The sequence below is a fragment of the Ambystoma mexicanum genome, chromosome 8 (genome assembly GCF_040938575.1).
Source record: "Ambystoma mexicanum isolate Mex_15411 chromosome 8, UKY_AmexF1_1, whole genome shotgun sequence".
NCBI classification, from domain to species: domain Eukaryota; kingdom Metazoa; phylum Chordata; class Amphibia; order Caudata; family Ambystomatidae; genus Ambystoma; species Ambystoma mexicanum.
The window spans coordinates 578,198,760-578,487,117 of NC_090929.1; positions in this window are offsets into that span (position 1 = coordinate 578,198,760).

A 288,358-nucleotide genomic window follows, 5' to 3' on the forward strand; every position below is an offset into this window, starting at 1 on the left:
CCTGCATGCACAGGTGTTCCTGCGCACTGCGCATATTCATGGAATTGTTTGTGCAAAGTAACCGTATACACAAGTCCCGGCTGGAATGCCCCCGACACACCCACACGCAAAGCAGAAACGGCTACCTTTGCGTGCTCTCCCAAGCGCAAATACATGCAACCTTTAAACAGTGCATGGAGTCCCCTGCAAGCATGCCTGCATCTCAGGGAGCCGGCACTGGGTCCCCGTAACTGTTTTCAGCACAGCAACAACATGCGTATGATTTTACGTAACTAGGGTAAAACTATGAAAATCTGTGTGCAAACCACTGTAAACCGTTCCTGCACCCTGCTGCACTGCGTGCGCGCACCCCTAAGTTAGATCGTAATACTGGCCGCGTACACACACCCCTAAATCTAACACCCAATCTTATCTCTGTGCAGTGAATCCTGTGCGCAAGTCTGTACGCCTGCGTTCGGGTGGCGGATAGAATGAGGGCTTTGCGGGGGCCATTTCCCCACGGAGAGGTTGTGCAGTCGGATCCATGAATGCATATCATTACTGCGCAATAGTGGGTCGTGCGATGGACTGCTTGCGGGCCGTCCGTCGTAACACCCACATTTTCCCTTGTTCTTCCTCATTTTCCCCCATCATATCCTCTGCGCAAGCCACGCCCACACTCGGCGTGGTGTCTTGCGCAAGGCACTCGGGCTCTCGCAGTGACATGCCGAAGTCCCTGCAAAGTACGAAAAAATACTGCACAGTCGATTTCATGAATCGACAAATGTGATTTTGCACGCGGTTTGGCGTGCAAAGTCCCTATTTTATTTTATTTTCCGTGCAGATAATTCCATGAATTTTGCCTAAATGTTAATTCTTGTTCCATTACGCCAATGTAATCCTATAGTGGCTTGTTTAAATAACTGGATCCCAATCAGGAGTTTTGTACCATGTCATGTGACTGTGTCACTTACAAAGCTGGGATGACGAAGTATTCTTACTTTTCGCAGCTAGATGGAATTGAGCTATATTTGGGCTACTTTGTTGGTCTCATTAGGCTACATTTAGGGGTCCCTTTCTGGGAGTGGAGCAAGTGGCCATCTGCTGCTTCCTATTAACAGATAACAAGAGGCCTACAAGTATTGTGTCTTTATCTGCTTTCCTTCATCAGCATCAGCGCCAAGAAGAGGGCGGAATCAACACCAGAGCCAGCGCATTGTTCTCACACTGCACTGAATCCTGTGCACTGAATCAACATTTCACATTTCTGAAGTAGTACTGTCAGCTTCAAATACAGGTTGCTGATTTCATCCTGCCTACAAAATGCTTTCTTGAGGGACGTCATTTCACCAAAATGCCAGGGGTAGTGGATGTGACATCAGATTAGCCTTTACCTCTGATGACATCACAGGAAGTGGTGTCACTTGACTCCACCCCGAAGTGACATCACAGGAAGCGATGGAACACAACCTTTCACTCCTTGACAAAACAGAAAGTGCCAGTACATAACATTGTTCCTAAGTACACTACGAAAAATATGGTTACAATATCACTGTAATGTGATATACATTTCAAACAAGAATGTATCGTTGATATCAGTGCGCATAGGCCCATGTTACCAAATTACTGTAAATTCAAGCAGACGTCCAAGGCCAAATGATAATGATGTGTTATTATATAGCACTTGCACTTAAGAGCTTTAAATAGAACAAATATACATACAATATCCCCCAGCCTGTGTTGGTATTCATTTTCGACCTTTAGTAGTGTAATGAGTAAAGTACTTCATTGAAACAAATATTTTCGACATATCTATATTTTCTCATTAGCTTGAAGGAAAGAGCTCAGCTTTTTAAAAACAGTTTAAGCATACATTATATATGTATGTGTCCGAATTATTACAGCAACATCTCCTATGTAAGTGCTTTATATTTTAGAGATTTGACTTCATTTGCACTTCTGGTGAATGGGGCATGTTAGAATTTCTCCTTGACTAATCAGCAAACCTCATTGTGCAATTAAGCTTTGATGCTCAATCTATCTTTCTGTCTTAGGTATGCTAACACTTGTATTTTAACATGTCTTCCATGCTTTCTGGGACCTTTTCTTTTCTTTCCTATGTACAACTAATGACCTTTGTTGACCATAACACAATACTTTCATTTCATACAGCAGGACATTTAAAAATTGTAAAAGGAGACCACCAGGGGGCTCGGAGCATGCCAGACGTGTAAGGCTTGCGCTCCTCCTGGCCCACAGGGCCTAGCATGCTATTTCAATCCCCGGCTGGGATTATCTGGTGAAGCCTGAGAAGACCTGCGCCCTGGGCGGTTAGTCCCTCTGAGGCCGTGGACTAGGGACCAAACCCCACACAGCCCCGCACCTGGACGTCGGGGAGGGGCCCTCGGAGGATGCCAACGGCTGCCACCCGCACCTGGGACCCCAGGCGCAGTACATGTGGCTGAGCCATCGACCCCCCCGGCGACCATGGTGGGGACCGAAGTCTTGGGGACCCCCCCACACCTACAAAACACGCCGGGAGATCCAGCGCGGGCGGCGTCTCTCCCGTGTCTACAGCCCCGGAGGCGCGGCGTGGTGTCCCGGGCCCTGCCGAGACAAAGACCTGCAGGAGCCCGGCTGCGAAGATACGCACAACCCGATCCCCAGACTCATAGGCAGCTCACTGGAGTAGGCGGGTGGAGGCCAAGACAACCGAAGACCACAAGAGCGGCCCATCGGAGTGTACTGGGAGCCCCCCAACTCGTGCTTCAAGCTGTGAGGCCCGAGCGGAGATCTACGGGGACGCCGGCATCGTGGACCGTTCCGCGCTGGGGACCCCTGGGGTGTCCTGCACTGCTGCACCATCGCCCCCCCGGAGGACGCGATGGGACCGGGGGTCTGGGGTTCCACCCCCACGCCCTTGCAGTGCATCCGGGGTCAAGTGCTGGGCCACCTCTCCGGCGCACAGGTTGCAGCCCAGACCCATCACCCGTAACCCACAAGCGGGGGCCTAAGAGCTCAGGAGGGCACCCAGAAGGACCCGAAAAGCCTCCCACCTAAGCAGTTGGGGTGCCCCCTGGCCTGCCCTGACTGAGGAGGCCCGCATCCTTCAGGAAATCAAAGCGATTCGCACCGACATACAGGCCTCTATAGTGGGCCTCAGAGGAAGAGTGGACACCTTGGAGGAAAAAATGGAAGGAATGGAAAATAACCACCTCCAGACAGACCTGCTTGACATGAAATACGAGGCGAGGCTAACAGACCTTGAAATGAGAGAGGAGGACATCATTTTGAAGATCGATGACTTGGAAAACAGGGAACGCCAAATTAATCTACACATAATGGGTGTGACCCAGCAAAGAGAGGAGACGGCGGCCGATGTGGGGAGGAAAATCCAAGGGCTGATCAACCAACTCTTCACATTAGAAGGGGGCAAGGAAGTCCAGCTGGAGAGAGCACATCGAGGTGGAGGGAGCGGAGAAGGGGGCCCAAGGTCCATTGTGGTGCGTTTTCCCCAGAACAGGGAGAAAATGGAGGTCCTGGAAAAGGCAAAACGGCTTGAGAGCTTAATCTCTGAAGATGACACAATTAGGATCTACCAAGACCTGTCCACCCTCACCCGCACAAGAGAGTGTCGCCCTCTCACCCAATGGCTCACCAGCCAGTACATAAGATACAGATGGTCGTTCTCATTTTCCCTTTCCTTTGAACAAACAGGCGTAGATTATAGGGTGACTAGCGGCAAGAAATCTACGCAGGTTCTCCAAGTGCTCAAGGGCGACACCACGGAGGAGGGAAATGAAGAAGGTACACAGCCGTGGCCCGAACCCAGGAGACCACTGGAGGGCCCCTAGTCTACTAAGAAGAAGACTAAGGGCAGAAGAAAATTCAAGAAACCAAACACCCCCACGTTGGGTAGGAATAGGTGCATAAAGGTGCATAAAGACTTACCACCAGGGAATGCAAGAACACTTATTTGACAATCCCGGCCGGGGACACAGAGTCCACTGAGAGACCTGCGGTGTATGGATACACACTCATCCTGGTGGCTTGCCCGTTGGCAGGCATCCTGGACGGGGAAGGGAGGGGGCGGGGGAGGGGAAAGAGGTTGGGATAGAGGTCCTCGGGGCCAGACCCAATCCAGCGGCAAAAGGGAACAGGCCAACTTTCACAGGACTGGGAAAAATAGGAATACAAGGCAAAGTACCAATGACAGACAATGAGAGGAAGGGCCGGGCCGAGACCCTCAGAACAGGCTGCCTCAACGTTAAGGGGCTTAACTCCCCAACAAAGCACTCTCTTTTGGGGAGGGAAATGAAAAACGCGAGCGTTGACATCCTCTTCGTACAAGAAACCAGAACAGTCATGGGGGAAGAGAGGGCTATCCCGGGATCCCATGTGGGTCAGACTTTCTGGGCATCCGGACAGACCAAGATACGGGGTGTCGGAATCATACTGCACAGGAATCATAAACTGACCGAGGTAACCCGATGGGGGAGGGAGGACGGGAGAGCCATGGTGGTATCAGGCAATTTATATAACTCCAGAATCACCTTAGCTGCCATATATTGCCCTAATGTGGGACAGATGGGATTCATCCAAGAAGCTCTTGGGGAGGTGTTGGCCAGAGTGAAAGGACTCCTCCTCCTGGGAGGGGATTTCAATATGTGGGCGGATCAGGAGTTGGACCATAGTGGTAAGGCCATCCCACCAGGCAGTAGAGGGGGACGACCATGTAGAGGGTTTCGGCACCTAATGTGGGAACAGGGTCTGGTGGACATATGGAGGGAGCTCCATCAAATGGGGAGGGGATACACCTTCTACTCTGCAGTCCACGGAACGAGGACTAGAATAGACTATCTATTCACGGGGCACCAGCACATGAGCAGAATAGAGGCCTCTGAGATCCGCCCAGTCAGCTGGTCGGACCACGACTTGGTCTGGTCAGACATTAGCTTATCGAGCCTAAAACCCAGAGAATCCCTATGGAGATGTAACAACTTTCTCCTTAGGGACGCAGTCTTTAAAGTGATGATAACGACGATCAGAGAATACTTCGAGCTAAATGATACCAGAGAAGTCGACTGGGAGATAGTATGGGAGGCGGTGAAGGCAACCTGGAGGGGTAGGCTGATTAGCAAAGGGGATTCAGAAAAGAGGGAGAGGACTCTCCTGGTTCATAGGCTGCGGACTGAGATCCTCACACTGGAGAGGACGGAAGGGAAGGGGGAGGCGGGGAGGGAGAGGGATCTGGGCATTGCAAGAGGGAAGCAGCAAGAATTGAGGGATCTAGAGATGGGTAAAATCGTAGCTGGACTTCAACACCTACGCCAAAGATATTATGAAAAAGGCGATAAGGCCGACGCCATGTTGGCAGCTAAACTCCGAGGTCAACGGGCTGAGAGATGGGTGACAAGAATTGCAAGCGAGATGAGGGGGAAAGATCAGATCCCGAAGGCATAGCTGGGAAGTTCGCTGGCTTCTATAAAACCCTATATGGGAGGGAGGGGGGGCCGAGAAGGAAACACTTGAGGCATACCTCAGTCGGGTCACCCTCCCCACCCTTCGAACCCTAGAAGCAGCCGCCCTGGATGCCCCGATAACAGAGGAGGAGGTACTCAAGGCAATATCTGGCCTGAAGCTGGGAAGGGCCCTGGGAGAAGATGGGTACACTGCAGGCTTTTACAGGGCCTTCTCGGGCCACCTAGCGGGATTCCTGGCAAGCCAATTCTCTAACCTCATGTCCACAGGGAGGGTACCCCCATCATTTGGTAAAGCATTAATCACTGTGATTCCTAAGGAGGGGAAGGACCTGGCAGTCTGTCATTCCTATAGACCAATCTCTCTCCTGAATGTGGATGCAAAACTATTTACCAGGATTATTGCCACGAGGATCGATGGCCATATGCCGGGGTTAATCCACTCTGACCAGGTGGGCTTTATACAGGGAAGGCAGGGGCGGACACTCTCCGTAAGACCCTGCACGTCATGAGGGAGGCGGCAACGAAGGGGGATAACCTGGTGATGGTGTCCAACGATGCTGAAAAGGCATTTGACCGGGTGGACTGGGGGTTCTTGCATGGGGTACTCGAGAAGTTGGGTTTTGGGGTGGGGATCAGACAAGCCATCAAGGCCCTGTACGCAGCCCCATCGGCTAGAGTCACGGTCAACGGTCACCTGTCACGCATCTTTGTCCTCCAAAGAGGGACGAGCCAGGGCTGTCCCCTCTCCCCGCTCCTGTTCGCCATGACCATGGAGATCCTGGCAGAATACCTCAGAGGTTCCCAGATGGTACGGGGTATTGATATAGGCGACCGCACCTTCACACTAGGCCTCTATGCAGACGATATTCTGCTACACCTGAGGGAGCCCTCTAGATCGGTCCCTGCCGCCCTGCAGGTCATCAAACCGTTTGGTCTCTTTTCAGGCTTCAGGGTAAACATAGGGAAGTCTATGATCTTTCCTTTCGCTCCAGATATGGAAAGGAACCTGGCCGAATGTATCCTCCTGGGTCTCCAGATCTGTACTGAGGGTATAAAATACTTGAGGATTAATATTGTACGACCCAACGAGAACTTGAGCCAGGCAAACTACCCCCCACTGTTTGATAAACTCTTCAGGGACATGGAGGGTTGGGCTAAGGGACAGATATCATGGATGGGAAGAATAAATGCCATAAAGATGAACCTCCACCCCAGGGTCTTATACGTTTTCCAGATGTTTCCGTTGGAGGCCCCGGAATCCTACCTCAATGAAGCTAAAAAACAAATAACCAAATTCATATGGCAGGGCCAGAGACCCAGAATAGGATACGAGACCCTCACCCTCCCCAAGGAAAGAGGAGGAGTAGCCCTCCCAGACCTGCAAACATACCATAGAGCGGCCCAGCTGAGAGCGTTGGCCCCACATCTCAGGGAGGACCCTAACAAACAATGGGTCTATGTCGAAAACGTATACCTACATCCGGTCACTGTAGGTGAATGGTTATGGGTCCCATTGAAGAAACTACCAAAAAGAATCAGGGACCACCCCATACTCGGTACAATGTAGAAAGCATTGGCAGGGGAGGGAACTAGAGAGAAGGTGACAACTTGGCCCTCGCCACTGAGCCACATTTGGTCCACGCCAGTCCTAGAAGAAATCCCAGGCCATGAACACTACCAGTCCTAGTTCAACGCTGGATTAGCCAGAGTTGGTCAGTTGGTGAGGGAGGACACCTTCATAACCATCCAGGAGCTTGAGGAGGCATTGGGAATTGGCAGCCTCTCCCTGCTCCTATACTTATGACTCAAAGGCGTCCTAATGAAACCTAAACTAAAGCCATGTATACAAAGAAAGCTTACCCCGGTCGAAAAAATCCTAGACTCCCATGTACAAATGAAAGGACTCATCTCCCTCCTTTACAGAGCCCTTATGATCCCCCGCGAGGGGACAACCAAAAGTCTTAGAGGGAAATGGGAGAGGGACCTGGGCTGTGAAATGGGGGATGGTCTCTGGGGCCGTATCTGTAGCAGGGCATTCAAGACATCTATCTCCGGCCAATATAAGACACACGCCATCAAACTTCTTCACAGGTGGCAGTACGATCCGACCACCCTCTCTAAGATGTTCCCAGATGTAGACCCGGCGTGTTGGTACAGATGTGGGGAAAAAGCCAACTATTGGCATATGTGGTGGTCTTGTAGGAAGGTCCAAGCTTATTGGTTAGAAGTCCTAAACTGGGTTTATCCACAAGACCCTATCCTGTTGATGTTTGGCCTGCAGCTAAGGGATGATCTCTGGGAAAAACTTCCGGACTTGACACACTCGTTACTCCTAACAGCTCGAGCGGCTCGGGCTAGAACATGGAAGAGGGCCGCCCTCCCCACAAGAAGAGAGTGGGTAGCTGTGGCTAAGGACATTTATTTCATGGAAAGACTCACAGCGGTGATACAGGGCTCCAGCGCCCAGATAGAGATGGATTGGCTACAATTCATGGATGTGTTTGGCCATGCGGAGGAAACGCCCGGTGAATCCCAGAGGCCCACGACCCGGCCCGAAACCATCCTTAGCATTTAACACTTTGCTCTAACCTCAGGGGAGTCAGTCAACCACCGATGGCCGTTAGCCCGGTCGAAGTTGCCCTAGGAGACGTATTAGGGACAAGCTGTTTTTTGGTCCAGAGACATGGGTTTGGGGGGGAGGGGAAGGGTGGGTGAAAACATCAGGGAATCATGGTTTGTTTGTGGTGTTCTGCTGGGCACTTGCCCAAAAAGTTTAAATGCTGTAAAATTCTCTGTTGCCTTTAAATATCAATAAAAATTGATTTTAAAAAAAAAATTGTAAAAGAGATCTTTTGAAAAAAAAACAATTATTTTACAATGTGGCAAGCACCAGTCATCAACAGGTAAGCAAATATGGATCTTTCCAGTTCACAGTAACACCCTAGTAGCAATGGAACAGGACAATATGTCTTTGCTCATTACATGATTGCCAAGCATTAGTTCAGGTGCATATGTAGTGACAGTGTTAATTCTGTCACTATTTCTTATTTGATATCAGTATCTTGTCTTCATGTACAAGTGATACTTTATGTCAGGATGATTCAGCAAAAGTTTTGAGATGCAAACGTATTTTCAGAAGCTGAGACTGGTCAAAGTTGTGCATAGTTTTTGCAGATATAGTATACTAGAGCCGTTTTCCAAAAACATTATGGGGAGGCCCACTGAAGTGGCAAGCCCAGTGACTATTCATCTAATTTGTGAAAGATGGCGTTACCCAAGCACCCAAGTGCTACAGATGCTGCAGCACCAATGCTCCAAATGCTGATGTTTCAGCCACGTGGCTGCAGCCTGCACTTGGCGGGAAAAAAACGGTCACCCGTGTCGACAGCGACAGGGAGTCGAGTGACGACGGCGACCAGCATGACAAGCCCATGGTGATCATGGTCAATTCACCCCGAGCAAGGAGGGAAAAGCTCCACTGCATCGTGAGAGTAGATGGCATGGAGACGCGGGTCATGGCCGACTCAGGATCAATCCTCTCCATCCAAACGTACAAAGAAATGATGGGACACGACCAGGTTGAAATCAGGAGCACCAGACAGAAGCCAACAGTTTTCGGAGGGTCCACCGTGGACTTACTGGGCTACAACAAGGCCAAAATTGAATTCAAAGACAGGTCCACCACCACGAAAGTGTACTTCTCGTTTCAAGGCCCGGGCCGTGTTGGGATGGGACGATCAACACAAGCTGAGCATAAGGCTAGACCCCAGTACCCCTGATCAGGTACTACTGGTCTCTTCAGGAGGAGCGCCGAACCTAAAGAAAGCCTTTGCCAGCCTATTCTCTGAAACGGCAGGTAAAATCGAAAACTACGTACACAAATTCCACCTCAAGCCCAATGCAGTTCCAGTAAAGCACAAAGTCAGACCGGTACCAGTGACAGCGAGGCCAGCACTCAAAGCTCAGCTCCGGAAGATGGTTAAAGAAGGCAGCATCGAAACAGTGGAGTCCTCTGAATGGCTGAGCCCAGTGGTACTCATCAAAAATAAATCTTCGAACAAACTAAGAGTCTGCATAGACCTACGAAGCTTGAACCTAGAAGTGGTCATGGACAGTTTTCCGCTTCCCAGCATAAACGAGATGTTGCTCATGATGAAGGAAGCAACCATATTCTCCAGGCTTGACATAGATGTTGTTCGGCCTGTCCTCAGTGGCCTCGGCCTTCCAGAGGATGATGAGCTCCTTGTTAAACTTCATAGAGAATGTCTCGTACTTCCAGGACGACATCCTGGTGTTCATTAAGGACACAGATACCCACGACAGAGCACTAAACGCAGTACTGAGCAAGCTCCAGGAAGCTGGTGTCCACCTGCGCCATGAAAAATGCATATTCGGCATGTGGGAGAGGTTGAGTACCTGGGCTATCGCATCTCAAAGGACGGGGTGAGCCCCAAGAAAAACCTACTCAAGGCAATAACCGATGCCCCAGTGCCGATGTCCAAGGATGAACTCCAGTCCTTCTTGGGCCTCGCAGAATACTATGTGAAGTTTGTCCCCAGATTCTCAGAAACCACATCCCCCTGAGGGAGCTCCTAAAGAAGTGTGCGGCTTACTCATGGGGACCTCAGCAAGATGAAGCTTTCCCCAAGGTCAAAAAGAGGATCCTGCATGCACCCTGTCTCAAACCTTTCATTCCCGAATGGGAAACAAGCATCACAACGGACATCAGCGCATATGGGCTAGGCGCCACCGTCACCCAGATCATAGGTGTGGGGTACCAAGTTTAATTTGGTCACTGACCACAAACCCCTGATAAACATGCTAAGCCCTGGCGGCACCAAAACTGCGACTCCAAGACTAGCCAGAATTGCTGCAAAACTTCAGGAGTATACCTATGAAATCACCCACATTTCCGGCTGGAAGAGTGCCCAGGCAAACTGCATGTCCAGGCTACTCGACCAGAATGCCCCAGAGGCCACGTTCCTCAAAGACGAATGCGTGGTGGCATCCATAAGTGATATGAGGAACAGCAAATTCATGGAGCTAAGCGAGCGACATTGGCAAGAAGAATACAAACAAGATGATGCCCTACGATGCGTGCAGAGTGGGTCTGCGAGGTATGGCCGAATGAGAGAGCAGTTCCTGAAGGCCTGTGTCCGTACTGGAAAGTGGGCGATGAGATCACTGTGATGAAGGGCCTCATACTGAAAGGCGACCGGGTAGTTCCCCCGAGAGGCATCCGCAAGGTAATCCTTTGCAGAGCACAATCAGGCCACTTAGGGAGAAACATGACAAGGCGCAGAGTGCATGATGCCAATTGGTGGCCAGGCATGGACCAAGACATACGGGCAATGATTGAAAGGTGCCACGAGTGCATTAACAGTGTTAAACACCTGTCAGTGAGGCAAGCACCCATGATTCCCACCGAAATCCCACTAGGAGTATGGCACAAAATAGGCCTGGACTTCATCCGCCCACTAGATGGCAAGTCCACGGGTCACAAATACAGAATAGTCATGGTGGACTACTTTTCCAAGTGGGTAGAGATCGAATTTGTGGCAGACATCACCACAAGCACAGTTATAGAGGTACCTCAACGAGAAGGTCTCCCCGAAGAAATCGTGACCGACAACGGAGTGCTGTTGGTGTCCACAGAAATGGAAAGGTTCCTGAGAAAACACAATGTCCGCCAGCTGAGGGTGAGCTTGTACCACCCACAAGCCAATGGGCTAGTGGAAAGGGTGAACTGCTTCATCAAGGGCGCTTTGCAACTGCGGTGTGTAAGCGGATTAGACCCCATCAAAACAGTGAAAGAGGCCGTAGCAGCCTACTGCATCACGCCCAATGCCATCACTGAAGTTTCCCCGTTTCAACTGTTGAGAGGGAGAAGGGCGGCGTCCAAGTTAGTACCGCCATGGCTACATCAAATCAGAGTAGATGATGACGTAGATATGAGAGACATCGACTTCCGCATGCAGAAGAACAAGGAGGCCATGAAATCCCAAGACGATCAATGCAGAGCGGCTCATCTATTTATTTATTTAGGTATCACAGCGTAGTTACAGACAGTGGGCAAGTACATCTTTATAATACATCTTATAACAAAACATAGGAATACAAAAACAATGGTATATTTACTTACAGTTTATATACAGATAGAAGGAGGTGGTCTATTCGATAAAAAAGAGGGGAATCTTGGCTAAGGTTTAGTATTGGTTGAATAGTCACATTTTCAGTGATTTTTTGAATAGTGGGAAGGATGTTTCAATCTTGATACTGGTGGGTAGTGAGTTCCAGTGTCTTGGCGCAAGTACTTTGCAACCGCTGCCCCCCGCTTTCTCTCTTTTACATCGTGGGATTTCGAGGTGAAAGTTGTTGTTAGATCTAAGGAGTCTTGTCTGGGATTTCTTTGTGACTGTGTTGATAATGTATTTGGGCACTTTATTGGCAATACATTTATGCGTGATACTTAGGGTTTTGAAAAGTATCCTGGCTTGGATGGGGAGCCAATGATTGTCTCTCCTGATGCTAGAGATGTGTTCAGATTTTTTTATGCCTAGGGCAGCTCAGAGGGCTTTGTTCTGCATGAGCTGGAGTTTGGTTATGTTGGTTTTGGAGGTGCCAAGGAAGAGGATGTTAGAATAGTCTAGCTTGGAGAGTATAAGTGCTCTTGCTAATGTAACGCAGTTGTTGGGTGAGAGGTATTTGCGGCTTAGGAAGATGAGTTTTGATTTATAAGCAGTGGAGGAGGCTAGTGTATTTACCTGATTTGACATGGTTAAGGTAGCGTCTAGATAGACACCTAGAGTCTTGACTTGTTTAAGTACTGGGATGGAAGTGCCATTGATGATAAATGATTCATAAGTAGGCTAAAGTGATTCCATTTTGGAGGGTGAGCCTACTATGAGTAACTCTGTTTTGTCATCATTAAGCCAAAGGCTATTGTTTGCCATCCAATTTTGAATAAGTGAGTATATTTGGTTGATGAGCAGTGAGTCTTGCTCGTGGTTGTCTGTTAGTGGGATAAGGATCTAGGTGTCATCAGCAAAGTTGGTATAGATGACACCCATGGAATCCAGAGCTGCAAAGAGCAACTTAGTATAGGCATTGTACAATGTGGAGGATAGGCATGATCCTTGTGGGATGCCTACGGGAACTGGTATAGGGCCGGCTGATTCTTTGCCGATGGATACTCTTGATATTCTGTCTGCTAAAAAGGATTTGATCCAGTTAGTAGCGTCCTTAGACAGATTGAAGTTGTTAGCCAATGTGTTACAGAGTTTTTCATGGTTGACCAAATCGAAAGCCGCGAGGAGGTCCAGTAGCATTAGTAGGCAGAGTTTACCTGCTTCTCTGGTGGCATCCATTTGGATTTTTAGATTGAGTAGGGCTGTCTCGGTACTGTGATTAGGGCGGAATCCTGACTGTCGGTCCCCTAGTAGTTGATGCTGTTCTAGGTGGTTTTGGATCTGGGAGTACGCTATTTTGTCTATTATTTTCAGGAGGAACTGTACCGTTGTGATTAGTTGATAATTAGTGGGGATAGATGGATCTAGGGTTGTTTTGTTAAGATGGGGTTACCCATGCTTTTTTAATGCTGGTTGGGACTGTATTGGTGAGAAAGGAAGCATTGACAAATTCAGTGATGATGGGTGTAAGGGTGGGAGCACAGAGTTTGGCTAGGTGGGAGGGGAATTGATCTTCTTTACAGTTCGATGCTTTGAGTTTTGCTATGGTATCTAGCACTTCTTTGTCTGAGACTGGCGTGAAGTGGAATGTAGTGCCATGGGTGGGGTTAGATTGGTTCACAATAATGGTGGGTAGTGTTTTTTCCACCAGGAGTGTCTTTTTACTATCAATTCTCTTTTGTAATAGTAGGATTTTGGAAGCTAACGCATCTTGTATAGTGGTGCACCAAGCTTTACTGCCATTGGTGGGTGCACTAACTTTACATGGATTTTCCAGCCCTCTAAGGATTGACAACAATTCTTTGCTATCTGAAGAGGCGTTGGTGATGCGAAGGTTAAAGGCATTAGCCTTTTGCGTGTTTATAGCTGATTTGTATTTTTTGGTGGCTATATCAAAGTTTTGAGCTAATTCTGGTGTGTTAGTTTTCCTGTGGAGGTGCTCAAGTGATCTTTTTATGCGTCTTAGGGAGACTAATTCTTCGTTGAACCAGAAACAAGATCGTTTATCTGGCATTCGAGTTTTGTTAATGCTTGGAGCAAGTAGGTCGTTGGTATGGGTGAGGCTTTGCTGGTAGCGCTCTGCAAGGTAGGTGGGTTTGTGCGTATCCAAGGTCAAGTTGGCTAAGGATTTGATCAGGGCAGGGGAAAGGTTTGTCGCTGTGAGCTTTTTTATGTTTCTAGTTTCAAAGGTGTCAGATTTATTGGAGATCGTGTGGGCTGTGATATTATTGTTCAGTGTAAAGTTGATGATGAAATGGTCTGACCACTTTACGGGGCAGATGGAATCGATGGTGACTTTAGAGTTAAGAGTGAGGAGCCAATCCAGAGTTCTTCATTTGGAATGGGTGGGTTCATTAATCAGCTGTACGAAGTTCATCTCTGACATAGCTGTGTGGAAGGCTGAGGCTTCAAGATCCAGGGGGTCACTAAAGCCTAAGTTCATATCACTGAGGATGATACATTTATGATGGGAGTTAATAGTAGTGAGATGTCCAGGTTAGGGTTTGTGTTTTTGTTTGGTGACCTATACATTACTAGGAAGCTGGTAGTGGTTTTAGGGTCAGATGTGAATTTTACTAGCAGTAGTTCGTAGCCTTGTATTTGTTCCATTGGGGAAGCTCTGATTTGCAAGGATGTTCTGGCTATAACTGGGTATTGGTCCGATCCGTTCTGAGGATGCTGAATTCTGGGGGGATAGTGATAGCTAGGAGGTGGCCTGCAGCGGGGTGTAGCCACTTTTCGGTGACTACCAAGATGTCAAGTTGTTTGTCAACAATGAGGTCGTGGATTTCTATAGCATGAGCTCAGAGGGAGCGCGGGTTGATGAGAGCACCTTTGAGAGTGGTTGTGGGGGTGGTGAGTGCCAGTGTTTTACTTGGTAAGGTAACTAGGTTAGGGGTATGGATATTAGTGTTGGATCATGGCACCAATGTCAGCGAAGGCGACTTGGTGAAAATACGCCTACCTCACAAAGATACCACAACTGGCTCCAAATACAGTAGCGCCATGGAGGTCACCGACAAGGGAACCAATCACGTCTGCACCAGCGATGGCAAGTGATGGAACCTAGAAAGGGGGGCAGTGTATCGCAGAAGAGCGTCCAACAACCACCCGTCTTTGGAAGCAGGGGATATCAATGAGCAGTGAGGTGCACCCAGCAACTCCCAACGTGCAGCGACTAACGCTTCAGGAGAAAGGGAGCAGGGGGAACAGACATACACAAGCCCCTCACCCCAGTCCAAAGAACCACAAAGGGAGGCAACACAAGGAGACTTGGCCTCACCCGAAACTCCCCGCTTCACTGTTCAAGCCCCAGGTCTTGTCTTCAACCAAGGCAAACCCCAGCACGAGAGAAGGAAGTCCACCAAGTTCACAGACTTCGTCATGGACTAGCTACCATCTTTTCCCACCAAAGGAGGTATGTGGGGACGCTGTCTCGTGAGATCATGAGGACGCGATCTCGCTAGACTTCGGAGCATGAAGCGCGCAGCACCATGGAGGGCGCGCGGAACTCGGTGGAGCCTGCAGTTTGAGACACACAGCCCCGGCGGTCCTCCTGCCATGGGAGCCTGAACCTCCACGAGGCCCCAACACAGTGGGGACCTGGCAGCCACGGCATAATACCACGGCTGGGCTCAGCCTCCTGGGCGCTCTGGTTGCACTAGTGTGCAATCCTGTCACACTGCAGCATACAGTGAAGAAGCTGTATGAAGTCGGACTCTCACTCTGTGAGTACTGTTGTTGCCCCATTCCCTGGACAGTTAAACATCTCCCGTTGTGCATTCAAATTCAGGTGTGCCAATAAACACCCTGCCAAGCCTCCATATGGTCCTGTCATTATTCAAGGCCACTACAACGTGCTTTTACTATTGCTGCTTCTATTCTTTGGAACACTCTTCCTTTCTCTATTCGCTCTATCGAAGATCACCTCATGTTCCGGTGTCAACTGAAAACATTTCTCTTTTAGATTTCCTGTATGAGTTACACTCGCTCTTCCTGTGTTTCCTTCCTTTGCTAGTGCCATGATGCCTTCGGGCGACCTAGGCGCTTTACAAAAGCAAATAAAACAACATGTCTGTCATACCTTGTGAGACATCTCATGAGGTTCATGCAGTTGTTTACAACCACAATCCCGAGCCAGGTGCTCCTCTCTGATCATTGCATAGACACTTCAGGGTGTATACATTTGAAAGACCTGATGAACAAGGGCTAAAGGCAGCTACATGGTATCAGGCATCGCCTAGTAGGCCGGTGCTGCATGTGGGGAAGCAGGGGCGACTCCATAATGTGTCATGAATCTAACTTCCACAAGACATTCAAGCTATACATTTCTGGCCCTTAAACATGAATCCTTATGCTCCAGATATCTTGTAGATGTGTTCTCATACACATTCCCAAACACACAGAATGAATGTCTCATATGTATATTTGCATTTCAGCAGTTGGCCGGGGAGCCAAACGTAGCTCCTGGTAGCAGTTGGTGTCAAACTAACCAAGCTCTTCTAGGCTACATAAAGGAGCTAAAAAGTTCTCATCAATTTCAACCCATGCTCGGATGAAATTGTAAACTCCGAAGTGATGCTCCTTTCACTGGTACAAATATAGTCTCTCCAAAGAGGTGCTTCTCACTTATGATAGAAATGTGGTCATTGGTACTAGTCATTGGTCATATAAACCTGCACACTCTGATAAGAGGACCTGATTATTTTTATGAGGAATGTATACGTTGTGGCGGCAGGGGCTTCTCACTGATGTAGGAATGGTATGGGGCAGGACCGCATTGTGGCACACTTCTTGAGGTTGCAGGGAGAAAGGGGACATGTTTAGAAACACCTGTAATCCCCATTTTTTATGTTTGGAGAGTAAGCTCGGGGTGGCAGGGAGCTGAGGTGGGGCAGTGGACTGTTGTAGGGTGATTTGCTGTTGGGATGGGGAGACCCTGTTGTAAACTGGCAAGCTGCTGCAGCTGTTGTGAGTTGGGAGGTAGAGGCAGTCCCTGGATTTTACTAAAGAAAGCAATAAAGCACTCGCTGTCCTCCTTTTTGGTTTTGGCGCATATGGTGGGTCTAAGCCACCAGTGTGGCAAAGCATTGCTAACACAAGAAAGAAGAATGGGTGTTCAGTAGCAGGATATCTGGTTGACATGGCAACTGGATATGCCCAGGAATTAATTTGCTGCATCAGAAAATGCTACTTTTTGTGTCCGTGGCCATGTAAACCAATGCCTGGGCGTTTTACTATGATTCTCACAATCAGGCGGCTTGCTGGAAAGCACGTGCTTTCATCTTGTGCTGGTGTAGTGGTCCTTCCTTTGCCTGCTCCCCCCTTGTCTGTTCACTCCGTTCCTTGAGCGCGAGTGAACTGAAGCTGGACCACTGCTCTCACTTGTGTGGTAAAGGACTCCATTTGTCTCTCTGAACTTTTGCAATCTCCCCTTTTTCGCACACACAGCTGCCGAAAGCATAACTGACAAGCGATTATGCTCGCTGGGTTTAGATAAGGTCAAATCGAAGTATGTCGCCAATGCTTTCACGGCGACATTTTCTTTTAAGCGCCCGGTTTAGCATTCTCCATTGGCAGAATTCGTTACAATTGTGAGTCATATAATGTGTGTTGCCCATGCTATTTATTTGCATTTATCATTTGTTTCGTCAGCTGTTAGGTTGTTACAAATGCTCACGTCTCGTTTATAAACTCAGTGCTTGTCTGGAGTGTATGCAAGCATTGTGCTGATTTCTTTTTCATGATTATACTATGAAGACCTTCACCCCCTTCTGCCTTGTTTTGCATCCTGGTGAACTGTGTGTTTTGGAACAGGAAAAGAAGATTCAAACTAGGAATCCTCCCGACCCCTGCACACGTTCAGGTGTTGGCATCTAGCCAAATGCTCTATATATAACACTAATGTTCAAATAGTATTTTGTAAGTACAAAAAAAAAGAATTCCATTACACAGAAAAGATTTATGGTTAGAAAAATATATATAATTGGTACATCAAAATCTATATACAAGATATCGCAAGGACAAAGGTCATTGTACAGAGAAGCAAACACAAATTAGTCCGTTATTTTAGGGCAACGCGTTTCGAGGAAATGTTCCCCTTCGAAAATAGGCCAAATATGGACTGTTAAAGAAAACAAAATTCCATTAATTAAATCAAAATGTTTAACAGTTCACAAATACTGTTTTTTGACAAGCCTATATATGGTCTCGGACGGAGTCAGGGCCTTTCAACTTTTTCAGTTGAAAGGGGCCTTGATCCTCAGGGGGCCCCACAAACTGTCCTCATGTTGCCAGTGAGCAGTATTATAATAGAGCAATATATTCTTTTCGACTATGTCTTTAAATGTGTGCTTTACAGCACTCGCCTTACAAGCTGCATTTTCTAAAGCCTTCTAGCTGTCACTTCCTTTGGGGTATAGAGAAGTATTATCACCTCGTTGACTTTTACACCAGTTCCTCCACATCAACCACTTGCACAAAAAAATTATGTATTTATTTCTATTCAGTGGGTATTTAGTGTTTCTGCTCCTTGCTAGCTGACTATCTTGTGATAATAGACGGCTATTAAAACCCACTGTATTTCTTTGTCTCCATTGCAATATATTAACCCCATGGCCTCAGACTGTATTACAATCTAAGGAAGGGGGTGCCCCAATCATCATGTTGAAATGGCCCCACCACATAACTTCATCAGTGCTTTTGTGATATTTATAAAGCTCAGTTCAAGCTGGAAATTAATGGAACACTGTACAGTGGACGAATCCTACGGGATGGTGTGCAGCGTCAGCAGAGGGACTGGAGTAGTGTATGAACATTTCAGAAAAGTAGTTGTTGAACACTTGAAGTAAATATTCATTTTTTTTGCATATAAATTGAAACAATTTTTTTAGCAAAAAGAAAAACTAAAAAAACAAAAAACACATAAAACAAACATACAACAATTAAAATTCACATTCCACACGCGCGGCTAACTTGTGATCAAACTAAAATGTCCATTGTTCGCTGTTTCATACAAGTTCAGGACATTTTCAAGACCAAGGATACATATGGATAGTTTGTGGAACTTTATGAGTCAAACAGGGGCTCTAAAAATGTTGTCATTGCAATCACGTTGCTTGTTTTATTCCCTGCAATCAGCGTTGACCAACACGTATACATGTCCTGTTTTTGAAAATCTGAAAATAGATGGTTGAAGAATGTGGTGCACCGCTCTTTGCGGGCTGAACAGGAAGTGACCCAATGCTTCAGGGTTTCTTTCTCGGTTGCATTCTTGCAAAAACGACAGGTGCCACTTGCACAGAGTCCTCGAGTAACTCTTACTTCATTCGTCGGCTGGAGATTAAGTCGAATGCGGAGGAATTGTTGTCTTACTTTTTTATCTGGACGTTGTTTCAGATATTCACAAGTGGTGTCCAAATTGCATCACTGCCCGGAGATATGTGCAACTGATTGATATCTTTCCGCAGACTCCACAGTGTTGATCCAATCAAGTTCTCTTAGTTTGATCTTACTCCTCTTGGGGTTGGTGATTAGTGCCTTAAGTGAGCTCCCAGATTCTTTCAATGTAGAACACATTTTCTCTCGCCAATTCTGTAACATTGTGATCTGGGATGCCATGATTTCTTTGCGCAGCATCTTCAGAATCTCTGGTCGAGTTGAAACAAAGCATTTTTTGAAAAGAGAGAGACTCTTCCAAAGAACGATTGATTTTAATGATGACAGACCCAACTCTCATTGTATAATTTGAATTGGGACAGACTGTGGGAGGTCAAGAACTTTCTTCCAGAAAAGACCTTCTAGCTGGGATCACGTCTGTTCTGGGATGTTTGGCATTGCCTCTGACCCAGGTTAATGTAGGTATGACTTTTGACCGGTAGAAAGTGAGACCTGGTAAGATTGAAAACTGCTCATAGATCTGATTCAAGGCACAAGCCTGACTAGAGAAGGTCTTAGCAGTAGCTTTCAGGCGACATACCATGGGCGCCTCCGACAAAGTGTTACTTAGCCAAACCACAAGGTACTTGGATAAGGTGACTTGCTCAATGTGTTCGCCATTGAGCATCCAGGAGTGGGCATTTTTGCCTTTATTTGAATTCCCGAACGTCAGGATTTTGGTCTTTGATTTGTTAATTTCTAACTTGTTGGAGGTAATGAAGGTTTGGAGAGTGTTGAGTTGCCAGCGTTTGATCTACTAAAACAATGCCATCAGCGTAGAGAAGAAGAGGTAGGGGAACTCCACCCATCACTGGCGGGAAAGATCTTATTTTGGGGTCCGTGTGCTGCATGTCTTCTATGAAAAAGGTGAATGGGGTTGAAGCCGTTGGGCAACCCTGCTTGACTCCTCTGGCTGTAGAAATCTCTTCAGACAATAAGCCGGATTTGTCCAGTCAAACATGTAGCCAGGTGGATTTATGCATCGCTCTTATTGGTTCGAGAATGGGCCCTGGACATTTCTCCATATCCAATTTGATCCCAAAAGCTTGAACCAAATCGATAAAAGCCATGTAAATTTTGACTTTCTTACTTTGAGCACTTCCCTTTAATATGTTGATGCTGAAGATGTTGGCTGTGGTAGCAACACCTCTTACAAATCCCGTTTGGAGTGGGTCATTGACCCCAATTTCTGCACACCAGGTGCGAAAGTGATTCAAGATGATTGCACCATATATTTTACCAATGACATCTAAGAGTGCGATGGGAGGATAGTTTTTCAGATTGTCCCTGTCACCTTTTTTAAAAATGAGGACTATGATCACTCTGTTCCAAGAGAATGGCATTTTATGCGTGATGGAAATCCGCATTAAGAGGGTGTGTATAAATGAAGCCCACTCTGCCGGATGTCCTATTAGCATGAGATTTGTGAGTCCGTCTGGTCCCGGTGCCAGGGAATTGTTTAACTGAATGATTTGCTGTGTTATGTCATCAAGGCTTGACAGAAAAAAAACACGGCTCTGCTCCATCCACCCAATGGTCTTTCATAGTGGTGGATTGAGGTGCCATGTATAACTTTTCAAAGTGCTGCATCCAGATAGATTCGCAGATTGGATTTGATTTTTCATCCATTGGATGGACTCTAACTGACTTTGTTAGTGTCCACTATTCCTTAGTTTTTTTGCTTACCAGGGCCTTGAGCATAGCTTCTGAGTCAGATTGATATAGCGAGGATCCTATAGAAGACAGCCACTTCTTGAAGTTTCTCTTCTCCAGTTGGAAACTTTCATAGTCGGTTGTGAGTCTCGATTTCTTGGCCGCTCTTTCTAGCCTTCTTACCAACTTTCTCCGATTTCCCAGCTCCTAATTTTAAATGTGAAGATGGTTTCTCGGCGATCGTCATCTATTAGAAACATTGAAATGACGTGGTTCTAAGAGTGGAATGTAGTTCACCATTTTTTTATTTAAATTTATTTTGCATTTTTAAAGCGCTCACACAGCCCGGGTGCATCGAGGCGCTGTTACAGGAATATGTCTTAATTGCGTATTTATAACGCGCTTAATACCCAGAGGTTTCTAAGCGAACTTGTGTTGCTTCGTGTCATCTTGTTTCCAAGGCGAGCACGTTGCCACTGAGCTATGCTCCTGGGACAAACCATAGATCCATAGATCTCTTCATTCCGAAATCACTGGCCTGTTTTGTGATGTTTTTGTTCTTCAACTTCAGTCTGAGACTGTCATTGCTCACAGTTGTATCAGCCAACATTCTTTTTCGAGAGTTAGTCATTGTTCCCAACCACTCCATGCATAACACATGATGGTCACTTTCTTTTGTTTTGACTACCTTGAAAGTTGTCACAAGCGGTAGAAAGAGTCCTGAAACAAAAACATAGTCTATGATGGAAGAAGAACCTATGCCTTCCCATGTCATCTGAGGTGGCATGTCTTGTTTTAGATTCCCATTTAATATATGCATGTCTTTGATGGCCATCAAGTTATTCCACATAGTGGCTATCAACTGTCTGGAGAGATTGTGGACTGTACTTTGGGAGTCTGCAGTGTTGGAAATGCATGAGGTGTTTAGATTTCCACAGACAATCACATATCCTGTTTTCTGGTTTATGTATGCATCGTCAATCGTTTGATGTCAATACTGGATTCCAGTATGCATTGACCACTAAGACTTTCGCTGATGCCTCTGAATCTGGGCTGTTCTTGTTCAGCTCCCAATTGCTAAAAATTTCCGGAGATAAGGCACAGCCCGATATATGTTTCGTTAATGTTAACAGGCGTCCAGATTTAATTGCCGTCAACGGGCCTGAGGAAGGTCGCCCTTTTTTTCCTGTGCTCAATGAGGTGTCAAAACCATCCAAAACTGGCTTCGTGCATAGCCATGTCTCTTATAGACAAAGGGCATCAATAAGGCCTAAGTTGACATCACGATCTTTGGTGAGATGAATATGGCCACGAGTGTTCCATGAGGCCAATTTTAGTCGATGGAATTTCACATTTATTTTGGATGGCAGTCGGATTTCAGTGACTAATGGGTTATTGGATTGCTAAAGAGCATTCTGAAGTGTTAATGTTCTTGATAACCAGGACCAGTTTTGCTGTTTTGCAATCATTGATCTAGCAGATGGATGATGGTTGGTAATGTTGATGTCATGTGTTGACAAATTAGTTTGAAACGTGACATTAGTTTCTGTCTCTGGCCAGTTGGAACTCTCCCTATGTGAAGTGGATCCAAAAACATGGCCCTTTTGTTGATGTCCTGTTCCACTCTGGTGGAAGCTTCTGTCGTGGGATCCTTGTGGCCAGGGTCAGTTCAGACTGGTCCTTGGTGAGACGTTAACTTATCCCTCTTGATTGTAGTTAGATCAAAGCATAACATTAGAAGCTTTCGGTCGCATCAATTAGCATGTTCTTGATCACTGGGAAAGTAAGATGTAAGTATATTTGGTCTGTTCCCTGGTCATCCATGAACTCTATGATTTTAAGGTCACTTGAAGTTAATGGACGTAGATTAGAAATATGCTGATAGAGTTCCAATGATTAGAAATATGCTGATAGAGTTCCAATATAAATGATAGATGGTCAAGCTTTTGATGCAGAGATCTTTGATCCTTGGTTGTCTGACTCGCCACAGGCTTGGCTTTACTCTCTTTGCAATCTCTTCATAATTGCACTAAAAAATAAGTGAATGTTTTGCAAATGTCAGAAATGTGTGGTGTGATTGAAATACATTTGTAATCGAGACTCACTAAATACAAATTGTCTACAGTGGTAAGCATAATTGTCCAACATTTAGGGACATTATTCTCTTAGACGAAGAAGCTTTTTTCCCAGCAAGTTAACGCATTAGAGTCTACCACAAAAACAGATTGCTAAATTTGGTTACTTATGACAAGGCCTCATATCACACATTTAGCCGTTGGAACCAGTGAAGGAACGGTTATCACAGATAAAATACTTTATAAGACACTGTCAGATGATCCTGCTTATAGCCGTTTTGCAATCGTAACTTCAACACTGAATGTAAATTGTATTTTATTACAATCATAGGGTATCAGGTAATAATATCGCCACATATATAGTCGCCGTAAATAATATCGCCGGGAAAATGTTGTGGCGATATTATTTGGGTGACCATATATATGGCGACAGGGACAAAAAAAATAAATAATTGAGGGTTGCGGGGGTGTCCCCCGCATGTTCCATGCAATAATGTCGCCACAAAAAAACAACAATTTCTCGGCGATATTTTTGCATGGCGATATTTTTGTGGCGACATTATTACATGGAACCAATTATAGTGTGTTGAAGTTAAACAATATCCCAAAAAACATAGGTGGGATCCCCTACTTCCCTGGCACTCAGGGGTAGGACAATTATGTATTAAAAAGCAATTGTGCCCAGTGGAACATAAAGGAAAAACTAGGGAAAGCGACAGAAAGCTGACTAATCAACCATTATTTTATTTTATTTGCATTCTTATTTAGTATACAAAAAAGTGATTCAAAACTGATTCACTAAAACATTATTAGTTTCTCAGTCATTCATTCATATTCCATACATACCATTCATTTCCAGCATTCTAAAACAATTCATCTATACCAACTAAATTTTTGCACATAAACTTTCTGTTCCAATTTACTTAAATTCAAATTTTCTTGCTAATGGTAATATATCCACTAATGTTAATCGTCCACATTGTAAACTTTCTGTCTCTTTCCCTAGTTTTTCCTTTATGTTCCACTGGGCACAATTGCTGTTTAATACGAAGTTAATCAGTATACCTTAATAACGGTGGCTATTTTCAAATTCCCCCTTGCGCTATTCCTCCTCCCCCTTTTGCTTTCTGTCTCTCCTTGCTCTGTCCATCCTCCCTCCTTGTGCTTTCCCTCCTCTCCCTTATGCTGTCCCTTCTCCCCCTTGCCCTGTCCCTCCTCCCCATTGTCCTGTCCTTCTTCCTCTTGCAATTTGAACGATTGTGTATTTATTATGCACTTATGCACAAGTGTTTCAAAGTGCAACCCTGCATGGGAGGGGAAGACATAGGGAAGACAAGACAAACTATCTTAATAGGCATGGTACATTCAAATTAGACAGGTGAACACAAAGGAAGTGCATGGGGGGAATAGGGACAAGTGGGCCAAGTCCTGTCAGAACATGGGTTAAGTGCAGAGAGATACCACTCTCATGGGTCGTAACGAAAGTGCAATAGTGCAGCAGCAAGTGCAAGGTCTGGGGGCGAGTGCCAGAGACTGGCGTGGAAGGCTTGGGGCTTGTGAGGCTCTAAAGGTACACCAGGCAGCCAGTCAGTGAAACTGAACAGAAGTAGAGGAGAGAGAGCAAGCAAGCAGAAAGAGGTGATTAGCAAGGGAAAGAGAGCGAGAAGGAGGAGGAGGCAAAGAGGAAAGTCTTGAGGAGTTTCCAGAATTTAAGGAGATCCAGCTCAAGATAGAGGGAGGCAGGCAGGCTGTTCCAGACGGAGGCACCTGCAGAGGATAAAGATCTCCCAAAGTCTCTTCTTGGAGAAGTGGCTCACCCGCAGAGAGTTGGAAGAAGATGAGAGGAGGGCTTGGGAAGGCAGTATTTAGGAAGAGAGCGTTGCAGATAGAGTTGGCCCAGGCCCCAGAAAGCCTTGTGGACAATGCAAAGGGTCTTGAACTTAATCTTTGCAACCACTGGGAGTAAGTGAAGGGATTTCAGTGATGGAGAGATGCAGTCCCTGGGCTTGAGGTCAAGGATAAGTCTTACGGTTCTGTTCTGGATGAATTGAAGAGGACAGAGGGTAGAAGAGGGCAGGTTGAGAAAGAGGCTGTTACAGTAGTCCAGCCTAGAGAGCACCAGGGCTATGGAGATGGTGAGTCTCTGGGGGAAGGTGAAAAAAGGTAGAATACCTCTGAGAAGGTGCAGTTGGTAGTGGGACTTTTTAGAGATGTTCGTGATGTGAGACGAGAAGGAGAGAGTAGAGTCGAAGATGACCCCCAGGTTTTTTGGCTCTTTGTTAGGAGGAGGCGCAGGGCCGAGGGAGGCCAGACAGAGAGAAAGAGGGAAGGCGGGAGCAAGGTTCCCGATGAGGATAATCTCTGTCTTGCTGGCATTGAGGCAGAGGGCGTTTGCAGCACACCACGACTGAATTGCGGACAGACAGTCAGGTATGAGTGAGGAAGAGGAAGAGGCCTGAAGGAGAGCTGTGTGTCATCTGCATAACACTGAAAGTTGGAGGTGGAAGTGGCTATCATACTGGCCAGGGCAGCAATTTTGGAGCTGTACCAAGAGTTGCACTTTTTGGTAGGCTTAAGTCGTACCCTCATGACAGGGGCAAGAATATTAAGAGTGTTGGAAACATAGAGGTTAAAGTTAGAGACGGCTTTGTCAGGGTGGGAGTCAGCCACAGGAGTTGAAGGGGAAGAGTAGGTGGAGGCAAAGGCAGCTACTGAGACTATTTTCATGGGCCTTGTAGACAGGAGGCAGTTTCGGACTTACCGATGCAAGAGTAGAGAGAGGACTAGGTAAAGGAATTTCAGTTGAGATTAGCACATCCAAGGTTTGGCCAGCACTTTGCGTTGGGCCATAGGGTAAGATGGAAAGAGAGAGAGGGTCATAAAGGTTGCGGGAAGGTGAGTCGAGGTGGATGTTGAGATCCCTCAATAGGAGAAGTTGAGAAGAGGAGGAAAGGAGAGAGGAGGCCAGGACAGCCATTCCGAAAGGAAGAGGGATGGCTGACCAGGTGGCCGATAGAAGGTGACCAGCAGGAGTGAGGAGCTAGAAGAGAGGGAGAGCCTGCAGACCAGGCACTCAAAGGATGAGTAGGCCTTAGTGGAAATGACAGACAAAGGGATCCACTCAGGGAAGATCAAAGCTACTCACCCACCTGGTCTGTTTGGTCTAGGCAGAGATAATGTCTTGTAGCCTTCTGGGAGAAGTGTGTCAAAACTCGTGACAGTGCTATTGTTGAACCAGGTTTCAGTGAGGGCAAAAACATCACGATCTAAGTGTTCAAGGATGTTGGAAATATCTGCCAGGATTGTTTGACAGCAGCGCCAGTGTTAAGCGTGGCAATGTGGAGCATATTGCCATCAGTGAGAGACTTACGGTGGGGGGAGCAGGGTGCCTGAGGGACAGAGGTAGAAGGGGTAGAAGACCCAAGGCCGGCAAGGAAGCAGGACCGTTGTGGTTGAGGTGGGAGCCAGTGCAAGAGGGGCCGCAGGGGGCAAGGGAGCCCCAGATACAGTGTTGGTGGGTGGCAGATTCACCATAGAGGAGGAGGCTGACGGGGTTGTCAATACGCTGGGTGGCGGCAAGGTGGCCGTGGCTGGGGTAGAAGGGTTGTTAGAAGGTGGCAAGGGAGCCAAGGTGGCCACAGATGGCAAGGGAGCCAGGGATGCCGAGGGAGCTGGTGAAGAGGGAGGAGGGAGGTTGATAAGGCGGGGGAGGATCCCACCAAAGAGTCAAAGGTTGGGTTGAGGAATCTGTACCATGATGGACCATTGCAATAGACATTGATGATGACCGCGGAGGGGGAGTGGGCAAGAAGGACCCCCCAACGGGTGCCACCATTGATGGGTGAGGAAGAGAAAGACGAGAGAAGAGCGATTATATGGAGAGTCCATAGGTCGGGTGAGGGAACGACAAAGAGGATGTCGGTGAGAGTCTCTCTGGCAGAGGCAGTGATGTAGGTGTCTGCAATTGTACGGCCTGGGTTAGAGCCCAGTATGTCCTGCTTGAGTTTATTCCTGTCAGACTTAGTAAGGGGTGAAGGATAGGAGATAGAGATTCAGCTGGAGAAGATAGGAGAGATAGAGAGTGCCATAGCAAACTGCAGGGAGTGAGGTACACTTAACCAGGCAGAGGCAACAGAGGCGCGGGGGGAGCAGTAGGTGGGGGGGAGAAAGGACACAAGACCGGGAGAAGAAATACTGGTAAATGGGGGGAGTTAATATGCACCAAGAAATAGTTAACATGCAGAGGCAAAGGGGGTAGCTGGTGTAGGGCTGAGGGGAATATCGTACAGAGAGACAATGAGAACTGGGGAAGGGGGAGGAAACAGTAGCAGACTAGACAGAGCAAAGAGGGGGTGGACTTGTCAAAACATTCTCATGAAAAGCAGGTTGTGCAGAACGCTAAACACGGATTGAAAACAGCAGCAAGACAATCAAGATGTGCACACAGCTAAAAATTAATTTAAGCAGCAGCGAGACAATCAGGATTTGCAATCAGCTCAAAATGAAATTAGGCAGCAGCAAGACAATCAAGATGTGCACACAGCTAAATGTGACTTTAGGCAGCAGCAATGCAATCAAAATGTGCACACAGCTAAAAAAACGAATTTCTTTCTTAGGTCAACAGAAATTTAAGCATGCTAGTACAGGGGTGTAGCAGTGGAGGTAAACATCCAGGAAGATGTTGGTGTTGGGGTCTGTTTTTTGTGAAGCATAAGTGAGAAGAAAAGTGTCAATAGGGGACAGTTAATAGAGAATGTCAGGAGAGACTCCAGGTCTAGAGGAAGATGCAGGCAACTCACTTCCCTCTGGCGCTGCACTCCTTTCCCCCATGCACTGTCACTCCTACCCCTCATATGCTGTCTTCCTCCCTCCCTTGAGCTATATTTCATCCGGCCTTTGCACTGTCACTCCTTACCCCCTTGCACTGGCACTCCTACCCTTTGCACTGACCTTCCTCCCTCTTGCGCTGTCCCTCCTCCCCTCTTGCATTGTCCCTCTTCCCCCTTGTGCTGTCCATCCTCCCCCTCGCACTGTCCCTCCTCCCCCTTGTGCTTTTGCTCCTTTCACCTTGCACTGTTTCTCCTTCCCCTTGTGCTATCACTCCCTCCCCTTGTACTATCATTCCTCCTCCTTGTGCAGATGCTCCTCCCCCCTTGTGCTGGTGCTCCTCCACCCTTGTGTTTTTGTTCCTCCCCTTGTGCTGGCACTCCAACCACCTTTGTTCTGTTGATCAGCCCCCCTGTACCGTTGCTCCGGCTCACTTCCCCCTGGCGCTGCACTCCTTTCCCCCTTGCACTATCACTCCTACCCCTCTTATGCTGTCTTCCTCCCTCCCTTCAGCTGTATTTCATCTGTCCCTTGCACTGTCACTCCTTACCCCCTTGCACTGGCCCTCTTACCCCTTGTGCAGTCCCACCTTGCACTTCCCTCCTCCCCCTTGCACTGTCCCTCCTCCCCCTTGGTGCTGCGCCATTCCCACTGGTGCTGTCCATCCTCCCCTTGCACTGTCCTTCCTTCCCCCTTGTACTACCACTCCTTTCCCCTTGCACTGACCTTCCTCCCCCTTGTGCTGTCCCTCCTCCCCCTTGGGCTGTCTCTCTTCCCCTCTTGTGGTGTTCCTCTTCCCCTTTGTAAGCTCCCTCCTTCCCCTTGCACTGTCACCCCTTCCACTTTGCGCTGTCGCTCCTTCCCCCTGCATTGTCGCTCCTTTCCCCTTGCACTATCACTCCTCCCACTTGCTCTGCTGCTCCTCCCCCCTTGTGCTGGTGCTTATCCACCCTTGTGTTTTTGCTCCACCCCCTGTGTTGTCACTCCTTCCCCTTCTGGAACTGTCACTTCAACCACATTTGCTCTGTCGATCAGCTACCCCCTTGTACTTTTGGTCCGGCCTGCTTTGCCCTGTCACTCCTTCCTTCAAATGTTGCACAATGCTCCTGTGTACTGTTGCTGATCTACCTTTCATCTATTGAATTGTTTAATGTTTCCTTGTGTTGCTTTTTATTTCTTATTCCTCCCCACATTGCTTCTCTCACACCCCAGTGTTCCCCTTCATTCTCTCCCACACTATAATTTCTTCCTCTCTGTGCAGTCCTTCCTCTTTCCCCATCCATGCTAACTATAAAATGCATTAAATAACTACAAATCCCAAAACTATTGCCTTTGCTAATGCTTGTTTACTCTTTGCTCATGCGGAATTTGAAGGGAAGCATTTAATTTACATTACTTCTTCACAAGGTATGATGCACTCCACACAAGTAACCTACTACCTAACGCGATGGGGGTACCTCCCTGTCCTTTTTACCAAACACTTTGCTGCAATGCTGCACATTCACTATGCTAACTTCCACCTTGGCCCAGCCAGACCCCTGGCCCGCTAACCCATGTGCCACCCTATGCAGGAACATGCACCTGACATCGCGCACAACCCAGAAACACTTTACTGCCAACCCCAAACCTGATCGCTGCAGACCCGGTACAGCAGCAGCACATGTGTGACAAGCTGTGTCTAAAACCTGCCCCTCAGAGCGCTGTAGTTGGGCATACCCGCTCCCACACAAACTCCTTCTACGCATCCCCCGTAAGCGTAAGTCACGCACCTATCGCCAGGGATCTACCCACCAGGCGCCGGCAACACAATGCGGTCAGCCATTACTCAATCCGCTGAACCTTGCAGCCACTCAGCCTTTACGTGATCCTGGCTTCAACGACAGCTTATCCTACCATCCCCACATTCAACATAGCCACGAGCAACCCAGAGCCAAGACAATCTACTAAAACAAAGGAACACATTACCCCCATTGTATTTGAGGCCACTGTACCTGATGACACTTGCACCCTGGAGCCTAGTGCCAGCACTGTATTTAATGCCACATGTACTGCTGCACCCAGTTCCCCCACGACACTTGATGCCACATGTATGGCCGCACCCATTGCCCCCACTGTATTTGATGCCACAGGTACTGTCGCACCCAGTGCCCCCACTGTATTTGATGCCATAAGTACTGCAACACCCTGTGCCCCCACTGTATTTAATGCCACATGTATTGCCGCACCCAGTTCCCCCACTGTATTTGATGCCACAGCTCTCCCTGAACACAGTGCCCCCACTGCGATTTGATGCCACATGCACTCTGGAGCTGAGTGCCCCCACTGTAACTGAGGCCACATGCATTTCTGAACCCAGCACCCCCACTGCAATTGCTTCCACTTGCACCCGGGAGCCTAGTGCCCCCTCTGTACTTGATGCCACAAGTATTAACGAACCCAGAACCACCACTGTACCTGATGCCCCATGCATTGTTGAGCCTAGGGCCTCCTGAATTGTTGCCACATCATATAAAGTAGCAACCTTCATTGCCCCCATCAGCAACTCTCCTGCATTGGGTAAGCCGACTTGTGTCAACTTTAAAACAAACTCAGACATTCCAAGCACACACCTCATTGGAGCCCTTATCAATACTAGATCCCACCTGGCCCACGCCCTCCATATATCCGATCTTATCATGGCTAGACCTTTTAGCCGTCACGGAAACCTGAATGCACGCAGCTGCAGGACCATCCCTCTTAATTGCCATCCCTGATAACTACACTATTTTCCGCATGGACAGACTGCTCATTAAAGGAGGAGGTGTAGCCATCATAGCTAAGAACCACCTGGCTATTAGAGAAGTGCCTAAACAAGTATTCCACTTTGGAGATTTGCTCTCTATAAAATGATCCCTATCCACTACTGCTACACTAACCATCCATACCATCTACAGACCACCCGGTGCCCCGTTATTCTTTGACAAAGATATTGCATCTATGCTCTAAAATTACACTAAACCATCATCCAGAATCATCCTCATGGGAGACCTAAACCTATGCTTAAACAACCTGACTGATGATAACGCGATGACCCTAGCCAACTCCATAGAAGCACTGGGGTTCACCCACTGCATTACAGGCCCCACACACAATAAAGGCTGCACGCTAGACTGGCTGGCTGACTTGAACTGCAACACTCTAATCACATCCAATTCCCCATGCCCGTGGTCTGACCATAACATCATCCTGTTCACTGTCCCCAAAAATATCCAAATTTGCACCGTGCCGCAAACTGCACTAGCCTCACCCTCCACAAACGCTTGCAAATTCACCCCTGCAGACATACTCCTACTGCTGCAACCCATACTAAACTGCCAACACTCAGTCAGTGACCCTATGTGCATGGTAGAACTATACAGACTCTCCACCTAGCAATCAATAAGATAGCTTTGCTGAAGACACACAAACCCAGACAGCTAGCCCACCTAAACTCTTGGTTCACCCCTAATATCAAAGCCTTCCACACCACTAAGCGAGCCGCTGAGACCCTGTTGAAAAAGTCCCTGACAGTGGCCAACAAAGAATGCTTCCTCTCAATATCCAAGTCAAACAAACAGGCCATCCCCATAGTCAAAAGTTCAACTTATAATGAGCGAATACAAAATGTGAATTCTGGCCCAAGAGAACTCTTCTCCATCCTGCGAGAACTGGAATCACCCATCACTCCCCCAGATAACAGCCTTAAAGACGCCACCTGGTGCTCCAATATTCAAAAGGCACTACTGGATAAAATTGCCTGCCTCCATACCAAAATTGTGAACACAAGAAATAAACTATCACAAACAGAAATACTGTCCCCACTTTGTCCTCCACCTCCACTCTCCCTCGTTCCCTTCGACTTCTACCCAGTCTCTATGCCAGAAGTCACTAAAATCACCATAAGGCTGAAGCCATCCATATGCCAAGGCGATATTTGCCCAGCCTCAGTCATTAAGGACTGTGCGGTGGAGCTTGCCCCCTTCATCGCATCACTCATTAACAACTCCTTCTCTGCAGGCTACATCCCTACCAACCTCAAAGATGCTTGGGTCCTCCAACTCCTGAAGAAGCCCACATTAGACCCTAATATTCCCACAAACTACTGCCCCATTATGACAGTGCCCTTCCTACTCAAAATATTAGACAGAGCCGTTTATCTGCAAATTCAAAAATACCTTGACTCCAACAACCTTAAAATCTAATTGGATGAAATTATAGACAAGGGGAATCCCGCCAACCTCCTCTTACTCGACCTCCCTGCATCTTTCAAAATAGAGGACCATACAATGCTATACCAACATCTCGCCGCAGCAGCCTAGTTTTCCTCCAAAGCCACAACCTGGACAGAATCCTTCCTGCCCAACCAAATAATGAGGGTCTTCCCCTAGACCGCTGCGGTCCCACCAGCACTTGTCACCTGACACCCAAATACTCCTACCCATCTCAGGCAACTACAATGCTGGCACCAATGCTCTGAGTAAAATAGACCAAATCATCCAAGCCTGAATTGCCCAACACAGACTATGCTTAAATGATGAAATGATGAGAAAACAGAGCTACTCCTTGTTGGAACTCAAACACGACTAAATAAATGACATAATTAATACAAATCCTTCATCGTAGATGCCAACCATATACCAGTCTCCAAAGAAGTAAAAACTTTGGGGTCAACCTGGACTCCTCGTTCTCTCTCTAACAAGACACATGAACGCAATTGCTTCTGTGGCAGCATACACGACAAAACGTATCAATGCTGGCAGGCCCTTCTTCACCTCGGAGAGCTGCATCACGATAGCCAGAACATTGATTCTTTCTAAAATGAACTATTGTAATGCCCTCTTTGCAGGCGCAACCACCGCAATATAAAAAAACTCCAAGTAATACAGAACAATGCCCTAAGAGCAGCCTTGAACATACCTAAAAAGGAACACATCTCCTCTGTCAGACAAACGGCCCATTGGCTGCTGGTTCGTGATCATTTTGTGTTTAAAACCCTTTCACTAACACATAAATGCCTGGACAAAATAGCCTTTCCATACTTTTCCAACAAATTCTCAAAATTGTAAATCCATTCGACCCACCAGGGCGGCCCACCTCCTCTCCGTCTGCAGATTCAAACAAAAAAAGTCTGGTGTCGCAGCTTCCCAATGATAGTAGCTAAACACTGGAACGCACTCCGCTAATCTTCAGATCAGAGCCAATCCCTCCGGTCTTTCCGAAAAAAAAACCTCAAGACATGGCTATTCACACAAGACAAATACATTCCTGGGATATCACCTTGATTTTACACCAATGTTCATCTTCTTCTATGTATGTGCTATGTCTGGGCACGCTCCCCATATAACCGGCCACCAGACCAATGTTGAATGTTGAAATTACCTGCTGTAATATTATGTCCTTGATGTATCTAGGCACAGATGCCACCCCACCAGCTTCTTAGCACTCTACAAATGCTAAATAAATAAATTACTTTGGGTAGAAGCTTTGATTCAGGTGCAAAGTTTATATTTCACACCGAGCACTAGTTATCGGGATCCAGCATCTCAGAGAGTGTGCTTGAAAATCAAGGGTTAATTAATGGTAGTAATTCAACCAACCCGAATGCACTGTCATGGCGAGTGTAAGGAGGCTAATTAAATATATTGATTTGCCTTACAACAGCACCTTTCTCAGCCTATCTTGCCATCCGCTCTCCCACCAATCCCTGCTCTCCAGTCTACTATCACTCCTGGTTTCCCAAAGGTGCCAGGGGTCTCCATTAGCCTTTTCCGCAGTAACCGCCTAGGGTCCCTCATCAAAAGGCTCTCATCCTCTTTTCTGGCTCGTGTTTTCTATGTGGACCAAGAGATCTCTGGACAACGTTCCCTTTGTGGACTCACCGTTTCCGGATGACCAGTTTTCCCTCTTCTTTGGTACTGCATTCTCAAAGCTCTGCGCACATTCTGGAATTCCTAGGCAGTTCTTCCCCTCCCCATGCCGCATTATGGCTCTAGTCAAGGGTATTGCTTCCCACCACCTTTTCTCCAACTCCCTCCTTTCTTTATCAAAAACCACATCTCGCTCCGCTGGCCAGAGTTCGATTCCAGCCTAGAGCGCCTAGCTCCAGTGTCTCCATCAACTGGTTTCCATTGTGGTCTCTTTCCCTGACACATAACACATAGTTCCTCTCAACTAGTGAGAATCCCATCTCATTGTCTGTGTTGACTGACCTACCACAGAGCATGATTAGAGATGCTGGCCCATCTTTGTACAGACTCCAATCTAGTGGTGCCACCCGCCGTATACCCCACCTGATGAACCCTTATCCAAACCTATACTACATGCCTCCTCAGGGAAGGGAACAGGAGAGGATAAATACCAGAACAGAGCGGGTTCTAAGTCAAACCTTAAAACTCTCCTTTCTTTCTCTGCAGTTTCACTAACCTACCCAAAGTATCAGCACCCACACATCATTCCTAAAAGGTAGTCACCATTCTGCGGTTTGGGCCCACCTGTGCTCTCCACATTCTGTCCCTTGGTGGAGGCGGTGTTGGCAGCAGAAGGGCTGTGTCGTCCTCACATCTTGAGCAAAGCCTGGTGATTCAGATCCTAACAACTATCTCAAGTCTACAGCTGAGCTTCGAGTTGCGCTACAAACCTAATGTTTTCATCTGGAGACTTGTTTTATGGCAAGCAAACATTGTTGGTTTTATTTCCAGTGCAAGTTGCTCTGGATAAGACTGATCAGTTTTGGTGTAGTTGAAGATTTTGTTCCAGTGGAAATGCAGTAATTTCACCAGACTATCCACATAGCCATAGCATTGTCAGGGGGCTACAACTACCAACACAGGTTCAATGGCCGTGGCTTAAGCATGGTTGGAGTGGTCACATTTGTGCTAGTTAGGGCCAGCTTGTTGACCACATTTGTGATGTTGTTAGCATTAGTGTGAACACTAATGCATTTCTGGTTAGTATGCAATTATAACATTGTAAGTTATGATCTTGGTCCAGTACCAAGACCAGTCATCATTGGTCATTGCACTGATGCTATGACTGGTCCAGATCTGTTGATTGTTCTTCCGTTAAGACCAACTTTATTGGGTCCTTGCACTATCACCACAATCAAAAAAGCAGTAGCCAGAGGAGAGTGCTGTTAATGACCAGGTGCACGCCTGCCCACTATCGGCCTCAGCCAGTCTGCTGGCCAATATCAGGCCCTTCATGGCAGAAGGAATATTTCAACCCAAGGCTGCACCCTTACTGCCCATCCAGGCAATAGGCAGGCATACACACAATAAGGCTAATTTCTTTCTGGCATTAGCAGCAGACATTAATGGCATCTTGGGTGGCATGTAAGGGCAGGTGTTGATGTGTTAATTGAACATTATGGAAATAGGTTTAATGTGATAAGAGGGCATAAGAGAAACTGACATGCATCGTTATACAGGAATACTTGGACACAGTCTTTGTGTGTCATATGTGCATAATCAAAACTGTCAATGGCACCCTAAGTGGGTATAGGGATGATACAAACTATCAATGCACGAAGTGTGTATACTAAAAACTGTTGACTATGTCCTGAGAAGGCATAATGTAAACTGTCAAATGATGTGGTAGCCATTTTCAAATATACAGACGTGAAAAGAAACGGTTTATAGTAAAAATCTCGAAAATTAAAATCTCGGAAAAAAAAGCACGAATTAAAAATCTCGAAAAAAAAAATATCGAATTTTTTTTTCAATGCGTTTTTTTTCAAAATGGGGGGTTCACCCCCAACCCCCCTTTTTTCATTTTTTTTATTTTACCCCTTTTTTTTACTTACCTGACCCCAAAAACACATATAAATAAATAAATAAAAAATTCGATATTTTTTTTTTCGAGATTTTTAATTCGTGCTTTTTGTAATTTGAGATTTTATTTCCGGTATTTTGACCGACCACCAAAAGAAACTGTAACGAATTCTAAATACTCAACAAAACCAGTGGTATAGCTGGGGGCAGCAGGGATGCATCCGGCCTACCACCTGCTGGCCAGGTCATGTTGGTCCTCATTATTTTTGTAAAAGAAATGTGCCCAGGTGTAATATGTTGCGTTGTGCCTGGTTCCTTTCCGCTAGCTGCAGGGAACAGGTTGCATTGGGTGGGTAGGCAAACATGCCAAGATTTCGACCCATGCTCTTTGTTCTGCTCCACCACAGTGGAGGTGAATCCTGCTGCCCCGCTCCGGGACATGAAAAGAAGACTGACGCAGCAGAAAAGTAAGTTTAAAAGTCCATTCATGTGTGTTTTGAGTGTTATGTAGTTTGTGGGCATGTGCAAGACTTTGAATGCGTGGGTGTGTTTATGTAGGTGCATGCATCTGTGGTTTTCCAGGTGTGTATGTGCTCAACGAGTGCATGTGTTTGATTGGGCAGTGGAATGGAAAAGAGTCTGCACTGGCTTGATGTTCAGTGACAATCTGGCATGTATTTTGGGAACTTCAACATGAAAGTTATTTAAATTATGTTTGCTGTCATACATTTAGGGAGAAGGTTCTTAAAAGCGATTTCCATTTGATGGAGCTTAGTGTACTATTCCTTTTGAAAACCAATACAAAGATGATTAAAATAAAATATTTTCCCAGGTAATTGTGGATTATCTGCAACTAGCGGCAAGGAACCAGGCACTACGGAACAGATTACACATGGGCACATTTCTTTTAGAAAAATAATGAGGACCAATATGCCCTGCCCAGCAGGTGGTAGGATGGATGCACCCCTGATGCCCCCGGCTATACCATTGGTTTTGTTGAGTAATTAGAATACATTCACAGTTTTTTTTCAGGTCTGTATATTTGAACCTGGGTATATTTTGGGTGCAGCATCAGGAAGGAGAAGTCTAGAGAGAATGCTGGCATTTATTGTGGATGCAGCTTCATGAAAGTGATTTACAAGGGGAAGGCAAACATCCTCTCCAAATTGGACTACTGCAATGCCCTTTACCTAGGCACCAGTAAACCCAATACCAATAAACTCCAAACTCTGCAAAACAATGACTTAAGATCTGCCCTAGACATCCCCAGAACTCAGCATATCTCCCAGGCAAGAGGCTCCACCAACAGGCTATCCATAAACGACAGAATCAAGCTCAAATCACTCAACCTTATTCAGAAATGTATCTCCAACAAAGCTCCACTATATCTCTTGGATAGATTCACCAAATACACCTCAGAACGACCTATCAGAAAGGCGCAATCTAATAGCCTAAGAATACCCAAATTCAAACTAAAAAAAACAGGAGGCTCTAGCTTCCCAGTCTTGGCGGCGCAATTATGGAATTCCATCTCTGATTCCCTAAGAGCCACTTCTCCCTTCCACTCCTTCAAAATGTATGCTAAGAAGTGGCTGCACTCTCGTGACCTGTGATCTCATGTTCATGTATCCATGCACCATATCCTGTATATCATATCTAAGCAAGAATCTGTATTTAATGTATCTAATTAATGCATCTATCTGGAAATATGCACATCTGTAAATATGTACATCTTTACCACCAAAATGTATTATCATGTATACATATTTTTATGTCCATGTCATCTGTAACTAAGTATCTTGTAATGCGCCCAGTTGCCCTTGGGCTCGGTGCACTATATAAATGAATAAACAATGCAATACAACAATGTATTGTGGAAGTATCATCATGAAAGTGATTTACAGATTAAGTGATGGAATATATTGTCAGCACAGCATCATGAATGTGATTTGCAAGTGAAATGCAGATGTATATCTTCAGTGCAGCTTCATAAAAACGATTTTCAAAGACCATGTTGGCAAATATTGTGTGACAACATCAAGAAAAGTGATTTGCACAGACTATGGTGATTTACTAGGACAATGCAGGCATATATTGGGGACACATCATCATGACAATAATTTAGAAGGGCAATGTAGACAAATATTGTGGACACACTTCATGAAAGTGACAGTGCCAATTCAGTCATATATTGTGGGCAAGCTTCATTAAAATGATTTACACTGATACTGCTGGCATATATTTTGGACACAGCATCATGTAAATATTGTAAGATGCTCCTGTATACTGGTTGTGATCTGGCGTCAGTTGGGTTTGCTCATATGTAACCATAGAGAACGGATTGTTATTAGTATGGCTTTGTACCCTATTTTTTCTCAAAAGGTGTGCTGACATTATTTTAAAAATATTTCCAGGGTAGAACCCCTCAGTGCCCCTTCATTATTTTGAGCTCTCTCATCAGCTCAGCTGCTGCTCTGAAAATGTTCACCCCGCCACCCATTGACCTAGATTTAAATATAATGATTGTGCTCTCTTAGGACCTGCCCTATCTGACACCAAAAGCTGCCACTGAGCAAAATATTGGGTTCTTATTACGCCATTGCCACTTTGAGACGCATGTTTTAAGACGGATAATTATTCCTCCTGGAAAAGCACTGCTATAGCTCCTCGCAGAACCTGTTTAATCATGTGGATTCATTTTGAGTTGTCTTGGATTTTTAACAAAAATCTAGCTGTATGATGGGACTTGAAGGGCTATAATTTTAATGCAATAAAGTGATCAATAAATGCTATCTTTTATATCACCTGCGAAATGTATCTAGTACCTAGACATGTGAGATATCTTGCATAAAACACAACATAAAAAGCGGATGCTATTGCTATTACCAGCATACGTATAATGATTATTACTATTATTGATTATCTATAATAATAATAATAATCCCAGGAAGCAAAGTGGTACTGGCTATTCAGTAAGGAAAGAAGGTGGCCCTTGTGACAGTTGTCAGCTCTGCACGCTAAACGTGTGATGTACCGTATGCTGCTGCTAGGGCTAGAAATGAGTAAACTCAACTGCGCCTGCTTTCACTTTGCACGAGTGCACCAAAACACCGAGTGCTAGAGACATCTGCAGAAAGAGCCGGTAAGGTGTGTTACGTGTTTAAATGTCCGAATGACTTACATCTCTGATAGAAATGAGTAACTGTTAAATTTAAAAAAAGCTGTCAAAGTAGGTGTGCTATATCGCTCCCTTGGCAATAACCCTTCATGCATGACTGATGACACCGTTATAACTCTCGCTGGAGAAATATTAGAGTGAAATCTTTCAAAATACAATTTATTTTTTAGGTTGAAATGATAAGCCTGAACCATGACATATCACCAGCAAATCACTCCCTAGAATCACAATAAAGTCTGCTTAGCTGTCACAATATTCCAGAACTGTGAATTATGGTTCACTTTATGAGCTATTAGTTGCCCCACCATCTTAGATTTATTTAATAGTTTCAAGCACGTTTCAATAAAATATAATGTATTCCATGTGCTTGTCTTATATTTGCATTTTTCGTACAATTCGGATATATTTTAAATGCAATGAAAGAAAACATATCCGTGTCAATTTGACGAATAGTGCAACATTTTGGTTTTATGTCACACCATGTAGTTTTCCTAATGAACTCTTTACCAAGCCTAGGCAGTAATCATTTTTAACGTTCCAGAGAACAGGAATATGTGATGGAAAGTCATGTCATTGTACTCGTGCTTCAGTTAATGAATCAACATAACGCTTACCTGGTATGCAAAGTGATGCCTTTATTGATCAGCTGAGATGAGACCAAGTAGTCAAACACATCAATAATAATTCAGTGGCGAGGATATGTGAAGAAAACAGTAAAGCAAAGGGACTGATTGAAGTGAACTTGAGGGTGGGTTGGATTTCCAAGTGTTTAGGATCTCTATGATATGATATGATAGTTTATTTATATAGCGCCTATACACAATGTGTTTCAAAGCGCTTCAAGGCAAGGAAGGGAACAAGGGAAAATACAACAACATACTTACAGGCCATGAACAGTAAGGATGTGAAATTAACTATCGTACTCGGCCTGACGACATTTCAGATAGTGCAAGAGCTAAGACATAGATAGGGAAGGGAGGGGGAGAGTGGGAAGGAAATGGAAACAGACATGCGACTACCGTACTAGGCCTGACGACATTTCTGGTAGAGCTGGAGGAAAACAAAAGGTGAGGGAGAGGGGTGCAGAAAGGGAGGGGAGGAACAAAACAAGTGACAAGGCCTGACAACGTTTCAGATAGTGCTGGAGGGAGCGGGGGCTGCTATTGGTAGTACTCTGAACAACATGCTACAAGTACATAGGCATGCCACTCTCACACACCCAGGCACCTTTGGCCCTCTATTTCTGATTCAAAGTGATATGATATGAACCCCTCAGGAAAGTCATTGGGGGTCATTACAAGTTTGCCGTTCGGGGAACTAGGGTACCGGTAAACTTGCCGGTTCCGTAGTTCCCAGACCAGCCAACTACGAGTTATGCTTGCGGGTGCAATTACGGCCAGGCACCCACGAGCAGAACTTGATGGTAGTGCCAGCACCGTTATTAACGATGCCGGCGCTACCGTGCTCCCCATTCCAATTGAGCCCTATGTAATTACCGGCATGGCTACTGCCATAGTGGTAATGAGGCCCAGTGCCTCAGTGAGCCCAAAAGCTTAATTTTTCTGTTCTAATAAGTCTTCTTGCTCAAATCACAACTACCCTATAGATCCTACAGCAAACATAACTCTAGTGCTATGATACCGCTAAAAATCCTTACATTTCTAACTTCATAATTCTCATTCATCTCAGCAATAATACCATTAATCCTCCAACTCAAATCAGGACGCATGCAGCTGCTGGTCGATTAGACTTTTGTCACTCTGCTAAATGTTTCGCTGTTCGTAAGGCCTCGTGTGCATCCCTTCCTTGCCTCTGAAGTGCAACATTGCACATAGTGGAGTGCTCAAAACTATACCTGATAACCTCTATGTTAAGTGTTTTAAAGTTACAAGAGCACAGCTTGTATCCAGCATGCATCACTTTGCTAATGACACACAGCTCAATTCGAAAGTGTCTTTAGTGCAAGCCTTTCTCTGTTCAGATTCTTCTTTTAGCATGGGTCGAAAATAGATGTCACTCTAGTCCTTGAAAGTCATTCCCTTAAACACCATCCATAGAGAAATTATCCACAGTCAGATCTGAGCTCAACCAAGGGTTGGCAACCTGTGAAGTCAGTGGTAGAAGTGTACGGCAAAAAGTAGCACAGCTGTGGTTTTGGCAGCGAAAAAAGGGTAGGCGGAAGCATAGTGCAACATGTGACAAGGTGCTGCAGCTGGGGCATTGCAATAGTCTAAGTGACTAGTAACTAAGGCTCCTATTACAAATTTGCACTTGCACAGGGACCTGAATGGACAAATCCTCTATATAGAATGGTGAATATGGTCGTAAAAAGGAGAGGAATGGTAAACAGAAATAAATAAAAGTAGTGGAACACCGCTCCCGACCGTTCCCGCTCACTTCGATTACTGTGTGAAGTGGATACTTTGTAAGAGGGAAGATCATCCCCACTTGATGACGCCAATCCTTTGATTTTATGGTAGACCTGTTCCTTCAACCGCAATTGGCAGGTCAATGCCCACACATCTAGAGATGGGAAAGTATGCTCCCCAAAGTACCTCAGAAGTAGATGCTGGTGGGTTGGGTCTGAGATCTGCCATCCACGTCTTCTGTACGGCCTTTCAGGGGGAGATCCTTGCCAGTTCTTTAATTGGTGGAATCCTGGAAATCCATCCAATCAGACCTACTAGAACGTTCTGACTTTCTGATTCGTCAAAGTATGTGCATGTTGCTAAAGGAGGATTTGGGGGGCAGATGGCTCGGATAACCACTAAGCTGAATAGACAAAATCTGTCTATTCCACCACGGAAATTTCAGCCATGTCTATTCACAATGTCATCTCCTATCAGTTATTGTTGATTCCATGGAGTTACACCTTTCATCCTGAGCAATATGTTTTACCTCTGTGGTTCATGATTGTGTGTGGTAATAGAGTGCCCTGTCAGTTTCTTAAGTGCCCCCTAGTTTCCTGCAGAGCTGTCCTTTGTGCTGCAAAGTGGCCTGTTACCTCTATGACCATTAACTTTTTTGGGTCTGTCAACATGTCTTACTAGACAAAATGTCACCCCTTCATCAGCCTCATCACGAGTTTGGCGGTAACCCTTAAATGCAGCGGTAACGCTATTACTACCGCATTTAAGGGGCCGACAAATCACGGGGTGTGGCTGCATTTACCCCCAGCTCTGAATATGTAAATTGTAGAAAAACGGAGACTAATCGCTATAGGGGATGGCATGAAATACATTGGTTAGAGAGGGTTAATCTACAATGGCAGACCCTGATAGGGGTTGTTTCAAAAGGGCGAAAGTAGATCTGTCTGGAAAGTTCTGAATAAAGTACAAGGTCATTCTACCCCTCAACCTAATCAAGCTTCATCCGAATAATACTGGCCGCATTCGTTTGGATATTAAGGGACAGTTGTCCTGTCCAATCCAAATTAACAAGGGCATCAAACAAGGATGCCTTCTGGCAGCCCTCTTATTTAATCTGTATACAGCTGAGCTCATATGAAGATTAGAAAAATCAGTGCATAGTCCTTCTAGATTCGCAACCACAAGGCCTTACTATATGCCGATGACCTTCTGATTGTCAATCACACAATATACGGAATGAAAGCTATATTAAAGGAATTGGGGTGTTTTCGGTTGAATATGGAATGACTGTTAACCTCAAAAAAACAAAAGTAATGCTTGTTTCTTCTCAAAAGATCAATAGGCAGTCATGAGCATTAGTTGGGGAACTATTGAATATACCGACACATATAAATATCTGGGAGTTGAAATGGACTGCAAAATGGGATATGTTCCCTTAATAGATAGTAGGACTATGCGCACCAGAAAAATGACCATGCTTGTGAAAAATGTGTCTTACAATACGCTGGCTATACGCTGAGTGGAATTATGCTCTTATATACACAACGGTTCAAACTGGTCATAACCTATGACCTTGAAGCTGTCACTATGGAAAATCACAACTGGCTCGATAAGGTCAAGGGCTATTTTTGGCGGACTGTACTGAACCTCCCGCCATCGTGTCCAATTCATTATATAAGAGAAGAATTCGGTTTGATGTCCCTTAGGGCCTTGATACAGTATCGAAGAGCCCTTCTTCCATTGAAAGCTCTCAGTCATCCCACTAGTGAAATGCTGCAGATAATAGGAAAAGATGTAGTTATATTAGAAACCAGTAAAAAAGCAGCAACAACTTACACTGCTCTTTGTTTGGCCTATTATGAAGAGCTGCATTGGTAATTCAAACGTTCCTCTTGTGTTAAATATGAGATTATAAAAAAGGTATTTAAAAACAAAGCCAAGAGGATGAACTGGGAAGAAAATTTTATCCATCTGAGCCTATTACATAACTGTCAATATCTGGAAGGCATTGTCCATAAGTATTTCTATCCACAATCGTATCTAATTAGGTGTCCGTGTCCTAAGTTGCGCAGGTTTCGATTAATGATGCGACTTAATCAACTGCCAGTTAGAGCCACCCATGGCACAAGGTGGAAACTAGCCTCCGATCAACGTATGTGTTGGATCTGTGATATAGGAACCAATTTGGAAACAGTAAGACACATATTAACTGAGTGCCCGAAATTGGAAGCTGCATATCGTTGCATGTACAGTCAATAATATCAACAGTTTGATTTTGTCGCCACTGTGCATTTCTGGAATTACTGTTTAAATACTTCCTCACAAGCTATGGTCATTGCACTTTATAATGTGTGGCAGGTAGCGATGTCCATGTTTAAACCTAGCAGTTGTGTCCAGTAACAATGAGTAAGCTAGTAAGGAGTGTCAGATATGTTTCTATAACATATGCATGATAGTACTGATACTTAGAATTATATATGAATGCTTGAAGAAGTATGAGCAGTTATCAGGTTCTATGATGAATTTAGTCTGATCTGCTGATCATGATATTAACGTGCCGATTCATGGAACAAACGTGCGCTGAAAATCCCAGCGCAAGAAGGCGCAAGGTGGCGCAAGCGTGAGAAAGCAAGCGCACACGCACGCGTGCGATTCAAGGAAGGCGCTGCGTGTGTTTCCCACTGGTTGTGCGCCAAATCCGTGCGTGGCTCACGCGGGCGGTCACGTCATCAAACGGCATGCACTACGCGCACAGCGAAAGCACACATAGGGCGGCACACACAACAAAAGTGGGCGGAACAGTGGGTGTAACACGCGGAATGGGGAACAACGCGTGAAAAAGAAGGCATAACTGGGGAAGTACTGCAGGAAACTACACAGAACGCCCACACGCATGCGAACAACCCCTATTCATGGATTCGAATACGGGAAACCCACGCACGGCAAAAGACGTGCATAGGCGTCAACACGTCCGCCACACGAAGGCAGGTGGAAGCGTCCCCGCCCACAGTATAAAAGTGTGCACAAACAACAAACACGTATATACAGCTACGATGAATGCCCCATTTGTCGCAGCACTGATCGTGGGACACCACAGGAGGAGGAGAATAGCCAGGGCCCTCCTTTTTTCACCCCCGGACAAGCCTTTTTGGGATGCCTGACGACCAGGTCTATGGCAGGTATAGGTTTCCACCTCGTATCATCCTAGACCTGGTCAGGGAGTGGGAAGATGACCTTACATAACCCATCCTCTGCTCCCAAGCATTGAGCCCCTTGGAGAAGGTGCTCAATTTCATGCATTTTTTGGCCACTGGGTCATTTCAGCGGACTACTGTCATAGTGGGGGGGGTCTCACAGGCCACGCAGTCATGCTGCCTACACCAGGTCTTGGCAATCATGACAGCACGCCCCTCAGTCCGCAGGCACATATACATGCCCAGAACACACGCAGAAAGGTAGGCCGTTGTCCAGGACCTTTACAGGGTGGCACACTTCCCCAAAGTGCTCGGTGCCATAGATTGCACCCATGTGGTCCTACGTCCACCTAGGGCCACTGAGCACATCTACCAAAACAGCAAGCACTGGCATTCCATCAACGTGCAGGTGGTATGCGATGCAAAGGGAATCATCACATCTGTCTATGCAAACTACCCTGGCTCCACCCATGACAGTTTCATATACAGAATGTCCGCCCTGAGCCGGGCCCTGGAAGCTGGGCAGCATGGTGATACATGGCTCCTAGGTGAGTACAAATGCCTGTGCACATGCATGCATGTCACATACACACACAAATACACAAACCCCAATAATCACAACCATCATCACTTCTCCAGGTGACAGTGCCTACCCTCTGAGCAACCACATGATGACGCCGATCCGGAACCCCACCACACCACCCCAGGTAAGATACAACGTGGCCCATATGTGCAACCAGGGCATTAGTGGAGCGTACATTCAGAGTGCTCAAGTCACGCTTCCGCTTCCTTGACCGCTCTGGTGGGCAGCTACACTATGCACCCCCAGTAGTGTGCAGGATCATTGTGGCAGCATGTGTCCTGCACAATGTTGCAACACGGCAGGGCGTACCGGTGGACATGGTGGTGCCCCCACATCCCCAACCACAGGCACAGGTGCTGCCATGGGAGGGGACAGGGCACGTGGCGAGGAAGCCCGGACCCAGATTCTGGCCACATTTTTCACCTAAACTCCCACCCCTGCGGAGTGCACACAGGCCTGGCACATATCAGGTGACATCGATGATGACAAAGAGACAGTCAACTGTCACAACCTTACCACCCTGAGAATGTTGCCATGGAAGTGCCACATTGTGTGCATCCCTAGCTACTTAAACATAAGCAATCCTGTGTGACCAAAAGGCACACATGCAAGGTGTGAATCACACAGACCTGCAAAACAGGCCATGACTATCACTGGTATGTCACCCAAACCCTCCCAAACCACAACATGACATGGCAAGCAATAGCTATACACCAACACAGTACCAATAAGGTACACATTGACATGTGGAAAATGTAAAGTGGCATCAGACATTGATGCCTGATATGGAATCAGAAGAAAAGACTGACCAACAACCTCCCACCCAAAAGAAGTCATACCCAAATGCATTCCAACAGTTGTAGTAACAATGAATGCCTGTCTACAGGCACATTGTGCATTGAAAAATCAACACTGCAGCTTCTGTGTGCCGTGTCCACCTCCTGCAACACACTGCTCACCGCACAGCATAGTGAACAGCCATTGTGTGTGACGTACACCCTGAGCATCACATCTAAGCGACAAACTACATCAAAAAGCAAATTACGCATGTGCAGGATCCACAATTGGTCATAGATCATGTGCTGCAGGGACACAGTGGGCACCAGAAGGCAAACAGTGGACATGGAAGGGTGGTTGTACATGTAGTGGTTCATAGTACGAGTGTGTGGGTCAGTAGGGACATGCACTCAATATATGCATGTGCAATCGAGTGACCATCAGTTTCCTCTACACATCACATGTGAACATTCTCCATGTGTACACCCCAGCATGTCAAGCCACAACTATTCCCTCACACCTGAAAGGTAAACACAACACATGAACAGGCATTGACCAGCAGAATACATCATGTACATAGGATACCGCAATTACAATGTCAGGGTGCGCATCACACTGTAGGGCAAGGCAACTGTCAACAACAAAACACCCCCCCTCCCTCACAAATCACCATGACCCACTGAACAACTGCACCTGGATTATGTAGCCTTCATCTTTGAATTTCACCTGGCCACAGGATCACCCTTTCCCTTTGTCACCATCTCCCACCTTGTGTGCAAAAAGTGTCCAGCACCCTCAGAGGCCACCTTGACTAGCAAAAACACCACATCAAAGAGAACTCAAAGCAGGCCAACACAGAAGCCAAGCAAAAAGCCTGCAGGCAGCACAACAAACCAGAAGAGCCTCCAGTAGATGACTTGAAGTAGCAGTACATCACAAAGCCCAAGTACTACCACAATGACGTAACAACCAAGGTAGCACAGTAAAACAATGTCACAACAGGATGTGTACCATGTGTGGTACATAACACAGAATGATGCACCACAAACTGATGTGTACTGTCACAGCTCCCATGTACAGGCTCAGGAGTGGCACAAACCAACCACCCCCACCGTGGTCTGGGTGCCTGCAAGGTCAAACTCACACAGGCCTCTGAGACCCTGGTGGGGAAGGAGGGTCAGGGATATGCAGTCGGGACAGGCATTGGTATACTGGATAACCGGAATGAGGGGCAGGAGAGGGGGGTAGGATTGACACAGTAAAGTAGGAAATGCACAAAACTGTACTACTCACATTAACACATACGCAAGTACACCAAACTTGATCATCATGCACATAGTAACAAATTACTCAAATGGAAGACAAAGAGAAACTTATCTCTGGGGTGAGTGCTGGCCTCCTGCCTGAACACTCTCAGGTCCGGTAACAGGAGCAGTTCAATGCTGCAAAGAGAGCCACAGTTACTAATCTGTGTGTGCCCATAACACACAAACACACCACCATATATGCCCCAAACTAACCAACTACTCTACAAGCAAACAATCTGGTGTGGATGCTTCGTACCCATACGTAACATTACCCCTGTGATGGTTCATACACAGTCAATGCAGTAAGTCAGGCGCCGGTGTGTGCGTGGCAAATGGAAGACCAATGTGTCATGATTCACACAACATGCAATGTTCCCTGGGTAAGCAGCCAGACGCATATAGCAAGGTATGACTTCAGAACAAGTTGTGTTCCACCATGACCGAAATAAAGTAGGTAGTGCATGTGTAAAATTCTACATGGAAATGAAATGCACTGCACACAAGTCTGTCCCTTGCTGTCTGTCACTGTGAGCTGCTTCTTTCTATGTCTCGGAATGCTACATGGCTAATACAAGTGTCTCAATGGACCATGGTGGACCGGAGGGTATGTGCCACTGCCCCTGCAGGTGCCCCAGACAACTTTCCCATCAACTAGCCATTAGTCCACCAACGCATCACAGCTGTATTGTGAGCTTCAACACCAATATTTGTCCAAGCTCACTGTCAGTGCTGCTACTAAGCATGCATGTGCAACTGGCCTGGTGGAAGGTTTGCTGCGTTGTGGCCCCCCTGTGCTGCTCACCTTGCCTGGAGTCCCTTGAAACACATCAGCTGTTTTCGGATGTATGAGCGCAATCCCTGTGCCTCTGCTTGCGCACACATGCGCTTGTCGGCACCACCAAACGTGTCCAGCTTCCAAACGTCCAATGGCCCATGTCTGCTAGCAAAGGTGGTCTGGAGGCTCATCCCCCTGCAGAAAGGGCATGAAACACATGATTAATGCTTTAAATTCATCTGTGTGTGTCTCTTCAGGCATTTCATGACTGGACCATGTCAGAGATGTACATCAGAAATCACACCATCAGTCCATCTTTCACAGGCAAAGTGTGGAACACACTATCTACAGCATGAATTGCAACAAGCACATGTACAGTAAACATAAGAAACATACTACACAATGCATAGCAATGAATGTACACATGAATCATGAAACCCCCCATCTAGCGAAAGAAGAACAGTGGTCAATAACACCCCTATCATCCCCACTAAGGTGTTAACACAAGTTGGACAGCAGCAGACATGCCACAGATATGACAGTCCAAAGCCATTGTGTAATAGGCTGTTACACCAAACCATCCTTGCGAGCCCATGGATAAGGGAAGCAGGAGTGGCATATGTGAGTCAAGGACCCCAAGCTGCAAACACATACACAAGACAAGCTTGAAGGGCCCAGCTGGAACAGACAGTGGAGGCTTTCAAAAGCCACAAAGCACCACACCGTCACATGAAAGCACAATAGACAAGCAATTTTAAACTATATTAACTAATTACACTAACTATGAAAAACCTACATTACCTAATTAAACTAACTATGAAAAAGAAACTTAACTAACTAAACTAAAAGAAAAATCAAAAATGGCCACATACGACCCGGGGGGAGGCACCCAGGAGGGGGGAGGTACAGGGTGCTGCTCAACACCCACATGCGATGATGTTGAGGGAAAAAAAACCTCCATGGGCTCAACGCCTGCACAGCCCTACCTATGTGGGAGATAGATTGTCGTCCGCGTCTGGCTCTTCCTGGAAAGGAGGACGTGGCACAGGAGCCTGACCACGCCTAGCCGCAGCTTTCCCCTTGTCGGCAGCAAGTCTGCCGGATGGGTGAGCCTGGTTCTGTGTGGCGATCACACGTAGGTCTGCATGTAGGACCTCACGTGATATGCGTGCTTCCTCTTGCAAGTTAACACGTGTATCACGGAGTTCCTCCTGCAAGGCCTGGCTGGACAACTGTTGCACCTCCCGGCAAGCATGTAGCTCAGCCGAGATGGTACGCTCAAGCTGCGCAAACCTCTCCTCTGCCCGCTCCCTCTGAGACATCATAAGGACACCCAGAGTGGATCTGAGGGAAGCATACTCCTCCCTCAGGGCCTCCATGTGTGCCTCTGCGTGAGCAGCAATTGCTTGACGCAAAGACACCATCTCAGCCTGGCGTGCCCTGTCTGAGGCCGCCATGCCCAGCCTGAGCGAGTGGGCCGTGGACCGTACCGGCTGCTGCTGGAGAAGCACCTGCCTAGCAGGGGGGAGCACAGATTGGGCCACACGCTCCATGCTCACAGCGATGTTCTCCATTGCTGCCCCCTGGCGTTCAGAATTGGCAGTCATGTCTTGCTCCCACTCAGTATACAGCGGTTGCGTGCGGCGACCGCATTGCTGGGCTTGACCCCTGCGGGACCCAAGGACTGGGTGTCCTCGTTGTGTTGGCACCGCCCATGGCTGCACGACTACATGCCCCCGTCGACGTGATGGCCCAGGCACATCAGTGACTGGTGTGGAGGGTGACCCTGCGTCCCGATCCACCACAGGCGGAGGTTCCAAGACTGTCTGACCGCTCAGTGCAGGTTTCATGGATAGAGGAGTGCCCACATCAGAATCACTCACCCCTGACATATGGACCTGATGCTCATCCAACTCGACATGGACGTCAGAGTGGTCATCAGGGCTGGACTCATTGCCAGCCAGAGACAAGATGGACTGTAGCACATGTGGGTTTTCATGGCCTACCACCCCACGACCCCCACTTGTGCCGGGTTGCTGTAGTGATAAAAACCCTGTGCCTGGCATGACAACACCATCCTCTAGCTCCATTGCGTCATCATCTGAAAAGTAGAGAGAAAAAAGGTCACTACACATGTTAGAAGCACACAACACACACACACACACACACAGACATCACACAGACACCAAACACATCAAGCAGACATGTCACACACAAAAGAGAACCTGCCATGCATGATAGGTCAACTTCACACTGCTTCTATGATTAGGCATGTAGAATGGTGTCATTTTGCACAGAAGTGGGTCGATGCAGTGCAGCAAATTTGTACGTTACTCACTGTCTACATGTACAAGTACTTCATGATGTGTATCAGAAAATGTGAAGGCAGTGCAAGGTGAACTTCAGCCATCGCGTGCAATGTGCATTCAATGGCTTGCATGGCTACAAGCAAACCACCCCTCCCCCCAAGTGCAAATGCAGGGATGCCTAGCATGGTATCAAAAGGCTGACCATAGACCTGTGTATTGACAGACAGTGTAGACTATCATCAACTGCATCATGTGAGTCAAGTGACAGCACAGCAAATGATGATGGGACAGTAAGCAGGACACATGATGAAACCTCCGGAGTACACCCACGTGTGAAGAAGACACTACACCAGTTGGACAGAGTCATTGGCCATTAAACAGGCTGAGGCCTGTGACCCACACAGACTGTCATACCCTAAACATGTGTGCGACGCAGGACTGAGCCACAGTGGACATGGGAAGGCTGATGAAATGCCATGCAATGTAGGTCCCCCTGGACTCGTACTACAATGATCATCCAGTCATCATGGACACATAGGGGCATGAGTGGAATACAAATGGAGCATGAATGGGCACTCATGTTCCTGCGGGGCATCTGACCTCTGCACAGTCCAAGTGAGACACCCTGCATCAAGTACAAAGGATGTACCACACAGCATATGTCTGGCAGATTGGCTGCTGGAAGTTAGCATGTACACAGGACGCATGAACAGGGAAGTACTCAAGGGCAAAATTGAAGTATACCAGAGCTATGGTGGAATTGGGGTGCAGAGGGGGGTGTGGAGGGCCAAGGGAGCATGCCTACATGGAGTACCCACATGCTGGCAGAGGACACATGCACGTCATTCATGCTATGACATAGTCCCTGGGCTGAGAGGAAGGTCACCCCACGCTACATGCAGAAGGGCCAGTGAGCTGGAACATGGACTGGAGGGGCATCCTGGTGACCAGCATGTGAGTAGGGTGCAATAGTGGTGATGCAGACAGTCCCCGTCCGCTTCACATGTCCACCATCCAGCAGAGCAGACATGCATCAGGGAAGCATTGCATTACTTGCACATCAGAACCATGTACATCTGACATGTAGTGGCAGTCATGCACAACACATCACACAAGTAAAACACACATGTCCTCAACAAACACGCAGAAACACTCACTGGACTGGGCACCAAAGTCTGGCATCTCTCCCACTCCTTCCACCGATTCAGATGGTATGAACTCCGCAACGAGTGACTCATGCGGAGTGAGGTCTTCCTCCTCAGGTGCAGACCCACTGCCAGTCACCAGAGTCAAGTTCTAATTTGAGACACGCTTAGCCTTAGCGCTGCGTTTGAGGTCATTCCAATGCTTTTTGCACTCTTGCGCCATGCGCACCTCATGGCCGAATGTACTCACATGTTCCGCAACTTGCTTCCAGTGGGTATCAAGGTGGGTAGCCGTAGTCCGAGAATTAGGACCCACTAGCATGTCACGGCTGTGGTCCCGCACGTAGTCCATGTGGAAGTCCAGTTCCTGGTTGCAGAAAGGCTTCTTTCTCGACATGCAAGAGGTCGTGGCTGTGTGTGGGGTCCCAGCCTGTGCTGCAGGTGCAACCTTCCTCCTCTCGGATTGTGGCGCAGACCCTGGCTGGCAAATGCCGCCCTGATCACTATGGCCAGTAGCACCGGTGGATTGAGCCAAGGGAGTGGCAGGTGGAGGGACGACCAAAGGCCTGACTTGTGTCAGTGGCAGCTGGGTGCCCTCTAATGGACCCTGCTCAGCAACATCCGCTGTGGCAGGGTCATTGAACGCGACTGTCCTGGTTGGCAGACTCACAACCGGGGGGTTGTTGGCTGCATCTGTCCCTGCACTTGCTAACACCCAGCTGTTCGGGGCAGCAGATGACATTACTGCCCCAGGGACACATGTCTTGGTCAGGGCAGCCCTGCGTGCACCTACGGTTTCCCTCCTGGCCTATTGGAAATCTTCCAAGGGCTCTTCAAGTGCCAACGCAGCCTGCGCTGGCAGACCCTGAGCCTGGGTGGTGGTGTCCACAGCTGCACCTGCAGCTACCACTACCCTTGGGCCCGTGGCAGTCGATGAAACAGGCTGCCGGGTCACATGGGCACCAGTGCCAGATGCAGAAGCTGCATCTCCTGGAACCACATGACTGCACTGACACATGGCGCAACATCGTGCTCAAGTGGCGCACCCCTGCCTCTTCCCCCTCTGCGGCCACCCTGGACACCCTGGAGTCCCCCTAATCCCTGGTCACTCCAGCCACGTCCCTGACCACGCCCGCCACGAGGAGGAGGCCTAGCTGAGGCACCTCTCACCTTTGGTGGCCTCCCAACCATGGCACAGATGGAGTAGCGCCGGCACAGATGGAGGAGTGCCAATGGGAGGTGTACACCACAATTGTCCTGGGCAATTGGGGCAAAGGGGTGGGATGCAAGATGTTAACAGCCCCCCTGCACCTGCAAGGCTGCATGTGACCCCAGTGATGTATTGACGGTCCCACGACGGCATGGGCTCAGTCCTGGTTGGTGTCACGTTGCGCACACGTGACATTCATGATGACGTGCGTGCTTCCTGGGTGGAGCACGCATGCCATCACGAACAGCAGCGTTGTGACGTGGCACTGTTGGGAGGGGCCCTGGTTTGTGGGTTCCTACATGTGTCGCGCACTCTGGCGGACCTCTCCTCCTCTGTGGAGACTATGCGCCAGTCGTTCTCCCTGCCGTCTTCCGGCCCAGATTCCACCAGGACCCCCTGTGGACCTGGCCTGACCAACACAGCCAGCTTGGTGGAGATCCCATCCCTGCCACAGTCGGGAGTCGGCGGTCCAGCAGGGGTGGACACCCCAACAACTGGAGACCAGCAGATGGAGGATGTGCAGGCATCGGACAGGGCACATGGACAGCAGCAACAGCAGCAGGCTCTAGGTGGGAGCAATGATGGCTCTGGGCCATCGACATCAGAGGGGCAGGCATCGGCCAGAGGGCAGGAGGACTATGGAATGGGTGTGTCTTCCGTGTGGCTGCGGTTGGGCCAGCGTACAGATGCGGAGCGGCGGAGCGGCGGAGCGGCGGCGGGTGGAAGAGGTGTGGCTCACCATGGTCAGGGCGGAGTTCTCCATGCGTCGGGCGTTGAGGCGGGCAGAGTGCCTCGAGGCAACTCACAGGGAGTTGGAACCGGCCATGAGTGCATCAATGCGAGACCTCAGGGCCAGGGCAGAGTACCGCCTCCAGGACATCGACATGGAGTTCGATGATGCCCTGGCCCGGGACATCACAGAGTGAGCCGCAGGACTTGCCCGCCGCCATTGTATATAGTTAGATAGTGTTAGGTTTCCTTTGTTTTTCTTTTAACTTGGAGGTAATGGACATTGCTCCACTTCGTGTGTATATAGTTTTTTCTTCATAGGACTTTTTTGTAGGTTTCCTTTTGTTTGTGGATCATGGACCATTTGGACTTACATTGTATATAGTTGCAGACTTGTACATACTTTCTTTATCTATATTTCCATGGATCAATGGTTATTTTTTATTTGGATTATGTTTTTATTATGGACATTGGCAATGGACCACTTTTTTATTGTACATGATTTTTCTTTTTTTTTACTTCATTGGATTTACAATATTTTTTTTCTAAATCGGTCATTGTACATTGATTTTCATTTTGCTATTCCTCAAAGTCAGTTCATTATGTTTTTAATACATTTTTTATAACTTCTGAATTGGTGTTGTGTTCTGTCATTGGTTTTGTGCATGTCTCATTGAACATTTCCTCAGTCACGTGTTGCCACTGTGTGGCTACGTTGTGCATTCCTGCATGAGCATGGTGGTTCATTTAGACTATCACGGCAAGGGTAATTTGGGAGTGGGTTCTGTGGATGGTTGCATGCTTGGATTGGGGGCAAGGGGGATTAGGCTTGGCTTTAAGGACATGGGTCTGTTTTGTTAGGACATGTTGTTTGTTGGGACATGAGTCAGGGCCTGCTGGCAGGTGCCCCTCACTGCTGGGGGGTGAGGGTGCTCGGGGACATGAGTCAGGGCCTGCTGGCAGGTGCCCCTCACTGCTGGGGGGTGGGGGTGCTGGGGGACATGAGTCGGGGCCTGCTGGCAGGTGCCCCTCACTGCTGGGTGGGTGTTGGGGGTGGTGGGGGACCTGAGTCAGGGCCTGCTGGCAGGTGCCCCTCACTGCTGGGGGGTGGGGGTTCTGGGGGACATGAGTCGGGGCCTGCTGGCAGGTGCCCCTCACTGCTGGGGGGTGGGGGTGCTGGGGAACATGAGTCGGGGCCTGCTGGCAGGTAACCCTCACTGCTGGGGGGTGGGGGTGCTGGGGGACATGGGTCCGGGCCTGCTGGTAGGTGCCCCTCACTGCTGGGGGGTGGGGGTGCTGGGGGACATGAGGAGGGGCCTGCTGGCAGGTGCCCCTCACCGCTGGGTGGGTGGGGGTGCTGGGGGACATGAGTCGGGGCCTGCTGGCAGGTGCCCCTCACTGCTGGGGGCTGGGGGACATGAGCCTCGGCCTGCTGGCAGTTGCCCCTCTCTGCTGGGGGGTGGGGGGCTGGGGACATGAGTCGGGGCCTGCTGGCAGGTGTCCCTCAGTGCTGGGGGGTGGGGGTGCTGGGGGACATGAGTCGGGGCCTGCTGGCAGGTGCCCGTCAATGCTGGGTGGGTGGGGGTACAGGGGGACATGAGTTGGTGATCACTAGTGGAAGGTGACATGTGGGCTGGCTGGGGGGCATGCCCATGGTGGATGGGCTGCCTGCGGGACATGACCAGGGGCGCAGGGTAGTCCCCTGTGGTGTGGGTTGCCTGCAAGGGCCATGGAGGGGGTAGAGGGCACACCTGGGAGGACCCACACTGCCAATTCATGTGTGGGACTCCCTGCGCACCCCACTGGATACACGTACCCCGCTCTGACAGCAAAATTGCGTGTGAAACTTCCCGTGCACCCCAGTAATACACGTACCCCGCTCGCACAGGCCCAATCGCGTGTGAATCTTCCTGAGCACCCCAGTAATACATGTACCCCCCTCGCACAGGGATAATCGCATGTCAAACTTCCCACGCACCCCAGTAATACACGTACCCTGCTTGCACAGGGCCAATCGCGTGTGAATCTTCCCGCGCACCCCCGAAATACACGTACCCCGCTCGCACAGGGACAATCGCGTGTGAAACTTCCCGCGCACCCCAGTAATACACATACCCCGCTCACACAGGGCCAATCACGTGTGAAACTGCCCGCGCACCCCCGAAATACATGTACCCCACTCGCAGAGGGCCAATCACGTGTGAAACTTCCCGTGTACCCCAGTAATACACGTACCCCGCTCGCACAGGGCCAATCGCGTGTGAAAGTTCCCGCGTACCCCCGAAATACACGTACCCTGCTCGCACAGGGCCAATCGCGTGTGAAAGTTCCCGTGCACCCCAGTAATACATGTACCCCCCTCGCACAGGGCCAATCACGTGTGAAACTTCCCATGTACCCCAGTAATACACGTACCCCGCTCGCACAGGGCCAATCGCGTGTGAAACTTCCAGCGTACCCCAAAATTCACGTACCCCGCTCGCACAGGGCCAATCGTGTGTGAATCTTCCTGAGCACCCCAGTAATACATGTACCCCCCTCGCACAGGGACAATCGCATGTCAAACTTCCCAGGCACCCCAGTAATACACGTACCCTGCTTGCACAGGGCCAATCGCGTGTGAATCTTCCTACGCACCCCCGAAATACACGTACCCCGCTCGCACAGGGACAATCGCGTGTGAAACTTCCCGCGCACCTCAGTAATACACGTACCCCGCTCGCACAGGGCCAATCGCGTGTGAAACTGCCCGCGCACCCCCGAAATACACGTACCCCGCTCGCAGAGGGCCAATCATGTGTGAAACTGCCCGTGTACCCCAGTAATACACGTACCCCGCTCGCACAGGGCCAATCGCGTGTGAAAGTTCCCGCGTACCCCCGAAATACACGTACTCTGCTCGCACAGGGCCAATCGCGTGTGAAAGTTCCCGTGCACCCCCGAAATACAGGTACCCCGCTTGCACAGGGCCAATCACGTGTGAAACTTCCAGCGTACCCCCAAAATTCACGTACCCCACTCGTACAGGGCCAATCGCCTGTGAATCTTCCCGCGTACCCCCGAAATACACGTACCCCACTCGCACAGGGCCAATCGCGTGTGAAACTTCCCACGCACCCCAGTAATACATGTACCCCACTCGCACACGGCCAATCACGTGTGAAACTCCCTGCGCAGCGGGGTACATGTATTCGGAGGGGTGCGCGGGGAGTTTTACAGGCATTTTCGTGGTTGGGGGCCTGTGCACCATGTACGGGATTTGTGTGCTGTACATGGCGCACGGGGAGGGGTTGGGGGCGTAACTGGCGCTGCTGCAGGGTCGCTGCGCCACGGCTGGTAATGGATGTTAAAATCCATGAATACGCTGTCCGCGGAAATGGATTTTGCCGCACGCAGCTGGCACAGACTGTCGCACGCGCACACTGTGCGCCAGCCGCGTGCGCCACTTGTGCGCTGAATTCTATGAATTACCCCTTAATGTATAGGTATTTGAAGATTTTATTTATTCGGATTTTAAGAATGTATAGGTTGAACTTATATGGATAATACGAAAGAAAGTAGATGATATTTTATGTAAATATTTTGTTCTAAAAGTTTTATAAACTAAAAACCACAATAAAATAAGTAAAGACTGGAGGGTGGTTATCTGTACTCCTGTCCTCTATGTGGTAGAGTAGAAGCACAGAGCACCCCAGTCAAGATTCTCTATTTGGTAAACGTGGACGAGCAATCAACGCATAAGCTCGCAGGAGGTGATACAGGCTGGTTCTTAAGTACAGTGTAGTCCCCAAGCACCCACTAAGGAATGTCTGCACGCTATGTTGGTGATAAAACAGTTATTTATATAAATAAGGCTTTGATTATGTACCCATACAATAACACTCTTTGTGCTCAGGCAATTCTAAAATGATAAATATATACAGTCTCTATGTGGTACCAAAATTACTCCTTTGATTCCATTAAACTGCATCAACTGCAGGCAGTTTCAAATGGCATACACATCAATAGCAACAGGTATCAACCATAGACTTCAGAAGGAAAACAAAGGGTTAACCAATTGGCAGAATACTGGGCCCCTACCACTAGGCACAGGTCTGTGTGAGGAGCCCCCCACCTGGACAACATATAAATGATGCAATTTAACAAGCCCAGCCCATATATTGATCAATATAGTCTGGGTTCCCTCTAAAAATGGTTATACTACCCCAATGTACCTGATTTAGCAGAGTTCGACGTTGGGTCGTCGACAGATCCTTTTTGAGTGAACTTCCTTTAAGGCAGGAGCCACGGATTGTTGAGATCCCTCATAGGAAAGGTGGACAAAGGCGGTGAGGCAGTACTTTTGGTCCCGGCGGTGCTCGTTGAGGATCGGTCATGGATGTCCTGCGAAGATGAGGCATGCGGTGCCCCTTGACAATGATAGTTATTTACCGCAAAGAGTAACTGAAGAACTTTGGCCCAGCAAGAGCGTCCGGGGTTGTCGGCGTCTTTGTGGTCTTCGGGTGGTGGGAAACCCACAAGCGGATTCTCATCGGTTCGTCAGCTACCTTGACTTTCTCCGGCGGGACAAAGCAATCGACAGTGATGAGCAAGGGAGTCCTTTATTCAAAGTGTGTCCTAGGCAATGGAGCGTTGCGGCTCTGGACATTGGTAGCAATATGGCAAACTGTCCCCGCTTCTGGGCAACACAGCTTCGACTGGCCTCTGAACCCTGGGCGACGCCAGTGGATGGAATGTACGTGTGCTTCTCTTCGGTTTCCTCGGCAGCCCCCGTATCCAGTCGACAGTCTTTCGAAGGATTACTTCCAGGGCGCTTCAGCGAAGGTTAGCTGGTGCACAATGGTCCCTCATAGCTCGGGAAGAGGTCTCCTAGCCAGGTCCTCTCTTGGATCAGTTTCTTGAAGGCACAACAGCTTTCAGATTGTGTAGAAGGGAAACAGCAGTTAACCTTCTTCTTCCGGCTCGCCTTTGAGAGTAAGCATCAAGTTTTGACTTCAGCTTCTGAACAATTTCCATCAGTGAGAGGCCCCCAGATATACTGTTTGGTCTCTCATTCACTCTGATGGGTCACACTCTGGCAACCAATCATTCAGAACAGAAAGGCATTCATGCAGGCAGGGAGCCAATCAGGCTCACATTGCATTCAGGCCATTCTTCTCCCTCAGGACACTCACAACAAGGAATGTGTATTGGGACAAGCACTCTGCCATTGTTATGCTCACCTGACTCCCACGGAGGCGCAGGCCTGGTTTGGAGTGCTGTTGCCTCTTCTATGGTGAAGCGCAGGACTCGGAAAATGGACAGGAGCGGACCCTCAAATCTGGCTTGTCTGACTCACAGAAATATCCTTCTGTGTGTGAAAAGGGAGTATTAACAATCTGCGGGATAATGTGTAAGCCTCCCACTCCCTTCTCACCCTCCACGAAACCCTTCTGCGATTCCCCGTGAAGTCTCACCTTAGGGTTTGAAAGGACGAGCTCTCCATCCTGCTTCTGATGCAGGGGCGCGTTGTAATCCAGTTACTTCACTGGATCATGGATTGTAGAGAGTTCAAGTTTGCTTGACCTTCCCGGTAAAGTACTGTGAGAATTCTGTTTATAAGTATGAGCCCGAAATAATAATTGTCCGTTGTCTCTATTTCAGGTGCAGAACAAAGATTCCGAGATGAGCAATGGAACCGACGAAGGAAACTCAGGTGAGTTGTTTGATGAGAGGTTCCTTTAGTGTCCTTGCATTAATGCTTGTGTCTTTTTTCCCCATAGTGGCCGGGGTTCGGAAATGCCAGAGATATGGCACCGACCTGAAGTGAGAGGTGCAGTTCCAGTAGATATCAGGTAAGTCTTTAATGAGCGTTCAGGTAATGTCTTAGCATTCGCTCACTAACGCTGATGTCTCTTTTTTCCCCTTAGGGGCCGGGGTCCGGAAATGCCAGGATGCGGCACCGACCCGAAATGAAGTGGGAATGACCCAACAGGTAAGTCTTATAATGGCAAATTAAGGTTTTCTTATTCTCTTCCCTAGCTCACCTTTGTTCTTGTCTTTTTCTCCCTTGGCGCTGAAATGTGGCTGCGGATCCAGATGGTCGCTGATGAACATGGAGGTGCCTAGTAAAGGTGAGTGGAATGCGGCGCTGCAGCGATCGATGCGATGTGCTTTTAAAACTAATGTCTTCCTTTTCAGGATCGTCGGCGAAATGTCTCCGGAATGCGGATTTAGCAGGTAAGGACTCTTCTTTCCCCTATTCTCTTCTCTTCTCCCTTTGCAGGTGTTCCAGGATGCTGGCGGGCGTGGCAGAAGTCAGGATGCAGGAGCAGACACGGTGAGCGTCCAGCTGCTAGATGCAGAACAACGCGAAGCGTGAGTTGCTGCTTGGGCGTGGCTTAAATAGCCTTCAAAGTAGTTCCAGGTATGTATCCTTCCTCTCAGGTATGTATTCTTCCTCCGGCCACACCCGTGTGGTTAAGTAGTCCCCAAAGATAAAGTAGTCCCATTCAGGCCTCTAGATGGCCCGGATGTTGCAGCATGGTCTGCATCAGGTAAGTTTACACCAAGCACCTTTAAACACAAAGTCATCTTTTATGAGCCTGGCGCCTATGGCGCCAGGACTGTTGTCCAATATGAGCCTGGCGCCAAAGGCGCCAGGACTGAGTCCAAAGGGCCCCTACTTGGGGCTGCTGAGACTTCCCTCGGGGACATGATGTCTGCCTCTGGGGTAGCTGGGCCTGGTCTGGCTCCTTGGAGGTAGGCATCATGACAGCCATTCAGCACTCCACACTGCATTCATACCAGTTTCGGGCAGGGCTGCCTCATTCATTGTGTTACATACCAGAAACCAAACACCCACAACATGAAGTGCATGTTGGTCACACACTCCATTCACGCAGGTCCCACCCCAAGGGTGTACCCACAACATACAGTTACTGGGAAGGCTCCAGCCAGTCTGGCCTGGACTTCCCCAGAATACCATATATGGAATTTCCACCAACAGCTAGTCAGGGGGAAGGGACAGAGTCAGGGCTTCCCAGGACTTTGGGAAAACAAGGTAAACAGGCCAACAAGGTAACAAGGCAACCGGCAATAGAAAACAGGAGGCCACAGGGGCCATCGTTTCTCCTATCAGGGATCAACTGATTCCAATGGCAGGGCCTGGGTATCCCAAAATAGAGAATACTCAGAGCACCTGTAAAATGCAGGATAGAGCTGCCACCAGCCCATACCCTGTTCTGTGGGCCACACACAGGAGACCAAAAACATACACTGGGGGGTACAGGGTTGTACCCCCACCCACAGGTGCCATGAGGGTATCCCAAGGGTCTGTTCACCAAACCAAAAAAGGAAGAGCTGCACTGCCAGGAGTCCCACATGGACTCTTGTGCAGAAAATAACACAGGACACATATGATAAAAGGACTGCAGAACAAGGACATGGAGGCCCTGACCCTCCAATGCATTTCCAGCATCACAGTAACCTAAATGTAACACTTATGCCATTTACCATAAATATTGCAATATTTGTAGCAATTTGCAAAAGTAACAGAAATGACGATGATGACGTGTCCACCCCCCAGTCAGTGGTATGGCACGCGAAGTTCGAACTTTTACAATTTCTCAACATTCCCCCCTTTAGTTAATCCATTAACTAACAAACCAATTTCCAAATCATCAATCTCACTATTTTCATGGAACAAATCTTCACAACTGTTTTTCCCATACTCCTCCGCTTAACAACCCCAATTTGTCTCATCATTAGTTCTGCAATCTACCCATTGTTCTGCACATTCACTCCAACCTGGAGAAGGGCGGATCCCACAGCCCCTTTCAATCAGTCTGAGTGCCCATGTGAAGAGAATTGGTCCTATGCCTAGCCTTAGACGGGGTTACAAGAAACATGGCAGTATTCCTAGGCATTTAAGTCGAGCAGCATTGAAGACATAACTGACAAGAACAAAAAAGTACTAGAGAAAAAATCAAAACAGGTGAAAGTACTTTTAAGATTATGTTCATCCACAATGGCATCCAAGAGAAAAGAGAGTCCAAAAAAGTATTGTCAGTAACTCACGCCTCCCTCTCCATGGCCCCTTCAGATTTTATAGTTCAGTAATTGTTTGAGCCAAAGTTCCGTTATCTGAGTCATTAGGAGGCAAATATGCGCAGCAGGATTTGCCCAAATTATGGCATACCCCAGCCTCCATAGCTGTTCAGAGGTCCAAGATGTAGCAATTTTGCAGGGCTACAAGACACAAAACCCTAATACAAGGTTACCACACCCATATATTCAATGAATCATTGAGCTGATGCCACTCTTATAACGTTTAGCAAATTAATTTTAGTTTTCAGAAAGAGGTGATTTGATACAGAGAATCAAACAAATCAATGTTCAACAGGACAAAAAGTGTAGCAACTATACAAGTAGTTGATAAACTAAACGGACATTGTAGTCAAAAACATTTAGTGTAAGACAGACATAAAACAAAGCAGTCCCATGCAGTCTTATGGGATTGTACAATCTGATTCAAAAAAACAAGTTGTTTTAAACAAATGAAGATAGCAGCAGTGTTGGCATTAAACAATGGGGGAAGAGATGTTGACACGGATGTGTTTTGGCCATTAAAAGGTGGTCTAGTGTGCTTGAAGTTGGATGGCCTTCATCAGGACAAACAAAAGAGTATAGTGGTGGAACAATGAATGTATGGTCCTGTCTTGCTTTGCCTAGAAAAAAAACGGAGAAGAATGTGGAAGGGTATGTGTGGTCATTTTCTGTGATTAAGAATTTGCAAAAAGCCCTTCATGCTACTTATTTTAAATGAGGAACCCCTCCCCAAAACAAAGGGGTTGGTATTCTTACCGTGTTCAAATTGTTCAACACAGTATGGTAGGAATCCACTTCAAACTTAATGGTGGGTTCTGATCAAGCTGCACCGATGAAACTTCGAAGCATGATCTTGTCAATAAAGGTATTGATGAAAGATAACAATAGTGTCCATGGTTTTGGGTAGTGTATCCAAAGTACATATGTTGCCCCCCATTTGTATTCGATCTATACCCGGGTGGTTCATGCGTGATGAGACCGTCCAAAAATGATAGAATAATAAAAAATCGATAGGTGCAAGGCCCATGGAGTATGGAGGGTCTGAGCATGCACTATGGTGGGATGGGTGTGCTGATTGTGTGCCTGGATCAGAAAAAACGCACCACCCGAGAGTGAAGAATCACAGTGTGTCCTGACAACGGTAGTTATTTTTAGTTATTTGTCATGTCTGGTATACATTTTAGTGCTATCCGTTGGTATCTCGTGCTTGTAAAAACTGCTTGGTTGTTAATTGTTAATGGCCTTAATCCTGAGCGTGTGGGTTTCCGTGACACTAATGTGGTAGTGACCTGTTGCTCAATGAAAGAGAACCCAATGCAAATATACCTTAATGAGGCTAAGAGGATGGGTGATGCACCTACGCGATGCTCCCGTTATCGGCTGATGACAGCCGTGGAGCTGAGGCAAATTATTGTGAACAGCGTGCGGTCGGCATTCATAGTGCATGTCTTGTAAGGCCTTGGCCCACATCTATGTTACGATCGAAATATGTAAAAGTTGGTCTAGTGTGCTTGAAGTTGCATGGCCTTCATCAGGACAAATAAAAGAGTATGGTGATGGAACAATGAATGTATGGTCCTGTCTTGCTCTGCCTAAAGAAAGAACAGAGAAGAGTGTGTAAGGGTATGCATGGTCATTTGGGTCAGTGATTAAGACTTTTAAAAAAGCACTTCATGCTATTTATTTTAAATGAGTAAACCCTCCCCAAAACATTCTTACCGTGTTCAATTTGTTCTACACGGTCTGGTAGGAATCCATTTCACTCTTAATGGTGGGTTCTGGTCAAGCTGCACCGATGAAACTTCAAAGCCTTATCTTGTCAATAAAGGTATTGGAGGAAAGATAACAATAGTGTCCACGATTTTGGGTAGTGTATCCAATGTACATACGTTGACCCCCGTTTGTATTCAATCTACAAAGGGGTGGTTCATGCATGATGAGAACGTCCAAAAATAAAAGAATAATTAATAATCGATAGGTGAAAGGTCCCTGGAGTATGGAGGGTCTGAGCATGCACTATGGTGGGATGGGTGTGCTGACCATGTGTCTGGATCAGAAATAACCCACCACCAGAGAGTAAAGAATCACTGAGTGCCCAGACAACGGTAGTTGTTTTTAGTTATTTGTCATGTCTGGTATACATTTTAGTGCTATACGTTGGTGTCTTGTGCTTGTAAAACGGCTTGGATGTTACTTGTTAATGTCCTGAGTACTGAGCACGGGGGTTCCGTGGCAATAATGCGTTAGCGACCTGTTGCTCACTGAAAGAGAACCCAATGCAGATATGCCCTAACGAGGCTAAGACTTTAAGGCAGCTTCCCTTATCTTTAAATGTGTTAATGGTTTCGTCACTCAATATTTGAGGGACTTGATCCATCCATATCAGCATGTAAGATCGCAGCGTTCTAGCGATCTTCATCTCCTCTCTATCCCGCCCTCAGCGTATACGTCTCGGGGAGACAGAAGGTTTTCGGTGTTTGGTCCCAAGCTGTGGAACTCCCTACCACTTGAATTGAGGACCCTTAACTCACTCAACCAATTTCATAGAGCACTAAAAACCTTTCTCTTCAAATAAGATTTTATCAGATCTGTGGCTGTCCAGTGGTCCGGTGTAGCTATGTTCTACCCGAATCATGTTCTTGTCATCTGCGCCATTATACGGTTTGGTCCATTCTGTGCGCATTATAAATTCACAAATACAAATACAAAATACAGGGTGATTGATGCACCTACACGATGCTCCCGATATCGGCTGATGACATCCGTGCAGTTGAGCCAAATTATTGTGAACCACGTGCAGTCAGCGTCTGCATTCATAGTGCATGTCTCGTGAGGCTTTGGCCCACGTCTATGTCACGACCGAAATACCATCTTTTAATGGCTGAAACACATCCATGTCGACATCTCCCCCCCCCCTTGTTTAATGCCAACACTGCCACTATCTTCAGTTGTTTAAATCAACTTGTTTTTTTCCAATCAGATTGTATGATCCGATAAGACTGTATGGGACTGCTTGGTTTTATGTCTGTCTTACACTTACAGGGTAATTCATAGAAATTCGCACAAAAGTGGCGCACGCGACTGGCACACAGCGTGCCCGTGCGAATGTCTGCGCCAGCCGTGTGCGCTAAAATCGATTTCCGCGCACAGCGTATTCATGGATTGTCGCATCCAAAACCAGCCATGGCGCAGCGTGGCGCAGCGACCCTGCAGCAGCGCCAGTTACGCCCCCAAGAACGCCCTCGCGCAAGGAAAAGCCTTCAAAATCCCCAAATAATCGCAAAGGGCTGCGCTAACCCTGGACCAGTTCACAGGGCTGGCAAACAGCAAACGCCAAGCGGGGAACGTGTATTTCAGAGGTTCGCAGGAAGTTCCACACGCGATTGTCCTGTGTACGTGTGCATCAGGGGTGCGCGGGAAGTATCACACGCAAAATCAGCAGGGTACGTGTATTTCAGGGGTGCGCGGGAAGTATCACACGCAAAAGCAGCAGGGTACGTGTATTTCAGGGGTGCGCGGGAAGTATCACACGCGATTCCATCAGGGTACGTGTATTACAGGGATGCGCGGGAAGTATCACACGCAAAAGCAGCAGGGTATGTGTATTTCAGGGGTGCGCGGGAAGTATCACACGCAATTCCATCAGGGTACGTGTATTACAGGGGTGCGTGGGAAGTATCACACGCAAAATCAGCAGGGTACATGTATTTCAGGGGTGCGCGGGAAGTATCACACGCAAAATCAGCAGGGTATGTGTATTTCAGGGGTGCGCGGGAAGCATCACACGCGATTCCAGCAGGGTACGTGTATTACAGGGGTGCGCGTGGAGCACCACACGTGAATTGCATGTGTGGGTCCTCCCAGGTGTTCCCTCTACACCCTCCACGGCCCCTGCAGGTGGCCCACACCACAGGGGCCTACCCTGCACATGTCCTGCAGGCACCCCATCCACCATGGCCATGCCCCCCAGCCAACCCACATGTCACCTTGCACTACCGCCCACCAACGCATGTCCCCCTGCACCCCTAGCCACCAGGGGCAGCCTCCACCAGGCCCCTACCCATGTCTACCACCACCCCCGCCCCCCAGCAGTGCAGGGGCAGCCTCCACCAGGCCCCCACCCATGTCTACCACCACCCCCGCCCCCCAGCAGTGCAGGGGCAGCCTCCACCAGGCCCCCACTCATGTCCCCTATTACCCCCACCCCCAGCAGTGCAGGGGCAGCCCCCACCAGGCCCCCACTCATGTCCCCTATCACCCCCACCCCCCAGCCACCAGGGGCAGCCTCCACCAGGTCCCCACTCATGTCTCCCACCACCCCCACCCCCCAGCCACCAGGGGCAGCCTCCACCAGGCCCCCACTCATGTCCCCTATTACCCCCACCCCCCAGCAGTGCAGGGGCAGCCTCCACCAGGCCCCCACTCATGTCCCCTATTACCCGCACCCCCAGCAGTGCAGGGGCAGCCCCCACCAGGCCTCCACTCATGTCTCCCACCACCCCCACCCCCAGCAGTGCAGGGGCAGCCTCCACCAGGCCCCAACTCATGTCCCCTATCACCCCCACCCCCCAGCCACCAGGGGCAGCCTCCACCAGGCCCCCACTCATGTCCCCTATTACCCCCACCCCCCAGCAGTGCAGGGGCAGCCTCCACCAGGCCCCCACTCATGTCCCCTATCACCCCCACCCCCCAGCCACCAGGGGCAGCCTCCACCAGGCCCCCACCCATGTCTCCCACCACCCCCACCCCCCAGCCACAAGGGGCAGCCTCCACCAGGCCCCCACCCATGTCTCCCACCCCCCCCACCCCCCAGCCACCAGGGGCAGCCTCCACCAGGCCCCCATTCATGTCTCCCTGCACCCCCACCCCCCAGCAGTGCAGGGGCAGCCTCCACCAGGCCACCACTCATGTCCCCTATCACCCCCACCCCCCAGCCACCAGGGGCAGCCTCCGCCAGGCCCCCACCCAGGTCTACCACCACCCCCACCCCCCAGCAGTGCAGGGACAGCCTCCACCAGGCCCCCACTCATGTCTACCACCACCCCCACCCCCCAGCAGTGCAGGGGCAGCCTCCACCAGGCCCCCACCCATGTTTCCTAGCCAACATGTCACCACAATGTAGATCCCTGGCCCTTATGGTCAGCCTCCAAATGGCAAACACCCACCCGAGTATTGCATCCACCCACTTAGAAATGGCAAAAACATGATAGAAGCCCAATTGCAAGTTTGGAAATGAACACATGTCCCTCACATACACCCAATGGGTGTCAGTGAATGTCAAAACCCATATCATGATATGCATGAAACCAATGAGATGATACTACACATTGAACTTTGAAGAAAAAATATGTATTAAAAACAACTTAAATTGAATCAAAAATAAACAAACAATAATAGAAATTAAAAAAAAAAAACAGCAGGTCCGTGAAATAATGCTAAACCACAAATCATAATGCAAAGGAAAGGTGTCCAAAGTCACAGTCCACAAAAGTAAATCCAATGGAAAATTAAAATCGAAAACCATTGCTCCATGGCGAAATCATAATAAAAATTGAAAAACCAAAAGTCAACTATGTACAGATAAACAATCCAGGGTCCATGATCCCAACCGAATAAATGAAACCTATCTAATAACACTACCTAAAAAAATAACTATATACAAAAATGTGGCCCATTGTCCAAAAGGTCCAAAAAAAATGCTAAACCAAAGGAAACCTAACACTAACTATATAACTATTTACAAGGGCAGCGGGCTAGTCCGACGGCTTACTTCGGGATGTTCCGGGCCAGGGCATCATCGAACTCCTGCTCAATGTCCCGGAGGCGCTCCTCCTCCAATGCCCCGAGGGTCCGCAGGGCTATCCACATGTTCCCCCCAAACTCCCTGCGGATTGCCTCGAGGCACTCGGCATGCCTCAGGGCCCTCTGCATGGAGTTCTCCGCCCTGACCATCGTGAGCCGTGCCTCTTCCGCCCGCTGCCGCTCCGCATCTATGGCGTGGCCCAACCGCTGCCACACAGAAGACACTTCCCGTCCTGGGTCCTCCTGCCCTCCGGCCAATGCCAGCCCCTCCAATGTGGAAGGCCCCGAGCCATCATGGCTCCCACCACGTTGCTGCTGCTGCGCCTCTGCCCGAGCAATGCCTCCTGCTGCCTGCACATCCTCCGCTGGCTGGGGTGCAGTTGTTGATGTGGCCACCCCTGCTGGACGTCCGACTCCCGACTGTGGCAGGGATGCCTCCTCGACCAGCCTGGCCGCACCGTCAGAGGCAGCTCCACAGGGCACCCAGGTGACTGATGGGTGGGAAGATGGCACGGAGGACGACTGGCGCATAGGGGGTTCAGTTGAGGAGGGGGTCGTAGCAAGCCCCATCAAACAGAGGAATCAGGCCTGGGTGACCTGTCCCAGTAGGCCGACGCGGTCAACGAGCCATTCGAGATGACGTGCAGTCTCCTCATGAAAAGACTGCAGGTCACCTCGCATGGCCCGTTGACGCAACGCCACACCAGTCAGGACAGGCTCAACCCGGACCCGGATAGCCCGGATTTCCCTCATTACACGTGATGACAGAGCACACGTGGATTTCCACCAATCGCGTGTGGAACTTCCTGCGCACCCCAGAAATACATGTACCCAGGCCAATCGCGTGTACGCTCACTTCCCTCCGATTACACGCGATGACACTCGGACGTGCAGTTTTACCACGTGTGCTCGCATATGCGATTTCATTGGCCCAAAGGCCACCATGCGCAGCTGTGACGTCACGCGCATGGCCGTAGAAAATGGTGCGTGTAAAAATGAAGCGATACACGTCCGAGTGTCAAAGCGCGTAACTGGTGGAAATGGCCTCATCGCGTATGCGCGTCTGTGACGTGTGTATAAAAGGTACGTGAAGAACGCCATTTCCTTGTATGTGCTTTTCATGGAGAGCGAGTGGGTGAAATCTGTACTTCTTGTCGGTTCACACGCGATTTACTTCACGTCGTTTCCAGTTCGTACTCCCTGTTACCTCTGACAGCTTTTTCTCTTTTCCTCTTTTTCCTGGGCCTGTTTCCTCAAACAGCGTTCCCTTCTACTGTTGTCCTGTCTTCTCAGACAGCGTACAATTCTTCTTTTGGCGGGGGTGTTGCCAACGCGCACACGCGCATATTTTTCACGCTTTTGTTCCTGGCAGACGGTGAGTCGCGCACGTATTTAACATCTGTGCTTGCCCTGTGCGTCGCGTACCCCTTCAGAGGTCATTCTAGGCTGCGTGTGACACGCATACATTCATTCTTGTGTTCCTGGGTGCCACAGCGTAGTGCAGGTTTATTTTTCCACGCACGTGGTCTAGGAGGGGTTGCGTGCACCTTACTTCGCTTTTTTGGGGTGCCTGTGCGTTGCGTGACCCGTCATCTTTCCCCAGGGGTGACATACAGCCTAGCTAGAGCACTAGGGTACGATTACCATCTGGTACCCAACCCCTTTGACCCCCAATTGCCCAGGACAATAGTTCACATCGACTCCCATACGCACAATAACATCAGTTTAATGGCTGGGAGGCGACCAAGCCGTAAGGGTGGCAAAGGTGGCCGAGCCCCAAGTGGTGGCCGTGGTGGATCCAGTAGGGGACGTGGCCGTGACTTGCAGGGTGCCCCTAGCCCTCCATGTGTGGAGGAGCAGTCAGGGACACCCATGCCCCCCCCCCTGGTTGAGGTTACCGTGGCTGACACCATCCATGCTCAGCCCTTGTTGGACCAGCCCACTGTGGAACCAGACCTGGCACAGGGTGACTCCATGGCTGACTTCCAGGTCAGCAGGTCTATGCCACGTGCGCCGGTGAACGTTGGTGTCATCAGGCCATGTGGATCAGGGGCAGCTAGGTCATCTGCTGCCCCGCGTAGGCTGCAGGGGCAGCTGTGGCTCCATCCACCCCACCTCTCACACACCCATCCAGGACAGTGTCGGTCCAAGTCCATCATGCTGACATTCCCCCTGACACCATCACACTTGAGCTAATGCCTGCACCAACTCCCATGCTGAGTGTGCAATCCCACGCTCCTGCCCCTAGTGTCCAGAGCGGCGTAGGACACTCAGGATCCCCACCACCTTCCAAGCGGAAGAGGAAGAGTGCTCGTCCAGTAGAGGCTGATGCCCCAGACATGGCTACACAGTCCGGCCCGTCAAGGAAGCCCAGCTTCAATGAGGCCGAACTGAATGCACTTGTAGAGTATGTGTCCGCACATGACCGCGAAATGGTGATTGTTGCAGGATCCAAGACCACACCTGCACAACGTCAGGCACACTGGCAGACCATTGCGGACATCATAAGTGCCCTTGGAATCGTGAGGCGCACAGCTAATGAATGCTACAAGTGCTGGAATGACCTGAAGCGCAGGGCAAAGAATAAGCTGGCCTCAAGTCATGCCGCAACTCTAGTGACTGGAGGTGGGTCTCCAGCAGACGACATAGAACTCACTCCACATGAGCAGGTTGCTGGGACCTACGTCACGGAGGAACAGATCCAAGGCGTGGGAGAACTGGCAGATTACGAGGCATTGTCCGGTGAGTGCACATGCATGTGTTTGTCATCCATGTGCATGGTGTGTGTGGGAGGGCTTCTGTTTGGGTGCCAGGGGAGGGTGTGTGTGCCTGAGTGGTTCGGCTCACCCATGTGCCTCTTCCTATACATTCTTGGCACCAGCATTTGGGTATAGCAGCATCCCTTCGGCCAACATTAGACATCCAGCCCAACACCACGCCAGTTGCCCTTGGAGTGTCATCTTGCCACAACACTGTTGCTTATTTACCTCTGTTTATTCAGGCAGATTGTTTGCATACCACCACTTTTACTCGGGATTTCTCAGTCCTATTGTCACATGTCTGACATGGCTATGGTACAGTGGACTGGCTCAGTTTCCTGGACATGATTAGTTTAGACATGTCCCTGTGCTATAGGACCATTTATGACTGGCAGCTGCAGGTTAAACATTTGAACCATTACAATGAAAATAATCAATTATATGAGCAAACTGGACTGAATGAACAATTGGTGACCTCCTCTCCCTCTTCACTTCATGGCTAGGGTACATGCCATCTGTGTGATAGCATGTGTATTTGACCTGCCAATCACTGGCCAATGTGTGATGCCACTGCTAGGCAGCATGCAGCAAATGTGTTCATCTTCCATCTTGGTGTCATCAATGTGTGCCATCTGCCTCCCCATCACACGCAGTGACGGTGCATGCATGGGAGTGTTTTAGTCATGTGGGACATGTGTCAATCAAGTACTGTTTCTGTAGCCTCTCAGCCCTAATTGTGTGCCATAGTGCTAATGCCTGTTTCCATTTGTTTTCTTTTATGTCTTTGCAGGGGAAGACGCACTTGATACTGCTGGGGTTGTGGTGATGATGCAGACCCAGGAGAGGTCTGAGGGCCGACTGACCACCAGTGAGGGACGTGGTGTGGTGGTGGGTGAGAACCCACAACTGCTGCAGGTCGTGCTCTCAAGGGGTGTCTCTGGCTGCACCTCCCCCGGGCTGTATTCAGGTGTCGATTCGGATGATGAGACCTACGTGCCATCGCAGGTGAGTGTTCCTGGGAGGGATTCTGTTCTGTCCGACCCACCTGCACCAGGGTTAGAAGCCTCAACGGGGATGTCAGTGTTGGCAGGTACGCCTTTGGTGGTTACGGATGCAGGGTCACACTCCGCGACATCTGATCCTGTTCCTGGGCCAGCAGATCAGAGGTGGAATGCAGTCCTGCAGCCTCAGGCAGTGCCGGCACAGCAGGCGCAGTTCGCCTTGCCCCAGTCAGGTGTGGTGCCCGCCGACGTGGTGGCCATACGCCACCTGGCAATACCGCATGGGAGCAATCCATTTACGGTATGGCAACCCAACAGGCAGCATCATCAGAGATGATGGCTCAGGCCATGGATAGGGTGGCCACTTCCATTGTCCCCCCCGAAAGGCTGATGGAGCGACTATAGCAGGCAACCGACTCCATCTGCCAGTCACACAGGGAGGACATGTTGGCATCCGACAGGGACAGGCGGGCGGCACTGGCGACTCTGCAGGAAGCCATCTCCATAGAGTCCCAGGGCCACAGGGAATCCCTGAGGCTGGAACTCCTTCACCTCAGGACGACTCTTGTTGAGCTTGAGGCTTCAACAAACAGAAGGACAGAACAGCAGCTGGAGCGTCTCACCCGTACGCTCTCAGCTGAGATGCAGGCAACTAGGGCGGAGGTCCGGGCATCCCGTGAGTTGTTGCATGAAGACCTCCGCACACTTATCCTCCAGAACGAGACCTACCACACCCGCATGCTTGCAGCCATGGAGGAACAGACTAGGGCTTTGCGTGGGCTGCCTCCCATAGTGCCACCACCTCCTAATGCAGCTGCAGAGGGTGAGGATAGCGACAGCAGTGATACTCCCACAATAGGGTAGCCGTGTAGGCCATGAGCCCATGAGCCCATGGAGGTGTTTTTTTTTCCGCAAGATCCACACAGGTGGGTTTTGGTGTGCACCCTGTCCTCGGACCTCCTGGGTGGCCTCCCCCACCCCCCTGGGCCCATTAATGGCCATTTTTGATTTCTTTTTTATTTATTTTTTTTATTTTTTTATTTTGGGACATTGTGTTGCCTTGTGTGGCTCCCGTGGGCATACGCTGCATTGTGGCTGGGCACATGCAGGCTTGTCATGGATTTGGTTCAGATGCTTGGGTTTTTGTCACACACACCCCTCCTGCTTCCCGTTTCCATGGGCTTGCAAAGGGTGTGCCCAAGTGACATTGACGTACATGGTGACATTGGACTCGCATGAGCTGTGTGGGCAGTCTGTAGTCAATACTGTGAATACATTCATAGTGCATATTGTTGTTGTATTGTACATTGCGTGGTGTATTGATATGTGCCTCTGCATCCATCTCATCCTCCATATTTGCAGGTCCATTCCTCATGTCTTCACAATGCGGTCCACCTTGGAACTGGAGTCCATGTTGTAAGCAGTGCACCTACACTCTTGCGTGGCGCTAACACTGTATACTTGGAAGTGTTCGGAGGGCTGTCATCATCAGGTCTTGAGGCTAGCTAATTTTTAAGTCTGTAATGTCATGTTTAAGGTAGGTTGGAGGTTGTGTAGGTGATTGGTATTCTTGGTAAGTATTTGGTAATGTGGGTTGTAGGTCCTGCATTACTGTGAGCATTTCATGTGTGGACATGTTTCCATTAGGGACACTGTAGCTGCTGACACTTGGGGCATGTTGTGGGGATGTTGTGGGGATTAATTTCTTTCCTCTCACATTGCATTACATGCCATGGTGTGTTGTGTGGCCGTGCCGGGGAGGGGGTGGGTGACATGGCACTGTTTTCATGTAGTATTTTGCAAGTGGATATTCATTTCTGCAGCAAGGAACCATGACACTGCATTGGTGGTGTTTGTGTAGGTAGGGATGCACACATTGTGACACTTCCACATGAACAATCTCAGGCTGCTATGGTTCTGACAGTTGACAGTCCCTTTGTTCGTCTTAATTGTCAGATCGAGTCATCATTGCTTATCAGATGGTATGTGCCAGGCCTGTGTGCACTCCACTGGGGTGTGATTTCTATGTGAAGTAATTAGCCACCAGCTGCGTATGGGCTGCCTCACCCCGTGCCCTCTCCCCTCCCATGCGCAGCGGCCGTGCATGTGGTTGGGGATGTGGGGGCACCACCATGTCCACAGCCAGGCCCTGGCGTGTTGCAACATTGTGCAGGACACATGCTGCCACTATGATCCTGCACACTACTGGGGGCGCATGTGACAGCTGCCCGCCAGAACGGTCAAGGGAGCGAAAGCGTGACTTGAGCACTCCGAATGTGCGCTCCACTATGCCCCGGGTTGCAATATGGGCTGTGTTGTATCTTACCTCTGCAGGCATGATGGGGTTCCGAATTGGCGTCATCATGTGGGTGCTCAGAGGGCACTGTCCCCTGGTGAGGAGGTGATGGGTATCATTAGTGGGGTAGTGACATAACTCTGCATCTCACATGCATGCATGTGCAGTGGCATTCATACTCACCAAGCAGCCATGTATCGCCATGCCGCCCAGCTTCTAGGTCCCGGCTTAGGGTAGATATTCGGTAAATTAAGGTGTCATGGGTTGACCCTGGATAGTTGGCATATACTGAGGTGTTGATTCCCTTAGCATTACATACTACCTGCACGTTGATGGAATGCCAGTGCTTGCGGTTCCTATAGATGTGCTCAGATGCCCTGGTGGGACGTAGTGCCACATGGGTGCAGTCAATGGCACCTAGCACTTTTGGGAATTGTGCCACACCGTAGAAATCGAGGGTGGCAGCCTGCCTTTCTGCAGGTGTCCTGGGCAGGTATATGTGCCTACGGACTGATGGGCGTGCAGTGATGATGTTCAAGACCTGGTGTAGGCAGCGTGACTGCGTGGCCTGTGACACCCCACCCACTATGGCACTTGTCCGCTGAAATGATCCTGTGGCCAAGAAGTGCAGTACATTGAGGACCTTCTCCAGGGAGCTGAGTGCTTGGGAGCACAGGGTGGGTGATGTGAGGTCATCCTCCCACTTACTGACCAGGTCCAGTATTATGTGTGGGGGAAACCGGTTCTGGAAACACATTCTTGAAGTGTCGGCACAGCCTTTTTGCCCGCAGAAATCAGGGAGAGCATTAGTAACAGTGGTGTTTGAAATATATAAATACTCCATATTTAGGCATAGACAAGGTTTTTGAAGTGTCAGCTTCTATGCCAATAGTGGAAAATGTATGTACAGCTATATGTGGATCACAATGAGTTTGGACCACAATGACGTTTTTTTAAAATTTATTGTGAATGTGATGTGTTTTTTGATAAACATTAAAATATGAGTATATTTTTGATAAGTACATGGTTTTTTGCCCCTTTTGTTTGGTTAAGAGGCGAGCATGAGCAAGTGTATATGCATCTAGGGTGACTCACTCTGAGCAGCAAGGGAAGGAAGCTGTATTGTGGGATCCTTTTGAATTTGTACTTTATTGTCCTCACCCACACAGCCCCTAAAAAGAGGACATTCGTAGCTCATCAGAATTGATGACCTTCCATACACCTGGTCATCAGGCATCCCAAAAAGGCTGGTTCTGGGAGTGAAAATTCAGGCCCTCACTATCCTCCTCCTTTGGTAACCCACAGCCACTGCTGCTAGGAATGGTATATTCATCCTGGCTATGAGCTTGTTTGTTGTTTGCGCGCACTTTTATGCTGCGCGGGTCGACGTACGCCTGCTTTATGCTGGCGTACGTGTCTCAGGATTGGAACATTTATTTTTCGGCACGTCATAGGCGAACGTGTGAATCTTCCTGCCCACCCCAGGAATACACGAAGCACGCTCTCCCAGGCCCAGTCGCGGGTAAATATTCCCGCCCACCCCTGGAATACATGTACCCCACTCTCACAGGCCCAGTCACGTGTGGAAGTTCACGCGCACCCCGTAGTACACGTACCCAGGCCAATTGCGTGTGGAAGTTCACGTGCACCCCGAAGTACACGTACCCAGGCCAATCGCGTGTGGGACTTCCCGCGCACCCCGAAGTACACGTACCCAGGCTAATCGCGTGTGGAAGTTCACGCGCACCCTGAAGTACACGTACCCAGGCCAATCGCGTGTGGAACTTCCCACGCACCCCGTAGTACACGTACTAAGGCTAATCGCGTGTGGAACTTCCCGCGCACCCCGAAGTACACGTACCCAGGCTAATCGCGTGTGGAACTTCCCGCGCACCCAGGAACACGCGCACACGCTATTTTTCACACAGCGGGTGTCCGTGTTTGTCGGTGCCCCTTTGCACCTCATTTGTCCTAGAGGGCCACTGTATGGCCCATTCATCATGGCTGTATATGGGTGCTTTTTGTTAGCGCACATTTTGGCGCACATTTTTTTCAGTCGCAGGGGCGCTACCGCCTGCTTTCTTGTGGCGTACTTGTTTGGCCCTGTGCGCGTCTTTCACCGTGCGCTGGTTTGCCCTATTCGATTCCATGAATACGGGTTGTAGGCAAGCGTGTGGGCGTTCCGCGCACTTGCCTCCTGTACTTCCCCCGTGACGCCCATATTTTCACACGTTGTTCCCCATTCCGAGTGTTACGCCCCGTGTTCCGCCTACTTTTGTGATGTGCGCCGCGCTATGTGTGATTTCGCAGTGGCCCTGGCGCACGCTGTTGGATGACCTGTGCGCCGGCGTGCGCGGCGCACATTTTTAGCGCACATCCAATGTTTTTCTCGCGCACGGACTTCCATGAATCGCTGTGCGCTGGTTTTCCTGCGATTTTCGCACTTGCACTGCGATTTTCGCACTTGCACTGCGATTCGCACGTTTTGGCACCTCTGCGTGGGAATTTTCGGCGCACATTAATTCCATGAATCGACCCCTTAATGTTTTCAACTACAATGTCTGTTTAGTTTATCAACTACTTGGATAGTAGCTACACTTGTTGTCCTGTTGAACATTGATTTGTTTGATTCTCTGTATCAAATCACCTGTTTTTGAAAACTAAAATTATTTTGCTAAACTTTATAAGAGTGGCATCAGCTCAATGATTCATTGTTTATATGGGTGTGGTAACTTCGTTTGGCCGCCCTGATCAAGTGTGCTTATACTTGACTTACCTGAATAGATCTGTGTATTGCCAGGAGCCCTATTGTTTACACTGCACCATTGTCCAACACCACCATGGATTCTATAACAGCAAGGCTTTGATTGGCACTGCAATTGTGTCAGCATTGATACATAGTCACATGAGGGGCAGGAAGATTGATTCAACCCAAAAGAATGCGGTCTTCACATGCTATTCCAGGGTGATAAATTGATTGGGCCAGACTTACACAGTATGTTCAAGAAATCCATTAAGTATCAAAGTGTTCTTACCTCCTGCAGGGCAAGACTACATCCAAGCATACTGCTGTCAACCCAATGAGGTTTAGAAATACATGAAAACCAATCGATGGCAGGCAACAGCAAGAGCAAGTCAGGGGGAGGGGGTTGCTTCAAGTGTTCTCCAGACCTCAGTCCCTTCTACCAACCTTGAAAGCAGCCTCATTCCCGTCTATCAGTCATGGATGCAGGTCTGGGAGAGACTGCAGTTCTTTCTACAAAACCGAACATCTTTATCTTGTAATGTCTGTGCATGCAGAATTGCGGAGGAAGGCTACATACTACTGTTGCAAAATCTGGGAATTTAAAACTGGAAGTGTACTGGATATACCAATATGGGAGTATACTGGGATTATACAGACATGGCATATTCTGAAGTTCTGCAAAATGATAGTATTCTGGCCCTCATTACGACCCTGGCGGAAAGGGGTTTACGCCGGCGTAAAGCATGGCGTACCTTTCCGCCTGACTACGAGTTCCCGTAGCGCCATGGTGATTTTTACGCCTGCTTTTTGCAGGCGGAAAAATCCATGGCGCTACGGGACTTGTTGTTAATTACGCCACCGTAATTTACGGTGGCGTAATTAACGCCTTCCCCACTCCCATTATACCCTATGGGGCAAAAATGGGAATGGGGAAGGGTAAATGGGGATTGGGGACTTACCGCCCCGCCAAGGTCGGAATGGGGCGGTAAGTCCGCCAACCCCCATGGCGGAGTTGGCAGCTTTGCGCCATGGACCATGGTGCAAATTGCACCATGGTCCTCCGCCAGGGCCGTAATGAGGGCCACTGTCTTGTCAAACTTGGAGGTGACTGGGGTAGCCAATCTCTGAATATACTGCACTATCAAACTCAATTTACTGTGTTTGAGTAAATAGGCAACATATTGCCTCTGTGCAAACTGAGAAAATACTTGATATTGGCCCTCATTACGACCCTGGCGGAAAGCGAAAAACGATGGCGGAAATGCAATACCGCCATCGAATAGCGCTCGGTGCGACTATGACCCGTCACCGTAAAGTACGATGCCATTAGCGACACCGTAGTGAACGCCAACGCTAACTGCACCAAGTACACGCGCGCGCCATGCCAAACCGTAATTAGCACCATGGCGCAAGGGTACGCGAATTCCGACCCTAGCGGACATGTACCTAACGCCATCAAGCACGGCGGAAAGTTCCATTCCGCCATGGTGAGAAGTACGGCATCGCGAATCAACCGTAAACGGCCCCACTGAGTGCCTGTACACCGCTCCCTGGCCACATAGTACAACTCCCCGTAGGTGCAACGAAGTCACAATGCAACCAGTGAAATGTACAAGTCACCCATGCATGCCAACGAACAAAAGAATCACAAGAGGGGCCAATGGGAGCTGCAGGGCACAGATGGCACGAATACAGAAGCTATACCAATGGACATGACCTCAGTCTCCCACCAAGAAACGCACGCAAACACAGACAGCATAATTCCGATAATCACATCATTCCACCAATCCACCTGGCTGACCGGCATCTGTTACACAAAACCTACCCCCCGCCCCTGAGCATGACATCATCCAAACAGTCATATTGGCAGCCCTCACCCCTGACCTCACTGGGCTTCGTAGGCAAACGCGCCCAGCACAGTACCACGCAACTATACTCCGAAGCTGGAACCCAATGCAGATCTCCTCACAATACATCGCTCCCCAAATAGGAATATGCCACATCACTTGCAAAGAAGAACGCTACACGGCCCATATCAGAATAGAAATTTAATGCACAACAGATTCACCAAGCCCATACAGCCATTAGGCCATGAACTCCAAAACACATTTCACCATTGTGGGCTGCATCCGCAAGAAATGACCAGCTACTTCCTGTGTGACGCCCTGTTCCCTCATGGTACACAGGGGCTACATTCCGTACGAAAAGGCAACATGGAAGCGCCTAGAACCGCAGGGCCGTCCCAATAGGGAGGCACTAGTCCAGCTGAAAGGCCGAAATGTTGCTCCGAGCCACTAGTACTGCGTAAGGGCATGTGGCCCATTGGCGATCGTCCCATAAGATCGTAATGCTGCTCCACTGATTAACACGAAGCAGCAGGTGTCGGGAGTAAAACCCATCTGCAGGAGTGGCATACAGATGGCAGTGGCAAAAGGGGAGGAGATACCTGTCAACCAAAAGAAAAGAAAAAGAAAAGAATGGCCATCAGAACTACATTCGAACAACTCACTTCAATGATCACACTAGATCCACAGCCATATGCATGCTAGCCCACTCCAAAGGATCATCACCACCCCAAAACCACTTGCGACTCATAACTATCCATATCGAGGTGAAAACACCATCACAAACGAGTGTACCTGTGCATGCGTCTGTGAAAACAGAATCCATCAGATGGGATTGGTAACGTGCATGGACACAAGTGTCTGAAGGCGCGTCGAGACAGGGAGGGCTCAACAAGGCCAGATAGACGATGGTCCCACTATGGCAGCCCTGCATCACATAGCGCAGGGGAGGCAGACAGATTCCAAGAAGCCCTGTACATGGCAAACACCGTATCAAATCATCTGCCCATGCATCCATTCATCATTCCCTCATCCCGTAATGACAACGCCTGTTTCCATACTCACATAACATGTGAGAATTCCATTGAGTCTGTGCGTTATGCAGCCTGCAAAATCCACTGTGCCCCAGCCCGTAATTCCAGTGTTGTGAAGTAACATGTATTTGGGAACGTCCGGCCTCATCATCCACTTCGCTATTGCGCATCCCAAACTATTCATATCAATCATTGCATCCTCGCCATGGCCCCTGTCCCAAGGACACTGAACAATAGAACGTTATATTTGCAGTCAGACCTGTGGGCATCTCCTCGCCGCTAGCTGAAGACCGAAAGCGCGGCCCTTCGAATTCCTCATTTGCAACATCACGTCGAAAAGGCATCTGTGGCTGCTTGAAATCACAAATTAATCCATCTAGTGCGGCTGTGTGTGAAAATGGCAACTGCCTTCACCCACAAATGGGACGCCCCGCCCGTCGGTGCAACTCGGTACAGTGATGCATGAGGGCCCACCGTTACTCGAGTACTACGTTCCACTGACCCTTCACAAGTCTGTTCGCGACTGCAAAGAATGCATGTGAAACAATGGGACCATAGCCGAATGAACATATCAACCAATGTTACACGGCCATCGGGTACTAATACATGATTGTAATAGCAAGATGCCATTCCTCGAATTGCAGCGTTGTGTGCGGGACGTGCTCGCCCAAAGGGGAGAGCAGCTTGCACAGGTGGAATGAATCACCACAGGTGGAGGCCATACAGCCTGAAAACACATAAATTGCACGCCCAGTCTCCTCCCACAACCACTCCGAAATGCTACCGGCCGGACTCGCGATGTTGGCCCTGGGGGACCTGATAGCACTGCAAGTACTCCAACTCCAAGAAGAAGACGAACACCAACTACAACCGGCCGCACGGAGGAGACGCAGGAGGAGGAGGAGGGCAAGGCATGGCCAGCAAGGGCCGCCAGCACAGCCACTACCACCACGCAGGCAGCCCGCAATCCCACGCCTCCGAGCACATCCGTTCAACCTCACTGATGAGCAGATCCACACCCTCTACCGTTTGGACCGGGACACCATAGCCGCCATTGTGGACATGACACAGGCTGACCTTGTCAGCATGATAGATAGCCCAACCGCCATCCCACCCCTACTGAAGGTGGTGTCTGTACTCCACTTCCTGGCCACAGGCACCTACCAGCACACAGTCGGACAGTTGCATGGCATTTCTCAGCCACTGTTCTCACGGACACTATTGCAAGTGCCCGATGCCCTCCTGCAGCACGCAGACGACTACATCTCTCTACCACGCTCGGAGCAGGAAATTACCAACACAAAAGTGGGATTCCATGCACTTGGCGGCATACCGGGTTGCATTGGTGCCATCGACTGCACCCATGTGGAATTGGTCGTCCCACATGCCATGGAGGCCCAGTACCGCAACCGAAAACAATTTCATTCACTGAATGTACAAATGGTGTGTGACTCCAACAGGATCATTACACATTGTTGTGCCCGATTCCCTGGATCAACCCATGATTCTATGGTCTTGAGGAACTCTACAATACCACGCTACATGGAGCGACACGCAGGGAACAGATCCTGGCTACTCGGTGAGTCTCATTTCATGCATGATGATGTGGGGTATGTGATGCGGCAATGACCTGGCAGGAAGGGGGGGGGTGCGTACGTAGCAATGGCATTCCACATAATTCGTTTATCGTCCACATACAGGTGATGCCGGATATCCACTGAAGAAATGGCTCCTCACACCAGTCCGGAACCCACGGGACCAGCATGAGGAGGACTACAACCATGCCCACTCACGTACCCGTGTAGTCATTGAACAGGCATTCAGCCTACTGAAGACCCGTTTCCGGTGCCTCAGCAGGTCTGGCGGGGCACTCCTGTACCGCCATGAGAAGGTTGCAAAGATGGTGATGGCATGTGTCATGCTCCACAACATGTGCGTACGTAGAAATGTGCCCATGCCCCCTGACGCAGAACTGCAAGCACCTGAAGATGGTCATGATGAGGGTGGGGATGTGGCAGCACCTCAAGGAGTCTGCGAGGCACAGGAGGGCCGTGAAATTCGTCAGCATCTCATAGATGCATGCTTCTAGCACTCACGCCTGGTGGCTGATACATGGACACGGGACTCGTGGCACTGTGTGTGTCTGGTACATGCACAATATGGACTGTACGCCTATGATGGCCTAGTACACAAAGATCATTGTCCACACATCTCATTGTTTGATCGTGCATTGTTTATGGCATATGTGATATCATGTGGAACACCCTATCGACCCGCCACCCAAGTGAGCCCAACACACCCCCTCCACCCTCCTACCTCCCCCCCGAACACCAGTGTCCAAAGATGCTCATTGTCAGTGGGCAGTCGCTATTGCAAGCCCCCTCTGCGGGTATCAGGGGCACCCCTGCCTGTGGAGCGCAGGTTCCTCCCAGATCTACGTTGGGGGCTGCCCTGGACGGAACTTGCAACGGATGATGTCTCTGCCTGCTCACGTCCATGCATGTCCCTAAGGGTTTGTGAGAGCTCAGTGAGCACACGGCGCACTGCGGCAAGTTCGGCACATACGTCTTTGGACGTCGCATGCAGTTCCCCCCTCAGGCTCTCGGTGCTTCTCTCCATTTGGACTCTCAGGCTCTCGGTGCTACTCTCCATTTGGACTCTCAGGCTCTCGGTGCGACTCTCGATTTGTGCCCTAAGTGTCTCAGTTGATGTTTCTATGTCTGCCTTAGTGCCCCCACATCCATCGGCATGGTCCTTGAGGAGCGTGGCCAGTTGCTGCTGTTGCACGATTAACTGGTCGAGGGACTGTTGCCTCTGCTGGGCCATGGCCATTTGCGGTGGTGTCACAGAGGGGCTGTTCGCCTCATGTTGCCCTGCCACAGGGCTTGTGGGGGATGGCCAGTCGTCGTCTTGTGGGTGCCCCTGCGTGGTATCCTCATGGTGTACGGGATGGAACAGACAGGGGGATTGGGACAGGTCATGGATGGATCTGACTTCGACATCCCCGTCTTCTGTGTCGGAGCATGCTGCCATTAATGGGGTGTCACCTATGGTGCTGCTGCCACCAGAGGCAGTACCTTCTGTGGCATCCATTGGGGGGACCTGTGGTGGTGCTGTTGTGGGCATGCTGGCTGCTGGGGTGCCTGTTGATGTTCCCTCCTGTGTGCTGCCACTTGATATGTGCTGCTGCCGTGTCTTGATGCGTGCAGCTGAGGTGGAGGGTCTTTGGCCGTCGGTCTTGGCCCTCTTTGCAGGTGTGCTGGTAGGGGTGTCCTGGAGCTCGTCGTTTGGATCGGACCCTGTGGTGGAGTAAAGGAGGGCGAGCGTTATTAATGGGTCTGTGGGAATTGGAATGGCAATGTATCACATGCATTGGGGTGGTACCTGAGGGTGATTTGGGTCAGGGCCTTGGAGGTGCTTTCATTTGTGTGTGGAGTGAGGGTGCAGTTGTTTGGCAGCCTGCAGTTAGGGTGTGCCTGCTGCACGTGTAGTGGGTGTTATTGGGGTTTTTAATTATTTATGTATTTATTGTGGTTTTAAAGTGCGCTATCAGGCCAATGTGTGTGGACGTTCTCCTGGCCATGTGTTTCTGTTGCACTATGTGGGCACGTGGTACTTCACATGATTGTACATTGTGGTTTTGGCATTGTTTTATTTGGGCCACCTACCTGATTCTCCGGATGTCTGCACTCCTTTCTCCATCCCTCCGACTCCCTCTATGCTCTCCATTCCAATGGTGGAGGCACAGATTTCTTCCCAGGGGGTCAGCTTGATGGGTGATTCCGACCCTCCCCCGGTGGCTGTGGCAATGTTGCGGTTGGCAGAAAGTATGCTACGGACGCGTATCCGCAGGTCGTCCCACCGCTTCCTGCATTGCTGTGGGTTGCGGGGTGCGGTCCCCACCGCACTTACCCGCTGTGCCACCAGGGCCCATATGGCCTTCTTGTTCGCAAGTGCCGTCCTGGTCATTTGCGTGGAGAAGACGGCGGCGGCATTCTCCTGGAGGGTCTCTGTTAGCACGGTGAGTTCCTCACGGGAGAAGTGGACCTGCCGCTTGCGGTCGCACGCTTTCTTCGCTACTTTTCCCATTTTTCTTGGTTTCACTAGGGTGGATGACGGGTTGGGATGTGTCTCAGGGTGGTGTTTTTAGTGGTTGTGTGTATTTTGTGGTTTTATAGGTGTACGGGGTGTTGTTTCCCGTTCCGGGCCCATGTTTTTACTTCCGTTTCCGTATATTTACGGTCGCCGTACTTTCCGATTGGCGCTCACTGCGGTGTCCGCTATGATGGGTGGCGGTATTGCACCTAGGGCGCCGTACGGCGGCGGTGTGGGCCGTTTTGGGGTCATTTCCGCCATCGCGGACTTTGCACTTCCGCCATGGCGTGGTGCTCGTGCCCGATGGGTCGGAATGGGCCGCACTTTGCTCCATCGTGCAATGGCGGAAACGCTATTTACGCTGTGGCGGTCCGGTCAGTCACTTTCCGCCAGGGTCGTAATGAGGGCCATTGTATTTACTGTGCATAATGAAGAACATTGGCAGTGAGAGTGGCGTGGGGCAGAACTGCAGCATGGAGAGTGATATTGGAGAAGACCACAGACCACATGGGGTAGAAATGGGTCTTAAGAGTGGCATGGGGATAATTGGGGAAATCAGACTGACATAGCTTCCGAAAAGGAGCAACAGGAGTGGCATTGGGGGAAAAACTTGGGGAAGTGACATGGGGCAGAATTCGGGCAATGATAGTGACATTGAAACAGGTCATAGGGCAGAGGGTCCTACTTGACATCTGAAGTATTAGAATATGTCACGTGTTCACATTGCTTAACAACCTTGCTCGCAATAAATTGTGGTATAAACCAATAAAACAAGCACAAATATTTGCTTCCCGACAGAATTGCTTGTACATTTTATTAATTGTTTTAGCTAAATTTCACTTTAAATTAAGCTGTAAATGCCCCCTTTTTACCCCTTTCTAAAAAGAATAAAATGGATAGGCGAATCCCCAGAAATGGTTCTGAGGTGGGGGGGAGGGGGTGGGGTTGGGCTTGTGAACTCCCAAAGGGATGCCACTTTTTCAGACCACCACTTGAAGAATTCACCACCCGCCAACGCATGTCGGTTCTTCCTGCCCTGTTCAGTGTCTGCCTGGGTTATATTCACCGTTTTAGGAATTATAGTACTTTTCAAGTGACTGGAAGGGTTCCGGATGTGGCTATTTCACCAACTATAGCCAGATTGATCCTTATCAACTGTAACTGTGATGTGTGACTTCCTAGGGTCTAGTGACGATATATGTCCCGAGTGCTTTTATAAAGGCAAGGTAGTGCAGAAGATTACCGGGCAGGTAGAACTAAAGGAATTCAGTTGAATCATGGAAACAGGAATGTCTTTGGAAGTGCGATCGCCAGGCAATACCAGTTTGGAGCTTCCTTGGGATTCCTGCTACTCTTGAGACGCTAGTCATTAAAATATGAGAGCTGTTGTGGTGAGATTATTTACTGATTTGCTCCCAGATGAGAATTTTCATGTCCCTGAAAAAAGTTCAAAGAGTTGGTAAAAACAAAGTTCTTTTTTGAGGTGCTCCTATATTTTAGGGTTGGAATGATAGATCAGACTGCTTTGTACAACTTCCAGTTCCACTGAGTACGCAGGGGATGGAGGTCCCTGCCCCGTCATGAAAATGCAGAGAGTACAAAGACAGCAACCCATGGACCTGATGTGTGCTCAGCCGGGAATCCAAATTAATTTCACATTTTCTTTGATCACTCTCACCCATTGGCTGAGAGCAGACAAATGCAGAGTCATCAGCTGTGTGGCGGCAGCCCATTAACACATCAGTGTGACATTACCCCCTGCTGTCACACATGGTTACTTCAAGAAGAACAAGTGTATGCGGTAATCTATATAGACTGAGTTTTGTTTCTTTTTTATTTTTTACTTAAACAACAATATTCCAACTCCTGGATCTGACACATTGTTATGTTATGTACACACTGGCCCCACGTCAGTGTGGAACATTTGGAGTTGAACGCTCTCACACAGAGTGTTCAAGTCATTACGATCCTGGCAGCCCAACCTCCGGGGGCCTTTCATTAAAGCTTACTTAAAGCTCATCTGGGTCCGCTCCTCATTTCTACAAATGGCGACGAGGAGTACCCGATAAGGCCCCCGGGGCTAGCCCCGTTCCCACCTCATGCGTGCTGTACTCCACCTTGAGACAGACACTCCCAGAGGCCCACCACGAAGTCTAACTGTGCCGCGCCTCCTGCCCTGCCTCGTTCACCCGGCTGTGGAGACGTGAGAGAGGCCTCGCCAGCGCTCCTCGCAACATCCAGCGCTCCGCCTGTGAAGGGCGCTGCTCCTCCCTGCTGGGAGTTCAGAGCGGCGCACAGTCTACAACCGGCCAGCCCTAACGGTGCACCAGGCAGCAGGAGCTGTCCATCTCCCAGGTCAGAGCAGGGCTCCACAGAGGAGGGGGGAGGACACGTCACTGAAATTTTTGAAGTAGCTCGTTTTGTTCATAGCAAAACGTACGTGCTTTAATTGGGACTTGGAAGGATCCTTCCTTCTCAGATTATTAAAACGAACTCCGCCGCCCTGATTGGAACTTTGTATCCATTTCAAAAGCTGCCACCTGTTGCCCCGCAACGCGCACATGGCAGGAAGGGACCTTGACTCTGTCAATAGCCATTGTGATGTGATATGAGAACCCACATTGAACATTCCATCAAAGACTTTCCAGGACTAGTCACCCTGCGCTTCAGTCTATTGTGAGGTCACAATCCGTGCCGAGTGCCATCTATTATACTGATTGTTAGGCGGAAACCTGTGCAGTTCCCTCTGGGACCACTGCAAAAGATTTAGGACTACAGCCCTTGGCGGTGAACCCACTTGGTAGCCGTCTGTACCACACAGATTCACTTGGTAGCTGTGGCTGAGCAGTCAGACTTCTCTCAAGAAAAGTTGGTCAGTATGTGGAGTATACAACATAGGGCAATTCTTCACAGCAAGACAAGCAAACACGCAACGAGGCTTAGTGTAAAGATAGTAAGTTATTTATTTATAACACAACATCTATGGAAAACACTAAAGCAAATCACGGCAAACAAATCAAACACAATTACTCTACAGAGTAGAAAACGATCAATCCCCCTAGCAAAATATCGACAACTCTAGGTTCTACCGGTACCACTTATTTTCAGACAGAGGTGTATACCTCAACCTAGATGACACTCGAATATTAGTTAGGACGGGAGAGAAAAAGATAGGCAGGTTATGAAGTCAACACAGTTCAATCCTAAGCGGATAAAATGCAAGGCAGGAAGGCAAGAATCACAATAGATCATAAAGTTCAGAAGCCAGGCCCACTCGGAGAGAGGCAAGGCGCGATGTCCCAAAAAGTCTCTAGTGGAGATGCATTCAAGTCTTTATAGCAAATTGTTATCGGCAGATTGAACCAGTTCAGAACAAAGAATGAGCAAAGCTTGGAGGCGACCCAGCGGAACGGAGAGGATTAAGACACCTCACTCGAACCGAACGAAAGGGAAGCCAGGCGGACACGGTACCTTGTTGTGGAGGGCAGCTCTGGCGGGGGCAGTTGTTCCTGGTGGTGGATGCACGTCGGGTCTTGGCCAAGAGTAGAGATGATCTCGTCATCGAAGGAAAGTAAAGTCCGGTGCACCACCAGGGAAGAGACCAGCCGCTGAGTGCTCCGTCACAAGGCACCACCTTTTGGTCGCGGTACAGGGGTAGTGGCTATCCGGTTGCCGATGTGCTCTGCACGGGCAATTCGACCACTGCGTCCTGAGGCGAATAAAAAGCAAAGGGGACTGGTTGTTCCCACCAGTCAGGGGAAGAGACTCTCCGGCAGGGAGATCTCCTCTGTCGTCGGGAAGTGGTGAGTCGGTTCTGCAGGGCTCCACCGGAGGTGTCGTCGTGCAGGTCGACTCAGCGTTACCCTCGTCGGATTCTTAGGTCCTGTGGCGACTTCTGAAGATCCAGTCCCAAAAGCCCTGCTTTTATGCAGAAGACCCTCATACATTCAGCCTAGCTGTCAATCAACACATGCTAAGTGGTGAGCGGGAAGGCTCACCACCTGGGCCAATCACTCCAGAGTGCGACCTGAGTTGGCAAGGCAACTCGGTCCAGGGTGCCTAAACCCCCTCCCACACCCCTGAGGTAACCCAGACAGAATGGCACCACTTTGGAGGGTCTCTGTACAGAGGCCCGCCAAAAGTGGAACAAAGGGCTCAACCTTTGGTTTAGGAGTCACAGAGATGAACACAGACGCCATTTTAAAACCGATTTCTGGCAGAAAATACCACTCGATAAACTTATTTAAGATAAGTAGATCGGTGGTACGTCAGAGGTTAATGAGAAAAAGTATCAATCTCCAACAATGGGACGAATCCCATAGGGTTATGTTCGGGATCGAACATAACAAGTAGTTTTCACTGCCACCAGCCAAAACTCGACGAGGGGGACGGGACAGTGCCCCCTCGAGTAACAGATCCAGGAGTAATCGAATTACCCCTACTAGTACGTCCACAATAAGATGGTTGGTACTAGTTCTGTTAGTAAATTTAGGTCTAGTAAAGCCAATGGTGACTTTACATGCCCGGGGAGACAGTAGTCAGTCCCCGGGTATGGAGTCTATGGTGGGGGACCCGCTAGGGTGCCCCCGTGTTACGACACGTAGGGTGCGGTGTAACACACATAGAAAAACATATGAGACCCTATGGAGTAAAAGACCCCATAGCCCATCGAACACATTGACATTTCAAAGGAATTACACACATACATGTCCAAGAGTGGGAGAAAAGAGTCTCACTCTTGGCAGGATGGAAAAAAACAAACTCCAGAAATCCAGCAAAGCTGCTGGGGGACTCACTAGGTTAGGAAATTCAGCCTAAACAGAGAATTCTCCCTAACACTCGCCCCCCCCCCCCCAGACTAAGGGACAGGAGGATTTAATCCACCCCTGGATGAATCTCATACCTCTAGTCGATGACATACATCCTAGAGAGACCATCAGCATTTTGGTGGTGACACCCTGACCTGTGCTCAATGGTGAAATCAAACCCTTGCAGGCAGATCGACCATCTCAATAGTTTTGGGTTCTCCCCTTTCATTTGCATTAACCATCTCAAGGGTTGGTGGTCAGTCTGAATAACAAAAGTAGAACCATACAAGTACGGCCTAAACTTCTTCAGAGCCCACACGATAGCAAAGCACTCTCTTTTGATTGTTGCCCACCTTGTTTCAGGATCCTTCAGCTTGCGGCTGATGAAGCAAACGGGATGCTCCCTACCTTTCCCATCCAGTTGACTGAGTACGGCACCTATCCCTACATTGGAAGCGTCTGTCTGCACAATGAAGTGTTGGCGGTAATCAGGAGCTCTGAGTACTGGGGCTTGGCAAAGAGCCTGTTTCAGGTTTTCAAAAGCCTGATTGCACTCCTCGTTCCATTTAACCTTTTTAGGAAATTTGGGCGAGGAGATGACATTCAGTGGAGAAGCTATGGTCCCAGAGTTCTCTATGAAATTCCTGTAATACCCAGTGAGGCCTAGGAAGGCTCTCACCTGGGTTTGAGTAGTCAGTGTTGTCCAATTTTGCACAGCTTCAATCTTACTGAGCAAAGGCCTTATTTCTCCACCGCCTAGCTCATGCCCAAGATAGACTACCTTACTCTGTCCAATTTGGCATTTACTTGCTTTTATGGTCAGATTGGCTCGTCCAAGAGCCTGCAAAACATCTCTCAGGTGGATTACATGTTCTTCCCAGGAATTGCTGAACACTGCGATGTCATCCAAGTATGCCATGCAGAAGTCCTCCATCCCATTAAGAACCTGGTTTACCATCCGTTGAAACGTAGCAGGTGCATTCTTCAGTCCGAAAGGCATTACCTTAAACTGGTATAAGCCAACGGGGGTAGAAAATGCAGTTTTCTCCTTGGCATGGTCTGTCAGGGCTATTTGCCAATAGCCTGACGTCAAGTCAAATGTGCTGAGGAACTTGGCGGCGCCAAGTTTATCCACCAACTCATCTGTTCTTGGCAAAGGGTGGGCATCAGTCGTGGTGACTGCATTAAGAGCTCTATAAGCCACACAGAATCTAAGTTCTTTAGATCCAGCCTTTGGTACTAACACAACTGGGCAAGACCATGGACTAGTAGAGGGCTCTATTACCCCGAGATCAAGCATCTTGCTGACCTCACCTTTGATGTGGGTTCGTACGTTTTCTGACATGCGGTATCCTCTGCTTTTGACCGGCAGACAGTCACCAGTGAGTATGCCGTGCTGGCCCCAAGGGGTCAAGCCTGGTGAAAGCGAGAACAGAGAGGCAAACTGATTTAACATAGATTTGCACTCTTCTTGTTGCTCGGGTGTCAGATTGGAGGAGAGATTCACTCCTTCAATTTTTTCATCTAACGGTAAGCCTCTGAGGAGATCCGGAAGAGCTTCACTCTCTTCTTCTTCCTCGGATGATGCTAGAAGCAACGCTCCTACATCAGGTCGTGAGACATACGCTTTAAGTAGGTTGGTGTGAAAGACTGTCGGAGCCTCCTTGGGATTGCCCAAGTCCACCAGATAGTTAACCTCTCCGAGTTTACCCACTACTCGGTAGGGTCCCATCCACTTATCTTGCAAGGCCCTCTGCCTTGTTGGGATCATAACGAGAACGAGCTGGTCTTGAGCGAACTCAACCATGTTAGCCTTTTGATCGTGCCAGTGCTTGACCAATGCTTGTCCAGCTTTCAAGTTATCGCTTGCTTCCGTCATCATGTGCGACATTCTCCTCCGGAGACCTATCACGTAGTCAGTCACTCTGACTGGCTTGGGGGAAGGAGCACTCTCCAACCCCTCCTTAATCAGGGCCAATGGAACTCTGACGGGATGACCATAGAGTAGTTCGAAGGGAGAGTAACCTACTCCCTCCTGAGGGACTTCTCTATAAGCAAAGAGAAGGCATGGCAATAGAAGGTCCCACTTACGCTTAAGGGGTTCCTCTAGAGCACCTATCATGCTCTTTATGGTTCGGTTGAACCGTTCTACCAGCCCATTGGTTTGTGGGTGGTAAGCCGTTGAGAACTTGTAAATTACTCTGCAGGGTTTCCACATGGCTTTCATATAGTGGGACATAAAGTTTGACCCCCTGTCAGAGATTACTTCCTTAGGAAACCCGACCCTGGTAAAAATACCAAGGAGGGCCTTAGCCACAGCCGGAGCTGTAACAGTCCTCATAGGAATTGCCTCAGGATACCTAGTAGCATGGTCTACTACAACAAGTATAAACCTGTTGCCTGAGGAGGTTGGAGGATCAAGGGGACCAACGATGTCAATCCCTACTCTCTCAAATGGGACTCCCACAACCGGGAGAGGCACTAACGGTGCCACGTTCTTGGATCCAACCTTACCAGAGATCTGGCAGGTGTGGCAGCTCCTGCAGTGTTTTTCTACTTCGGCCCCCATCTTTGGCCAATAGAAGTAGAGCGAGAGCCTTTCCTTAGTCTTCTTGAAACTCAAGTGACCAGCCAAAGGAATCTCGTGGGCTAACTGCAAGAAATGTGGTCTGTTCTCTTGGGGTACTACAAGGCGTTTGTAGTCTCCAGGTGCAGACTCGGTCGCTTCACTGTAGAAGAGGCCATCTTCCCAGTGCAACCTGTATTTCCCAGGCTCTTGCCCTTCAGCCTGAGCTTCTGCCTGATGGCAAAGACCTTCCAGAGTTGGACATTCTCTCTGTCCCTTACTGAAGTCTGCATTGCTGGGTCCACCTTCCGGCAGTAAAGACTGCAGCTCAGGATGGTCAACAGGATCCAGATCTCCAATGAGTTCCTGGCCTTCCATTAGCTCTTCCTCAGAGTCTAATTCTACCACGCAGGGTTGTACCTCCATCTCAGCCTCGGCTGGAGGTGGAGTTACGGGTGTGACGTTGGACAACCGCGGGGAAGTCCGTGTCGGCTGCACTGGAATGCTGGCTGTTGGTTTCGGGATAGAAGTCTTAGGTTTCCCCTTCGCTTCTGATTTCTTGGAGAAAGCGGCCGACAATTCCAGTGGAGCAGGAGTGATTTCTTTCTTCATCATCTCCCCGAGAGTACCTCGCATGGTCCTCTCTCTTGCAGGTCTGGTTAGCTCCTGTAACCGTTTACTAGGAGGTCTGGGAGTATGCGATACAACTCCGAGAGTTTTCAAATCGTTACCCAACAGTACGCGTCCTGGTACCTCACTCTGTATGCTGACAGGTATCTTCACAGTCATGTCGTTACACTGGATGAGAACTGGTAATTGGGGAAGCATCTGCACAGGCCCTCCAGCTAACTTGGTGAGGCGTTTGGGTGCCTTAGCAACATCCTCAGCCTGAAAAAACGATTTATCCACCACAGTTATGCTGGCCCCAGTGTCCCTAATGGCAGGAGTCTCCTGACCATTCACCTGGACACTGTCCTTATAATACTCTTTAGTATTATCGGGGATAGAATTATAGACATCTAAATTCTGTTGTTCCCACAACCCCAGAGATACTAAAGAAACGCTGGCTGAGACTCCAATGGGTTCGTCAGCTAGCAGTAGAAAGTTTCCACTTGCCATTTGGACTTCCTCCTCTGGAGCGAAGGCTAAGGAGACAAGTTGGACCCCTGAAGGTTTAGCCTTACATCTGGGATCTCCTTTCACGTGGTCAGTCGAGCCACAAACAAAGCATTTACCGAATGCTTTCTGGAATGGTGGCTTGTTCTGACCTCTTTCCGGTTTGGCACCAGAAGACACACTATTCTGCTGTGGTTTTCCCGGTGGCTTACCCTTCTGGTTTTGTTTGGGGCCCTCTTTGGAATGTGAGTTATTCGAATTCTCTTTTGAGTCTTTTTTAGGCTGTTTTCCCTCATACTTTTTCTGAGTTGCCCCAGAATCCTTATGAGTAGCCCTGTTGGCAACCCACAAGTCAGCAGCCTTAGCTAGTGCCCTGGAATCCAATTCCTTCGAATCAGCCAAGTGCTGTCTGAGCTCAGGAGAACAGGCATCATAAATAGACTCCAACATAAAAAGATTTCTCATACCCTCATAAGTGTTCACTTTGTAACCCTTAATCCATCCCTCTAAGTTTTTCAACCCTTCACTCACCCAGGTAGCCCAAGGGGTACCATCATGCTTTTTGAGGGTTCTAAACCTCTTAAGATACTGGGAAGGGGTCTTCCCGAATCTAGCTATCAAAGCTAGTTTCACACTTTCGTAATCCGTCTTATCCACCTCCCCCAACTCCATTACCACATCAGTCGCAACAGGAGGGAGCCTAGAGAACAACCAGGGAAGCAACGCATTCCCGGTGATGTCCTGGAGCCCATGATTGTATTCAAACAGTTTCAACCAATCCAACACATCCAATCTCGGTTCATACATACCCACTAATTCCTTCGGCATCCGGGGTCTTTTGGGACTGGAGCTCCTAGAGGAACCAGAGGATAGAGAAGCATTTTCCATAGACAACTTTTTCATTTCTAACTCGTGATTAAGTTCTATTTCTCTGAGTCTTAACTCAGCTTGCTTCTGCTCAGCCTGGGCATTCATCCGTCTGAACTCGAGCTCTTGGTTTCGTTCAGATTGAGCCAAGAACCGTTTATATTCTAATTCGAGCTTCATTTTTTCAAGTTCAAAATAAGCAGGGTTACTTGTGGGACCTGGTATGGGCCCCGTAGGCACAGCTGGTAAGGCAGGTAGAGGAGCGGGGGAGACAGTTTCGTTAGCCTCTCCGTCCTCGTCAGCCTCTTCATCGCTATCATCAGAATTACGATTCAGATCAACACCATTACTGTTATCTACAGTTGCTGGAGAGATTGGTTCCTCTGAACCAGTACCCAGACTTTGGTTCGCCAGCAATCTCTCTATTAGTTCTAAATTCTTGCCTCTTACAGGAAGATTCTCTTGCCTACAGAGAGCTCGCAAACTCTCAGTATTTTCACCTGACAAGGATTCTTGACTGTAAGTTTCCATCGTAGACATGTTTTTGAAAGTTGCTTTTTAGTGCCAAGTTTTGTGGTTAGTTATCCTACAGCGTCGAAAAGCACTCTAAACTGTATACTCGATACAAATCCCACCGCTGTACACCAGTGTTAGGCGGAAACCTGTGCAGTTCCCTCTGGGACCACTGCAAAAGATTTAGGACTACAGGCGTTGGCGGTGAACCCACTTGGTAGCCGTCTGTACCACACAGATTCACTTGGTAGCTGTGGCTGAGCAGTCAGACTTCTCTCAAGAAAAGTTGGTCAGTATGTGGAGTATACAACATAGGGCAATTCTTCACAGCAAGACAAGCAAACACGCAACGAGGCTTAGTGTAAAGATAGTAAGTTATTTATTTATAACACAACATCTATGGAAAACACTAAAGACAATCACGGCAAACAAATCAAACACAATTACTCTACGAAGTAGAAAACGATCAATCCCCCTAGCAAAATATCGACAACTCTAGGTTCTAACGGTACCACTTATTTTCAGACAGAGGTGTATACCTCAACCTAGATGACACTCGAATATTAGTTAGGACGGGAGAGAAAAAGATAGGCAGGTTATGAAGTCAACACAGTTCAATCCTAAGCGGATAAAATGCAAGGCAGGAAGGCAAGAATCACAATTGATCGTAAAGTTCAGAGGCCAGGCCCACTCGGAGAGAGGCAAGGCGCGATGTCCCAAAAAGTCTCTAGTGGAGATGCATTCAAGTCTTTATAGCAAATTGTTATCGGCAGATTGAACCAGTTCAGAACAAAGAATGAGCAAAGCTTGGAGGCGACCCAGCGGAACAGAGAGGATTAAGACACCTCACTCGAACCGAACGAAAGGGAAGCCAGGCGGACACGGTACCTTGTTGTGGAGGGCAGCTCCGGCGGGGGCAGTTGTTCCTGGTGGTGGATGCACGTCGGGTCTTGGCCAAGAGTAGAGATGATCTCGTCGTCGAAGGAAAGTAAAGTCCGGTGCACCACCGGATCAGCCGCGGAGTGCTCCGTCACAAGGCACCACCTTTTGGTCGCGGTACAGGGCTAGTGGCTATCCGGTTGCCGAGGTGCTCTGCACGGGCAATTCGACCACTGCGTCCTGAGGCGAATAAAAAGCAAAGGGGACTGGTTGTTCCCACCAGTCAGGGGAAGAGACTCTCCGGCAGGGAGATCTCCTCTGTCGTCGGGAAGTGGTGAGTCGGTTCTGCAGGGCTCCACCGGAGGTGTCGTCGTGCAGGTCGGCTCAGCGTTACCCTCGTCGGATTCTTAGGTCCTGTGGCGACTTCTGAAGATCCAGTCCCAAAAGCCCTGCTTTTATGCAGAAGACCCCCATTCATTCAGCCTAGCTGTCAATCAACGCATGCTAAGTGGTGAGCGGGAAGGCTCACCACCTGGGCCAATCACTCCAGAGTGCGTCCTGAGTTGGCAAGGCAACTCGGTCCAGGGTGCCTAAACCCCCTCCCACACCCCTGAGGTAACCCAGACAGAATGGCACCACTTTGGAGGGTCTCTGTACAGAGGCCCGCCAAAAGTGGAACAAAGGGCTCAACCTTTGGTTTAGGAGTCACAGAGATGAACACAGACGCCATTTTAAAACCGAGTTCTGGCAGAAAATACCACTCGATAAACTTATTTAAGATAAGTAGATCGGTGGTACGTCAGAGGTTAATGAGAAAAAGTATCAATCTCCAACAATGGGACGAATCCCATATGGTTATGTTCGGGATCGAACATAACAAGTAGTTTCCACTGCCACCAGCCAAAACTCGACGAGGGGGGACGGGACAGTGCCCCCTTGAGTAACAGATCCAGGAGTAATTGAATTACCCCTACTAGTACATCCACAATAAGATGGTTGGTACTAGTTCTGTTAGTAAATTTAGGTCTAGTAAAGCCAATGGTGACTTTACATGCCCGGGGAGACAGTAGTCAGTCCCCGGGTATGGAGTCTATGGTGGGGGACTGTTAGGACAGTTTTTCTGAAGTCCAGTTAAGGGCCTAGTAAAACCATTCAACTGAGGCAGTACAAGACTCCACTCTTAGTATAAGACCGTACCACCTGAGTACATGGTAGCGTGGGCAGAGCAGCCAGGCTTATCTTAGGAGGGAGAGAGGGCAGTAGATACAGTACAAGTGAAAATTGTAATACAAATGATCCAAAGAAACACTGAAACACTATATATTATAAAAATAAAGGATTTATTTAAATACAAGTAGGCCCAGATAAATCTAGGGGTTAAGTAAATACTGAAACATTATATGAAATCACAATATAAAACACAACACTATACTTGAAAGTACACAGACCCAAGTATAGACCTTATTTGGAACACCTAACAGTAGTTCTAGGGAAGTCAAAACCTTGTTATACGCATTTAGTATAGGTCAAGCCTATTCTTTGGGAGTAAAAGACCAATGGTTACTTTTAGATTACTTTTGGTAATACAAGGACAGTAGGCCCTTCCAGTTGTACAGTGACTCTTGGAACAAATCACATAAACAGTCAACTGGACAATATACTTTTGGTGAATAGTGAAACACTTATTCTAGGTGCAGTAAAAACCTATCACTACTTTTGTCATAACACACAGTTATACCAGGTGAGCAAAACCTAATGGATGTAATATACAATTACAGATGCTTTGGAAATCAGGGAACCCCAGATGGAGATAAGCAATAACTCTTGTAACTTGTTTTGGATGGCACACAGCTAACACAAGGTAAGTAAAACCCACTTACTTTAACTTCACAATGAAGGGGAAAGTAAAACCCAATGTCACACTTTACTGAATAGATATTCTAGGTAGGCAACAACCTAATGTAGACTTATTAAAGACAGGCTAGCAGCAAGTCAGTGGAAGCAAGACCCAGTTGGGGGACACTCATACAGTTATCCTAACAGGACTAACCTGGTGATACCAACAGTTGGAGGACACTCATACAATTACCCTTCAGGAATAATCTGGTGAAACCAACACATTACTTTTGTAAAGAGGCACAACCTAATCACAGGAGAGTAAAATACCTTCACATCTACTTTCTTTTAGACTGGCAAAACAGTGGCTAAGGAAGGAAAGATGTGAACCATACTTTTAAGAATAGTGCATCACACATCCAAGATCAGTAAGAACTTTTGTAACTGTTCACTCTTAGAATTACAGTTACCAACCAACTCTTTACAAGTAAGTAAAACCACTTGATTTCTTTTCTAGGCAGAAGTCCCAATCCCTTCAAAGTCTTTTCCCTTAGAACATGAGTGTTCTCAGTGGCAGAAGGGGGGTCACTAGGACTAGTGACCAACAGGCAGTGTTAGAATAAGTTCTTTAGTAGCAAAAGCCAGAGTTTCCTTAGGAAAACTGGGCAACCAAGTGAGTACTTTACTTCTAGGGTTAGAAGCGGGTCCAGGGGCTTCACAGAAGACACCCCAGCAGGATTCTAGCAGTGGGACTGGGTGTACTGGACGAGGGACCTCCCAATCACAGAAAACACCCCAGGACTACACAGAAATCCCAACAGGCTTAAGGTAAGTATATACCCAAGCCAACACAGTACCTCAGCAATGAAGAAGAGATTGCAGCAGGAGAACTTCAGGGACTGCAGCCAAATACCCGGTCACTGGATTCCTTGTCCTGGAGACTGAACACAAGACCTCAGAAGGGACTTTGCAGCAGGGATCGATGAAGAAGGCTCTAGGCAAGATTTCTCTCGCAGCTGAATGCGGTTCTGCGGGTTTGGCGCCTTTTCAAGGAGCACAGATGAAGACAGAAAATTGCGGTTGAATTCTCGTCGTTTAAAAGGTCCAGCACTCTTGTGAGGAAACTTTTTGGACTCGATTCGTGTCTCTGGAGATAGACCAAGATGCCCACAAAGTTTCAGCGAGATTCGGAATTCGGAAGACCATGCACCGCACAGTGGCAGGAGGTCCCAGGGTATTGGGGTATTGCAAGAACGCAAGGTCGCAGGAACCCGTGGGATGGCTCAAAATGCAGGTCGTCTTGAGTCTAGTGGGTCTCACTAGGCTCTGGGTTCGGGTCGTCGTTTTAGGAGACCCCAGGTCGATCGGAAGGAAGGGCTGCAGCAGGCTCCGGTTACAAAGCAGGCTCTCCGGCCGCTGGAAATCATTCCCGCCGCTTTTCCTTCGTCATCCTCTTCGGTTTTTGGTTCCAGTGGTCGACATAACTTCAGCTTCCAGGTTTCCAGTATTTATCAGGAACTGCAACACAACCTCTGCATTCTCTCCCCGCATTTTACAAGAAAGGGGCGTTTGGCTGTCCAATCAGGACAGCCAACCCCCCACTGGGATTTAGCCCAGTTGAAGGAAGACCTAAGACAAAGGAGGGGGAAGTTTGGGACCCCTCCCCCACTTCCTGTGCTTACAGACTGACTGGAGCCTGGGCGGGGTGTCCAGGGGACTCCCGCCGAAGACAAAACTCAAACAAAGGATTTTCCCGCCCTGGATGTCAGGGGAAGGAACAAGAAACAACAAGAAACACTAAAATGGCAGAAAAAGAAGACAGGGGCCATTTTGGTAAAAATGAGCACCCTTAGGTGCCTTTACTGCAGCTGTGATTACAGCACGCGGTAAAGGTGCACCAAATTAGTAAAAGGTATCACTGCCACCAGCCATTAAAGGTAAGCTTGTCACTGTAACAGAATTGTTACAGTTTAAATGTGAAAGGGGATACATTGTATCTCCCCAGCACTCCACATAAGGTGGGGTGTGCTGGTTTCACAGAAGTAAATGTAAAAGGGATCCAAAGATCCTTTCTACCCTTGGGAACTGTAGTTCACTCAAGGTTAGCACAAGAAAGTTAAATGGGGAGCCCCTAGGGCAACCCAGCAACAACAGGCACTTATTGCCAATAAGTTGTTAGACATGATAACTTTAAAAAGACACTATGGAGAGTCTTAAAAATGACACCCATAAAAAGAGTTAAAGACAGGTGAGTGTGGAAAAAGGTTCCCACTCACTGAGGTATTAATGGAAAATATCTCACTAGAAAAGCAAAAAGTTCTGGAGTTGAACCAGGCAAGGAAGATTTACCAGCCCTGTGGAAATCTTACCTAACAGGGACCCGCTAGGGTGCCCCCGTGTTACGACATGTAGGGTGCGGTGTAACACACATAGAAAAACATATGAGACCCTATGGAGTAAAAGACCCCATAGCCCATCAAACACATTGACATTTCAAAGGAATTACACACATACATGTCAAAGAGTGGGAGAAAAGAGTCTCACTCTTGGCAGGATGGAAAAAAACAAACTCCAGAAATCCAGCAAAGCTGCTGGGGGACTCACTAGGTTAGGAAATTCAGCCTAAACAGAGAATTCTCCCTAACACTGATGCCTAAAGACTCTGTGATCACATTATAGAGCCATCAAAAGGCTCACAAACATAAGGGATTCTCTCAGCACGCTCTCTGAATCAAGTTCAGGACAACCTCTTCAGGCCTTTCAGTCCATGCTGAAGTAGTAAAGACATTCTCTAATCAAAGCTGTGTGCAACCGTGTTCAACCCACACATATTCTCATTAGTGGCACACTACAGCGTACATTCAAATCACGCCGTACACAAAATTTTACTTGTCGTAGCAAGCATATAGGACGCACATTACTACCGGCACCAGACCAAAAGACAAGTATCAGCGCAATCCACAGCTGCAAGCCGGAGCCATTCCTCGGAGCCTCAACCATCAAAGGGATCACCTCACTGAGAGCTCTTTCCCGAATAAACCCTATGCCCATCTGGACATTCAGCACAGCAAGTGCATACGAGTTGAGAATAGGGCAGTCTCACATTAACTCAATCCTAGCACCGTTACGTGCATCTACCTCTTTTCTCGACCAGTTCACCCTCATAAGGCGACTTCTTCTTATTCTCAAAACCACCGCCATGCAGAGTATTCCCCCACCAACAAAGTTTCTTCCGTGTCCCGGCAATCCCACATGTCCCTGGGAGCAGTGGATAGATGGCTTTCAGGTTTACCTAAGGGCCATTGGTGGTAATAAATTTAGCGACGACCTCAAGGAAGCGACTCTACTAAACTGTGCAGGGGCGTAGGCCCTCAGAATATTCAGGGCACTTCCCGAACCGGATGATGGAGGAGGTGACAACAATGGCAACCGCAAATATGAAAATGCACTAGCTAAACTCTCCAAGCATTTCGGCAACAAGACAAATGTCGTCCTGGAGAGATACAGATTTTTCTCCAGAAAACAGTTAAAAGGGGAATCTATTGATGCCTTCCTTGCATCCCTCAGAACGCTCATGTCAACTTGCAACTTCACCTGGGTTGCAAATGAGTACCTTAGAGACCAGTTGGTACTGAACGTGGCTGATTCACAAATCCAACAGAGGCTGTGGCAATCCAAGAATCCATCCTTGGAGGAAGCCACCGAGATCGCCAGAAGTAGTGAATTGGGTGACCGTTGCTTGAAGGAGAGATTCGACCAGGCAGGGATTTCTGAAGTGAAATCCATTGAAGCTAACATGAGTGAACCTTCAATAGCCCTTGTGTGGAGAACATCATTGCATGCCCCGAGGCCCTATCCAACTAAAGGGAAGAACTCGGTATGCTTCAATCAACCTCCACGGCTTTGCCAAAAATCTGGTTGGCAGAAACACAGCGATGTTGACAGAGGAAACCTTTCTGTCTGAACTGTCTGGCAAGATGAGCGATATAAAGAACACCACAGTATGAGCTACAGGTTACGGGACGAGTCCCATAGACATCATTGGCTATATATGGGTGCGACTCGAGTTTCGCGACAGGACGACTTACTGCAAGCTCTTCATAGCAGACAAAGGTTCATCCATAGTAGGCTAGGAGGAGCAAGCTGCTCTCCGTGTAAAGATCCATCCCGGTGAAAAGAACCCCATAATGTCTGTTCTAAGTGATGAGAAATCATTTCTTACCAAACAATATCCAATTATGCCAGTACTATACATATTTCCCAAAGTACATAAGAGCTTGGTTGAACCTCCGGGAAGGCCAATTATAGCAGCAACTGACAGTCTTTTGGAACCTTTAGCGCAATATATAGACCAGGCTATCCAACCGTTAGTACAAACAACAACATCTTACTTGAAAGATACAACTGATTTCCTGCTAAAAATTAAAAATCTGGATTTCGATGATTCTACAGACATCACGTTTACCATGGATGTCTCTAGTTTATATACGAATATTACTCATGAAGCTGGCTTGGAAGCCATGGAATGGTTACTACTGTCATCCCAAAATTGCATTGCTAATAACTTATGCATTTTAAGTTTATTGAAAATAGTTCTCAACAACAACTTTTTCCGATTTGAGGATATGTTTTTCATACAGATATCAGGCACATCCATGGGTGCAGCAATGGCCCCGGGATATGCAAACACATACATGGCATGTCTCGAACAAACAGCAGTACTGAATAAACTACAATTTGAGGATCATTTGCGATGTTATTATCGCTTCATTGATGATATTTTTGGAATTTGGAGAGGCTCAACAGAGAGTCTTTTGGAGTTTTTTGCTCACATGAATCAACTTGCCTTGAGAATCAAATTCACAACTTCCACCAGCAATAGTCGTATACAGTTTTTAGATGTGGAAATCTACAGTAAGAACAGACAATTGCATACAACTATTTACAATAAACCAACGGACAGAAACAGTTTGTTACTGGCCTCTAATTTTCATCCCAAAACCACCATAGACAGCATACCATACAGTCAATTTCTACGTTACAAAAGGATTATTTCAGAACCAGAAGAGTATGAGATTCAAGCAGCTAAACTTCATGAAAAATTTACTGAAAGGGGTTATTCAGAAGACTTATTAGTTAATTCAAGAATCAAGGCTTCATCTTTGTCTAGGGATCAATGCCTAGTACCAGCAGAAAAATCAATATCATGAATCTCTTGTATATGTAACTACATACTCTGAGCAAAGTTATAAAATCAAAAAGATCCTTATGCGGAACTGGGAGATGTTGAAAATGGACCCAGTCTTGGCACAATTGTTTGAAGACCCTCCAACCTTTGCTTACAGGAAGAGCAAATATATGAAAGACTTTTTAGTCAAAGCTGAATATGAAATTCAGAAAGGAATTAAACAATATAAAGGAACGTTGCCTTGCAACAATTGTCAAGATTGCCATAATATAATCAGAGGCTCAACCATTAATCATCCATATACTGGCAAACCAATTTCCTTGAATCATACAAGTTCTTGTGACACATCGAATGTGATCTATGGTATCAGATGCCCTTGTGGCATCTTTTACGTAGGTCTAACTTCCAGGAATGTTAAGATAAGGTGGACTGAACATAAATCAAACATAAGAAATAAGGCTATCCATTCACCAGTTTCACAACACTTTAACACCCACAACCACAATCTAGCTCAGATGAAATTGATCATTCTGGAACACATTAAAACTCCAAAAAGAGGAGGTGATATGAAGTTACTTTTGAGACAAAAGGAAATTGAATGGATTGACAGGCTCGACTCATTAGAACCTAGAGGGATGAACAATGAGTTTGATTTAACATGTTATATCTAGTGATAGTTTTGTGTATGTCTTTTTTCTGCCTTCAATGAAGAGATGAATAAGGAATGTTTTTCTGTTTTGATTTGAGGTTAAATCTCTCTATTGTATAGTGGTGATCAATTATAAAAAAATTATAAAAAAGTGTTCACAATTCTGTATTCATACAGGTTTTTGTGGAAGTGCAACTGTAATGATGTTACATTGTTTTCCCATTCCAAAGTACCACTTGCACCTCATTGCGGCTTGGAGGGATTTTTCTCTTCTTGTAGGTTTCTAAATATTATTATAACATTGAGTTAAATACACAGCACGGGAGCATCAAATTTATTAAAATGTTTTTACATTTTTCTCACATCATTTGATTAGGATCAGCACCTTCAATGTGGTTTACACTGATCTAGAGTGAATTTTGTATATTATCATATTTTTTCTTATTAATCAAAAGGAAGTTTCCCTTCACTGATGTCTAGAAGCAGTGAATGAGAGCATACATTCAGGATTCTGTTATCTACTCATGTGATTAATACTGTCATCACCAGATGCAATGTAATGCAGATCTATAGCAATGTTGCGCTTTGAATGCCATTAGCTTCTCCATGCTTTCCCCTTTTTTTACATGTTACTCAAACCACGAGGAGATTTATCTAGTAGATTTATCGAGTATTCTTGAAGAGACATGAGTTTCATGCAATTCGCGAAACCGCCAGCCATGTGACTGGGAGAGCGATCACGTGTTAACTCGCTACGTTTAGGTGTTCTAACAATGTTAATTTGCAACGTCTAGATTTGGTAATTAAGTCTCACTTACATAATTAAAAGATTCTGAACCTCCTGCTCTTCGCGGTGAGTTCTGTACTCATAGGAAGAACGTTACCTCAGTCACGTAATCGGACAGGCGATCACGTGATTAAAATCCTTTCTGATGTCAACATATACAAGTTACTACTGACTCGTAACAGCAGGATGCTGTGACTTAGATCGTTTGTGTAACGATTAGTAATACTGGAATTTGCCTCCTGAATTAATAGTCCCAGTATTTGCAAAAGCAACTTAGCGTTGGTCACGTGATCGGACAGGCGATCACGTGACATTATCTAGGATATGGATAAAAACAAGGCCCGGGACGGGAGGCTGCTAAGGCAGCTGTTCTCCGTACTCCCGGTCCTCGTTTTCAGAATGTATGCAAAGAGAGGTGAGTCCCCAGTGGTTTATAGGAATATCGAAAATTTTACTTGAAGAGATGTGTAAAAGAATTTTGTGTAGTTTTTCCTAGATTGAATTGAATATATATGGTGATGGAGTTCATTGTTTGTGAATGGGTCTCATAGTACATGGGGAATTCTTTATTACATATCCAACTAGGTTATCAGACAGCAGTGTTCAGTTTGAAAGTTTTGGGGTCCATAGAATAGGAAGTTCTAGGAGGCCTCTACAAGTAGGTAGCAGTTTAAATTGACTCTTTTTTGTTTGTTTTGAGTGTTCATATTGGTGTATTATTTGGATTTATTTCTCATATAGTGGATCATATTTTTATACAAAATATTTTCTGGACCATTGTCCACAGATATTGGTGAAACTGACTCCTGGTTTTTACCAGCTTGACCGACAGGGGCGAGAGTTACCCCATGACTACAAGGTCAGTGAAGTTCTTTGAATGCTGCAGGTGCACTTGGTCTTAGAATGGGATGCATCATATAGATGTTATTGATTGAAATTATTTATTTCTGTTAACAGACAAGGGAAATTGAACAAGTAACGTCCTTACCTGAAGAATGGGATTTAAAGACCCTGAAACGCGTCGTGTGATGTGTTGATGAAATTACTGTAAAGCAGTATGAAGTGAATACTGTTTGATCAACACAGGATTGTTACTGGAATGTACCATAACATTTTTGTTTGAATATATTTTTTTTAATTAACCTTGAAAATAAATCTATAAATCATGTTTTGATTTAAAAAAAAAAAGGAAGGTTTGGAAGGAGTACACTGTTTCCAAGACGATATTCTCATCTCGCCCATATCAGAGCAAGAACACGATGCAATACTTGCCAGCGTATTACGAGTGATCCAAAAAAGTGGCCTCACCTTAAAATTGGAGAAATGTAACATCAAATGCAACAAAGTATCCTACCTCGGTCACTCCATAGACTCCAACGGCATCAGTCCCAAGAAAGAACTAATAGATACCATCCTAGGCATCGCTGAACCAGAAAACAAAGACCAGTTGAGGAGTTTTCTCAGAATGACCGAATATTATTCCAAATTTGTAGGTAATTACGCCAACAAGACCAAGAACATGAGGAGTATCATGAAGAAGACTAACAAATTCGACTGGTCCGAAGAATGCAAAACGGAATTTGAAGAAATAAAACGTAACATCAATCAAGCACCCGCTTTAAGCATGTTTGACTGCAAAGCAAAGACAATTATATCAGTGGATGCCAGTAAGATCGGTCTGGGCGGAGTCCTGGAGCAAATCCATAACAAGGGCAAAGTAACGATCACTGTCATATCCAGGCTACTAAAAGGAGCGGAATTGAATTATTCCACAATAGAGAGGGAGGCGCTGGGGGTAAGATGGATCCTGCAACATTTTCGGAACTTAATTTGGGATTTACCCATTACACTCAGAACAGACCACAAACCGCTTGTGCACATTCTGCAGTCAAAGACACCTCATCTCATATCCCCAAGAATAAGACGTTGGATCCTCAATATTATGCAATACAACATCAACAAATGCTATACTCCCCGAACACAAAATCAAGTGGCCGACTGCTTCTCCAGGTTATCGACCAATCAAGACACTGAATCTGAGGATCCATACCGAGACATAATAGCAACCATAAATCCAGCCATTCCCATCGATGAGTGGAAAAGCATAACAAATGATGATCCTGAGCAAAAAGAGATCAGGAAAGCAATAACTGACGATTGGGTGACACCATCCCAAAGTCTCACCGACTTCATGCCCATCAGGCAAGAAATATACATGGACAAAGAACACATCTACAGAGGTGACATAATAATCCCACCAGTACGGCTCAGAAAAAAGTTGCTAGATCTGGCACACGAAGGACACCTCGGGAGAAGCCTAACCAAGAACCGTTTAAGGGGCAACTATTGGTGGCCGAACATGTGGAAGGAGGCAGAAGAGTTGGTCAAAAATTGCTCCACCTGTGCCACAAGCGACAAGTCCAAAACCACAAGGAAAACACCATTACAGCAAATTGAAAGTCCAAAGAATGCATGGTCCAAACTGGCCATAGACATCATGGGACCATTCGAGAATTTGGAAGCGGTCAAGATCTACATCATAGTCCTAGTAGACTATACGTCTAAATGGACGGAGTGGGGCATATAGAGACGAGTGTAACCACAAAGAAAATCACAGAATTCCTAATGGACATATTTAAGAGGGAAGGTGATCCCAAAGAGTTAATCTCGGACAATGGGTGAGAGTTTCTGTCACTAGAATTCCAGGAGTTCCTCAAAGACAGAGGCGTCCATCACATCACCACCTCTTTATACCATCCAATCTCTAATGGCCTCGTAGAGAGAATGAAGAGGCTGGTGAAAAGTGTGATTCAGTTAGCCATCACCAACACACTTCCGTGGAGGGAGACGTTCAAGGAGGCCTTATGCGCATACAGAACAACTCCACACTCCACCACCAGTGTCGAACCATTCACAATGATGAGAGGCAGAATCACCTGCAATCGGCTCAGACCAGCCTGGATCTTTATGGACAATGGGGAGGTGAGATTGGACATGGATCACATTCTGAAACTTGTAAGAGAGAAACAGAGCAAATACAAAACATACTACGACTCAAGAAACAGAGTAAAAGAGATGGTAATCCAAGAGGGAGATTGGGTATGTGTTAAAGAACCTAACAAGACCCTCAAGGGGGAATCCCGCTTTAGATCCCAACAAAGGGTAGTGAGATGCTATGGTAAATCTGTGTTGTTGGATGATGGGGAAAAAATGGTCTGGCGATGATCTAGTGAAGATAGAGAGAGACCACAAAAAAAACAGCACAAGTAAGGACATACTGCCAAAAGACGTTGTCCAGTCAGAAGACACACATCAACAAAGCTGTGAAGAAAATGGTGATGTGATCTCTGGCCCCAAGTCAGTCTTTCCAAGAGGAAACGGAGAATCATCCGAAACTTCAACGATGACTATGTCTATTATTGATGCACGAAACACTGCAGCCTCCTGTCACGAAGAACACCTCATTTGACTAATATTGTTACAGTTATTTCCCCTGTTTTTCTTTCCCTGTTCTCAAACTCCCCCTGCCTTCCTTTCCTTTTCTGCTCCCTCCTAAGGGAGATGTTATGTTATGTACACACTGGCCCTACGTCAGTGTGGAACGTTTGGAGTTGAACGCTCTCACACGGAGTGTTCAAGTCATTACGATCCTGGCAGCCAACCTTTCATTAAAGTTTACTTAAAGCTCATCTGGGTCCGCTCCTCATTTCTACACACATCATGAAGTACTTCTTGCTGGAATTTTGTTTTTGTAGATGTTAGGGGGTTATTGCCGCGTGACAACTCCCCTATGTGACGCCTGTTGATTTAAAAGATGACATGGCATCACCCAGCACACATGCAGTGTAACAGCATGCGTAATTCAGCATCATTTACATAATTGTAACTTTTCATAGAATTAAATAAGTGGTTTGTTCAGAAGGGCCCCATAATTGTCCGAGAAATTCTCTCTCACCCTAGTTTGATATTCTCAGGTTTAAGGGGGCCGTTTTTGGAGACTGGTTTATTCGTGAAATTACAACAGCATCACTTATTCGTGCATTGGGTCAGATCTGCGAACACAAATGGATACATATGCAACTTTTCTAAAGAAATTGTCTAAGCTACAAAGTGAAATCATGTTTTAAAATTGAAAGACACCGGTTGTTGTAACTTAGTGTATGTTGATCTTTTTTTGGAAGGAATGCAACTTGAATTCATATTATCCATATGAATAACAGGAATTTGTGCGTGGCATACTGATCAAGAAAGCCTGGTTTTGTCACGCATGCATATTAACGGCATATAAAGTTGGTTCATCTGAAATGCTCTACAAGTCATGGATTTAATGTTCCCAATGCAGCCAAAATAAACTTCAAACACTGTACAAGAATACAGAATGAGGCGAGCTAAAAAATTGAATTTACCAAACGTCCATCCTTTAACCAAGACAACTTAATATGCAACAGGAATATGTGTAGTAGGAAATGTATACATTTGCAAACTGTGAATAGAGAAAACCTGGGCTCATAGCTATGCAGCGCTGTTTAAGCATTCAATGTGATCTGGGCAAATTCCTCTACCTGCCTAAATGGATCTTATTTTCTTTGGCCGCCAAAATTGAGATCATCTTGACGTGATTCTGTGAAATGTGAACTTGGGAACTCCACACAAAACTCTCATCCAAATGCTGGCTACCCACACTCTGTACAGCGCTTCCCTGCTCTCGAGCTAGGGCCGCACTTTACACAATAAAATATAATAATACAAAATGGAATATACTACAGGAGGAAGAGATGAAACTCATTTCAGGCAATGCCTAATCCTGATCTTTCACACACTGATTTACTTTCTGTCCTATCTCTACCAACATCCAGGACATGTGGATCCCTCCTGCTATTTAATGTGTTAGAGTTCAAAGAACATATACTACATACATCTTACATCAGATAATGGTCAATTCATATATCACTTCATAAATCAGTAATCCAACACAATTACGCATGATAAAAACCACAACTCACATTTTCCATCTATACCTATAAAACCAATACATTCACCTACCAAAAACTTTAAAATTCATTACCAAATTTCATTCTTGTTAATAGCCATTACCATATAATTGCAGATCAACCTGATTTTTGATAAAATTCGAGATTCTATATAGAGCGATCTTGATTGCCATACAATTGGAATTTAGGCAGCATGTCCAAAACTCATTTGACTTAATATTTCCATAGTGATGTACATGCCTACCTAAATGTCACATATAAACATTTCACAGCCTTTTGCAAGCGGTCATGGCATGCCTATTAGTCTCTAAAATGTTTTCGCAATGACATATCCTGCAAAATCTTTTCTCTACAGGCAGTCCCATTTGTGGACCACTAACTGATGAGGTTGGCAGATGGCCTAACCTTACTAGTAAAACAAATCTCCTTAAATCTCCTTAAAACCTTAAATCCGGTGCGTGACATATCTCCACTTTTGCCTTCTGGGGTTTTGGGGAAAGCTCCTCTAGGATTTAAGCCCACTGCAGCACTTCTTGCTGCGTATCCTTCCTTACTAGATAGGAGGGCGTGAGCCAGTGAATGTTGATCAGAAGGCAAACATTATTTAGGATTATGTTGCTGACATTGGGATTATGTTGCTGACATCTTTTTGCTACTTCTACAATAGTTGTTTGATTATTTTATGTTTTATTCTGCTTATATGATGTTGATTGATCAATATTGTGGGTGAATATATTTTATATGGTAAACTGAGCTGTGTACATATAAAATCCCAAAAGGCTGTATTATCTGTATTATATGTGGTAAATAAATACAAAAAAATATATATATTATTTGCCAGCACATCCATAATGCAAGCTGGAACACAGATCACTGCAGCAGGTGCATCAACCAAGTGAAATACCTGAGATACCTTGCAAGTTAGATTCAAATTATGTATTACGTGGGTTTACTTCTTGAGGATAGCTGAAAAATAAGCCTTTATATATGAGAAATATAATTCTGGAGTGGATAGTGGAGTACAATCTAAAAGTGATGCAATGTAATGTTACTGGGATTTGTATAGTGTGACTTCTTCCATTTGGGAGACTTTTTTTGCAAAACTAATGTGTATAAGGGCGGCCATCCATGCCACAGTTGTTAGCTCATCTGCCATTATGCAAGGGGACAATCCAACTGCAAACCATCCTTGTGTGTGTAAGTTTGTCAAGACTAATGTAAGCGTTTATGCTTCATTTTAAAACTTCTATCCAGCTGGTCTCCGCTTACGCTCCTAACGTGGGCCAGGTGGCCTTCTATGACTCGCTGGGCACGACCCTCTCAGCCTTCTCCGAAGGGTTGAAGGTGATTGGAGGCGACTTCAACGGAGTGCCGGACCCCACGAAAGATAAGTCGCACCCGCCCTCCTCGAAAGATATTTACATGGCCCTGGGAATTCTCCACCTTTTCAGGACCCTGGAAGTGGTGGACGCCTGGAGGGTGCTCCATCCTACTGAAAGGGACTTTTCGTTTTACTCATAAGTCCACAGAACTTTCTCCAGAATTGACCTCCTCAAAACCTCCTCGCAAACCTTGGCCTACACCAATGAAATCTCAATTGGAACACATACTCTATCAGATCACGCACCAGTAACCCTGGAACTCCGAGCCCACCAGGCTACACCCCCCCTTCCCCGCCGCATCTTAAACGACATGCCCCTGAGAGATGCAATTGCCTCCACGATCCGTAACTTCTTTAAGGAAAACCGCAATGAAGACACCTCTCCGGCGAACACATGGGATGCCATGAAAGCGGTGGTCCGAGGGGAACTCATCGCCCAAGGAGCTGCATATCATGGAGAAGGAACTCCAAGAAGCAGAAAAAACACACAAGCTGAAGGGACGGTCCCCGAATACGCACCGGGCAATCCGCACTGCCTGAAACAAAATCGAGGCGCACTACGCTGAACACACAGCCCACCTCCTGGCTAAAGCGAAGCAATTTTATTACACCAAAAATAACAAAGCAAATATACTGTTGGTGAGCAAACTAGCTAAAGCGAGACGGACCAATACCATCACCGGGCTACGGGACCCCCAGGGTAGAGTCCATTATGCAGACAGGGGGAAACAACAGTTGGCGGTGAACCACCTGGCCCAAGTGCTGTCCCCCATGCCCAGAGACCGGAGCAAGCAGAGAGAATACCTACAAGAGGCAACGCTACCCCACTTGACGGAGACAGCCCGAACAAACCTCGACACACCCATCACAAACGAGGAAGTTGAGGAAGTTATTAAAACCCTCAGAACCCGGGCCCCAGGGCCCAACGGGTTCTCCGGCAAACTTTACAAAATCATCCAACTGCAACTGGTGGCCCCCCTGATCACCCTTTTTAACTCCTTCAGGCACGGTCACTCCCTCGATGGCAGAATCTATCACAATCCTGGTGCCTAAACCAGGAAAAGACCCGAAAGACCCTGCCTCATACAGACCCATCGCCTTGATGAATATTGAAGCTAACATTTATTCGAAAGACCTGGCCAACCGCCTTTCAGCCGTCCTACCCAAGATAATCCACCCAGACCAAGCAGACTTCATCGTCAACAGATCAACGGGAGATAATGTCCACAGAGCCCTGAACTTGATTGATCTCACAACCCGGAAATCACAGAAACTAGTCTTGGTGGCCCTAGACACCGTCAAAGCGTTCGACAGGGTGGACTGGACCTTCATGAGCCAAACCATGGAAGCACTCCACATCGGACTTTCAGAGGATGGTCTTAGCAAACTATCAAGCTCTGAAGACCCTCCTCCGAGTCACCTGAGCCCTTTCTGCCCCAATACCGCTCAGCTGTGGGACCAGGCAGGGATGCTCGCTCTCCCCACTACTCTTCGCCTTGGTGATGGAACCATTCGCCCAGAGGATCAGAGCCAACCCTAACATCAAAGGCCCGCAAATCAGCCCCACCCTGTATAAAATAGCCCTCTATGCAGAAGACATCCTGCTCACTCTCATGGAACCCGCTCGCTCCCTGCGCCATGCCATGACAGAAATAGACAATTATGGAAAAGCCGAAGGCTTCTCGATTAACTACCACAAGTCAGTAGACTTGGGGTCTGGTCTATCATCAAGCGACCGGGAGGCCCTCTCCTCACTACGCCCAGTGCAATGGAGCGAGGACGCCATCCCTTACCTGGGAGTTCAGATCCCGGCGGATCCTAAAGCGGTTTACCAGGCAAACTTCCCCCCACTTTTTCACGAACTAGAAAAAGACCTGAAGAGGTGGGTGACACAGGAAACCTCCCTGATGGGACGCATCACAGCAAGCAAGATGAATCTCCTGCCTAGATCTCTATACGCCTGCTCCGCTCTCCCTGTAACGATTCCCCGGGCCGCCTTCCAGGGACTCCAGAGGAAACTGCTCCAGTTCATCTGGAAGGGGAAAAAGGCCCAAATTCCCCTGAGAACAATGCTGGGAAATGCTTGCCTGGGAGCACTAGGAGTGCCCGACCTTCACAGCTACCAAATTGCGGCCCAGCTAACCCACATTCACGCCTGGCTAACATCCTCGGAGCGCCCCCGATGGGTGGAGAGAGAACAATCCCGGCTGCCTCTTCCTCTACGTTTTCTTCCACACACCCCACCTCAGTACCTGGGTATCACTGATCAGGCTCTGGCCTGGCTGACCTCTTTCCCCCATGAAGATCTGCTCACCAACCTTGACTCTAACATTCCCTCTGTCCTCATCCTCCTCGATCTCTCTTCTGCCTTCGACACGGTCAACCATACCATCCTGCTCAACCGTCTCCGTGAAAACCTGGGTATCACTGATCAGGCTCTGGGTTGGCTGACCTCTTTCCTCTCAGATCGAGCCTCCCAGGTCCAACTTGGGTCCTTCCTTTCATCTGTCTTACTCTCTACCTGTGGTGTTCCCCAGGGGTCTAACCTCTCGCCCTGGCTTTTCAACCAATACCTGGCAATTTTTGCCCACTGCATTGCCATTTTCTGCTCAAATTTCCAGTGCTATGCTGACGACACTCAACTCATTTTCAGGCTGCCCTCTGCCACCTCCACTCCCTCTCTCATCTCTGATTGCCTAACTGCCATTCAAGATTGGTGTGCAGCCAATGATCTTTGTCTGAATGCCAGCAAGACGGAGATCCTCCTCATCGGCACACCTTCACCATCCTTTCCCCTCACTCTCTGGCCAGCCTCCCTTGGCCCTCCTCCTACCCCCACCTGCGAGGCTAAGAACCTCAGGGTCATCTTTGACTCCACCCTTTCCTTCTCCGCCCACATCTCTGAGGTCTCTAAAAAGTCAAATTTCCGACTGCACCTCCTCAGAGGTACTCTGCCTTTCCTCTCCTTCCCCCAGAAGCTCATGGTATCTCAAGCTCTGGTTCTCTCTAGCTTGGACTATTGTAACAGCCTCTTTCTAAATCTACCTGCCTCTACTCTCCGCCCTCTGCAACTAATCCAGAACAGGACTGCGAGAGTTGTCCTTGGCCTCAAGCCCTGGGATCGTATCTCTCCAGCTCTGAAATCTCTCCACTGGCTCCCAGTGGATGCAAGGATTAAATTCAAAACCCTCTGCATTGTCCACAAGGCTTTCTGGGGCCTGGGTCCAAAATACCTTCAGCTATCCCTCCGCAAATACCTCCCATCTCGAGCGCATCCCTCCTCTACCTCCATCTCACTCAGGGTCAGTCGTTTTTCTAAGAAACGAGCTGGGGGTAGATCTCTGTCTTCGGCTGGGGCCTCCCTCTGGAACAGCCTCCCTGCCACTCTAAAACTTGAGGAGAACCATCTCCCGTTCCAGAAACACCTCAAGACCTTCCTCTTTTCTTCTGCCTTCGCTCCCCCTCTCCTCTGCTGATCTGTTCTCTCTTGGCACCGTGCACCTGGCCACCTTCTGTCTTTTGGGCCCAGGTACCTGCTCATCCTGCCACCCTCCCGCATTGCCTTCGGGCCACCCCTTGCACTGGGGTCTGTATCTGTACCCATACAGCCCCCCCCTTTTTCTTCCTGCACTTATCGGAGCTACCCTGTCTGCTGCCTTAAACCTAGCACTTGCAAATTGCTGGCTGCATTACCACTGTTTGTTGCCTTTATTATTTATTTATTGTTATTTATCTGTTTCTCCTCTGCTTCCCACTTTACACCTCTGCCCCCTTCCATGCACTTTTCCCCACCGCCTCTCCCATGCACTTGCGTGTTTTCAATGTTACTGGGCCTAGTAAGATCGCTGTTTTGTTCTCCCCTGTTCCCCTCCCTTGCCTTGTCACGCTCTGAAACACTTGTGTACGAGCACGATAGAAATCAAATATCAATCAATCAATCAATCTCCGACAAAGCAAAGACGTACTCCTACTCTCCACCAAACAGACATTAAAAGCATGGGACTGGGTGCGGCGGCGACAAAAGAACCCAAAGAGCCTTAGCCCCTTCTCCCCGATCTTTATGAATCCCTCTTTTACCCCCGGAACCAATCCCCACAACTTCAAGAACTGGATAAAGGGAGGCTTAAAGACGCTGGGCCAACTGTTCGCGGAAGACCACCCGCGAACATTTGAACAATGTAAAGAGTCCTTTCAGCTGAAAGAAACAGACAGGTTTACCTATATTCAACTTCGCCACTGGTGCTCTCAACCACAAACCCGGCTAGCAGCAACGCGTACGCCAACTCCTCTTGAATTAACACTGCAAGATCTCCCAACCCGGGGAAGAATCTCGGCTTTATATAAACGCTTCTCGGGAGATTTTCTCAGCTCCAAAACCCGAGCAATGGCCCAATGGGAGGCAGATCTGAGGCACTCTCTAACTGACCAGAACTGGGTGGATATCTAGTCACGAACGCACTCAGCATCCTCCTGCATCACAAACCGAGAATGTGCATACAAACTCCTACTGCAGTGGTACTACCCCCCCCCTAAGGTTTCACCACATAAATCAGGCCCTGAGCCCCGCCTGCTGGAGACAATGTGGACAGCCAGGTACCTTTTACCATATTTGGTAGTCATGCCCGAAGGTGTAACTTTTCTGCTCCCAATGCGTGACCACATTCCCAGACATTACCCGGAAGACAATCCCACTTGAACCCGAAGCCATCCCTTTGTGGGCCCCAGTCCCGGGATGCTACCCAAGATCTGGAAGAAAGGCAACACGCTTGACTCAATGTCTCCTGGAAGCGCGGATTGTGGTGGCCCGCACTTGGAAGACCGCTGAAGGTCCCCTGATGGCACTATGGTAGGGAAAAATGTGGGACATTCTGATCGCAGAAAAGATAACAGCGGCCAGAGCCGGGACTCTGCACCGCTTTTAGGACGCCTGGGCCCCACTTCTAGACTACAACCGGAGGTTCCCAGCCATAACCTACCTACCCCGGAACACGGCGAGAATCCTGGAAGGAGCAGTGACAGGTCGAGGGGAGGAAGAAGCACAGGGGGTATGGGTGGGGGTGGCGGGAAAGGTTGGGGTCTGACTGCCATGTGCTGATTGTATTTGTAATGGTTTCACTCTGCTCAGTTGCAAAAATAAACAGTTTAAAAAAAAAAACTTTTATCCATGCTTTTTTTTATTTTTGATAGAAAGCAGACTGTCATAAAAAAAACAAAGCTTACCCAGTATGTCACCCTAGGCGCGTACCTGCTGTGATGTTACTTCCTATGTAATCACCGGGGTCAAAGGTTGTGCCATAGAATCCACCGCCCCCCTAGCAAATTTAAGAGGTGGCATCCCCGATAGCATACTGCCAAACGTGTGCCTTAGGATTACATCACCTTTATTTATTTCAACTGATTAAACCTGCAATCCCATAAAATAGGTGCATAACAATTGCTAGGAGAAGAGGTTGAATGATCTTGGGGTGATATGTCTGCATTTTCTCTTTGTAGGAGACACCCACAGTGTAGCCCAAAGAAAAATGGAGAGACAATCTCGATATGGAGCCTGTGGTTGAACTGTGTGATTTTGTGTGTCAGCAAAGTAAGCGTATATACAGGAGCATAGATACTGGACATCATTACGAGTTTGTCTGTTACTCGCCATTGCTCCCGGGGGGTTGCCACTGAACTTGTAACACTGTTTCCACTGCCTGATATCATAGTGCCACTGGGACATTACAGTCCCGTCAGCCCAGGATATCAGGCAGCGGAATGGGTACAAGAAAGCACCAGCACCGGTGCTTCTATGACAACTCCACCTACCAATACCGTGGCGCCCGGCAGGTCAGACCTGCTGGGCTCAATGGCCCCGGAAGTCAGAGTTGGAGTGTGGTGGGGACCGGAAAGGGAGCGGGTACAGTGCGACTGGCAGCCTCATTTCTGGGTTGCCACACTTGGAATGAGGCCCATTGAGTATCTTTAAATTTGTTTATAATAACAGTAATACTCTGGCACTTAGAAGCAGGAATAAGGCATGAAGACTGAAAAACCTGCTATAATTAATGCATTTTAAATGTGTGCATCCATTTTAAGGCACTCCCAATCAGAAGAGCAGATAAAAAACTAAGATGTGAAGGTTACTCCAAGGGAGGTATAAGATGGAAGAATGGGAGAAGGATAAATGTGACAGATAAAGCCAGAAAGTGTGACATCCTTCCCCAAACCATGGGAAGAATCACAACCCAAACGCCCCCTGCTGTGTGAATGTGAAGGATTGTCATCTCACAAGGGGGTAGAAACTCTAGCGTTTTGATTTGTATTAATAATAAAATGATCCATGAAAATCTATCTCAGAAAGTGTGTCCTGCTACCCAGGTCTCCCTTTCGGCAAACTCCATGCAAAAAATACAGTGTACACCTGTGCCCTGCTCAATCAGTATTCTGATCTGCAGCACCTGCTCTCCAGTGGCACAGAGCAGGGTCAGGTCACAGGTACCTTCTTCACTGCTGAAGGGACTGCAGTGGCTGCATTTGAGATATGCACCTCTGTTCCCCAACCGTATAACTATGAGAGTTACTATACCGGTGGAAGTTGTAAACTTTAAATATAAGCCATACCTGAGTTGGGCATGGTGGCTACCATCTCTCACACTTATTAAATCCATGTCAATTTGATGTCATATCTGTGTCAGTACTAGGAGCCTAGCACAGCTGTGGAAAAGTTATGTGTATTCTGGCCCTGCCACATTACAGGGTAGTAGACTGAATGGCTATGCCTCTCCTTTTATCCTTTGTCAGGTTGGAGAATGCCTCCCTCCAGCAAGACAGTTTCCCAGCAGGAGCTGTCCTGGAAAACAGATATCGAAGTGCATACTCACCACAATAGGACTAGGCTCACACTAGGGTGCTACATACCAAAAGGACCTTTGATGCTCTTGATAAGGGAAGGGTTGAAATGAGTGTAGCCAGCGAACTCAGCATAGTTGAATTAGGATTCCACCATCTTGTTTCTTTCTGTATCTGGCTTACCTTCCAGTTCCGTTCACTTCCTTTCTGTTATCTTATGTTACATGATTTATAAAGCGCGAAAACCAGGCCTGGAGGCATCAGGGAGCTATTTAATCAGAGAAAAGACACAAAAGCCTTTGGGTATGATGTCAGAAGGCAATGGCCATTTGTCTCAAGTACAGGGATTGGACTGTAGCCCGATCCCCTGTGGACCTTTGTCTTTAAAAGAAGGGGTCTCCCATTCCTTCTCTGATTCACTCTTGGAGAAAAACCTGAGGAAGAATTCATTTGGACCTCTTTTTGGGAGAGTTGGTTTTTCCAAAGCCCTCAAACACTGGGGTGAGGAAGGAGCCGTCCTAGGTAGAGGCAAGCTATGCTCTGTACTCACTACGAGGACCATTGGGTGTGACTCTTGCTGACGACCAGGACCTGACACTCATTCTGCACCAAACCTCCCTAGCTTTGGAGAGCATAACCTGAATGGAACTATCCTGTCCTAGGGACCCTGGAGTGGGTCTCACAGCATTTGGCGGACTAGATCAGCCAAAGGCTTCCTGTTCTGCCGCATCAAACTGGTCAAACTGTATTTGAACCATGTTCTCCACAATCAAAACGAAAGGGACTCGTCAGTGCTCCTGTTGGCACTCCACCGAACTTGAACTATGTCTGCATCGCAGCTGTCAAACCGGCTTATGGCCACAAGGTACCAAGTGGAGCCCATCACCTGTTGGGTTCGAACAACCTAATAGTTGCTGCAGACCAAACCCAAACTGTTTCCTCTTCGAACCCTGCATCAGAGCACCAAGTTCACTTTATCGAACTGATTGGACAGATCGCTACTCGAAACCCTAGAGAATCGCATCCCTTGCCGACCCAAACAAGTGGTTACCAACGTCTCGGACCGACTTGAATCCTGATCCGACTCTGGTGAGTCATCTGAACTGCATGACCTGAAAGCTGCATTCAAACCACATTGAGCTCCCAATTTGAACCTACTAGATGCCAGCTCGCTGCTTGACCCAGCACCACTCGCAGCACCTGATCCTGGTTTGACCCGCACTGCAGTACAGCTCAAAACATGACTTGATGGTGTCAAACTGCCTAAGAACAGTGCAAAGGTAATATTAACCAATAACTGACACCCTGGTCTATCTTTGGGCCATACAGACAGGTTAGATCAATTTCACACCATGTTTCCACCAAACAGCATATCCTTTTGAAATCCTTGGTTGCTTATTGCCTTTTCACCCGGTTTTCATTACCCAGAATGCTGCATCGCTCTATCTTTGCATATTCTGTGTTCTCTCTTACAAGGATGTGTTTCTATTGTGTTTTTAATATTTATTTGTACATTTGTGTGTTTAATTAAAGTACATATTTTATAGAACGTTGATTCGATATTACGTTATTTTGTACTTTTGTACTTTGCTGTTTGGGTCACTACTGGATCACATTCATACCCCTTCTAAGAGTAGTCTTCCCACTGCCCACATTACCAGGTATATTTCAGGGCTGGGCCTATTTTACCTCTATGATTGGGAGACCCCCGCAGCCTACTTACCCCTCCCTATCCTAACTTATACCCTTACCCCACACCCCACCATATAACACCTTAACTGCCCTTTTCGGTCAAATAAATTTGGTCACTTCTCCTTAGGTGAAATTTTATTCGGTGAAATCTACGGCAACAGTATTTAACAGCAGTGTTGTGCTTCCTGCATATAATTCCAGTATACTACATTGAGTATTAACTGGAAAACAAAAACATTTAAATGTACTTTTGACATTTTGTATAGCCCTAATAATTACAGAAGTCTTTCAGCCCTTTCCTCATTAGTATTTGCAAAGAGGAACTAACAGAACGAAGCAGTGGTTTATCTCTAGCCCATGCTCCCTGGAGAGGAGCAAGAATGACAGGAAACAACAAAGGAAAAGTATGCTGCGGCTCAAAGCTTTTTCTCCCTCCTGGAACGCTGCGCAGAACAATTGTGATTGTTTTCGCTTATCTGGCTGCAAAGCAAACAGCTTTATAGCCATGGTTGCAACTGTATTACTGCCATAGGTGGACTGGGAACCAAAGGAGGCCCTGTAAATAATTTTCAAAGTGGCCCCATATTACACATTTTCAGCAAGTCCAACCCTTTTCCTATGAGAACATTTAGAAATAAAACAGATTACCACCCAAAAGAGGCCCACGGTGCAGAGGCCTACTGGGAAATATCGAGCGTTCCCTAAAGTCAAGCCCACCACTGATTACTGCAAAGCAGGGTTCGTTGCAGCTGGAGCTGAATGTATTTATGATTTGCATGCACACCATTAGCACAAGATGGAGAGGCCAGCATACTCATTCCCACCTAAAGAAATACGCCCCATGAACGCTAAGAAACAGTCAATGGATTGCTAACCTCTGAAGGTTACCCAGGTTTTATGTGTAAGCCCTAGAAATCCAAAGTTCTACAAATGAGATGTTGGTGCTGCAAAGAGTTGCGCAAATGGGCAATAGAAAAAAAATCAGGATCACTGCTTTAAGTCAGATGAAAAATAGAGGGGGTGCCCACAGGAGTCCCAAGACAATAGTTGGAGGAGGGGCCTGAGAAGTGTTTGCCCCAGGCTAAGAATGGTTAGCAACCTAGAAACCTTTAAAAGGGTGAGGCCTATGTAACTCAAGAAGTGGCCTACAGTAGGAGGTCGAGTTTTGAATAAATTACAAAGTACATTTGCCATGAAAAGGAGAAGAGTACAAAAGAAATACAGTCAAAGCTTTGTTACTTAGCACCCTTGGGAAAGTCATTGGTGCTGGATAACAAAATATGTCAGATAATGGAATGCCTGTATTAAGTAAGGAAGAGTGCCAGGAAACAGAGGTTCAAGTACAGATAGCAACGCTTCCTGGAATTATACTCTATACAAAAGCGAGATATCATTCGGAATCTCTCATACCCGGAGATTTTTTATCATTCAGAATGGTGCTATTAATGCTAATGATAGGTGCCAGTTAACCGAGCATTGCAGATAATAAAGTGCCAGATAACAAGGCTCATAGGTGTGATGAATCAAGTGAGATCATCCCTAAAATCCCGACATGGGCCTCCTCTCATGTGGCCAGGGAAAGGCAGCCGTTGCCTGATCCTTACCCCGTGGGTGGTATTATGCGCGAGGATCACATGGGGGGGGACCCATGCCAAGGGGAGTGGGAAACCTCTCTAAATGATTGCCCCAATGTTCCTAATGCCTTAATGGCTTATTATAAACCAACTGACAATTTTGACATAAAAACAACGAGGCACTTCAAGTCCCATGATGTGTGTGCTACTGGGACGAGGAAGATGGATTCAGAGTTGATGAAGTATAATGAGTGGTTTAGTTCTTGTGGTAGAAAGCACCTGAGCAGGGCCTTTAAATATATAAATGAGTTTCAGATGCGGGAGAAGAGGGAGGAAGGAGAAGCTGATGGTGTATTTGTGGGAGCATCAGGACTACGTGCGCGAGACGCTGTGGAAGCAGAGAAAGCGTGGCGATGCAGAGAAAGCGCAGAAGGAATCGGCTCTGAAGAAAGCTATGCTGTGTTCGAGATGAGCTCCTGACATGACGTGAACCGATCCGGTACAGAAAATGAACTGGAGATCACGCAGAGCTGTCAGAGCTCCCCTAAAGGACTGCGCATACCGCAGAAGTCTGACTGGAACTGTTAAAAGTGTAGTGGGACCCGAAGAGCTCTGCAACAACACCCGTGAGTCAGAAGGAGACACCAAGGCATACCAGTGAGTTGGCCTGAAGCAGGCGACCCCGGTGTGCTCCAAAAAAGACCACTAGATGAATTTGATGATTTTGAATACCGAAGAAATGAAATAAGGCAGACTGGGTGCAACTCTCCTAACAAGGGACACAAGTTGGGAGATAATTGTAACCTGTGTTGCCAAAACTGCAGAAGAGTGACTCCAAGGCAGACTTGGTGCAACTCTCCTAACAATAGTTACCAATTAGGGGACAATTGTAACGCACATTGCTAGCAGCCAAGAGGTTGTATAAGCATAAAATAAAATCTGCAGGAGCAAAGCCCTCCTCATATGAGAGATGAAGTGGAAGGTAACTGTAACCTGCATTGCCTACAGTGAAAAGGCAGTCAAAGAATACTTCAGAGACAGCAAGGGAGCAACTTCCCTTTTTATGGAATATCAATTTGGGAAGAGCTATAATCCACTTTGTCAAGAGACTATAGAGAGAAGCAGTTGTTGTTCAAACCTCCTCACTTAGAATCCAGGTGTGGAGAAGTTTGGAACAAGCATTGCCTCAGAGTACAATTGGAGTAGTAGGAGTTTTAACCTGGCAGGCAAGTATACCTGGAAGGAAGTAGAGGATTTAAAGCACTGTGGTTGTGATAAAAAGGTGTGTTGGAAAAGAAGTGCTAACTCCATCACCTTAGTGGTTCTTTTGAAGAAGAAGTATGATTATTAAGCTATTCTTACTAAAGTGTTTCTGTTGAAGAACGGTGTGCTAAGAATTGCTTGCCCTTTGAGAAATTAACATTTGTCCTGCGTTATGAACTTGTGTTTTGCGGAAAAGACTCTTGTTTCACCAAGCAAGAGACTGTGGAAAAATAACAGTGGCTTTGATTTATGAACAAGCCTTTGGGAGAGAGATATTTACTTTGTTAAGTGGAAAGATATATTAAATAGAAAATACCTTTTGTGCTACTTTGAATGGAACGTTGTCATTGCACACACCTTTCTTCAATCTGAACTTTGCTCAAGGTATTCTTGAATTGATCCAGGGGAAGGGAGTCCAACTCTGGTCACAAGGAGTACTTGCTAAAGCTTTTGAGTTTGAATTTATCTGTTATTTTGTGGAACTTAAGACAGCCAAACAAACCTTGTATAATGGTGTTGTATATGTTAGTTTGAGGGTCAGATACTTTTTTGGACACTAGGTCTTTTTCTTTAGTCTTAGTTTGTTAGGCAAGGACATCCGTTTTAGGCTAGGGAACGATAGGCGCTTGTGTCACGCCTTTTTATTTAATAAAATGGCAACTTGTGAGAAAACTCTACCTTTGTGTCTGTCTTGTATTTCTGACCCCTAGCATAGGTTACTGGAGCATTCAAGATAATAAAGTGCTGGTCAATACATGTTCCAATCCTTGAATGATAGCTGACTGTGTTAAAGTGCTTGTCAGAAATATGGCTCTACGCTGAAGTTCAGAATTTGTCATACCAGTAAGAGAACACAATTGGTTAAAGTGTGCTATCGAGCCCTGTGTGTGTTATAAACATGGAAACTCTCGGCACAAAAACAGTCGAAGAGGTGTGGTCCCACTCACACAATTCCAGACCAACATTCCAAAATATATTCTGCATTTACTGTTCATAAAAAAAGATATAGAGCCTCTTTAACAGAGATCTGCAATGTACATTAAGGTATTCATCTATCCAATTGGCCCCTTTTGTGTTTCAATGCCCACAGCAGCTTGTCCAGAGAGCAGGGGGGAATTGCCCACCTTATGGCGTCGATGCAGGAACATGTCTCAAGGCAGAATTTAAACCCCTGCCAGAGTCTAGCAATCGGTGTCCCGGCCCGAGCAAAGCCCTGCCCATAATCTTGAAAGACTGGATTCAAACCTATCTTTGCCGTAATAGCACTGGGTAAAGGGTTGGAGCCTACATATATGCAGAAGAGAGCTTAATTGACCAGAAAAAAAACGTTGGGCCTGATTTAAGGATTTTTTTGCGCGGTTCAAAGTCTCTTTGCACTGCGAACAGACACCCTGATTCACAAACCGCGGCAAAGTGTATTTTTGCATTGCAAAGTGACTTTGCACCACTTTTGCACCAGTGCTAAGTCATTTTGCACCGCTCTGAATCAGGGTGTCTGTTGGCAGTGCAAAGTCCATTTGCACTGAGCTAAAAATTCCGTGAAGTCGGCCCTTTTTGTGACTGTCTTTTTGCGCAAGTATAGAGATGCATTAATGCAGTTTATCTCTTGCGCCAAAAAAAGATGCGCCCAATTCACCAAGAGCATTTAAACGGCCACATCACAGCTGCGCACATTCAAATTCCCTTCCTTTCCCAGTGCATTTCTGCATATTTTAAAGTTCATCCCGTATTCACTAAGAGGTTGCAATTTAAAACAGACATTCTGTATGTGTTTGGAATAGGCAAAGAGGGTGAGCATTACTGACCTTCTTATGCATTTTCAAGTGGACATTTCCCACTTTCATTTCTATCCCTCAGAGATAGAAATGTTTTTTTGTTTGTGCTGTACATTTCGCAGTGACAGGCCCTTTGAGCCTGTCATACACATACACTGTTGTTGGTGGCATGCTCGCATCAATGTATGCAAGGGGGCTGGCAACACCTCTTTTGTGTTGTCACATGGTCCTGTACAAATGCGCAGCTCACCTTTGAGAATAAGATGACCCACGCATTTATCAAAGTAGTGCAAAATAAAAAGAGCATTCCCTGCGCATTTGTTATTTGAATCTTGATGTTTGTGTAAAAGGGAAGCGTGTGGTCTGCTAAATGTATCATGAACACGATGCTTGTTGGACGGTCATAGTAGAACAGTGCATTCACACTAAAAATGTGGATGAAGAACTTCTGGAGAAAGCTTTTGGTCATCTGCAAAAAACAATCTAACCGCTCTAACATTTCGGAACCTCCACACCAACCCCAAAGCTTGATGTTCCAAGACACACAGACTTTTTCTCCTCAGATATTTGACTTGATATGATTGGTTATTTATAACGTGATTAATACCCAGAGGTTTCTAAGCGCGGACCGTGGGATTGTGTTACCCGTGTCGTCTCGCTTCCAAGGCGAGCACGTTGCCCCTGTGCTGTCCTCCCGAGACATCAGACCATAAAATGAGATACATTTGAATAGCTACATTTACATTCCAAATATCATACTTGATTTAATGGAAGTCTCAAATTACCATAAATGTTCTACTATTAAGAAGTATGTCTCCCAGCAAACAGTTTCTTCCTGGATCTTAATGTGGGTATCCTCTAACTACCTATCCCCTCCCTTAGAAACTAAGTATTTTCCAGTTGAAAAGGCGGTCCCTTGACCTCTAGATGGTCTGGCCCTTGTAAGTGGACTTCTCATTTCATTGACTACGACTCTACCTCAGCCACCCAGTACTTAGCTTGAAACTGCACTCTTTTGCAGCTGGGCCAGGATTCACTCTCTCCTACCTTATGCTGCACAGTAGGCCTTCATGATAAGCTTCTGTTCACAGTCTCTGTCTCAGAGATGTTTATTATCCTGATACTTGTTGATACTTGTTGATACTTATTATCCTGGCCTGCCAGACTTGTCTCTTCATTAGCGGCAATCAAAACAAGGCATGTAACAGCAATGTCTAAAGACATGCAAGATGGTTTTGGAGACTGAGGCCTGGTGCATTTTGGCTACAGCCCCCATATTTCGAACAAGACCTTGAAGTGTTTCACCATGCCATTTCGTTGCATTTAAATCAGAATGATCTTTACAGGTTATTAGTACCCCGGCGAGAGACAATCAGAATGCAACAAGCATTCTGATTGGCTCTCGCCAGGTCCCTACCCGGCCGGGAATCCCTCTGTCGGGATTCAACGGCCTTTGTCCCCGGTGGGGGGCGTGGCAGCCCCTCAGCCAATGAGGAGGCTCGAAGCGGGGCCATCCCCGCTCCGAGCTGCTCCGCGGCTGGGAGGCTGCCTTCGCCCCCCGCTGGGGACTCGGGTAAATCTTTTTTATTTTTTTTATTTGATGTGCCTCTGATATAGACTACGAATGAACGTTTGATGTCTCCTGTAGTAAATTGCCAATTAAGGGTGAGCATCAGGGCCGACATTTTATGAAATTAATTAAAAAAAATGCCATCTATGGGTAGACATGCTGTTGGAGTTTGACCTATCACCCATCGTGGCTACTAGGGTAGATTGCAAATCTGAGCCGGTTACTTGGAGTAATGGTACTAGTGCACCATGGTTAGATTATATTTTTACAAACTATGTCATTCACGCACGTGTTATTGATTTTACAGGATTAATGATTATGTAACATTGAATGTAGCCATTAAGTCTAATAAGAAAGTGGTGTGGAAAAATGTCCTAAATAAAGTAGTTATTAATCCGCAGGGCAATAGAATTGTTTGGTTGGAGTCAAATATTATTAAGGTTAATTCACTTTTGACCAATTGTGGATATTCCCAGCTGGAACTGTTCATGAAGAGTCAATGGGGCATTAGAGACATTATAGATAATGTATGGCCTTGGTACCTGCGGCGCAGGTAAGCCATTCAAAATGACAAAACTCATTCTGGCTATTCGATTGTGTTATCCACCAGGAGAAACAAAAATGTACGTTCTGCCATGCCTCAAACTTTAAGATCTGGGATCATCCTCTTGTATGACAAGGCAGAACGCATAGCTGTGATGCGTACCCTCGTCCCCAGCCGGGGCCGCAGGATCAAGAAGGTAAGTTGGGGGGGCGGGTGGGAGGAAGGGAAGGGAAAAATAAAATGCGAACTGGTTATGTGGATATAAACACAAATTGAATAACGCCAAGTGGAAGATGATATTTGGGCTATTAAAAACTCACGACTCAAAGAAAATTTGGTATTTATATCACACTTGTAAGGTTAATGAAACCCCTAAGGAAATTAATTGTATTATGGAAGACACCTTGGGCAATCGTATAAAGAATCTATATTGAGCCGAACCTTCAGCTGCTAGGGAGCTTTGCGAGTATGTTCCCAAGTTTTGGAAGAGCAATTTATTTTTGGACCTAGAAGAGATAGCTGAAGTTATCAGCAACCTTAAAGCGTCTAGAGCTCCTGGCCCAGATGGCATTCCCAGCATAGTTATCAGGGATAATCCTGGGCATTGGGCGCAGTTATTAAATGATTTGTTCAGGCAAATTGTAGAACAAGACGAGACACCTAGGAGCTGGTGGGAATCCGTATTAATACCTGTGTTTAAGCAATTACGTCTCTTGGTCATGCTCGATGCTAGTAGTAAAATATTATCTTCCATTCTATTAAACCTGGTAAGTAAGTGGAAGTGGATGGAAGCCGCAAACTAATTTAATTTCAGCAAACAGGATTTCGAAAGGCCCATAGCACAATATGCACTATTTGGACCTTAGAGTATCTTATCTGTGACACATATCAGCACGCGGATCGCCATTTCTATTTGTGCTTTGTTGATTACCCAGCAACATTTGACTACATGCATACACCGAGGCTTTGAGAGAAAATACAGCACTGGGGGGTCAACCCTTTGCTTTTATTATCATTTCTTAGACAATTATATACTAACACCTCATTCACCTTTAGATTATCAAAAGATGGAAGCACATCTAAGCCTTTTGCAACAAACACTGGACTCAAGCAAGGGTGGGTGTTGGCTCCCTCTTTCTATAATTAATATGTTGCTGATATTGACATCACGCTTCCAAATTGTAACAAATGTCCTCCCAAACTCGGCAGTGAGAGTGGCATGGCTCTCTTTTGCCAACGATACTGTGCCAATAGATCAAACACCTCTGGGCCTGCAACGCTCAATGGATGCTATTGTTGACTATGCTGAGGGCAATAATCTTAAAATTAACCAGAGAAAAACGAAAATCATGATTATTGGCAGGAAAGTGCACAGCAAAAAGAAATTTAATTGGCAAATGGGAGGCGAAAACCTCGATATTGTTAACACACATACTTATCTAGGAATTCCTCTCAGCAACCTTCCCAACGGTTTTCTTTTATGGCAAGGTCCTTCCCCCTAAAACCACTAAGAAGTGGCAGGGCATACAAAACTTCATAGCTAGGAAAGGGGGATATTCTGTGGCAAAGCTCTTGTAGATTTATAATGAGTGCTTAATCTCGGGGGAGCCATATGGATTTGAGATGCTTCCTGATTATCATGTTCAGTGGCTTAACAAACTGAAGGGAAAGTTGCTGTGTTCTCTATTAGGTGTTCCTTGTGCAGTACCAGTGGAGGCGTTGCCACTCGACTTAGGGTTTCCCTCTCTTATTTCCCTCTGGAAAATTGCTAGATGCAAATTGTTTGCCAAAATAACCTAGGCAGAGCATGAAGAATCGGATTTGTTTGGTTTATCCGCACAGAATAAATGTCTCAGACCTGGGAATCAGGCATACAGAGTGCACACTACTGTCACTGAACATCTTGAGGTTACTGCTCCGACAATCCTGGCAGAGGTAGAAGCTGTTGCCTTTCATTCCAAGCTGAAGATTAAAACACTAGTGTGGGATCGTTCCCAATCGATTATGAAGTTAGCCTCGAAGAAAAGGTATGTTCAGTATGCTAGGCAAAGCTTTCTCCCTGGCCTTCCCTTTAGTTATCTTACCAAGCCCTGTTCATTGCTTTAGACCTTATATTATATACCTAATGTTTAGGGCCCGATTCATAGAATAAAGTGCAGAAGTAGAGCAAGCGCTGCATGCCGAGAAGGAATTACGCGGCACGTGTATTCATGGATTTCCCGAGGCACCAGTAGCGGTGGCGCAATGACATCAAGCAGGGCCAGTTTGTCCCCAACACGCCCCCGTGCGCAGGAAAAAGCCAGTGAACTGCCTAATACGAAGCAAGGCCCCCGTGCCATCCGTGGGCCAGCACAGAGCCCCCCCCATCCTGATTGCGTGAAAAATCTGCACGCACCCTAGTCGCACCAGCCAAATCGTGTAGAAAGTGCCACGTGTACCCCATCCACACCCCAGCGTAAACGCGTACCCCAGTCGCACCAGCCAAATCACGTGGAAAGTCCCGCGCGTACCCAATCCGCACCCCAGCGTAAACGCGTACCCCGGTCGCACCAGCCATATCGCTTGGAAAGGCCCAATTGTATCCCATCCGCACCCCAGCGCAAATGCGTACCTCGGTCGCACCAGCCAAATCACGTGGAAAGGTCTGCACTAAATAAAAAACTCCAAAAAGTGGTCCATGTCCATTAATATATATCCAAATAAAAACACAAATTAGAACAAAACAATTCTTCCATGGTGCACAATAAATGTTTCCAAGAAAAAGTCAACTGTATGAACTTCCAAACAAAACCATCAAAAAAGAACTATATACAAGATGCGTAGCAAAGTCCAACAACTCCAAAAAAAAAGGGAAAAAACAAATGAAACCTACTCCTAAAAAACTGTGTACAATGGCAGCGGGCTAGTCCTTTGACTCACCATTTCCCCCCTGGTCTCGGCCAGGGCATCATCGAACTCTACATCGATTCCCAATAGGCGTGCCTGTGCTCTCCCCTGGAGGGCTTGCATGGACTCCAATGTGCTCCTTTCAAACTCCCTGCAAAACTACTCGAGTAACTCGGCCCACCTGTCTGCCCGATGCAGGGTATTCTCCGCCCTGGCCATGGTGAATCGTGCCCCCTGTGACTGCTGCCGCTCTGCTCCGATCTGCTGGCCAAATCGCTCCAACATGGAAGACATCCTTGTTGAAAGGTCCACGTATGCCTCCTGCCCGATACCTGTCTACCCTCAATTCGCCATTGGAAGGCCCGAGTCCTGTCACCTCCTACGCCGAGCCTGCTGCTGCCGAATAGCCCAGTGCCTGCACCTCCGGGACAGCCTCCGGGATGATGACAACCCCCGGGGCTGTCATGCATTTACCCTGCTGCTTGGTGCCTGCTCTTCCACCATTGCCACATGTCCTGTCGCAGGATGGATCTTCGTGGTGACCACCTCTGCTGATCCTCCTTTGACTCGCAATCCTGGCAGGGATGTGGTCTCCACCAGACTGGCCGCCGGGGTTGGAACAGGTACCCAGGGGACCGTGGTGGTATGTGGGCCAGAAGACGGCAGGGAGGACGACTGGCGCACAGAGGAGGCGGACGAGGAGGGGGGTCACATAAGTGGCCAGCCCATGCAGCCATTGTGATACCAGGAAATGTGCTAGCCAGTTCATGAGACATCAGATCTCCTCGTGATGACATGCAAGCCCCCGATTGGAAGCCTGCACATCATCACTGATAGAGTCTGCCCGCCTCGTGATACCAGCTAGCACAGGTTCCACCCTGTACCAAAGGGCGACATCCGCAGGAATTGGTGTTTCCGTCTGGGTTTAAACCCGGATGGGTCAGGCCTGGGGCGTGCCCGCAGGTGCATACTGGTGCAGTCGCAATACCAGGGACAGGATCAGGCACAGGCCCCTCCACGGTAGCCTGCACTGCCTCCAGCCCCTGACCCTGGACTGCACCAGTCACATCTACATCATCACCCCCGCCGGGCCGCATGGGCTGGGCTGATGTGGCCTCCTCCTCCTCTCTCTCCCCCGCCAACCTGGATGCCTCCCCACTTTCTTTCGCAGTGTCTTGCCCCTGTGCGGGCTCATCTGTCCCTCCCACTGCTGGGGAGTCCTCCACCACATTCACCCTCTTGAACATACCCTCAGCAGCTGCGGCCATTGACTTGGACGTGACACCAGTCTCCTTGCTCCGGAAAGATGACAGTACCTGGGAGGCAGACTGGGCCTTGCGTCTACACATGGTGGAGGCATCCCTGCTGCCGTGCTCCACAGCACCATCTCTGCCCTCTCCTCCCATCGTCGCTGTGGATAGGGAAACATAGAACACATACATCAGGGTACTGAACATATGTATGTTTGTCACAATGCAAATGTACATCAGTGGCACTGTCAAAGGTCACACCCATCATCACCGTCAATGACAGACATGATTGTGCATGTGTGTGAATGGAAATGCCATTCACACACATGCACAATCATGTCTGTCATTCACAACAGACATTCACATCATTGGACAAGGCACTGCCAGCTAATCAGAATTATGCATTCAGCCCACACGCATCATGGGAAATACACATCTCATTCACACACATCACCTGACAGTCATGAGGCAGGCCTTGGAGCTATCACGTCAGAGTGCATTCGAAGTCAAATTTGCAGCGTGGGGCAATCACACAATCAAAAGCTCAAGTAACATACATCACGGAGTGTTGTCCAGTCACACACTCACTACTCAGACACATGCACATGTACACCATGCATGTCCATGATGTCGGCCAAAGCACCAATGTGTCACATCTCTGGCATGCCACAGTCCAGACTCAGGGATGCAAACATGTGCACGTCGTTACATGCTGGCACACATCGTGCATTTCAACACAGACACCATTGATGTTGCACACTTTGAATGGACTCACATGCAGCAGTGTCTGGGACATGCACACAGACATCTGCACAAGAGGCATGCAAGACATAAGTCCAAGGTGCACACTCCAGCCACACGTCAACATGCACATGCACTATGGTGGGCAAGAACACATGGACACTTACCAGTTCACTCCAGACGGAGCACCACTCCAAGACCAGGGCGTACAGCACTGGGTAAAAGTGCTCCAGGACCCACATCCCATTGTTGGTCAACTGGCCCTGGCACCCCCTTTGGTCATCACCAGCTCTGTGAAGGCACTGGGCCTTGTTGGGGGTCGTGGACTTGAAGTCTTCCCAGCACTTGTGGACATGTGTGTAGTCGCAGGGTGCCACCCCCTCCGCATTGATGGCACCCACAATGTCCGTCCCAGATCTTCTTCCGTCCTTCATTGCCAACTTGCGATGGTCTGGGGAAGAGGGCCTCATAATTGCACAGGACTTGCTCCACCAGGATGCTAACTTCCCTGGGTGAGAAGCGGGCAGCCCTCTGCCTCTCTGCCTGGGGGTTGCCACTTGCCTCAGATGGTGCTGTGTCAGACATGGCAACCCCCGAGGCAGGTGTGGGTGGGCAAGGTGGTCCTGGGGTTGGGCTGTGGCACGGTGGTATGGCAGTCGGGAGCCTTCAGGATCAGCAGAGGTGGTCACAACGACAGGATCACTGGCAGTGGCTGATGAGCAGGCACAAAAATGCAGGGCACGTGGGTAGTAGGCAAACAGAGTGGGCAGGCAGCAGCAGATGGCTCATAGGAAACAGCTCAGGCAGTTGGAGGCAGGTAAATTGGCTGGTAGGCAGGAACGTGGGTCTTCCATGCTTAGGGCCAGGAAAGGCCCTAAGCGCGTAACATACGGGAAACGTGCTGAACAGTGGGCGTGGCGTTCAGGATCGGGATAAAGTAGTGCGTAAGAGAGCATCATACGCTTGCCGAGTTATAGCAGACGGACGTTTGGACTTTGTTTTCACGCAATCTCTTCACTGCATGCAAGCCACTACTTTTGGTGGGGGATTCCCTGCGCGCAAATGCGCTATTAGGGAGAATTCTCAAAATGTGCTAATTTCCCTTACTTTTTGAGACCCACCGCAACTTTGCTGGATTTCTAGGATTTTATTTTTCTACCTAGGAAGAGTGTATGCCTTTTTTCCCACTCTTCTTTGTATTTTGATGTGTGTTTTACTTTTGTATTCTTTGGCTATGGAGTTTAAAAATAACTTCATAGGCATCATCTTTTTCTGTGTGTCACACAGCACCTTCAGTGCAATGCCACAGGAATGTCTTTCAGACTTCCCAGGGTTTAAATACCTTCTCCGGGACTGACTACTTTCTCCCAGAGCATGTAAAGTTAAATTGACTTTACTGGTCTCTTTAAATTTACAGACCCAGCACACACTATCTTCCTATAGAGTGCTGGAGGAGTTGCCTAGCTTCCCCTGAGTCAAAACAGTCAAATGTTACCCTTTCCTACTTTAAATGGCTGGTGGCAGTGGTTTAGAGCAAACTACCATGATTTTGCCCAACCGCGAACAACAGTAGCTAAAAATCGTGTCAGCCATGTTTTTCAATATAGCGCCCAAGACCTATCTGTAAAAAAAGACTCCGGTCAACTTTTTTCGACATTTCTTTTAGAAAAGGTCCTTCTTGTGTTTTTCTCTGTGCGCCAAACCAGGTTTGGTCCCTTTGTTCGTTGGCCTTTGGCAGGCTTCAGTGCTGAAGCCCTCCTCTGGTGCTAGGGTGTCTGAGGTGGACAGGATGTGAGGGAGGTGGCGAAACTCCCTGTGCTTAGTCTCCTAGGAGACCTGAATGCACTCTGGCATGATTGGCCAGCTGGCTGTCCGGCAAGGACAGCCACCCTTCTGTGTGATTTGGCAGCCAGGCTGGAATGAATGGGGGAAAACTTTTTAAAAGCAGGTCTCTGGAACTTGGAAAGGAGAGTCGACCACTGGAACGAAATAACCGAAAATGAGCTGAAGGAAGAGTACTGCTGCAACTCCTGGACGACCATTGAAGCCCTGCTGCAGGTCCAAATTGCCGGAAATTCCATTGACAGAGAAGCCCTTCAAGGTTAACTTCTTCCCTTGAGTTTGGTGGGAACAACCAACTAACAAGCCACCTGGACACCGTCCCCATCCTGGTCGAATTTTCTACAGAGTGCTGTTGAAAACCAGATACCCAGTGGGAAGGAAACCAGTTTGTGGACTTTAAGGCACTCAAACCTTAAACTGACATTTTGCCAAGCTTGTGGCCTCATCCCTGGGCAGTGCAGGAACCTTTCGACGTCCTCCTTCTTGTCCCCACGACTGAAGCTCAGGAACTGCGCGATCTGTTTGAACTGCTAAGAACAACTGACTCAGCTACAGCTCTTCTTCACTTTAAAGGTTTGTGAAACTTTCCCGACTTCGAAGTCTTGTCCGTCCCTAAACATTCGTCTAACTTTTCGCCTAGCCAAATTCTTCTAAAATCTGTGGCAAAGACTTAACCGTTTACTACCAGAACTGTGCTATCCTATACAAAGACTCTGAACCATTGACTTTGGCCCAAGCCTATGAACTGAATTGCTGGTTGTAGTTCACTGAAACCCTTTGCCCTGCCTATGCAAGTATTTGTGCTATTGATTCTTATAACCTTGTCTTTTTACCCCTTTTTAAAGTATCTGAAGTGCCATTTTGCTCCCACTTCAGGGGAGCTGAACTTGTTCAGTAACTTATTGGTTGCATATTTGTAGTGTATTAGTACATTATATTGAGCTGCTCTTGCTAGTGTAATGTTTTCAAACTGACTATGTAAATAAATGTATATTCTTTTACCAAGATACCTTGAGTAAGTGCACATTTGAATCCCTGTATTTGTTGGTCGTTTGTGGAACTTGTTCTACTGCTCACTCAACTCTTAAGATAGGTCTGGCTGCTCAGCCACTGCTACCACATAACTCACATAACTGTGTAGTACAGGCTTGTACCAAAGGTGAAATTGTACTGACACTTGTAGTCTTAATTACATGTAGTGTTCCCAAAGGGTACTGCATGTAATTCTGCCTAACACTGGTGTACAGTGGTGAGGATAAAGTGTAAGTGATTCACCCAAGTAATGCCAAGCGTGTAGTGCGCAATTGAAAACTCTTATTTATTTTATCTATAAGTTCAATAATCTGAACGATATACCACTCGTATCACACCCTTCTCCTGAGACCCCCCGGTCACACTGAACCAGGAATCAGGCTAGTTTGCAAAGGTAAATATTTATTTATGTATTTAGAATTGAATCACAATGTATTTTAATAGGTAACAACAATCACCAATGGGGTGACAGAACTATGAATAATCCCTTTAATACACTAGGAATAGGTAATGAGCACAAAAACAAATGCAGCACAGAAAAGAATACTTTGAGTTGGTTTGGTATAGATGGCACTCTAGTTAGAGGTTCCCCCTGCAACACCCCTCAACCCCCTAATAGGCAGTTAAATAGATGTGAGGAGAGAGCAGGTATTAGGAATAGCACAAATCAAACAGAATATCAGTCCCACCTTCCCCCTTCAAACACAAGAGAAAAACAGAATTGATTTTTCAGCTGTCAAAATTGTCTTTGAAATTGTCTTTGGAATTGACTGAGTAAAAACACCAAATGTGGTCACAAATACTTAATTTGTTATACATTTCAGTGGGATCCACTTTGAACAGTTGCACACAATCACAAGAAATGATTTATTCAGAAGAAAACATTTGAAATCTCATAGTCCAAGTTGGGAGCAGTTTAAAGCTATTTCACACATGTAAAATTTGTCAGAATGTAAAATCGCGGCAAACTTTTCCTTGCGCGATATTCGCTATAACGGGTGAATCGCACTTTGCTGAATAGTTACGGATGTTAGGTACAAGTAGGAGTTGAAATCTCGTTTCTATCATAAAAACTGAGGGAGTTATAGATGGTTTAGTGAATGTTGTTTTTATAAAATAGGCACGAGAATGGGAAACAGAAATTCGGGTTTAGAAATGACAGGTAGGTTTTCTTATGCTATCTTAAGGACTACAAAAAGGAGAATTCCACACAGGAAGGTCATTCACGGCCGATCATAACAATTCATGTGTGATACTCTAGTTTCCGTTTGGTTTGGGAATTACTTGTCTTAATCAATCAATAAGAAGTTAGGGTTTAGGAACACTGATGAGAGAAGAGTCAGCGCAAAGATAGTTCTAGCAATACAATGGTTCTGACTTAAAGATGGGATGGGATGCTATTGGGATAAGAAAATGCAAAATATACTATTGGACACAGATCTTCCTATTAATACTCACAGGATAAGATATTAAATTGGACCGTCAGTTCTGGTCATATATTGGATCTGGTCTAGGAAGAACAGCACATCAGGCACGGGATCAGGTCAGCTAGGCCGGTCAGCGGATTTGCACAGGATCAGCCCTCCTAGTCTGTGGATATTTCAATCAGCTTGATAGCGAGTTCCTCAGGCAAGCCTAGTGGTAGCAAGCGAGAGAATTTCAGGATACTGGTTCAAAAGGCCTTCTCACACCACAGCGCTCTGCTGGTGTTAAATGGGATATTATATCATGCCTCCTTTATTGTATATATTGGCCTAAGCCCAGTCGCTCTGCGAAGAAATCCGCGTTGCAAAGTTCCGATCTTAGATCGATTTAGCCGCCATTTTAGGTTCATCCACCATTTTGATGCTCACTCCAAAGTCACCCTGTGTTCTAAAATGGTGGACAGTGTTCTTCTGTTTGTAACTTGGCCGTCGTGACCTCTACATGTAAGTTAATGTCTAAACTGCCCGCAGGCCAAATGTTAGGGTAATGTAATGAGACCTTGTCCTTCGTTGACCTGTAGATCAAGGATTACCTGTGCCAACGAAACTGATCCGCAAGCATATATTAAGAACAATGCTGTTTAAATACTGAATGTGAACACTTGTTGAACTACGTTGTATAAAACATGTACGAAGGCTTAATGTTAAATCCAAAGGTACACTGTTGCCATTGTGACTTATTTGTGAATAAACTAGGAATAATCCATATGCATATAGGTGAATACATTAGAAGTGAACTCGGCACAAACCCCTAGCTCGAGGAATGATTAACCTGTAGATGGGCTGGACATCATGTTAGAAATTGTATAAAAAGAGTGAATGTTCTGATGTACAGCCCCACTCACTTCTCACACCGAAAGGGCTGGTATTCGCTGTGATGTACTGAGGGCCAGATAGCTATCTGATAATTTGTTCCTTTGAAAACTTTTCAGTTGTAGAATAAAGATCTTTGTATCTTTGTAAGCCCGTGTTTGGTGTATTTCCTTTTAGGGTACTCAGCCTCGATATTCTCTTTTTGCTTTTACAGATGGCACCCGAATAGGGACCCTCAAGATTGATGCGAGCTCGTTGAAGGCTGACGCGGCTATCGGACCGGGATCGGATGGTCTAAAGGGGGCCCCTTTCTTGGATGAGACGCGACACCTCAGCAGCACTGCACGACCCGATCCCTGGACAGTGAGCATGTGGTCCGAGTCGGCATTGTTACGCTCACCTGGCTCCCACAGGGGCGTCGGTCGGACCCGGACAGCTGCGGTCTCCACACACGTGATGCGTAGTGCAGCGATGACTGACTGGATCTGCCCTCCTAATCTTGTCTGCTTAACCCGTAGAAATATTCTCCTGCAAGTGGAGAGATTGATTTAGCCACTTGTGGATTCAAGTGATGGCACCCCCACAGTCCTCCCCAACTAATCACCTCCGAAATGCTCTCACAGCAATCTCACCTTATATACTTGAAAGATGAGCTCTCCATCCTGCATGGATTTGCAGGGGCGCCTCGATTCCAGTTACTTCACTGGTTTGAAGGCTCGGGAGAGTTCCGGAGAGTATTGACTCTGAGGGTCCTGGTGAGGACCAGTAAGTATTAAGTTCATAGAGTTCAATATGTCCGATGTTCACTCTTGTTCCCCCCTTCCTTTCTTGTCTTGCAGCTGGCTCGTGAAAAGATGCTCTTGTGGCAGCTGGTGGCGCTCAGGTAAGAGTCTGTATTACCCGGCGCTGTCCGGTAAATGTTGCACGTGGAAAACGTGTTGTTTTTTCTCTCTTTACAGATGCGGCACGTGAAAATATGGAGAGTCACAAAAGGATGCCTCTGGTGGTAAATCAGGTAAGTCTATGGTGGTAAGAATTATATTTGTTGGTTCCCTCGGCTCACCTTGTGGTTTTCTTTTGTCTCCTAGGTGCCGAAGTTCGGCGAAGAATTGATGGAGGCAGCGCCGACCTGAAGGATGCTGTGAAGACTGGTGAGTATGGCGCGGCGCTGCAGCTGGAGGTGCGGTGCCTGCAGAAATGATGATCTTTACAGGTCCGGAGACGAGATGGATCCAGAATCAGGTGTGGAATAGAAATAAGTTTGTTTTCTAACCTTGTCCCTTTCTTTCCTCTTTGTTTTAGGAGCTCCGGATTCGAGGCGGGCGTGGCAGAAGACTGGATCAGGCTGCAGGCACGGTGAGCGTTATGCTGCTGGATGCAGAATAACGCGAAGCGTGTGTTGCTGGTCGGGCGTGGTTTAAATAGCCTCAAAAGTAGTCCCAGGTAAGAAGTCCCTAGAACCACAACCGAGTAAAAAATAGTCCCTGTAGAAAAATAGTCCCTTTCAGGCTTCATGTTGAATTGGAGTCATTTGCAGCATGGTCTGCCTGAGGTAAGTAATGCCTATGAGCCTGGCGCCTTAGGCGAAAGGACTGATTTCTACTATGAGCCTGGCGCCTGAGGCGCCAGGACTGAACCCAGATAGCCCCTAGCCGGGGCTGCTGAGGTTTTATTAAATGTCTAGATGCCTGCTCCCGGGGCTGATGGGCTTGGTCCGGATGCCTGGGGGTAGGCATCATGACAGCACTCCCCCCTAAGGCCCCTCCTAAAGTTGTTCTTCCCCTAGGCCCTGGTTTGTCTGGGAAGTTCCGATGGAATATTTTCACCAACTGAGGTGCATGGACGTGGTCACTAGGTTCCCATGACCTTTCTTGTGGTCCGTAGCACTTCCAATCGATTAAATAAAAAAGTTTTGATTTAACCATCTTGGAGTCCAGGATATTTTTTACCTCGAATTCAGGTTCTCCATCTATCAAGATGGGGTCGGGTGGTTTGGTTGATCTTGTTCCTGGTTGAACTGGTTTTAAAAGTGAAACATGAAAGACAGGATGAATGCGCATATTAGAGGGTAATTGCAATTTGACGTCTACCGGGTTGATAATGGCCTTAATGGTGTAAGGTCCCAAATATCTAGGGTTAAAAGTCTGAGTTCCCTTCAGAGGTTTGCGTTTTGTAGCCAGCCAAACTTGATCCCCAATCTGGTATTGTGGAGTTTCACTTCTATGTTGATCAGCATTTTTCTTATATTTCTCTTTTGCTTGTTTCAAATGTTCTGTTGCCTCTTTAAAGGCTTGTGTAATAGTAGAATGCAAATGACTAACTGCAGGCATTTCTAAATGCTGAGGCGAATCTAGTTCTGAGGTTCGAGGGTGATGTACATATGTGGTATAAAAGGGGCTTTGTCCGGTTCCTGAATGTACAGAGTTATTGTATGCATACTCGGAAATCCATAAAATATCTTTCCAATTACTTTCGGTCTGGTGTAGCATGCAACATAGGTACTGTTCAAGGGTCTGGTTGGTCCTCTCTGTCTGACCATCGGTCTGGGGATGGTGACTGGTTGATAACCTCACGTCGATTTGCGCCAGTTGACATAATTTCTTCCAAAAATGTGAAATGAATTGACTACCTCGGTCAAAGACCAATACGGAAGGAAATCCCTGTATTCGAACAATGTTTTCGAGGAACTCCTTGGCCAAAAGCAGAAGGTAATCCCATTAGAGGAATAAAGTGGACCATCTTGGAAAAAAGATCCACAATAACTAGAATGGTGTTAAATCCATTACATGGAGGTAGATCTGTAATAAAGTCTAACGATAAGGTGTGCCATGGTGTAGGTGGAATATCCAAAGGTTGTAAGAGGCCCGCTGGTTTTTTCTTCTGACTTTTGCTTTGGGCGCAAATGCCACAAGACATTACAAATGACTTTACGTCTTTTCGCCAAGTGGGCCACCAGAATTGTCTCTTAATTTTAGCTTCAGTTTTTGCGATACCTGGGTGTCCTTCCATCAGGGTGTCATGATAATTGGAGATGACTAATTCTTGTAGTTCCTTGTGCGGTAGAAATAGTCGCCCTTGATAATAAGGTAGGTCATTGATGACTGAGTAGTCCGAGCCTTTCTTCACCCAGTCCTGCAGGGCTGTTGGATCGAAGAGTTGTTGGATCTTTACTTGAATATCCGCTAGTGTCTGTAGAGTGGTTATGCCAAGAATTATTTGTTCTGAAATTATAGGCACCGGTTCCGGGTTCGCATATGCTTCTCCCATCCCTATTCGGGATAAGGCATCTGCCTTGCCATTTTTACAACCTGGTCGATAAGTGATCATGAAATCGAACTCGGCAAAGAACAATGCCCATCGAAGTTGACGCGACGATTGGGCCTTGGCTGTTTTTAAATACTGCAAGTTCCGGTGATCGGTGATTACCGTAATGGTATGCCTGGCACCGAGAAGATAATGCCGCAAAGCCTTGAAGGCGGATTTGATGGCTAATAATTCTTTATCGGTAACCGCATAGTTTAACTCGGGTGCCGAGAACTTTCTGGACCAAAATGCTACTGGGTGAAGTTGACCGGTTTCAGGATCCTTCTGGGACAGGACAGCTCCCATGGCTAAACTGGATGCATTAGTTTCAACTATGTATGGAAGTTCAGGGCGTGGATGCTTTAAGACAGGTGCAGACGTGAATTTCGCTTTCAGCTCTTGGAAGGCCTTTTCAGCTTCTTCGGTCCACAAGAAGCGTTTGTTTTTTCGCAAAAGTGCTGTGATAGGGTGTACAACATGTGAGAAATCGGGAATGTATCTGCTGTAGAAATTAGCAAATCCGAGCATGCTTTGTACCCCTTTAACTGAACTGGGTGATGGCCACTTGCGGATTGCATCCACCTTTCGACAGCCCATTCGGACTCCTTTTGGTGTCAGGATAAATCCAAGGAATTCAACTTCCGTAACATGAAAAACGCATTTTTCCAATTTTGCATATAACTTGTGCTGGCGTAGTTTCTCAAGGACTGCACGAACGTGCTTCACATGGTCTGATTCTGAAGAGGAGTACACTAGAATATCGTCTATGTATACAACAACACAGACGTCAATGAGTTCACGAAGGGCATCGTTCATAAAATACTGGAAGGCTGCTAGTGCATTGCACAACCCAAAGGGCATCACCTGGTATTCGAATAACCCGTACTTAGTGCGAAAAGCAGTCTTCCATTCGTCGCCTTTCTTTACACGTACCAGATGATATGCCCCTCGGAGATCTAATTTAGTGTAGATGCAAGCGTCCTTTACTTGGTCTAGTAATTCGGGGATCAGAGGCAATGGGTATCGGTTCTTAACCGTGATCTGATTTAATGCGCAGTTGTCTATGCACGTTCTGAGGTTACCTTCCTTTTTAGGCACGAAGAACAAAGCTGAAGATGCAGGGGACTTGGATGGACGAATGAAGCCATTAGCAAGGTATTGGTCCAAGTATTGTCGTAGGTGAAGGTTTTCGGGTTCCGTAAGGGTGTAGATCCTACTACATGGAGGTTGTGCACCGGGTATGAGATCGATTTGACAATCGTATGATCTGTGAGGTGGTAGGGTGTTTGCCTGTTCCTTTTGGAAAACATCCTGGAATTCTTGATATTTCTGAGTTAACTGCACGACTGGAGTAGCGACTGTGGCCAGGCCTTGGTTCAAGGATTTTTTCGGGTAACAAGTATGTGCACAATCCGGGAAGGTTATTCTCTTCTCTCGCCAATCAATACAAGGATTATGTGTTTCCAACCAAGGTATCCCCAGTATTATTTGGAACTGCGGGGCTTTGATTAAATCAAACACAATAGTCTCTCGATGCCCATCCTGACCCAATAGTGTCATCTCTGCGATGGAATGAGTTACAGGCCCAGAGGCAATTTCAGTGCCATCAACTGTGGTGATGACATCCAAAGTGGTCTTTTTGCAGAGAGATAGATTCATCCTAGAAGCCAACTCGTGGTCCACATAGTTTCCTATGGCCCCGCTATCAATGTATGCCCTCACTGCGTGCATACGTGATGGCTGCCTTGGATCTATAAGGACCATTGGTATGATGAAGTGCGAGGTCTGAGTATCCTTCTTCAAGCTCGGCAAGCGGACCTCTATGCTTGTCGGGCGTGGTCGTTTCCCGAATCAGTCTCTGTTTGATTTTTATTAGCAACTCTGACTACTCTTTTAGATGTTTTTATAGGGCAATCCCGTAGAAAATGTCCTGAGGCCCCACAGTACAGACACAATTGCATCTGTCGTCTTCTTTCTCTTTCCTTTTGAGTTAAGGGTCCCTTGACCCCCCCGATCTGCATCGGTTCCGATACATCTGTTCCATTGAGGGTAACATTGGGTTTAACCAATACCCGATCCTCGAACTTAGCTCGATCAGCCTTTCTATTCTGAAGTCGGTGGTCTAACTGGACCACTAAGTCTATATATTCTGCACAATCCTGAGGTGGGTTCACAACTTGGGCCAAAACGTCTTTGAGTTCACCCCGAAGTCCACGATAAAATAATGTAATTCGTTTTACCTCTGGCCATCCGGTTTCCACCACTAACGTATTGAAAGTGGCGATATAGGTTAGTAGATCCTGGTTACCTTGTCGTAATGATAAAAGTTCGTGATCCAGGGCCTGTCCCTGTGAATGTCTGGCAAATAGTCTTTCCATGCTCAATTGAAATCCTTGAAAATCCCGAAGAAGAGGGTCATCCTGGTTAACTAATGGAATTGACCAATCGGCTGCGCTGCCACTAAGATTTGATAGTACAAAGGCTACTTTGGTTTGGTCATTCGGAAAAGCTCCAGGTCTGCATAAAAATTGCAAGCGGCATTGGTTCATAAACACAGCAAACTTTTTTGGGTCCCCAGCAAAACGTTCGATGGAGCTAAAGGAATGCTCGCTGGTAGAACCACTTGCACAGGATTGCTCGATGAAACAGGAGTTGGATTCCCCCCAAATCCAGTTAATAGTGTTTGCCCAGCTTGGTTTTGCAGTAATTGTCTAGCAAGATCATCAGTGCGCTCCTTTGACAAAATCAGATCTCTCCTGAGGGCATTAGTTTCTTGGCGCGCGCAGTGCATTTCTGCCCTAAGTTCCCCTAACAATAGGGCTAGTTGGTCGGTTTGTGAGGTTTCCATAACGCCCGGGTGGGGATTTGTAGATAGGCTTTGCGTTCTGTTATGCTCACCTGGCTCCCACAGGGGCGTCGGTCGGACCCGGACAGCTGCGGTCGCCACACACGTGATGCGTAGTGCAGCGATGACTGACTGGATCTGCCCTCCTAATCTTGTCTGCTTAACCCGTAGAAATATTCTCCTGCAAGTGGAGAAATGGATTTAGCCACTTGTGGATTCAAGTGATGGCACCCCCACAGTCCTCCCCAAGTAATCACCTACGAAATACCCTCACAGCAATCTCACCTTATGTTCTTGAAAGATGAGCTCTCCATCCTGCGTGGATTTGCAGGGGAGCGTCAATTCCAGTTACTTCACTGGTTTGAAGGCTCGGGAGAGTTCCGGAGAGTATTGGCTCTGAGGTTCCTGGTGAGGACCAGTAAGTATTAAGTTCATAGAGTTCAATATGTCTGATGTTCACTCTTGTTCCCCCCTTCCTTTCTTGTCTTGCAGCTGGCTCGTGAAAAGATGCTTTTGTGGCAGCTGGTGGCGCTCAGGTAAGAGTCTGTATTACCTGGCGCTGTCCGGTAAATGTTGCACGTGGAAAACGTGTTGTTTTGTCTCTCTTTACAGATGCGGCACGTGAAAATAGGGAGAGTCACAAAAGGATGCCTCCGGTGGTAAATCAGGTAAGTCTATGGTGGTAAGAATTATATTTGTTGGTTCCCTCGGCTCACCTTGTGGTTTTCTTTTGTCTCCTAGCTGCCGAAGTTCGGCGAACAAATGATGGAGGCAGCGCCAACCTGAAGGATGCTGTGAAGACTGGTGAGTATGGCGCGGGGCTGCAGCTGGAGGTGCTGCGCGTGCAGAAATTATGTTCTTTACAGGTCCGGAGATGAGATGGATCCAGAATCAGGTGTGGAATAGAAATAAGTTCGTTTTCTAACCTTGACCCTTTCTTTCCTCTTTGTTTTAGGCGCTCCGGATTCGAGGCGGGCGTGGCAGAAGACTGGAAGCAGGCTGCAGGCACGGTGAGCGTTACGCTGCTGGATGCAGAATAACGCAAAGCGTGTGTTGCTGGTTGGGCGTGGTTTAAATAGCCTCAAAAGTAGTCCCAGGTAAGAAGTCCCTAGAACCACACCCGAGTAAAAAATAGTCCCTTTCAGGCTTCATGTTGGATTGGAGTCATTTGCAGCATGGTCTGCCTGAGGTAAGTAATGACTATGAGCCTTGCGCCTTAGGCGAAAGGACTGATTTCTACTATGAGCCTGGCACATAAGGCGCCAGGACTGAACCCAGATAGCCCCTAGCCGGGGCTGCTGAGGTTTTACTAAATGTCTAGATGCCTGCTCCCGGGGCTGATGGGCTTGGTCCAGATGCCTGGGGGTAGGGATAATGACAGCACTCCCCCCCAAGGCCCCTCCTAAAGTTGTTCTTCCCTTGGGCCCTGGTTTGTCTGGGAAGTTCTGATGGAATCTTTTCACCAACCGAGGTGCATGGTCGTGGTCACTAGGTTCCCATGACCTTTCTTGTGGTCCGTAGCACTTCCAATCGATTAAATAAAAAAGTTTTGATTTAACCATCTTGGAGTCCAGGATATTTTTTACCTCAAATTCAGGTTCTCCATCTATCAAGATGAGGTTGGGTGGTTTGGTTAATCTTGTTCCTGGTTGAACTGGTTTTAAAAGTGAAACATGAAAGACAGGATGAATGTGCATATTAGAGGGTAATTCCAATTTAACGGCTGCCGGGTTGATAATGGCCTTAATAGTGCAAGGACCCAAATATCTAGGGTTAAAAGTCTGAGTTCCCTTCAGAGGTATGTGTTTTGTAGCCAGCCAAACTTGATCCCCAATCTGGTATTGTGGAGTTTCACTTCTATGTTGATCAGCATTTTTCTTATATTTCTCTTTTGCTTGTTTCAAATGTTCTGTTGCCTCTTTAAAGGCTTGTGTAATAGTAGAATGCAAATGACTAACTGCAGGCATTTCTAAATGCTGAGGCGAATCTAGTTCTGAGGTTCGAGGGTGATGTCCATATATGGTATAAAAGGGGCTTTGTCCGGTTCCTGAATGTACAGAGTTATTGTATGCATACTCGGAAATCCATAAAATATCTTTCCAATTACTTTCGGTCTGGTGTAGCATGCAACGTAGGTACTGTTGAAGGGTCTGGTTGGTCCTCTCCGTCTGACCATCGGTCTGGGGATGGTGACTGGTTAATAACCTCACGTCAATTTGCGCCAGTTGACAACATTTCTTCCAAAAATGTGAAATTAATTGACTACCTCGGTCAGAGACCAATACGGAAGGAAATCCGTGTATTCGAACAATGTTTTCGAGGAAATCCTTGGCCAGAATTGAAGCAGAAGGTAATCCCTTTAGAGGAATAAAGTGGGCCATCTTGGAAAAAAGATCCACAATAACTAGAATGGTGTTAAATCCATTACATGGAGGTCGATCTGTAATAGAGTCTAACGATAAGGTGTGCCATGGTGTAGGTGGAATATCCAAAGGTTGTAAGAGGCCAGCTGGTTTTTTCTTCTGACTTCTGCTTTGGGCGCAAATGCCACAAGACATTACAAATTACTTTACGTCTTTTCGCCAGGTGGCCCACCAGAATTGTCTCTTAATTTTAGCTTCAGTTTTTGCGATACCTGGGTGTCCTTCCATCAAGGTGTCATGATAATTGGAGATGACTAGTTCTTGTAGTTCCTTGTGTGGTAGAAATAGTCGCCCTTGATAATAAGGTAGGTCATTGATGAATGAGTAGTCCGAGCCTTTCTTCACCCAGTCCTGCAGGGCTGTTGGATCGAAGAGTTGTTGGATCTTTTACTTGAATATCCTCTAGTGTCTGTAGAGTGGTTATGTCAAGAATTCTTTGTTCTGAAATTATAGGCACTGGTTCCGGGTTCGCATATGCTTCTCCCATCCCCATTCGGGATAAGGCATCTGCCTTGCCATTTTTACAACCTGGTCGATAAGTGATCACGAAATCGAACTCGGCAAAGAACAATGCCCATCGAAGTTGACGCGACGATTGGGCCTTGGCTGTTTTTAAATACTGCAAGCTCCGGTGATCGTGATTACCGTAATGGTATGCCTGGCACCGAGAAGATAATGCCGCCAAGCCTTGAAGGCGGATTTGATAGCTAATAATTCTTTATCGGTAACCGCATAGTTTAACTCGGGTGCCGAGAACTTTCTGGACCAAAATGCTACTGGGTGAAGTTGACCGGTTTCAGGATCCTTCTGGGACAGGACAGCTCCCTTGGCTAAACTGGATACATCAGTTTCAACTATGTATGGAAGTTCGGGGCGTGGATGCTTTAAGACAGGTGCAGACGTTAATTTCGCTTTCAGCTCTTGGAAGGCCTTTTCAGCTTCTTCTGTCCACAAGAAGCGTTTGTTTTTCACAAAAGTGCTGTGATAGGGTGAACAACATGTGAGAAATCCGGAATGAATCTGCGGTAGAAATTAGCAAATCCGAGCATGCTTTGTACCCCTTTAACTGAATTGGGTGATGGCCACTTGAGGATTGCATCCACCTTTCGAGAGTCCATTCGGACTCCTTTTGGAGTCAGGATAAGCCCAAGGAATTCAACTTTCGTAGCATGAAAAATGCATTTTTCCAATTTTGCATATAACTTGTGCTGGCGTAGTTTCTCAAGGACTGCACGAACGTGCTTCACATGGTCTGATTCTGAAGAGGAGTACACTAGAATATCGTCTATGTATAGAACAACACAGACGTCAATGAGTTCACGAAGGACATCGTTCATAAAATACTGGAAGGCTGCTGGTGCATTGCACAACCCGAAGGGCATCACCTGGTTTTCGAATAACCCGTACTTAGTGCGAAAAGCAGTCTTCCATTCGTCGCCTTTCTTTACACGTACCAGATGATATGCCCCTCGGAGATCTAATTTAGTGTAGATGCAAGCGTCCTTTACTTGGTCTAGTAATTCGGGGATCAGAGGCAATGGGTATCAGTTCTTAACCATGATCTGATTTAATGCGCAGTTGTCTATGCACGTTCTGAGGTTACCTTCCTTTTTAGGCACGAAGAACAAAGCTGAAGATGCAGGGGACTTGGATGGACGAATGAAGCCATTAGCAAGGTATTGGTCCAAGTATTGTCGTAGGTGAAGGTTTTCGGGTTCCGTAAGGGCGTAGATACTACTACATGGAGGTTGTGCACCGGGCATGAGATCGATTTGACAATCGTATGATCTGTGAGGTGGTAGGGTGTTTGCCTGTTCCTTTTGGAAAACATCCTGGAATTCTTGATATTCCTGAGTTAACTGCACGACTGGAGTAGCGACTGTGGCCAGGCCTTGGTTCAAGGATTTCTTCGGGTAACAAGTATGTGCACAATCCGGGAAGGTTATTCTCTTCTCTCACCAATCAATACAAGGATTATGTGTTTCCAACCAAGGTATCCCGAGTATTATTTGGAACTGCGGGGCTTTGATTAAATCAAACACAATAGTCTCTCGATGCCCATCCTGACCCAATAGTGTCATCTCTGCGGTGGAATGAGTTACAGGCCCAGAGGCAATTTCAGTTCCATCAACTGTGGTGATGACATCCGAAGTGGTCTTTTTGCAGAGAGATAGATTCATCCTAGAAGCCAACTCGTGGTCCACATAGTTTCCTATGGCCCCGCTATCAATGTATGCCCTCACTGCGTGCATACGTGATGGCTGCCTTGGATCTATAAGGACCATTGGTATGATGAAGTGCGAGGTCTGAGTATCCTTCTTCAAGCTCGGCAAGCGGACCTCTACGCTTGTCGGGCGTGGTCGTTTCCCGAATCAGTCTCTGTTTGATTTTTATCAGAAACTCTGACTACTCTTTTAGATGTTTTTATAGGGCAATCCCGTAGAAAATGTCCTGAGGCCCCACAGTACAGACACAATTGCATCTGTCGTCTTCTTTCTCTTTCCTTTTGAGTTAAGGGTCCCTTGGCCCCCCCGATCTGCATCGGTTCCGATACATCTGTTCCATTGAGGGCAACATTGGGTTTAACCAATACCCGATCCTCGAACTTAGCTCGATCAGCCTTTCTATTCTGAAGTCGGTGGTCTAACTGGACCACTAAGTCTATATATTCTGCACAATCCTGAGGTGGGTTCACAACTTGGGCCAAAACGTCTTTGAGTTCACCCCGAAGTCCACGATGAAATAATGTAATTCGTTTTACCTCTGGCCATCTGGTTTCCACCACTAACCTATTGAAAGTGGCGATATAGGTTAGTAGATCCTGGTTACCTTGTTGTAATGATAAAAGTTTGTTATCCAGGGCCTGTCCCAATGAATGTCTGGCAAATAGTCTTTCCATGCTCAATTGAAAACCTTGAAAATCCCGAAGAAGAGGGTCCTCCTGGTTAACTAATGGAATTGACCAATCCGCTGCCACTAAGATATGATAGTACAAAGGCTACTTTGGTTTGGTCATTCGGAAAAGCTCCAGGTCTGCATAAAAATTGCAAGCGGCATTGGTTCATAAACACGGCGAACATTTTTGGGTCCCCAGCAAAACGTTCAGATGGAGCTAAAGGAATGCTCCCTGGTAGAACCACTTGCACAGGATTGCTCGATGAAACAGGAGTTGGATTCCCCCCGAATCCAGGTAATAGTGTTTGCCCAGCTTGGTTTTGCAGTAATTGTCTAGCAAGATCATGAGTGCGCTCCTTTGACAAAATCAGTTCTCTCCTGAGGGCATTAGTTTCTTGGCGCGCGCAGTGCATTTCTGACCTAAATTCCCCTAACAATAGGGCTAGTTGGTCGGTTTGTGAGGTTTCCATAACGCCCGGGTGGGGATTTGTAGATAGGCTTTGCGTTCTGTTACGCTCACCTGGCTCCCACAGGGGCGTCGGTCGGACCCGGACAGCTGCGGTCGCCACACACGTGATGCGTAGTGCAGCGATGACTGACTGGATCTGCCCTCCTAATCTTGTCTGCTTAACCCGTAGAAATATTCTCCTGCAAGTGGAGAGATGGATTTAGCCACTTGTGGATTCAAGTGATGGCACCCCCACAGTCCTCCCCAACTAATCACCTCCGAAATGCCCTCACAGCAATCTCACCTTATCTTCTTGAAAGATGAGCTCTCCATCCTGCATGGATTCGCAGGGGCACGTCGGTTCCAGTTACTTCACTGGTTTGAAGGCTCGGGAGAGTTCCGGAGAGTATTGATTCTGAGGTTCCTGGTGAGGACCAGTAAGTATTAAGTTCATAGAGTTCAATATGTCCGATGTTCACTCTTGTTCCCCCCTTCCTTTCTTGTCTTGCAGCTGGCTCGTGAAAAGATGCTCTTGTGGCAGCTGGTGGCGCTCAGGTAAGAGTCTGTATTACCCGGCGCTGTCCGGTAAATGTTGCACGTGGAAAACGTGTCGTTTTATCTCTCTTTACAGATGCGGCACGTGAAAATATGGAGAGTCACAAAAGGATGCCTCCGGTGGTAAATCAGGTAAGTCTATGGTGGTAAGAATTATATTTGTTGGTTCCCTCGGCTCACCTTGTGGTTTTCTTTTGTCTCCTAGGTGCCAAAGTTCGGCGAAGAAATGATGGAGGCAGCGCCGACCTGAAGGATGCTGTGAAGACTGGTGAGTATGGCGCGGCGCTGCAGCTGGAGGTGCTGCGCGTGCAGAAATGATGTTCTTTACAGGTCCGGAGACGAGATGGATCCAGAATCAGGTGTGGAATAGAAATAAGTTTGTTTTCTAACCTTGTCCCTTTCTTTCCTCTTTGTTTTAGGAGCTCCGTATTCGAGGCAGGCGTGGCAGAAGACTGGATGCAGGCTGCAGGCACGGTGAGCGTTACGCTGCTGGATGCAGAATAACGCGAAGCGTGTGTTGCTGGTCGGGCGTGGTTTAAATAGTCTCAAAAGTAGTCCCAGGTGAGAAGTCCCTAGAACCACACCCGAGTAAAAAATAGTCCCTGTAGAAAAATAGTCCCTTTCAGGCTTCATGTTGGATTGGAGTCATTTGCAGCATTGTCTGCCTGAGGTAAGTAATGACTATGAACCTGGCGCCTTAGGTGCCAGGACTGATTTCTACTATGAGCCTGGCACCTAAGGCGCCATGACTGAACCCAGATAGCCCCTATCCGGGGCTGCTGAGGTTTTACTAAATGTCTAGATGCCTGCTCCCGGGGCTGATGGGCTTGGTCTGGATGCCTAGGGGTAGGCATCATGACAGGCATCTTGACAAGGGTCCACATATAGAGGCGGGCAAATTTGTCGAAATCACCAACCATGAGGAAATCTTTGTTAGAAAACTTTGTAATCCGATCAGACCTCCTTAGGATTTGATCGGGTGAGTCGTGACCCGATTCTTAAGTATCCTGCTAATTTGTTTTGGCGCATTGCACTCGCAAGTTCAATTATTGACCAGGTAACACCAGTATTCTGATATGCCTGGGAAATTGTCTGCCAGCTTCAGGGCATTATTCCGCAAGGACAGACAATCTTTGGAATTTGGCCGACCGGCACCAATGGAGGGGTCGCCGGCGTGTACTATGTACTGTAAGCACGGCATTGGTAGTATATTTGGCACAGACAAACTAGACATGCTTCCGAACTTCAGTGGCCAATCAATGGTAGTTACGAAATCTCTCGTATTAAATACTTAGAATCTATATTATTGAAGAAAAAGGCTAGACCTGCAGCATTTGATGTACTACAAAATTGAAAGAAAGAAGCTATGCAGCAGCTTAAAAATAGAGAAAAGTATGCGCGCCGTCATATGACGAATGCCGAAAAAGCGTTGTTGTATGACCGAAATAAACAGTCTGAGTCAGTTAGTAATATGGATAGGGCTTTTTCACTTGGGATTCAGAAAATGTAGCCTTCTAAAGACTTTCATGTTTCTGATTAACTTATTGATAAACTATTAAATGAATGAAGACCTGGTGCCACTGCGCCACCTCCGTATGTTCCTCTTCCTGCTGCTTTGCCTCTCCCTGTTGTTATTCCTCCTCCCATAGTTCCTCCTGTTCCTCCTGCTGTTCCTCTTCCTCCATTCGTTGTTCCTCCTCTTGTCATTGCTCCTCTACCCGTTCCTCCACCTTTGCCTGCTGTACCAGTAATAGCACCTCTGTTCCCTGATGTTCAAAACTTGCCTACTCTCCCTCTTCTAAGTGGTTCTACCCCGCTTGTAATAGATTGGGAGCGGGATCGAGGGTTGTAACTCGTAATACTGTGTCTTCAGAGAAAAAACGTGAGTTAACTGCGTGGGCTAAGAATTGCATGGAGAAGGGTGAACAAGCTGATGTTTTTGCCACACTTTCTAATATAGAGAATCTTCCTGAGAAAAACGTTTTTATTGAAGGATTAGGAATTCATTTATGTGTAATGTGGAACAGGCTAAATGATATAGATCTCCCACGAGGATTGAGGGATCTGAATGCTTTAGCGTTCTCTAGAGATACTGCGGAGAAAGTGCTAGAGCATGTTGAGAGGATTCTTGAGTATAGAAGGGAGCTGGAAAGGTTACGGAATGCAGATGGTGATAGCTTGGACGTTATGTTCGTACAGAAACGGTTCTTTCCTTGTTGAAAATCGATAACTGAATTTGCACGAAAGATGCGATTAGATGGATCTCAGACACGTCGATAACTCCCGTAGAAGTATATGACACCTATAGTCAGTATACACCAGAAATGCAGAAGAAAGTGATACAGGTAATGGTAGAGTACCTACAGGATGAGTGTGTAAAAAAGAAGATTTGTTGTCCCGCAGAGTTATTGAGTATTTATAAAAGGGCTTTTTCGTTTGACACTTCTTCAGCTGCTTTAGCGCTCGATTTGGCTCTGTTGCTTAGTAAGCGTTCGGAGTTGCCTACTTCTCAGTTGCCTATGAGAGAGGTCCCTCCGACACTTGTCCCCAAAGTCGAGGTTCCAGCAGATGACGGAACGGGTGCGCAGGCCTATGATATTCCTGCACATTATGTGTCGCTATTCATTCACGTCCCGTTCTCGAGACAGGAAGTGAACACCATTAAACAATCTATTCCCCACATTAGGAAGAATCCGACAGGGTTCTACAAAGAAATAGAGTCTGTCTTGCAATCATCGGTATTCACCTTAAGTGATATTGATTTGTTATTTTCCGTACTCCTGCCTGTCGACTTGTGGAAAAGGATTAGAACTGTAGATGATGTACCAGGGCTAGGAGATACATGGACTAACATGGTTAGACTCGATGGAGAAAGTCCAGCTGGCGAAAGACCGCCTCAGGTAATTCTAACTTTGCCTGACAGAATAGTTAGGAAATTGAAAACTATAATTCCTGTAAAGAGAATTATTTGGGACAAGCTTACTGCCTGTGTCCAAGGGAAGTCTGAGGGTACTACCGAGTTCTTTAATAGGTTAAACAAGTATTTTCAGATTTCAGTGGACAAGACTTAGGCACAGAGTCTGGGAAAAGATTATTCGTGGACAAATTTGTGCGTGGATTGCTGCCTGACATCCAGTTGCAAATTATGTCCTCCGAGAGCGCTTGGCAAGCAAAGTCTCAGTCAGAAGTATTGCACATGGCTCAGTACTACGAGAATCGTATCAATAACGAAAAAGAAAGAGTTGAAAAGAGAAAAGGTGACTTAAAAACGAAAGTATTATTGCAGCAAATTGTTAGAGGCCCTAGAGGGGGTAATTTGCAATTTAGAGGTCAGTACGTTCTGCAGGGAAATGTGCCATTGGGTCCTGTAAACATTAACCAGTGTGCTTATTGTCGACAAGAGGGTCATTGGCGTGCACAATGCCCGATCCTCCAACAAAGGTCAAATAACGCATTTGGGAATATGGGCAGACGATCCAGAGGTTGCCCAGGTGTAGGGGGTCCTGGTAGAGGTCAGGTTTCACAGAATTCACAGCAACTTTTTTCGCAGAACAATCAGGCATCAAGTGTGGATAATAGAAACATTTTTGACCATCGTTCTGCTGCTTAACTCTCTGAAGAACTTCCTTTCAACAATATTCTGTTTCGTTCGGATTGCCCGAAACAGGGCTTGGAACCAACACCTATTCCCCTTAATCAGAAAGGTCTCTACGTTGAGATGTTAGTGGGAAGTAGGAAACATCTATTCTTGATAGATAGAGGGGCACAGAAGTGTTCCATTGATCACTCACGGGTTCCAAACATTCGACTGTCAGGGCAAACCAATGTTTCTGTAGGGTTTTCGGCACACCAGTTGTCTGTCCGGTTTCTTTGTCGGTACCTATCTCTTTGGGTCCCTTTACGGACCGTTGTCCATTCCTTTTGAATACAAATTGTGGAGAGAATTTGTTGGGGTTGAATTTGTTGAAGGAATTAAATGCGGTAATTCATTGTTCTTCTGATAGAGTGCGTTTGATGATTTCCCCACAGAAACTTTCTGTTTCTCAATTCTAGACCAGACCATTGCCGCCGGAATTTGGAGATGTTCCAGAGTGTTTGTGGGCGATTGACGACAACGATGTCGGTGTTTTACAAATTGAGCCTGTTAAGATTGTTTTGAAACATGGAGTGAAGTTGCCACGTATTCCCCAGTATAAGATCTCGGTCGATGGTGAGCAAGCTTTAAAATGCATCGTCTCCGATTTTATGCATCGAGGGGTGATTGAGGAAATTGCAGGTAGTTTGTGCAATAGTCCGATTCTGCCCATGTACAAAAAAGGCGATAATGTAATTCCCTTCCGTTTTATTATTGATCTACGTGCCATTAATAAGATAGTTGCTCCACAATTTCCTATTGTACCTGATGTGACAACAATATTGACTATGATCCCGGCTTCAGCTACTTACTTTAGCGTTGTGGATCTAAAGAACGCCTTCTTTAGTATCCCTATACATAAGGACAGCAGATAATTGTTCACGTTCACCTTAGGGGGACGCTCGTTTACTTTTACCCGTGCACCGCAAGGTTACACGGAAAGTCCTAGTATTTATAGTAGGGCTTTGAAAGAGCAGCTCGATACCCTTGAGTTGCCCTCTACTTGTACACTGCTTCAATATGTTGATGACTTGCTTTTAGCTGCTGACTCAGAGAGCTCTTGTAAGGAGGGCACTGTGTTGTTGCCTTTTCATTTGACTAAACATGGACATAAAGCTTTGCTTAAATAATTTCAATACTGTTGTCAGGAGGTCGGCTATTTAGGCTATCTCCTGTCAAAGGTCGGAAGAAGGTTGACTCCTGAACGGATAAAACTCATTTCTAGCATGGCTCTCCCAAATACGCAGAAAGAAGTTAGAGCCTTGATAGGTATGGCTTCTTAATGTAGGTAGTGGATCCCCAATTTCTCAATAGTGATTAAACCAATGTTGGCTTTGACAAAGAAGGGCATTTCTTCACCATTGCCGTGGAACTTGGAACACCAGCAAGCATTTGATCTGCTCAAGACTGCATTGTGCTCGGCACCAGTTTTGGGCACACCAAACTATGAAAAGGCCTTTGTGTTGTATGTGCATGAATGTGATGGATGTGCTTTGGCTGTATTAACGCAGGAACATGGAGGGAAGAATAGGCTGTGCGGCTACTTTTCTTCTGCCCTTAATCCTGTAGCATGCGCTTTGCCAAGAGGTTTGTGAGCTGTCGCTGCTGCTGCTGCGTCCGTAAAACAGAGCAAGGGAATGGTCCTAGGCCATGCTTTAACCCTGATGGTACCTCACTCTGTAGATATTCTACAGAACAGAACACAAATGCAACACCTCACCTCCGCACGATTAATGAGATATGAATTGATCTTGTTTGCACCGCACATAGAAATTAAGAGGTGTTGTGTTCTTAATCCGGCTGAACTTTTACCTTTCCCGCAAGGTATTGCTTGCAGTGACGAAGAGTCACATAACTGCCTTTACACTACCGAACAAGAGACAAAGTTTAGAATCGATCTGAAAGATACTCCTTTGAACAATCCACAAGGGGAGCTGTTTTGCGATGGCTCCTGCTTCAAACTTCCGGATGGTACACCCACAGCTGCTTATGCAATCACTACATTGAGTACGGTCGTGGGAACCAAGAGAATCATGCATAACGCCGTGCAGGCCGCAGAGATTATAGCATTGACCTGAGCTTGTGAACTTTCCGAAGGGCTTACAGTAAACATATATACTGACAGTCAGTACACCTTTAGGGTGGTTCACAACTTCGGTAGACTTTGGGCAGAAAGAGGTTTCTTGACTTCACATGGTACAAAAATTCAACATCGCTCCTTGATAGTACGGTTACTCTCAGCGCTTGCACTCCCTACTCAGCTAGCTATCATAAAATGCGCAGCACATCAGAAGATTGTAGATCATGTAGGATAAGGGAACGCTTTTGCTGACCAGATAGCCAAACAGACTGCCACTGATCTCTCTTCAGAAATGTATACTTCAAGGGAAGCCACAAATGCCTGTACTTTGGATGAGTGTATTGATTCCATAAGGGATATCCAAGCCGATGCACATTAGAAGAAGCTAAGAAGTGGGCTGAGGGGTTGGGAAAACTGGATGATGATGGGTGTTGGGTGGACAAAGTTGAAGGGAAGTGGTTACTGCCTGACGCAAATATTATGATGATGGTTGTTATGGCTCATGGTCCCACCCATGTATGTGCTCGTAAAATCACTAAAATGTTGCAAAATGTGTGGGTAAATGACAAAATCCTTAAGGTAGCTGAACGCTTCGTTCAGGGGTGCATGATTTGTTTGCAGCATAATGTGGGAAAGGGCATATCAACTCCTAGGGGTAGTTTTGGTCCACCTTCTGTCCCCTTCGAGGTTATTCATTTTGATTTTATTGAGATGGAGCGTTGCAACAATTTCAAGTATGTATTAGTCGTCATCTGTGCTTTTAGCAAATGGATTGAAGCCTATCCTGTCAAAGATGCCACAGCTATGACCACGGCAAAGACTATGTTAAAGGAATATTTTCCAAGATTTGGGTTGCCGAGAGTCATCTGGTCGGACAATGGTCCACACTTTATCGCTGCTGTAATTCTACAGATATGCGCGGGATTACAGATCGATAAGTGGTTCCATTCGGCCAGACACGCTCAGAGTGCTGGACTAGTAGAAAGACACAACGGCATCATCAAGAAAACACTTGCTAAAGCGTGTGCTGGCACCAAACTAAAATGGCTGGATGCCTTAGCGATCGTGTTGTTATCTATGAGAACAACCCCTCAAACTACGACTGGGCTCTCTCCCTTTGAGGTGGTTATGGGTAGGCCAGCTAATATTTGGAATGTTCCGAAATCTCATTCTTTACGAGATGTCGAAAATGTACTTCTCTCTGACTACTGTGGCCAGTTAACTAAAAACCTGTATTTGATTTATCACCAGGTGCGAGAGGCTTTACCTGTACCGTACGAGAGCCCCGGTCACAGCATACGACTGGGAGATTGGATCCTCACGAAATCGTTTGAGCGATCTTCTTGCCTCGTAACTCGTTGGCGGGGCCCCTTCCAAGTTTTGCTGGTGAAACAGACTGTGGTGCGGGTAGCAGGCCGGAAGCATTGGATACACGCATCGCACACCAAGAGGATTACACACACAGTACCACACGATACAGAAGATACAGAACCCCTCACCAATGCTGTAACCACCGATCACGAAGCAGCAACCAGCATCAAGAGTGCATCAGAGACTCTCCCTGAGCCTGTGAGGTCTGGCGAAACAGCCATTTCATCTCCACACTCTCCAACAGTTTTGTTTCCGGAAGTTATTCGGAATCTTGTTTCGGATCTTGTTTCCATTCATTTGCCACTTCCAGTGGGAAGTAACGACACGTTGTTCACAGATCACTCAGTACCAGGGATTACAAGGTACGATCTGCGTCCGAGGAAGTAGACTTATTCCACGGTTCGGCTGTCCCATCAAGGAAAATCATCGAAGGGCTTGTCTTTTTTGGGCTGATCATTGGAGGTCGCCAACAAATAACATTGGTGCTTTCGTTTGAAGAAAACAATGCCTACAATCGCTGCCGCACGCACAGAACAGGTAAGAAAATGTGTGACCAGCTGCGAAAATGGCTAATCCAATGTGTGGGCCCCGAAAATGTATTGCTGTCTTGTGATAATGTTAATTGGATTCACAATAGTCATTGTCTTAGGTCTCTGGTATCTAGAAGAAGTTCATCCGTTTGAGAACTTGTTACCTACTGAAAATGTACCTACTGTTTCTACTCTTTTCGTGCATCCGCATACTCTATCTCAGCACTGACAGAGTTATCACAACAACACTCTATTACTCATCATGAACGCTACACATACATTCTTAATTGGTCTAATTGTTGGGTTTGTTCGCATTTACCACAACACGGGGATAAGGGGCTGGGTTGGTATATTCATCCTTTACCTTTGACAACTGCTTGCTATGCTTCTCTTAGAGCACTATTCTTTTGCCGATGGAACGATAGCATCTCGGGGAACTTCGATGGGACTAACTTGAACAAGTTTGAAAGACATGTTCTGACGCCCCTGGGATGCTCACTTTTTGGGAATAGGAGCAAGCCAAATGTTGCTTCTATTAGGCCTTCTGACAGACTGTCCCGTCCTTTCCAATCTTTAATTTCTTTTAAGATGGCTCCTATAGGCAATAGGGATGCCACGCCAGCTTCTTATACTGTTAACCATAGCCCCGATTCAGTTTCTTTCTGCATACAAAGGAATGGTACTCAGTTAATGGGTGATTTTAAAGGTTGCACCAATGTTGCGAATTTGACTAGTGAGAACAGACCTTTGTATGTAGGCGAACCTGTCTACTTTGTTTGCGGGAATGTAGCATTTCCATGGTTAGCCAGGGATTGGCAGGGAACTTGTTATTTAGGGATTCTGTTACCCGGGGTATTCATTGCTAGTACTATTGAAATTTCAAAGGCTCGTCCGCGGCGGGACGAGAATGGCGATACTTCAGCACAAGTTCTGGGTGATGTAGCTAAATCCTTTGTGCCATTTTGGGGGCAGATACTGAACTCAGAAGACATCAGGAGACTAGCGAGAGTACTGGAGAGGACCATCAATCGGACCACTGACATACTCTATAATATGACCCCTAGAACAGAAAGCAATAAGGTTAGTAGCACTTCAGAACCAGATGGAATTAGATGTCATCCTGGCTGAGCGTGGTGGGGTATGTAAATTGGTGGGGTCCGCTTGCTGTGTTTTCGTACCAGATTCCTCCCCAATTATCTTTAAGGCAATACAGGATCTGCATGTCCTAAGTTCAGAAGTGCATATTCCCGAGGGAAACTGGGATCTTAGCGCATGGTTCTGAGACTTCTTGAGATCTTGGGAATGGAAACTACTTTCAGTCTTGCTGATTATTTTAGGTATTCTGTTGTTTCTTTGTTGTTGTATGCAATGTCTTCCTGGTATGTGTTAGATGTTAGGAGGATGTTGCGCACAAGCGATGGGTACATTAGGACATAAATTATACTCCCCAGAAGAGATCTCCAATGAATATGTGCTGAAAGAAATCTTAGTATCTGATCTTATGGCAATTGATATCCCCAATAGTGATTCAGGGTGTATGGACATTGAGACGTGGAGTTACTCGTAAAGTGACTAGAAGTCGTTTAGCGCTTGGCTTAGGCCAAAAGGAGGGTTTGTTAAATGGGATATTATATTGTGCCTCCTTTATTGTATATATTGGCCTAAGCCCAGTCGCTCTGTGAAGAAATCCGCATTGCAAAGTTACGATCTTAGATTGATTTAGCTGCCATTTTAGGTTCATCCGCCATTTTGATTCTCACTCCAAAGTCACCCTGTGTTCTAAAATGGTGGACAGTGTTCTGTTTGTAACTTGGCCGTCCTGACCTCTACATGTAAGTTAATGTCTAAACTGCCCACAGGCCAAATGTTAGGGTCATGTAATGAGACCTTGTCCTTCGTTGACCTGTAGATCAAGGATTACCTGTGCCAACAAAACTGATCCGCGAGCATATATTAAGCACAATGCTGTTTAAATAATGAATGTGGACACTTGTTGAACTACATTGTATAAAACATGTACGAAGGCTTAATGTTAAATCCAAAGGTACACTGTTGCCATTGTGACTTATTTGTGTATAAACTAGGAATAATCCATATGCATATAGGTGAATAAATTAGAAGTGAACTCGGCACGAACCCCTAGCCCGAGGAATGATTAACCTGTAGATGGGCTGGACATCATGTTAGAAATTGTATGAAAAGAGTGAATGTTCTGATGTCTACATGTAAGTTAATGTCTAAACTGCCCACAGGCCAAATGTTAGGGTCATGTAATGAGACCTTGTCCTTCGTTGACCTGTAGATCAAGGATTACCTGTGCCAACGAAACTGATCTGCGAGCATATATTAAGCACAATGCTGTTTAAATAATGAATGTGGACACTTGTTGAACTACATTGTATAAAACATGTACGAAGGCTTAATGTTAAATCCAAAGGTACACTGTTGCCATTGTGACTTATTTGTGTATAAACTAGGAATAATCCATATGCATATAGGTGAATAAATTAGAAGTGAACTCGGCACGAACCCCTAGCCCGAGGAATGATTAACCTGTAGATGGGCTGGACATCATTTTAGAAATTGTATAAAAAGAGTGAATGTTCTGATGTACAGCCCCACTCACTTCTCACACCGAAAGGGCTGGTATTCGCTGTGATGTACTGAGGGCCAGATAGCTATCAGATACTTTGTTCCTTTGAAAACTGTTCAGTTGTAGAATAAAGATCTGTGTATCTTTGTAAGCCCATGTTTGGTGTATTTCCTTTTGGGGTACTCAGCCCCGATATTCTCTTTTTGCTTTTACACTGGGTTGCAAGAATAAGTTTGAAGTTTTAGGCCTTGCAGAAAGTCAATAGTTCTCTACTGCTTGCAAGAGTCTTGGCATCTGGATCTGGTAGGATGTTAAAGCTGGATGTAGAATTCTGGATCAGAGTGCTTTGCCGAAATCAGGAAGGTGAGTGGATCTGTGAGTCCCTATGTGTTGTCAGATGTCTCTATTTATGCTTTAAAATGACATCACAAAGTGCGTGTATGGGCCGGCGTAGCTAAGCTTGCCCCTGTGAGCTGGGATTGAATCAAAAATTCATTTCCACCTTGCCTTTGAGTTATTGGATCAAAGCCGGATGATGTCACATTTTATGGTTTGCTTTACAGTTCTCAGAGACCTCCCTTTAGCTACTGGTCTCAAAATCGGATTTTCTACTAAATACACATTTCTACATTGGTCCCTTTTATACAAATCACACACCAAGGTGCCATATTTTATGTAGTAGCTGTTCATCAAAATCTCATAGCTGTATGATCTTGTTTCAACTTTCTACAGACTTTTTTGTCCTTTATGCTATGAACACGATTTCCAAACTTTATGCAAATTTCCACAAATGTGTGTGTTTAACATAGGGGTGTGTGTGTAAATTTTCACAATTCTAGGATTCATACCTTCCACATAAAACCACATATATTGCCATTCTTGTCCAGAACATGTTACACGGTTCTGCCACCTCTTAAAATGTGCAGCCAAAAATTAGACCAACAAATATGTCCTTGGTATATTTTTCACCATTTTTAATCATAAGTTATGAGTCTTTAAAAAATGTTCTTTGTTCATGCTTCACAGCAAATGGTCCGCCCATTTGTGTCTCCCTGCAGTCCTGGAACAGGCCCCACCTTGGGAGTCCTTCCAGGAGCAGTTCATGACCACCTTCACACCTCTGTTTCCTGGGCTGAAGGGCCTGCTATTGTTCATTGTCTTTCTGTAGACAAAAGTCTGAGTTACCCCACAATTATCATCTCCCCGTGAGTTTCAGCTGAGAGGATATCCCTCCTCCTGGAAGAAACCTGTTTGTCCACTTCCACAGGGTTGCCGCTCAGCCACGCTAATTTCTTCTTGATTAAAGATCCAGGAAAAACCAAACTTGTTGCATCAAACATAAATACATTACTTCCTTAGCTTTAACTCTGTCGGATAAATGCAACTGAGATCTGTATTCTTTTTAGCCACAATCCTTTTTATGTTTGCTAATCCAGCAGATTTTTTGTTCCGATCACTTTAAAGTTTCATCAGTAACTCATGTGACAGCTGTCAGATGAGTTACTGATGAAACTTTAACTCAGACTTTTGTCTACAGAAAGACAATGGCCCAGGGTACTGCACCCAGATTCTGACAGGGCTGTCAGTTTACAGACAATCCAGTTTTTCTGAAGAAATGTTTTGCTCTTCACATTAGGACTTTGTATATTTGCAATGCTTCATAAGATTACATGAATTTTCGCACCAAGCAAGATTTTGGATTTTGGGAAGTGTTGTGTTATAGGCATTTTGGAGTTTTTAGCACCAAAGCAAATGTCATTTGTAAGCACATTTTGGAGTTTTATTTACAAAGCGCTGCTTCTTTCTTAGCACTCTGTTTGCTGGTTATGGAGCCCACTGGCACATTTTCTGCAGGGTGTGCGCTACTCCACCACACATGCACCATAGGTGGCAGGTTGTGCATCCCTCTTTTTGTGTGCTGAAGCTTGGCACAAGAGTTTTGCCACTGTTGTTGCAGTGTCTTGCACCATAAATATTAGAGTGATACCGCATAGCACAGCAAAGTGGGTCAATACATCCCACAAAAGTATACTTGTTGCATTTAGAGTACTGCTCTTACCTTTGTTCAAATAACCCTCACAAGGCTAAGCAACACTAGAGAAGCAATTGTTTTATCATGACTGATATGGAAAGCTACAGACAGGAGACCCTAGTCACTTTAACAGTTGATCAATTGAGAGATATGTGAAAAGCTAGGAATCTCACTGTAAAAGGCAAGAAGATTGAATTGATAGAAAAGTTGTTAGAATACCAAAGTCTGAGGGGTGGGTCTGAACTCCCTACCCCTGCAGCAAATGTGGAAAATGTTGATGAGGATGATAATATGTCATAGCCCAGCTCTAATGTTATGGATGAGTTAGATGAGGCAGAAGAATCTCACAATGTAGGCCCTGTTTTATCTCTACCTGTTCATAGGCCTCAACCTTTGAACACAGGGACCCCATCAGGTCCAACACTAAGTCCTGAATTTGTCTCTTTGGCAAGAATGAGATTTGAGTTAGAATTTAAAAGAATCTAAGTTCAAACTGAAGGCAAACATCAAGAACTTAAACTCAGAGAAATGGAGTTGAATCATGCACTTGAAATGAACTAGTTGTCTCTTGAAACTGGTTCTCTCCCAGAGTTTTCTAGGTCTTCCAGTCCTAAGAGGCCTTGCATGGCCAAATATGCAGTAAGTATGTATGAGGTTAAGCTTGATATTTTGGATTGGTTGGCTGCTTTTGAACATAACCATGGGATTCAAGACATTACAGGGAATCAGCTGATTCCTTGGCTTTTTTCTAGGCTACTCCCTGGTGCAACGGAAGTGGTAATGGAGGGATACAGACAGAAATGAGTATGAAACTGTGAAGCTAGCTTTGATAGCTAGATTTGGGAAGACCCCTTCTCAGTATCTTAAGAGGTTTAGAACCCTCAAAAGGCATGATGGTACCCCTTAGGCTACCTGGGTGACTGAATGTTTGAAAAAGTTGGATGGGTTAAGGGTTACAGAGTTAACACTTATGAAGGTATGAGGAACCTGTTTCACTGTCTCCTTAGCCTTCTCCCAGAGGATGAAGTACCAATGGCAAATGGAAACTTTAACTTATTGACTGAGGAACCCATGAACGTCTCAGCCAGTGTTTCTTTAGTATCCCTGGGTCTTTGGGAACAACAGAACTTAGATGTCTATAATTCCATTCCAGACAATACTAAAGAGTATTACAAAGACAGTGTTCTTGTGAATGGCCAGGAGACCCTTGCCATCAGAGACACTAGGGCCAGCAAAACTGTAGTTGATGAATCATTTTTCAAGGTAGAGGATGTTGGTAAGGCACCCAAATTCCTAACTAAGCTTGCTGGGGGCCCTGTCCAAATGCTTCCACAGTTACCAGCTCTCATCCAGTGCAATGACATGACTGTGAAGATACCTGTAAGTGTGCAGAATGAAATACCTTGGAGTGTCCTGTTGGGGAATGACTTAAAAACTCTTGGAGTTGTATTAAGAACCCCCAGACCTCTCAGCAAATAGAAACAGGAGCAGACTAGGAAGACCAGAGAGAGTACCTTAAAGGGCTCTCAAGAGGGGATTATAGAGGAAACTATAACTCCCATTCCACAGGACTTACTGGCTGCAATTTCAAAGAAGAAGGAGGAAAAGGGGAAACCTAAAACTTCCAGGAAGAAACCAGCCAGCACTCCTGTGCTACCAACAAGGACATCCCCGAGAGGACTGTCCAAAGTCACACCTGTGACTCCTCCACCAGCTGAGGCTGAGTGCATGGAACAACCTTGTGTGGGTGAATCAGCTGCTGAGGAATCATAGCTGGAAGAGGACCTTGCTCCTGTTGAAGATCTGGATCCTGCAGACCATCCTGAGCTGCAGTCTTTACTGGCAGAAGGTAGACCCTGTAGGGCAAACTTCAGCAGAGGTCAAACAGAGTGTCCTACTCTTGAAGGTCTTCGCCTACAGGCAGCTTCCCAGCTGGATGGGCAAGAGCCAGGGAAGCATAGGGTATACTGGGAAGATGGCCTCTTCTACAGTGAACTGCTGAGTCTATCCCAGGGGACTACAGAAGACTTGTAGTGTCTCTTGAAAGCAGACTCCAGTTCCTACAGTTAGCCCATGAGATACCTTTGGCTGGTCACTTAAGTTTTAAGAAGACCAAGGAAAGGCTCTCTTTGTATTTCTACTGGCCTAAATTGGGGTCTCATGTAGATAAATTCTGTAGGAGCTGTCACACTTGCCAAACCTCTGGCAAGAGTGGAGCCAAGAATGTGGCACCCTTGGTGCCTCTCCCAGTGGTGGGAGTCCCTTTTGAGAGGGTAGGAATCGACAGTGTTGGTCCCTTAGACCCTCCAACATCTTCAGGATTATCCTGGTTGTAGTAGACCATGCTACTAGGTATCCTGAAGCCATACCTATGAGAACTGTTACAGTTTAGGCTGTAGCTAAGGCCCTACTTAGTATTTTTACCAGGGTAGGTTTTCCTAAGGAAGTTATCTCTGACAGGGGATCCAATTTTATGTCCCACTACATGCAGGCCATGTGGAAAAACTGTGGAGTAACTTACATGTTTGTTCTCAACTGCCTACCGTCCTCAGACAAATTGATTGGTAGAGAGGTTCAACCGTACAATGAATAGCAGGTTAGGTGCTTTAGAGGAACCCCTTAGAAGAAAGTGGGACCTTCTACTGCCCTGCCTTCTATTTGCTTATAGAGAAGTCCCTCAGGAGGGAATTAGATTTAGTCCTTTTGTACTTCTCTATGGCCATCCAGTTAGAGGCCCCTTGGCCCTAATTAAGGAGGGGTTGGAGAGTGCTTCTTCCCCCAAGCCCTTGAGAGTCACTGACTATGTGATAGGTCTCCGGAGGAGAATGTCACACATGATGGCAGAAGCATCCGATCACTTGAAAGCAGGTCAGGCTCTAGTGAAGCATTGGCATGACCAGAAGGCCAAGATGGTTCTGTTTACTCAAGACCAGCTAGTTCTAGTTATGGTACCTACAAGGCAGAGGGCCTTACAGGACAAATGGATAGGACCCTTAAAGGTTGTGGGAAAACTTGGAGAGATCAACTATCTGGTGGATTTAGGAAATCCTAAGGAGGCTCCAAGAATCTTTCACACTAACCGTCTAAAAGATTATGGCTCAAGACCAGAAGTGGGAGCTTTGCTTCTAGTTTCAGCTCAAGAGGAGGAGGAGAGGGAACCTCTACCTACCTACTCAGAGGCAAGCCTTTAGATGAGAAAATAGAAGGAGTTAATCTCTCTTCTAATTTGACACCTGAACAACAGGAGGAGTGCAAGTTTCTGTTAAATCAGTTTTACCTCCCTGTTATCACTATCACCAGGCTTGACCCCTTGGGGCCAGCATGGTATTCACACTGGTGACTGTTTACCTGTTAAAAGCAGAGGTTACAGGATGTCAGATCATGTAAGATCCCACATAAAGAGGAGGTCAACAAGATGCTTGATCTCGGGGTAATAGAGCCCTCTAAGAGTCCATGGTCTAGTCCAGTTGTTCTAGTACCAAAGGTAGGATCGAAGGAGTTGAGATTGTGTGTAAACTATAGAGGTCTTAATGCAGTCACCAAGACTGATGCCCACCCTTTACCTATGACAGATGAACTGGTGGACACACTTGGTTCAGCCAAGTACCTCAGTACATTTTATCTCACTTCAGGCTATTGGCAAATAGCACTGACAGACCATGCCAAGGAGAAAACTGCATTCTTAACCCCAGCTGGCATCTACCAGTTTAAGGTAATGCCTTTTGGATTAAAGAATGCACCTGCGAGGGTGGCCACCAGGGGGCGCGCGGATGTGGTCTGACTTCTCGTGAGCTCCGCTACTTTGGGTCCCTAGAAGGGATTGAGCCCCCACTTTGATGACCCCCCCAAGATTCTACACAGGTGTGCCGCCAGCTGAGGACCCCCCCCTCCACTCGGTCGAAAACCCGATCGAAAATGACCCCTGCAAACCTGAGGTATACGTCCTTCCAAAAGATGTCACACATAACGGCTCCGCGGCCCGCTCGCAAGGAACTGTGCAACGGTCGGAGGCGGACCCTGGGCCTGAAGAACGAAGAAAGCCTGAAAGAACCTGAACCCCGGCCACGGAATTCATACTCCCAACGACGTTCCTCACCGCAAAGGGGACGTGACAGCCTCGGTCGAGTCGGCGGAGCTTCCGAAGAGCGTGATCGGACTAGGCCTTGAGACAGCGCTGAGCGGGGAGACGGTAGGCCCATCCCATCTACCCCGTGAAGAACGGGTGGTGCGCCATCACCGCCCAGCAGAGGTTCAGACCTCTCTCGCCCTGAATGTTCACCCCCGCATCTCGCACAAGAGGAAAACACCCCCAAAGCGTCGGCTGACCCAGAGACCGCTTGAAGGGCACCCTGGGTGACCTATACGCATTACTGTGCCACCCGTACCCTGGGCATATCAACAAACACACCACGGACACCCCTCCCAACACCTAACGAACTTCCCGAGACCACCGACGTCGGAGTGCAGAGGGTAGGGCCCCCGACCCAGGGGCGTGTGCCTCCTCTGCCCCCGACCCCATTTCCCCGTCGAACAGCACTAGTGACCCACGGAACTTCGGGAGAACCAATGGACATAAGGGAGAAACTAGCTACATTCTCCTACGTCTCGACTCGACTACCGAAAATTGTGACCATACCATGGTGTGAAGCAGCAGCGCCTCGGATGGTGCCGCGGCAGCCGCGGCGTGAAGCCGGCCCACACGGGTCGGGAGGCGCTGCCGAGTCCGCGGCCAGTGAGGGGAAAGGAAAACCCGCGGAGGCTAGCCGCGCGACTAAAGCCGATACGGGTGGACCCGGCGGGGCCGCGGAGGAAGCCGCTATGTGCAGCCGCGGCGGGGCCGCTCGTCACTCACCTGTTCGCCCCAGTCCGGGGGGTGGGGAGCAGTGTTCACGACGGCGCCGGGACACGGGGGAGCAGCGCCCGGCTCGCTGGTCCCGTGCTGCTCATGACGCTGCTGGAGCTGCACGTTGCAGGGGGGGAGGGCCCAGCCTCAGGACGCGTCCCTACGCGTCGCGGCCACAACCGCATGGCCAACACCACCGCCCTCCACCAGCAGGGGAACGGGGCCTACACCACCGCCCTCTACCACCAGGGGATCGGGAAGAGCAACACACTGGGTTGGCAACCCTTAAGAGAGGTGGGACCATGTCCCAGGAACCAATAAAAAGGGGGCTAACTCAAACCCTCAGGGATTGGTGGGGGCTTGATACCTCCGGCTGTGATAAAAGAGCGACCAGGATGACTAATGGGTGGTTCTCATTACACAGGACACGGGGAGGAGAGAGGAGAGCGAACCAGAGTGGTGGGCCTATCCGGACAGCGGCTCGAGATAGGACCAAGCCAGGCCCAACGCCGTTGTATTACAGGAGGACAAGATACCGGTGAAGATAACCGGGAGGACTTAACAGTTTTTCTTTCAGCATCTGCTGCCTTAAGCCTAAAATAAATATTATTTTAGCACTAGTCTGTCTCCGACTATAAATCCACCCTTCACACTGGCGACGAAGGTGGGATTTTAGACAGCGCGATGGAGTCATTGATAAAGACCTTGTCTGAGGGCCAACAACAATTGCAACAGATGCTACAACTGCAGTCCCAACAAGCAGCTGCGGATCGGCAAGCCTTTCAACAAGCCATACAGCTGCAAGGCTCTATATTGACCACCGCACAGGACAACCAGCATGAGGCCATGTCCCGTCTCACCGATGCAGTGGCCAGCACTAGAAACCAACCACTGGTGCCCTCGGCCCTCCTACAAAAGTATAAGGACGGAGAGGATCCCGCCTTCTTCTTTACGAGCTTTGAACGTATAGCCAGAAACGCACAGTGGCCTCCTGACCGGTGGGGTCAGTACGTCGCGCCCCTACTGTCCGGGGTGATGCAGGGCGCCTATCAGGCGGTAAACCCCAACGGCAACACGCCGTACGGGGAGATCAAGGCTGCCGTACTAGACCGCTTGGGCCTGGACGACGAGGCCTACCGGATCCGACTGAGGGAAACCAGGCTCAGGACCGGGGAGAATCCACGCCAGCTGTACTATAGGATAAAGGACCTAGCAGAGAAGTGGTTGTCGGCTCCAAACCCCGCTAACCAACCCCTAATGGATAAAATCATTCTGGAACAATTCATCGAAGCCCTGCCCGGCCAGATGCAGAAATGGGTTAGGCAACACCATCAACCCACCCTGACCGAAGCCGTGGATATTGCATCGGCATACCAGAAGGCATGCCACTTCCGACTACCAGCTACAGGGGTATCGGCCCGCACCGCCATCCCGATATCCGACCCCCATATGATTAGGGGTAACCGAGCCTTACCCATAAGATGGAGACCTCCCGATGAGAACAACAGGAGACCCGAAGACAAGAGACCAGGAAACGAGGAGAAGGCCCCAGCACCGACCTCTGGTTACAAGCAACCGCAGTGCTATGAGTGCAACGAGTGGGGCCACATAGCCCGGTTTTGTCCCAGGAGAAGAACAGTCGAACCCATGGACATCGGCTATCTGACCCCGATAGACGAGAACGGTGTCCCAGGACCATATGTGGTGGACGTTCGAGTCGACGGCCGACCATCACGTGCCCTTTTGGACAGCGGCAGCAGGCAGACCGCCATATCACCAACTGTGAGTAACGCTCCCTGCTTACCTAATGTAACCGTACCTATCCGATGCATTCATGGGGACACCAAATGTTATCCGATGAAGGATGTAGTAATTGACTTGAATGAAACCTCCTCTCCCTTGAGGGTTGCCGTCCTACCTTGTCTCCCAACCCCGGTGGTAATTGGGACCGACCTCCCCGGTTTCGGTAAGACATTAAGGGATGCCAGGGAGGGGCAGTCCCCGTCCAAATCCGATGTTACAGGAACCGACCCCGTCTCCCAGGAACCCCCACCCGGGCGAAAGAGGAGGACCCGGATGGCATGGTGTCAGGCCAGTTATATGACCCGGCCTATCGACTGGAAGCTAGAAGACAACGAGGACACCATAAGGGGGGAGACCCTAACTGACCCCACCCTACGAGTGGCCAGAGAAAGGGCCGCCCGGGAAGGGGAACCCAACATCGCCAGAGGCCCAGGGTTTCTACTGCGACAAGGTCTCCTATACCGAAGGTATAAGGGTGACGACGACGCCATGAAGGAACAACTGGTGCTACCAAAGAGCCATCGACTTATAGTGATACAATTGGCCCACAACCATCCCTGTGGAGGTCACATGGCCTCTCTTAAAACCCAACAAAACCTACTAAAGAGGTTTTACTGGCCCGGCATATATGGGGAGGTCGCCCAACACTGCAAGAACTGCCCCACCTGCCAATTGACTAGCGGGGTTCTACCCGCAAGGGCACCACTACAGAAAATGCCCCTCATTTCAATCCCATTCCAGAGGATCGGCATGGACATAGTGGGGCCCCTGGAACCAGCCAGCCGTGGTTATAGATACTTACTGGTCGTAGTCGACTACGCCACTCGATACCCCGAGGCCTTTCCCCTAAAGGGAACATCGGCCCGGTTGTTATGCGACCAGCTAATTCCATTCTTTGCCCGAGTAGGGATTCCCTCCGAGATAATCACCGACCAGGGGACCAATTTTATGTCGACCCTCTTAAAACAGGTATGTGGACAGTTCCAGATCAACCAGTTGAGAACCTCAGTATATCATCCCCAGACTGATGGGCTGGTAGAACGTTATAATCAAACAATCAAGAAGATGTTAAGAAGGGTGACGGGACCAGACGGAAAAAACTGGGATCGGGTGATTCCCCTAGTGTTAATGGTGTTAAGAGACACCCCCCAGTCGTCCACCGGTTTTTCTCCCTTCGAGCTCTTGTTTGGGAGACAACCTCGAACAATACTAGACCTGGTTAAAGAGGAATGGGAAACCACAGAAGAAGTGTCTTTAACCGAGTATACAGAGGAATTAAAGGAACACCTAACCGCACTTCGTACCGTGGCCCAAGATAACCTTGGACGTGCACAGACAACACAAGAAAGAAACTATAACAAGGGGAGCCGTATGAGAACCTTTAACCCAGGGGACCAGGTATTGGTACTCCTGCCCACTAGCACCAATAAACTGTTGGCTAGATGGAGAGGGCCGTACAAGGTCACGGAAGTACTAAGCCCAGTAACCTACCGGGTACACCAGCCTGATCGTACCACCCCTGAAAAGGTCTATCATATCAACCTTCTAAAAAAATGGAATGAGCCTCTTCTGGGCGCCTTTGTATGCATAGAGGAAGCCAAACCGGACGAGATCCCGAACACCGTTCCTGATACCCTAGATTCAGTCAATTGGGGAGACACCCTTACCCTCGAAATGAAGACGGACATCAGGAACCGGTTGTCCCCTTATGCTGACGCCTTTTCCGCATTACCTGGAAGAACAGATGTGCTTGAGCATGTCATCAAAACAGATCCCGGACCACCTGTGAGGCTTAGACCCTACCGGATACCCGAAGCCAGGCGAACCATCATCAATTCCGAAGTGGACGAGATGCTAAGGATGGACATCATCGAGCCTTCGGTCAGCGTTTGGTCATCACCCATAGTGCTTGTCCCTAAGCCGGATGGCTCGGTTCGTTTCTGTATGGACTACAGACAATTGAACGCGGTGTCCCGATACGAAGCCTATCCGATGCCTCGGATGGACGAACTCCTGGAGGGCCTTGGAGCAGCTTGTTTCTTAAGCACTCTCGATTTAACCAAGGGCTATTGGCAAATACCCCTTCGCTCCCAGGACAGGGAGAAAACTGCCTTTTCCACCCCACGAGGCTTATATCAGTATAAAGTCCTACCCTTTGGTCTCCACGGGGCTCCCGCCACATTCCAGAGATTGATGGACATCATACTGAGACCACATACTGGATACGCCGCTGCCTACCTGGACGATATTGTGGTATACAGCCAATCCTGGGAATCGCATCTGAACCATCTGGAACAAGTAGTGGCTGAATTACAGAAGGCAGGCCTACATATCAACCCCAGGAAGACCACGATGGGAACCAACGAAACCAAATATCTGGGCCACATAGTGGGTGGGGGAGTGCTGAAACCGCAGTTGTCCAAAACACAGGCTATCCAAGATATACCGACTCCTACCAACAGGAAACAAATACGAGCTTTCCTGGGATTGATCGGGTATTACAGAAGATTTATCCCTGACTTCTCCTCGATAGCCGCTCCCTTAACGGACGCATTGAGACTCAAGGGGAATCCCAACCTGACCAACGACCCGAAGGCCTTGAACGCCATAGCACACCTAAAACAAAGGATCACGTCCAACCCGGTCCTCTGTTGCCCGGACTTCCAGAAACATTTCTTTTTACAAACGGACGCCTCAAACCAGGGCCTGGGAGCTGTGTTATCGCAGAAGAATGGGGAGGGCCTGCAACCGGTGTGCTTCATCAGTCGGAAATTGTTACCCCATGAAGCGGCTTACTCAACCATTGAGAAGGAGTGTTTGGCCATCAAGTGGGCTGTTGACTCGCTCCGGTACTATCTGTTGGGTCGCCGGTTCACTCTGTACACCGACCATGCACCCCTCCAGTGGCTGGCCCAACATAAGGACACGAACCAGAGGGTCCTCCGCTGGTTTCTCTCCCTTCAGCCATTTGATTTCGTCACATTGCACAGACCTGCCAGGTTTCAGCTGGTGGCTGACTATCTGTCTAGGTGTTCACCCTGGCCCGAACGGCCTGGGATTGGGGTGGGGATGTGTGAAGCAGCAGCGCCTCGGATGGTGCCGCGGCAGCCGCGGCGTGAAGCCGGCCCACACGGGTCGGGAGGCGCTGCCGAGTCCGCGGCCAGTGAGGGGAAAGGAAAACCCGCGGAGGCTAGCCGCGCGACTAAAGCCGATACGGGTGGACCCGGCGGGGCCGCGGAGGAAGCCGCTATGTGCAGCCGCGGCGGGGCCGCTCGTCACTCACCTGTTCGCCCCAGTCCGGGGGGTGGGGAGCAGTGTTCACGACGGCGCCGGGACACGGGGGAGCAGCGCCCGGCTCGCTGGTCCCGTGCTGCTCATGACGCTGCTGGAGCTGCACGTTGCAGGGGGGGAGGGCCCAGCCTCAGGACGCGTCCCTACGCGTCGCGGCCACAACCGCATGGCCAACACCACCGCCCTCCACCAGCAGGGGAACGGGGCCTACACCACCGCCCTCTACCACCAGGGGATCGGGAAGAGCAACACACTGGGTTGGCAACCCTTAAGAGAGGTGGGACCATGTCCCAGGAACCAATAAAAAGGGGGCTAACTCAAACCCTCAGGGATTGGTGGGGGCTTGATACCTCCGGCTGTGATAAAAGAGCGACCAGGATGACTAATGGGTGGTTCTCATTACACAGGACACGGGGAGGAGAGAGGAGAGCGAACCAGAGTGGTGGGCCTATCCGGACAGCGGCTCGAGATAGGACCAAGCCAGGCCCAACGCCGTTGTATTACAGGAGGACAAGATACCGGTGAAGATAACCGGGAGGACTTAACAGTTTTTCTTTCAGCATCTGCTGCCTTAAGCCTAAAATAAATATTATTTTAGCACTAGTCTGTCTCCGACTATAAATCCACCCTTCACACATGGCGAACCAAAATACCTCGGGGAGTGAATCAGCAGCTACCAAAGGGGACATTGCTGCCTTGCTGGGTGAAATAAAGAATATGGGTGCCAGCATTGGCTCCATAATCGACAAGATCACCCAACGCCTAGATACCATGGAGGAGAGGCTCGAAGGGGTCAAGAACAATCAAGCATCCATAGACACCCTTGAAGCACAACTCGACCAGTGGATGACCGAACTGGAGCAACGAGAGGAGAGCTTCAAACTCAAGCTTGATGACTTGGAAAACCGGGAGAGGCGGAACAACCTGAGGATTTTCGGAATCCCCAGAACGAGAAGGGGAGACGGAGAGCAATCTGAAGAACACCCTGCATGACACCATCAAACTCTTAGTTGCCGATGACGTGGTTGATGAACCTAAAACAGAGAGGATACACAGAGCCGGAGGGCCTCCAGGTGGACCAAGATCTGTCCTTGCTCGATTTCACCGCTTTCAGGACAAAACACAGATCCTCAAGAAAGCAAGAAGCAGCGATTCAATTACCCTCCAAGGATCCCAAATCGCGATATACCAGGACCTATCATCCATGACCTTGGCACTCCGACGCATGAGCGGGCCTATCACCAAAGATCTGAAGGAAAAGAACATAAGATACAGGTGGGGATACCCCTTCTCTCTGTCCTTCAAATACAACGGAAACAAAATCAAGCTAAGCTCAGAGGGGGAGATCAAGGCATACATCTCTGACTTCCTTGGACCAAGCGCAGAGGAACACGATCGGGGAGACCCACGTCGAGAAGAAAGAGGATGGCGTATACAGGGCCCCAGAAGGAAACGTGTCAAGGGATTGAGGAAATTTCTGAGAGGTAATACCCCCCCAGGGGGGGAGAACCGATGAACTGCAACACTGGTAAGATGACATATATTCTAATACATATGTCCATGGCCTGAACTGTGTAAGGATGTAAAGGCTCAAAAGAGACTCGGGCCATGTAAACGAAGGAGGGGGGTGTAAGGGGGCTCAATCAAGATTATGATGTTATAATAATCTTGGGGACCCGGAGTGACGGTCCCTAAAGGTGGTTCGATGCCGGACCAGTGTCTTTATCTGGGTCCGTACGGACGCCGTCAATGTGGGAAGGGTGGAGGGTGTGGGGGCTGGGCAGACAATAAATGTACAGAGGATGAAGCATTATCGGCAATACAAAGGATCACTCAAGACGACGTGAGTCCTTATGAACAATATATCTACTTGACACGGGTCACGAATCCACAACCAAAATACTCTGATAATGGCACCAATTGAAGAGCAGAAGGGTAGGGAGTCGCTAAGGATAGGAACACTTAACGTGAAAGGCCTCAACTCACCGACCTAGAGATCACTAGTGGCAAAGGAATTCTGTAGATCTCAAATAGACATTCTCCTTCTACAAGAGACAAAGTTTGCCAAGGGGGAGGAGAGAAGCATACTAGGAAAAAGAGGGGGAAAGGAATTCTGGGGCTCGGGCCCACTCAAGAAGGGAGGAGTTAGAATCCTGATCAAGAAAGGAATCAATTTCGAAGTAGATAAGACCTGGTCCGATGTAAGCGGGCGTGCCCTCCTAATATCTGGGACAATCGCAAAGGTTAAAGTGACAGTCACAGTAATATACTCTCCCAACGCTGGACAAGCCAAGTTCCTAGAAAAGACGATAGCCAAAATAATGTTAGAAGCATCCGGCCAAGTTGTTCTCGGAGGAGACTTTAATCAATGGGCAGACCCGACCAAAGACTGGGAACCAGGCAACCCCAAGATAAGAAGCCAAACGAGAAGTGATCGCACTGGGCTCTCCGACATAATGGAGATATATGACCTGCAAGATGTGTGGAGAATTAAACATCCTAATGAAAGAGGCTACACATTTTACTCCAATCCGCACAAAACATTCACCAGGATTGATTATTTGTACCTCACCGAGGACCTCCTTGACATCACAACGCTATCAGAAATAATTCCGATAACATGGTCAGACCATGACATGGTCCTGTCAGATATAAGATGGGCAGACTTACCTTTTTCAGGAGGGAAGTGGCGCTGTAATGAAAGCCTGTTGAAAGATACAGTATTTAAAATTAAAATGGCAACTGAAATTTAGGAGTACTTCAAACTAAACAACAATCGGGAAGTCTCCAAGCAGACAATATGGGATGCAGGTAAAGCCACCTGTAGAGGCATCCTGATACGAGAAGGATCTACCAAAAAAAGAGAGAGAAACATCATTGAGCACAGACTTAGGTCCGAAATATGCCAACTGGAAAGCGAGAACAGGGAACACCTGGGCACGGACCGCGACAACATCAACATAGCACAACGTGAAAGGGAAGAACTAAGACTATTGGAGCACGAACAAATTGTGCGTAAACTTCGATTCCTCAAACAGAAATTCTATGAGAAGGGGGACAAGGCTGACGCACTATTGGCAGCCAGACTCAGAGAACAAAGGGCAGAGTGGAAAGTGCAAGAGATAATTGAGGAAAACCCTACGACCCCCCCCCAACCCTCCACACTATCCCAGAGAGTTTTGCCAACTTCTGCGAGGCGTTGTACACCTCAGAAGTGACTCCAGGACAATCAGATACAGATCACTATCCCTCCCAGATAGACATGCCCAAAATCTCGTACCCCGAAACTGAGCTCTTAGAATCCCCGTTATCCGAACCTGAGGTCCAAGAGGCAATTAAAAGACTAACTGTAGGCAAATCCCCCGGTGAGGACGGCTACACCGCTGGGTTTTATAAAACCTTCAGCGACCAGCTAACACCATTCCTGACGAAGCTCTTTAACGAGATATTAGAAACAGGGACAGCCCCCGACTCCTTTACGAAGGCACTCATAACAGTGATCCCAAAGGAGGGAAGGAACCCCAAACATTGTGGTTCATACCGCCAAATTTCATTGCTCAGCTTAGATGCCAAAATTTACACCAAGGTACTAGCCGCCCGATTGGAAATAGTGATCCCTCACCTCATACACAATGACCAAGTCGGATTTATATTGGGTAGGCAAGGGGCCGACACCATGCGCAAAACTCTCCATCTCATCCACTCATCACCAGAACTACCAGGTGACCCTGCCCTACTGTCAATAGACGCAGAAAAATACTTTTGATAGAGTGGAGTGGGAATTCCTGATGGCAGTCCTTCGCAAGGTAGGGATAGGGCCGAGATTTAGGAAAGGAATACAACCAGTATACACATCCCCAAAGGCATCTATCTCTGTAAATGGGGAACATTCCAGATGGTTTGATATGGGACGTGGTACTAGAGTGAGGTGCCCCCACTCTGCAATACTTTTTGCGCACTCCCTAGGACCCCTGGCCCAAAAGATACGATCCGACTCCAGAATAGAAGGCATGCGTTTGGGAACAAAAGAATAGAAGATAGCACACTATGCTGATGACATACTTTTACACATTAGCAACCCCTCTGTATCTCTCCCTCATGCTCTCCAACTATTAGAAGAATATGGCAAACTCTCTGGGTTTAAGGTGAACAAGACTAAATCAATATTGTTCCCTTTGCAAGGAACGAAAGAGGAAAACGAAACCAAGTTCTTGCTCGAACACTCTGCGTTTAAATACTTAGGCATCCAGATCACTAAAAACATAACGGAACTATACAAAGCTAACTTCCCTCCCCTCCTCCAGAGCTTCTCTGCCGATCTGAATAGGTGGGACAAACTCACGATCTCGTGGTTAGGACGGATTAACACCATTAAAATGGTATGCCTCCCCCGATTCCTGTACCCTTTCCAGATTTTACCTATCGAGATACCAAATGCGTTTTTTGAAGCGGCCAAAAAACATATGCTTAAGTTCCTCTGGCAGGGAAAGAAGGCGAGGATTGCATGCGACACTCTGACGCTTTCCAAAGACAAAGGAGGAGTAGGTCTCCCCGACCTGCGAGCATACTACAAAGCCTCACAACTACGTATCCTTATCCCACACCTACGTGATCACAACCACTTCCAATGGGTCCACATGGACAATCATTACTTCTCGCGGCCACTGTGTCAGAATGGCTATGGACCCCTCACAAAAGAATACAACGGAAAATTAAGGGCCACCCGATACTGAGTACCATCTGGAACATCTGGCAACCAAGCAAAGCAATGAACAAGATCACCACCTGGCTGACCCTAATTAGCCACTTATGGTCCCCTGGCATAAACGATCACATACCCGAGGTAGGAAGATTCCAATCCTGGTATGAGGCGGGACTCGAAAGGGTAGGACAACTTCATAACTCTTCCAGACCTAACTGAAGCCCTAGGGATAGGCCCATTATCCACCTTCCAATATATCCAGATAAAGGAGTCCTCACAAAATCTACATGGAAGGAAAAGCTGCAGAGAGAACTCACCCCATTCAAACAACTCTTGGATTCTAAGTCTGAAATGAAGGGTTTGATATCTGCTATGTACAAAGAACTTATTGAAGCAGGCACTGGGTCCATGGAACATCTCAGAAGCAGATGGAGGAGAGACTTAGGAGAGGAGATAGATCCAAAACAATGGGAAATGATGTGCAAAAACGTATCCAAAACATCCTTATCCAGTCAATACAAATCGCACGCCATTAAACTCCTACATAGATGGCAATACGACCCACTCAAATTGTCCAAGATGTTTCAGACTCTGAGCCCGAGATGTTGGCGAGAATGTGGAGAAACAGCCGACTATTGGCACACGTGGTGGAGTTGCCCACGCATTAAGGTATTCTGGGAGGAAGTCCTGGCATGGATCAAAGACATAGACGGCATACAAAGAGACGTTGATCCACATTTGGTTCTCTTCGGAATGGAAAAAGCGAGGATGAATGGACTTGACTCAGGGGCTTTGCCCCACACCTATTACTAGCAGCCCGTGCACTGCAAGTAACAAAATGGAAATCCAAAAAGGTTCCAAGTAAAAAGGAATGGATCAATTTGTCAACCAACATTTATACAATGGAACTGATCACGGCATCCCTACACAACAAGGCATCGCAATGCGAGATTTTATGGTCAGAATTTCGAGGCAAACACCTCTCAGAGACGACGGACTCCCAACCCGAAGACAGTACAGGATCCTAATTGAACCAAGAATCTCAAAAACTCTCAATACCGGACAGTTATGACCCAAGAATCAAGGAAACCTCACAATAGTGAACCGAACATTACCTGCTATGAACATGTCAACAGAGAAAAGATGCCGCAATGATGTCTGCCCAACCATGGGGAGGGAGGTGAGTGGGTATGGGGTATGTTATACTGACTGTTATTACTAGAGATCGGAAACGAACACAAGGACGATCAATTGTATAATGAGACTCTAGTTTTGTTCTTTTGATGTAACCATATGCTAACAGAGTTGTAACAAGTGAAATGCTCAGATCTTCTGTTAATCTTTTGTTTCTCTTTTTATTTTTTGTTTCAAAATCAATAAAAACAAATTTTTAAAAAAAATTTAAAAAAAGAATGCACCTGCTACATTCCTTAGGATGGTTAACCAGGTTCTGAATGGCATGGAGGACTTCGCCATTGGCATACTTGGATGACATTGCAGTGTTCGGCCCTACTTGGAAAGAACATGTTGACCACTTAGGATATGTTTTGCAGGCTCTTGAACAGGCCAATCTGACCATAAAGGCAAGTAAAAAATTGGTCAGAGCAAAGTGGTCTACCTTGGACATGAGGTAGACGGAGGTGAAATCAGGTCATTGCCTAGCATAGTACAAGCTGTACAAAACTGGGCCACCCCTACTACTCAAACCCAGGTTAGAGCCTTCCTAGGCCCCACTGGTTACTATAGGAACTTCATAGAGAACTATGGGACCATAGCTTGTCTCTTGAATGTGGTCTCCTCCCCCAAATCCCCTAAAAAGGTCAGGTGGAATGAGGAGTGCCCTCAAGCATTTGAAGGCCTAAAGAAAGCCCTTTGTCAAGCTCCAGCCTAAGAGCTCCTGACTATAACCAAACCTTAATTGCGCAGACAGATGCTTCAAATACAGGTGTAGGTGCAGTTCTGAGTCAGCTGGTTGAGAAAGGTAGGGAGCCCCCCATTTTATTCATCAGCAGGAAGCTGAAGGAACCTGAGACAAGGTGGGCAACCATTGAAAGATAATGTTTTGCTATTGTGTGTTCACTGAAGAAGTTTAGACCATACTTGTATGGATCTACTTTTGTGATTCAGACTGACCACCAACCCTTGAGATGGTTGATGCAAATTAAAGGGGAAAACTCTAAACTACTGAGATGGTCAGTCAGCCTATAAGGGTTTGATTTTGCCATTGAACACAGGTCTGGGTATCACCACCAAAATGCTAATGGTCTCTCAGAATGTTTGACCGACTGGAGTAAAGTGATTCATCCAGGAGTGGATTAAATCCTCCTGTCCTTTAGTCTGGGGGGGCTAGTGTTAGGGAGATTTCTCAATGTGTGCTAATTTTCCTTACCTTTTGAGACCCCCAGCAACTTTGCTGGATTTCTAGGATTTGATTTTCTACCTGGGAAGAGTGTGAGCCTTTTTTCCCACTCTTCCATGTATTTTGATGTGTGTTTTACTTTTGTGTTCTTTGGTTATGGAGTTTTAAAATAACTCCATAGGCATCATCTTTTTTCTGTGTGTCACACAGCACCTTCAGTGCAGTGACACAGGGATGTCTTTCAGACTTCCCAAGGTTTAAATACCTTCTCTGGGACTGACTACTGTCTCCAGAGCATGTACAGTTAAATTGACTTTACTAGTCTCTTTACATTTACAGACCCAGCACACACTATCTTCCTAAAGAGTGCTGGAGGGGTTGCCTAGCTTCCCCTGAGTCAAAACACTCATGTAACCATCAAATGTTACCCTTACTTTCAATGGCTGTTGGCAGTGGTTTAGATCAAACTACCATGATTTTTCCTGACCGCAAACAACGGTAGCTAAAAATCTGGTCAGCCATGTTTTTCAATATGGCGCCCAAGTCCTATCTGTGAAAACTGACTACGGTCAACTTTGTTCGCCATTTCTTTTAGGAAAGGTCCTTCTTGTGTTTGTCTCTGCGCACCAAACCAGGTTTGGTCCCTCTGTTTGTTGGCCTTTGGCGGGCTTCAGTGCTGAAGCCCTCCTCTGGTGCAAGGGTGTCTGGGGTGGACAGGAGGTGAGAGAGGTGCCTGAAACTCCTTGTTCTTAGTCTCCTAGGTGGCCCCGAATGCACTCTGGCATGATGGGCCGGCTGGCTGTCCAGCAAGGACAGCCACCCTGCTGTATGATTGACAGCCAGGCTGGAATGAATGGGGGAAAACTGTTTAAAAGCAGGTCTCTGGGACTTGGAAAGGAGAGTCGACCACTGGAACAAAAGAACCGAAGACAAGCTGAAGGAAGAGGACTGCTGCAACTCCTGGATGACCAGTGAAGCCCTGCTGCAGGTCCAAATTGGCTGAAACTCCATCGACAGAGAAGCCCTTCAAGGTTAACTTCTTCCCTTGAGTTTGGTGGGAACAACCAACTCACAAGCCACCTGGACACCGTCCCCATCCGGGTCGTATTTTCTTCAGAGTGCTGTTGAAAACCGGATAGCCAGTGGGAAGGAAACCAGTTGGTGGACTTTAAGGCACTCACACCTTAAACCGACGTTTTGCCAAGCTTGTGGCCTCACCCCTGGGCAGTGCAGGAACCTCCCGACGTCCTCCTTCTTGTCCCCACGACTGAAGCTCAGGAACAACCAGATCTGCTCGAACTGCCAGGAACAACTGCCTCAGCTACAGCTCTTCTTCACTTTAAAGGTACTGTGCAAACGCAGTCCAGAAATCTTTTTCGGCCACTGTGAAAGTTTGTGAAATTTTCCCGACTTCGAAGGCTTGTCCTTCCTTAAACAGTCGTCTAACTTTTCACCTAGCCAAATTCTTCTAAAATCCATGGCAAAGACTTAACCGCTTACTACCAGAACTGTGCTATCCTATACAAAGACTCTGAACCATTGACTTAGGCCCAGGCCTTTGAACTGAATTGCTGGTCGTAGGTCACTGAAACCCTTTGCCCTGCCAATGCAAGTATTTGTGCTACTGATTCTTATTACCTTGTCTTTTTACCCTTTTTAAAGTATCTGAGGTGCCATTTTGCTCCCACTTCAGGGGAGCTGAACTTGTTCAGTAACTTATTGGTTGTATATTTGTAGTGTGTTAGTACATGATATTGAGCTGCTCTTGCTAGTGTATTTTTTTCAAACTAACTGTGTAAATAAATGTATATTCTTTTACCAAGAAACTCAATAAACATAAACATAAACATATATTTGAATCACTTCATTTGTTGGTCGTTTGTGTAACTTGTTCTACTGCTCACTCAACTCTTGAGGTAAGTCTGGCTGCTCAGCCACTGCTACCACATAACTGTGTAGTACAGGCTTGTACCAAAGGTGAAATTGTACTGACACTTGTATTCTTAATTACATGTAGTGTTCCCAAAGGGTACTGCATGTGATTCTGCCTAACACGCGCGTGTACTTTTGAGGCTGACGGTGAGTTGCGTATGCATTTTGCAATCTGTGGGTTCCCCTGTGTGTCGCATAACCCCTTATTTAACATCACTGTAGCTTATGTGTCCTTCGCATATGTATTTCTTTTTTGCTGGGTGCCACAGCGTACTGCATTAGGTTTTTTCTTTACACGTGGGCTGCAGAGGGGTCGCATACACATTTTTTTCTTCATTTTTGGAGTGCCTGTGCATTATGTGGCCCATTTATCTTTTCCCCAGGGGTTACATTGAGCCTTGCTGGGGCACACTGGTATGTTTGACATCATGTACACTGCCCCCTCACTCAAATTTCCCAGGACAATCGATAGTTACACCTCCCATTGCACCATTCCATCTGTGCCATGACTGGGAGTGCAACTAGTGGGAAGGGAGATAAAGGTGACCGGGGTGGCGGAGGCGGCCAAGGTGGCGGAGGCACCCGAGGTGTGTGAGGTGGCGGAGGCACCTGAGGGGGCGGAGGTGCCCGAGGTGGTGGAGTTGTGCGAGGTGGCAGAGGCGCCTGAGGTGGCAGAGGTGCCTGTTACGCTCACCTGGCTCCCACAGGGGCGACGGTCGGAACTGGATAGCTGCGGCCTCCACCAACGTTACTCGTAGAGTAGAGATGACTGACTGGACTGGCCTGCTCAATTTCGTCTGCTTGACCCGTAGGAGTATTCTCCTGAAAGCAGAGAAAGGGAATTAGCCACCCATGGATTGAGCGAGCACACCTCCCTTCCGTTTTCCCACTAATCACCTCCGATATTCCCTTTCACCAGTCTCACCTTATGGTTTTGAATGATGAGCTCTCCATCCTGCGTGGAGTGCAGAGGCGCGTAGATAACCAGTTACTTCACTGGTCCGAAGGAATTGGGTGAGTTCCAGATTAATATTGACTCAGAGGTAAGTGGCGAGGAGCCGTAAGTGTTTGGTTCATAAGAGTTCAAAATGTCTGTTATTCACTCTTGTCCGATTCCTTCCTTTGTCTTGCAGCTTGATTCGAGAGGAGATTGTCCCGTAGCAGCTGATTGCGTTTAGGTAAGAATCTGTATTACCCAACACTGTCCGGTAAAAAATGCCAGTGCTTAACCTGTTGCTTTCTCTTTCCTTACAGGTGCAGCGTAAGACGATGTGGTGTGTAGAAGAATAATATCTCCGGCGGTAACTCGGTAAGTCTATTGTGATAATTGAAATTGTCTTTGTTGGTTTTCACGGCTCACCTTTTATCTTTCTTCGTCTCCTTTAGGTGCCCGGAGTTCGGCGATGAATGATGGAGCAGCTCCGGGTCGAGGAGGTGCTGTGAAGACTAGTAAGTATAGCGTGGCGCTGCAGCTGGCGGTGCAACGTGTACAAATAAAGTCTTTTTCCTTGTTCGGATGCGCAAAGGATCCAGGTGGTAATGTTCTTGCTCTAACCTTTTCTTCTTATTTTCACGGTGAGCGTTACGCTGCAGGATGCAGAATAACACGAAGCGTGTGCTGCTCATCGGGCGTGGTTTAAATAGCCTCCAAAGTAGTCCCAGGTAAGAAGTTCCCCAAGACCACACCCGAGTAAAAAAATAGTCCCTGAAACAAAGTAGGCCTCACGTTGGTTTGGATTCTTTGCAGCTTGGTCTGCATGAGGTAAGTTTATTCATATGAGCCTGGCGCCTATGGCGCCAGGACTGATCCCATATATGAGCCTGGCTCCTATGGCGCCAGGACTGAACCCAAATAGCCCCTAGCCGGGGTGGCTGGGTTTTCAATAGGTGTCTGGATGCCTGCTCCCTGGACTGATGGACCTGGTCTTGATGTCTGGGGGTAGGCATCATGACAGTGCCTGGCCCCGTGCAGGGAGAGCCGTGCCCCCCATAACAGGGTCAGGAAGCTGCAGGGGCAGCTGTAGCAACCACCACCAGCTTCCAGGTCACTCAGCCATGCCTGTGGTGCTCCCCGCCCTGGTCCACAGAGACGCAGAGGCAGATGATATCCGTGCATCGGAGGGAAGGGAATTGCTGTGTAGCATCAGGGCACCGGCACCCAGGTACAGCCACCTGCAAGGGCACCTACAGTCACACCATCAGTGTGTGATACCACAGCCCAGGGCACCAGTGCTCCAGCCTCTACTGACCCAAGTGGTCCCAGCCACTTGGAATGTGCACAGCCTCGTAAGAAGTCAAAGTGTGCAGTAGGCAAAGAGGCTCAGTCCCAAGGCACGGCACAGGAGACCTGTATGTTGAGGAAGAGGAGCTTTATTGATGAGGAGCTCCAGGTCCTCGTGGACTACGTGCAGCTACACCAATGTGACATGCTTGTGCAGGCAGGGAGCACACATAAGCCTACCCTGCGTATGGCCCACTGGCAGTGTGTCGCTGACCTTATTAACGCCTTCGGCCATGAGAGGTGCTCAGCTGCTGATGCAATGAAGCATTGGTATGACCTGCGGCACCGAGAAGATTGTTGCCAACTACGCATCTACTCTGGTGACTGGAGGTGGGTTACCAGAAGAGGACGATGAACTCACTCCACAGTTGGAGATCATAGGTACTATGAATGATGTGGAGCTGATCCAAGGCATGAGAGACCTGCCAATCTATGATGCAATGTCTGGTAAGTGGTGATGCGTGTGTGTCCAGGTCATGTGTATGTTGCTTGGATGAAGTGTGTTGGTTGTCTGGCAGTTCTGGCTGCATTTGCATGACTGCAATTGGTGAACCATGTCATGGTGGACAGACACATGCTCATTGACCTGCAGACTGCACACACGCAATGTGCAGCACACTGGGATGAACCCCATCACCACACCTGCTCACTCCTTCCATCTCACTCTGTCCAGGCTCTCTTGGCTCTCTTCCTGCTTCAACTTGTGATGGCGGATAGCCTGTCACAATCTTGCACTCCACACTGGCCTTCTCTCCACAAATCTCTTATGGGTTACTCGGCCAGCTGCACCTTCTCAGGGGGATTCCTCCTTTCCTCTGATTCCCCCAGTAGCTCAGTGTCTCCAGAGGACTGGTCATACTTATGGTGGGGTACTGCAATGGCCTATACCCAGTTTTTGTGCCTCTACTCTCTTCCCTCTGGAACTCATCCTGACCTGGGCAGTGGGGATTGTCCTTTTGTCTTGATGCCAGGTATTGTGTCGCCGTAGGACTGTGATGATGGCACTGGCTCCCAGTGGCTACGATTGTTCATTGTCAATCACTCTGCATTGTCCACAGGGCCTTATGGCTCCTGGTGCTGCAGTTCCTTTAACTCCATCTTCCAAATGTGCTTCCTTCTCATGGTATTTGATCCCTTTCCTACTCCCTCAGGGTCAGTTACTTCTCAGAACAATAAATTGGTGGTTGATGTCTATCTTCGGCTGGGGCCTCCCTCTGCTACAGCCTCCTTGCCTCAATGACACTGGAGGTGAACCTTCTCTGGGTCTGGGGGCTCTTATGATCCTTTCTCATGTATTCTGCTTTCTCTACCTCCTCTCCCCTGCTGGAGTCCTGGATGACTGAGAGAATGCACTAGTTACCTGCCCACACTATGATCTCCGAAACGGGCCTCTGAGCCACCAGTTGTACCCATGCACTGCCTCCCTGTCATACTCCACACTCGGTGGCTGTTAACTGTATCCCTGCAACGCTCTAGCAGCTATTGACAGCTGATGTCTTCACATACACTTCCACCAGCACACCCCATTTTCATTGATGATAATGTAATTGTATTTATTTGGTATGCCATTCCCATGTACTGCACTGCCCACTCACACTTCCAACCCCAGGTTGCACCTTCACCACGCCTATTCAATCGCGGGATGTCAATGTGAGCTGGCCTCATGAGATGGGTGTGTCTGGCTTCACTCCATCCACCACCCTTGCATCGTTGCGCTGTGTGACACCTGTGTGCATTGACTTTGATTTACATGTCATGTCATGTTACATCCATTGTACATGGCTCTGGGACAGTAGTCAGCAAGTCACATCTAATACAGTATTACAGATCAGGCATGGCTATGGTACGTGGCATATGTGTTTTTGCATCTGTGATGTTGGTGGATGATCTATGCCAGTCAGGTGCTCATATGTGTAGCAGGTGCTATGCACCATTTACTACAAGTTGTATTTAGCCCTTCCACACAGGTCCATGGCTGCTTTCATGCTAGCCTTCACTTGCATTGACACTGTGTAGATGCGGGAGTTTGTGACATGGCAGGTTGATTTGTTACACAACGACATTGTAATGCCTATGTGTGTGGTCTATGGTATTTACATAGCTCTTCATTTTCTTGCTGTCCATGTGCAGGTGATGAGGCACTAGATGCAGAGGAGAAGGAACAGGACAGTGTGCCACAACCAGACACCAGTATTACAGATCAGGCATGGCTATGGTACGTGGCATATGTGTTTTTGCATCTGTGATGTTGGTGGATGATCTATGCCAGTCAGGTGCTCATATGTGTAGCAGGTACTATGCACCATTTACTACAAGTTGTATTTAGCCCTTCCACACAGGTCCATGGCTGCTTTCATGCTAGCCTTCACTGGCATTGACACTGTGTAGATGCGGGAGTTTGTGACATGGCAGGTTGATTTGTTACACAACGACATTGTGATGCCTATGTGTGTGGTCTATGGTATTTACATAGCTCTTCATTTTCTTGCTGTCCATGTGCAGGTGATGAGGCACTAGATGCAGAGGAGAAGGAACAGGACAGTGTGCCACAACCAGACACCAGTATTACAGATCAGGCATGGCTATGGTACGTGGCATATGTGTTTTTGCATCTGTGATGTTGGTGGATGATCTATGCCAGTCAGGTGCTCATATGTGTAGCAGGTACTATGCACCATTTACTACAAGTTGTATTTAGCCCTTCCACACAGGTCCATGGCTGCTTTCATGCTAGCCTTCACTTGCATTGACACTGTGTAGATGCGGGAGTTTGTGACATGGCAGGTTGATTTGTTACACAACGACATTGTGATGCCTATGTGTGTGGTCTATGGTATTTACATAGCTCTTCATTTTCTTGCTGTCCATGTGCAGGTGATGAGGCACTAGATGCAGAGGAGAAGGAACAGGACAGTGTGCCACGACCAGACACCAGTGGAGGACGTGGTGTGGTAGCCCATGAAGTTCCACTGGTGCTACAGGCCATCCTGCCCCAGACTCAGTCTGAGTCCGCCTCTGAGGAAGCCTTACGCTCTGGTGGTGAATCAGATATGGATACCTCTGCGGTGTCGCAGGTGAGTTTATTGACTGTGGGTGCAACCGTAACCACCACAGGCAGACGTCCCAACCACTCACAGGGCCAGTCAGTGTTGGGACATCTGTCTGTGGTGGTTACAGTTGCAGGGTCACGCTCCACAGTATTGACTCCTGGTCCTGGGCCAGCAGATCAAGGGAGGGATGCAGTCCTGCAGCCACAGATGGGGTCATCACATCAAGGGCCAGGTATCCTTGGCCTAGGCAGGCATGGGTTCTGCCAACGGGGAAGTCGTGTGTTAGCTGGCCATACTGTGTGGGAGCAGTCCATGTATGCTGTTGCACAACAACAGGCTACTTCACATGAGATGATGGCTCAGGGCATGGATAGGGTGCCCAATTCCACGATACCCCCAGCAAGACAGATGGAGCACTAGCAGCAGGCATTGCGGTCCACATGCCGCTCACATAGGCTGAACATGGTGGCCAGCAACAGGAGCCGGTGGGCGGAACTGAGGGCTCTGGGTGCATACTTGGCTGCAAAGGGTCAGGCAAACAGGGAAGCCCTGATGTCAGAGTATAGGTCCCTCAGGACTACACTGGCTGCACTCGAGGCATCCAGCAGTAGACGGTCTGAACAGCAGATGCAACTGATGACTCGTACCATCACGGATGAACTGTGTGCATCCAGTGAGGTGTTGCACGGAGACCTCTGGGCCATCATGTTGCAGATGCAAGCATCTCACTCCCGCATGGCCACTGCCATTGAGGACTAGACCAGGGCTATGCGTGGATATCCCCCCTTTCCACTACCACATTCTGATGCAGCACCAGAGTGTGGCAACAGCAGCAACAGCTTTCCCCCTCCATCATAGCCGTGCAGCCCATTAACCCATGGAGGGATCTTTTTTAACATCCACACATGTGGTTGTTGATGTGCACGCTGCACCTCCTCCCTCCTGGGTGCGCCCCCTGGTTCCCTATGGGCATTTTTTTATTTTTTTTATTCGTTTTTTGTCTATTGTGCATTTATGTGACAGTGTGTTGATTTGAGGGGCAGCCGAGGGCATCCACTGTAGGTTCCAGCTGGTCCCATAGAGGTTTGTCTCATGTTGGTGTTTGTGCCTTGCGTCCAGACACATATGACACTCCTGCTTCCCCATTCCATGGGCTTGCTAGTAGTGCAGCGTGTGAAAGTAACTTACACGTTGGCATTGGGCTTCCATTCTATCTGTGGGCAGTCTCAAGTCCGACCTGTGTATACACCCCTAGTGGGATTCATGATTGTTTGTCCAGTGCATGGTTGCCATCATTTTATGTTCGTACATTGAGATGCATCCTTTGTTCATGTTCCATCTTCATGTATTGCCTTGACTGTCTCCATTGTTTTTAGCCTTCCTGCTGTATGCCTTTCCCTGGCCCCCTTTGGTTAGCAGTGCCACACGAATTTAGAAGGGTGGAATTTAGAAGGGTGGCATGTACTAGTCACAACACATTGAGGCACATGTGCATTTGGGTATGGTCACCGTCAGACAGATGAACTCTTGGGTCCTGTGTTTCTGGTTTGTTGTACTGCCCAATTGATGTGCCTGTGTACATGATTATATTGATTAGTGAGTTATTTGTGGAACTTTTAGGTTGATCATTGCACATTTTGTGACAGTAGTGTTATGTGTTGGCCATTTATTTCTCTGTTTAGACATTGCATGCCATGGAATGGTGTGTCAAGCAGGTGACATGAAGTGTGGGAGGGTTTAGGTGACATACCAGCATTTTGGGTTACTTTGTGTACTTTGTCATGCCGTTTCTGCCATACTCCATCTTCCATGTGCTCCTTTTGTGCACACCAGATTGAGATACGGTTAATACTAAGGGATGCACACAATGTAGCACTTCAGAGGACACATTCTCAGGGTGTTAAGGTTGGGACAGATGATTGTCCCTTTGTCTTCATCGATTGTCACCTGAAATGTGCTAGGCCTGTGTGCACTCCGCAGGGGTTGGATTTTAGGTGAAAAATGGTGCCACAAGCTGGGTATGGGCTGCCTCGCCACATGCCCTTTCCCATTCCATGCGCAGCCGCGTGCATGTGGTTGGGGATGTGGGGGCTCCACCATGTCCACCGGTACTCCACGCTGTGTTGCAACATTATGCAGGACACTTGCTGCCACAATGATCCGGTACACTACTGGTGGTGCATATACTAGCTCACCACCTGAGTGGTCAAGGGAGCGGAAGCGTGACTTTAGCACTCCGAATATGTGCTCCACTATGCCTCTAGTTGCAATATGGGCTGCGTTGTATCTAACTCGGGGTGGTGTGGTGGGGTTCCGTATTGGCGTCATCATGTAGGTGCTCAGAGGGTAGGCACTACCCCCTGTCGAGGTGAGATGGGCTGTCATTGGTGTGGTTGTGGACTTGAGTCATGCATGCATTTGCAGGGCCATTTGTACTCACCAATGGGCCTTGTGTTGCCATGCCTCCCAGCTTCCAGAGCCTGCTGTAGGGGTGACATTCTGAATATGAAATTATCATAAGTGGACCTTGCGGAGTTGGCATGAACAGAGGTGATGATTCCCTTGGCCTCACATACAACCTGCATATTGATGGAATGCCAGTGCGTGTGAATGTGATAGATGTGCTCTGTGGCCCTAGTTGGACATAGGGCCACATGGGTGCAATCAATGGCACCAACACTTTAGGGAAAGTGCGCCACCCCATAAAAGTCCTGGACCATTGCCTACCTTTCTGTGGGTGTTCTGGGCATGTATGTGTGCCTGCGGACTGAGGGGTGTGCAGTCACGATTGCCAACACCTGGTGTAGGCAGCGTGACAGTCTGGCATGTGAAATGCCCCCGACAATGGCAGTTGTCCGCTGAATAACACAGTGGCCAAAAAATGCAGTACATTGAGCACCTTTTCGAAGGGGCTCAGTGCTTGGGAGCACAGGGTGGGTGATGTGAGGTCATCTTCACACTCCGTGACCAGGTCTAATATGATGTGGGGTGGAAATGTATACCTGCCACAGACCTGGTCACCAGGCATCCCAAAAAGGCTGGTCCTCCGTAGAAAAATGCGTGCCCTGGCTATCCTCCTCCTCCTGCGGTGTCCCGGGATCCCTGCTGCGAAAAATGGAACATTCATCGTAGCTGTATACACACGTTTGTGTTTGCGTGCTCTTTTTATGCATTGTTTTTGATGCGCAGTGACGCTTATGCCTGCTTTCCCTTGGCGGACATGTTTCCGGATTAGCGCATCTTTTTCCGCGTGCAGGAGAGCCCTGTTCAATTCCATGAATATGTGTTGTTAGCGCGCATGTGGGCATTGCAAGTATTTTACTGTGGTACTGTCCTGAACTCACCTCTGTCACCTCTGCCCGCACTTGCAGTTCCCGTGGCAGCTTGCAGCAGGTCAAGGGGGACAGTCGCGTGTTGGGGGCGGGGCCATTCCCTAACGCGGAATACTTCTGCTTCACATGTTTCCACAGCCTCCCTCTAGTCAACACAGTAGGTTACGGCCACGTGTCTCCTCACGTGCTCTGTCCACACGCTCACGTGACCTTAACCAGGAAGCATAAAGTAACACACGACACGCCGCAATACGCTTCTCAGCTGTTTTCTTGCAGCGTGTGGCATTTGTTCCTGTTTCTTGTGCTTTCCCGGATTTTGGACCTTGGCTTTTGCTTTTTTAGACTTCTGCTGGATTCTACCCATTGGATTTGGCGCCTGTCTTCATTTTGGATACCTTGAACTGCTCTGACCTTGGATTCTGAACTTGGACTGCCTTTGGATCATCCTTTTGTGATTCTTGAAACTATTGACCTTGGACTTTGGATTGCTTCCCTGTCTGGAACCCCTCTTGCTCCTGGTCCCACCCTATCCTCCCTTCATGCTGCACCTTCCACCCCTTTTTTTGACACTTGTGGTGGCTTTCCATGGTTGCCTAGTGTGAGTAGCCTCTTGGGTACTTTATATTAGCCTATTATCGACCCCTTACAGTCATCTGGGTTCCAGCGATTCCTGTTTCTACCACCACCTGTGGCCTCAACGATCGGTCAGCAAGTATAATTATTATCTCCCTGACTGGTAGTTGGGGACGGAGGTATTCTAGTCTACGTCGATCTCAGTTCCTGACAGACTGACAAGCCTCTCCCTCCACTAGACTATGATTACCTCAGCTGGGGACCCGGTGACTGCTCTAGTTCAGGCCATAACCACTTTTCAGGATGATATGGTAGCCATTCATCAACGCCTAGACGTAATGCAGAATGAACGTCAGGCATTGCCCCCTAACCCAAATATGGAGGAACCTCCTGTTCCACCAGGTCCTGCATTGAGGCTGGCCAACCCGCTCCTGTTTTTGTACACAACCCGTTCCTGCTGGGTGCCCCGGGAAAATTTCAAGGGGATCCCCGGAAATTTCGCACATTTATTAATCAGTGCAAGATTCACTTCATTTGTCGTCCTCAGGCCTTTCCAGACTCGACGACTAAAGCAGCACTTACGCTGTCACACCTGAGCGGCATAGCGGCTACCTGGGCCAATCCTTTATTGGAAGGTAACAGCCCGGTATTGTACGATTTTGATTTGTTGATTGCTGAGATGACACGGGTATTCGATATCCGACATAAGGCACAGACCCATGACTTAGAACTCCTTGAATTAGCTCAGGGGAAGACTACCCTGATTGAATATATCACCCGATTTAATCAACTATCTGTTGAAACAGCCTGGTCAGAAAACAAGAAGGCTGTGGTATTCTATAGGGGTCTCAATGATCACATGAAGGACTCCCTCACGGTGGTTACCGCCTTGCCGGCTCAGTACCCCGATCTTGTTGATCTAGGTCTTCAGGTCGATGCTCGGTGTACGGAGCGAAGAACTGAAAGCCTCAAGGGTACATCTCTCTCATTTTCTACCAATCCCACGGCTCCTACCTCAGCTAGTGAACCCATGCAGATAGGGGGAATTCGCAGCCCATTCTCCTCCACAGAAAGGGAACTAAGAAGACAGGCCAATGCATGCTTCTATTGTGGGTTGGGTGGACACTTCGTGAAAGAATGCCAAAGGCATCCTAAGACCAAGACAACGGGTTTTCAGAAGGTTCGTCCTTAGCTACAAGGGTACGGACGAGCCCATACCAAAACACTTGTACTACACTCCTGCCACTATGCACTACAAAACCCATTTTGCTTCACGCTCTATTGTACTGTGCGGATAAGGTAAAATATGCTGTACAATTGCTCATTGATTCAGGGGCCACCGGTAATTACGTAGACATTTCCCTAGCCGCCTCCCTTAATCTCCCTCTACAGAACAAAAAACATCCAGACCAGTACATGCAGACGTACATACAGTACATGCAGTCAATGGTACTTCCCTAGTATCCGGTCCTATTAGACAGCAAACAGCACCACTTACTTTGTTGATACAGGATCCACATAAGCAAAGCATTGCATTCGATTTGATAACAACACCACAATTCGTACTCATCCTTGGTATCCCTTGGTTGCATGTCCATAATCCCACTGTTCATTGGTCTAAACCTTTAAATCAGCCCATTGTCAGGAACACTGTTTGCTTGCCTCAATTGGTTTTGTTTCTCCATCTCAAGTGTTGGGGACATTGGCACAATTGTCTTTGGACGAACCTCGAGCCATGGACCTTGAACCTTCGGGTCATGTAACAGGTGCAGTTACTACCAACATACCCTTGGAGTACCATGACTTTCTGGAGGTCTTTGATAAAGGCTGTGCCGAACTACCCCCGCACAGAAATTATGAATGCCCCATTGACCTTCTCCCGGGAGCGGTGGTACCCTGTGGGCGCATTTACTCTCTATCCCCAACCGAGGAGCATATCTTGAAAGAATACCTGCTACACTCACTCTGGGTAGGCCACATATGACCCTCAAAATCTCCAGCCGCTAGTCCCATCTTTTTCATCCCCAAGAGGAAGGGCAATTTACGTCTGTGCATCGACTACCGGCGTTTGAATCAGGTCACTATAAGGAACCGCTACCCTATTCCTCTCATCACACCCCTGCTTGACCGTCTATCTCACGCTAAGATCTTCACGAAGTTGGATTTACGGGGCACCTATAATTTGATCCATATTAGAGAGTCGGACAAGTGGAAGACAGCCTTTTGTACACGCCACGGGTTGTTTGAGTATACAGTCATGCCCTTCGGGCTTTGTAATGCCCCTGCCACATTCCAACGCTTTATGGATGATATATTCCACAATATCATCGATACCTATGTAGTCGTATACTTAGACGGCATTTTGGTCTTTTCCTCTTCGTTCAAGGAACATGTGAGACATGTTCGGGAAGTCCTTACCAGACTTCGCTCTAATTCCCTCTATGCCAAACCCGAGAAGTGTCTGTTCCATGCACAGGAGGCCTTTCTTGCCCTTAAAACAGCATTTACTTCGGCCCCCATACTGCAGCATCCAAATCCCGAACACCCCTACATCATTGAAGCAGATGCATCCTCCTATGGCTTAGGCGCAGTTTTGTCCCAAGTCTGTACCACCACGGGTCTGTTACATCCTGTAGCCTATCACTCCTGCAAATTCTCCTCTGCAGAGAGTCACTATACAGTGACGGAGAAGGAGCTACTGGCAATAAAAGACGCCCTTCAAGTGTGGAGACACCATCTCCTTGGGGCAAAACATCAGGTAACCATATACACCGACCACCGCAACCTCCAAGACATGCTTCCTTCCGCTGTAACAACAGTCGTCAACTAAGATGGCATTTGTTTTTTTCCACCTATGACTTCATCATTAAACACAGCCCCGGTGTTATGCATGGAAAGGCGGACGCTCTGTCCCGCTTTTCGGGGGGGGTTTTCCCTTCCAATCTTTCCTGAAACCCTGCTCGATCCCAAGCATGTTATATGTCTTTGTACACCCTCCACTGAGCTGTTAACCTCCATACGCCAGTAGACGTCCGAACATCCGACATTGATCGACGAATGGGGTGCTATTATGTATAACGGTTTACCTTTTGTTAACAGCAAATTGTATCTGCCCACTCCTGATACTCGTACCCAAGCTCGAGAATGGTCCCATGATGCAGTCATTAATGGTCACCCAGGACAGAAACGCACCCTTTCATTGTTACAACGTTGGTGCTGGTGGCCGTCCATGCGCAAAGACACCGTTACCTATGTGAATTCTTGTTCTGTCTGCGCCCAGTGTAAAAACCGAAAGGGGCGTCCTCTTGGCCTTTTACAGCCACTACCATTACCTCCCCGACCCTGGCATACCATTACCATGGACTTTGTCACAGACATGCCCAGGGTGAAAGGATTCAATACCATATGGGTGTTCATAGATTCATTTACCAAGATGGCCCGTTTTATACCTTGCACCGGTATCCCTACAGAACCTGTTCTTCCCAACTTGTTTTTTCGTTCTATATTTTGCCTTTTTGGTTTACCTTCAGTCATAATATCAGACCGAGGTTCTCAGTTCACCTCACATTTCTGGCGTGCCCTCACACACTTACTAGGGATAGGTGCAAGGTTTTCTTCCTCATACCACCCGGAAACAGATGGACAAATGGAGCGTGTGAACCAGACCATGGAACAATACCTACGTTGCCTTTCCTTACAACACCAACACACCTTGTACCAAGTTTTACACATTGCCGAGTTTGCATATAATAACGCCACACACTCCTCCACTGGTTATTCCCCTTTCTTTTCTCTGTACGGTCAACACCCTCAAATTTTGCCTTTCCCCGATCTATCACCTTCTCCCATCCAAACACCTGCTGTCTCCTCTTGTTTACAGGAACTAAAACACATGCATAATCAGACTCTGGTTCATCTCAAAGAGTCGCAGAAAACAATGCGCCTAGCAGCGGACAAAAGACGTGCGCCGGCCCCCTCCTATGTTGTAGGGGATCAGCTTTGGTTATCCACCAGACATCTACCAATCCCGGGCTGTAGGAAACTTCTTCCACATTTTGTGGGGACTTATCTTATCTCCAAAGTGGTCAATCCGGTGGCCTTCCGTGTCTCGTTGCCTGCTGCCTGGAATATACATCCTGTGTTTCATGCCTCACTCTTGAAACCCTGTCCATCTTCTACACGCATTGTCTTACATCCTGCTCCTCCTGTGCAGGGTTCTACAGATGAATACGAAGTTAACTGCATCTTGGACTCTCGTCTCCAAAAGGGTTGTCTCTACTACCTGGTGTATTGGGGGGGCTACGGACCGGAGGAGCACTCTTGGGAACCTGCTTCTCAGGTGAACGCCCCTCTCCTTGTCTCCCGATTTCATTTAGACAATCCTTCTTGCCGACGGGTTTGTGGGCCCTTAAGGGGGCACTCTGTCATGAACTCATCTCTGTCACCTCTGCCCGCACTTGCCCTGCCCCGCTTCCCCGTAAGGTCACGCTTGCGTTCGGGGCACTCCGGGAGGGGTCTTACTTGGAGGCGCTGGCCGCCCCGATCCTGGCGGGTCCCGTGGCGGCTTACAGCAGGTCGAGGGGGACGGTCGTGTGTTGGGGGCGGGGCCATTCCCTAACGCGGAATACTTCCGCATCACATGATTCCCCAGCCTCCCTCCAGTCAACAGAGTAGGTTACGGTCACGTGTCTCCTCACGCGCTCTGTCCACGCGCTCATGTGACCTTAACCAGGAAGTATAAAGTAACACACGACACGCCGCAATACGCTTCTCAGCTGTTTTCTTGCAGCGTGTGGCGTTTCTTCCTCTTTCTTTTGCTTTCCTGGATTTTGGACCTTGGCTCTTGCATTTTTGGACTTCTACTGGATTCTACCCATTGGATTTGGCGCCTGTCTTCATTTTGGATACATTGAACTGCTCTGACCTTGGATTCTGAACTTGGACTGCCTTTGGATCATCCTTTTTTGATTCTTGAAACTATTGACCTTGGACTTTGGATTGCTTCCCTGTCTGGAACCCCTCTTGCTCCTGGTCCCATCCTATCCTCCCTTCATGCTGCACCTTCCAACCCTTTTTCCTGATACTCGCGGTGGCTTCCCATGGTTGCTTAGTGTGAGTAGCCTCTTGGGTACTTTACATTAGCCTATTATCGACCCCTGGAGGGAACAGCTATCATATACGGGTAGGACACTTTCTATTTTTTCATTTTTCCAAATTGTGGTGTTAAGTTGGTATTTTGGTGTATATTCTTACCGGCCTTCTTTCCTTACAGTCCTCCGGGTTCCAGCGATTCCTGTTCCTACCACCACCTGTGGCCTCAACGATCGGTCAGCGAATATAATTATTATCTCTGACTGGTAGTTGGGGACGGAGGTATTCTAGTCTACGTGGATCTCAGTTCCTGACAGGTTCTTCACACGTAAGCCCACATGTACGCTTGTTGTTCCCCATTCCAAGTGTTCCGCCCCCTTTGTATGTGACTGCGCTAGACGGTATGCGCCTTGGTTGGGCATCTCGCGCAAGGCGTTCATGGTGTTGCAGTGACGTGCTGGACCCGCAGGAATTCAGCGCAAGTCTCCGGTAAGCCACGCGCTATGTGTTCCATGAATCAACAAACAGCACTTGAGCCTGTTTTGCACGCTTGCGCATGTTTTTCAGCGCTATTTAATTCTATGTATCGGGCCCTTAATATTCTACCTGTGCTGGAATGTTTTGGTGCTTGGTAGTGCATTTCTTGAGATGCTAGGCTATGCCGCTTTTGCCACAGTAAGATTGAATCAGCAAGGCAAATCTTGACATGTTGTCCCTGTTTAGATTAACAATATATTAGGGGGTATGGGAATCTTGTTAGTTCATGTGACAGTGTACTCTCTGATCAATTTTGGTAATCTATTTTTATGGCAGAATCTCTAGTGATGGCGGCTGCTTCCTTTTATATCTGGGAAGGGGCACTTAAGCACTTTAACTTGGCCTAATACTAGCTCTATATGGCCAGTATTGCATGCTAAACGTATTATTTATTTTGTTTACTAATAGCCTACAACTTTTAGAATTACTTTTAATCGTATACTTATTATGTGATTATACTTTAAGGCATGTTTTTTTTCTTTTGGTACTGTTTAATCGTTCTTATTTTGGCTGCTGATGATATTTTTATTATGATGTTCTCTTTTGATATTATCCTGTTAGTGCAAAAGGCTTATTGTATAGCCAAATGCACTTAATAATAAAGAAAAGGAGGCTTTAGGTGGAAACCGAAAATCTACTGAAAACAATTGGAATTTGTAAGAATTAAAAATTATTGTCAAGACAGTGATTATAAACTCCTTGCAGAACACTTCAACAATACAACTGAAGAATAAATAAATCAATGTAATGCAAGATGGCATCTGTCCTTTTGCAAGAAGTGCACACATAGAGGTAATCTTGTAGACAGGCCAAATACAAAAAAACGGGCAAAACATGAAGATGATGGTGAGGGTTCAGTGAGCTGGAAGGTGCTTCCCTGTACAAGATTCTAAAGTACCAGTATGCAATTAAAAAATGGCTGCTTCTTTTGCTGAAGCCCTGAGCTAGGAGGCATCCATTGAACTCTATTTGAACCGAAGGTGAGGGTAAGAAGATTTAGAATGCTATTCCGTTGAGTGAAAATAGCCAATGGAAACTGAACTCAAGTGGGTGCAACGATCTAAAACATTCTCATGCGATTCTATATCAAGACTCGAGGCAAGCATTATGCTTCAACTTCTATTTATTTACTCCTCAGAAGTTTCAACAAAAAATTAAGAAAAACTGAAAAGGTCTTTCTTCATCTCCTTTTCTTATAAATGACAAATCCCACTGTCTCTGTAGTCCTGCTATGGTCAGTCCAGCCTACGACTGACTTCCTGTTCCTGGACTCCTCCTCTTCTTTTACTTCTCTTCAGCAGATAAGTACGATTTTACCATTACTCCAAGTAACGCATGTTGTTTAAACGTTTTCAGAGACATGAATTAGACAGAGAGCGAAATATAAAGTCAGAGAACCGAGGAAGAGAGGACATTAATGTTGATTGAAGTTTTTTACTATATGTATGCTAGTCACAGATAGCAGCAACCGAGGTATTTATCTGAATACTAGCTAAACAGGAGCGTGTGAATCAGGACAGTGTGTTAGAGTGCGAAGTCGGGAAGACTCACAGTGTAGGTTAGAGATCAGCCTGAGTGAGGCGAGCCCCGTGCCTCACACCCGGCATGCCCGGGGGCTCTCGCTGCCTCGCGGCCGGTGTTGGTATTACAACCCCCACCCTCGTGGGGGTGGAGTCAAGCGCATGCAAGGCACTCCAGATCCCTCCAACAGGAAGGTGGAGGCGGGGCCCCGCGTCGCATGATCGCATGGATAATGCACCACCAAAGCGAACACAGTAATATTTAGAAACTGGGCCCGGCAGTGATCATAGAATATTTTGTGCAGGCATCGCGACCGGTGTTGCTGTAGCTACAGCCAGCGATATAAGTACAGAGAGCAGCCAGATTGGATCAGATGATCATTACGCTCGGAAGAGCTTAGAACGGCACAAGAAGCCTGCGAAAACTCAAGAGATCACCACTCTCAGCAGAATCCGGCCCAAGACAGCCCAGTAAAGGGGCAAATAGCCACATAAGGCAAATAACAACTAATACAGGTGCTAGCCACAATTAAAAAGAAAAAAAAAGAATAAATCATTTTCTAGTATTACATTTTGGAGAAAGAAAGAGATCATTCTTTGGAATATCAAAGCATCTGACTCAACGCAGCAGTGGGTGTGCATAAGAGACCTAGTACATGTAACAGGCACACAGTACCCAATACCATGTCAGAGTTCGAGTGGAGCGAGGAGGAGCAGTCCCTGGACCTCGCCTCCAGTTTTAAGGAAGTGCTGGGAAGCTCGTTGATCGATGCTGTGGCGCAAGGGGTGAAACCCTTACAAGAGAGGCTGGAAACCCTAGAATCTATACTAAACCAGCCCAGAGAAAGCACCAGAGAAACAGACAGCACACCCATGAAGCCCTCGAGAAGAGGAATGCAGGGGAGTAATCAGACCTGCAAGAGGAAATCCTCTGACCCCCCGGGTCGACCTTCCGGGGTAGAAGAAAAGACCCCAGAGGCAGCCAATGCTTTTGCCAAGCTGAGAGAGGCCTTCATGCAAAGGTCGGCAGTGCCAAGCCTCACAACCCCCTCACCAGGGGAAGACAATCTGGGCAATGATGACCTTGGCTGGGAAGAAGAGCCACTAGAAGGCGATCTGTCCTCCCAGGGGGAGGAAGAAAAGAAAGGAAGAGTGGGAAAGACCCAGGGGAGGCAAGAAAGCTTGCAAGGAGAAACATCTAGACGAAGAGCTGGAAGAAGTGACAACATATTTGACCCAGACAGCATTAGGAACCCCAGATCCTCTGATTGGCAGCCTTCCCGCAGAGTGAGGAAATACATGGCCCTGAGGCTCAGAAAAGCGCTAGACAAGGAAGTGAGGCAGCACTTGCAGGCAGAATGCCTGCGGCCAGACCTACCGGGCAAAGAGGCTGAGACGACGGAATTGGATCCAAAAATGCTAGCGTTCATTTCAAAGACTAGAAAAGACATGTGAAAAGGCATAGATAGGTCATGGAGGAGCTGCCAGGAGAAGGTACTAGATATCTCTGGGCCGCTGGCCAAGATAATGGATTTGGCAGAGAGAGCCCGAGACACCGGGGAAGAGATCGACCCAGAAGACCTAGCAAATTGGGCGCAGAGGGCAGTCTGCCTATTAGGGAATGCTAACTGTGACATCTCCTCAGAGAGGAGGAGAGGTCTACTGCTTAAGATAGATGCTAAGCTAAGTGATCTAGCTTCCTACGAAGCTGAGGAAGCAGCTCATGGTCTGCTCTTCGGGAAGACCTTTGGCAAGGAGATGGGCAGGTTTGTGATCTCTGGAAAAAGCACAAGCGTCAATACGCAAAATTTTCCTGGCAGTGTATTTTGCCAGGCCCGGCCACTATCGGGGTCGAGCATCTGGTCATTTTCACGGAGGCAGTAGACCCCAGAAATCCAGAGCCCAGTACTGGGAAAACAAGCACCAGGACCAGAGGACAATTTCCGAGAGGGCACAGAGGAAGAGGAGCCGGCATAGGCCAAAGCTTTATACCAGGTGAGAGCCACAAAATATCCTCCAGTGGGGGGGATAACAGATTTTCTAGGGCAATTGGCGCACGCTTTCCAGCGATACATGGGTTTTGCAAACCATCAGAGGTCTACAGCTGGAATTTATGCAGGAGCCTGTGCAAGAGAGCTGGCCCCAGGAGACACGTTTAGCGCAGGCAGAGCAAGAGAGTCTGAACAGCGAGCTTCGCCAACTAGAGTTGAAAGAGGCCATAGAGAAGTGAAGAGCAGCCCCAAGATTTGTAAGTAATATGTTTCTGGTCCACAGGAATGAGAAAGTGCGACCTGCCACAAACTTGAGAGAATTGAACGGCTGGGTGGTGTACCGCCACTTCAATATGGAAGGGATACACCAACTGAGGGACTGCATAAGAGAAGGAGACTGGCTAACAAGAATAGACTTGAAGGACGCATACCTTACACTGCCGATGCAAGCAGAGTTCAGGCCTTTCCTGGCTTTTTGCTGGAACAGCAAACTATGGCAATTCAAAACAATGCCCTTCAGGCTAGCCTCAGCGCCTTGGGCTTTAACCAAGCTGATGTGATCAGTAGCAGCAGCGATCCGGGAGAAGGTTATCTGGATAATCATATACCTAGATGACCTGCTGCTTCTGTCAGAGGGTCAAGAGGCGCTGGTATATCAGACCGGGTGGGTTCGAGATCTCCTGTCATTGCTGGGATTTCTAGTGAACCTGGAGAAATCGGACGCTACACCGGCGCAGAGATTAGACTTCCTGGGTTTCGTTCTAGACACCAGGTAAGCCACTGTAGAGTTGCCAACCTGAAAGATCAGGGACATCAAGAAAGAGATCAGGAACTGCCTGAGCAAACAGAAGATATTGATCAGAGTACTAGCGAGGATACTGGGGATGCTAGCAGCATTGATTTAAGCTATCTTCCCAGGTCTACTACACTATTGAGACCTGCAGAGGCTAAAGCTAAGGCATTTGCAGCAAGGTCTGAAGTATCATCAGTTAATGCCCTTCGACCAGGAATCCCAGGAATCCATCACAGAGCTAGAATGGTGGTTGAAGAATATGGACGCCTGGAATGGACGTGCCATATTCGGAGATCGACCGGATCTATTGATAGAATGGGATGCCAGCCAAGTGGGCTGGGGAGCAGGATGCAGGTCTCTAAAGACCGGAGGGAAATGGAGCAGAGAAGAACTCCACCTTCACATAAACTGTTTGGAGCTTCTGGCGAGTTCCTTCGCCATCAAGGTGTTCACGAAAGCGAGAGTGAGTTCATGTGTCCTTCTCAAGATAGACAATATATTAGTGGTCAGGTACATAAACCATCTAGGGGATGATGAAGTCCACATTTCTAGCAGAACTAGTAGAAGATTTTTGGCATGTTTGCCTTCAGTCAGGGACCTCAATGATGGCGGAATACCTCCCAGGAGAGATCAATGTAGTAGCCGACTGGAACTCTCAATATCTAACTCCAGCGATTGGAGACTGAGCACGGAAGTATTTTGGCAGCTGAATCAGCTGTGGGGTCCAGGGCACACCGATCTGTCGTGTCGTGACTCAACACGAAGACATACAGCTACTTCAGCTGGAGGGTGGACCCGTCCGCTCAGGACACAGACCCATTTTTCCAAGTGTGGGCAGAAGAGCTGCATTATGCGTTTCCCCCCTTCGTAAGGTTGAGCAGAGCCCTAGTAAAGTGCAGGAGAGAGAAAGAGGAGTTCATTATAATAGGGCCAATATGGAAGTCGCAAATATGGCTTCTGACGCTAATGGAGCTGGCAACAGACATTCCGCGAATGCTCCCACATGGAAAACAGTTGCTCACGGACCCAGCTGGGTCATTTCATCCTCTGAGAGTGAGAGGGACTCTCTCGCTGATAGTGTGCAGAATATCAGGAGACGTTGGGTGCTGCCACTCATTTAGTCGCAAGCTGTAGAGCTCATTGCAGAATCGTGGGCCCCATCCACTAGGAGGAGCTATGACGCTGCTTGGGTCAAGCTGGTACAGAGGGGGAAAATGACATCCCGTTTCAGTGCCTGTAGTTGCGATCTTAAACTTTTTAGCACATCTTTTACAAGATGGGAAAGCATTTCGGACCATCGGAGTGTACAGGTCGGCTATTTTGGCAGGCCACCTTCCAGTCGAAGGAGTTCCAGCAGGGGAACATCCGGCAGTAACCAGACTCATAAAGGGAGATATAGAGACCCCCACCCCCCGGAACCGAGATACAACCAATTGTGGGATGTTATAGTAGGGCTGTGGTTATTAGTGAGTTGGCCAGCAGACAGATATCTGTCTGAGAAGCAGTTGTCAGGCAAATTGGCAATGCTGCTATGTCTAGTGTCTTGCAAGCGAGTAGAGGATGTCAAGCCCCTAGAAATACACGAGAAAACTTTCAGTCCGGAGGGAGTGACCTTTTCCATAGCTAAAAGGACGAAGACAGGGTCCACTATAGTGCATAATCCCTATTTCTCGAGCAACACTAAATGGTGTGTAGCGAGATGTATTAAGGAATACAAGAGTAGAACAGCAGAATGTAGAGCAGCAGGTACTACACAGTTGTTAATAGCACGCAGAAAGCCATTCCAGGCGGTAGCAACAGCCACCATAGCTAGATGGGTGCAAGAGGAGATGCAACTTGCAGGCATACATCTGAGAGAGTGCGGAGCACATTCAGTGAGGGGTGCAATGGCTTCCGGAGCATTCACAGCAGGGGTGTCACTGCGGGATATTATGCAAGCAGACGATTGAGCTAGCAATACTACTTTTTAAGAGTTTTATTTCAAGCCGATTGAAGGGTTGGCTACAGCTGTATTGGGGACGTTTTGAACAAGCATAATGCTTGCCTCCAATCGTGACATAGAATGAAGATTACCCTTGCTAATTGTGCAGGGAGTCTTGATTGTATTAAAGACTAGGCGGCGAGCATTAATTTCCCGCCCTTTCATGTACTGTTTACAATGTATGGAATTTGTGATGACTGAGCGACAGTACAAGGACTCCACCCTGATACTGTTGTTTGTATGATCCTTACGGGAAGACCAAAAGAATAATTGAGTGAGGAGGAATCGTAGGCAGCAAAGCCGGGAAGCAGCAGATTTACACAGGCAAGAAGCAGCGAAGTTGAGTCTGCGAAAATTGGATTTGTTCGTCCCGTTGGTTGGACATTGTTGTGAGAGTTCAAGGGATGCAGTTGCGAGCATTTCAAGAAGTCCAGGAACAGGAAGTGGGTCATAGGCTGGACTGACCATAACGGGACTACAGACACAGTGGGATTTGTAGTTTATAAGAAAAAAAAAGGAGATGAAGAAGGACCTTTTAAGTTTTTCTTATGTTTTTGTTGAAACTGCTGAGGAGTAGATAAATAGAAGTTGAAACATGCTCGCCTCCTAGTCTTTAATAGAATCAAGACTCCCTGCGCAATTAGCAGGGGTAAGCTTCATTGTCATGCAAAAATGTACACGGTGGACCTCATTATGAGGCTGGGAGTGAAATGGCAGTGATACATTCACCACCACTTTACTGTAGTTTGGAGGTGAAGTGAAAGATTTACCTCCAATGTACATCTAGAGGTAAAACCTCAATTTTACCTCCGGAATTCAACAAATTTAATGTGGCAGAATTACACCTCGCTGTAAATCCCACACAAAATCATAGGCAGATCTAGGGACTTCAAAAATGAGTATTAACACTGTTTACCACCGTTCGTAATCTGAGTTTAAACTGCGGGAACGGGTGTTAGTAAAGATAACTGAGTTTTGGGTAATTCCAAACAAGTAATAAAGAACAATTTCTTGAAAAATGCAGTGAAACCTCCCCATGCACCATCGAATGTCCCATAATATGCAAGTCTAATATGCAAGTCAGGTAGAATTCAGAATTATTAGAGGCCCTTTTCGAAGCAAAGGTTGTCTCAATAGCAGAAGCTGAGCCACACTAGAAGGAAATCTGTTACTCAATAGGTGTTAAAGAGGAAGGTATGTCATTGAGAAAATCCACCCTGAAAATAGTTATTGAAATACATGTTTTTGATAGGAGCATAGTGTTCTGTGATCCTGTCTCCAACAACCAATCAGTGTATTTTTTTAAATCATTTAACAATGCTGTGCTTTCATACATAGAAACCAGATACAACATAAAGGCAAATATGAAGGCACTATATCAGGCTGCTAAATTACTATGGTTAACAAATCCTGGCAGAGAAGAATTTGAAATTCACTGGTTGCATCATGCAGGGCACAGTTAGAAAAGCAAGATAACAAAAGTGTTATTATTTTCAAATGGTGTGTAAGTGGAAGAAGAAATGTTGATAGCCCACAGGTTGAAAAAACACATTTGATCCATGACCTTGCTGCTTTGTCACAAACTCTTATAGAACAGAAAGGTAGACCCCTCATGATGCCTTAACTTCAGTAAAGTAAGGCACACACGTGAACTTCCACTTGAAGTTGCTGAGGGCCTAATGATACAGTCCAAAACCTGCTGCAAATTCTTGGTGCAGCATATGCATGACTTGGGTTCCCCAATCGACTATTATAAAGTTATCTTGTATAGGACATCTTTAGACGCTTATTGGCAACCTTTCGCCCTCCAAACATTTTGGCCTAAATCTCCATTTAGCCCTATCCAGTATAGTCAATGGAGAGGGATGATAGGAGTGGTGGGCCAAAATGTCAGGAAGGCTGCAGGTTGTCCAGCGCTCACTTTAGCTAATGAGGTTCTACGCCGCATGGAAATTAATGGAGGAGTGTATCTACTACTGAACCTCGTGAAAGGAAGATTTATGTACTATTCTGCAGATAATTCCAATTTCGCGAGGACACACCTGATGGAAAGGGAAACCTTCCTGCAACTGTGATGGTGTTATCAAGATTGTCATGACAAAGATGAATCGCAATCCACAAATTTGTACAATGCAAGCATGCTGAATCGTTCAATACATAAACTACCCTGCTACATGACAAACTTCATCTTCTACAATGTCACAAAGCTCCTAATACCAAAGAGTACAGATTTTAAGGAATCTGATGTGAACAGAAGAGCTAAGGATCTGAAACCCTTTTGAGAAGTCGATTTGGCCTGTTTTCTATGCAAAACTGGGCATTTAGCAAATCCTATTGCTTGAATGTCGAAAACACTGAATCTACAAACAGGATGGATGATGATGAAGAAGATGATGCAATGGTGACAGTCTCCGGAAATAAAACTAGTTAAATAGTTTCTTGTACAAGTGCTGAAGCAAATAACTTGCTTATATGTTTGGCAAATCCTATCAGCTACCATAACAGATCCATCAATTCCTTTGACTTTCTTGAAACATCTGGAAAATATAACAAAACAGATTAGTGTCTCTGCCATCCTGAGAAGCAACTAATACTGTATCAACAGTGTGTTTGTGCTTGATTTGTCTTACATCCCAGTGAACATTACATATTTATGGCATTACTTTGTACTTGTGGCCTCTTTTATTGATGAATCTGGCATTCTTGGATTGGAGCACTGTGGAGTATCTGGAGCAGTTGGATAGGAGAGTGGTACCTAGTAGAAAGAGAGAATTTGTGATTGGAAGGGTGCATGTGAAAACAAATAGTAGTGCAGGGGGGGAGAGTCTGAGAGAAAGGAGAAGGGTAGTGTGTGTGAGAGAGAGAGAGAGAGAGAGAGAGAGAGAGAGAGAGAGTTTGTGAGAGTAGCATGGAAGGATAGGATTGGAAGAGTTAAGGGAGTAGTGGATGGGAGGCAGTAGAGGAGGGTAGATTAAGAGCAGGAGTAGGAGGTCCAAGAGGCAGGTGGGAGAGGAGTGATAGAAGACTAGGAGGACAGAGGAGACAAAAGGTGGGAGGAGATAGAGAGAGAGGTGAGGAGGGAAAAGGGGAGTAAAGTAATACCCGATTAGAGGAATTAGGGAGCACAGGATGAAACGACCAGAGAGAGTAGGAGGTGAGAGGAATGGGTAGGGAGAGCAGGAGGGGAGGAAGATCAAAGAGGGAGTAGAGATAATAGTGAGATGTAAAATCAGGGAGAGGAGTGAATGGAAGTGAGGAGGAGAGAGTGACTGGGAGAATGGCAAAGGGAAAATTGGCACTGCCCCTTTCTGAGGACGTTCATTGGAGTAGGATTAGACTATGGGACCCCTTAGAAAGGCCCACAGGGTGTTAACTAAAGAAAGCCTCTGCCTGTAGGCCCTCTGACGATAGAGTATTTTCTAATTAGTCAGAGTTACCAATCTCTAATGTTTCATTTGACCTTGGTTGTCAGGGAAGCCACGGGGAGGTTGAGGGGCCCTCGGCAAGACAGCTTAAGACATATCACCCATGCATGGTGAGTAAGACCATCTGTGACGCATGCAAGTAATGAGGTCTGTTAGTTGTGGCGCCTGGAATGCACATATTCCATTAGTGGAAGCAATCATAGGGTATTTCTTTGCATGAAACCTTCGTTTTTACTCTAGAATGGTGGTGTACTATTATAAATGAGTGCTTTGAATGAGCCGGATCCTGCAATAAGCAAAGAGTTTGAGAAAAAGGAAACTGTGTTGTGAGGAAAACTAATATTCCATTCTGCGCGCAAGTAGCAGATAAACCGCTTGAACATCTAAACAGAGTTTTGAAGGTTACAGGAGGTTTAGTAGATATAACATAACATCATGGGACACGTGCACACTATGTTTAAACCAAATAGCCCTGCACACGGTGCAGTTGGGAGTGGTTTGGTAAAGGTTCCTCAGCACTGTTTGGAATGGCTGTGATGTGGTCAGGGTGAGAACCTATGGGAAAACAATGGGGAGTTTTAGTGTCTATTCCAAAACTCTATTCCAAACTCTATCCCATCTCCCCTCTCCTGTGCCCAGGGTCTGCTGGATGGCAAGGAGACTGGTTCACCTCTTGTGTTGAACCAGTGCACCCAAGTGTGCAAGGAAAGCGCCAGGCCCAGTTCTGCCAATGGCAAGTTGTGGTCCAGTCCAGCTGCAACACACGTGATGCGTCTTGCTAGGATCTGTGTGTGTCTATGGCTGCAGTGCGGGGCGCGAGGCAGCGCGTTGCAATGTATTAATGGTACTGTTGCACGGCGCGTGGATTGCACAATAATAATGTTCTATTGTCTTTTGTTGTTTGTCCTGCAGGTGCCTTGTCCTGACTGCTGAGGCTGATAGGGACTCTGTGCGATGCCTCCGTAGCGCAAGCAGAGGAACTACAGAGGGACTGTGGCTTCGGTGTCAGGTAAGCAGGTTTCCACGCGGTGCTCAGCTAGGGTGTGAATCCAAAAGTGAACGCTTTCCTTACTGTATGTTTTCTATTGCAGGAGCCCGATGTCAAAGGAGCGAAGCAGCAGCTGATGTCCAGTTAGTACTGGAGTCCGGTCAGTATTCTGAGCTTGCAGGAAGTCCGATGAGTAACTTCAGCACGGGAATCAGGCAGAGCGGTAAGCGTTGCACTGCTGCTGAGCACAGCAGAAAAAAAACTAAGAACATGGTGTGGTTCAGGGCGTGGTTTTATAGGCCTGGGCTGCACCCTGTGAAACTAGACCAACAGAGTCACTGAGGCATGGGCTGCCTGGGGGCCATCTTAAGTTCCTGGCTGAGTCCCAACCTGGCGGGCATCTTGGTGGGGGCTGCCATTGCCATTAGGTGTCTGTGCCAGCCAGCACCCCTGATTGTCCACTCCTTACCCATGTTTGTGTGCTTCCCCCCATTACAGTTTGAGGGTGTGTATAATGCACTCCTGGGGACATGACACCCATATAGCTTCTATATGTAGCCTACCCTACTAACCAATCGCAATCTACCTTCGGTTTTGTAGAGTGTTTTGTCATTCCTGCCACACCATCCATTAAAACCTGTGGACAAGCCTGTAACCAGTTGAGAGCATTGGGAATCTTGAGATGTCCATGTGTTGTCCCTGTTGTGAGATCTCTTAATAATCAGTGGGTTTTGTCACATTTTTGGACTTCTCCATTTCTTGGGTGTGGGGATTTTTCCTGAACAAGTTCCTCTTGCCTGTAATTAGGGGGAATGAATAAACCCCTCCACTTCCAGTGGTAGTAGAGGACGGTCTGCCAAGATCCCCAGTGAATGCCGTTTTACTTCCCACCACATGCCTGAAGGGATGCGTCGTAACCCGCAAGGACTGGATTGTTAACCACGCATGAAAACCGAGACGGTCGTCAGGATCTCCCTTGTTGAAACACCTGTCTGTTCCCCGTGGGACGCCCAGCAGACTGGAAGGCGCAGTGGCAGATTGTGGGACTGAAGGTGTGTTGTGTCCAAAGGCTTCGGTGGATCCACAGAGTGTAAGTATGAGTCCAGCAATCTGACAAATACAGGTGGGAAGGAATTGTAGTATTGTGATTTGTCATTTATGTTATTTATGAGAGCATCCCGGTTTCCCAGTGTAAGCTGAGGTTACGGAAGATGAGAGAATCCCTCTTTCCAGACATTAGCTTAGGTTATGGATGAAGAGATGAATCCCTGTTTCTAGGCGTTAGCTTTGGTCACAGAAGGTGGCACCTTGTTGAATATTACAGAAAATATAAAAGAATAAAAAAAGAAAGAAAAAGGTTATCCTGTGCTACGGTGTAGAAGAAGGGCCATGCTCCTGAGTGGGCATTTTAAGAGATGAATCCCCTGTGATTGAAAAGCAGGATGACGGCCGTGGGTTGTTTGTGCTGGGGTATTTTTTTATTATTGTGAGTGTTTAATAGTGCACTCGATTGTTGCGCATGCATAGTGGTTGGTGACGTCACAAGGAGGTTATGAATAGGTCATAACGCATTCGCAGAAGGTTGACGGCTCGCAGTGGGGAACGAAGCTGGCGGTGAAGAGAAGCAGGAAAAGGTGTTGTTTTGTAGCAGGGTGAAGTGGTTTTGAAGCTTTGGAAAACAAAAAGATTGTAGTACCATTGGGTTGAGCTCTTGGAGAACTTGGAGGTTTGGCTTTTGAGGGCAGGCAGTGTGTGGAACACATACTTGTTGGTGTTGGTGAGTCAGAGAGGCTGGTGGAATAGACTGGAGATTGTTTTATTTTGGATAAGTTGATCTATCGTTGAAAAGAACTGTAAAAATAAGAATGGCATTATTTGAAGTGTAAAAACAATCACGATTTGAGATCAAGTAAGTATTGGCAGTCAGAAAGTGACGTGCCATCATGGAAGAAACTCCCCTCAGACATTTGTGCAAGTCCCTTGCGGGATATAAGGACAAAATATGCAAGTATAGCATGAAATGGACTCGAGATACAGATGGGGAAATGGCAAAGCTATGGCCCAGGGAAGGCAGTCTTTCGAAATATGTGCTGCAACACATTAACCCATATTTACATGTTGCTTTTAAGGGAAAGAAATTGAGGAACAGATTAGCAATATTCAAGCTATGGAAAATATTTGAGGACAAGGAAGAGGACCCACCCAAGAGGTGGTGAACGCTCAGGCAGCATAATGTGGGGGGCGAAGTGCCCACGGCTCCTCCTACTTCTCAAAAAACTGACCCAACAACAGGAGAACAGGGATTGTACCCCTTGAAAGAATTAAAAGCAGATGTAGACTACACTAAACCCGTGTGTGCACCTCCTGCATATAGTAGCGAAGATACACTTAGCGACGCTAAGCTGGTGAATAAGAAAGCAAGGACTATGGTGGATGAATGCAAAGAGCGCAGCGAGCTGCAAGTGAAGTTAATGGGGGTGAGGAGGGGACTCAGAGACGTAGGAAGAATGACGAGATGGCAATCCCATCGAATGAGTGGGTGGGAGGACAAATATTGCTTAAACTAGACAGGAGTGTAACGGAGCCCAGTGACCCAGAGGGCGAGGCTAAGAAACAAAAGGGAAAAGAGGAAGAGGATGAATGAAAGAGAATAGAGGAGGACGAAAGAGAATGGGCAGAGCTAATGGAGGAAGCAAAGAGAAGAGAAAGAGAGGAAAAGAAGAAACAGGAACAGCTGAGGAGGGAATCAGAGAAGGTAGAGAAAGAGAGAAGAAAAGGAAAATAAGAGCAAACAGAAGGAAATGGAGGAGAGGGAAACAAGAAAAGCTGAAGAGGAAAAAGAAAGGCACGTGCAATTCAGAAGGGAGAAGAGGAAAATGGAGATTAAGAGACTTGTTAAAGAACGTCAGCACAGATAGGAGGAAGAAAGGGACAAAAGACAGGAACAGGAAAGAGAGGGAAGCAAGGAGAGATCCCTTCAGGAGGTGGAGGATATAACAACGGTTCCCAGATTTTCAAGCGAAGATGGGGAAGCGGGAATACCGAGGAGGATTGGGACACTATACAGAAGCAGGAGAGATAGTGCTGCTGCCCTTAAGACAAGCAGGAGCATAGCAGGATCCCTGCTGAGGGAGGGAAGCGAGCTCACTGGACAGCACAGTAAGAAGGAGACAGGGAAAGAATATGCTTAGGTGACTTTACTTTGAGGGCAAAGGGGACAAAGAGAGTGATGACAGTTTAGGGAAAATGGGGTCAGATGAGGAACTAGGGGAGAGCCATGTCAAAGAAGGGAGGAGGCAGCGTTGCCCCTCTGAGGGGAAAATCTCAGAGTGTGAGACACTATGGGGTGAATAGGAGAATATAGAAAGGTGGAAGCTAGAGCCTGAAGGACACACCAAGTGCTCAAAAGGCCGATTGCATAGAGCAGGTGAGGTTACTGCATACACGGAGAGGTTGAGAGTGGAACCAGGACAGAAGAGAGCTAGTATGGCTGGAGCATTTACAGTAAAATAAAACATAGGGAAACATGACAAAAATATGGGGCTGATGCAATTTCAGCTGTTAGAAAAGGGTGGCGGGCGACCAATATATATACCATGGCAACAGATGGACAAGGATAATTTGAGATGTAAATTGCCATTGTTGACAGCAGGGGCAGGAACATGGATTTGTGAATTAGAAAGATTGACAGCAAGGACAACACTAGCAGTGGGCAAAATGAAGAGCTTACTCTCTGCCATTCTTGGGGAGCTAGCTGATGATGGTTGGAAGCGGGCAAGGTATCCTGGAGTGACAGCGTAAAACACAGCGCATTACGGAGCACCTTTCAATAACTATAGGGCAGCAGTATGGCAGGCCCTGAGAGTATAATACCCAGATACATCTGACATAAGCACAATTATGGCACGCAAAATGCGTGAGAGCGAAGACCCAATTCGATATATTCAGGATATGCAAGAACATTGGCGTCTTGAGACTCGAGAACCGTGGGACAAAACTGTGGGTTTTATTTTACCACATACTAAGTCAGAGTCTACCAGAGCAAGTGCAGAAGCAATTGAAGAAATTAGTGGGGATGGAGGCAAAGCCATGGTCAGAAATTCAATTGACTTTTGAGTGTTGGGTTACAAATCACCTTTAACACTGTTAAAAATAACAAACACAAGCATATCATAACTTGTCAAAGGAACAATATAAAACAATCCTAATTTCTAAACCTTATTATCAAAATATATAAAATCATACTAAAAGCACTTATACTGGCTAATATCACACTTTCCATTATCTTTGATTCAAAAGTTTTTCAATTTCAGTCCTAATATAGCACATAGCATAATGTAATACCAAACTGCTATCTGAATGGAGAAAACCCCACGTCTGATCTGTATTTAATGTTTCCAAGGGGTAGCTGATTTTACAATAACACTTTTCTATTACGTGTTTAATTGCGGTACATTGTGTTAAAAGATGTCTTGCAGTTGCTATTTCATATTTACACAATCTGCATTGAGGTCCATATAACGTTTTTTAAAAAAAATGTATTCCAGGCTCCTAATCTTGATAATGAAGGTAAACGTTCTTGTCGTAATAGTAATGCAAAATGTCTCACTTTACCATTTCTGATATATTTCAGATAACTGAATGGTTCATTATAAGGAAAAACTGGAAAATATATCTCTTATATAGGCTCCTAGAGGATAGCCAAATACAATTGTTGTCTCTCTCCAAATATAGGTTTTTTCTTTAATTTCTTTCATAGCAAGTGTGATATTATTAAATGTTCCTATATCAAAGCCAATCTCTTCTAGAAAGGTTAAAATCTCCTTCATCCATACTCCTATAGGAAAATTAGGGCGATGTTCATTAATAAGATGTTTAAAATTACTGTACATCGAATCTGGGTATTTTCCACTGTTTGCATTTTCAAATAATAAACAGCCCAAGTTATTTTTTTATAGCACTTAAAGCTGTGAGGCCTAATTCACTACGTATTGCCTCTACTGGTGTACATTTAAGGCAAGCCCAAAGCTTGTCTACACATTTTTGCCTCCAGTGCCATAAGACAACCCTTTCCTTATTTGTATAGATTTTGAGTCCATAAAGTATACTTGCTATAAAACTAGCATTATAGATTTTCAATAAGCCTCCAACTGAATAGCCTCCTTTTATATTTTATGTGGTTTCTTATAGCATTACATTTTTTGAGAGTCTTGTTGACAACTGAGCTCCCCAACTTCTCACCATTGTCTGTTTGAAAATTACATTTGTGATGTCATCTTTGATGTCCTGGGTGTTAGTGTTAACAGTGCACGGTGGCGCGAGTTATGGTTGCTTATCTTACCATAACTGACGAATTTCAGGGGTTTTTCGGTTTTACTTTGAACCATAACGTCCCTTTAACAAAGTTTTTTCACTGAATTTCATAGGTTTTTAGTAGCGCAACTTAACCATAACGTCCCTTTAACAAAGTTTTTTACTGAATTTCATAGGTTTTAGTAGCGCAACTTAACCACAACGTCCCTTTAACAAAGTTCTTTTACTGAATTTCATAGGTTTTTAGTAGTGCAACTTAACCATAACGTCCCTTTAACACAGTTTTTTTACTGAATTTCATAGGTTTTTATTAGTGCAACTTAACCATAAAGTCACTTTAACACATTTTTTTTTACTGAATTTCATAGTGTTTTATTAGTGCAACGTAACCATAACGTCCTTTTCAATGGAGGAAGACCACTAGCATCCTAGGTTCTCAAAGTGGGAACCCGGGGTGGTAAAAAAAAGATTTTTCTTCCCAAACCAGGACACCGCAGGCAGGCGTCCCGGTGTAGGAAGGAAAATCTTTTACCAAGATGGACACCAGGGAAAGGGAAGGCAGGGTGTATAAAGAGAACACAACAGGGCATCGGCAGGGGGTCAGGAAGACCAGGAGAGAGACACGGGGCATGAGTGGGGGGTAACACGAGGGAGACACGGGGCATGAGCAGGGGGTGGAAAGAAGGGAGACACGGGGCATGAGCGGGAAAGAAGGGAGACACGGGGAATGAGCGGGGGGTGGGGGTGAACAGGGGAGACACGGGCCATGAGCGGGGGGGAAAAGGAGGGAGACAGACACCGAGCATGAGCGGGGGTGAACAGGAGAGACACGGGGTATGAGTGGGGGTAGGGCAAGGTGGGGCCCCCACCCCCGCTCATGCCCCGTGTCTGCCCTGTTCCAACAGTGCAGGCACGGGGCATGAGCGGGGGGTGGGGGGGAAAGTAGGGAGACACGGGGCATGAGCGGGGAGTGGGGGGGGGAGAAGACAGGGCATGAGTGGGGGGTGGGGGGGAGAAGGGAGACATGGGGCATGAGCGGGGGTTGGGGGGAACAAGAGGTCAACAAGGGGCATCATAGGAGGGGGTGACAAGAGGAAGACACGGGGCATGAGCAGGGGGTGGGAGGGAACAGGAGGAAGACACGGGGCATGAGCGGGGGTGGGGGGTACAGGAGACAGACACGGGGCATGACCAGGGGGTGGGGGGCAACAGGAGAGAGACACAGGGCATGAGCGGGGGGTGGGGAGAACAGGAGACAGAAACAGGGCATGAGCGGGGGGTGGGGGGAACAGGAGACAGACACGGGGCATGAGCTGGGGGGTGGGGGGAACAGGAGACAGACACAGGGCATGAGCGGGGGGTGGGGGGCAACAGGAGAGAGACACAGGGCATGAGCGGGGGGTGGGGGAGTACAGGAGTCAGACACGGGCATGAGCGGGGGGTGGGGGGGAAAGGAGACAGACACGGGGCATGAGCAGGGGGTGGGGGTACAGGAGACAGACACGGGGCATGAGCGGGGGGTGGGGGGCAACAGGAGAAAGACACGGGCACGGAGCAGGACTTTTCAGGGAGGCCAGTTCGGCGCGGGACGATTTGGCGCGGCCGGTTTGGTGCAGGAGCCGGTTAGGCATGGCGCGGCAGCCCGCGCCGAACTGGCCGCACATAAATGTCCTGCGAGTTCTTCATGCAGGCACCACAGCCACGCAGAGTACACAGCCGGGCCCGCGAAGGTGGGGGCTGTGCTGCTCGGAGCAGCCCGCTCCGAGCAGCACAGCCCCCACCCTCATGAGCCCAGCAGATCAATTCTGCTCTGTGCGCCGCACCCCAGTGCACATCGTCTGCTGTTTAGGGAAACGTTCAGTGCAGTGCACTGAAAGTGCGAGTTTCAACTTCATCCCACACTATTTTAAAATGAAACCGCTCTAGAACAGTTTCATTTTAAAATAGTGTGGGGTGAAGTTGAAACTCGCATTTTCAGTGCACGGCACTGAACATTTCCCTAAACAGCAGGCGATGGGCACTGGTGTGCGGCGCGCCAAAACATCCTGTTGCGGAACCGGTGACGCTGAAACGGGGTGTACCGACGGGGCATGAGCAGGTGGGGGGAACAAGGGACAGACACGGGGCATGAGCGGGTGTGGGGAAACAGGAGACAGACACGGGTCATGAGTGGGTGGGGGAAACAGGAGACAAACACGGGGCATGAGCAGGGGGTGGGCGGGAGGGAGGGATAGAGACACGGGGCATGAGCAGGGGTGGGCAGCGGGAGGGATAGAGACACGGGGCATGAGCGGGGGTGGGCGGCGGGAGGGATAGAGACACGGGGCATGAGCGGGGGATGGGCGGTAAGGGAGGAATAGAGACACGGGGCATGAGCGGGGGTGGGCGGCAGGAGGGATAGAGACACGCGGCATGAGCGGGGGGTGGGCGGCGGGAGGGATAGAGACATGGGGCATGAGTGGGGGTGGGCGGCGGGAGGGATAGAGACACGGGGCATGAGCGGGGGGTGGGCGGCCGGAGGGATAGAGACACGGGGCATGAGCGGGGGTGAGCGGCGGGAGGGATAGAGACATGGGGCATGAGCGGGGGGTGGGCAGCGGGAGGGATAGAGACACGGGGCATGAGCGGGGGGTGGGCAGCGGGAGGGATAGAGACACGGGGCATGAGCGGAGGGTGGGCGGCTGGAGGGATAGAGACACAGGGCGTGGGCGGCGGGAGGGATAGAGACACGGGGCATGAGCGGGGGGGAGGGATAGAGACATGGGGCATGAGCGGGGGGTGGGTGGCGGGAGGGATAGACACACGGGGCATGAGCGGGGGGGTGGGCTTTAGGAGGGATAGACACACACGGCATGAGCAGGGGGTGGGCGGTCGAGGGATAGCCACACGCGGCATGAGCGGGGGGTGGGCGGCGGGAGGGATAGACACACGGGGCATGAGCGGGGGGTGGGCGGCGTGAGGGATAGAGACACGGGGCATGAGCAGGGGTGGGCGGCGGGAGGGATAGAGACACGGGGCATGAGCGGGGGTGGGCGGCAGGAGGGATAGAGACACGGGGCATGAGCGGGGGATGGCCGGTAAGGGAGGAATAGAGACACGGGGCATGAGCGGGGGTGGGCGGCGGGAGGGATAGAGACACGGGATATGAGCAGGGGGTGGGCGAGAGGAGGGATAGAGACACGGGGCATGAACGGGGGGTGGGCGGCGGGAGGGATAGAGACACGGGGCATGAGCGGGGGTGGGCGGCGGGAGGGATAGAGACACGGGGCATGAGCGGGGGTGGGCGGCCAGAGGGATAGAGACACGGGGCATGAGCGGGGGTGAGCGGCGGGAGGGATAGACACACGGGGCATGAGCGGGGGGTGGGCGGTGGGAGGGATAGAGACACGGGGCATGAGCGGGGGGAGGGATAGACACATGGGGCATGAGCGGGGGGTGGGCGGCAGGAGGGATAGAGACACGGGGCATGAGCGGGAGGGAGAGAGACACACAGGGCATGAGCGGGGGGTGGGCGGGAGGGGGAGAGACACACGGGGCATGAGCGGGGGGTGGGCGGTGGGAGGGATAGACATGGGGCATGAGCGGGGGGTGGGCGGCGGGAGGGATAGAGACACGGGGCATGAGCGGGGGGTGGGCAGCGGGAGGGATAGACACACGGGGCATGAGCGGGGGGTGGGCGGCGTGAGGGATAGAGACACGGGGCATGAGCAGGGGTGGGCGGCGGGAGGGATAGAGACACGGGACATGAGCGGGGGAGGGCGGCGGGAGGGATAGAGACACGGGGCATGAGCGGGGGATGGCCGGTAAGGGAGGAATAGAGACACGGGGCATGAGCGGGGTGGGCGGCGGGAGGGATTGAGACACGGGATATGAGCCGGGGGTGGGCGAGAGGAGGGATAGAGACATGGGGCATGAGCGGGGGTGGGCGGCGGGAGGGATAGAGACACGGGGCATGAGCGGGGGTGGGCGGCGGGAGGGATAGAGACACGGGGCATGAGCGGGGGTGGGCGGCCAGAGGGATAGAGACACGGGGCATGAGCGGGGGTGAGCGGCGGGAGGGATAGAGACATGGGGCATGAGCGGGGGGTGGGCGGTGGGAGGGATAGAGACACGGGGCATGAGCGGGGGGTGGGCAGCGGGGGGGTTAGACACACGGGGCATGAGCGGGGTGGGCGACGGGAGGGATAGACATACGGGGCATGAGCGGGGGTGGGCGGCGGGAGGGATAGAGACACGCGGCATGAGCGGGGTGTGGGCGGCGGGAGGGATAGAGACACGGGGCATGAGCGGGGGGAGGGATAGAGACACGGGGCATGAGCGGGGGGTGGGCGGCGGGAGGGATAGAGACACGGGGCATGAGCGGGGGGTGGGCGGCATGAGGGATAGACAAACGGGGCATGAGCGGGGGGTCGGGGAGTGGGGAGAGGAGAGAGACACACGGGGCGTGAGCGGGGGTGGGGGGGAGAGACACACGGGTCATGAGCGGGGGAGGGGACAGACACACGGGGCATGAGTGGGGGCTGGGGGGAGGGGAGAGACACACGGGGCATGAACGGGGGTGAGGGGGCGGGGAGAGACACACGAGGCATGAGCGGGGGGTGGGCGGCAGGAGGGATAGAGACACGGGGCATGAGCGGGAGGGAGAGAGACACACAGGGCATGAGCGGGGGGTGGGCGGGAGGGGGAGAGACACACGGGGCATGAGCGGGGGGTGGGCGGTGGGAGGGATAGACATGGGGCATGAGCGGGGGGTGGGCGGCGGGAGGGATAGAGACACGGGGCATGAGCGGGGGGTGGGCAGCGGGAGGGATAGACACACGGGGCATGAGCGGGGGGTGGGCGGCGTGAGGGATAGAGACACGGGGCATGAGCAGGGGTGGGCGGCGGGAGGGATAGAGACACGGGGCATGAGCGGGGGAGGGCGGCGGGAGGGATAGAGACACGGGGCATGAGCGGGGGATGGCCGGTAAGGGAGGAATAGAGACACGGGGCATGAGCGGGGTGGGCGGCGGGAGGGATAGAGACACGGGATATGAGCGGGGGGTGGGCGAGAGGAGGGATAGAGACATGGGGCATGAGCGGGGGTGGGCGTCGGGAGGGATAGAGACACGGGGCATGAGCGGGGGTGGGCGGCGGGAGGGATAGAGACACGGGGCATGAGCGGGGGTGGGCGGCCAGAGGGATAGAGACACGGGGCATGAGCGGGGGTGAGCGGCGGGAGGGATAGAGACATGGGGCATGAGCGGGGGGTGGGCGGTGGGAGGGATAGAGACACGGGGCATGAGCGGGGGGTGGGCGGCGGGAGGGATAGACACACGGGGCATGAGCGGGGGGTGGGCAGCGGGGGGGTTAGACACACGGGGCATGAGCGGGGTGGGCGACGGGAGGGATAGACATACGGGGCATGAGCGGGGGTGGGCGGCGGGAGGGATAGAGACACGGGGCATGAGCGGGGGGTGGGCGGCGGGAGGGATAGAGACACGGGGCATGAGCGGGGGGAGGGATAGAGACACGGGGCATGAGCGGGGGTGGGCGGCGGGAGGGATAGACACACGGGGCATGAGCGGGGGGTGGGCGGCGGGAGGGATAGACACACGGGGAATGAGTGGGCAGTGGGCGGGAGGGAGGGATAGACACACGGGGCATGAGCGGGAGGGAGAGAGACACATGGGGCATGAGCGGGGGTGGGGGGAGGGAGAGAGACACACAGGGCATGAGCGGGGGTGGGGGGAGGGAGAGAGACACACAGGGCATGAGCACGGGGTGGGTGGGAGGGGGAGAGACACACGGGGCATGAGCGGGGGGTGAGCAGGAGGGGGAGAGACACACGGGGCATGAGCAGGGGTGGGGGAGAGACACACTGGGCATGAGCGGGGGGTGGGCGGGAGGAGGAGAGACACACGGGGCATGAGCGGGGGTGGGGGGGGAGAGAGGCACACGTGGCATGAGCGGGGGGTGGGGGGAGGGAGAGAGACACACGGGGCATGAGCGGGGGGTGGGTGGGAGGGAGTAAGACACACAGCGTTCGGGTGCAGGCGGCAGATCCCGCTCCTCAGCCCTCCGCTGGCCACTGTGTGCCGATGGCATGAGCGGGGGGCTGAAGGAACAGGGGAGACACGGAGCATGAGTGGGGGTCGAGGGACAAGAAGGACACACGGGGCATGAGCAGGGGTGGGAGGAACAGGAGACAGACACGGGTGGACTTACTTTGCAGGCGGCAGATCCCGCTCCTGCTGACAAAGCCTCTCCTGCGAGGAACAAAGATGGCGGGCGTCTCTGAAGCCATACGCACTGCACGCTTTCACCGCATCCAATGAGAGAGCACGTCAGATGTACGCGGACATCACGCAAGCTGCTTGCCCAATCACCGTCCTGTCCGCGGAGCGGACAAGGAAGTGTGTCCGTGAAGCGAACAGAGATATCACTAATTTTTTTCACTTACATTTTTGTCATTTTTTTAAAAACTACTTGACGGATTTACACCAAATAAAGCAAAGCACACTTTCGGGACCAAGCCGCCGCTCCTGCCGTAAATTTGGTGTAAATCCGTCCAGCGGTTTGGGCTGTAGGCGTGAGCAAAGTTTTTTCCCATTATGTCTGTGTCAACTATCTCAAAGCTTTCTTTATCTGTTTTTCAATTTAATGTATTTTTCTTTTGCCTATTTCTTTGGAAGATCATAATATTTGTTTTTCCATAATTAATATCCAAACAATTTTCTGAAGAATATCTTTGTAATACCGTAATGGAGCGTTGCAGAGCCAATGGTGTTTGGTCAATAAAAGCACACTATAAAGCATAGCAATATGTGTGAGATCCTTATTTACAAGGGTCAAACAAAATGACTCTAGTTGCAAGGTAAACAGGAGTGTTCTCAACCTTTTCCACAAGAGGTATTGGGTTTACCTCTTCCAACCTGTGACCTTGCAGAGAATAATTGAATACAACAAAAACCATACACAGAGCTCAGCACAGGAGTGTTCAACATCTAGAACCCACGCTCTATCCATATTTCATGTATAATAGCACACAATGCTGATGGGGAGGCAAGAAGGCAGAGAAGCAGACTTCTCAGGAACAAAGGATCAGAAATGAGCACACCAGGCACGGAGAGAGGTAAGCAGGAGTCAGAACAGATGAGCATGGAGTGACACAGAGAGAGAATGAGGGGGGCTGCGGAAGAGGTAAGTGAGCCAGAACAAGAAGGGGGCACATGAAGGACAGGATGGAAAAACAGCATTTTACCCAAAGACTGCAAAGAGCAAAAGCAAGGGTTGCAAAGGGGCTTGTTCTGCGGCTGACCCGTAGATGAAAGGCTGCTGGGAACAGCGGGTCACCATCTTGAAAATAAACTAGACCAAAGCCTTAGAACGGGACATGCACGTGAGGGCAATGCCATTGTCTATGTTTCCAACAAGACCATGCAGACCAATGACCCTTCGTGACAGTATGACTCTTCTTCCTCCTGCTGGGTCCAGGTTTCCAGGGATATCGACGATGAAATCGTTGAACAAGAGCAGGTGCATGCAGATGAGATACAGGTTCCCAAGTTCTTTCTTGTGTGGAATAACCCTTCCAATGCACCAAATATTGGAGAGAACTGCGATAATATCTGGAGTCACATATATACGAAACTTCATTCATCAGGCTCAGAGGTAGGAGGTTGTTTGTGAGAAGTAAATGTTGAGGGTTTATAAAACCTATCCGTAACATAGGCTTTAAGCAAAGAAGAGTGAAAAACTGGGTGGATCCATTTCCAGGTATTAGGGAGGTGCAAACTGAATGCCACTGAGTTTATCTTGGCAGTAATTACAAAAGGCCCAGCATATCTGGGAGAAAGCTTTGAAGGATGGATACAATGTGGTAGAAATTTAATGGATAGCCATACCTTATCGCCTTCCTTTCACTCAGGGTTATTGCCTTGTTGTTTGTCAGCATATTCCTTATTCTTTTCTTTGGAGTAGGACAAGTGTTGATAGGCTAACTTGTGATTCTTAGATATGGTTTCCAAGTGTTCATCTAAGGTGGGAAGGTTAGTTGGAGGAACCACAATGATGGGTAAGATTCTAGGATGATAACCTGAATGGCAAAAAAAGAGTCATTGCAGTAGCGGAATGGACCGAGTTATTGTATGCAAACTTGGTAGGATCTCGGACCAGGTATCTTGGCTATGTGCTGTGTAACATCGAAGGTATTGCTCCATGGTGTCATTTAATCTCTCGGTTTGTCCATTGGTGTGGAGATGATAACCGGATGACAGTGCTCTGTCAATATCCAGCAATCTACAGAGCGAACCCCAAAAGCATGATGTATACTGGGAACCTTGGTCTGTAGTGATGATGTTAGGAAGTCCATGTAGTCAGAATATTTCATTGAAAAATATCCTTGCCATCTCCGGTGCCGATGTTACACCATTTAAAGCGATAAAGTGATGTTATGCTCACCTTAGCTCTGCAGGAGCACCCGGAACCTCTGTGCGGTGTATATTCCCGACTGCTTCTGCAAGGACCACTGCGTCTAGGGAGAATCCAAGAATACAGATAAGATAAGATGAGTGTTTCTTTTTGGGACGGGTAAGTACCCTCACCCTCCTCCCTTCTACTACCCTGTGACCTCCTGTCTTGTGTGTGGGCTCACCTTGTGTGATTAGGCAGGGGCTCTCCGTCCTGCTCTTGTCAGCAGGGGCGCAATGTCACCAGTTACTTCACTGGTGATAGTGTCTGTGGAGCGTCTTCTGCTCAAGTACTCTTGAGGCTCCCTAGTCCTTACTCTGTAGAGTTTCACCCTCTCCTATGTGCTGTGCTACTATTCTTGATAGTTTGGATCCTTTGAGTTTCATTCACTCAGGTAGAGCTGCTGAACTGTCCTTAGAGTTCTATTCACTCTAGTGGAAATAGTCCTGATGTCCTCTGTTCACACACATATATATATATATATATTCAGTAAAAAAACTTTGTTAAAGGGACGTTATGGTTAAGTTGCGCTACTAAAAAACTATGAAATTCAGTGAAAAAACTTTGTTAAAGGGACGTTATGGTTCAAAGTAAAACCGAAAAACCCCTGAAATTCGGCAGTTATGATAAGATAAGCAACCATAACTCGCGCCACCGTGCACTGTTAACACTAACACCCAGGACATCAAAGATGACATCACAAATGTCATTGATGACATCACTGATGACATCACATGTCTGGCTCTTCCTTTTTCCGTTTACTGACATATCTAGGCCACATAGTTCTTCAGTAACAGTCAGGAAGTAAAAATGGAAAAGGTACAATATTTGTAGACTTAGGGTCAAGTCAGAACATATGAAACATATCCCTAGCGGAAGACACAGGCTTGAAAGAGAGCACTCCTTTCTGTGCATGAAGATAATCATTAGGGTTATCAGCACTTTCTCATAGTTTTATTTTTATTACTCTACATTCCCTGTATATGCTCATATTTGTATACATTGTACTCACTCTCCTTTCCTTAGGGTGCAGTCACATCATGTGATACACATACATATGGTAAGTAGCAGCTTTGAAACAGAACAATAATTTCTGTGCATAAAGACAATCAGTTAGGTTATGAACTCTTTCTGCTACTACTTCTGCTTTTTTGTTTACTTCACTGTCCCTGTATATACTCATATTTGTATGTGTTGTTGTCTCTTTGTGTTTTGTCTGTAATAATTATGTATTAAGTGGGTTTTATTATCTACTTATTACATGTTTCACAGTACGCAAAAACTGTAATAAGAAAGCAGTTATTATTTCACTATTCAACATGGCAAGATTATGAATATTGCACCTTCATCATGTATGCTGCACACACTGCCTATGTTTCTGCATGAGTAGCTTAGTATACTGGATAGAACTTCATAATAGAATGCTATGTATATCAATGCACTGCTTAATGCACTAATTAGCTCATGATATTTATCCCCAATGATCCTTGACAGTTTTTGGTCAGCATTATAAGAATCCCTTGTACAGAGTTTTCATGAAAAGTAAATGCACATGTGATGTCATCAGTGATGTCATCAATGACATTTGTGACGTCATCTTTGATGTCCTGGGTGTTAGTGTTAACAGTGCACGGTGGCGCGAGTTATGGTTGCTTATCTTACCTTAACTGCCAAATTTCAGGGGTTTTTCGGTTTTACTTTGAACCATAACGTTCCTTTAACAAAGTTTTTTCACTGAATTTCATAGGTTTTTAGTAGCGCAACTTCACCATAACGTCCCTTTAACAAAGTTTTTTTACTGAATTTCATAGGTTTTTAGTAGCGCAACTTAACCACAACATCCCTTTAACAAAGTTTTTTTTACTGAATTTCATAGGTTTTTATTAGTGCAACTTAACCATAAAGTCACTTTAACACATTTATTTTTACTGAATTTCATAGTGTTTTATTAGTGCAACGTAACCATAACGTCCTTTTCAATGGAGGAAGACCACTAGCATCCTAGGTTCTCAAAGTGGAAACAAACCCGAGGTGGTAAAAAAAAAGATTTTTCTTCCCAAACCAGGACACCGCAGGCAGGCGTCCCAGTGTAAGAAGGAAAATCTTTTACCAAGATGGACACCAGGGAAAGGGAAGGCAGGGTGTATAAAGAGAACACAACAGGGCATCGGCAGGGGGTTGGGAAGACCAGGAGAGAGACATGGGGCATGAGTCGGGGGTAACACGAGGGAGACATGGGGCATGAGCAGGGGGTGGAAAGAAGGGAGACACGGGGCATGAGCGGGAAAGAAGGGAGACACGGGGCATGAGCGGGGGGTGGGGGTGAACAGGGGAGACACGGGCCATGAGCGGGGGGAAAAGGAGGGAGACAGACACAGAGCATGAGCGGGGGTGAACAGGAGAGACATGGGGCATGAGCGGGGGTAGGGCAAGGTGAGGCCACCACCCCCGCTCATGCCCCGTGTCTGCCCTGTTCCAACAGTGCAGACACGGGGCATGAGCGGGGGTGGTGGGGGGGAGAAGGGAGACACGGGGCATGAGCGGGGGGTGGAGGGTAGAGGAGACAGACACGGGGCATGACCAGGAGGTGGGGGGCAACAGGAGAGAGACACGGGGCATGAGCGGGGGGTAGGGAGAACAGGAGACAGACACGGGGCATGAGCGGGGAGTGGGGGGAACAGGAGACAGACACGGGGCATGAGCGGGGGGTGGGGGGAACAGGAGACAGACACTGGGCATGAGCAGGGGGGTTGGGGGGCAACAGGAGACACGGGGCATGAGCAGGGGGTGGGGGGGTACAGGAGACAGACACGAGGCATGCACGGGGGGGTGGGGGGAAACAGGAGACAGACACGGGGCATGAGCAGGGGGTAGGGGGTACAGGAGACAGACACGAGGCATGAGCGGGGGGTGGGGGAGCAACAGGAGAGAGACACGGGGCACGGAGCAGGACATTTCGGGGCGGCCGGTTCGGCGCGGGACGATTTGGCGCGGCCGGTTCGGCACAGGAGCCGGTTAGGCACGGCGCAGCAGCCCGCGCCGAACTGGCCGCACGTAAATGTCCTGCGAGTTCTTCATGCAGGCACCACAGCCACGCAGAGTACACAGCCGGGCCAGCGAAGGTGGAGGCTGTGCTGCTCGGAGCAGTCTGCTCCGAGCAGCACAGCCCCCACCCTCGTGAGCCCGGCAGATCAATTCTGCTCTGTGCGCAGCACCCCAGTGCACATCGCCTGCTGTTTAGTGCGAGTTTCAACTTCATCCCACACTATTTTAAAATGAAACCGCTCTAGAACAGTTTCATTTTAAAATAGTGTGGGGTGAAGTTGAAACTCGCATTTTCAGTGCACGGCAAAGAACGTTTCCCTAAACAGCAGGCAATGTGCACTGGTGTGCGGCGCGCCAAAACATCCCGTTGGCGTACCAGCGACGCAGAAACGGGGTGTACCGACAGGGCATGAGCAGGTGGGGGGAACAGGAGACAGACACGGGGCATGAGCGGATGGGGGGAAACAGGAGTTAGACACGGGTCATGAGCGGGTGGGGGAAACAGGAGACAGACACGGGGCTTGAGCGGGGGGTGGGCAGGAGGGATGGATAGAGACACGGGGCATGAGCGGATGGGGGGAAACAGGAGTTAGACACGGGTCATGAGCGGGTGGGGGAAACAGGAGACAGACACGGGTTTGAGCGGGGGGTGGGCGGAAGGGAGGGATAGAGACACGGGCATGAGCGGGGGGTGGGCGGCCGGAGGGATAGAGACACAGGGCATGAGCGGGGGGTGGGCGGCGGGTGGGATAGAGACACGGGGCATGAGCGGGGGGTGGGCGGCGGGAGGGATAGAGACACGGGGCATGAGCGGGGGTGGGCGGCGTGAGGGATAGAGATACGGGGCATGAGCGGGGGGGTGGGCGGCGGAAGGGATAGAGACACGGGGCGTGGGCGGCGGGAGGGATAGAGACACGGGGCATGAGCGGGTGGAGGGATAGAGACACGGGGCATGAGCGGGGGGTGGGCGGCGGGAGGGATAGACACAAGGGGCATGAGCGGGGGGGTGGGCGGCGGGAGCGATAGACACACGGGGCATGAGGGGGGGATGGGCGGCGGGAGGGATAGACACACGGGGCATGAGCGAGGGGTGGGCGGCAGGAGGGATAGAGACACGGGGCATGAGCGGGGGGTGGGCGGCGGGAGGGATAGACAAACGGGGCATGAGCGGGAGGGATAGACACATGGGGCATGAGCGGGGGATGGGCGGGAGGGATAGACACACGGGGCATGAGCGGGGGGTGGGCGGCGGGAGGGATAGACACACGGGGCATGAGCGGGGGGTCGGGCGGTGGGCGGTGGGAGGGATAGAAACACGAGGCATGAGCGGGGGGTAGCAGCAGGAGGGATAGAGACACGGGGCATGAGCAGGGGGTGGGCGGCGGGAGGGATAGAGACACGGGGCATGGCGGCGGGAGGGATAGAGACACGGGGCATGAGCGGGGGAGGGATAGAGACACCGGGCATGAGCGTGGGGTGGGCGGCGGGAGGGATAGACACACAGGGCATGAGCGGGGGGTGGGCAGCGGGAGGGATAGACACACAGGGCATGAGTGGGGGGTAACACGAGGGAGACATGGGGCATGAGCAGGGGTAGAAAGAAGGGAGACACGGGGCATGAGCGGGAAAGAAGGGAGACACGGGGCATGAACGGGGGTGGGGGTGTACAGGGGAGACACGGACCATGAGCGGGGGAAAAAGGAGGGAGAGAGACACGGGGCATGAGCGCGGGGTGGGCGGCCGGAGGGATAGAGACACAGGGCATGAGCGGGGGGTGGGCGGCGGGAGGGATAGAGACACGGGGCATGAGCGGGGGGTGGGCGGCGGGAGGGATAGATACACGGGGCATGAGCGTGGGGTGGGCGGCGGGAGGGATAAACACACGGGGCATGAGCGGGGAGTGGGCAGCGGGAGGGATAGACACACGGGGCATGAGTGGGGGGTAACACGAGGGAGACATGGGGCATGAGCAGGGGGTGGAAAGAAGGGAGACACGGGGCATGAGCGGGAAAGAAGGGAGACACGGGGCATGAACGGGGGTGGGGGTGAACAGGGGAGACACGGGCCATGAGCGGGGGGAAAAGGAGGGAGAGAGACACGGGGCATGAGCGCGGGGTGGGCGGCCGGAGGGATAGAGACACAGGGCATGAGCGGGGGGGTGGGCGGCGGGAGGGATAGAGACACGGGGCATGAGTGGGGGGTGGGCGGCGGGAGAGATAGAGACACAGGGCATGAGCGGGGGGTGGGCGGCGGGAGGGATAGAGACACGGGGCGTGTGCGGCGGGAGGGATAGAGACACGGGGCATGAGTGGGGGAGGGATAGAGACACGGGGCATGAGCAGGGGGTGGGCGGCGGAAGGGATAGACACACAGGGCATGAGCGGGGGGGTGGGCAGCTGGAGGGATAGACACACGGGGCATGAGCGGGGGGTGGGCGGTGGGAGGGATAGAGACACGGGGCATGAGCGGGGGGTGGGCGGCGGGAGGGATAGAGACACGGGGCATGAGCGGGGGGTGGGCGGCGGGAGGGATAGAGACACGGGGCGTGGGCGGCGGGAGGGATAGAGACACGGGGCATGAGCAGGGGGAGGGATAGAGACACGGGGCATGAGCAGGGGGTGGGCGGCGGGAGGGATAGACACATGGGGCATGAGCGGGGGGCTGGGCGGCGGGAGGGATAGACACACGGGGCATGAGGGGGGTGGGCGGCAGGAGGGATAGACACACGGGGCATGATCGGGGGGGTGGGCGGCGGGAGGGATAGACACACGGGGCATGAGCAAGGGGTGGGCGGCGGGAGGGATAGAGACACGGGGCATGAGCGGGAGGGATAGACACACAGGGCATGAGCGGGAGGGATAGACACACGGGGCATGAGCGGGGGGTGGGCGGGAGGGATAGAGACACGGGGCATGAGCGGGGGGTGGGCGGGAGGGATAGAGACACGGGGCATGAGCGGCGGGTGGGCGGCAGGAGGGATAGACACACGGGGCATGAGCGGGAGGGATAGACACACGGGGCATGAGGGGGGTGGGCGGCAGGAGGGATAGACACACGGGGCATGAGCGGGGGGGTGGGCGGCGGGAGGGATAGACACACGGGGCATGAGCGAGGGGTGGGTGGCGGAAGGGATAGAGACACGGGGCATGAGCGAAGGGATAGACACACAGGGCATGAGCGGGAGGGATAGACTCATGGGGCATGAGCGGAGGGTGGGCGGGAGGGATAGACACACGGGGCATGAGCGGGGGGTGGGCGGCGGGAGGGATAGACACACGGGGCATGAGCGGGGGGTCGGGGGTGGGCGGCGGGAGGGATAGACACACGGGGCATGAGCGGGGGGTGGCAGGAGGAGGGATAGAGACACGGGGCATGAGCAGGGGGTGGGCGGCGGGAGGGATAGAGACACGGGGCGTGGCGGTGGGAGGGATAGACAAACGGGGCGTGAGCGGGGGAGGGATAGAGACACGGGGCATGAGCGTGGGGTGGGCGGCGGAAGGGATAGACACACGGGGCATGAGCGGGGGGTGGGCAGCGGGAGGGATAGACACACGGGGCATGAGTGGGGGGTAACACGAGGGAGACATGGGGCATGAGCAGGGGGTGGAAAGAAGGGAGACACGGGGCATGAGCGGGAAAGAAGGGAGACACGGGGCATGAGCGGGGGGGGGGCGGCGAGAGGGATAGACACACGGGGCATGAGGGGGGTGGGCGGCAGGAGGGATAGACACACGGGGCATGAGCGGGGGGTGGGCGGCAGGAGGGATAGACACACGGGGCATGAGCGAGGGGTGGGCGGTGGGAGGGATAGAGACAGGGGGCATGAGCGGGAGGGATAGAAACACAGGGCATGAGCGGGAGGGATAGACACACGGGGCATGAGCGGTGGGCGGCGGGAGGGATAGACACACGGGGCATGAGCGGGAGGGCTAGACACACGGGGCATGAGCCGGAGGGATAGACACACGGGGCATGAGCGGGGGGTGGGCGGGAGGGATAGACACACGGGGCATGAGCGGGGGGTGGGCGGGAGGGATAGACACACGGGGCATGAGCGGGGGGTGGGCAGCGGTAGGGATAGACATACGGGGCATGAGCAGGGGGTCGGGGGTGGGCGGCGGGAGGGATAGACACACGGGGCATGAGCGGGGGGTGGCAGCAGGAGGGATAGAGACACGGGGCGTGAGCAGGGGGTGGGCGGCGGGAGGGATAGAGACAGGGGGCGTGGCGGCGGGAGGGATAGAGAAACGGGGCATGAGCGGGGGAGGGATAGAGCCACGGGGCATGAGCGTGGGGTGGGCGGCGGGAGGGATAGACACACGGGGCATGAGCGGGGGGTGGGCAGCGGGAGGGATAGACACACGGGGCATGAGTGGGGGGTAACACGAGGGAGACATGGGGCATGAGCAGGGGGTGGAAAGAAGGGAGACACGGGGCATGAGCGGGGGTGGGGGTGAACAGGGGAGACACGGGCCATGAGCGGGGGGAAAAGGAGGGAGAGAGACACGGGGCATGAGCGCGGGGTGGGCGGCCGGAGGGATAGAGACACAGGGCATGAGCGGGGGGGTGGGCGGCGGGAGGGATAGAGACACGGGGCATGAGCGGGGGGTGGGCGGCGGGAGGGATAGAGACACGGGGCATGAGTGGGGGGTGGGCGGCGGGAGGGATAGAGACACGAGGCGTGTGCGGCGGGAGGGATAGAGACAAGGGGCATGAGCGGGGGAGGGATAGAGACACGGGGCATGAGCAGGGGGTGGGCGGCGGGAGGGATAGACACACGGGGCATGAGCGGGGGGGTGGGCAGCTGGAGGGATAGACACACGGGGCATGAGCGGGGGGTGGGCGGTGGGAGGGATAGAGACACGGGGCATGAGCGGGGGGTGGGCGGCGGGAGGGATAGAGACATGGGGCATGAGCGGGGGTGGGCGGCGGGAGGGATAGAGACACAGGGCATGAGTGGGGGGTGGGCGGCGGGAGGGATAGAGACACGGGGCGCTGGCGGCGGGAGGGATAGAGACACGGGGCATGAGCGGGGGGAGGGATAGAGACACGGGGCATGAGCGGGGGGTGGGCGGCGGGAGGGATAGACACACGGGGCATGAGCGGGGGTGGGCGGCTTTAGGGATAGACACACGGGGCATGAGCGGGGGGTCGGGGGTGGGCGGCGGGAGGGATAGACACACGGGGCATGAGCGGGGGTGGCAGGAGGAGGGATAGAGACACGGGGCATGAGCAGGGGGTGGGCGGCGGGAGGGATAGAGACACGGGGCGTGGCGGTGGGAGGGATAGAGAAACGGGGCATGAGCGGGGGAGGGATAGAGACACGGGGCATGAGCGTGGGGTGGGCGGCGGGAGGGATAGAGACACGGGGCGTGGCGGTGGGAGGGATAGAGAAACGGGGCATGAGCGGGGGAGGGATAGACACACGGGGCATGAGTGGGGGGTAACACGAGGGAGACATGGGGCATGAGCAGGGGGTGGAAAGAAGGGAGACACGGGGCATGAGCGGGAAAGAAGGGAGGCACGGGGCATGAACGGGGGGTGGGGGTGAACAGGGGAGACACGGGCCATGAGCGGGGGGAAAAGGAGGGAGAGAGACATGGGGCATGAGCGCAGGGTGGGCGGCCGGAGGGATAGAGACACAGGGCATGAGCGGGGGGTGGACGGCGGGAGGGATAGAGACACGGGGCATGAGCGAGGGGTGGGCGGCGGGAGTGATAGAGACACGGGGCATGAATGGGGGGTGAGCGGCGGGAGGGATAGAGACACAGGGCATGAGCGGGGGGTGGGCGGCGGGAGGGATAGAGACACAGGGCGTGTGCGGCGGGAAGGATAGAGACACGGGGCATGAGCGGGGGAGGGATAGAGAGATAGAGACACGGGGCATGAGCAGCGGGTGGGCGGCGGGAGGGATAGACACACGGGGCATGAGCGAGGGGTGGGCGGTGGGAGGGATAGAGACAGGGGGCATGAGCGGGAGGGATAGAAACACAGGGCATGAGCGGGAGGGATAGACACACGGGGCATGAGCGGTGGGCGGCGGGAGGGATAGACACACGGGGCATGAGCGGGGGGTGGCAGCAGGAGGGATAGAGACACGGGGCGTGAGCAGGGGGTGGGCGTCGGGAGGGATAGAGACACGGGGCGTGGCGGCGGGAGGGATAGAGAAACGGGGCATGAGCGGGGGAGGGATAGAGACACGGGGCGTGAGGTGGGCGGCGGGAGAGATAGACACACGGGGCATGAGCGGGGGGTGGGCAGCGGGAGGGATAGACACACGGGGCATGAGTGGGGGGTAACACGAGGGAGACATGGGGCATGAGCAGGGGGTGGAAAGAAGGGAGACACGGGGCATGAGCGGGAAAGAAGGGAGACACAGGGCATGAACGGGGGTGGGGGTGAACAGGGGAGACACGGGCCATGAGCGGGGGGAAAAGGAGGGAGAGAGACACGGGGCATGAGCGCGGGGTGGGCGGCCGGAGGGATAGAGACACAGGGCATGAGCGGGGGGGTGGGCGGCGGGAGGGATAGAGACACGAGGCATGAGGGGGGGTGGGCGGCGGGAGGGATAGAGACACGGGGCATGAGTGGGGGGTGGGCGGCGGGAGGGATAGAGACACAGGGCATGAGCGGGGGGTGGGCGGCGGGAGGGATAGAGACACGAGGCGTGTGCGGCGAGAGGGATAGAGACACGGGGCATGAGCGGGGGAGGGATAGAGACACGGGGCATGAGCAGGGGGTGGGCGGCGGGAGGGATAGACACACGGGGCATGAGCGGGGGGGTGGGCAGCTGGAGGGATAGACACACGGGGCATGAGCGGGGGGTGGGCGGTGGGAGGGATAGAGACACAGGGCATGAGCGGGGGGTGGGCGGAGGGAGGGATAGAGACACGGGGCATGAGCGGGGGGTGGGCGGCGGGAGGGATAGAGAAACAGGGCATGAGTGGGGGGTGGGCGGCGGGAGGGATAGAGACACGGGGCGTGGGCGGCGGGAGGGATAGAGACACGGGGCATGAGCGGGGGGAGGGATAGAGACACGGGGCATGAGCGGGGGGTGGGCGGCGGGAGAGATAGACACACGGGGCATGAGCGGGGGTGGGCGGCTTTAGGGATAGACACACGGGGCATGAGCGGGGGGTCGGGGGTGGGCGGCGGGAGGGATAGACACACGGGGCATGAGCGGGGGGTGGCAGGAGGAGGGATAGAGACACGGGGCATGAGCAGGGGGTGGGCGGCGGGAGGGATAGAGACACGGGGCGTGGCGGTGGGAGGGATAGAGAAACGGGGCATGAGCGGGGGAGGGATAGAGACACGGGGCATGAGCGTGGGGAGGGCGGCGGGAGGGATAGAGACACGGGGCGTGGCGGTGGGAGGGATAGAGAAACGGGGCATGAGCGGGGGAGGGATAGACACACGGGGCATGAGTGGGGGGTAACACGAGGGAGACATGGGGCATGAGCAGGGGGTGGAAAGTAGGGAGACACGGGGCATGAGCGGGAAAGAAGGGAGGCACGGGGCATGAATGGGGGGTGGGGGTGAACAGGGGAGACACGGGCCATGAGCGGGGGGAAAAGGAGGGAGAGAGACAAGGGGCATGAGCGCGGGGTGGGCGGCCGGAGGGATAGAGACACAGGGCATGAGCGGGGGTGGACGGCGGGAGGGATAGAGACACGGGGCATGAGCGAGTGGTGGGCGGCGGGAGGGATAGAGACACGGGGAATGAATGGGGGGTGAGCGGCGGGAGGGATAGAGACACAGGGCATGAGCGGGGGGTGGCCGGCGGGAGGGATAGAGACACAGGGCGTGTGCGGCGGGAAGGATAGAGACACGGGGCATGAGCGGGGGAGGGATAGAGAGATTAAGACACGGGGCATGAGCAGCGGGTGGGCGGCGGGAGGGATAGACACACGGGGCATGAGCGGGGGGGTGGGCAGCGGGAGGGACAGACACACGGGGCATGAGTGGGGGGGTGGGCGGCGGGAGTGATAGACACACGGGGCATGAGCGAGGGGTGGGCGGCGGGAGGGATAGACACACGGGGCATGAGCAGGGGGTGGGCGGCGGGAGGGATAGAGACACGGGGCATGAGCGGGGGGTGGGCGGCGGGAGGGATAGAGACACGGGGCATGAGAGGGGGGTGGGCGGGAGGGATAGAGGCACGGGGCATGAGCGGGGGGTGGGCGGGAGAGATAGACACACCGGGCATGAGCGGGGCATGAGCGGGAGGGATAGACACACGGGGCATGAACGGGGGGTGGGCAGGATGGATAGACACACGGGGCATGAGCGGGGGGTGGACGGTGGGAGGGATAGACACACAGGGCATGAGCGGGGGGTCAGGGGATGGGCGGCGGGAGGGATAGACACACGGGGCATGAGCGGGGGGTGGGCGGCGGGAGGGATAGAGACATGGGGCATGAGCGGGGGGTGGGCGGCGGGAGGGATAGAGACACGGGGCATGGGCGGCGGGAGGGATAGAGACACGGGGCATGAGCGGGGGGAGGGATAGAGACACGGGGCATGAGTGGGGGGTGGGCGGTGGGAGGGATAGACACACGGGGCATGAGCGGGGGGTGGGCAGCAGGAGGGATAGACACATGGGGCATGAGTGGGGGGTAACACGAGGGAGACATGGGGCATGAGCAGGGGGTGGAAAGAAGGGAGACACAGGGCATGAGTGGGAAAGAAGGGAGATACGGGGCATGAACGGGGGGTGGGGGTGAACAGGGGAGACACGGGCCATGAGCGGGGGGAAAAGGAGGGAGAGAGACACGGGGCATGAGCGGGGGTAGGGCAAGGTGGGGCCCCCACCCCCGCTCATGCTCCGTGTCTGCCCTGTTACAACAGTGCAGACACGGGCATGAGCGGGGGTGGGGGGGAAAGAAGGGAGACACGGGCCATGAGCGGGGAGTGGGGGGGAGGAAGACAGGGCATGAGCGGGGGTGGGGGGGAAGAAGGGAGACACGGGGCATGAGAGGGAGTGGGGGAACAGGAGGTCAACAAGGGGCATCATAGGAGGGGGTGACAAGAGGAAGACGCGGGGCATGAGCAGGGAGTGGGAGGGAACAGGAGGAAGACACAGGGCATGAGCGGGGGGTGGGGAGGTACAGGAGACAGACACGGGGCATGACCAGGGGGTGGGGGGCAACAGGAGAGAGACACGGGCATGAGCGGGGGTGGGGAGAACAGGAGACAGACACGGGGCATGAGCGGGAGTGGGGGGAACAGGAGACAGACACGGGGCATGAGCGGGGGGTGGGAGGGAACAGGAGTCAGACACTGGACATGAGCGGGGGTGAGGGGGTACTGGAGACAGACACGGGGCATGCGCAGGGGTGTGGGGGGAAACAAGAGACAGACACGGGGCATGAGCGGGGGGTGGGGGTACAGGAGACAGACACGGGGCATGAGCGGGGGGCAACAGGAGAGAGACACGGGGCACGGAGCAGGACATTTCGGAGCGGCCAGTTCGGTGCGGGACGATTTGGCGTGGCCGGTTTGGTGCAGGAGCCGGTTAGGCACGGCGCAGCAGCCCGCGCCGAACTGGCCGCACATAAATGTCCTGCGAGTTCTTCATGCAGGCACCACAGCCACGCAGAGTACACAGCCGGGCCGAGCAGTCTGCTCCGAGCAGCACAGCCCCCACCCTCGTGAGCCCAGCAGATCAATTCTGCTCTGTGCGCGGCACCCCAGTGCACATCGCCTGCTGTTTAGGGAAACGTTCAGTGCAGTGCACTGAAAGTACGAGTTTCAACTTCATCCCACACTATTTTAAAATGAAACCGCTCTAGAACAGTGAAGTGTGGGGTGAAGTTGAAACTCACATTTCAGTGCACGGCAAAGAACTTTTCCCGAAACAGCAGGCGATGTGCACTGGTGTGCGGCGCGCCAAAACATCCCGTCGCCGTACCAATGACGCCGAAACGGGGTCTACCGACGCGGCATGAGCGGGTGTGGGGAACAGGAGACAGACACGGGGCATGAGCGGGTGGGGGAAACAGGAGATAGACACGGGTCATGAGCGGGTGGGGGGAAACAGGAGACAGACATGGGGGCATGAGCGGGGGGTGGGCAGTGGGAGGAATAGAGACACTGGGAATGAGTGGGGGTGGGCGGCGGGAGGGATGGAGACACGGGGCATGAGCGGGGGTGGCGGGAGGGATAGAGACATGGGGCATAAGCGGGGGGTGGGCAGCGGGAGGGAGAGAGACACACGGGGCATGAGCGGGGGGTGGGCGGGAGGGGCAGAGACACACGGGGCATGAGCGGGGTGTGGGCGGCGGGAGGGATAGAGACATGGGGCATGAGCGGGAGGTGGGCGGCGGGAGGGATAGAGACACGGGGCATGAGTGGGGGGTGGCGGGAGGGATAGAGACATGGGGCATAAGCGGGGGGTGGGCAGCGGGAGGGAGAGAGACACACGGGGCATGAGCGGGGGGTGAGCGGGAGGGGCAGAGACACACGGGGCATGAGCGGGGGGTGAGCGGCGGGAGGGATAGAGACACAGGGCATGAGCGGGGGGTGGCCGGCGGGAGGGATAGAGACACGGGGCATGAGCGGGGTGTGGGCGGCGGGAGGGATAGAGACACGGGGCATGAGCAGGAGGTGGGCGACGCGAGGGATAGAGACACGGGGCATGAGCGGGGGTGGGCGGCGGGAGGGATGGAGACACGGGGCATGAGCGGGGGGTGGCGGGAGGGATAGAGACATGGGGCATAAGCGGGGGGTGGGCAGCGGGAGGGAGAGAGACACACGGGGCATGAGCGGGGGGTGGGCGGGAGGGGCAGAGACACACGGGGCCTGAGCGGGGGGTGGGCGGCGGGAGGGATAGAGACACAGGGCATGAGCGGGGGGTGGGCGGCGGGAGGGATAAAGACACGGGGCATGAGCGGGGTGTGGGCGGCGGGAGGGATAGAGACACTGGGCATGAGCGGGAGGTGGGCGGCGGGAGGGATAGAGACACGGGGCATGAGCGGGGGGTGGGCGGGGGGAGGGATAGAGACACGGGGCGTGGGCGGCGGGAGGGATAGAGACACGGGGCATGAGCGGGGGGAGGGATAGAGACACGGGGCATGAGCCGGGGGTGGGCGGCGGGAGGGATAGACACACAGGGCATGAGCGGGGGGTGAGCGGCGGGAGGGATAGACACACGGGGCATGAGTGGGGGGGTGGGCGGCAGGAGGGATAGACACACTGGGCATGAGCGGGGGTGGGCGACGGGAGGGATAGACACACGGGGCATGAGCGGGGGTCGGGGGGTGGGGGGAGGGGAGAGACACACGGGGCATGAGCGGGGGGTGGGCGGCGGGAGGGATAGACACACAGGCACAGGGCATGGGCGGGGGGTCTGGGGGTGGGGGGGAGGAGAGAGACATGGGGCATGAGCGTGGGGTGGGCGGTGGGAGGGATAGAGACACGGGCACAGGGCATGGGCGGGGGGTCTGGGGGTGGGGGGTGAGAGAGACACGGGGCATGAGCGTGGGGTGGGCGGTGGGAGGGATAGAGACACGGGGCATGAGCGGGGGGAGGGATAGACACACGGGGGATGAGCGGGGGGTGGGCGGTGGGAGGGATAGAGACACAGGGGTGGGCGGCGGGAGGGATAGAGACACGGGCCATGTGTGGGGGGTGGGCGGCGGAAGGGATAGAGACACAGGGCATGAGCGGGGGTGGCCGGCGTGAGGGATAGACACACGGGGCATGAGCGGGGGGTCGGGGGGTGGGGGGAGGGGAGAGACACACAGGGCATGAGCGGGTGGGGGGGAGGGGAGAGACACACGGGGCATGGGCAGGGTGGGGGGAGGGGAGAGACACACGGGGCATGAGCAGGGTGTGGGGGAGGGGAGAGACACACGTGGCATGAGCAGGGTGGGGGGGAGGGGAGAGACACACATGGCATGAGCAGGGTGGGGGGAGGGGAGAGACACACGTGGCATGAGCGGGGGTCAGGGGAGGGGACGAGACACACGGGGCATGAGCGGGGGTGGGGGGCAGGGGAGAGACACACAGGGCATGAGCAGGAGTTGGGGGGAGGGGAGAGACACACGGGGCATGAGCGAGGTTGGGGGGAGGGGAGAGACACACGGGGCATGAGTGGGGGTGGGCGGGGGTTTGGGATAGAGACACGGGGCATGAGCGGGAGGGAGAGAGACACACGGGGCATGAGCGGGGGTGGGCGGGAGGGGGAGAGACACACGGGGCATGAGCGGGGGGTGGGCGGCGGGAGGGATAGACACACGGGGCATGAGCGGGGGGTGGGCGACGGGAGGGATAGAGACACGGGGCATGAGTGGGGATGGGTGGTGGGAGGGATAGACACACGGGGCATGAGCGGGGGGGGCGGCGGGAGGGATAGACAAACGGGGCATGAGCGGGGGTGGGTGCAGGAGGGATAGACACACGGGGCGTGAGCGGGGGTGGGCGGCGGGAGGGATAGACACACGGGGCATGAGCGGGGGTGGGCGGCAGGAGGGATAGAGACACAGGGCATGAGCGGGGGTGGGCGGCGGGAGGGATAGAGACACGGGGCATGAGCGGGGGGCGAGATAGAGACACGGGGCATGAGCGGGGGTGGGCGGCGGGAGGGACAGACACACGGGACATGAGCAGGGGGTAAGCGGTGGCAGGGATAGACACACGGGGCATGAGAGGTGGGGGTGGGCGGCGGGAGGGATAATCACACGGGGAATGAGCGGGGGGTGGGCGGTAGGGAGGGATAGACACACGGGGCATGAGCGGGAGGGAGAGAGACACACGGGGCATGAGCGGGGGGTGGGGAGGAGGGGGAGTGACACACGGGGCACGAGCGAGGGTTGGGCGAGAGGGGGAGAGACACACGGGGCATGAGCGGGGGTGGGCGGGAAGGGGAGAGACACACGGGGCATGAGAGGGGGTGGGGGGAGAGAGACACAGGGCATGAGCGGGGGTGAGGGGGAGGGCGCGAGACACACAGGGCATGAGCGGGGGTTGGGCGGGAGGAGGAGAGACACACGGGGCATGAGGGGGGGGTGGGCGGGAGGGGGAGAGATACAAGGGGCATGAGCGGGGGGTGGGCGGGGGGAGGGATAGAGACACGGGGCGAGGGCGGCGGGAGGGATAGAGACACGGGGCATGAGCGGGGGGAGGGATAGAGACACGGGGCATGAGCTGGGGGTGGGCGGCGGGAGGGATAGACACATGGGGTATGAGGGGGGGGTGAGCGGCGGGAGGGATAGACACATGGGGCATGAGCGGGGGGTGGGCGGCGGGAGGGATAGACACACGGGGCATGAGCAGGGGGTGGGCGGCGGGAGGGATAGAGACAAGGGGCATGAGCGGGGGTGGGCGGCGGGAGGGATAGAGACAAGGGGCATGAGCGTGGGGTGGGCGGCGGGAGGGATAGAGACACGGGGCATGAGCGGGAGGGATAGACACACGGGGCATGAGCGGGGGTGGGTGGCGGGAGGGATAGAGACACGGGGCATGAGCGGGGGGAGAGATAGAGACACGGGGCATGAGCGGTGCGTGGCAGGAGGGATAGAGACATGGGGCATGAGCGGGGGAGGGATCGAGACACGGGGCATGAGCGGGGGGAGGGAGAGAGACACGGGGCATGAGTGGGGGTGGGCGGCGGGAGGGATAGACACACAGGGCATGAGCGGGGGGTGGGTGGCAGGAGGGATAGACACACGGGGCATGAGCGGGAGGTGGGCGGGAGGAATAGACATACGGGGCATAAGCGGGGGGTGGGCGGTGGGAGTTATAGACACACAGGGCATGAGCGGGGGGTGGGCGGCCGGAGGGAGGGTGAGACACACGGGGCATGAGTGGGGGTGGGCGGGAGGGGAGAGACACACAGGGCATGAGCGGGGGTTGGGGGAGGGGAGAGACACACAGGGCATGAGCGGGGCTGGGGGGGAGGGGAGAGACACACGGGGGCTGGGCGTGAGGGGGAGAGACACACGGGGCATGAGCGGGGGGTGGGCGTGAGGGGGAGAGACACACGGGTCATGAGCGGGGGGTGGGCGGCGGGAGGGATAGAGACATGGGGCATGAGAGGGAGGGAGAGAGACACACGGGGCATGAGCGGGGGGTGGGCGTGAGGGGGAGAGACACATGGGGCATGAGCGGGGGGTGGGTGGCGGGAGCGATAGACACACGGGGCATGAGCGGGGTGGGCGGCGGGAGAGATAGAGACACGGGGCATGAGCGGGGATGGGCGGCAGGAGGGATAGACACACGGGGCATGAGCAGGGGGTAGGCAGCGGGAGGGATAGACACACGGGGCATGAGCGGGGGGTGGGCGGCAGGAGGGATAGACAAACGGGGCATGAGCGGGGGTGGGCGGCAGGAGGGATAGGCACACAGGGCATGAGCGGGGGTGGGCGGCAGGAGGGATAGAGACACGGGACATGAGCGGGGGGTGGGCGGCGGGAGGGATAGAGACACGGGGCATGAGCGGGGGAGGGATAGAGACACGGGGCATGAGCGGGGGTGGGCGGCGAGAGGGATAGACACATGGAGGAAGAGCGGGGGGTGTGCGGCGGGAGGGATAGACACACGGGACATGAGCGGGGGTGGGCGGCGGGAGGGATAGAGACAAGGGGCATGAGCGGGGAGTGGGCGGCGGGAGGGATAGACACACGGGGCATTAGCGGGGGGTGGGCGGCGGGAGCGATAGACACACGGGGCATGAGCGGTTGTGGGCGGCAGGAGGGATAGACACACGGGGCATGAGCGGGGGTGGGCGGTGGGAGGGATAGACACACGGGGCATGAGCGGGGTGGGCGGCAGGAGGGATAGAGACACGGGGCATGAGCGGGGGTGGGCGGCGGGAGGGATAGACACATGGAGGAAGAGCGGGGGGTGTGCGGCGGGAGGGATAGACACACGGGGCATGAGCGGGGGGTGGGCGGCGGGAGGGATAGAGACAAGGGGCATGAGCGTGGAGTGGGCGGCGGGAGGGATAGAGACACGGGGCATGAGCGGGGGGTTGGCGGCAGGAGGGATAGACACACAGGGCATGAGTAGGAGGGATAGACACACAGGGCATGAGCAGGGGGTGGGCGGGAGGGATAGACACACGGGGCATTAGCGGGGGGTGAGCGGGAGGGATAGACACACGGGGCATGAGCGGGGGTGGGCGGCGGGAGGGATAGACACACAGGGCATGAGCAGTGGGTCGGGCATGGGGGGGAGGGTAGAGACACATGGGGCATGAGCGTGGGGTGGGCGGCAGGAGGGATAGAGACACGGGGCATGGGCGGGGGGTGGCCAGCGGGAGGGATAGAGACACGGGGCATGGGCGGCGGGAGGGATAGAGACACGGGGCATGAGCGGGGGAGGGATAGAGACACAGGGCATGAGCAGGGGGTGGCCGGCGGGAGGGATAGACACACGGGGCATGAGCAGGGGGTGGGCGGTGGGAGGGATAGACACACGGGGCATGAGCGGGGCGTGGGCGGCGGGAGGGATAGACACACGGGGCATGAGCGGGGGGTGGGCGGCGGGAGGGATAGAGACACGGGGCAGGAGCCGGGGTAGGCGGCGGGAGGGTTCGAGACACGGGGCATGAGCGGGGGGTGGGTGGTGGGAGGGATAGAGACACGGGGCATGAGCAGGGGATCAGGGGGTGGAGGGAGGGGAGAGATACACCGGACATGAGCGGCTGAGCGGGGGGAGTGATAGAGACACGGGGCATGAGCGGGGGTGGGCGGCAGGAGGGATAGACACACAGGGCATGAGCGGGGGGTCTGCGGCGGGAGGGATAGACACTCAGGGTATGAGCGGGGGGTGGGTGGCGGGAGTGATAGAGACACGGGGCATGAGCGGAGAGTGGGCGGCGGGATGGATAGACACACGGGGCATGAGCGGAGAGTGGGCGGCGGGAGGGATAGAGACACGGGGCGTGGGCGGCGGGAGGGATAGAGACAAGGGGCATGAGCGGGGGGAGGGATAGAGACACGGGGCATGAGCGGGGGGTGGGCGGTGGGAGGGATAGACACACGGCGCATGAGCGGGGGTGGGCGGTGGGAGGGATAGACACACGGGGCATAAGCGGGATGTGGGCGGCGGGAGGGATAGACACACGGGGCATGAGCGGGGGCTGGGCGGCCGGAGGGATAGACACACAGGGCATGAGGGGGGTGCCGGAGGGATAGACACACAGGGCATGAGCGGGGGTGGGCGGGAGGGATAGACACACAGGGCATGAGCGGGGGTGGGCGGGAGGGATAGACACACGGGGCATGAGCGGGGGTGGGCGGCAGGAGGGATAGACACACGGGGCATGAGCGGGGGGTCAGGGGGTGAGGGGGAGGGGAGAGACACACGGGGCATGAGTGGGTGGTGGGCGGCAGGAGGGATAGACACACAGGGCATGGGCGGGGGGTCGGGGGGTGGGGCGGAGGAGAGAGACACACAGGGCATGAGCAGGGGTGGGCGGCTGGAGGGATAGAGACACGGGGCATGAGCGGGGGGTGGGCGGCGGGAAGGATAGAGACACAGGGCATGAGCAGGGGGTGGCCGGCGTGAGGGATAGACACACGGGGCATGAGCGGGGGGTCGGGGGTCAGGGGGTGGGGGGAGGGGAGAGACACACGGGGCATGAGCAGGGTGGGGGGGAGGGGAGAGACACATGGGGCATGAGCAGGGTGGCGGGGAGGGGAGAGACACACGGGGCATGAGCAGGGTGGGGGGGAGGGGAGAGACACACGGGGCATGAGCAGGGTGGGGGGGAGGGGAGAGACACACGGGGCATGAGCAGGGTGGGGGGAGGGGAGAGACACACGGGGCATGAGCAGGGTGGGGGGGAGGGGAGAGACACACGGGGCATGAGCAGGGTGGGGGGGAGGGGAGAGACACACGGGGCATGAGCGGGGGTGGGGGGAGGGGACGAGACACACGGGGCATGAGCGGGGGTGGGGGGCAGGGGAGAGACACACAGGGCATGAGCAGGAGTTGGGGGAGGGGAGAGACACACGGGGCATGAGCGAGGCTGGGGTGGACGGGAGAGACACATGGGGCATGAGCCGGGGTGGGCGGGAGGGGGAGAGACACACCGGGCATGAGCGGGGGGTGGGCGGCGGGAGGGATAGACACACAGGGCATGAGCGGGGGGGAGAGAGAGACACACGGGGCATGAGCGGGGGGTGGGCGGGAGGGGGAGAGGCACACCGGGCATGAGCGGGGGGTGGGCGGCGGGAGGGATAGACACACAGGGCATGAGCGGGGGGTGGGCGACGGGAGGGATAGAGACACGGGGCATGAACGGGGATGGGCGGTGGGAGGGATAGACACACGGGGCATGAGCGGGGGGTGGGCGGCGGGAGGGATAGACACACGGGGCATGAGCGGGGGTGGGCGGCAGGAGGGATAGACACACGGGGCATGAGCGGGGGTGGGCGGTGGGAGGGATAGACACACGGGGCATGAGCGGGGGTGGGCGGCAGGAGGGATAGAGACACGGGGCATGAGCGGGGGGTGGGCGGCGGGAGGGATAGCGACACGGGGCATGAGCGGGGGGAGGGATAGAGACACGGGGCATGAGCGGGGGTGGGCGGCGGGAGGGACAGACACACGGGGCAGGAGCGGGGGGTGGGCGGCGGCAGGGATAGACACACGGTGCATGAGCGGTGGGGGTGGGCGGCGGGAGGGATAGTCACACGGGGAATGAGCGGGGGTGGGCGGTAGGGAGGGATAGACACACGGGGCATGAGCGGGAGGGAGAGAGACACACGGGGCATGAGCGGAGGTGGGCAGGAGGGGGAGTGACACACGGGTCACGAGCGAGGGTTGGGCGGGAGGGGGAGAGACACACAGGGCATGAGCGGGGGGTGGGCGGGAGGGGGAGAGACACACGGGGCATGAGGGGGGGTGAGGGGGAGGGAGAGAGACACGGGGCATGAGCGGGGGTGAGGGGGAGGGAGCGAGACACACAGGGCATGAGCGGGGGTTGGGCGGGAGGGGGAGAGACACACGGGGCATGAGCGGGGGGTGGGCGGGAGGGGGAGAGACACACGGGGCATGAGCGGGGGTGGGCGGGAGGGAGAGAGACACACGGGGCATGAGCGGGGGTGGGCGGGAGGGGGAGAGACACACAGGGCATGAGCGGGGGGTGGGTGGGAGGGCGATAGACACACGGGGCATGAGTGGGGGCTGGGGGGAGAGAGAGAGACACACGGGGCATGAGCGGGGGCGGGGGGGAGGGAGAGAGACACACAGGGCATGAGCGGCAGGTGGGGGGAGGGAGAGAGAGACACACAGTGTTCGTGTGCAGGCAGCAGATCCCGCTCCTCGGCCCTCCGCTGGCCACCGTGTGCCGATGGCGTGAGCGGGGGGCTGGAGGAACAGGGGAGACACGGAGCATGAGTGTCGGTGGGGGGGACAAGAAGGACACAGGGGGCATGAGCGGGGGTGGGAGGAACAGGAGACAGACACAGGCGGACTTACTGTGCAGGCGGCAGATCCCGCTCCTGCTGACAAAGCCTCTCATGCGAGGAACAAAGATGGCAGGCGTCTCTGAAGCCAGATGCACTGCACGCTTTCACCGCATCCAATGAGAGAGCACGTCAGATGTCCGCGGACATCACGCAAGCTGCTTGCCCAATCACTGTCCTGTCCGCGGAGCGAACAGGGAAGTGTGTCCGCAAAGCGAACACAGATATCACTAATTTTTTTCACTTACATTTTTGTCATTTTTTTTAAAAACTACTGGAAGGATTTACACCAAATAAAGCAAAGCACGCTTTTGGTACCAAGCCGCCGCTCCTGCCGCAAATTTGGTGTAAATCCGTCCAGCGGTTTGGGCTGTAGGCGTGAGCAAAGTTTTTTCCCATTATGTCTATGGGAAAAAACAAAAGTTTTGGGACCCCCCTATAACTTGTCCCCCCCTGGACAAATCCTCACCAAACTTTGCAAAACGATTCAGATCGGGCCATATACTTTTTTTGCAAAGTTTGGTGAGGATTCGTCCAGGGGGAGCGAAGTTATAAGCCGCCCAAAAAGTGCTCTTCCTATGGAACCACCAACTTAACCATAACTACATGGCCACTACTGTGGCCATGTAATATATATATATATATATATATATATATATATATATATATATATATAGATATATATATATATATAGATATATATATATATATGCTGCTACCAGCGCAATGCTGTGTGCTGCTGTTGCAAGCGCAATGCTGTGTGCTTCCTTTGTATACAGGTCCGCTTGTATGAATTCCTTTAGCACTTACATGGTTAATTGTTCATTGCTAAACTTCTTTTCGTTGTTGTCTTCCCCTACAGGATCGCCGAGTTGCTGCTGGGTCGCGTTCGTCGTGGAAGCAGAAGACCGGGAGCTAGACGAACCGCGGACCGCAAGAGGAGGAGCCAGGAACCGTCACGGAATGAAGATCAGGAGCGGGCGAGTCCTCGAACAACAAGACGAATGCAGGAGCTGTCGTGGGATGCTGACACGGACCAGGTGGGTTCACTGCTAGTACAGCCGCTGGGACAATGATTAGAGATGGCTGGAAGTCCACTGGAGATGGCTGGAAGATCTCAGAGGCACGGTGAGCGTTCAGCTGCCTTGGGCAGAGCAACCCAAAGCAGAGAGGCATGTCTGGGTGTGGCTTAAATAGCCCCTCCTAAATGGTGTGTTATGAAAATGTAGCAATGGTCTGTGACCCCGCTGGGGAGACCCTGGCGTGAATACGTGTGAGTGGGATACAGGGCTAGTGGTCGTGACAGAACTCCCCCCCCAAGGCCCCTCCTAAAGCCTTGGGCCCCCCCTTGCCTTGGGCAGAGCAACACGAAGCAGAGAGACATGCCTGGGTGTGGCTTAAATAGCCAGCCACACCCAGAGACTAGACTGCTACTCCAGTACATATGCAGAGCTGGTATCCCTCCATGTTGGATGATCATCTTAGTACTGAATACTGTAGCTGGTGCCATGAGCGCCATGCCTGAGCCCAGCTGGATCCCTTCCTGTTTCTAAATGATGTGTTTTGAAAATGTAGCAATGATCTGTGACCCCGCTGGGGAGACCCTGGGGTGAATACGTGTGAGTGGGTTACAGGGCTAGTGGTTGTGACAGTACTCCCCCCAAAGGCCCCTCCTAAAGTGATAGCTCGGGGTCCGGGTTTAGTTGGGTGTGTGCGATGGAACCTTTTCACAAGTCGAGGGGCATGGACATGTTCGCTGTGTTCCCATGATGCATCTTGTGGCCCATATCCTTTCCATTCAACTAGATAATATAATCTGGACCTAACGGTTTTGGAGTCCAGTATGTTTTTAACTTCGTACTCCAGTTCCCCGTCCACAATTGTCGGTGTCAGGGGTTCTTGTAACCGAGTGCCCGGTTGAACTGGTTTTAAAAGAGAAACATGGAACACCGGGTGAATACACGTTTTCACAGGTAGAGCCAACTTTATTGCCACTGGATTGATGATTGACTTAATGGTATACAGCCCCAGGTATCTTGGGCGGAATGTTCGAGGTGCCTTCATTGGGATGTATTTCGAGGCTAGCCATACGGTGTCTCCGACTTGATAAGCCGGTGTTGCCTTCCGATGCTGATCTACAAATTTCTTATGTCTTTCTTTGGCTTTTGTTAGGTGCTCTGTGGCTTCCTTGAATACTTGCTTGATGGTTTTATGCAGAGTCTTTACTGCTGGCATCTCGAGTGTTTCTGGCGGATCCAAGATGGAGGTTCGCGGATGTCGTCCATACAAGACATAGAATGGGCTTTGCCCGGTAGTGGAATGTGCGAGTTGTTGTAAGCATATTCCGCAATCCATAATTCATCTTTCCAGGTGTTTTCTGATTGATGGAGCAAGCACCTTAGGTACTGCTCCAGCATCTGATTCGTCTGCTCTGTTTGGCCGTCGGTCTGGGGATGATGACTGGTGGACAGGCGAACATCCACCTGTGCTAGCCTGCAGCTGTTCTGCCAAATTTTTTAGATGACTTGACAGCCTCGGTCCGACACTAGAATTGATGGGAAACCGTGTAACCTCACTACTTGTTCCAGAAACACCTTTGCTAAGGTAACTGCGGTGGGTAGTCCTTTCAGAGGAATGAAGTGGGCCATCTTTGAGAAGAGATCCACAACGACCTGTATCGTATTATAACCATTACAAGTGGGTAAATCGGTGATGAAATCAAGGGACAATGTATGCCACGGCATAGGTAGAACTGCTAAGGGGTGTAGGAGGCCCACTGCTTTTTGTTTGTGTGATTTGTTTTGTGCGCAAATGCCGCAGGAGAGCACAAATTGAGTGACGTCTTTCCGCCAGGTGGGCCACCAATAAGCTCTTTGTATCTTTGGCTATACCAGGGTGTGCTTCCAGTAAGGCGTTGTAATAGGTAGTGGTGATCTTTTCTCGTTGTGCTACAGTTGGAAGATATATCCGTCCCCTGAAACATGGCAATCCATTGATAATCATGTGCTGACTGCTCCTGGAAACCCATGCTTGAAGTTCTTCTTTACTCATATGCTGAAGCATGTCAGTCTTCAAATCATCAAGTGGAGCAGTTACCATGACTCCCAGGAGTCTACTTTCGGGGATAATGGCTACTGGTTCAGTTTCTTCTTGTGCTTGGTCCCCACTGTCCAGTCGTGACAAGGCGTCAGCCTTCCCGTTACACACTCCCGGGCGGTACGTGATGACATAATCGTACTCCGCAAAAAATAAAGCCCATCAGAGTTGGCGAGAGGACTGTGCTTTTGCTGTTCTTAGGTATTGCAAGATGCAATGGTCTGTGATGACAGTAAGCGTCTGCCGGGCCCCCAAGAGATAGTGTCTCCACTCATTGAAGGGTGCTTTGATTGCAAGAAGCTCGTTGTCAGTAATGGCATAGTTCTTTTCAGGCAGAGAAAACTTCTTGGACCAGAACGCAACCGGATGTAATTGGCCAGTTTCGGGGTCTCTCTGCGAGAGAATCGCTCCCATGGCAGTGCTGGAGCTGTCGGTTTCTCCTGTGTAAGGGAGATCAGGTTTTGGGTGTCGCAAAATTGGAGCTGAGGTGAACTTCAATTTGAGGTCCTGAAAGGCTGCTTCTGCTTCAATGGGCCATTCAAATCATTTGTTTTTTCGTAGCAGAGATGTGATCGGATGGACCACTTGAGAGAAGTCTGGTATGAAGCGGCGATAAAAACTCGCAAAGCCAAGAAAACTCTGGATGCCTTTAATGGAAGTGGGTGAGGGCCAATTCTGGATTGCGTTCACTTTTCTGTTGTCCATTTGAATACCTTGAGGGGTTAGGATAAACCCTAAGAACTCCACTTCTGATACGTGAAAGGAACATTTCTCCAGTTTAGCGTAGAGTTGATGGTGTCAGAGTCGGTCTAGGACAGCTCGTACATGTTTGAAGTGCTCTTATTCTGTGGTTGAGTACACCAGGATATCATTGATGTACACCACGGTGCAGAAGTCTAGTAAGTCCCTTAGTACATCGTTCATAAAGTTCTGAAAGGCGGCCGGGGCGTTGCATAACCTAAAGGGCATTACTTGCTACTGATATAGGCCGTACTTTGTCAGGAAGGCTGTCTTCCATTCATCTCCCTTTTTGATTCGTACCAAGTGGTATGCCCCTCACAAGTCCAATTTAGTGTAGATTTGTGCATCCTTCACCTGATCTAAGAGTTCTGGAATCTATGCAAGCCCTCAAATCCCCCTCCTTAATTTGGACGAAGAAGAGAGGCGAGGCTGCCAGGGATTTGGAGGGGCGGATAAAAGCGTTTGCCAGATATTGTTCTAGGTATGTTTTCAGGTGGGCGTTCTCCTGCTCGGTTAACGTATAAATGCGACTACATGGGACCTGGGCACCAGGAATGAGGTCTATCTGGCAATCGTATGCGCGATGTGGTGGCAACGTGTTAGCTCGACCCTTTTGGAATACATCCTGAAGTTCGGGATATGCCGGAGGTAGAACGCCTAGGAGGCCATGCACAACTTCCTTCTTAGACGGGACTGGTGTATTTTTTTCCTGGAGCTTTGTGATGGTGTATAAGAACGGGTGCAGTCATCGGAGAAGGTTAACACACTTGTGCGCCAGTCAATATGCGGGTTATGGGCCTCTAACCATGAGACTCCCAATATCAATCGAAACTGAGGAACACTGATTAGGTCGAAGGCAATGGCCCTCATTACGACCCTGGCGGAAATCGAAAAACGATGGCGGAAATGCAATACCGCCATCGAATAGCGCTCGGTGCGATTAAGACCCGTCACCGTAAAGTACGATGCCATTAGCGACACCGTAGTGAACGCCAACGCTAACTGCACCAAGTACGCGCACGCGCGCCATGCGAAACCGTAATTACCACCATGGCGCAACGGTACGCGAATTCTGACCCTAGCGGACATTTACCTAACGCCATCAAGCATGGCGGAAAGTACCATTCCGCCATGGTGAGAAGAACGGCAACGCGAACCAACCGTAAATGGCCCTACTGAGTGCCTGTACACCACTCCCTGGCCACATTGCACAACTCCTCGTAGGTGCAATGAAGTCACACAATGCAACCAGTGAAATGTACACGTCACCCATGCATGCCAACGAACAAATGAATGTAGGGGCTCCAAGTGCCTTGTGAGTGGCCATCCATATTTGCCATGTCACCATTGCCGTACTGATGCAGCACAGGCACGTGAAGGGTCAAGTACAGCAATATGAACTGAAATATGAGACAAAACAACAACAGGCCCCCATCGCTTGACACCAGTGTAAGGCAACATTCAAAGCAGTAACCTGAGGGAGACTGCACCAGCCCTGTACTCTTGCCAGTAAACAAACCAACCATCAGCATAAGCATGTACCACACAAGTTGGCAGAGTGACTGAGTAGCCAGGCCCATCTCAAGAGGGGCCAATGGGAGCTGCAGGGCACAGATGGCACGAATACAGAAGCTATTCCAATGGACATGACCTCAGTCTCCCTCCAAGAAACGCACGCAAACACAGGCACCTGTGACCAGCCATATTCTGATAATCACATCATTCCACCAATCCACCTGGCTGACCGGCATCTGTTACACAAAAGCTAATCCCCCGCCCCTGAGCATGACATCATTAAAACAGTCATAATGGCAGCCCCTATCCCTGACCTCACTGGGCTTCGTAGGCAAACGCGCCCAGTACAGTACCACGCAACTATAACCAGAAGCCGGAACCCAATGCAGATCTACTCACAATACATCGCTCCACAAATAGGAATATGCTACATTACTTGCAAAGAATAACGCTACACGGTTAATATCAGAATAGAAATTTAATGCACTACAAAATCACCAAGCCCATACAGCCATTAGGTCATGAACTCCAAAATACATTTCAGTATTGTGGGCTGCATCCGCAATAAATGACCAGCTTCTGCTTGTGTGACGCCCTGTTCCTTCATGGTACACAGGGGCTACATACACGTTCAAAAAGGCAACATGGAAGCGCCTAGAACCGCAGGGCCGTCCCATTAGGTAGGCACTAGTCCAGCTGAAAGGTCGATATGTTGCTCCTAGCCACTAGTAGTGCGTAAGGGCATGTGGCCCATTGGCGATCGTCCCATAAGATCGTAATGGTGCTCCACTGATTAACACGAAGCAGCAGGTGTCGGGAGTAAAAGCCATCTGCAGGAGTGGCATACAGATGGCAGCGGCAAAAGGGGAGGAGATACCTGTCACCCAAATGAAATGAAAAAGAATGGTATGGGCATCAGAACTTAATTTGAATTACTCACTTCAATGATCACACTAAATCTACAGCCATATGCATGTTAGCCCACTCAAAAGGATCATTCCCACCCAAAAATCACTTGCGAATCATAACTATATAAATCGAGGTGAATACACTATTACAAACGAGTGTTTGTGTGCATGCGTCTGTTAAAACAGAATCCATTAGATGGGATTAGTAACGTGCATAGACACAAGTGTTTGAAGGCGCGTCGAGACAGGGAGGGTTCAACAAGGGCAGATAGACGATGGTCCCACTATGGCAGCTCTGCATCACATAGCGCAGGGGAAGTGGATAGATTACAAAAAGCCATGTACATGGTAAACTCTCAATTAAATCATCTGTCCATGCATCCATACATCATACCCTCATCCCGGTATGAAAACGCCTGATTATTTACTCACATAACATGTGAAATTTCCATTGAGTCTGTGCGTAATGCAGTCTGCAAAATCCACTGTGCTCCAGCCCGGAATTCTAGTGTTGTGAAGTAACATGTATTTGGGAACGTCCTGCCTTATCGTCCACTACGCTATTGCGCATCCCATACTATTCATATCAATCATTGCATTCTCGCCATGGCCCCTGTCCCAAGGACATTAAACAATAGAACTTAATATCTGCAGTCAGACCTGTGGGCGTCTCCTCGCCGCTAGCTGAAAACCGAAAGCGCTGTCCTTCGAATTCCACATTTGCAACATCACGTCGAAAAGGCATCTGTGACCGCTTGAAATCACAAATTCATCCATGTAGTGCGGCAGTGTGTGAAAATGGCAACTGGCTTCACTCACAAATGGGACGCCCCGCCCGTCGGTGAACCTCGGTACAGTGCTGCATGAGGGTCCACCGTTAATCGAGTACTACATTCCACTGACCCTTCACAAGTTTGTTCGCGACTGCAAAGATAGTATGTGAAACAATGGGACCATAGCAGAATGGACATATAAACCAATATTTCACTGCCATCGGGATTAAATACATGATTGTAATAGCAAGATGCCATGCGTCGAATTGCAGCGTTGTGTGCAGGACGTGCTCGCCCAAAGGGGATTGCAGCTTGCACAGGTGGAATGAATCACCACAGGTGGAGGCCATACAGCCTGAAAACACATAAATTGCACACCCAACCCCCTCCCACAACCACACCCACTCCAAAATGCTACCGGCAGGACTAGCGATGTTGGCCCTGGGGGACCTGATAGCACTGCAAGTACTCCAACTTCAAGAAGAAGACGAACACCAACTACTACAACAACCGGCCGCACAGAGGAGACGGAGGAGGAGGAGGAGGGAAAGGCAGGGCCAGCAAGGCCCACCAGCACAGCCACTACCACCACGCAGGCAGCCCGCAATCCCACGCCTCCGAGCTCATCCGTTCAACCTCACTGATGAGCAGATCCACACCCTCTACCGTTTGGACCGGGACACCATAACCGCCATTGTGGACATGACACACGCTGACCTTGCCAGCATGATAGATAGCCCAACCGCCATCCCACCCCTACTGAAGGTGGTGTCTGTACTACACTTCCTGGCCACAGGCACCTACCAGCACACAGTCGGACAGTTGCATGGCATTTCACAGCCACTGTTGTCACGGACACTATCGCAAGTGCTCGATGCCCTCCTGAAGCACGCAGACGACTACATCTCTCTACCACGCTCGGAGCAGGAAATTACGAACACGAAAGTGGGATTCCATGCACTTGCCGGCATACCGGGTTGCATTGGTGCCATCGACTGCACCCATGTGGAATTGGTTGTGCCACATGCCATGGAGGCCCAGTACCGCAACCGAAAACAATATCATTCTCTTAATGTACAAATGGTGTGTGACTCCAACAGGATCATTACACATTGTTGTGCCCGATTTCCTGGATCAACCCATGATTCTATGGTCTTGAGGAACTCTACAATACCACGCTACATGGAGCGACATGCAGGGAACAGATCCTGGCTACTCGGTGAGTCTCATTTCATGCATGATAATGTGGGGTATGTGATGCGGCAATGACCTGGCAGGAAGGGGGGGGGATGAGTACGTAGCTATGTCATTCCACAAACATCCTTTATTGTCCACATACAGGTGATGCCGGGTATCCACTGAAGAGATGGCTCCTTACACCACTCCGGAACCCACAGAACCAGCATGAGGAGGACTACAACCATGCCCACTCACGTACCCGTGTAGTCATAGAACAGGCATTCGGCCTACTGAAGACTCGTTTCCGCTGCCTCAGCAGGTCTGGCGAGGCACTCCTGTACCGCCATGAGAAGGTTGCAAAGATGGTCATGGCATGTGTCATGCTACACAACATGTGCGTACGTAGAAATGTGCCCATGCCCCCTGACGCAGAACTGCAAGCACCTGAAGATGGTCATGATGAGGGTGGGGATGTGGCAGCACCTCAAGGAGTCCGCGAGGCACAGGAGGGCCGTGAAATTCGTCAGATTCTCATAGATTCATGCTTCTAGCACTCACGCCTGGTGGCTGATACATGGACACGGGACTTGTGGCACTGTGTGTGTCTGGAACATGCACAATATGGACTGTACGCCTATAAAGGCCTCGTACACAAAGATCAATGTCCACACATCTCATTGGATGATTGTGAAATGTTTATAGCATATGTGAAATTATGTTACACACCCCATCGACCCGCCACCCAAGAAAGCCCAACACACCCCCTCCACCCACCTACCTCCCCCCCGAACACCAGTGTCCAAAGATGCTCATTGTCAGTGGGCAGACGCTATTGCAAGCCCCCTCTCCGGGTATCAGGGGCACCCCTGCCTGTGGAGCGCAGGTTCCTCCCAGATCTACGTTGGGGGCTGCCCTGGACGGAACTTGCAACGGATGATGTCTCTGCCTGCTCACGTCCATGCATGTCCCTAAGGGTTTGTGAGAGCTCAGTGAGCACACGGCGCACAGCGGCAAGTTCAGCACATACGTCTTTGGACGTCGCATGCAGTTCCCCCCTCAGGCTCTCGGTGCTTCTCTCCATTTGTACCCTCAGGCTCTCGGTGCTTCTCTCCATTTGTACCCTCAGGCTCTCGGTGCTTCTCTCCATTTGTGCCCTTAGTGTCTCTGTGCTTCTCTCCATTTCTGACCTAAGTGTCTCAGTTGATGTTTCTATGGCTGCCTTAGTACCCCCACATTCATCAGCATGCTCCTTGAGGAGCGTGGCCAGTTGCTGCTGTTGCACGATCACCTGGTCGAGGGACTGTTGCCTCTGCTGGGCCATGGCCATTTGCGGTGGTGTCACAGAGGGTCTGATCACCTCATGTTGCCTTGCCACAGGGCTTGTGGGGGATGGCCAGTCGTCGTCTTGTGGGTGCCCCTGCGTGGTATCCTCATGGTGTACGGGATGAAACAAACAGGGGGATTGAGACAGGTCATGGATGGATCCTACATCGACAGCACCGTTTTCTGTGTCGGAGCATGCTGCCATTAATGCAGTGTCACCTATGGTGCTGCTGCCACCAGAAGCAGTGCCTTCTGTGGCATCCATTGGGGGGACCTGTGGTGCTGCTGTTGTGGGCATGCTGGCTGCTGGGGTGCCTGTTGAAGTCCCCTCCTGTGTGCTGCCACTTGGTTTGTGCTGCTGCCGTGTCTTGATCCGTGCAGCTGAGGTGGAGGGTCTTTGGCCGTTGGTCTTGGCCCTCTTTGCAGGTGTGCTGGTAGGGGTGTCCTGGAGCTCGTCGTTTGAATCGGACCCTGTGTTGGAGTAAAGGAGGGCGAGCGTTATTTTTGGGTCTGTGGAAATTGGAATGGCAATGTATCACATGCATTGGGGTGGTACCTGAGGGTGATTTGGGTCAGGGCCTTGGAGGTGGTTTCATTTTTGTGTGGATTGAGGATGCAGTTGTTTTGCAGCCTGCAGTTAGGGTGTGCATGCTGCACGTGTAGAGGGTGTTTTTAGGATTTTTAATTATTTATGTATTTAATGTGAGTTTTAAAGTGCGCTATCAGGCCAATGTATGTGGACGTTCTCCTGGACATGTGTTTCTGTTGCACTATGTGGACACATGGTACTTCACATGATTGGACATTGTGGATTTAGCTTTGTTTTATTTGGCCCACCTACCTGATTCTTCGGATGTCTGCACTCCTTTCTCCATCCCTCCGACTCCCTCTATACTCTCCATTCCAATGGTGGAGGCACAGATTTCTTCCCAGGGGGTCAACTTGATGGGTGATTCCGATCCTCCCCCGGTAGCTGTGGCAATGTTACGGTTGGCAGATAGTATGCTCCGTACGCGTATCCGCAAGTCGTCCCATCGCTTTCTGCATTGCTGTGGGTTGCGGGGTGCGGTCCCCACCGCACTTACCCGCTGTGCCACCAGGGCCCATATGGCCTTCTTGTTCGCAAGTGCCGTCCTGGTCATTTGCGTCGAGAAGACGACGGCAGCATTCTCCTGGAGGGTCTCTGTGAGCACGGGGAGTTCCTCATGGGAGAAGTGGACCTGCCGCTTGCGGTCGCACGCTTTTTTAGCAACTTTTCCCATTTTTATTGTTTTCACTAGGGTGGATAACGGGTTGGGATGTGTCTCAGGGTAGGATTTTTGATGGTTGTGTTGGGATTCTGATTTTATAGGTGTACGGCGTGCTGTTTCCCGTTCCGGGACCATGTTTTTACTTCCGTTTCCGTATATTTACGGTCACCGTATTTTGCGATTCCCGCTCATTACGGTGACCGCTATGATGGGTGGCGGAATTGCACCAAGGGCGCCGTACGACGGCGGTGAGGGGCGTTTTGGGGACATTTCCGCCATCGCGGACTTTGCACTTCCGCCATGGCGTAGTGCTCGTGCCCGATGGGTCAGAATTAGCCGCACTTTACTCCGTCGTGCAATGGCGGAAACGCTATTTACGCTATGGCGGTCCGGTCAGTTACTTTCCGCCAGGGTCTTAATGAGGGCCAATGTCTTCTGTGTCCATCCTGGCAGAGGAGAGTTACGATTTCGGTGCAGTGCGTTACAGGTCCGGAGGACAACTGGGTGCCATCTACTGCTGTAACGTTCTCCGACGTTGCTTTTGGATGTGTGAGAAGACCAATTTGGCCCGCCAGGCTCTGATCAATGTAGTTGCCTATTGCACCACTATCTATGTATGCCTCAAGGGCATGCATCCGAGATGACTACCGTTGGCTGATCAGGATCACTGGGACAACAAAATGAGAGGTCTGTAATTCCTCCTCCTTGCTCGACAAGCGGACCTGTTCTGGAAAACTCCAACGCATGCCGGGCGTTGGAGTTTTCCAGAACATGTCTGGGTTCTTCTCGGTCTACTACTCCTATGGCTTTCTTAGGTGGTTTCACTGGGCAATCACGTAAGAAGTGTCCTGCTTTTCCGCAATACAAACACAACTGCTGCTGTCGTCTCTTTTGCCTCTCTGCTTTGGTCAATGGGCCCCGTACTACGCCAAATTGCATGGGTTCAGGTTGGTTCTCTGGTTGGCGGGGTTGGTGTTCTCTGGGACGTACATACATCGTTCTTCCCTCCGACCGTGCTCGGTCAGTCTTTCGGTCATGTAGTCTGTGGTCCCGTCATACCACGAGATCGATGAATTCCGCACAATCGTCTGGAGGGTTCACGACTTGGGCAAGAACGTCCTTTAATTCTCCCTGTAGCCCTCAATGAAAAAAGATTGGTTCTTTTTTCTTCAGGCCAGTTGGTCTCTGCCACCAATCTGTTAAATGTGGCTATGTAAGTTAACAGATCTTGACTCCCTTGTCGCAACGATAGGAGCTTGTGTCCCGACCCTTACCCCAGATCCCCAATGGCAAGTCCACTTGCCAGGTAGGATCAGGGCTCAGGGCTCCATTAAGGCCTAGAAGGCCTGGCACCCACTCCCAAGACTCTCTTGGAGCCAGTCCTGGCAGCTCTGGCGCCAGGCTCATACTCTTTGAAGAGAACATGTGTAAAAAGGGACTACATTTTTCATTTGGGCCTGCAGCTAACATGGAGGCACTCACATAGCTTGGTTCCTAGGAAGTAAGCTATGCGGTATAGTGTTTTGGGTGTGGTGGCCTGGGACTACTTTACCTGGACTACTTTGTTGAGGCTATTTAAACCACACCCAAGCAACAAAGCACGCTTCGCGTTACTTTGCAGACTGCAACGTGCCACTCACCGTGTCCTGTGATACCCACGAGCTGTTGTAAATCTCCCCCCGTCTCACCTGTGATCGGGATCTCCCTTGTTCGGCCGCAGGACTCTTCCTGTGGATGGTTCGGGTCTTGAATAGGCTCGCCCGAGCCTCGCCAGGTTGCAGGACGCGTTCAGAGTTCCGGGAAGTTCGTGGTTCCAGGGTATCCAGGATTAGCGAAGAACGAGTAAGTAGGGGGGGAAATCCAGGAACAGGATAAAGGCAAGGAAGGAAGTAAGAGGATCAAAGGAAATCAATGCAGAGAGTAAGCACACGTCGGGTCACTACCGAAGATAGCGTTGAGACGTGCGGACCCGCAGGGGCGTGACCAATTTATAGTACGTGCCATGACGTGAAAGCTAGTGCGTAGCACGGAGCTTGGTACGGCCATGTTGGGAGGAAGAAGGAGTACAAGCCCTTCGTGACAATGACCATGAGGTCCAGAAGGGGCAATTTCGCCGGGTCATGACAGCATGACTGGTTCCTCCAGGCTTGCCTGGGTGAATAAGATGGAATCTTCTGAGCAAACAAGGGGTCTTTAAATTAGAAACTGGTTCCCATGTTCTCTCGCTAGGGGGGTAGCCTTTCCACTCGACCAGATATTGTAGTCGACCCCTCCTATACCTGGAACCACATATCCTGGACACCTCATATTCCAACTGGTCGTCCACAACAACAGATGTGGGTTTGAAGGGTTTTCGAGTAGAACTAACATAGGGTTTCAACAGGGAAGTATGGAAGACTGGATGTATCTTTTTCCAGGAATCCGGGAGCTAAAGTCGGAAGGAGACAGGATTGATGATCTCCTTTGTAGAAAATGGACCATAATAGCGAGGAGCTAATTTGTTTGGTCGTAGATGTCGAGGTAACATTTTCGAGGCTAACCAGACTTGATCGCCAACTGAATAGGAAGGTGATGGTCTTCTCTTAGAGTCCGCATATCTTTTGGTTCGAGTCTGGGCCTGTTCTAACTGATCCTTTGCCTCTCTTTGTAAGTCGATCAGCGTCTGAATCCAAGAGTCAAGGGTAGGTACCGGAGTAGATTCGGGAAGAACTGATGGTAAAACAGACGGGTGATAACCTTGACTGCAATAGAAAGGGCTGATCTTGAGAGCTGAATGATCTGAGTTATTGTAGGAGAATTCGGCTAAAGGTATAAGGAGAGACCAATCGTCTTGAACCTTGGTGGCAAAACAACGAAGATATTGTTCCAGGGTTTGATTTACTCGTTCCGTTGCCCCATTGGTTTGTGGATGATAGCCTGAAGAAGGGGCACGTTGGATTCCTAGAACACGACAGAGATGTTTCCAGAATTGTGAAATATACTGAGGTCCCCGATCCGAAATAATCTTGGAAGGAAGGCCATGAAGACGAAAAATATGTTCCAGGAAAATTCCAGCAAGTTCCGAGGAAGATGGTAGTTTATACAATGGTGTAAAATGAGCTAGATGAGTGAACAAGTCAATGGTTACCATGATGGTTGTATATCCTCGGGAAGGTGGTAATTCAACAATAAAGTCAGTGGCAATAACTTCCCAGGGTCGGGTTGGCAATGTAGGTTGTAGAAGCAGACCCGCCGGCCTCTGATTATCGTACTTGTTCTGACTACATGTTAGGCGGAAACCTGTGCAGTTCCCTCTGGGACCACTGCAAAAGATTTAGGACTACAGGTGTTGGCGGTGAACCCACTTGGTAGCAGTCTGTACCACACAGATTCACTTGGTAGCTGTGGCTGAGCAGTCAGACTTCTCTCAAGAAAAGTAGAGCAGTATGTGGAGTATACAAAATAGGGCAATTCTTCACAGCAAGACAAGCAAACACGCAACGAGGCTTAGTGTAAAGATAGTAAGGTATTTATTTATAGCAGAACATCTATGAAAAACACTAAAGCAAATCACGGCAAACAAATCAAACACAATTACTCTACGAAATTGAAAACGATCAATCCCCCTAGCAAAATATCGACAACGCTAGGTTCTACCGGTACCACTTATTTTCAGACAGAGGTGTATACCTCAACCTAGATGACACTCGAAATATTAGTTAGGAAGGGAGAGAAAAAGATAGGCAGGTTATGAAGTCAACACAGTTCAATCGTACGCCGATAAAATGCAAGGCAGGAAGGCAAGAATCACAATAGATCATAAAGTTCAGAGGCCAGGCCCACTCGGAGAGAGGCAAGGCGCGATGTCCCAAAAAGTCTCTAGTGGAGATGCATTCAAGTCTTTATAGCAAATTGTTATCGGCAGATCGAACCAGTTCAGAACAAAGAATGAGCAAAGCTTGGAGGCGACCCAGCGGAACGGAGAGGATTAAGACACCTCACTCGAACCGAACGAAAGGGAAGCCAGGCGGACACGGTACCTTGTTGTGGAGGGCAGCTCCGGCGGGGGCAGTTGTTCCTGGTGGTGGATGCACGTCGGGTCTTGGCCAAGAGTAGAGATGATCTCGTCGTTGAAGGAAAGTGAAGTCCGGTGCACCACCAGGGAAGAGACCAGCCGCGGAGTGCTCTGTCACAAGGCACCACCTTTTGGTCGCGGTATAGGGGTAGTGGCTATCCGGTTGCCGAGGTGCTCTGCACGGGCAATTCGACCACTGCGTCCTGAGGCGAATAAAAAGTGAAGGGGACTGGTTGTTCCCACCAGTCAGGGGAAGAGACTCTCCGGCAGGGAGATCTCCTCTGTCGTCGGGAAGTGGCGAGTCGGCTCAGCAGGGCTCCACCGGAGGTGTCGTCGTTGCAGGTCGGCTCAGCGTTACCCTCGTCGGATTCTTAGGTCCTGTGGCGACTTCTGAAGATCCAGTCCCAAAAGCCCTGCTTTTATGCAGAAGACCCCCATTCATTCAGCCTAGCTGTCAATCAACACATGCTAAGTGGTGAGCGGGAAGGCTCACCACCTGGGCCAATCACTCCAGAGTGCGACCTGAGTTGGCAAGGCAACTCGGTCCAGGGTGCCTAAACCCCCTCCCACACCCCTGAGGTAACCCAGACAGAATGGCACCACTTTGGAGGGTCGCTGTACAGAGGCCCGCCAAAAGTGGAACAAAGGGCTCAACCTTTGGTTTAGGAGTCACAGAGACGAACACAGACGCCATTTTAAAACCGAGTTCTGGCAGAAAATACCACTCGATAAACCTATTTAAGATAAGTAGATCGGTGGTACGTCAGAGATTAATGAGAAAAAGTATCAATCTCCAACAATGGGACGAATCCCATAGGGTTATGTTCGGGATCGAACATAACAAGTAGTTTCCACTGCCACCAGCCAAAACTCGACGAGGGGGGACGGGACAGTGCCCCCTCGAGTAACAGATCCAGGAGTAATCGAATTACCCCTACTAGTACGTCCACAATAAGATGGTTAGTACTAGTTCTGTTAGTAAATGTAGGTCTAGTAAAGCCAATGGTGACTTTACATGCCCGTGGAGACAGTAGTCAGTCCCCGGGTAAGGAGTGTATGGTGGGGGACCCGCAAGGGCTCCCCCGTGTTACGACACGTAGGGTGCGGTGTAACACACATAGAAAAACATATGAGACCCTATGGAGTAAAAGACCCCATAGCCCATCGAACACATTGACATTTCAAAGGAATTACACACATACATGTCCAAGAGTGGGAGAAAAGAGTCTCACTCTTGGCAGGATGGAAAAAAACAAACTCCAGAAATCCAGCAAAGCTGCTGGGGGACTCACTAGGTTAGGAAATTCAGCCTAAACAGAGAATTCTCCCTAACACTCGCCCCCCCCAGACTAAGGGACAGGAGGATTTAATCCACTCCTGGATGAATCTCATACCTCTAGTCGATGACATACATCCTAGAGAGACCATCAGCATTTTGGTGGTGACACCCTGACCTGTGCTCAAGGGTGAAATCAAACCCTTGCAGGCAGATCGACCATCTCAATAGTTTTGGGTTTTCCCCTTTCATTTGCATTAACCATATCAAGGGTTGGTGGTCAGTCTGAATAACAAAAGTAGAACCATACAAGTACGGCCTAAACTTCTTCAGAGCCCACACGATAGCAAAGCACTCTCTTTCGATTGTTGCCCACCTTGTTTCAGGATCCTTCAGCTTGCGGCTGATGAAGCAAACGGGGTGCTCCCTACCTTTCCCATCCAGTTGACTGAGTACGGCACCTATCCCTACATTGGAAGCGTCTGTCTGCACAATGAAGTGTTGGCGGTAATCAGGAGCTCTGAGTACTGGGGCTTGGCAAAGAGCCTGTTTCAGGTTTTCAAAAGCCTGATTGCACTCCTCGTTCCATTTAACCTTTTTAGGAAATTTGGGCGAGGAGATGACATTCAGTGGAGAAGCTATGGTCCCATAGTTCTCTATGAAATTCCTGTAATACCCAGTGAGGCCTAGGAAGGCTCTCACCTGGGTTTGAGTAGTCGGTGTTGTCCAATTTTGCACAGCTTCAATCTTACTAAGCAAAGCCCTTATTTCTCCACCGCCTACCTCATGCCCAAGATAGACTACCTTACTCTGTCCAATTTGGCATTTGCTTGCCTTTATGGTCAGATTGGCTCGTCCAAGAGCCTGCAAAACATCTCTCAGGTGGATTACATGTTCTTCCCAGGAATTGCTGAACACTGCGATGTCATCCAAGTATGCCACGCAGAAGTCCTCCATCCCATTCAGAACCTGGTTTACCATCCGTTGAAACGTAGCAGGTGCATTCTTCAGTCCGAAAGGCATTACCTTAAACTGGTATAAGCCAACGGGGGTAGAAAATGCAGTTTTCTCCTTGGCATGGTCTGTCAGGGCTATTTGCCAATAGCCTGACGTCAAGTCAAATGTGCTGAGGAACTTGGCGGCGCCAAGTTTATCCACCAACTCATCTGTTCTTGGCAAAGGGTGGGCATCAGTCGTGGTGACTGCATTAAGAGCTCGATACTCCACGCACAATCTAAGTTCTTTAGATCCGGCCTTTGGTACTAACACAACTGGGCTAGACCATGGACTAGTAGAGGGCTCTATTACCCCGAGATCAAGCATCTTGCTGACCTCACCTTTGATGTGGGTTCGTACGTATTCTGACATGTGGTATCCTCTGCTTTTTACCGGCAGACAGGCACCAGTGAGTATGTCGTGCTGGCCCCAAGGGGTCAAGACTGGTGAAAGCGAGAACAGAGAGGCAAACTGATTCAACATAGACTTGCACTCTTCTTGTTGCTCGGGTGTCAGATTGGAGGAGAGATTCACTCCTTCAATTTTTTCATCTAAAGGTAAGCCTCTGAGGAGATCCGGAAGAGCTTCACTCTCTTCTTCTTCCTCGGATGATGCTAGAAGCAACGCTCCTACATCAGGTCGTGAGACATACGCTTTAAGTCGGTTGGTGTGAAAGACTGTCGGAGCCTCCTTGGGATTGCCCAAGTCCACCAGATAGTTAACTTCTCCGAGTTTACCCACTACTCGGTAGGGTCCCATCCATTTATCTTGCAAGGCCCTCTGCCTTGTTGGGATCATAACGAGAACGAGCTGGTCTTGAGCAAACTCAACCATGTTAGCCTTTTGATCGTGCCAGTGCTTGACCAATGCTTGTCCAGCTTTCAAGTTATCGCTTGCTTCCGTCATCATGTGCGACATTCTCCTCCGGAGACCTATCACGTAGTCAGTCACTCTGACTGGCTTGGGGGAAGGAGCACTCTCCAACCCCTCCTTAATCAGGGCCAATGGACCTCTGACGGGATGACCATAGAGTAGTTCGAAGGGAGAGTAACCTACTCCCTCCTGAGGGACTTCTCTATAAGCAAAGAGAAGGCATGGCAATAGAAGGTCCCACTTACGCTTAAGGGGTTCCTCTAGAGCACCTATCATGCTCTTCATGGTTCGGTTGAACCGTTCTACCAACCCATTGGTTTGTGGGTGGTAAGCCGTTGAGAACTTGTAAGTTACTCCGCAGGTTTTCCACATGACTTTCATGTAGTGGGACATAAAGTTTGACCCCCTGTCAGAGATTACTTCCTTAGGGAACCCGACCCTGGTAGAAATACCAAGGAGGGCCTTAGCCACAGCCGGAGCTGTAACAGTCCTCATAGGAATTGCCTCAGGATACCTAGTAGCATGGTCTACTACAACAAGTATAAACCTGTTGCCTGAGGAGGTTGGAGGATCAAGGGGACCAACGAAGTCAATCCCTACTCTCTCAAATGGGACTCCCACAACCGGGAGAGGCACTAACGGTGCCACGTTCTTGGATCCAACCTTACCAGAGATCTGGCAGGTGTGGCAGCTCCTGCAGTGTTTTTCTACTTCGGCCCCCATCTTTGGCCAATAGAAGTAGAGCGAGAGCCTTTCCTTAGTCTTCTTGAAACTCAAGTGACCAGCCAAAGGAATCTCGTGGGCTAACTGCAAGAACTGTGGTCTGTTCTCTTGGGGTACTACAAGGCGTTTGTAGTCTCCAGGTGCAGACTCGGTCGGTTCACTGTAGAAGAGGCCATCTTCCCAGTGCAACCTGTATTTCCCAGGCTCTTGCCCTTTAGCCTGAGCTTCTGCCTGATGGCGAAGACCTTCCAGAGTTGGACATTCTCTCTGTCCCTTACTGAAGTCTGCCCTGCTGGGTCCATCTTCTGACAGTAAAGACTGCAGCTCAGGATGGTCAACAGGATCCAGATCTCCAATGAGTTCCTGGCCTTCCATTAGCTCTTCCTCAGAGTCTAATTCTACCACGCAGGGTTGTACCTCCCTCTCAGCCTCGGCTGGTGGTGGAGTTACGGGTGTGACGTTGGACAACCGCGGGGAAGTCCGTGTCGGTTGCACTGGAATGCTGGCGGCTGGTTTCGGGATAGAAGTCTTAGGTTTCCCCTTTACTTCTGATTTCTTGGAGACAGCGGCCGACAATTCCAGTGGAGTAGGAGTGATTTCTTTCTTCATCATCTCCTGGAGAGTACCGCGCATGGTCCTCTCTCGTGCGGGTCTGGTTAGCTCCTGTAACCGTTTACTAGGAGGTCTGGGAGTATGCGATACAACTCCGAGAGTTTTCAAATCGTTACCCAACAGTACGCGTCCTGGTACTTCACTCTGTATGCTGACAGGTATCTTCACAGTCATGTCGTTACACTGGATGAGAACTGGTAATTGGGGAAGCATCTGCACAGGCCCTCCAGCTAACTTGGTGAGGCGTTTGGGTGCCTTAGCAACATCCTCAGCCTGAAAAAACGATTTATCCACCACAGTTATGCTGGCCCCAGTGTCCCTAATGGCAGGAGTCTCCTGACCATTCACCTGGACACTGTCCTTATAATACTCTTTAGTATTATCGGGGATAGAATTATAGACATCTAAATTCTGTTGTTCCCACAACCCCAGAGATACTAAAGAAACGCTGGCTGAGACTCCAATGGGTTCGTCAGCTAGCAGTAGAAAGTTTCCACTTGCCATTTGGACTTCCTCCTCTAGAGCGAAGGCTAAGGAGACAAGCTGGACCCCTGAAGGTTTACCCTTACATCTGGGATCTCCTTTCACGTGGTCAGTCGAGCCACAAACAAAGCATTTACCAAATGCTTTCTGGAATGGTGGCTTGTTCTGACCTCCTTCCGGTTTGGCACCAGAAGACACACTATTCTGCTGTGGTTTTCCCGGTGACTTACCCTTCTGGTTTTGTTTGGGGCCCTCTTTGGAATGTGAGTTATTCGAATTCTCTTTTGAGTCTTTGTTAGGCTGTTTTCCCTCATCCTTTTTCTGAGTTGCCCCAGAATCCTTATGAGTAGCCCTGTTGGCAACCCACAAGTCAGCAGCCTTAGCTAGTGCCCTGGAATCCAATTCCTTCGAATCAGCCAAGTGCTGTCTGAGCTCAGGAGAACAGGCATCATAAATAGACTCCAACATAAAAAGATTTCTCATACCCTCATAAGTGTTCACTTTGTAACCCTTAATCCATCCCTCTAAGTTTTTCAACCCTTCACTCACCCAGGTAGCCCAAGGGGTACCATCATGCTTTTTGAGGGTTCTAAACCTCTTAAGATACTGGGAAGGGGTCTTCCCGAATCTAGCTATCAAAGCTAGTTTCACACTTTCGTAATCCGTCTTATCCGCCTCCCCCAACTCCATTACCACATCAGTCGCAACAGGAGGGAGCCTAGAGAACAACCAGGGAAGCAACGCATTCCCGGTGATGTCCTGGAGCCCATGATTGTATTCAAACAGTTTCAACCAATCCAACACATCCAATCTCGGTTCATACATACCCACTAATTCCTTTGGCGTCCGGGGTCTTTTGGGACTGAAGCTCCTAGAGGAACCAGAGGAGAGAGAAGCATTTTCCATAGACAACTTTTTCATCTCTAACTCGTGATTAAGTTCTATTTCTCTGAGTCTTAATTCAGCTTGCTTCTGCTCATCCTGGGCATTCATCCGTCTGAACTCGAGCTCTTGGTTTCGTTCAGATTGAGCCAAGAACCGTTTATATTCTAATTCGAGCTTCATTTTTTCAAGTTCAAAATAAGCAGGGTTACTTGTGGGACCTGGTATGGGCCCCGTAGGCACAGCTGGTAAGGCAGGTAGAGGAGCGGGGGAGACAGTTTCGTTAGCCTCTCCGTCCTCGTCAGCCTCTTCATCGCTATTATCACAATTACAATTCAGATCAACACTATTACTGTCGTCTACAGTTGCTGGAGAAATTGGTTCCTCTGAACCAGTACCCAGACTTTGGTTCGCCAGCAATCTCTCTATTAGTTCTAACTTCTTGCCTTTTACAGAAAGATTCTCTTGCCTACAGAGAGCTCGCAGACTCTCAGTATTTTCACCTGACAAAGACTCTTGACTGTAAGTTTCCATCGTAGACATGTTTTTTGAAAGTTGCTTTGTGTGCAAAGTTTTGTGGTTAGTTATCCTACAGTGTCGAAAAGCACTCTAAACTGTATACTCGATACAAATCCCACCGCTGCCACCAGTGTTAGGCGGAAACCTGTGCAGTTCCCTCTGGGACCACTGCAAAAGATTTAGGACTACAGGTGTTGGCGGTGAACCCACTTTGTAGCAGTCTGTACCACACAGATTCACTTGGTAGCTGTGGCTGAGCAGCCAGACTTCTCTCAAGAAAAGTAGAGCAGTATGTGGAGTATACAAAATAGGGCAATTCTTCACAGCAAGACAAGCAAACACGCCAGGAGGCTTAGTGTAAAGATAGTAAGGTATTTATTTATAGCAGAACATCTATGAAAAACACTAAAGCAAATCACGGCAAACAAATCAAACACAATTACTCTACGAAATTGAAAACGATCAATCCCCCTAGCAAAATATCGACAACTCTAGGTTCTACCGGTACCACTTATTTTCAGACAGAGGTGTATACCTCAACCTAGATGACACTCGAAATATTAGTTAGGAAGGGAGAGAAAAAGATAGGCAGGTTATGAAGTCAACACAGTTCAATCCTACGCGGATAAAATGCAAGGCAGGAAGGCAAGAATCACAATAGATCATAAAGTTCAGAGGCCAGGCCCACTCGGAGAGAGGCAAGGCGCGATGTACCAAAAAGACTCTAGTGGAGATGCATTCAAGTCTTTATAGCAAATTGTTATCGGCAGATCGAACCAGTTCAGAACAAAGAATGAGCAAAGCTTGGAGGCGACCCAGCGGAACGGAGAGGATTAAGACAACTCACTCGAACCGAACGAAAGGGAAGCCAGGCGGACACAGTACCTTGTTGTGGAGGGCAGCTCCGGCGGGGGCAGTTGTTTCTGGTGGTGCATGCACGTCGGGTCTTGGCCAAGAGTAGAGATGATCTCGTCGTCAAAGGAAAGTGAAGTCCGGTGCACCACCAGGGAAGAGACCAGCCGCGGAGTGCTCCGTCACAAGGCACCACCTTTTGGTCGCGGTACAGGGGTAGTGGCTATCTGGTTGCCGAGGTGCTCTGCATGGGCAATTCGACCACTGCGTCCTGAGGCGAATAGAAAGTGAAGGGGACTGGTTGTTCCCACCAGTCAGGGGAAGAGACTCTCCGGCAGGGAGATCTCCTCTGTCGTCGGGAAGTGGCGAGTCGGCTCAGCAGGGCTCCACCGGAGGTGTCGTCGTTGCAGGTCGGCTCAGCGTTACCCTCGTCGGATTCTTAGGTCCTGTGGCGACTTCTGAAGATCCAGTCCCAAAAGCCCTGCTTTTATGCAGAAGACCCCCACTCATTCAGCCTAGCTGTCAATCAACACATGCTAAGTGGTGAGCGGGAAGGCTCACCACCTGGGCCAATCACTCCAGAGTGCGACCTGAGTTGGCAAGGCAACTCGGTCCAGGGTGCCTAAACCCCCTCCCACACCCCTGAGGTAACCCAGACAGAATGGCACCACTTTGGAGGGTCGCTGTACAGAGGCCCGCCAAAAGTGGAACAAAGGGCTCAACCTTTGGTTTAGGAGTCACAGAGACGAACACAGACGCCATTTTAAAACCGAGTTCTGGCAGAAAATACCACTCGATAAACCTATTTAAGATAAGTAGATCGGTGGTACGTCAGAGATTAATGAGAAAAAGTATCAATCTCCAACAATGGGACGAATCCCATAGGGTTATGTTCGGGATCGAACATAACAAGTAGTTTCCACTGCCACCAGCCAAAACTCGACGAGGGGGGACGGGACAGTGCCCCCTCGAGTAACAGATCCAGGAGTAATCGAATTACACCTACTAGTACGTCCACAATAAGATGGTTGGTACTAGTTCTGTTAGTAAATTTAGGTCTAGTAAAGCCAATGGTGACTTTACATGCCCGGGGAGACAGTAGTCAGTCCCCGGGTATGGAGTCTATGGTGGGGGACCCGCTAGGGCGCCCCCGTGTTACGACACATAGGGTGCGGTGTAACACACATAGAAAAACATATGAGACCGTATGGAGTAAAAGACCCCATAGCCCATCAAACACATTGACATTTCAAAGGAATTACACACATACATGTCCAAGAGTGGGAGAAAAGAGTCTCACTCTTGGCAGGATGGAAAAAAACAAACTCCAGAAATCCAGCAAAGCTGCTGGGGGACTCACTAGGTTAGGAAATTCAGCCTAAACAGAGAATTCTCCCTAACACTACAAATATCACATGTCTTGATGTATTGAACTACACTGGACTTCATCCCTGGCCACCAGAACTGTCTTTGTATAAGACGGAAGGTGTTGGTTACTCCTCGATGGCCGGAGTGAAGAGTATCATGGCAAAGATTCATTACCTTCTGTTGAAGTTCTTTTGTCGGAATGACCACTGAATTGTTCTTGAATAAATATCCTTCCTTGATTGTCAGACGCCAGGGATTTTTCTTCGATATGTCCTTCCAGAGTTCAGATAATCGAGTCTGTGCTCTGATTTCTTCCAGGAGATTGATCGCTTGAGCTACAAAGATTGTGGGTGGAAACATTTTTGTATAGATCTTATCCTCCAAGGCAACATAGTCGGGACGCCGAGAAAGGGCATCGGCAATCAAGTTTTGCGATCCAGGAACATGTGAAATTTGAAATTGATATTTAGCAAAGAAGTAGGCCCATCGAGCTTGTCTACTGTTCCTGCACTCCATGGATTGTAGGACCTGAAGATTTCCGTGATCAGTACGGACTTGAACTGGATATTTAGCACCCAGGAGTAAATTTCTCCATTCAGTGAAGGCATGACGAATAGCCAATAACTCCTTCTCCAGAACTGAGTAGTGAGTCTCGCTGGTGGTCAGGGTCCGTGAGAGATAAGCAATGGGATGTTCCAACTTATCATCGGATTCTTGTTTTAAAACTGCTCCTATGGCGAAATTGGAGGCATCAGTTTCCACTAGAAAAGGACGATTTATGTCAGGTTGGGCCAGGATGGGGGCCTGGGTGAATTCTTCTTTCAAGCGTTGGAATGCCTTGTCTTGTGGTATAGACCAGTTAAATGGAACGTCTTTCTTCAGGAGATTAACAATGGGTTGAACAATCTCGGAAAAGGTGGGAATACATTTCCGGTAGAAGTTGGCAAGCCCCAGGAAGGATTGTATTTGCTTAACAGATGTTGGGGCGGGCCAAGCCAGTATGGCCTTCACCTTTGAAGGGTCCATACTAATTCCTTCTGAACTGAGGACAAATCCCAGATAGTGAACTGATGTAACATGAAACAAACATTTTTCTGGTTTGGCTAAGAGTTGATTTTCACGGAGACGTTGAAGTACTGCTTTTGCATGTTCTTCATGTTTCAAGGAGTCCTTGGAGAAGATCAATATGTCATCCAAGTAGACGATAACATTGAGAAATAACATGTCAGAGAACACCCTATCCATAAAATGCTGGAAGACTGTGTGAGCATTGGTCAGACCAAAGGGCATGAGTAGGTATTCAAAGTGACCAAAGGGTGTTCTAAAGGCTGTTTTCCATTCGTTTCCTTCCCGGATACGGATCAAATGGTAAGCACCTCAGAGATCCAGTTTCGTGAATATCACTGCACCTCTCACAGCTTCAAGGATATCCGAGATCAGGGGTAGAGGGTATTTGTCTTTCAGGGTGTATTGATTTAGGCCCCGATAGTCCAGGCAAGGTCTGAGCTCTTTAGTATCCTTTTTTGGAACGAAGAACAATGAAGCACCAGCTGGTGATTTTGAAGGTCTTATGGTGCCGTTCTCAAGATTAGTGTCTAGGTATTCCTGGAGGGCTCTCTTTTCGGGTTCTGAAAGGATAAACATCCTGCCAAAGGGAATCACTGCTGAGGGTTCAGTATCTATGGCACAGTCTTCGGGTCTATGTGGAGGTAAGGCTTGAACAATGGCAGTAGATAATAAATCAGCATACCCTTGATAGATCTCTGGAACTTGTACAATATTGGAAACCATGAGTGGTGTCTCTGGACACCTTGGTAGACTTATAGGAGCTGTGACTGAGGTATCCAGGTTTAAACAATGGTTCATACAGAACTCCGAGCCCAGGAATAAGGATCCGGCCGTCCAGTTAATATATGGATTGTGCCTTTGTAACCAGGGCATGCCCAGAACCAAGGGGTAATGGGCTGATTTTATAATGTCAAACACAATCCTTTCTTGATGATGATTTATGGAAAGATGGATCTCCCTTGTTTGCAGACTTATGGGTCCTGAGGAAAGAGGTCTTCCGTCAATTGCTTCCACTGGCTGTGAAAAACTTCTTGCTTCATATGGACTGTTATGACTTCTTACCCAATCTTGATCAATGAAGACTCCCATTGCTCCGCAATCCACCAAGGCCAGTATGGGGTAGACCTTGTCCTTGGATGGCGATAAAAAGGCCTGTAATATCACCAATTTGTTTTGTCCAGTAGAGTTCAAGGATGGAATTGATGTGGAGCAAACATCGCTCTCCCGAAAACTTGCTCCATTTAGGATCGGGAGCTGGCGTTTCCCGAGCGTCGGGGAGGAGCCAGAGGACACTCTTTAACTAGATGTTTATCTGAGGCACAATACATACATAAGCCTGTGTGTATCCTTCTTAACCTTTCCTGCAGGGAAATTGGTCCACGAAAGGCTCGAAGTTGCATGGGTTCAGAATCAGTGCTCGGATTCTTGGCAGATTCGGTCCTTGTAGTATTCTCTGGGGAGTTTCTTTGAATTGAGACTTTATTATTTTTCTTTTCGGCCTTTCTTTCGTGGATTCTGAAGTCTATTTGCATAGACAAGTCCAGGAGGGCCTGGAATGAACTAGGACGTGCCACTCTGGCTAATTCGTCCTTAATCTCTTCATTTAGACCTCTGTGAAACAAGGTAAAACTGGCTTCCAGGGGCCAGTTCGCCTCTTTGGCTAGCTGTTTGAATCTGGTAACATAGGTCAACATGTCTTGGGATCCTTGTTGGAAGTCGAGTAACTTCTCTTGAGCACCGTGGACCAGCTCTGGACGTTCGAACATGGTCTTGAGTTCCACGATGAAGCCTTCATAATCATCCAGGAGAGCATCCCCTGAATTGAGTAAAGGAGTGGCCCATATAAGGGCATTACCGGAAAGATGCGATATTATGAAGCCCACCTTAGCCCTAGGAGTTGAGAAATAGTAGGGCTTGAAGGTAAAATGTACCAAACAAGAATCCAGGAATCCACATAAGGTCTTTGTTGAACCGTCGTATTTATCAACCACAATAATACGCTGTCCTTGTTCGCGGAGTCACGTGACAAGACAAGCTGTCTTAGCGCCGCATTCTCGGCTTTTAAATTCTGCATCAGGTCCTGAATAGCATTCTCCATGGTAGAATCCGTATTGATCGTTTGGCGTCTCAAACTGTCGTAAATCTCCCCCCGTCTCACCTGTGATCGGGATCTCCCTTGTTCGGCCGCAGGACTCTTCCTCTGGATGGTTCGGGTCTTGAATAGGCTCGCCCGAGCCTCGTCAGGTTGCAGGACGCGTTCAGAGTTCCGGGAAGTTCGTGGTTCCAGGGTATCCAGGATTAGCGAAGAACGAGTAAGTAAGGGGGGAAATCCAGGAACAGGATAAAGGCAAGGAAGGAAGTAAGGGGATCAAAGGAAATCAATGTAGAGAGTAAGCACACGTCGCGTCACTACCGAAGATAGCGTTGAGACGCGCGGACCCGCAGGGGCGTGACCAATTTATAGTACGTGCCACGACGTGAAAGCTAGTGCGTAGCACAGAGCTTGGTACGGCCATGTTGGGAGGAAGAAGGAGTACAAGCCCTTCGTGACAATGACCATGAGGTCCAGAAGGGGCAATTTCGCCGGGTCATGACACGAGCCTCAGAGAAGCGAACTTGCAGAGGAGACAAAAGGGACATCGTTAGCAGCATCTTACCTGCAATCTCCATCCTGTCATTCGCTCCAGCTCCAGTGAACAGCTTCTTCTGGACACTGCATACCTTCCGGATCGAAAAGGCCTGAAAGGGAAAAGGAGAAGACAACATTAGAAAAGGCATACTCTGGCATTGCCAAGCTATGAACAGCACAAGAAGCTTCCCTGGCTGGTCACCTGCCAGCCGGCATCACTCCGGAGTTCCACACATGCTGGAGAAGCGCCGTGACCTATACGGAAGAAAGAACACAGGTTAGCAAAGGCAAAACAAAGCAGCGCCGCCCATAGCGCTTACTTACCGCATTACAGCGCACATCACGCGCCATCATTTATCGGCGCGGCCCAACTCGACCAGTTCGCCACTCTGAAGCTCCGCACACCTAGGGAGAAAGAAAGACATTATTAATCAAAAGAAAGGCATGCAAGGATAACCTCGCTATACAGAACTGCTGCAATAAGACGTACCTTAGAGACACTTGAACGGGCATGTGCCAGTGAAGTAACTTGGTCGCCTACGCCCAAGGCAGGACAGAGAGCATGCCTAATTCCACAACAAGCTGAGGAGAGGGCCCAGAGGGGCTGAAGCCAAAAGGGGTGGTGGGAGGAAACTTACCTCAGTTGGCCAGTCTTCAACCCAGTCCTCCTGTGTTTTCAGGCTGAACATCCTCCGCAGACAACTTCCAGGGAAACTGGGGAGAAGATTCCGGCAACCAACCCGGGCTGAGTGGCGTCCCTGTGGATATCAGGTGAGCATAACAGCTCGTTATCTAGGGCCTGACCTCTAGTGTGCCAGGCAAACAACTTTTCCAATTCTCGCTGAAAACCCGTGAAATTCCGCAGTAATGGATCATCCCGATTTACAAGGGGAATGGAACAGTCCGCTGTGCTCCCCCCCCAGGTATGATAGAACAAAGGCAACCCTAGACTGCTCATTAGGAAATGCCCCAGGCCTACAAAGGAAGTGCAGACGAAACTGATTCATAAAAACGGCAAACTTGTTTTGTTTGGATCCCCAGAAAACCGTTCAGGTGGGGCTAGTGGTACCGCCCCTGGGAGTACTACTTGCACCGGTGTCACTGGGGGCATAGGGGAAGGATGACTCCCTGGTAAAGGGACTTGTCCGGGCCTGGTTATGTAGCATTTGACCTGCTAACTCCTCCGTCTGGTCTCTGTTAACAACTAATTCCCTGCGCAATGCGTTTGTTTCTTGCCGGGCGGCATGGACTTCTGCCCGCAAGTCCCCTAATAACTGGGCCAACTGATCTGTGTCTGAGGTCTCCATGGTGCTCAGGCAGAGATTTCAAAGATGGCTTTGCGTTCTGTTATGCTCACCTTAGCTCTGCAGGAGCACCCAGAACCTCTGTGCGGTGTACATTCCCGACTGCTTTTGCAAGGACGACTGCGTCTAGGGAGAATCCAAGAATACAGATAAGATAAGATGAGTGTTTCTTTTTGGGACGGGTAAGTACCCTCACCCTCCTCCCTTCTACTACCCTGTGACCTCCTGTCTTGTGTGTGGGCTCACCTTGTGTGATTAGGCGGGGGGCTCTCCGTCCTGCTCTTGTCAGCAGGGGCGCAATGTCACCAGTTACTTCATTGATGATAGTGTCTGTGGAGCTTCTTCTGCTCAAGCACTCTTGAGGCTCCTTAGTCCTTAATCTGTAGAGTTTCACCATCTCCTATGTGGTGGGCTGCTATTCTTGATAGTTCGGGTCCTTTGAGTTTCAGTCATTCAGGTAGAGTTGCTGAACTGTCCTTAGAGTTCTATTCACTCTAGTGGAATTAGTCCTGATGTCCTCTGTTCATTCATTTATATACATATATATGCTGCTGCTACGAGCGCAATGCTGTGTGCTGCTGCTACGAGCGCAATGTTGTGTGCTTCCTTTGTATACAGGTCCGCTTGTATGCATTCCTTTAGCACTTACATGGTTAATTGTTCATTGCTAAACTCCTTTTCGTTGTTGTCTTCCCCTACAGGATCGCCGAGTTGCTGCTGGGTCGCGTTCATTGTGGAAGCAGAAAACCGGGAGCTAGATGAACCGCGGACCGCGAGAGGAGGAGCCAGGAACTGTCACGGAACGAAGATCAGGAACGGGTGAGTCCTCGAGCAACAACAGGAATGCAGGAGCCGTCGCGGGACGCTGACACGGACCAGGTGGGTTCACTGCTAGCGCGTCGGCTGGGAAAATGATCAGAGATGACTGAAGTCCACTGGAGATGGCTGGAAGACCTCAGAGGCACGGTGAGCATTCAGCTGCCTTGGGCAGAGCAACGCGAAGCAGAGAGGCATGCCTGGGTGTGGCTTAAATAGCCGGCCACACCCAGAGACTAGACTGCAACTCCAGTACATATGCAGAGCTGGTATCCTTCCATGTTGGATGATCAGTTTAGTACTGAATACTGTAGCTGGTGCCATGAGCGCCATGCCTGAGCCCAGCTGGCTCCCTTCATGTTTCTAAATGGTGTGTTATGAAAATGTAACAATGGTCTGTGACCCCGCTGGGGAAACCCTGGGGTGAATACTTGTGAGTGGGTTACAGGGCTAGTGGTCGTGACAAGTGAGCCATTTTGCTAAAAGAATCGATGGTATCCAGGATTGCTGTGTGTCCTCTGTAAGGTGGCAGATCTACCACAAAGCCAGTGGAAAGATGTGTCCAGGGACTTGGGTGAATGGGTGCTTGTTCTAATTTGCCAACTTGTTTGTGAGTAGAGTACTTGCTTTTGGCACAGATACAGGCTTAGACGTAATCCAAGACATCTCTCCTTATAGTAGGCCACCAGAAGGTACGAGTCAACAATTTCAGGGTAGATGCAATACCCCGATGACCGGCTCTGAGTCCATCATGGCACCAGGAAATAGCTTTACTCTGTAATGTTTCCGTAGGTAATATCAAACGTTCTCAGAAGAAGTACAGGCCATCCTTACATCGCGTGGTGGCGTTCTAGACACAAATTGAGGAAGTTGCTTTCTCTTTGTGCTTCCCTTAGCTGCTGCAAAAAAGTAGATACAGTGAACAAATAACTTGTTTCCCAAATTCTTTTCCTCGTAGAGAGTAGTACTGCTGTCTACCCCATTATTCCTGGTTAAGGCGTCTGCTATGAGATTTTGACTGCAGGGATGTATGTGATCCTGAAGTTATACTGAGAAAAGAAATACGGCCATCTGGCTTGTCGGCTATTACGACATTCAGTTTGTTGCAGGACTTGCAGATTTTTATGGTCTGTGCAGAGTTCGAATTTGTGTCTGGCACCAAAAGAAGGTGTTGCCACTCACTGCAAATGGCTTGAATGGCTAGGAGTTCTTTTTCTATGACAGGGTAATGTACTTCGCTTGTGGTCAGAGTGTGAGAATAGTAGGCCACTGGATATTCCGTTCCATCTGGTCCTTCTTGTTTGATGTTAATGTTAAAGGATATTTATACCGCACACTATCACCACCGTAGTGGTCCCCTGGCGCTCTGGCGGATCTGAAAGAAAGGGGGTTAGGTTAGGGCGCGTTAGTAGGACAAAATTTGGAGAAAGAGAAAGGGAGCTTTGATGTGCTGTTGGCAGCTTCAGTTCAGTTACCACCGTTCGCAAAGCTTTTTGGTGTGGTATCCGGTTGGAGTCAGTGTTTGTCTTTAGGTCATCCCAGATGGATAGGATTGCTGATTCTGTTCCTCTCGAAGGTCTGAAGCCAACTTGTGCTTGGTCCAGCAACTAGTGTTTTTCTATGTGCTCTTGGGTTAGTTTGTGTACGTAGGTTTCTGGGAGTTTTTCCGGGTAGGGGATATTTGAAATAGGTCTGTAGTTGGAGCGGTCTTCTATGTCACCACTTGTGTTCTTAAGGAGTGGTTTAATATACGCTGATTTGAAGGATCTTGGTACGGTTCCTGTCGCGAGCAACAGATTCAAGAGATTTCTGTAATATGTTGATGGCATTCCTTGTATGAGGATTGATTTGTAGATGTCTGGGGGGAAGGGATACATGGGCGAGCCTGATTTCTTGCTATGTTTTACCAGCTTGACGAATGTCTCCATTGATATTTGCGGGACGTTATGGAGTTTGTGCTCTGGCTCTTCGTTGGATCCGGTTGGTTGTGTGTTAGGATTGGTCAATCTGTTTTGTATGATTTGTCGGATTTTATTTTTGAAATGGTCTGCTAGGTAGTCACATAATTTCTGTGAAGGTATCAGAGTGTTGTCGCAACCTGGTGGGTTTCTCATTTCGTTTATGATGTTGAAAATGTCTTTTTGTGTGTTGGTAGCTTTGGTGATTCTGTCGTCATACTGCCTTTTCTTTGCCTTTTGAATTTCCTTCTTGTATGATCGGATTTGCCTTTGGAACTGAGTTTTCTTAATTTGGTCATATTCTTTCCTCCATTCTAGTTACAACAACTTCTTGTTCTTTTTCATGGCGCTCAATAGTGGGGTGAACCATTTTGCAAATGCTCTTTTTCTTGAAGGGGTAAACCTTATTTCCGGGGAGATGCTTTTGAATGTTTCAGCGATCCAATTATGTAGTAGGTCTGTTTTTCTGTCTGGGTCTGCCTTGTCCATTTCGGCTACGGAGGGTTTTGTCAGCTCAAGTTGTTCTATTAGGTTGCTTGCTTTGATGGTTTTCCAGTTTCTTTTTGTGGTTGTTGGGAGTTTGAGGGTCTGGTTGGTAGTTTCAGTTGGTAGAGTGATCACAAACGGGATGAGATGGTCGCTCCAGAGCATCTGTATCGGCAGTGCAGTGGTGATATGTTTTTTGTTGGTGAAAATTGCATCAAGTGTGTGTCCTGCCGTGTGTGTTGCTCCTCTGACCAGTTGTTGTAGTTTCATAGTTGCTAGTTGCCCGATTAGTGAACTTTGTAAGTTGGCGAGTTTTCCTTCAAACCATATGTTGAAGTCCCCTACGGTTATCAGATGTTCATGTTGGATGGCTACGTTGGTGATGGCTTCTATGAAGTTGTCGACAAAGGTTGCATCGTATGTCGGAGGTCTGTAAACCAGTATGAATGTAATGTTTGTTTTTGGATTTACTGATAGGTGTATGTCCATAGATTCTCAGTTCTAGATGTTTAGAGATGTGTCTGTTCTTATTTTCAGGTGTTCTTTGAATGCTATTGCAAGGCCTCCTCCTTTTTTCCCTTCTGTTTAGTTGCAGGCATTTGAAGTTGATAGGGAGTCAGCTTTGGAGTGTGATTTTGTAGTTGTCATCCAGCCACATTTCTGTGATGAATAGGATGTTGATACGTTGTCGCAAAGCAGGTTGAAGATCTCTGTCAAGTGCTTTGACATCGATCTTGCGTTGATTAGGTTGCAGTGGACTTTTATGGCATGTTTTGGTTTGCGCTTTATTGTCGGTGTCGTCTTCTGACTGAATGTTTTGGTTTTCTTCCACGTAGGTCTCCGGTTGTGGTGGTGGTACAGTTGTGTTTGTGTCGTCATTGAATATCTCTTTCAGGTTAAGTCTTAGGTTTTTGTTTTCTTCAAGTTCCTCTTCTATATTGTGTGGCTGTTGAAGGGTGGGTCCTTCTGTTCTTGTGATATATGGCGTTAGGGCGTTGATCGTGTTCTTGTTCCCTCTGGCTGTTCTTCTTCTGCGTGGCTGTGTTCTGTTGTTTGTCTTTCTTTTCTTGATTCGTTCGTTGGGTTGGTTTGTTACGGTGAGTGGTTCTTTGTGAGGTATGGTGTTAGGTATAGAGAGTTTTCTCTTCTGCCGGCGGTAGTTCTGTTTTCGATGTTAGTTGGGGTGTCTTCCACGGTTGAGGATCTGTGATGGCACTCAGTTGGGTTTGTTTTCTTTCCCATTTGCCTTTCTCGTTGTCCTATTCGTTTTCGTGGTATTTTGTGTTAGTTGGTGGCTGATTGTTGGGTTGGTGTGGGAGTATTGCTCTTCTTTTGTTGTTTTTTTTGTTTGGATTGTTGGAGACTGGTTCCTTGTAAATTAGTTGGTTTATGTTTCATTTGAGTTTCCTATGCGGTTGAGTTTCCTTTGTGGTTGCAAGAGCGGTAGCCCTCGTGCAGTGCTTTTCCCATTTTTTAAATTATAATTGTACGATTGTAGGTGCTTTTCCTGGTTGGTTTCATTCGGTTCTTCACTTCCGTGTGTGTGATTACAGGCGGGTAGCTGTCGTCTCGCACAGTCAGTCTTTTGGGCTTAGTCTGGCTATGTCGCAGGGTTATTCTGGTGTGAGGCGGTTTTGTCCAGTAAAGGTGGTGGGTTGTCTGGGGTGGGGCTGGCTAGATACTGTGTATCTGGTTCTATGTCTGTCTAAGGGGAAGGCAACTGTGTGTGGTTAGCGGCTGTCAGGATGCTCTATTTGGGGGGATATAGCTAGGGCACACTCCCTAGCTGTTTTGAGAAATACTTTTTAATCCCCTCTGGGAGCGATGTAGGCTGAGATTCAGTGTCCTTACTCCAGGGGCGAGGCAGGTTAATTAACTAGTGTTCCCAGTCTTCTCTAGAGTGACTTGGCAGTATTAACAATTGTCTCTTAGTGCGACACTTGCTATTATTTACCGTTCTATTTTAGTCTAGCGCCGGTTAGTATGGATAGTTCCATCTCAATGTGGCGCAGGCTAATGGTCACATTCCTCTCTGTATGTGACTCAAGGTAAGATTAACAATTCTCTCTGAGTGTAACACAGGCTAGTATTCTCAGCTCTATCTCAATGTAGCGCAGGCCAGTATTCACAGCTCTATCCTAATAGGGTATAGGCCAATGGTCGCAGTCCTCTGTAGATGCGGGTCAATACAACATTCATAATTCTCTCTGAGTACGACACGGGCCAGTGCTTCACAGTTCTATCTCAGTGTGGCATGGGCTAGTATTCACAGGTCTATCCTAATGTGGCACACACTAGTATACACAGTTCGATCCTAGTGTGCCACAGGCCAATGGTCATAGTCCTCTCTATGTGTGACTCAGTGCAACATCCATAATTCTCTCTGATTGTGACGCATGCCAGTAATTCACCGTTCTATCTTAGTGTGGCGTGGGCTAGTATTCACAGTTCTCTCCCAATATGGCACAGGCAAGTATTCACAGTTCTATCTCAGTGTAGCACAGGCTAATGGTCACAATTCTCTCTAGATGCCACTCAATGTTCCCACAGTTCTCTCCTAATGTGGTACAGGCTAGTATTCACAGTTCTATCTCAGTGTGGCACTGGCCAATGGTCACATTCCCCTCTAGATGCAACATTCACAGTTCTGTTCCAGTGTGGCACAGGCCAGTATTCCCAGTTCCATCTCAGAGCGGCGTGGGCCAGTATTCACAGCCCTATCTCAATGCGGCACAAGCTAGTATTCACAGCTCTATTCCAAAGTGGCACAGGCCAGTGGTCACAGTCCTCTCTAGATGCCACTCAATGCAACATTTACAATTCTCTCTGAGTGCGATGCAGACTGATAATTCACAGTTCTAATTCAATGTGGCACGGGCTAGTATTCACAGTTCTATCTCAAAGTGGCACAGGCCAATGGGCAAGGCCTCACCAGGTGCGGCTCAATGCAAAACTCACAATTGTCTCTGAGTGCGACGCAGGCTAGTGATTCACAGTTCTAATTCAATGTGGCGCATGCTAGTATTCACATTACTATCTCAGAGTGGCACAGGCTGGTATTCACAGTTCTATCTCAAGGTGGTACAGGCTAGTATTCACAGTTCTATCTTAAAGTTACACAGGCTAATGGTCACAGTCCTCTCTAGATGCAACATTCACAGTTCTGTCTCAGTGTGGGACAGGCTAGTATTCAGAGTTCTATCTCAGAGTGGTGTGGGCTAGTATTCACAGTTCTATCTCAAAGTGGCGCAGGCTGATTGTCACAGTCCTCTCTAGATGCGACTCAATGCAAAATTTACAATTCTCTCTGAGTGCGGTGCAGGCTGGTAGTTCACAGCTCTATTTCAATGCGGCACAGGCTAGTGGTTACAGTCCTCTCTAGATGCCACTCAATGCAAAATGTACAATTCTCTCTGAGTGCAACGCAGGCTGGTAATTCACAGTTCTAATTCAATGTGGCATGAGCTAGTATTCACAGTTCTATCTCAAGGGGGCACATGCTAGTGGTTGCAGTTCTATCTCAAGGTGGCACAGGCTAGTATTCACAATTCGATCTCAAAGTGGCACAGGCTAGTAGTCACAGTTCTAGTTCAATGTGGCGCTGGCTAGTATTCACAGATCTATCTCAAAGTGGCACAGGCTAGCGCTCACAGTTCTATCTCAAGGTGGCACAGGATAGTATTCACAGTTATACCTCAAAGTGGCGCAGGCTGACGGTCACAGTCCTCTCTACATGCGACTCAATGAAAAATTCACAATTCTCTCTGAGTGCGATGCAGCCTAGTAATTCACAATTCTATCTCAAGGTGGTACAGGCTAGAATTCACAGTTCTATCTCAAGGTGGTACAGGATAGAATTCACAGTTCTATCTCAAGGTGGTACAGGCTAATGGTCAAAGTCCTTTCTAGATGCGATTCTGGTAAGGTTCACAATTCTCACTTGTGAAGCTGGTCAGTGTCAATAGCCTGGTGTGCTATGTTGTAAGGGAAGGCTGAGTGGTAGGGCTTCCAGAGTACAGTGATTGCTCTACTCCCCACCCAGGCCACACCTACTTTGATTGTCGCTGCTGGTTGACGGCTGGCCACTGGCCTCCCCTGCTGACACATGTAGATACTGTATGGGGCCGCTGCTGTGGGAGACTCCCTTTGCCTAGGAGCCCTTAGCCGCCGGGGCTGCCGGGCAGGGGGCTGCCCAGGTCGGTCCAGGATAAGGGGAGGAGGATCAATCAGGGCCTGGGGGAGGGTGAAGGAGGCAGGACTGGGGTGGGGAAGCTGGAAACGGTGTTTGGGAAGCCGCGACGGCTGCTTGGGAAGTGTCCAGAAAATGGTTTACCCTGATCGGGCTAAATAAGAATATGTGCAGTACAGAAAGCTTCCTTAAGGGTATGAAAAGCCTTACCAGCCTCTGTATCCGATAGAAACAGGGTATCCTCCTTAAGGAGTCATGTAATGGGTAGGACTATAGCTGGAAAACAAGGGATGAAGCAGCAGTAAAAATTTGACACCCCAAAAAATGCTGGATCTCCTTGACCGAGGATGGAGCGGTCCACTTCTGGATAGTCATCGTCTTTTTGGTATCCATAGCTACGCCTTCTGCGGATAGAATAAACCCCAAATAGGGGATAGAAATGGTGTCAAATGTACATTTTTCAGGTTTGGCAAATAACCGATGCTGCTGTAGTCATGATAATACCTATACAAGGTGTTTTCGATGGTTGGACACAGAAGAAGAGTACACCAGGATATAGTCCAGATACACTATCACATGATGGAACAGGATATCAACAGAATCATGGTCAATGAACCGCTGAAATATTGATGGGGCATACACTAGGCCGAAAGGCATGACCTGGTACTCAAAATGACCAAACAGTGTTATAAAAGCGGTATTCCATTGGTCGCCTTCCTTGAGTCACAATAAGTGGTATGCCCCTCTAAGGTCTAACTTGGTGAATATCACTGCACCTTGTACAGCTTCCAAGATATCACGGATTAGGTGCATTGGATAGCAGTCCTTCTCAGTTACTTCTCAGTTACTTGATTGAGTCCCCTGTAATCTATGCATGGTCTGAGTTCAGCAGTATCCTTTTTCGGAATAAAAAAAAGGGACGCTCCAGCAGAGGATCAGGACCTTCTGATTAATCCGTTGGCCAGGTTTTCGTCCAAGTATTTCCTCAAAGACCCCTTTTCATGTAAGCTTAAGAGATACATACGACCCAATGGTACTTCCGACTTGGGTAACAAGTCTATTGAACAGTTTTCCAGACGGTGTGGTGGTAGCTCACGTGGAATACGGTCTTCAAACACATCTCCAAATTCTAGGTATTCCGGAAGTATCTTTTTGATTTCATGGATACTAGGCTGAGACAGAACTGGACCTAACACAGAAGCAGTCTTGGAAAGTCTGCTTTCAGTAGAACAATAACACTGTTCTCTACAAAAATCAGAGGAGAATTTAACCGTGTTAAAGGTCCAATCTATAGCAGGATTATCTCTACGCAACCATGGTATTCCCAATATGATGGGAAAATGAGCAGAGCAGATTATGTCAAAGTCAATACTTTCTGAATGCTAGTTGATCACCATCTGTACAGTGAAAGTCTTTTGGTAATGGGTCCGGAACACAGTGGCCGGCCATCCACTCCTTCCAAAATTTGGTTAAGTGGTTTTTGGATGAAAGGCATGTCTTATTGCTTAGCCCACTCAATGTTCATGAATAGCCCGGTTGCTCCGCAGTCTATCAGAGCCAAGACCTCCAAGAAGGATGAGTAGACCATGCAAGTGAACACGTAAAACCATCAAATGCTCATCCAGGGTTTCTTTGGTAGAAACTAGATGTATGAAGGGACTAACTAAATTTCCCCAGTCTCCTTTCCCGTCTAAGGCCGCGGTCTGAAGTTTCCCTGTTTTCTACAGGGAACCTCTGGATAATCTCGTAAAAGATGGCCCTTAGTCCCACAGTAGAGGCAGAGTCAGAGATCTCGTCTTCGCTGTCACTCTGTAGGGGTGTGGGGACCTCGGGTCGTGCCAATTTGCATTGGTTCCTCTGAAACTGTAGGTTCCTTGGGAGAGACTGAAGGATTGGTATGCGGTGTCCAGGTCACACCTCTTGACTTCCTCTTTTCGTCTCGTCTTTCCTTATGGTAGAGTTCAATATGAAGAACCAGGGCTATCAGTTCTGCAAGGGAGTTCGGTCTAGGGCTGTGGACCAGTTCTTCTTTAATATCTTCAGTTAATCCCCTTTTGAAAATGCAATATAGTAATGTTGTCTTTAAATAAAAAAAGACAGAAACCAAATAACTTGCGCCGTCAGCTCAGTTTATTTTTTGCTTTTAGTTCCAATTTTAGTGCCCTCTACACGTGTTTCATTGTCTTAGGTTTCAGACAGATCTTCAGGAAGGAATAACTAAGAAATTAATTCCATATTTGTTCGTTGTACAATTGTTTCTCAAAATTGAATCTAAACAATAAAGGAAAAACATATTTTCAGCATAATATCCTTTTGTATGGGTTGCAGACACTAATATAAAGCATATATACTCACTCACAATTTTCTCTCAATCTTGTTTGTCAGAATTATTTTCCATTTGATTTGAACATCTTAATTTCTATGCGGTAGTTCCAATTTGAAAATTGCAAACTCTGGGCTAGGAAAAGATGGACACTTCAATTAGCTAATGTTGTGCGGCTTACCCCTAATCAATCAATGCCTAATATCTAATCAGATCCTTAGCTTACCTTGATTTTTGGTATATATTTTCAAATTCTGCTCTTCAGCGTCCATCTCATGGCCTGATAACCTGATGTATCTGTTGGCTTTCCTGCCGTTCTTATATATGGTCGGTGTAGCGGTCATGTGATAGCTTCAATCACCTGACCGCTCCTCCTTTTTTGAAAATGGGATTAATTCATGCAGCACTTTCTAATTTTGTTTTGTTTTCACTCACGCTAGCAATCGCGTGACCATAATGGATCCTATGGCTAATTTCAATTCACGTGATATGCTGCGTTGCGTGATCACGTTTAGGCGCCATTTTGGTTTGGGAAAGGTGCTCTATTTTACTAGCTATTTTCGTTCCTAGCCATGTCTGCTACATAAGAAAATATTTGACGCTAATGGCATAGTGTCCTTCTTTTACTAGTAAGGACATTTTTAGTAGTGTTATGCTGCTAAATTTAAGAATACTGCTTCCATCTTTTACTTACCTGTAATTCAGAGGATTTTTACGAATTATATTTAGTGTTTACAAACCATGGAATATACATTTACAATTCATATTTACAATTTACATGTACAGATTAAAGGCTGAACAATACATAATCATTATAGCAGGTGTATTAATTCATTGTCCGAATTGAGTCCTGTATGGCAACTGTCCAAATTGCAGATCCAAAATGCTTCTCTTATCCTCAGCATTTTTTCTAAATTTCCTCCTCTTTGTGGTTTAATGGTTTTTTCAATTCCAAAAAACTTAATCTCATTGGTGGGTTTGTTTGGGTGTTCTGTAAGGTAATGATAGCCCAATGGGTATCTCATGTCTTTGTTGTTTATTGCTCTCATATGTTCCTGTATTCTGATCTTGAGTTTTCTCATTGTACTTCCCTCATATATTTTTTTGCATGAACATGTAATTGCATACACTACTGTTTTTGTGTTGCAATTAATACAATTTTTAATTTTGTAATCTGTTCCATTTGGCAAAGTTACTCTTTTTTTCCCACTGTCCGAGTATTTGCAGCTAATGCAAGTTCCGCATTTGTAGTTTCCCACCAGTGTTTTGTCTGACCAAAGTTGGGGTAATCCTTCTTCTTTTTGCTTTTCTATAAAGTGCGAATGACTTAATATGTCTTTTAAACTTTTCGCTCTTTTGAATGTTATATGCACATCTTCTTCAATATACTTTAATATGTCCTGATCCATTTGTAAAAGATGCCAGTTTTTCTTTAGAATATTCTGAATTTGTTTACTATTAATGCTATATTGTGTGATGAATCTCACTTATTGTTCCTTTACTGCTTTTTGGATCTGTTTGTCTTTCAACAATTCTCCTCTTGATTTTGTTTTTGTTTTTTCATACGATTTCTCTAAGTGTTTTTTGTTGTAGCCTCTTTTTTCCCGGAATTTTATCATTGCTTGTTTGGCATGTTTTTCAAATTCTTGTGTTTCTGTACAGTTTCTTTTAATTCTCAATATTTCTCCATACGGGATATTCCGAATAATATGTTGAGGATGATGACTTTTTGCATGTAGAATTGTATTTCCAGCAGTTGGTTTCACATAGAGAGTTGTTAGGATCTTGTCATTTTTTATGTATATTTCTAAGTCTAAAAATTGAATCTGATTTGCACTTTGGTTGGTGGTGAATTTTAAGTTATATTGGTTTGAGTTCAGATATGTAACATAGTCATTCAGAGATTCTGTGTTGCCATTCCATATCAGAAGAATATCATCAATAAAACGCCCCCAGTATATGATATTGTTGTGTTTGGTGAAGGCGTCATGAGTCCAAGCGTGTTCAATTTCAAAGTAGCCAACATATAGATTAGCATAAAATGGTTCGAATTTGGCTCCCATGGCCATTCCCTGTTGTTGCCTGTAAATCTTGTTGTTGAACATAAAATGTTATTGTTTAGTGTGAAGTTAAGCATTTCCAGCAGCATTGCATTTTGATTGTAGAAAGAAACTGATCTTGTTTTTAGAAAATAGTTTGAGGTTTCTAGTCCTTTCTCATGTGGTATGCTTGTATATAATGATGAAACATCCAGTGTGACCAACAGATCATTTTGTTCCCAATGTATTCCATCTATTTGCTGTATTACGTGCTTGGTGTCTCTGATGAATGAAGTAAGGCTTAATACAAATGGCTGTAAATGAGTATCTATGTATTTTGATATTGGCTCTGTGATTGAGCCTATACTGTTAATTATGGGTCTGAAGGAAGGAAAATTGGTGCATGGTTTATGAATCGTTGGTATAAAATATATAGTACCCATTATTGGGAAAGAGTTAATCAGAAAATCTTTTTCCAAATCTGTTAACAGGTTCTGCTCTGTCCCGGTTTTTACCATTAGGGTCCATTCCAGTAATAATTCTGCTAATGGGTTAGTCATTAGTTTTTCATAGCACTGTTCTTGATTGAGGTTCTCTTCAGCTGCTGTTATATAATCTTTAGTATCCATCACTACGATGTTGCCTCCTTTATCTGCTTTTTTGATTGTCACTTCCGAATTCATCCTTAACTGGTCAATGTTTATTTTTTCTTTGGACCAATTTTGAGTTTGCTTCCTTTTATTTAGTCTTCCTTCGAAATATTGTGATCTTAATTCTTTTGTAGTAGCTTTATAAAACAGATCTATAACATTCTCTTGCGCCAATGCTGGTATAAATGATGATTGTGGTCTTAAGGTTGTTTCTTTACTTAGGTTAATTGCAATATTCATTTCTTCCGTTACCTTCTCCACCGAATATAGCTCTTCAACTTCTGTTAAATTTAGAAGATTTGCTGTGTTTTCCATGTGGCAGACCGTTAGTTCTGATGGAATATCAGTATATTGTTTGGTTTTCTTCAATGTTTCAATTTGTGAAAAGTGTTTCTTAAGTTTTAATCTTCTCCAAAGTTTAAATAAATCTGCATGTAATGGAAAATAGTCTGAAGGCAATGGTGGGCAGAAGGTGAGGCCTTTGTTTAGTATCTCTAGTAAGTCTGTCGACAGTTCCCTTTTTGATAGATTCACCACTATATTTTCTTGTAGGGTTTTTGATTTTTTGACCTTGTTTTTACTCCTTCTCCTATTGAGGCAGTTATTTGTATTGGTGCACCTCCCCCTCTTTCCCCTCCTCGTCCTTGTCCTGATTGTATTGAGGTATCTGGGTTTTGCTGGTTTCTGGAATATTGTTTTGTGGTCTTCGTATTTTTGTACTTGAGATATTCCTCTAAAAAAGCTGATGATGTTTTTGCTGTGCTTTCTTCAATCTTATTTGCTAGAGTCAGGATCTAGGATGCGCGTACATTTGCCGGCAGCCAAGCACAAATCGGTATCCCTTGCGAACCGGCTCCATGAGATCCTGACTCTAGCAAATAAGATTCCATAGCATGACAACTTTCTCATGCTCTCTCAGGAAGTCACCAATTTACCCTTGCTGACCACACGGATTGATACCTTTGGGGATCCCCACAACTGGGTGGGATCTCTTGTCTTAATCCCTTCTAGACCAGCAACCTCTTTGTTGACACATCATATCTTGAGTGTCTGCCCAGCCCTGATGAATGTGGCTTCTACTTAATAGTGCCACTGAGACCAGTAGGCTTTTCTGCGGCTTTTCTTCACCAAAACAACCCTGACAAGTAGAAAATTTGCTTGAGACTCGGTGGGCTTTTTTTGGTCTATGATTCTCCAAAACAAGATGAGAACCATCTAAATCTCTAACTGGATTCTGGAAAGATAACGAAAAGACCAGTATATAGAAGACATGGGAGAGTTGAATCAAAAGTCCCTGAGATCACACGATACTATGTCTCAAGACAAACAAGCATAGTATTCAACAGAAATACATATACATGTATCTCCTCCTTTAATATGCTGTGGATAGAGAAATAAAATTAAAAAGGTTTTCATCTATGAAGCAGTTTTAAAGAAATCCCAAGTACCTCACAAGAGGGCGAACCCAGAACAAAAAACAAAAACCTTGATAAAAATACCCCCTACAGAATAGACCAGCCTGAGTCTTCTAATGTGTGAACATATAGGGTATACTTAGGTATGAGTCCCTCCCTCGGTCCTTTCAGTGTAAAGTAAGCCCTCTCCCGTGTCACAACTAGCTATAGGATTTAGAAATGAGTGATTTTGCCCTGCATCGTGTTAGAGTTGCCTTGCACTTTGCCAATACAGTCAATTAAGTCAGCTGGTCCTATCTTCGTTCAGAGCTTGCTGTTTGTCCTTTATTTGTTACACGTTCTTAGCTGCGCATATGATATCTTTTTGAGCAAGCCGCCATAATCAGAAAAAAGCTTTGTAATGGGGAAAGAAACAAGTATCGTTTCCCACTTTCTATGAACAACACAGTCAGCTTTGTCACACTCTTACTTGTATGCTGGCTACCTTTGTCTGCTCTTCTCAGCTCACCATCCACAAATCACTGCTAACCACTTATGCATCCACTTCTCCTCCACGCGGTGCTCTGCGCATGAATGGCAGATTTGTAGGCTTGCAGCAAGTGCACAAGCAAGTAACTCCTCCTCCAGAATATGGGCAGTGTGGAAAGACTTCACCACTATTAACCACTTATGTCTCCACTTCTCCATGTGGTGGTCCGCGCCTGAATGGCAGATTTGTAGGCTTGCAGCAAGTGCACAAGCAGGTAACTCCTCATCCAGAATATGGGCAGTGTGGAAAGACTCTTCACCAATGCTAACCACTTATGCCTCCACTTCTCCTCTGCGGGTGAATGGCAGTTTTGTAGCAGTGGACTATTGTACATTATTGTCGGCTAATGCAGGAGAGCGCAAGAAAGAAACACGAGGAAAGGAAGGAAGACGAAGTAAAGTTAGTTCTGAAAAACTGTCAAAGTATTCAATAAAAGGGGTGATCTTGACAAGCAGAGAGGGCTGGTTACCCAGAATGCACAGTACTTCAGCTATCCCTCTGCAAGTACCTCCCCTCTCGAGCTCTTCGCTCCTCTACCTCCAACTTACTCAGGGTCAGTCATTTTTCTAAGAAAGGAGCTGGGGGGAGAGCTCTGTGTTCGGCTGGGGCCTCCCTCTGGAACAGCCTCCCTGCCACTCTAAAACTTGAGGAGAACCATCTCCGGTTCCGGAAGCACCTCAAGACCTTCCTCTTTTCTTCTGCCTTTGCTCCCCCTCTCCCCTGCTGATCTGTTATCTCTTGGCACCGTGCACCTGGCCACCCTCTGTCTTTTGGGCCAAGGTACCTGCTCATCCTGCCACCCTCCCGCACTGCCTCCGGGCCACCCCTTGCAGTGGGGTCTTTATCTGTACCCATATAGCCCCCCCTTTTTCTTCCTGCACTTATCAGACCTACCCTGTCTGCTGCCTTAAACCTAGCACTTGCAAATTGCTGGCTGCATTACCACTGGTTGTTGCCTTTATTATTTATTTATTTTTATTTATCTGTTTCTCCTCTGCTTCGCACTTTCCACTTCTCCCCCCTTCCATGCACTTTTCCCCTCTCCATCTCCCATGCACTTGCGCGTTCTCAATGTCACTGGGCCTAGTGAGATCGCTGTTTTGTTCTCCCCTGTTCCCCTCCCTTGCCTTGTCGCGCTCTGAAACACTTGTGTACGAGCGCGATAGAAATAAAATATCAATCAATCAATCAACAGCAAATGGCAGGGGGAAGCTTTGTAAGAAGAGGAGACACTAACTATTGGCCATGTGGAAGAGGAGGTGTGCCCAGGGGGAGAGGAGAAGAATATCCCGCATAGCACAGAAGGGGCAGGCTTAACGGGGAACATCCCAGACCCATGCGACCCCCACTACATTGTTGGACATTTAGAAAGACTGGCCACATAGCCAGAGAGTGTAGAAGCAGGGGAGGGATGCAACAGAATTGGCAAGACCCAAGAGGGGGATGACACATCCACCAGCATACAATTCAGAGCAACCCGACTAATTTGCCCAAGATCACACATAGACACAGGCATATGCACCGCAAATGGCGCCAGCACAACGTGCGTCGGCATAGTCACAACAAGCCATGATGCATATACTGCAAGCATGCGTATACACAAAGCCACTGCAAGCAGCATCACAAGCACTGACACATCAGAACACTGTAGCAATGAGACATTCAGATACCGCAGTACAGACTCCTGCAGCAAAACTAGGGAATGTGGCAGTAGTGGGAGGGAATCCTTTCACAGGGACCGGGATGAGCTTATACTCAAAATACCCACAATAGGACAGCACACAGACTGACTTGATTTGTTCATTACTATCTATTGCACCCAGCCCGAATGAGAAACCACGAGTGGGGGTTACAATAGGTGACAAGACTTTCTCCTTTCTCGTAGATACAGGGGCGACCAGGTCCTGTGTTTGGGAGGGGAGACAGTCCATGTCAGGCATTGCCATGAAAGCTCAAGGGTTTTCAGGGGCCACAGATTTTGCTACGTTCACTGACGGATTGACAATCTCCGTTGGAGAGCATGACCTTACTATGCCACTGTTATATTCTCACCAGACACCAGTTAACATAATGGGAAGGGACATGATGAATAAACTCAATATGACCATCTCATTCCCTGATCCGGGAATAATGTGCTCAACCCTAGGGATTCAATATATGAATGTATGAGAATGTATTCAAGCATTCTGTGGCCAGACTGCACAGAGGGGCGTGCCCTTAGCTCTTGAGCTATTCCAGTATGGGGTAGATGTGATGCTAGCATGGCTCCCAAGCTACTTCACTTGCCAAATGAGATTTTGTTCAGACCAGATATTTCCTTGGACAAGGAGGAAGGACATGTTTTACATTTGAATTGGAAACAGTTATAGTATAGGAAATGAGAATAGTACTTCACGGGACTGACAATTCAGGAAGAGCTTGTAGAGCAGTAATAGCAGTAGAAGGACACTGACTGACTGACCGACTTTACAAATTAAGAACTGTTTCAGGACGACTATTCAGATATTGAAACAGTGATTTCCATGAGTATTACTTAATTGGTGACAATCAATTATAGGGAAGTCCCAAAGAGGGTTCCATGTGATAATATTGCCGCAAAAATATCGCCATACAAAGATTTCGCCATATTTTTGCGGCGATATTACCCCATGGAACCTGCGGGGGACACCCCCGCAACCCCCATATATTTTAAAAGGGAGCGGGGGACACCCCCCCAACCCCCCCATCCATTTACCCCATAAATTATCCCCACCAAAAATAGCGCCTATGGCCGTTCCCGACGACCATATGTACGGCGATATTTTTGGTGGCGATATTACCTGATACCCCAAAGAGGATGGCCCTCATGAAAAAGACGCCATTGTTTCTTGAGGAAGACCAGGTTCCAAGCATATTATGGACCAACAGCCCGTATGACGTTGGCCTATTGAAAGGGATAGGAGCAGTTAAAAAAACTAAAGCCAGGGGTGATTTTACTGAGGGCAAAGCAGTACTCTGTATCTAGAGAGGAAGCGAAAGGCATTTTTAAGACAATGTCCATGCTAGTGCAGCAGGGGATCTTAGTGCAATCAGAATCTCAATGTAACACAACTGTGTACCCAGTGAAGAAGGCGACGGGGGATTGTGGTGTTTTATCCAGGATTTGCGCTCTCTGAACAATATTGTTGAAGCAGAGCTTCCCTTGGTTCCCAACTCAGCAACAATATTATGCAGTATACCATCAGAAGCCACACATTTCATGGTGATAGACTTGAAGAATGCATTCTTCTCGATTCCCCTAGATGAAGAATCACAAGATCTAACCTTTCAACATAGTAGCCGGAAGTGAAAACATACAAGGCTGTCACAGGGGTACTGTGAATCCTTATCCATATTCAATAGGGTCCTTCAAATGGACCTGGGGAATGTACACTTAGACAGCACAGTGATCCCATATATTGACGACATTCTGGTATGTAGAAGCTCAGAAGAGCAGTGTTGAAAAGACTCAGTGCAGTTGTTGACAGTTTTAGCACAAAAGGCATACAATGTGAACAAAGCAACATTACAATACTTCCAAGAAGAGGTTTTATACATTGGACAGTTAATCTGCCCGGAAGGTAGGAAGGTGACTCCTGAAAGAGCTGTGGCGATAATAAAAACACAGCCACCAAAGACTGTGAGGCAGATACAGCAATTCTTGGGTCTTTGTAATTATTGCAGTGCCTGGGTGTTCGACTACAACACATACAGTAGACCCCTGGCTTAAGGAAGCTCAGTGGGGGGAGGGCAAGATAATATGGATGGGTGAAATGACAGAAGCATTTGGCGAATTGAAAGGGGCAATATGCACAGCCCCAGTTCTGGGAATTCCCTATTACAGTGTAACCCACGGCCCAAATGGGTCCCTTAAAGATAGGGGGTCATGGAAAAGTGTATAATAAATATATACAGACAGACAAGACACAAAAGTGTATGAAAAGCATGTCTATTGATGGTAAAATGTATTTGTGCTTGTGTTTATTAATGGACTTACCTGGATGTACCAAATTCCTCACCATGGGGGACACATGGAAACCTGAGAGACAATGGACAGGTCTCCCCTGTCAGTGAGCAGGGACATGGACTGGACTCACCAGAAGAGGACCATTAAAAGTGACAGTTGAAAGGAGGGAGTTGAAGAAGAAGATTTACAGAGAAAGCAATGAAGAGAAAGAGCACAGAAAGAAAGAAAAGGAAGATGAATGCTGCTTGGGGGTTGCTGCCTCTGGACGTGCTGAGCCAGGCTGCTTCTGTCAGCTGCAGCCCGGCGTGAAAGTAAGCCTGGCTGAAGATTAGAGCGAGAGCTTGGCCTGGGAGGCAGTGGCCCACCGAGTGGCCAACCCGGGCAGGCCAGAAGAAAATAAAGTCCTGGGCTGCGTGTGCAGCCTGGGTGAAGAAAACACCCCAGCCCAGGGCCATTTGTGGCTGTGACACAAACCGGGGGCCAGTCTGAACAGCCCACTGGTGAGCAAAGTCTCGGGCCACATGAACAGTGTGGCCGGAGTAAGGATCATGTCCATGTAGGAAGCCAGCCCACCCCTTGGCCTAGTGGTGAAGATGAAGAATAAACAGGCGGCATAGGCGGGGAGAGAGCGAGACTGCCAGCACCGCCGGGGGTCTGTACAGCATCTGCTCTCCGTGGGGCAAGACAGGGAGAGCTGAGAAAGCAGAAGCAGAACTTACATGAAGCCCCAGTGACAATGTCTCATGTGGCCAGGGTTCAGTACGATGTGCGTCGGCTGGACGCTGACTCCACCCAGATGGGCAGGCCTTGGCAGAGTCCACCAAGAGATTTCCCTGCCTGAGGAAAACAAAACCACCACCACAGAGGAAATGTTTACAATAACGTTGCCAAGATGGGCTTATAAGCCCTGATAAACATTTAGGGCTGCCAGAGTCCCAACCAAACCAAAACCACCACCACAAAGGAAATAGAAAAAAAGGGCTTTTAAAGCCCAGTTATTGTGAACACCGCCACCACAGAGGAAATAAAGGAAGATACGGGCTCCCTAAGCCCTAAAAGGAGAATCAGGGCTTTCAAAGCCCTATGAGGAACTCACAGCAAGATATCCCCTCATAGCCACCTGCGGCAGGGTGGGGGGTTTGAGTGCAGGGGTACAGGACAGCAGTGATGGCACTATTAAAAGGTACTGTAATTTACTGACTTTTATTCACTGACCAATGCGACTGTGGTTAGGTTAATAAGGGAAGACTGCAGCTGCCAAGGTTATTTAAAGTGTTTTAGTAGAAAGTACATGTGGAAAGTGTTGGGAATGTAATAAAAGTGAGGCCCAGGGTGAAATAATTAATAACATGCTTAAGGGTAATATGAATAGGGGTTTGAGCAATGGGTATGCCTTACCTATGTTAATGCATCATCTAACATGGAATAGAGATATGGATTGGGGTATGGGTTGATTTGAAGGAATCAGACATTTCCAAGGGTTGCATGTTATTTTAATCAAAGCCTGCAGGGCACCAAAACTACCCACGGTGTACTGTGCCTCATTTAGGATATGAACTCAGCATTGTGGCTCAACTCCTGAATTACTAATCTTTTCCTAATTACTAAGGTTGCCCTGCGCCTCACAAGAATGTGTGGACTGGGATGGTGGGGTGGTGTCAGTGTGGTCAATTCATGGCTCATTGTATTTTTAATCAAAAACAGGGGCTACAACAGTGCAGAATTGTACTTGTTCTCACACACATATGGAGTAGTGATGACAGCAGTGCTTACACAGAAAACGACTTTGGCACACAAACCGATAGTCCTGGATCCAGTGATGAGAGATCATTATCCTTGTGAACAAGCATTGGATTCTGCTGCCCTTGCAATTGAGAGATCAGCAAGTATCACAATGGGATTCAGTACCACTCTCTATGTGGAGCATGCCCTCTTTGCCATTCTTGAGAAACCCAAAAGCACGCTGACCACACAGAGAGCATGTAGATATGAGGTGATTATCTCAAATCCAGCAGTGAAAGTAGTGAGATGTAAACCCAGCCACATTTATAACCGAGCCAGTAGAAGAGGGAGACTTTGTACATAACTGCACTAAATACACAGAATATTATGACAACATCCCAAGCCAGGCAAAATGCCCTTGGGGTGGGGGGGAAGTACTCCTAATTTACTGGTCCTCAATGATTAACCAGATATCAGGGGAACGACGTACTAGGATGGCAGTTGTAAAATTAATATAGAATCAACATTTGAAGTAGTGGCAAGCACAAGGGTGCCTTCACATTTTTCAGCACAAGCAACAAAATTGGTGGCACTCATAATAGCGGTAGAAACACATGAGTATGAGGAGATTACCGTGTACTCTGACTCCGCATACGTGACATCCACAGTACATGCAGGACTGTCGCACTGGAAAAGACAGGGCTTTCGACGTGCTGACGGCATGCCAGTGCAGCATGTGCCCCTATTAGACATGCTCATAGATGCACTACAACTCCCACCAACCATAGCTGTGGTGAAGTTTCAAGCCCACATGACGGGGAAGGATATGGTTTCCCGCTGCAACGAAGCCAAAGACGCAGAAGCAAAACAAGAAGCCTACTTTCCAGAGATAAATTAGTTTGATACTCCTTGCAATAGACACACAGGAGCGTGCAGCATGGTATTGCGAGAAGGATATAGGTCATTGCCCATACCCAAATAATGGAGTTACAGGGACGAGCACCAGCAGAAGTGAAGAAATTGTGGATAAGGAGAGGGTGTTCAGTATCCCCTACAGACGCGATGTGGTGACAAGAGAGCACCGAAAAGCCGGTCAATCCCCTCGCATTATTAGAGATAGCTTTAACACAGCTTTATTACCTGACCCACATAAGTAAAGAGGCTCTTGCAGGACACATAGCGGAAGACTGATTTTGTCCCAACTTGGCAGAGCATGTTGCCGCCTTCATGAATAATTGTTTTATTGGTTGAAAATTCACAGCAGAACACACATTGCGTGTAGTGAGAGGAGCAATTCCTCACCCTAATGGGCCCTGCCAACATCTACATATAGACTACTTGGACATGGTCCAGACTATCAACGGCTACAAGTACATTCTAGTGGTTGTGTGCCCATTTTCTCACTGGACCAAAACTGGTGCATGCACTCACTCCGATGCCACCTGTGTGGCAAAATTCAATCAGAGAGGTATTCTCATGTTGGGGGGGGTGTAAAGACCGGTAGGGGGTGTCTGTACTTCCGCTCTCTATATGGTAGAGGAGAGGCACAGAGGACCCCAGCCAAGATTCTCTATTATTGGTAACGTAGTCGAGCAATCAAGGCCTAGCTTCTCAGGAGGTGATGCGGGCTGGTTCTTAAGTACAGTTCAGTCCCCGAAGCCCCACCAAGGAATGTCCACACACTGTATTACTGAAAACACAGTCTTTATATAATTAATATTCAAAGGTATGTACACGATCACAATAACGCACTTTGTACTTGGAAGTCAATAATGATAAATATATACACGTCTAGAGTGGTACCACTAATGTTATCAAATCTCATTAAAGTGCATAAACTGTACGGTTAAA